This window comes from Centruroides vittatus, unplaced genomic scaffold (genome assembly GCF_030686945.1).
Source record: "Centruroides vittatus isolate TY-2023 unplaced genomic scaffold, ASM3068694v2 scaffold_149, whole genome shotgun sequence".
Lineage (NCBI taxonomy): Eukaryota > Metazoa > Arthropoda > Arachnida > Scorpiones > Buthidae > Centruroides > Centruroides vittatus.
In genome coordinates this window covers 2,919,417-3,180,948 of record NW_027122681.1, presented here as the reverse complement: position 1 = coordinate 3,180,948, position 261,532 = coordinate 2,919,417, and the positions used below count along the sequence as shown (strand labels likewise).

Here is a 261,532-nt window from a genome sequence, read left to right as displayed (position 1 = left end):
ATCCTACTGTCGCTTGTGCTTATAAATAATATATATATTATAAATAATATATATATATATATAGAAAAAAAAATACAGTCGGAGGCAGAATATCATGTAAATACAAGTATAAACTTAGAAAATCAATAGTGGTCTTGAAAAATATCAATTTTAAAAATAAATTTCAGATAGATGCAACTCAAAAGCTTCCCAAAAAGCCATGGAACAACACTAGATTCAATTTACAAAATTTTGAATTCTTTTCATTCACTTATACATGGCCTGAGAGAGGTAAAAAGAAGCATTGGTCAGTGGCAAATGTAAGGCCCTGTCCTCTCCAAATGTCATAAAAAATATATAAATAAAATCAATAAAACAAATTTTTCATTATTTATCGAAAGAAATTTCACCATCGTACCATTTTCTTTATATAAAAAAAGTCCTTCGGGTCCGAATCAAACAGGCTGATTACTTTTTAATACGCCACAAAAATACGCTTCAAATACAGCTTCTGTCTTTTTAAAATGGCGGCACAATACGATAATAATTATCTCTGGGTGTAGACCTAGTTACATGCAAATAAAAATGTCATCAACTATACTTTTCTAGTGATAAATACCTTGTTCTGAAATTTAGAACAAGACATGATGACGATAACAAGCTGAGAAATCGAGTCTTTGAATAGGGTGTGTGTCGCTCTCTCTTTATACCGTATACACAGTTAAACCTGTCCGAAACGGAAACCTGCTTAAACGGAAAATATTCTTTACGGGTTTTTTATGTTTAAAATGAACCTGTTATAAACGGTAACCTGTGTAAAGAAAGGAAAAACTATACATTCGGTACCGTGTAATTCCGGTTTACACAGGTTTTATTATACATGTGTGTATTGTACTTTAATTTAAATCATTTTAAATTTTATATACTAAAATTATGTTGTTTTTTACTTTTATAATATAAAATTACATTTTTATTTCTGTTTATTTGACTGTTCTTACGCGTTAAATGACACTTAGATATGTAAAAAATCAATTCAGTTACTTTAGAAGGCAGCAAAATTAATAAAATTTGGTACAGATTTGTTAATAATATTAAAATTAAGGAGTGGAAATCATGCGACTGTTATCCAGTTCCGATATAAACGTCAATTAACAGAAAATGAACAGATAGCGCCGAAAAAAGAAGAAGAAATTGAGAAGTCATCGGAACAATTTGATGCCATGGTAGGATTATACTCAACAAACAACAATGCTGTACTTTCGCACCCCTCGTTGTCAAACAATACATTGAATGCATAATTAAGATTCTGATATAATTAAACAATCTCTCAGAAACAAGCAATTTTGCATGCTAATTTCATTTGCTAAAGGGAGTGCATTTGACAGACGAACTGTAACAAAATCCCGACACAAAACTCGCATCTGAAGATTATCTGCGAAACATAATTCGGTTTGTGCTCACTAATAGGAAAGATATAGTATCTTGTGGCAATTTATCAAGGGAAAATCGTCTTAAAATTGAGATATTGGTTTATATTTTAATTAGATTGAACGCCTGTAATATACGCCATTTTTTTTGTAAAGGATAAAATAACGTCTGCGTTTACGTAATAATCTTAGATTGTCGTATTATTTTAATAACGAAAACAGTAATAAATTAATATAAAAATAAATTATTATAGATATTTCGATATTAAAATTTAAATAAATGCATATTTATGAATATTTTAAGCGGCATTTAATATTAGTGTTGCCAACCATAAAAATTCCAGTTTTTTTTTTAATAAGTTGGTTGGCAACACTTAGCGATGGTTAGTAACTATGACAACCGACTTTGTTTGCAAGGTTGTTAGGCCTACTTTTAATCGTATGCATGGCATGATAACAATTATTTAAATGATTTCAAAATTAAATATGAATGTGTAATAGAAATACATTACAGTGCAAACGAAGAGAATTAAAAGTTTTTAAATTATAACTGTTATAACGCTTAGAGAAATTATAAAAATGAAAAAAAAAACTTCAATTTTCACTCGATATAAGGCAAACCTCGAAATAGTGTCACCATTAAGTCGAGTGTAGTGCAAAGCCGAAGAATCTCGAACAATTTATTTAAAATAACGAAATCAACGCACAAATTTCGAGTTTAAGGGTTTGAAAGTTACGTGGTTTGATGCGCTATATCGAGGTTTCATTGTATTTAACGTGGAGAATAATTGGTTCCTTTAATTCAAATAGAATTTGTTAAAAATATATTCGAATGTGGGATCTGTAATGTGTACAGTCTCTTTACAGATCTTACAATCTATATTTGCGCAGAACAGTGGTGCCTCGTACTTCGAACGCTTCAGAATTCGACTAAATTTCGCTTCGGAGTTCAAACGTCCTCCTGGAATGGAATAACGAGAAGAATGACGAGTGATAATAACTCTTTAATCAGGTAGTTAACGTAAAGTTTCTTTGATTAACAATAATTTTACTCGAATTCTAAGTGGTTTAAACCTAACACAATATTGAAATTGTGCAGTAAAATATTCAATTGTTTTGAATAAATATTTTGCTGGATTATTTGGTGGAGGACTACAGCATAATTTAACACAGAACACATCATATATGTTGTATTCTATGTTATATTATGCTATTATTATTAATAATATTTATTAAGGATTATTCTATATAGAATGAAACTTTCTCATCTATGAATTAATCCATGTTTTTTTATTCTTTACAGGATTTACATTAAATATTGAGTGATTCCATACAGTTTTATTTGAAAGGTAAGCTTAACACAAAACTTTAAATTTAATTATAAATAATATTGGATTAAATATAAGCTGTTATTAAATAATTAATAATTATTAGATTCTATCATTTTCAGCTAAAAGAAGTTGTCTTTTTAATGTATAAATTGATGGCCATATTTATAAGTATAAAAATAAACAATCTATATTTTCTTTTTATAAATATTATACAATTGTTCATGCCTCTGTTAATAAAATAAACATTGACTGACTTAAATAACCCTCATACATTAAAGGAAAATATGTTTACAGATTTTATTTATATGTTGTTAGATAACATATTTAGTATCAGTTTACTGACTGCACTAAATAGAAATGATTAATATACACTAAAGTATACAGTAAAACAGTAAAATTTTCTTAAAAATCTTATATTTAGTAAGAAATTTCTCATTTTTTTCAATTTAAGACAGATGAAATTTGGATTATTTGACTGCAAATTTGTTGTAGAACAGAACACAGGTCTATAAAATAATATAAAAGAGAAAATTTCATCAGGTGATTAAACAAAACATTATAAAATCATAATTTATTAACACGTTAAGCTTAAAGAAACATGAGCAGGCATGAAAACGTTAAACACATAAAAATGCAAACACATTAACACTGAAAGTCACTAGGACAGATAGAAAAAAAGATATGATCTTAATAGGATATACTAAAAGTAAAGTATGTGGGGACAATGGAACCAATAATGTTTAATGTGGTAGGTGCTTAGAACTTCAGGCATAAACAATGAAACACGTTATCTTAATCCACACGCAACATAATTCACGTTATCTTAATCCACACGCCATTAATTCAACAAAGCGTAGGCCTACAGTAGGCCTATTCTATCAATGCTGTCTTAGTGTTGTGATAATACACATATATTTTTATAGGGCCCATTAAGGTTTTTTTGGATGTATCGCCCATGTTAACGTGTGAATCGTCAAACCGCAGCTTAACAAATTAGCTCATAACTAATTCACCTGTTTTAATACGTTTATGAGAATTATTTTATGCGAAATATTAATTATAACTCCTATGACAAGTCTATTATTATATTAATGCGCAACTTAACTCAATAATCTGAAATAATGATGTTAATGTTATTAAATATTTTATGTTAAGCTAAAATATTGATAAGTTAAGCAAATCATGGAAGCGTAATTAAATTAAATAATCCAATTAAACAATCGACACACAAGGATTTATATATAATTTATTTATAATATAGGCTACAAAGAGCTTCTCACTTCCCTCGACTTCTAAGAGGCCCTTTATAAATTTATATTATATTAATAATTATGTTATTTTGTTAGAAACACAGCTAGAAGAAAGTAAAATTTGGGTTATTAAGCCCAAATTTATAAGTATAAATACATTTTTAATTTGGCAAAGTAAATGGCAGAACATAAACTAATTTGTACGCTACTGTATAATTTATTATCGGCATCCGAAAAAGAATTAAATTAATCTGGTGTCTCTTGTGGTAATTCTTGTTTCAATATAACACAACGAGAGAAATACTTCGGTACAAACTAAGAAGAAATACACAAATTTTGGTGCAGAGATATATGAGCAATGGTATTGAACTGGGGATTTACGACACTCGTATACCGATCTTAATACTCTTGTATTTGTTGGCAGGTTCCGAAATTCCAATGAATCCACGTCTTTCAATGTTGTCTCTTCGACTCGGGTAAGCCATCTCCTTTTATTGAAACTAGAATTGTTACTCTCCTTTTTATATAACACCGAGTTCCTTTCCTTCCTTTTCCATCTTTCCTTATCTATTGTTTCCATTAAGCCGTTTCTTTTTTTTTTCTTTCAAAATATCCCTCATTCAATTATCTCTTATTTTCGATATTGCAATATTCATTTTCAAATTTGTATTTAGAAGATTTGAGGAATTTTAGAAATGTTTTAATTAATAACCTTGTAGCCATTTTTCTTAGGGATTATTCATTAATTAAGCGTACAGTTTAAGGCGGGTCGCGTAATTATACGTGTTGGGGAGGGGTGGAGGAATTGTCTACGTGGCTTTTTAGTAGTATTGGTGGCATACAAGTTTGTTCTTATAAACTTGCCAGTCGTGTGAATAAACTGTCAGAAAATATTTAATGTCGGGAGGGTCCGTGTACACGTAATTAAAGAGGAAGGGATTTGCCGAAAGTACACAATTGTACACAAGGAAGAAAGATGGGTTTAAAAGTGGTTCAAAAAGTGTACAAGTAATTAATGGACGGTCCCTTAATTTTGTTAAAATCTTCATTTATAAGGTATAGTGCTTCTTCATTCTAAATAAAGTTGTTTTTCGGTTCTACTTAATATTAAAAGTACAGTACATCCTACTGTTCCTTCAAATTAAGATAATATTGATTTACCAAAGTTTATTTTTATGATCTACTTTTAAATTTATTGAGCAACTTGATAAAACTTTGTAATTTTCCTTCCTTTTTTTACATTATCACAATGCCATTATTAATTTTTTTTTTTACTGTTTGATTCGAAGCTTCTGTATTAAATGATGACTTAGAAGAGAGACAAGGAATATCCCTGTCTTATTTCTCTATTAATCTTTGTTTCATGAGATTCTTATATATTGTATCTATCAATACTTCAAACTAAGATCTCGATGAACTTTTCCAGCAAAGTTGATCGAAGATTTACATATTTATTGTTATTTAATAGACAATTTACTTGAATAAATATACAAGATCTTTCATAATTTCAAGTATATTATCTGCAACGAATTGTTTAAGACATTTAACTGAAGCAAGAACATGTTAACTTACTTTCTCAAACATTATTCAATATCTACAAACATAGGAGAGATATCATTTCCATACTCATGGCCCATAATTACTCATAGATTGGCCTTTAAACCTCCTAAAATACAGCAAATTCGCCAGTTTCTCAGATATGAGTTAGCATGTTCTTGCCCTAAGATCTTTAATTATCAAGATATAACTATTATTTAAAATATTTTATTAAGTTTAATAATGAATTAATATTGGATACTTTTCAACTCATGTTGTATTTCATCAAGGAAGATGTATTTTCTATGTTTACATGTCCTATACACAAGACCCTCTCTATCTCTATTTTTTCAACTCCTGAGTTGAAAAATAAATTAATTCATTATTGAACTTATCATGCCAAACTTCTCTTCGTGTTATTATATTTTTTTATTTTACAAACCCAGATAGAGGCCAGCAGGATCATTTGGTCAAGGATTTATATACAGATAACCTTAAAAATTTACTTTTCTACGTAAAAAACACCATAAAAAATGAGATAAATTAGCTTCTAAGTGACGAAAAATCTGTTATTTATTTATTTTATTGATTTTATTCATTTATTTTTATGGTATTAGGAGAGGGTGATTGGCCTAGACCCCTCTCACCTCTCCCATTCTCTACCTACATTAATATATATAGACTATATTTATGTAGGTAGGGCTGACTATATAAAATGGGAATTTACATAGATTTAATATGAACTTAATTCACATTTTTCCTTCTATTAAATAATGTCAAGCAATACAAATTATGTTAAATAGGAGAAAAAAACAGATTGTTAACACCAGGGAATTACCTGACAATCAATAAAAATAATTAATATATTTTAAAATTTTTATTAATTATACTAAATAGATTTTATAACAAGCAAAGTAATTTATAAGCAAAGAAATAAAATTGATGAATGATACAATTAGCCTAAGCTTAAATGAGTTTACATGAAAATTTAGTATTAGACACTAATTGTTGAACAACATTTTTAAACTTTCAATTAATTTTAACAGAAACAAGCCTATATAATTAAATAATGGAGAGAATCAAATAACGTGTAGAACATGTTAAAACTGTAATTTATATATGAAAATTTAATGAAGTGAATTAAAACTCTGGAGAAATTGAAAATTTAAATTAGACTCATTAGAAAACAAAATTTTGTTATTAAACTATCCAACGAAATTTTATTTTAACTGCTTTTCTGGGTGCTAAATTGAAAAAAAATTATGATTTATACATTCAAATAAGCAAAAATATATCATATTATGTCACATATTTGTGATGTCAGTCAATGATCTTTAACCTTCAGAACACAATACTGGAAGAGAAAATGGCCTATGGAAAGAAATATATTGATCTATAAATCATGAATTTTGCAATATAACTCCAAGAGAAAATAGTATTTAGTTTTTATACAGGTTTATCCACATTCTCATTTAAAATATAAAGTTAAAACAATAATTCTATTGAACTCTTGTAAATCAGTGACCCCATGACATCCATTATGAAAACACCACAAACCTTAATACCTCTATTGATAATTAGGGTAATTTTAATCATAAAACATCTTAAATTATTATAATATATTCATGAAAAAAAAAACAATTCTTGTAAATTTTATAGTGGTTGAAATTATGAGGTGAAGCTCAGTTTATGGTTACATCAATAAAAATTTATAGGATCAGGACTGGATTTGCATAATATGACCCGTACGAGCTACAGCTCGGGTCCTCACGCTTTAAATTTATTATAATTTCGTGGAGGGGAAGAACTTTCGGCCCGAAACGAGCCTAAATCTCGAACAGAACGGTTAGGATCGACGTGGGGTGGTTTTAATTCATTCAAAATGTCCATATTTTATTATAATTAACGATAATTATAATTATAAATTATTACTATTATTTCTATATGTGAAATTTCGTTTGGAAACTTATCGCATAATCGATATGTATGAGTAAAGGTTGAGGTTGACAGAGATGTATGTTTACTTATAAGCTAAAAAAGTTATAGATTGGGGCCACCACACGTTACGACGATCCTCGTTCTATTCAAAAAATCGATTTATACATATTTTCTATTGTTTTTTGGTAAAGGGGCGGGAGGGCCTCTTGTAAAGGGGTATGTTTGGTGAAGAAGGAAGGACCTGTTGTATAAGTATATATCTGGTGAAGGAGGAAGGGTTTATCGTATAGGTGTATATCTGGGGAAGAAGGAAGGACCTCTGATATCTGGTGAAGGAGGAAGGGTCTGTCGTATAAATATATATCTGGTGAAGAAGGAAGCGTTTATCGTATAGGTGTATATCTGGTGAAGTAGGAAGGACTTCTGATATCTGGTGAAGGAGGAAGGGTCTGTCGTATAGGTGTATATCTGGAGAAGGAGGAAAGACCTGTCAGTGCTTAGCCACAAATCTAAATCCGACTCTAGAGGTTGATCAAACTAATCTTTTATAACTTTTAAAGAAAAAATTACTTAAAAAGTTTTAACAATTAAAAAAAATCATTTTTTTAATCATTTACTAATAAAAAATATAAATCTTTGTAGCGTATTTATCAATTTTATATCTCGATACAGGTATAAAATTTTCACTTATTACTGTTTTAAGGTTAAAATTGATCACAGTTTATACTAATTTAGAAAGGAACAACATAAAAAGCTCTAATTATAAAATATAAAACACGGAAAATTATTTCGAAATCTTTTTATATTAGATCTGATGTTTGTCTACTTCCGAAAAAAAAAAAAACAAATTGATCATAATCAAGCGCAGCGACTTCTCAATTTATTAGTGGAAATTCGATACTCTCGTATGTTGGATTACGAAACATTGGATTATCCTTCAACTCCTACTGAAATATTAAAAATAAAATACATTTAAATATAATTAATATATGAAAATTGCAATCTAATCTCACTCCTCTGCTCGTACGCTTATAATTTATTAGGGTATTCGATTCACATTAGAAGTTAGTGAAGTTTTCTATCTTATTATTTTGGCATATTTTCTTAATTAATAGAACACGAGAGAGATTAAACGAGGCCCTTACCAGTCATAAAACATTTCTCGTGCCCTCATAGCTATGAGGACACGAAAAACCTAAATTAATCACGGATGAAGAGTAAATAAAATCTTAGATACGAGTATTGTATGTACTGTACAGTAGCGCGTTATAATTTCATAGGGCCTCCTTGTTTGTAATTGAAATTAATCTTAAAAAACATCCGATAATTACACGGTATTGAAATTTAGAAGCCGAGTTATCATCTATAGCGCTTAATCAATATAATTTGTACATAAATGGAATGCCATTTTTATAAATAATTTCTCAACGCCGACACAAATGTTAATTATTATAATAGAATGAAATATGCAGTAAACATTACACGAAACAACGGAAAGTATGCGACTACATAATCTACATTTTTGCCAACAGATGGCGACACAAAGCTATTCTATTATGGGAACAAAATGACAATTGATTAGATATGAACTTTTACTATAGTCAGGGCCTCATTTAGGGCTTCACTCTACGAGGAACCACCTCCATCTCTCAAAATAAATTAATACGTGTTATCTGTTATTATTATTTAGTTGACGCAAAAAGGCCTCATATAATAGTTTAGAACCTTAAAAATTCCGATTAAGGCCTCTCTCCATCGTCAAAATAAGGAATTAATATGTATTATCCGGTATTGTTTGGTAGAATATGTGTTAAGTGTAGCTTAAAGCAATATATCTAAATCCGGCCCTGATGATGTAGCTTAAGGCCTCACGCTATGAGGGCCTCGTTCCAGCGTTAAAATAAATAATTAATATGTAGTGTCTGGCATTGTTTGGCGTAGGCGGTGGATTACCCAATAGGCACACTAGCCCCCCTCATTTCGAGGGGGCCTCAAAAATTTAGTGAACGTTTAAAACACATATTATTTAAGGATTTATAAAAAAAAACTACTTTTGCATAAAAGGCCTTATAACGAAATTGCGCCTAGGGCCTCAATGGAATAATCCGCTATGGCAACAGGAAAGACCTCTTATATATTATAGGTTAAAGCAATGTATATATAAATCCTGCCCTGATAAATTTATAATTATTTGATGGAGAGAAAAGGGCCTTTATAATGTTTACAGTAATTAGCAATTAGGATTTTTAATAAGTCCAAAATTTAACTTCAACTTCAGTAATTTAAAGGAAAGTATAAAATTTCACGCATTACCAGTTACTATCGTTGATTATTAGATTCGAGCATCATAATTTGCTTTCAGTTTGCATATTAGCTGTCCAAATTCGGGTGTTATCTCACGTGTAGATCACGTAACATTCCAAGTTATTGGATGATATATCTTATTAATTCTATAACTCGCAGAGTGTTATCATTTCAATACGGTAGAAACATCAAATCAGTTATACGGGGAATTAATTATCAGTCAATAAAAGTATTGTTAATGCGTGTTATAATTAAATTTCTACGATATTTTCCCGAACAAAATCGTCTTTATAAACTGTATTTGTTTAGTCAAAAAGTCATTAAAAAAAAAAATAAGCATTAGAATCTAAGTCGATTTCGCACATACCAACACACAGACCGACTCCCAGAAACGGACAAACATCTTGTAACTAATTGAGATACGTTCACCTTGTCTCCAAACGGTATCGATTTTTCATTGATACAATACTTAAAATACCTGCAAACGGGAGAGCTTGGAGGGAGTATAGTGGGTCCCTCTTAGCCTTTATGGGCCTCTTATGCCTCCCTTCCGTTTTTTTTTTAAACAAACGAAATGCGCAGAACGATTCTTTATCAATTAGGGCAGTATTTTTTGAGGTTGGGACCAATACGGGCCCCCGGATGGGGGGGGGGGAAATCCCCAGCTTTTCCTCCATACCCGCAACTATATTATATTTAATAATACGTAGGAAGATTTTAATGATTCTCACACAGAGAAAGTATTATTAGAATCGATACAATTGCTAAAAATAGTGATTTAATTAATAAGGAAGTGATTAAAATCGATATAAATCTGTCATTAAATAGAATTAATTCGTATTTTAAAACGCACGAATAATTCGAAAAATCGATTTAATTGAATATTAAATAGATTTAAATTGGTTAAAGATTATTTAATTAGATCGATTTTAATTTAAATAAAAAAGAGGAAAACTTAAGTAAGATTAATTATGCTAAGTATAATTTTTATTCACTGTAAGGGGGGGATTTTTTTTTTAAAGAAAGAATTTCGAGTTAATTTTTCCTAACACACGAAACTAATTAATATTTATACAGGGGGTCAACGAATTGAACGATACATTTAAACCGATAGAGCTTAGTCGAAACTGGGATTTTTTTATTTATTTAATCGAATAAATCTTTTCGAAAACTCGTTTATATGCATTTACAATACTTTGTCAGGAGGTCGAAACAGTAACTCGCGGGAGAAATGATCATGTGACACATCCATCTCGCGGAAAATGACACATTCGTGAGGTGGCAGCTTGGCACTTCATCTACGTGTAAGTAAACCTAAAAATATAACAATGACCGCTCGAATTAGGAATATGATGTAGGTAATTTAAGGAGCGTGTTTTAAAATCTGAACGCTTTATATAAAAATTAACAGTGTTCTGAACGGCCTGCAATAGAGTCGATGCAGTTGCATGAATTCTCGAACGGCCTGCAATAGAGTCGATGCAGTTGCATGAATTCTCGAACGGCCTGCAATAGAGTCGATGCAGTTGCATGAATTCTCGAACGGCCTGCAATAGAGTCGATGCAGTTGCATGAATTCTCGAACGGCCTGCAATACAGTCGATGAAGTTGCACGAATAAAGTTTATAGCTGCAATTTTCCATTCAAAACACGAGAAGTCGAGCTGTAAAATTAGGGTGGAAAGATTTATTTTCAAACAGAACTCGAGACTTTGGATTGTTTATGAGGAGTGGATGAGTGAAAACGTTTCATTGTTTACGATTTTTTTTTTTTATTTTTAAGCTTACAGGCGTATTATTAAAGTAATGATTATCGTATATTATTACTGTAAAACCTGTGTAAAACGAAATGGCACGATACCGAGTATTTTTTCCGTTTTGAACAGGTTTTACTGTATATACTGTACATTTTTTAAAGGGGATTTTAGCAGCGGTTATTTTCAATGAGTAAATACATTTTGTACATTATTATTATTATTTTTCCTGGAATATCGTCCGAGAAGCCATTAATTGTTTAATAAAGTATAGTCGAAAATCTAATAACGGTCACCCGTAAACGGCGGCCATTTTTCTTTCAGGAACGTTCTACTTGAAATGTATACAAAATAACCTCCAAACAACGGCCATTTTATGTTCCCAGCAGTGGCCATTCTTCGTAGATTTTACTCTATTGTCACTTGTTAATTTTAATATAAAGATTGATTAATGTTTGTTTTAAATAAGTGGAACGTTATATCATCATGAGGTCCAAGCGAGATTTGAATTAGAGGCCCCCACTTACAGTGTTGATTTCAAACATTTTTTTTTGGGAAATATTTTCTTATAAAAGATTGGTTTGGGGCCCCCTGTTGCCGGACCCCAGGCAATTTCCCTTTTCTCCCATAAGAAAACGCGTTAGTTATAATTATTCTGTTTACAACTGTAGTATTTTCTAGAAATAGAATGGAGCCGATGTACTGGATGCTGAATGTGTATCACTCCGCCTCCGTAACTGAAAATCAAGCTACGGCGGCGGTATGCAATAAAATATGACGTAATAAAAACTTCCAACATGAAAATTAACGTCACATGACGTCGCGTGACGTGTTTTGTTTTCTGTAAAATGTTAAATTTACTGAAAAATGTCAGAAATTTCAAATAAATCGTAACAATTTAAACGTATTCTTATTGCATTTCGATGTATTCGATTTGCGAGGGAGCTAGCTCGTTCTATTCTTATACGTATTGTCCATTATTATATGGTGTAGGAAGCCCACACTACACGTTGTAGCATAGGATACAAGTCTAAATCCAGCTCTGTACACATACAGGGCGAGTCAGAAGTCGCTTGCACCATTTTCATTTCAAAGCAATGAAGGTCATATTCATTTTGTTAATATAGTTACATAAAAAGCAACGCGCGGAACTTTTAAGTGACCTTGAAAATGGATTTCAAGGTCAACGAAAAGATTCCATACCGGTTTCCTATGTAACTACATTTAACATATTTTCAGTACCTTTTGAATGAAAAGGGTGCAAGAGACTTTCGACTCACCCTGTATGTTACGTTCTACTTCGTAATGAACACGGAACTATTTTCCTTCGCTCGTGTAGACTAACGAACAGTGGCTCTATTCTTATTCCGATAAAGGCTCTAAGATATTTTAATAGAAATCTAATACATAAAAAAACACGAAGACAAAGAGCGATTGAATGAACTTCATTCATTCTTGAGATGTTGCTACTTCGTAATGAACACGGAACTATTTTCATTCGATCTAAAGACTAACGAACAGTGGCTCTATTCTTATTCCGATAAAGGCTCTAAGACATATTAATTTAAATATGAATGAAGCTAAAATATAGAGCCTGTGACAGGATTTTTTAAAATTTTCAAAATTAAAAATAAATATTTAAAATTATTAACAGATAAAAAACACCGTAGAAGTTGTATGCTGAATAAGGAAGGATTGAGAATATGTAAGAGAATTAAATTTAATATAACCTAATATTAAATAAGGGGACATCTATTAATCGTGTGTACAGTTTTCGAGCCACTTTTAAACCTTCTCTTCCTGATGTATATAATTATGTACTTTTGACAAATTACTTCCCCTTTAATCACTTGTACAGTAGTTCACGGACCCCCCTGACATTGAAGAAATGACTTAAACAAGTTTTGTAAATATTTTCTCATACATTAACTATGTGACTAGTAAGTAAGCTTGTAAGAACAAATTCATTTGCCATTAATACCACTAAAAATCCACCTAGACAATGCTCCCGCCCTCTTATAATGATGCGCTTTACGCCACATTAACCAAATATTTGTTTAATGCCTTAACGTTATCAAACTAAACACGAAAGGGCAGTGTAAATTAATAATTAGCGGTGTAAAATTTAAAATAAATAAAAATTTATTACGCAGTCAATTGTCCTGGAGTGGAGTATTTGAGTACATTATGATCTATCTTATTTGTAAACAAACGGGTGAAACAATAGAGTATTTCTTGTACAAATTAAATAAATAATTGTAAATTTATTTAATTTTATTGTTTATTTTATACTTATGACACATAATACAGCAGTAATAAATAAAATAAAGGGCGGTTTTAACCTTTAAATACTTAAAAATTAAACATCTCACGTAAGAAGGAACAAAGACTATTAACCTCTTCGAGAAAGGTTTTCAATTACGTTAGCCATTAAATAAAATTACTTTGTGTCAAAGGTGGCTAAGTAAATTAATTTTCTATCAAGAACCTTATAAAGTTATTTAGCCAATTTGCTACCAAGCAAAGTTTATTTTTTGCTTTCATTTAATCATGGAGAAAGGAGATAATGCATCTACTTTCCTTCAGATGCGCTCGTTGCAAAAGGAAAAGAAAAAAAATCCATCAGCGAAACACCAAGTTATGATTAAATATATGCACGTGTAAAAGGTTTTCTATGAAAGTAATCCATTATTATTTATTCAGAATTATATAGCCCTAAATTAAATTTTAACTTTAATATACAGTCAAACCGCTGAACTGTCGGAAACATTTTTAAAAAATGGCCGCTGTTTAAAAGTTATTTTGTACGCATTTAAAAAAAACGTTCCTAAAAAATGGCCGCCTTTTAGAGGTTGTCGTCGTTGGGAGGTGGAGGTTTGATTGTATATATACTGTATTAAAAATTCAATTGTCTGTAAATGTAATATTCTGTGAACTGTATGCAATTTAAAATTTATATCATCTAATAAAGTTGGAATAATATATAGAATAAAAATTATGTTTAATTTTAACGTATAAAGAACAGAAATTTAGATTAAAGATATATGAGGGAGGCCAATCTATCACCGGATTTAATTGGGCTATATTATCGCTACTAATAATTATTAAATTCTGAGTAATTTGGCACCAGAGGCAGGCGTTAGGCGCCATCTCTTATTACATTTAATAATTATAATTAAATGAATATTTATTAAATAATTTAGAAAATTCTGAAATAGAGTAAATAGCAACGCATGTACACAGTAAGCAACAGTCACGGGTTCGAATCCCGCTCAGGGCCAATTTTTTCTTTCAGAATTTTCTAAACTGTTTAATAAATACTCATTTAATTATAATTATTAAATGTAATAAGAGATGGCGCCTAACGCCTGCTTCTAGTGCCAAATTACTCGGGATTTAATAATTATTAATAGCGATAATGTAGCCAGATTTAATCCAGATTATCTAGCAGTTGAAAATAATTGAAATTTTTCATAAAATTTGTTATACAATATAATTAACCTTTAATTATTACAATTATGAATAAAATAGTTTAATTCTGTTCCACCTTGAGGCGAAAAATTTAGTGAGATACACTTATAAACCTCCCTACAATAAATTAGTGCTATAGTTTATTGATAAGGAAAAGATAATTAGCATAAACGTTAATGATAATATTAGCAAATATAAGCATTTAATGTTTAAAAAGTTTTAGGTTTTATATTTAATATAAATTACTGTACACTCAAACCTCCTATAACGGCCACCATTAAACGGCCGCCATTTTTTTCAGGAACGTTTCTTATTGAAGTGCACACAAAATAACCGCATTATAAACGGTTAAATTTATTAATTCAACTGCGTAACATATCAGAAACATATGAATTAAATTTTTTAATAAATGGATTGAATTGTTTGTATACGGCAACGCGACACCTGTCGAAGGAGAATGCTTTCCGGTAGGACTTTCTATGGGAAATTGGTTCCTACTTAGGTTTACTAACGTAAAGAAAACCAGGAAAAAAACCCTGTGGTTAGCCCCTATTATCAGCGTTCAGTGGTTTTATACACTCTGCCGCTGGTGGGCCTTTTAGAAGGAAACTAACAGATTCTACGTCTCTAGAGATTTTTAAACATTTTATTAATGTCAATATTCACGAAGATGTTAGAAATGATCGTCGATATAAAACAATCTAATTGTTTACTTTCTACCGATAATTACAATTTTTTGAAAATTTTTACTCTTTTCCTCTAGTGGGAACTAAAAGGACTTTTGCTCCCATACTCATCATAACTTCAGGCATACAATTGGGCGGTCTGATATATTTATTACTAGTTAGTTGGACGTGGGTTTGAGTTTTACTAATGGCCATTTGGAGTTTTCTGGATTTTTTCACATGTGTAATACCTAAATAAGGGCCAGTTTTTCCATTGACAGATCTCCCATGTGTTGCGTTCCCACACCCCATCGAACCAACCAACCAACCAATCGCCATATTCGGGACAGAACACTAAAAAATTTCTGGGGTTTTTCGATCGCTCGAAGTCTCTCCTGGGTTCTTCACATCGTCAGATTGACGCTTTAACCGTCTCCGCCATCCATTAACGTTTGTTAAATACTAAAATTTAAAAGAAGCTGTGCAGGCAGAGGAAGATTAAAATGTCCTACAGAATTTACAACAGAAATTGTATTACATACATCTCATTTATTTCAGAAATTAAATATTAGAAAATATCAAAAAAGTAAGGTGGCACAAAGAGGACCTTTTTTAATAAGCCCTGTAAAGGATCGCTTTTAACAGAGTAGAGACAAAAGTGACACGACCTTGCAAATTGGTCCCACCTGGTGTTGTATTTGTAAACAGTCGGGAAACAAAGGGAGTGTCGTCTTTGTTTATGGGACTTGTGTGTGGGCGGGCAATGTGTTTGTCACATGTTAGCTTACTAGAAAAAAAAAAAAAAATGTAAACAAGTGACGGACGTTATGGTGAGCTGTTTCGTCGGGAGAAAAGCCGACGTTTTGGAAAGCTTACGATGAAAGGAAGAATCCTGACTGGTCGGAAGTTGTCGTCCAGAAGCTTGTTAAATAGTAAGACGGGCGAGAAAAAAAGGGAGAAGGGTAAGAGACTGAAAATACGGTAGTCTCAGGCACTTGGGAAACCCGCTGAGCGTAGAGAGAGTGTTCTCTGATAACGATCTCAGGACGGGTAAGTGCAGAGACTGGACGGGCCGTATAGTTGAGCCAACTCCACTAGTAGACTGAATTATCCCCAGAGTATAATAGTTCCCAAAGGACAAACTGACACGTAAGACACCACCTGTTGTTATCTAGTAAATATTGTGTTTTCAAGCTTGTATATTCTACATATTGTAAATAAACTGTAAACAGTGTATAATTTGAGTGTGGAGGTGTACTTTTCTACGAACCAACGTAAGAACATTCCCGAGTCGTAGGAACCAACTCGAGACGGATTATCGTAAAGATATCGCTTCACTGACGCAATAATCTTCACTGACGCGATACAGGAGTATCATTGGAGATCTTCACTAGCCCATTATGGATTCGGCCAGTCCACAATGTGACAGCGGGATGCATTGTAAATGCTAAAGAAATTAAACGTAATAGCATAAATAATGTTGATCTTTAGGTGCTAATATGGGGTATGATATTCCAATATTCAATGTAAGCCTCCTGTTTCTATTGGATACAAAAACTTTGGTATTATCGAAAGTAGTTAAGGCTAGGTCTTCTAGGCCAGATGACCGGATAGTCGGGCCTTTAAAGTGTCAGGCTACCGCTCTGGGCGATCTGGGATCGAATCCGCAGCAATTTTTTGGAGGATGGACCGTCCGCATATGTCGGGCCTCGTCCCTCACTATCCGACCTTCCTATTGTGGGGTTGACCGAACTCATAATGGGCTTGCTAGAAGAAGACCCTTTTAATGAAAGAATGTCCCCTAGACAAGAATCGAACTCGTAGTAAGTTAATGCTTTATCACGCATGCATCTGGCTATCATTCATTATTATTACTATTATTAAAATTTTCGCGCACGTTATATTTATTTTAAAAATATAAATTATTTCTCGATTAGTAATCTTTATCGTTTTTTAGTTTACAAATCTCGTCATTAAGTATCGATATTATTATCATCAAATCATCGATTATTTACTGCAAAACACAGATGTTTCAACTATTAAAGACCACCTTTAGCAACCAAGGAACATATTTAAATTTTTAAAATCTGTTTAAAAAGTTATTTTCGACTGTAAATAAATCGTATGAAATATTATTTTCTACTAAATTCCTTTCAAAAGGTTGGAATTAAATATAAATATTATTTTAATGAATAGATAATATTTAAAATAAACATAGAAATACAATTAATAAATACACCTTGTATAATAACATTCAATATAAACAAATTTAGTTAACGTATTACTCAATATAAATATAAATGTTTTCTATGTTCTTTCATTTTAAAAATATCTTTCAAATCTGTATATATAAATGAAAATGTTTGTTTGTTCGCTGTGCACACCGAGACCATTCGACCAATTGCTACGAAACTCGACAGTGACGTTAACATACCTCTAACTTAAATAATGTCGTACATAGCACTCCAGAATATTGATTCAATTTCTATATATTAATTAATTTCTGTTTATAATCGATTTTCTGCAGCGCCATCTATTGAGATTTTTTTTAAAATAATAAACTAAATAAAATTCATACAAAAATATCCATAAGGTCTAGACATGTTACCGTGATGCATGGCGGCAGTCGCCATTTTGGGTCCTTCTCAGGTTATGTGTACGGTGTTCTAGAGCGAAGCTGATTGTTTCTTACGATCTCGATTAGTTGAATTTCTTGTTTTCCATCTGATAGATCCAGGAGAGTGATGATTTAAGAGTTAATAATCATTTTATTATAAAATAACACAATAAATAAAGTATAAGTGGATTTTAATTTATAAAAATGTATATTCTGAGCTACTGTTTGCAGTTTGTGTAATAATGTAAAAATGCAAGTGAATATAAAAAAGTAAATATTTTCTTATTTTAAGAAATATCTCCAAATTTCTTCTGTAATCTGCATTTCAGAACTAAATAAATTTATCCTCGTACTTTATTATACGAACCATTGACGTGGCTTTTTATTTCGAAACCTACTTAGTTAAAGCCTTTAATTACGTGTCAGAGTAACTATTAAATGAAAAAATACTCAATTTGAAATTATAAAAGGAATTCTGTGACTTGAACTCGAAAGTACCTGTAATTTACAACACGTAGATAGCATGAAATCTATAACGTGATCTTGGAAATGTGGATCCAAAATGGTGGCTCCATAGGGAACATTGGTGTTCTGACCTTACGTTTATAGACCTTGACATTTAAAACTGTTTTGTGGCTTCATCTATTATGATATTTTATTCAAAAACATTTTATATTTTTAATAATTATAAAATGGCAAAAAGCTTGGTTTTAATGGTAGGGATGGGTTTTACAAAAAATTGTAAATGCAAATAACGATTAAATTGTCATTAAGTCCGTCCCTACTAGAGATAAAACACACGATAAAACACCGCTTTTTAACTCCCCACCCTCTCGACCTTGAACACCGAAATTTAATAGCCTCAATCCCCTAATACACAAAATTTCAGAAATTTTCGACAAAAAGCACAGGAGTTATTAAGCTTCAAAGATTGTGAACAAAAGCCCTCCACACACACACTAACATCCATACAGAAATTACTTCCGAATTTTTTTTTGCATTTCCTGAAGTTTCAAGGTACCCCAAGTCCAAAAAGTAAAGATCTTAAGGGATCATTTTTTGAACGATCGCCATACTTTCCGTCTGTTATATATAACGGAGCCACATTTACTATATCGAACAACTAGGGTTTTCTCACTTCTGAATGGTATTTTCTTAAGTCTGATAAGTGCTGACCCGATAAAACCACCAAACACTAGATGTTGGTCGTGGGTTCGCACAACCAAGTTAATTCTAATAATTTTTCGATAAACTCGCTATTTACGAGGACATACTTTCGACTTAGTTTATCCTCTCCTATGGCTGCCAGTGTATTTTGTGCCGGCGCTAGTGAAATATAAGCAATATGGCTACGAATCCAGGATAACGCGTGTGGATATCTTTTTAAACTTTATATTAAAACTTTTATTAAACCATTATATTAAACTTTATATTAAACAATGGTTCAACATTGGCTTTTTCCAAAGATGGTTCAATGGTTCAACGGTGGCTCTTTCCAAAGATTGGAAGAGCCACCGATAACTCATTAAGACAAGTAAACATTACTATGAATGTCATTTGTCAAACAGCAATATGCACAATCTGTGGCGGATAGCTTAAAATAATTAAATAAAAAGTATGTCAAAATAGGAGCACAAGCAACAACACGTGGCTTTACATTGTACAGAATTATGGTAATTATCAGATGCTTGCTTCAGTAACTATCGTAATTTGCTAGGTTTATATGCTACAGTAATTCCAAAAAAACTTATAATACTTTTATCTTTCGTACAATCTTCAAAAGTATTAGAAGTATTATCCGTAATTTCATAAACAAGCAAATTATAACTTCGACAAAATACTGTTATTTGATTACTGCAACGGATACCGTAACAGCTAGTTTCTTTTAAAATACATAATACGACATAGAACAGACGTGGTCAAACTTTGTCACATATATAAACAATACGCGACAGCCGCATTAGAACGGTTCTTAATATTACATATACATATTTCAAACCTCTTTCCACTTTACGGGCGCTAAGAGGGCCTTTTTAACAATTATGGGTTTGGCCAAGTCCATATTGAGGAGGGCAAATGGCGGGGGATAAGATTCGACATATCTGAGCGGACCATCCTCCCAAACAAATGCCAGGGTTTTGACCCGAACGGATTCATCCCAATCTCCCAGAATTAACCATTCGTCCAATTACAGTAGAGCATCGATTATCCGACCCCCGATCAACCGTCACATCGGTTAACCGACCGCGTTCTAGTCGGCAAATTCAAATGTCCGCTAGTGATGTGGCGCTTCAATATTTGGCTATGTCTTGGCTACTTTAATATTATTTTTGTTAAACTTTTGCGTGTTTTAGCTGGCAACACTGACTTGATCATGAAAGTGAGGCCAGTATTTAAACCAGGTTTCATTATCTGTTTTTTATTTTTGTATTTATTTTGTGCAAAATAAAGAAATAATTTTTAACGATACAATAGCGACGATTGTTATTTAAAAAACACTTTTGATTAATGTTACCCTAGGTGCCAAGATGGCGGTTCGTCTCTGATTCCAGCAAGGAAACAGTGTGACGCACGTTCTAACCTAACCTAAGCTATTCTAATAATTTGGTTGCTAATAATTATGGTAATTTATTAGAATAGGTTAGGTTAGGTTAGAACGTGCGTCACACTGTTTCCTTGCTGGAATCAGAGACGAACCGCCATCTTGGCACCTAGGGTAACATTAACCAAACTTTTGTTAGGCTTAATATCGATGAAAATTTAACGCGAAGTAAGTTAATAGCGATATACTAATATACTAATTACATGGGATATACTAATATACTATACTAATAATGTATCTTTTTATACTTTTCGGTTATCCGTTTTTTCAGTTATCCAACCAACCCCAGTCTCAAATTGAGTCGGATAATCGATGCTCTACTGTACAGTTAAAATACGGAATTTTCTAAAATGTGTACACAATTTGAATTTTAATAAGTTCTATCTTTATTTTCTGGGTGTACTATAGATTACCCCCTATGGAATTTCAGGACTTTGATTATATATTGGAACTCAGGGGACCGAGACGAGTTCAACGGTACCCTATTATTGGACCGGAGATGAAAAATAAAAAAGTTATCATACTTTTTCACTTACCATACTTTTTTAATGCTCTCATGCAGACGGCACCATAGTTGCAAGTACTGCCATCTTGCGGTAAAGTCTGCAAACCATGATGTCGGACTACGGTCATCTCCAGTAGGGTTAAACACGCGATTTGAGAGCGGAGTGAGCAACGCGACTTCCGATCATCGCGCGATCGCCATTTCGGTTAATGTTACTTATGTTAATTTTCTAATATACAGTAAGTATAATATGAAAATGATGAAGTCTAAATTAAAAATCAAAGCGTTTAGACTATTTTTTTGGGATACTCCGTACTATAGTTATTATGGTTGTACAGTAAATACCGCTGTAACTTTACTGTCACTTACCACACTACATAATAATCAGCAAACTTACTGTTAAGTTCGATATTCAATTCAACAAAATTGTAACACGTGTCAGGTGTGTTTATGTTATCTAGCGTTGATGTACTGTACAGTCCACAGCTCTGTCACACGTGTCAGGTGTGTTATGTAACTGTAGACTTAAGAATGCGGGATGAGATCTTCCCGCCTAGAAAGGGAGAAATTGTGCATTTCTTTTTGTGTGTTGACCAGAGTGTGTAGCTGTGTTGCTGGTAAAGAACCAGTGTTGTGATTATTAAATTAATTGTCGGGTGCCCGCGTGTTGCTTGCTTGTGGAGTGCCAGAGTGTTACTCGCTAGTGGAGAAATTAAAGTTCAAATTTGTTGTTGTTGTGTTATAAAGAATCTGTGTGCTGTTTTAGACCGTGTAAACGGGAACACTTACAAAAATATTACACATGTGTATAAAAATAAATTTAATTGGAATTTTAGGCATCGATATGTCTTAGAGTGAAAAACGTACCGATAACTGGATAGGCCCACGAATGGGTCGAATCCATGAAACTATTGAATATTCTGGATAGTTGTTGCGGGTTCTCATTCGACCAACGGGTGAGAACCCGCACGAGAAGTTCTCCCGGTTTCTTCAGTGCCAAATATGTAAATAATGCAAATTGCCCATGATAAGATTGTCAGATTGTCTATATGTTGCGTTGACGCAGGTGGAGAAAACCCGGAAAACTCGACGTGGCCAACCCACGAATCCACGGCCGAACTCCCAGTGTTTACGGAACGGTATCGCTTGGCCACTGGAAGGCCGTAAACGTCTTAAAGAACACACGTATAACACGGGAGTATTGAACGGCTTTGTCTAGAATGGCGCAAAGCCAAGGATCAGTAGTAGAACGGGAGGAAGCTAGAATTATAAAACCGCGATGAATTATAACTAGCGATGAATTTGGAAAAAGTTAACATTTATAGAAGTAATTTTTTTGGCAGATGTATGAACTATAAGGATGGAAGTATACCGTCGAAAAGAACTTATTAGAGAATAGTACATAATGCCCATACAATTAAAAAAACTCATATTGTGTATGTAATTTTTGTTTTCCTTTTTTTTTTGTTATTTTAGATTGCATCGTATATATTTTTTAAATCGTATATATATTACTGTATTTTTAGATTAATAATTTTACATTAGTAATTTACGATACACGCGAGCAATATTATTACAATGCACACAATAAAGTTTTGTAATGGGAACAAATGAAAATTTCCAATTCATCCGTAAAATCTTAAACCGTTCGACCAATGAAATCATTCGTTTCGAAAAATCAAAATGGAAGTCGGCGGGAAAGATTTACTAAATGGTATTATATTATATTAATATTTACTTTAATTAAACGTATTTAAATTCGTTAATTTTAAATATATAAGATGAGAAATTTTATCAAATCGTACGTTTAATAGAAAACGTGCGCGATATTAGCTTACGTTACATTCGCGGCTTAACCTCATTTCCCTCGGTTGATTTTAAAGCGCCGCGCTGTCGAATGGAGAATATTTCGCTTAAATATTTAAAAAAATGTATTAAAAATGTAGTTCAAATCGTGCGCAAACGCACGATTGTTGACAAACGCCTACTTTTCACACCCATTTGGCTGATTGATGGACTGTTTAAAGCCTTCAATTGTAATAAAAAGCCGTTCAAATATATTGAGCATAAAGGCTCAATATATTGAAGTGTTTGAAGGCTTTAAACAGTCCATCAATCAGCTCGTTCATTTTCTACTTATCTTCCATTGCATGATAGGCAGAGAATTAGTGGGCTTTTGATGAGCTGTGGTAGAAATAGGATGTGTATATGTGTCAATGATGACAGTAAAGAGAATGGTTATAGTGTAGAAATAAACTTGAGAGCAAATGGGTAGACATGGGCAAACTAAATGGTACAAAAAACCCATTAGTGTGGAGGCAGTTTTTCCGATCTGTAGGGTCCGAATCACTTGAAGTATACGTGCCCTTGCCGCTCGAGTAATGCTAAATAACACATTATTATTAAATATATAAATGTTTCTTTTAAATACCGTTTATCTGTACTTGTATTAAAGTACGTATTTGCTAACTCGGCACGAATTTTTCGTGTTGTTTCCGCTTTACCTCGTTTTTAACATGGGGCAACTCCCTCCGTAAAAATAAAAAACAGTGATCTACTGTCGTTATCTGTCGGCGAATACGATATGCTTAATGTTCCTCCGATACTCTTTAATTAATGATAATGAGAATATATAAAGAATTATGTCGTATGAATTTGACGAATAAGAGTCGAAAAGGCTAGTATCTCCATATTAAACTGGAAGAAGAAGAAGAAGAATTTGACGAATCGGTTGTAAATGTCAAATTTATTTGAAATCAAACGTGCGAATGAGTTCGATTAGTATGTCTGTCGATACAGTTTTTAGTGATATTTATTATTAATTAAAAATGTACGTAAATTTATATAATGGATAATCCTATCTAATCTGTGTTTTAATAGAAAATCTGTTAATCTCTTTATATATATAAACATGTTATCTTAAAAGATATATTTAATGTTTATGACAGTTCTGAAACATCTGACCTGTTTATAAATGTGCTTTCAAACACTTAAATAAGTGTGTACTGTTTTGAGCATTGATAATTACTGGTTATAAGTCTTTAGATTTGTAATACGTTTGGTAAATGAGACTTTCCGGTAAGAAATTCTTTCCATATGATTTATATTTCGAAGTTAAGCTAATGCTTGTTGGGCTGCAATTTGAAAAAACTGTAGACCTATAAATTAATCCCGTAAAATGTATTTTTATTAAGACTTTAATATGTATGTCTTAATTTAAATGAAAATAATTTATCAGATTATTTATACATACAGGTACTATATTAATAGATTAAGAATTTGCATTAATAATTGAAGAAACATCTTAAATTGGAAGATACTTATAACATGTAACATGTTTTATTTGATAAAGTTTTATATACATATTATATACAATATTATATAAATTACATAGGCCTAGTTCTATAACAGTATAGCAAAACTTATGTGCTACATCAATGATCATAGATTGCTTGAGTGCAAAGTTAGAGAATCAAATTGACTGAGTGTTTTAAAATTAAGTTAAATCTTTAAGAAAATTACCTTGACTAAAATTTTATGTTGCAAAAATAATCAATTTTTTAAACATTCTAAAAGAAGAGTATCTTACTATTAATCATATTTAGACTCTTACTTTATTGAACGTTTAAAAAAATTTGCATAGCATGCTGTATGTATATTAATGTTTTGCTTATTTGCAAGATTTTATGGAGAACATGCAAAAAGTACAAAAATTGTTAATGATTTTTCTTTTCTAGTTTATACATTCTTTTTTCCATATTTTCAAATATTTTTACTGACTTTTTAAACAAATATTCAGAAATGATATCATTCATTCTAAGTGACATTACTGTACTGTAGTTTTTGTCTTTTTAGACTATATCTTTGACTAATAAATTCAGATTTTAGTACTAATGCTGTTTAGTTGGCATTTGAATATTAAATGTTCTTGTCAATCAGTTAGATCCATGGTATGGGTGTTGATTCACTAGAAAAACAAACATCCTTTTAAAAAATTATGATTTAAATACAGTAGAGTCTCTGTAATCTGACATATATCAGATGGCAGGTGTCAGATTACAACAGATTACCAGGTTACTGGATTTTGTATGTATGTGTGAGTACGGTAAAAAAACGTACAGTATTAAGGGTACTTAATTCAGTATTACTTAATTTACAAGTTAGTTTATCATATTAATTATGATTGTGACTGTTTTGCTGCACATGCATTGTTGACCATATGTACAACAAACAACTAGCAACTGACAATATACATGTACTGTACATCGTGTGTGTTTGCTGCCTACACGGTAGGGGCCAAAAGTTTACGATGACCTAACTATGTTTTAGTTGTTATACGTATAAAACAATGATGTCATTTTTCGATATAGTCTTGTAGTTCAAAACATTTATTACATCTTGGAATTAGCATTTCAATATCCTTAAAAAATATTTTGGCATATGGATATTATTATTACACTTCATGTCGTAATGCTAAAATTTTGATGTTTATTTTATTTATTGGTTTAATTTATTCACCAGTTGGCAATACTTAATCCTTCCACCCTTCTTTTTAGCATGCTCTACTATAATAGTTAAGTGCTTATGTTAGACTTTTGTTTCTGTCAGATGTGCATGTGCATGCTCCATTCAATCCATTTATTGTGCCTGTGCAAAAGGGAACTGAACATTTTCATTTACAGTCACTGTAAGCTAGATTATAGTAAAAACTAACTGGTTCCTTTGAAATCTATAAATCATATCCCTTACTGTATGTATATTCAGTGAAAAATTCTTCTGAACAACCACTTGATTCCAAGAATTTATAAAATTTATTTTAAACAAAATTAATATTTGATTCGCTTTTGTGGAGCGTGCTATCAGATCAACTTCACCAAACTTGTTTTTGAAGCAATACATCATAACAGTTGTTAAAATAAAAGTTTCTCAATGTATTTTTTTTCTTTACTTCACATGTATGAGCTTCTTATCACTCATCAAACAGGTTATGGGCCCAGCCAAGCACTAACATGAGTAAACTTAAACCTTTTCTTTGCAAATATTCCATTTTGAAACTGAAATACACATGTGAACTAAGCCTAATGCATTGGTGACGGGTAAAATGACTCAATATGACTGACAGTGCTGCTACTGAGAAACTCAGCATCACAATGACAACAATTATCAACTATGGAAGTTCAAGATGCAGATGATTTACTTTCATGATGCAATATGGAAAATGTGAGTTGACCAAAACCAGAAGCTGTAGAATTGATAGCAGATTGGGAAAGGTGGAAACCTAAGCTATAGCTGCGATCAGCAAAGCTACGGAAGAGAGCTAGCTTGTACACCTAATGCAACTTGCATCTGCACATGAAATGTGGCTAAAACTGCAAAGTCTTCATGAGCATTCGTCCATGTGCATCTTATTTGTAAGCTGTACTCTTTCCCCCACATTCACCAACATGAGTTAAACAGAGAGTTGAAAAACTCCAGTTTAGAGGTAACTCAAAGTCAGATTACAAGTTACTTTTTTTTTGTATTCAGATAAATATATAACTAGAGTTTCGCTACTCTAGAGTTAATGTGTTAAAACAATCCTGCGTTTGAGATTAAATAAGTCTTTTGTAAGCAGCATCTTGATTGGTTGAAAGCAAATATGTGTAGAAAATGGCAGAAGGACAAATAGAGAGCAATGCACACTGTAATTTTACTAATTTTGAGAAGGAAATACTGCTTGAGTTAGTAGAAAAATATAAGTGTGTAATACAGAATAAGGAAACAAACACTGTTTCTTCTAGACAGAAGAGAGATACCTGGGAATTACTAAACAAACAGTACTATGGTATCTTGAGTGTCAAGCTTTGAAAAAGTAAGCAGTTATGGACTGCTACAAAAACTAGAAGAAAAACAGCTGTGAAAGAACAGGCACAGAAAAAAACTGAATTATTTAAAATAGATGTAATGGCTGAAAAATTGCTTTCCATAGGTGTCCTAACTCATCCTCTAGAAAACAACTATGATAGTGATGCCCAACATAAAACAAGTAGCCTAAGTATTAAGGCATCATAATTAATAATATTTTTAATTTTGAATTAATTAGTAATATATTTTAATAGCAGAGATAGTTACAACTTTTGTAATAAATGTTCAAGATATATCTGATATATCTGCATCTGAGGTAAGTCAATGTTTATTTAGTTATCAATAAATTAGGGTAGCCAGTATCAAGACTACTGGTAGTGGTCTTGATACTGGCTAACCTAGTATTCTCGTCTTTCCCAGGAAAGACTTCTAGCACCTTTGCTAGTGGCCAGTAGATTCTTTCATTGTCAGTCCCCATAAGGACTATATCCCCAACAGCAGTCTTTCTATCATCCTTTTTGTTGTTATTGTTATTTTTTATGACCAAATGAGCTAGGTATTCCTGTCAAAATCGCTGTCGCAGGTCCTCTCTTAAGGTTCAGTGCTGCCTAAACCTTTTTCTCAAGTCCACCTTCTAAATTTGATCCAAATCAGGAACACCTTGAGTCTTTATCTCTGTTAGGAACATAGGAGGGGTTAATGCCACCAAGTCCTCTGGGTCCTCTGACAAGTAAGCCACAGGTCATGAATTAATCATGTTTTCACAGTCACAGAGAATAGTCATCAAGTCTTTGTATTCCACACTTGCCCTGCCCAGAACTCGACACAAGGAACGTTTAACAATCTGAACCAGCTGCTTCCACCAACCACTGCACCAAGGTGCACTGGGGGGAGTTTGAATCTCCAGTCAATTTCTTATGCTGTCCACTTGTGTATTTCATCCCAGTCCAGTCATTCATAGCCCTATCCAGTCCCTCAAAGTCTGTTCCATTATCTGAGTACATAATGGAAGACCATCCACGTCTTGCAATGAATCTCAGGCTCTGAACAAAAACACCTGCAGACAGAGAAGTCACTAACTCAAGGTGTACTGCTCGGTACACAGCAAAAGATCACAAACCAACTCTTTTGGTTTTCTTTGATGTATAGTGGCCTACCCAGGTTGACACTCCTGACCTCAAAGACCAGACAATCATGGACTCTCTCCCAGTGGAGAGAGTCCATGATTGTCTGGTTCTACTGATTGGCAACGCTTTACAGAAAATCTTTTGCATCGTGCACAACTGTGAATAGCTTGGGGGACTTGCTTATGACACTTCACAATCCAGTACTTCTCTTTCAGGATAGCCATTAGCACCTGAATACTACAGTGGCCTTGTTTAATGTGTTCTTCTTGCACCAACCTTTTCATGGTTTGCCTAGCTTTGATAAAGCTAGGCAAACCATTAAAAATGAAGCACAACCAATAGAAGAAATGCGAAATATAGTTTACCAAATCTCATGTACATGCAGTACCAAAAAAGTTTATATAGGTGAAACAAAGAGAAAAATGAAAATAAGACTCAAAGAGCACGTAGCAGACCTCAAATATCGTAGAATTAATTCAGCGTTCCTCGAGCATTGCACGATAAACAGTTGTAACATTGATCAAAATAACAAAAATTTTACATAAAGAACCTAAAGCATATAATAGGAAGTTTAAAGAAAGTGTGGAAATTTTTAAGAGTCAGAACAGCATTAATAAATATCCAGGCATTAAGATAAATAGAAATTGGTTAAAAATATTATAAAACATATTATAAGAATTAATATACCTAAAATCTTCATTCATAGTTACGAAAATCCAACTCCGCATCAGTTAAACTCGGACACGAAAGAATATGCTAATGAGCACGACAGTTGAAGTGCCGTGAAGCAACAGTCTGATTTTAGTCGAAGTTTTAAAGTTAGAAGTTTTTAAAGTTAAAAAGTTTTTAAAACCAACGTTCTTAACATTAATAGTAAAGTGCCATTGCCTGAAACATTGGTTGTAAAGTGTCATCGTCTTAATATTTAGTTGACTGAAGAGGGGCATATTAGGCCCGAAACGAGCTACATACGCACGTAATGCTTGTCTCAACTAAATAACAGGGAGAAGAAAAGCCAAGTGATCGTCGTAAGCACTATATTGTGTTCATAGTCAACAAGAATCAAGCGCGACATGGTTTCAAGTCATTAAATACCACTTCTAGTCAGATAAAGTTTGATAAGTTCTTTGAAGAGGCCAAAATTGACTTTATTATGAACAAGGATGTCTGTGTTTACAGGCCAGTCCATATTGTTTAGATTTACTTGCTGCCTCCAGCAGTGCCTAATATCCTCAAGCATGGGGCAGTTGAAAAGATAGTACCACAGAGATTACAGTGATCATTAACTATGAGATGGAATTTCTTAAGATATACATGAAAGCATCTGTGTTCAGTCAAGAATTGCATCAGTTCACAACTGAGCTGCATCTATTTGTTCTGCATATGATTTTGGATACTTGGGAAAAATCTCTTCTTAATGTGCTGACATGAGACCTTATCCCAATCAGCCTGCCATGCTTTGATGGCTTTGTTCCAAACAAGCAACTTGAGTTTTGACTTGGGGATGCAGTCATAATCACGATGATTGGTATGATTCAGTGTTGCATTATGTGCCAAGTAATCTGCTCTTTCATTTCTTGGAGTGCCCTGGTGTCCCCTGATCCAATTAATGGCATAACTGTTAGATGATGTTGCAACCTCAATGAAAATATCAATAGAGATGGGTTGGTGGTGTCCTTGTTTCTCAGTTTGGTCACAGTGGCAGCACTGTCAGTGTAGATATTTACGAGCATATTGACAACATTGATGTTACACCATTTGATAGCCATTAATACCACAAAGATTTTGGCTTGAAAGACAGAGCACTTCGGCTGCAGCTGAAATGTCTGATTATAGATCTCACCACTTGCACCAAAAATCACGAAGGCACTAGCTGTGTGTTCAGTAGTTTTAGAGCCGTCCATGAAACCTTCAATCCTCGTGGGTATTTCATTCCCATTCACCAGGCAGGGTGTGGGAGGAAGAAGTCCCACAGAAGTCCCATTCTCCAGGCAGGGTGTGGGAGGGTGGCCATGAGCCTTTCAGTCTCATACATGGAGGCATCAAAAATTATGCAGACATTTTTGCCCCTGGAGATAAGAAAACGCTTGCAGCTGAAATGAAGATAGTGTAATATGGGAAATTTTCAGCCACTACTGGGAGAGCTGCATTAGAGACAGTGGAGTAATTCTGGATCAGACAGATAAGGGCCCATATCAGCGCTATGCAGAGAAGTTGGTGATTGTGCAAATGTTTGACAGCCTCACATCATACATTAGACATGTAAGAGATGATTGGCAGAAATAAGCAATCGTAAATTGCATTCATGGCTTCAAAGCTGAGGCCCCAGTTGTTTTTGGCAACCTTTAACAGACCATTGAATATCATATTGCTGCGACTTGTAACATGCTTTATGTGGTATTTCCATGAGAGTTTGCAATCAATAACCACACCCAGGAAGGTGAGATGATTGATGATTTTAATGGATTTATTGTGATAATGCACACATGGAACACGTTTGTACACGTCAATTGCACATGGGAGTGAGAAGACAATGCCTTTGATTTTAGTCATATTGAAAGAAAGTTTGTTGCCATCACCCCAGCAATGTATCTTCAAGAGAATATCTGTAGCGGTACTTTCAATCTGATTCTTGGATGATGCTGGGAAGACCAAAAAGTTGTCGTCTGTGTAGGTGAAGACATGACTGTGATCACCAAGATTAGTCCGGAAAAAACTGTCAAAGAGAATGTCCCAAAACAGGGGACCACACACTGACCCCTGTGGGCAACCTCGCTGAAGCTTACGAGTGCACTTGCACTTCAAGTGACCAAACGTGAATACAGCCTCCCTCGCCTCAAAATAATTGGCTGCCAGGTAGTAGAGATTTGTAGGGCACTGATTGTCACTAAGTCTTTGTAGGATTTGAGGACACCAGGCCAAATTGAAGGCATTTTTTAAGTCTCAACTCAAGCCAAAAACATACTTACTATCACAAAGAAGGTCTTTCACATGTTCCACCAAATCCAGTACAGCATCTATGGCACCTCTTTGGCACTGAAAGCCATATTGTGCCTCATGGAATAAGCCATCAGATTCCCAAAACCAATATATGCGGTATAAGAGGAGCCTGTCGAGAATTTTCCCCAGTGCAGACAGTAGAGAGATATTGTGCATATTCTGGGTATTAAAGGGCTTGCTGCAATTTTTGGGAATTGTGACAAAGAGAGTGCTCTTTCACTGCTTAGGAAAGATGCTGAATTTTCTTGCAAGAATTCAAAATGTCCAGTAGCAGCATTGGATGAGTCCCCCAGATTTGAAGGATAATTTCCTTGTTTAGTCCATCCATCCCAGTTACTTTCTTTTTCAGGAAGCAATGAATAATATCATTCACCTGAGAGAAGGCAAATAGGGGGGTCATCTTCCGAAAGTAGTGCATCGTTCCTATGATTACTTATTGCGTTTTGCTCAGGGGTATCCTCAGATGGTGAATCTTTGGGACAGAAGTAATCTAGAAGACTGGATATGGTGGTCTCCAAATTAGCAGGATTGTCAGGATCACTACAAAGAACATTACGATACTTGATTTTATTTACACAAAGTTTATAAATGAATCCCCAAGGATTCCCTCTATCTCCAGAGCAAAAATTTTTCCATGATTCCAGTTTAGCCTTTTTGATAGCTTTTTTATAGTCATTTTGATGGGTGAGATAGTACATCCTTAATTCACCTCTTCACTGGTCATGGCAACATTGATAGATCCTGCAAAGTCTGTTGTTGGTTTGACGCATCTGAGCGAGGCTAGGGTTCCACCATGGTGTGGCTCACCCTTTGTTCCTCTTTTTCGGGATAGCTTTATCACAGGCTGCAGAGATATTGAAAATAGCAGTTTCAATGTAAGTCATAGCCTGCTTGTATGAGTCATTTCTGTGTAAAGGCATGTCAATCTGATCAATCTGATCAATTTCACAGAATATGCCCCAGTCTGCAGATTTAGTATTAAAACACTGCTTAGTATAGAAAGCTTTTCCACTGTGCTGATTGCATTGGCCTGAAGGTCAAGCATTCATGCTCTGTAAGACAGTTAAAGGTACCCACCTTCCAACCCTGTATCAGAGGCAGAGATCATCCGAACAAATTGTCAAATCAATCCAAGAATTCCCGTTCACGGTTGAGAAGGTAGGCGAGGAATCCGGGTTTTTAATGACAAGAAGGTTGTGTGCGGCAATAAAGTTTTCAAGTGCAATACCTCTGTCATCTTCACTGTAGCCTCCCCATGTCGGAAAGTGGGCATTGAAATCGCTAGTAATTAAAATGCTGTTTTCCTGAAAATGACCCAAGGCAGTGTCTAAATTCCGTAGAGTCTCTAAAATGTCACTTCTAGCTCAATATACATTGAAAATGACAATCCTTTGGCTACGGAGACAGACATCAAGGCAAACACAGGTGGTTGTACTGAATTTCAGATGGTTGACGATTACTAAATCTGGATTGATAATGATGTCTGCAGTCCATCATTGCATCGTTGCCCGTCTTGACTTTGAATGATGATATCTCTGGTACTGAAGCATGCAACCCTATTGTTGCAGCCATAGGGCTTCTTTATTAGTGCAATGTCAAAATTGTGCAGTTCATTATGAAGTTGGGAACTGGCTGAGATATATCGTCCCAAGTTTACCTGTACAATATGAATTTTGGAGTTCTGTAGACTGGTGTTGTTAGCATTATTAAATTCCATAATCTATCCTAGACAAAAGTTGAGCCCTAGCATGTAAGAAAGCGGGACAGGTCTTGTCAAGAGTATTATGATTCACTACTCTGTTTTTATCCTTGACACAATTCATGCAATTCGGCACCTCATTTTTCCCTTTACAGTCCTTAAAGGCATGTTTCCCTCCACATTGACTACAGATATGTTCTTTAGTTTCACAATTTCTGGCAAAATGGCCAAATTTCAAACATTTAAAACATTGATATACGGGGTAAAATTAACTATCTTGCAATGGGTCCGTTGTAGGTTGACTTTTTCTTTCTTAAGAAGATTTCTAAGATCTGGAGATTCCTCCACAACCCATGAGACATTAACAGAGCTGCACTGTCCAATTGGAAAGTGCAACTTGACTTTTTCTTGAAATACTACCTTTGAGAAGCATTCAGCAATACAGTCATTTTGCTCGTAAATAATATCTATAAGCTGTTCTCTGCTGATGGATTTAGACATCAAAATTAGTTTGACTAGTGGATGTCTTTTCTTTGGAATGGTTGAGTGAAGACCCTCAACTGTGGAGACAGCTCGGCACAGGATATCCACATCTTCCTGTCGGTTCAGATCAATGGCCACCCCTCCCTTTTGAATGCCTTTCTGGTGAATTCTGAGTCATTGGATTCCAGTTCACTGTACACAAGCACTGTATGACAGGGCTTAGAAGAGCCCATGGACTCTCTTGCAGGTTTGGCAAAATGTTTGACAGCATCACTGTATAGTCTAGGGCAGGGGTGGCAACAGTTTTTGCCCCGGGCCGAATTGGAAAGAAAAATTTTTTTCACGGGCCAAACAAAATATTAAAATTAAATCATGTTAAATACAAATATGCTGACCTGGGCGGCAGGTCGGGTTTGTTCGAACAGAAGTTCCTGATGCATGCGCAATGTCATTTTACAATGTGAAGAAACATACAAGCAAAAAAAGAAGGTCGACAGGCAGGCAGTGCAGTGCTGTGTGTCACACGTCAGCATAAACAGAGTGACATGGCAGAATGGCAGATGAGTTTCAGTAAGTGTGGGGTCTTTCGTTCTTCAAATAGTGTAAATTTATAACAGACGAATACAAAAGTTGTAAATCTCTACAATCAAATTTTTTTAAAAAATGAAGTATTGTGAATTATCCATTCGACCAATTATTCAAAGTTAAGTAGCTAATATTGAAAAATTAATTGCAGGCCGCATAAACCCATTACGTAGGCCGGATTTGGCCTGCGGGCCATATGTTGGCCACCCCTGGTCTAGGGATTCCCAAGATCAGCTGGTTGGGGGCAAAAGAGATCATCTGTGAACCAAGAGTGGTCTTTATGACATTTGAAATGGCAGCCTCTGTCTTCACAGCTTGAGTGGCAAGAGCATCGGCTAGGTCTTCCCTGGTGATGAGTGAATCCAAGTGCTTGCCAATGGACTCAGGGACAGAGGATGATATCGCGAAACTCGACAAGTTAATTAGGCGCTGAAATTGGTCAGTAATATGCCTGGAGTGGGCCCCAGACCCCAGCCTTCCATTACGATTGTCGGTAATATATTGTTTTAGCTCATCAAAGAGCTAGTATGTTTCATCGAAAAAGTCTGACAGACAGCAGGACCCCATTGTGGCAAAACCAAATAAAGGCAAACCGCACTCGCAAAAAACAGAAACTGCGGTGAGAAACTAATGCTAAAGATCTCAAGTAAAGTGATAAATAAATAAAAATGGTCCTTCCGTAATGTTAAATCAGTGCAAAAGTCCTTGAAGTTTCTGCTCGCGCCAAATGTTGCCCGCACACGCCAAAAGTTGGTCCAGTTACCACAGCAACCTGACTGTTGTTATGGCAACAGTTGCTAGATTGTTAAACATAATAAGTGATGAAATTCTTAAAAGTTTATTTTGCTTTATTTAAAAAAAAAAAACTATTAACACTATATTATTGAAAACTAGGCACAGCTATGCTGAATAACTCTTCTTAATGATGGATATTAAAATTTATAGTTAGCACCAAAAATAGGCCCGATGCAGCCTCCAAAGCCCACATATGGTCAGCATAAAAATCCCTACAAGTCACAAAATATTGGTCTCAGGACCCCAAGAATTCATTTAGTACTCACTGTTCTAGAAGAGATGTCCCCTTTACTTCAATGGATCGGCCACCGAATTCCGGATGACTGGTCTCCAATAATCCGCGAGTTCAAACATTTACAGCTCTCGAAATATTTGAGCCACACTCAAAAAGATGACATCACTGTAATTCTTACACTTTGACAAATCCAACAATATATAATTTATCCACTATGACACAAGAAATCCGCTGTAAAACACTAGAAGATCCAGAGCGCCTGTACACACATCTGCTCCCATCAACCAGCAGCAGGTAGACTTGGAAATATACAGTCAGATAACAGCACAGTACAGAGACCTTCTGCCATAAAAAGCGAGGAACACAGCTCAAAAAACGCAGGCTCTTATCCTCCACGCTATGGGCTCACCAACAAACGTGCAAACTTCTATTTTCCTCGCTAGGGGTGCCCTAACAAGAGGCTTTCAACAGCAATATGGAGAAAACTTTCATGAAAACTTTGCCCTTGTGGTCAAGCATGAAACCCTTCAAATACTACTTGCTGTTGGTGTGTACTAAGAACTAGAAGTAAAAGATCTCAATGTAAAAGCAGCTTTCTTCAATGGCTTGGAGGAAGAAATATATCTATGGTTTAAAACAGGATGTCCAACTCTCGGCCCACTTAATATTTTTATGCAGCCCACTGCACCTTAAAGATTTTAGGTACATTTTCATTTATTTTAGTAAAGTATGTCATAAAAATTATTCCTGTTTCACTGAATACATTTTGATGTCGAAATGACCTAATTGGTGCTAGAAAATTATTTTATCTAGAAAACTGTTATGCATGTGAGGTAGTACATACTGTTGTGAACAATTCTTTTCGTGCATGAAAAACATGAAACTGCTGAAAGAAGTATGTCAAATGATTCTCATTTATAAAGAAATGCTTACTGGAACTGTATAATAACAAGTTAAATAAATTTACACCTTTCACGGGTCCAGCAGAACATTTAATTCTATAATAAAAACATTTTCAATCCCTTTGAGAGATCTTTTTCAGTTATTCTTTACAAATAAATGAATGAAAAAAATTTGAATTTGAAAAGAACAAAAATTTCAAAAAAAATGGTTATACATCCAACGGTAACAAAAAACGTAAATTCGCTCTTAATAAGGTTATAACAAAAGAAAGCCAATGTTGCATTAAAAGGCCTGGGGTTTGTACCAAGCAAAGCTGATCCAAGTTTATACTCAAGAGCAGATAAGGACTGTTCATTAACATGTATCCTTCTAAATGTTGATGACATTTTAGTTGAAAGCAAACATGCTGAATACATTGACAATATAACTAAGTGTCTTAACAAGAGTTTTGAAACCAAGGAGCTTGGCAAAGTATCTTGCTATCTTGGGATTCAAATTGAGAGGGTTGCCATATATCTTCTGCATACGCATGTCAAAAAGTCATTTCGTTGCATCAGCTCCTATATATGAATGTGAAGAGGAAATATGATTTTTGAACACAACCAGGATTGCACTGAAATGGTGAAATCTGATAGATCAAGCACACAGATAAAACACACTGATATCAAGTGTCATTTACTGCGTGACATGGGTGAGAAGAAAATCATTGAAATGAAATATTGTCTGATAGAACTCATGATTGCGGATATGATGATCAAACCTCTTCCTAAGGATATATTGAAACAATTTGCAAATGCTTTGAACTTGAGATTATGACTATTCAGTGAGGAAGGGTTTTTTTCATTGGATAATCATCATTTCCCCTACTAGGGGATCAGAGTCTTCTTTCTCCTGCCTGAGCACCACAAAGAGAACATTCCTTTATTACAGCGAATCTAACAATTATACAAGCATTCAATCAAACTGCAATAAAAAACAAGTAAAATGGCAAAGCTGTATTTGGGACAAGATTATGTCTTGGAGACTCGCTACTAAGCAGGATCATTTTGATGCACAAGGCAGGTCTCATTCTCGTTCTCCAATCTTGTTCAGTATCGCTGGTTTTGAGTGCGATCATTCAAATTTTGCTGGCCACGACCATGACTGCAAGGTCATCCATGACGCATTTTCGGTGAAATTAACCTATCCAGTTTTGAAATTTCTCTCCATTGCATATCGCTCGGGTTGAATTTTTGTCGATGCCTAACGAAAATTTCCCGTTTTTGAAAAATAATCCTGGCTATTGTATTGTCCAAAATTATATTTTTATCTTGTACAAACAATATATATATATTAATAAATGTAAAAAGAATACAAATTATATTTCAGAAGTTAGTTTTAATATAAAATTATAATGACTAGCACCATCTACAGTAGAGCATCGATTATCCAACTCAGTTGGGGACTGGGATTGGTCGGATAACTGAAAAAAAGATAACCGAAGAGTATGAAAAAATACATTATTAGTATAGTATATTAGTATATCCCATGTAATTAGTATATTAGTATATTGCTATTAACCTACTTTGCATTAAATTTTCATTGATGTTAAGCCTAACAAATTTTTTTAAAAATAATAATTGTTGCTATTTTATTATTAAAAATTATTTCTTTATTTTGCACAAAATAAATACAAAAATAAAGACAAAATAGAAAATTAAGCCTGGTTTAAATACACGAAAGCCTCTCTTTTGTGTTGAACCATGTTGCCAGCTAAAACACACAAAAATTTAACAAAAATAATATTAAAGTAGTCAAGACATAGCCAAATATTGTAGTGCGACATCACTAGCAACATTTGAATTTGCCAACTAGAATGCGGTCAGTTAACCGATGTGACAGTTGATCGGGGGTTGGATAATTGATGCTCTACTGTGCTTTCAAAAATGTTCCAATGCTGAAACAAGATATCTCGGGTCAATCAGTCAAGATCAGCACGTGGCACCCAGAGATATATAGGGAATAACATGGGACAGGTAAATTGGTTTTTTCAAAGATTTGTTTGTCAAAATTCGATTTAGTAACATTTGCTTTTCGAACTTCCGAACACACACATTTGTCAAAATTCGATTTCACAATGTTCGCATTTCCAACTTCCCAAAGAGCAACACATGCGCAAATCTCGCACTACTGCCTGTTTGTAGAGAGTGTCACCAGTTTGTATTTTATTTAGACTCAGTTCTCGGTTCCTGAGTACCTACAAGTCTGGTTTTTTTTATGTCTGCATAATTTGGATACTTAATACTCTGTACCAAATTGCAAGTCTTGACATGTACTCTTTTATACTCAACTGGAGTATGATTATATAAACAAGACATAGTCTTGTCAAAAAGATACATTTACAAACATAATAGATTTTGCCATACAACATTGCTTGGGCAAGGGGAAACAACTCACTCCCTAATCCAGTGGTTCCCAACCTTTTCTAGGATGAGGAACACTTTTGTGAGCAATTTTCTTTAGCGGAACACTTACTTAAGTTAATATGAAATACATAAGCTTGTCATCAGTTATTTTATTAGAATTGAGCAGTTATAATTCAAAATCTCTACTCATATTATTAATGCCAATTTTAAGACAGGAAAAAATATACCTAAATAACTTTAATGGGAAACTTGTGCCTGATGTTTTTTACATATTTCATTCAGTTTTTATCATTGCCTTTATCTTACTCGAAACAGTAGTACACTCCATAAGTACGAGTCGTACATATATATTTAAGTTTATGAAAATTTTATGATTTTAATTTTTTGATATTCGGCGGCTCGAATACGATTGTACACTTTCCGATTTGCGACTAAATCTGCGGAACACTTGGGAGATGCTTACGGAACACCAGTGTTCCGTGGAACACCGGTTGGGAACCACTGCCCTAATCCCTCATGACAATATCCTTCATGTAAAGATTTTGAGTTCCTGGATCAGTTCTTTGTTTTGCATTATGTACAGGTCTGTGCTTGATGTGTTGAGGACCTGTTGCACCAGAAGGTGCAGTTGCATCCTTTCTCTGTCAAATTTTGGGCAGTCATAAATAAGATGCTTGAGACTTTGGATATTCTTTCTGCATTTATAGGTAGTGTCCTGTTCTTTGACAATTCTTTGGAGATATTTCCTTGTATTACAGTGGTTTGTATATAATTGTGTACTTAGAACGTCAATGGGTAGCCACTATAGGTCTTTAACTCTTTCCTCTATACTTGGGAGCAGTCAGAATGTATGCCTCCCTTTATTGCTATAGGTTCATTTTTGTTGCCATTCACTTATGGATTCCTGCCATAGCAGTTTCTTGATGTATGAAAGTGGTATTTTCTTATAAGAGATGTCTTGTAAGTTAATACCTTTTTTAGCTAGGGCATTGTCCTTCTCATTGCCCTCAATACCTATGTAATCTTTCACTGATCTCAGTTTAACTTTTACTTCATTTTTCATTAGTCATCTTTTTGGTCAGAGCAATATTGATTGTATCAGTGAATTGTTGGAGTGTTTGAATTGCAGCTCTGCTGTCAGTGTTTACAATCATTGTGCCAGGTTGTTGGGTGGAAATGTCCCACCTCACTGCCATCTTAATGGTGTAAACATTTGGCTTGATAGATTGTGTAGTGGCCATCTAACTTGAAAATTGTTTGCGGTGGAAGTCCTCTCCCTCTGTTTCCACCAGGAAGAACGTTCCAACTCAGATGTCAACTTTTGAGCCGTTCTTGTATATGTTTAGTTCTGTTTTTTCATTGCCTTCAGCTATTTCAACAGCATATGTCATATTGTCTTGGCATCATTGTTATTGTGGGTTTCAACTCATAATCTGTTTCATTATATTATAGTTTTTTCCCCAATTTTGGTGGGAGACCTTTTCTGCAAAAATAGAACATGGCCCATTCCTTAAAGATGATGTCAATCACGGAGTGCCTGCTATGACTAATAATGCATCTGTTTATATATGGAATGTTTTTGTAATTCTCAGAAGTTTACTTATCAACTTCTTCTGTATGCTCATTTTTCAGCCGAGGAGAACCATGCTCCCACTGCATAAGTCGTCTTGGGGATAAAACCCCTTCATAGATTGTGGTGATAGCATTGGGGTTAAGGTCCCAAGTGGTTCTTGTTACCTTGGCCAATGCATTGAATATATTTGTTCAAGTTATCTTTAGCAATGTAGCATCTGGAAGCCATGTTAAGCGATGGTCCAACACTACACCCAAATAGGTGATTTTTTTTCTACTATAATGCCTTGACCCTCCATTTTGAGAATTGGTGTTCTTTTGAATGTTACAAGATTTGTGTCTTCGTATAACAAGATTATATTCAATGAAAGAATGGATTTGGAAGAAAAAACTGTATCCTGTGTACTGTGTCATGCTTGGTTGCATTCAATGTAGATAATAAGCAGCATTTTCATTTTGAAAATGCTAATTTTAATTGTTACAATAATGAAAAATTGGTTTACAAAAAATATACAGTAATTAAATTTTTTTATAATAAAATTACAGTTATGGCAAATATGACTACAATAAGAAATTTTTTAATAAAAAAATAAATGTTTTTGGCATTCGAGTCACTGAAATGTAAACAATCTTCCTTCCAGTTTATCATTTTATGTTCCAACGACATTAAAAACAGGAAGTTGACTTCATTGACATGAAAACATTTGTAACAAAAATAGTGATATAAGCATTTGCTTAATGTTTTTTTTGTTATTTTTATCAGATAATCTATGTATCAGTTTAATTCCTTTTTGTATTAATATATTACATTGTAATTTTCAGTTAGGTGTTGAAAAAAACGTCTTTCTTTTGAAGTGATTTAAAATTTCTATTTTCAATTTGTTGAACAATTTACTTAAAGAATTTTCTGTTCAATATAGCTACATAATAACAATATGAATATTTCATTCATATTATTGAATGAGCAAAGTTAAACAAATATTATAAACAAAACAAATATTAAAACAACTGCTCATTTAACATATTTAATTATTTACTGCAACAACAAAATTTTATGTTGATTTTTTTAGAACAAAAAGTAGTAGTTTTTTTACTATTAACTGCAGTATAATTACAGTAGTCATTTAAATCTTAATTTCTAAAATTAAATTATATATATATATATATATATACACGTGTGGTTTGGGAAGATAGCCCAAATGGATGGCTGGGGACACTCGAGAAGAGGAGATGTAAAGCTTGGAGTCAAAGATGAGAGAAGGATGTGGAGTGCAGGGACGAAGTTGGAGGGAGATGTCAAGTTTGGGCACAGAATCAGAGAATGTTGTGAAGGACTGCAATGAAGTTGTAGTTAGACTTAGTGAAAGTTTTAAGCAGAAAATAAAGTATTTTGTTGGAGTTCCGTTGTGTTGGTTATTAGAAAAACTTTCTGCGTACTACTATACTTCTTACTGTAAACTGGATGAATTATAATTCTTTCTTTCACAAAAAACCTTGACAATCTGCGTACATATACAGTATAGCATTTTGAATTTTTCGACATGTTTTCAAAAAATATTGCCAAAATTAATTTATTTGTAAACACACAAGCATTTTTAATTTTTATACAGCACAGAAGTCTCTGTAATCGGACATATATCAGACCAGCAGATATTGGATTACAGCTGATTGTCAGATTACTGGATTTTGTATGTATGTATTGTACAGCAAACAAAAAACCAGGGCTGTGGAGTCTGAGTTGTCAAACAATTTGCTAACTCTGACTCCTTTTTACTTCCCAACTTGTTATGTATATAAAATGGAAAAGTATTGAAATCATGCCAAATTTGACCCTCCTAGTTATTTTGCAAACCTACATGTTTGGAGACCTTCCGAACCCAAAAAAAAGTCAATTGAAAGGAAAAAATTTGTGTGCATGTGTGTGTTGGCATATAATTTGTTTAATTTATTTATTCTCTGTTCTGGGATATTAAACAATATCTCAGAATGGGTAAAGTTTAAGAAACAAAATTTGGTACTGTAGCTTGTGTATAAAGGGGCATTGATGCTATTACATTTTGGTTCTTAATTAAAGGTTGACAGGGCGGAGACATAGAAGGGGTCACGTGTCATATCTCTGGTGCAGTCAAACTTAATGAATATTTTACTCGTTCACAATTTTTAAAAAAATAAAACTCGTCTCTACCCTCAAAATTAAGCATTTTGTCATTTTATAATAGTACAGTAAAACCCGTTAAGATGTTCTTGCCTAAGATGTTAGAATGTGATTGGGGCATGATTTAGTTTAACCACTTGGAAGCTTAATTAATAACTCCTGTGTTAAACCATTTGAGTTCGATTTAAAAACCACAGAAGTTATTAGGCTTCAAACAGAGGGAACAAAATTGTCCTCCCCACACACAGTCTAACATCCATACATACAGGAAAAAAATTGAATCTTTTGCATATCTCAACATTTCAAGGTGTCCTGAGTCCAAAAATCTAAAAATTTGGGAGGGTCTTTTTTTTTTTTTTGATTGATCACTACACTTTTTCTCTGTTATATATAACAGCCAGAAAAGTAAAAATTATTGAATACATATTTATATATTGACTGTGTCCTTACTTAGAGGAGTCTTTTAGCTTTGGAACAAAAACGTTTCTACTTTCTATCTTTATTAGAACTCTATTTATTAAATCTTTTATTCTGAGGTCACGTGATGACATCAGAATTTCCAGGTCTGTTTTGGTAACAAGTCCGCCCCTGGTCGGAGTTGGAGTTGGACGGTAAGGCAAGGTTGGAGTCAGTAGATTTTTACATGACTCCACAGCCCTGCAAAAAACACACTTGGTTCGTGGGTTAGTTTATTGTATTAATCACACTCGTGACTGTTTTGCCTATTACATGTCAACAAACAACTAGCAACTGACAATGTACACACATACTGTAAATCAGTCTCTGTCGCATACATTGACAACTGGTAATACGAAAATTTCACGTGCATAACTCTGCAGAGTGGTGAGTGACAGACTATAGAGGCTCTACTGTATTTATATTTTTCATATTACTTTCCCAACTCTTATACATAACAGATGTCAGAAAAATGACCCCCCAAGATTTTCACAGTTTTGGACTCGACATCTTTAAATGTCGAGTAACTTTGGGTTTTTTCTGTTTATATGGATATTAGTTTGTGTGTGTGTGTGTATGAGGCATGATTTTGTTCACCCTCTTTGAAGTTTAATAACTTCCATGTTATTTGTCAAAAATTTCTGAAAATGTGCAGGGAGGATTGTGTATGGGGATTAATGTTATTAAATTTTGGTGGTTAAAGGTTGATGGAGTGGGGAAATAAAGGGAGGGTTGTGTGTCATATCTCAGATAGGGTCAGACTTAATGATGATTTTACTTGTTATTAGCATTTACAATTTTTTTATAAAACCCATCCCTACCTTCAAAATTAAGCTTTTTGTCATTTTATAATAATTAAAAATATGAAAGTTTTTTAATAGAACATTATAATAGAGGGTACCACACATGCAGTTTTAAATGTTGTGAATGTTAAGCAACTTGTTGCTGGATTTTTTGAACCCAAACATTGTGTAGATGTTTGGGTTTCATTTGTAAGCTATGCATGTGCCCTTCTGTCTAGCTATGTGTCTATAATAGTATCTATGTGACATTCATATTTCACTGCCACAAATTTATGGACATGATGAAAAACTAAGAATATAAAATACTAAATAAATTGGCAGAAATTATTTAATTTCATTTGCAGGGAAATAATTTGAATACTTTTTATTACAGATCATAATAATGAAATGATGGTAAATAGTGTCGAATGTAATGGGGAAAATCTGGATGTAATATTAGTAGGTAAATATATCAATGAATAATTATTGTACTTATATATTTCATACACTTTTATATTTTGATTAAGAAATATTTTTTGTATTATATGAGATATATTACTGTATTATATATAATTTTTGTTTAATAATAATATAATTTATCAAGTAAATTGTTTAATTTTGTAACCTCTCATTGTAAATATATTATAGGAAATATGTTTTAAATTTAAATGCAACTAACTACAAATCAAATGTTGCCATTAAACAAGATAAAAATCCATTATTGAAGCTTCTTTTATGGAAAAACTTCAAGTCCAACCACTTTCAAGGTTTTTTCCCCCCCTCTCATCTTCAAGAGTAAAATCTTTTAAAAAAGTAAACAAACATTTCAAACATGTTTTTAAATAATTTCAAAGGACAAAATTCAAAATGTTTTGTGCGAATTAATAGCTTGTTGAAGTTGTCTAGTCTTTATGGAACTCCGGTGTTTTTGAATTTGGTTTCTTAAATTATTTTTAAATGCTACAAGTTTATTTTTGTATTTTATTCCTGAAGATGATCAAAAGAATTGGCTTGTCTCTTTAGAAAAAGTTCCAATAAAATATATATATTTTTAATATTGTTTCATAGTAAAGTTAGATTTAAATTGTAAAACCAATTTGTTTTCTATATTATTATATTTTTTACCTTATATGATACATTTCACAATTTTTCCATACATACATACATTAGGGTGTCCCTTATTTTTCGAATATTTTTTTTTTCTAATGCATAGGGCCTAGTTTTGTTTATTTTACCCTTAAGTACTCCCACAATAAATTTCAGCTCATTTTGATCACTAGAACCCGTGCCGACTTGCATCAAATCATTTCCATACATATGGTGCTAGAGAAGTGGCACGTATTTGCTTTGTTTGCCATTCTAACACAATTTGTCGGGCTAGTAACACGTATAGTTTTTTTTTTCGAAGATGTCAGTGGAATTACGAAGCACTAAAAAAAAATATTTTCTTAGTCTGAGAGATAAACCACCAAATCACGGGTGCAAAATTACCATCAAATCTGCAAGTACTCGCAGTTTTGTTTTTTAACATTCATGAAGTTAAACTAACTGTGAGTGAAAGTGTAAATCTTGTAATACGTGAGTGTATCATATTTTGGGAAAAAGCTAGAATACCTACAAAATCTATACCTAACTGTCAAGAAATTGGTGAATCTTTATCACATATGGAGACTCTCCATACCTGATAAAGATCCACCAATTTCTTGACACAGTTAGGTATAGATTTTGTACAGAACCACCAAATCACAGGTAATTTTGCACCCGTGATTTGGTGGTTTATCTCTCTGACTAAGAAAATATGTTTTTTAGTGCTTTGTAATGCCACTGACATCTTCGAAAAAAAACTATACGTGTTAATAGCCTGACAAATTGTGTTAGAATGGCAAACAAAGCGAATATGTGCTACTTCTCTAGCACCATATGTATGGAAATGATTTGATGCAAGTCGGCACGGGTTCTAGTGATCAAAATGAGCTGAAATTTATTGTGGGAGTACTTAAGAGTAAAATAAACAAAACTAGGCCCTATGCGTTAGAAAAAAAAATATTCGAAAAATAAGGAACACCCTAACATACATACTATTATTTATTTAATATATTTCATGAATTTAGCAGTGTATTTCTATTTTGTGAAATGTATTGGATGACCGTTATTAAATTTTTCTGTTCACAGCTTTCTGGCATTTGATCTAACAATCGCAGTATCGCCAAATTTGGTAAATATTGTGATTCAGTATCTATTTATATAATCAATTATTTTTAATTTACTAGACGACGAACCTAAGCCAGATTTAACCGTTAAGTTTCAAGACTGTCAAATAAATTGTCTTCAAGATATAGAAACATTGAATAAAATATGTCAACAAATGAATCTAAAGTTTGTAAAACCAAATCATTTACATCATAGATACAACAGGATAAAACCACAACATCCAGGTAACTTTTTTATTCCATTTTTTAAAACAATATTGAAGAAATTAAAGTTAGAAAAATATGTTGTTATTACAATTTTATAAAATATCTCAAAAATTTTCAGACGAGTATGAAGTTGAAGAAATTGTCGATTATGTCAGAGATAAAGTATGCTATAAATATTTTATTACTTATAATTTTTTTCATATTACATTTCAAAATTATTATTTTTGGGTGTACTCAGCGCCGGATTAAGCCTCTAGCGCGTCCTAGACAAAATTTAAATTGGGGCCCCGTTTAAGTAAGTTGCTTCTAAACAAATCTTATATAATATCACATTAGCGTAGCTAGCATGGGTGACACCCGGTGCGGATATCGTGGTGTCACCCCAAGTCACACCGTAGTGTCACCCTTTTTAACTCTTTTATAAAACACTATTGAATTGCAATATCTTCGCACTCGAGCAACTTGAACGCTATATCGAATATGCGATGTCGCGACGTATAAGTGTAGATTTAGAAAATAAATCATAACCATCCATACATCAGTACTACGACGAGAGGCGGCCCTAGGAATATTTCTAGATGGTGCGAGAGATCTCGTAGTGCACATTACTTCTGACGCACGGGTGGCTGTTGATTTTTTTTTTTTTTTTTTTAGGTAATGGCGAGTCAAGCAAAGCTTAGTAGGAATTGTTAAATACAGCCTTTTCTGTCCTATTTCTTAAATCATTTTTAACTCCTTTTCAAACAGAGGAGTCTTCTGCACTGAAGTCGGGTCCCTCCGAATTACGGGCCCTAGACATTTGTCTACTTTGCCTATTCGATAATCCGGCCCTGGGTGTACTATAGATTGCACCCTATGGAATTTCGGGACTTTGAGTATATATTTGAACTCGGGACCGAGACGAGTTCAACGGTATCCTACTTTTGGGCTGGAGACAAAAAATAAGAAAGTCATCATACTTTTTAAGTCGTCATACTTTTTTAATGCTATCATGCAGACGACATCATAGTTGCTAGTACCGCCATCTTGTGGTAAAGTTTGCAAACCATGATGTTGGACTATGGTCATCTCCCAGAGGGATAGGTTAGGTTTGTTGGACAAGCCACAATAGCAGCTCATATTACTAGCCATCTGCGAGAGATAGTGAGCATGTCAGCGGCTGAGGAGTGCAAGGATGTGCAAAAAGGACTTAACTCCAACTGCAGACAATCAGTGTGCTCGTGGATCAACATCTGCCTCTGTTGAAGGTACATATAGCTGACTTGCTGGACACTCTGTTAAACATGTAATAGGCTTAGTGGAGAGAGTGACGCAACTCCCAATCATCGTGCGATCACCGGAAAAAAGTATGATAACTTTCTTATTTTTTGCCTCTGGTCAAAAAGTAGGGTATTGTTGAACTCATCTCAGTTCCCTGAGTTCAAATATATACTCAAAGTCCCAAAATTCCATAGGATGCAATCTATAGTATCTGCTTATTTTCATATATAGACTCTATATCTTTATTTGAAATTATTTAAAATAATTAAAAAAATTATTTCAATAAATTTAATTATTAATTTTTAATAATTTGTTTTTTTTTAATGAGAGAGTTGTTCTCATAAAAGTTATTTATTTATTTATATTATAATAAATTAGAAAATTCAATTACTAAAGTCAACCACTGCCTTATGTTATCGGGCTGTATAATGGCTATAATACTAGTAAATTACCAAACAATTTGACACTAGAGGGAGGTGTTAGGTGCCATCTCGTGCTATTGTTTTTTTTGTCTTATAAGATACATTTCACAATTTTCCCATATATACTATTATTTATTTAATATATTTCATGAATTAGCAGTGTACAATTATTAAATTTATTACAAGATGGCACCTAACGTCTCCCTCTTGTGTCAAATTGTTTGGTAATTTATTGGTATTATAGCTGTTATACAGCCCGATGGCATACGGCAGTGGTTGGCTTTAGTAATATAATGTATTGTGTTTTCGTACAGAAAATTCATTTGCAAATAAATCCGTTATATTTATTTATTTCATTACATTTTCAGAGAAAGTCTTGACAGACATTTGATTTCCATTTCCCTACAATAACATATCATAAAAACAAATAACACTCCATAAAACAAAAACAAACAAATTAAAAAAAAAGCAAAAAAATTGAAACTAGTAACAAATCTTTAAAAGATATATAGTGCTTTTTTACATTTCAATTTAAAATTGGAGAGGTCGAGATGTAAAAATTCATCAAAATTATTAAAATTTTGTGATATACAGTAAAAGAAAGATTGTTGGGATAGATTTAGACAATAAAAAGGAGTATATAAGCAATTACCTATAAACCAGCAATTAATTCTTTTTTTAACATTTTCTTGACATAGACATCACATTACAGCATGGCCAGTTGAGAACAAAGGTGTTCTGTGAGACCTTGTATGCTCCACTCTTCATCCATGCAAAATCATACGATCCTTTTAGTTACAAGATCTCCACTTTTAAAGCCCAGGTAAAAAGGGTTTACACCCATTGTTCAATGGCAAAAGATAGAAAAATGGAACTGGAGTACATTTCAAGCGTAGCCAGGCAGCATACCTTACACACCTTATTAATGCTCTGGTTGCATGCCAGGAATAACCAGTGAAAACATCACTATCGAGAAATGAGTCCTTTTTAACGGTCCTTACCAACATCTACAAAGAAATCCTGCTTTACGAGTAACAGGATTGCTTACAGGAGAGCTCCAACAGTTTTCTCTTGTATTAGAAACGATAAGGACTAATTGTGATTGGACCGGAATAGTATCCCAGGGGTCTATACTATTCCTATTTACGATCATGAATATATTGGTGCTACCACATGTGGTCTAAAAATGAGGATCAAGGAGCATAAATACACCATTCAGAAAGGTCTTTCCACTACCGCATTGGTTTCTTTCGTCGTTGATAACGATGTCCAGATTGACATTGACAATGCCCGATTACAGCAACAGTGCGAGGACCTGGCCAACCTGAAATATCTTGAACAACTGGAGATATTTAAAGTGTTTAAGAGGGAAACAGCGATTAATTTTTAAAGAAATGGACTCATTAGCAGGAGGCGTGCTTTGAAGTAAAACAGATCTTTGCCAAGTTTGTTTTTATATTTTATATAAACTTTGTATTTTTAAAACTGGAAGCCAGTTAGAAGACTAATTTTTTAAATGCGACATTGAGCATATACATATCTTCACAACGTGCAACCTTTTAAATTTTGGAATTTATGTTTTTTTACAAACATTCTAATACATCGAAACCCGACGATGATCATTAAACATGGATGAAAATGTTTGTTTAAAAGAGAATTAATTGCTGGTTTATATGTAATTGCTTAATTATAAAAAAACGAGTAAAAACGTAAGTAAATGAGCAAAGTTTTCTCAATAGAATTTGGAGTGAAAGCAAATCTTGATAAACAAAACCATTAAAATATTTGTAATAAGTCAACCGATCAAAATTTAATTAATATGCCTTTGTGTCTTTAACTTAATTTAAACTTATCTCGTCTACTAGTACTTTATCAATTAACAGGATTTATTTTACTGGATTTATGGATTTATTTCTGATCTGTAACACCTAATTGCTGCATCCATAAATCCAGTATAATAAGTCCTGTTAATTGATAAAGTACTAGTAGACGAGATAAGTTTAAACAATCAATCAAAATATTTAATTCTTTGAAAGAAAGATGGGAAGCCCAGACAAATTCTAGCTATATTATTCATTGGTGAAAGGCAAATTACACATTTTGTTAAATGTAAGATATATCTTATTAATAGCAGAAGTAACTTTGTGTGGGCACAGCCATTGACCAGTTTGTTAATCCCTAATCACTGCAAGATTGAAAATTAGCATAAAAAATGGTTTGCAATACTCATTTATCACCATAAAATTCCATGTCTGATAGCCAGGGATTTAACTAGTTTATCAATATGATTTTTGAAAGTAAGTTTGGTGTCAAAGACTATGCCTAAATTGCTAATAGAACTTACATAATTAATTGGATAAAAATCTATGTAAAAAAAGGATGGAAGATTACGAATCAAAGCATAACACACAATCACTGTTTTTTCTGTATTAATTTTAATGCAGAATTAAGATCAGTTAATGAACAATTATTGCAGAGTGAAGACTCTATGTAAATGAGGCAATGCAGTTGAACAATCCAACAAAATATGAATAAACAATTGACTCTGCTGAAGTAGAGACAAACTGTTGGAATTCAGAAATAAATAATAAGTCTGTAAAAAAATAATATGCAGAATTAGAATCAGTTAATGAACAATTGCACCATCTTAATTATCAAAGTTATATTTTATATTATTTAATAAATATAATAATTAAAAATTTTTAAAATTTTACTGTTAAAAAAAATAAACAGAAGTTTGTTAATCCAGTATCTATGGGCCAGAATTGTACCAGATTATTGAAAATGCCAGATTAGCATGCATTTTTTGTATTTTTGCAAAATTTGATAAGTTATATGCAATCTGAACATTGTAGACACTACATTTTGTAGTAGTGCGTGATATAATATGCTTTCAATTTATTTATACATGCTATAGTACCAACACAAACAAAATTTGGTTAGATTTACATATGGTATACAAAATGGCAGCTCGTCTCTAATTCCAGCAAAGAGAAGAAGGGAGAAAGTGGGGGGACACGTTCTAACCTAACCTAACCTATTCTAATAATTTGGTTGGTAATAATTATGGTAATTTATTAGAATAGGTTAGGTTAGAACGTGCATCCTCACTGTTTCCCTTCTTCTGTTTGCTGGAATTAGAGACGAGCTGCCATTTTGTATACCATAGGTAAATTTAACCCAAAATTCTGTAACAAAATGAGTCATTTTTCATGATTTACAATCCTTTTAATTCTAAAGGCAACATTTGAACATTTCACAACATTCATGGTTGCAACCCCTATGCTTCAATATTCTCTCAGGATTGTTAGCCTAATGTGCCCAAACAAATTCCAATTTGCAAATTACTAGCATGCCAGATTATTATTAGACAGTTCCTAATTATTAGCCACTGCTCAGAGGGTGTTAGATCATCAGACATTCTGGATTATCGGATACCAGATGAACAAACTTCTACTGTATAATTAATGATCCTAATAACAAATTAAATATATTTTAGTACAAAGAATGGTATTTAATCAAATGGAAAGGATGGGAAAGTGAATTTAACACTTGGGAGCCTTACAGTAATTTGACAGGGTGTCAAGAATTAATAGAAAAATTTCATCAATCAGGAAGAAAAGCAAATTTACAAAATCACACTAATATTGGGTAAGAAAAATGCTGTTGTTGAAAATATTTAAATAAATAAATATATATATTTAAGTACACATACACACTGCTATGTGCTTGTAAAATACATTATAATACTATATATATATATATAATACCTTGTTTCCCCGGAAATAAGACTGGGTCTTATATTAATTTTTGCTTGAAAAGATGCATTAGATCTTATTTTTAGAGGATGTCTTGTCCGAAGGTGCTCGTTGGGTTTTTACAAATACTTAATTATAATTTATATTATCATTTGTTTTAAGCATTAATGTCAATAATGATATTTATTTATATTTAATTATATATTAATATTATTCTATTATTATGTTATTATATAATTCAATACGTCCGTCATGTGTTACAATGGACATATTAAGTATGACCATCTAGCTGACGATCTTAACTGGAACTTATTTTAGGGATAGGGCTTATATTACAAGCATCCTGAAAAATCATGCTAGGGCTTATTTTTGAGGAAATACGGTAATATAATAAATATAATACAGTAAGACCCTGCTTAACGCTGTTTCAGTATTACACGGTAGTATTGGAATTCCCCGAGATCGCACGCAGTGTTGGGATCAAGGCGTAATATCAAATTTTAATGCTTATTATCTGTGGACATTCCGACAACTGATTGATAAAACAGATGGAGCAGATAAACAATCCATTAGAGATTTTTGGAAAAACTATAATATCATGGATGCTGTAGACAACATCAATCTTTCCTGGAATGAGGTGTCCGAGAAATGTTTGAAAGGAGTATGGAAGAATGCATGGTGGAGCTAAGCAAGGACAACAAAAGAGAGATCCACAAAAGAATCCATTGTTGATGTCAACGAAATTATCACGCTAGCTAATGAAACAGGGTTGGATAATATAAATGCGCAGGATATTGAAGAATTATTGCAAGTTACAACTGGAGAAAATTTTTCCAACGATAATCTTAACGAATTAGTAGAACAACAGGTGCATGAAGATGACGAAATTAGCATTTCTGAAGATGAGGAACAAAAGGAACTTTCAATAGATTTTCTAAAAGAAGTTTAGCCACTATAACGGAAATAATGGATCAGTTTATACAAAATGATTTCAATTTTGATAGAAGTTCAAAGGCAAGACAAAGTGTCGTGGATGCGATGTCTTGCATCGACAACTGCTTGCTGAACGAAACAGGAAAAGGCAAATGACGTTAGATGACTTCTTCACAAAGAAACAAAAGATGTCAAATGAGGAAGAACCTTCCTCATCACAAACATAACTTCTTTATTCGAACTTTTTTTTATTTTCATGAATATTTTATGAGTAAATTATGATATTAGCAATAAATAAGTCTATAATTAATCTAATAAAAAAGTATTTAACAATAAATGTTACAAAATAAAACAAAAAACTGATAAATTTTCTTATTCTCCGTTCTATTTCACGTATCCCCCTTATTTACATGTTAATATGACCCCATTTAACGCTGTTTCATTTAGCGCGCTGTCATCTAGGAACACATCCCCCGCATTAAGCAGGGTCTTACTGTATAAATAAATACAGTAGAGCATTGATTATCCAACCCCCGATCAACCGACTGCATTCTAATCGGGAAATTCAAATGTCCGCTAGTGATGTGGCACTACAATATTTGGCTATGACTTGGCTACTTTAATATTATTTTGTTAAATTTCTGCATGTTTTAGCTGGCAACACTGGCTCGGCCATTAAAGGGAGGCCAGTATTTAAACCAGGCTTAATTTTCTATTTTGTCTTTATTTTTGAATTTATTTTGTGCAAAATAAAGAAATAATTTTTAATGATACAATAGCGATGATCATTATTTTAAAAAAAATTTTGTTAGGCTTATCATCGATGAAAATTCAATGTGAAGTAGGTTAATAGCGATATACTAATATACTAATTACATGGAATATACTAATAATGTATTTTTTCATACTTTTTGGTTATCCATTTTTTCAGTTATCCGACCAACCCCAGTCCCCAATTGAGTCGGATAATCGATGCTCTACTGTAAATAATAAATTTTAAATAAACTTAAGAAGAACAGTACAATGGAACCTGCCATCACATGATGCAATGTTTATTTTTAGTTGTACATGGTTCGCAATGTATGTTTATAGAAAGTTTCTGATTAGTTTATTTGATCAATGGATGTTAATTATTTTATTTAACAGAAAATTAAAAAAAGTGCTTATGAAAATACTGTGTCAAAACCTCATTCAAGTTAACCAATTTGATTTAACACTTAAATCTCTATGCTAGATGATCAGGAAAAGAAAATGATTTTGAGTAAACACGACTTCAAGCTATCCTACTAAATTGCAGCCTATGATGCACTAATTAGAAGAGCACATACTCACTCTTCCACACAACAAACTCTGCATGCCGAACTGGGACATATTCAACGCATCGCCTCAGACCACGGGTACCCTAAAATTACCCGTAAATTAATACAAAAATTCCGCTCTCAGCAAACACTCCGAAGGCACCCCCATAACAAAGGTCAACAGGAGGAGGAAGAAGAAAAAATCCCGGTCACTTACAACCCTTATCTCCAACCTCTCTTTGCACAAATAGCCAAAAAACGCCGCATTCATATTACGTATAGACAGTGTCCAACTATTTTTAACATTTAATATGACGATTTTAGTCTCTGTAATCCAAATTCTTGGTAGACAAATCTCACAGCAATTTAAAACTTATTGGCAAATTAAATTTATTTTGTAAAGACTACATCAAATGCATTTCGGGCTGGTGTAATATCTTCCAGTCCCTCTTCAGTGCTAAAACAATAACAAAGAACGTAAAATGTTTAACTAAAACACGACATGGATGTATAGCTACACTATAACTATAAACTTTGGAGAAAAACTTACAATAATCGTTGGTGGTAGTTACAATGATATTTCCATATGTAAGGGTGGTAAACTTTGCACACATTTATAGGAATCCTAAAATTACAATTATCTTTTTTTGTACAAAACAATATAAGACTAATACAAGTAATATCTTAAACAATACTTATACTTACAAGTTTAAGAAACTTTTCACACACGTGTATAATAAACATACTAAAACCATCCAATTATTAAAACAATTTTTTGACAAACAATTGTATAGATAATTCTAAAGCACTACAAATTTTTGACATCATTAACATCAGTATACCACAATCAACACTTCACAACAGTAATCAAGTGATATCTATTTATTTTATATCTGCGCCATCTATTAGATTATACCCGCTATAGTTTATTTCTATTCCTTTCGACTGATTTATTAAATTATTATTATTTTGTTTTCTAATTTCTATATGTTCTTTAAATTTTCTTTTATATATGTCTTTTTCAATATGTAAAATTTTTACATTGTTTCTATTAATATTACAATTATTACTATTGATGTGGTTAAACCACGGAGAATTCTGATACTTAAGCCGAATGGCTGCTTCGTGTTCTTTAACTCTAGTTTCCAGCACATGCCCGGTTTCTCCTATATATATACATGGATTATGACAATTACATTCTATTCTATAAACCACACCAGCTTTTTTTATAGGGTCTAAATTATTCTTACTATTATTATTAATATGTTTACAAATGTTTTGTGAAATACTATTGGTCAAAGATGGGGCCAAACAAATATTATGATTATTAATACTTTTCCTGCACTTCTCAAAGATATTTTTAATGTATATAAAGTTTTTATATATTTTATCGGTTTTCAACTTCGTATTATATCTATTCTTTAAATAATATGTTTTCCATTTATTAAGGATAAAGTTTGGGTAATTGTTCAAAAGGAATTTGGTATCTAATTCTTTTAATTTAATATTTATGTTATAATTATCAGATATTCTAGTATATATGTTTTTTAATTCGACTATATATGCATTCTTTTTAATGTGATCAGGAATACAAGAGTGGTAATTAATAGTTTTGTTTACATTACAAGATTTTTTATAAGTTATAAAGTCAAATTTTGTAGGATTATTCACTATGGTAATATCTAAATAATTAATTTTCTTATTTATTTCCTCTTCAATATCAAACTGTATAATCTTGTCTATGTTGTTTATTAAATTATATATAGTTTCTTTATTAATCAGATTTCTATTATATACTATCAAATAGTCATCTACATACCTCATTATTAACTTTATACCCCTAATTTTACTAATTTTTTTATCGATGTCAATCATTACTAATTCAGCTAGTTTTGGTCCCATCTTTGACCCCATACTGATACCATTATTTTGTCTATAAAACATACCATCAACTTCAAAATAATTATTCTTATAAGCGAATTCTATTAAATCTAACAAATTTTTTTGGATACCAAGGTCTTTTAAACTGTTTTCTATCATAAACCAGGTTATGCTAGGATACATATTTTTATATCTAAGCTCATTAAGCAATCTGAATTCTCCTTATTTAATTTCAATAATTTATTAATAACAGTATCAGCATTTTTTATACTATAGATAGAATTATCAATATCTTTTAATTGTTGTTTTATGTATTGCTCTAGATTATACAAGATGGAAAATTTAAAGTCTACAATAGGTCTAAATTTTTCCTCTGTTTTATGTGTTTTTAATCTAATATTAAGTTTTGGGGTTCTATTATTTTTAGGATCCAGAATAAAATTTTTATCTGTATTACTTATATTATTATTAGTATAACTTTTTTTAATTAATTTTGTTATTTGTTTTTTTATATCCTCATAGGGATCATTATTTAATTTTGTATAAATATTGCTATTAATTTGTTCACTAGTCTTAGTGTTATTTTTAACATCCTACGCAATGGAAAGGACATTCTTAAACAAGATAGACTACTGGGAGTCTACCACATCCCATTACAAGATCACAGATTTGGTAAGGGGCTTGTGTACATCGGCTCCACAAAGCGCTCCTTGGGCATTAGAATTAAGGAACATGTCGCCGACATGCAGCACGCCAGGACCACCACAGCTCTTGCTACTTATGCCAGTGATCCTGATATAGAACCCGACTTTAACCAGGCAAGGATCATCCGCTACACACCTTACATTGAACACCTAAAGTGGTTTGAAGCCCTGTATATTTACAAATTCAACAATACATGCATCAATCGCAAAGAGGAATTAAATTTCTCTGTGGTGTGGCAAGCGCTCGTAAATAAAGAGCTGTAAATTCTCCTCAACACTACGTATCTAGTGCGCATGCCTTGTAGATTTTCACAGAGTTTTACGTATTCGAATTTCAAGTAATATTCGATCTTAACGACATTTTAACGGAAATTTGTCGCGACCTGAAGAAGAACCTTGGAAGGTTCGAAAACGTTCATCAAATCTAATTTTTTCATTCTTTGGATGATTAAATACTCACCGGTAACAGGTTTTTTAGAAGTATGTAATTGTAAAAATATTATAAAACAAAAACATATTTATCAAAATTACATGCTTTATTTGAACCGTGTGCTTTTTCTATCACGTAATCTATAATTTTGTACTCTGCATTTTTGAAAATTTTTCAATTTTATTGGTAAAATTCTGTATTGTGTTATGCACACAGATAACCTGAACATGTATAATCGACCGAATAGAATCATGACGTCAACAACAAAGACGAGATCATTACCAACAACCAAAATCGTCTCTGTCTCTGAGAGATCAAATTTTTTGTTTTGACGTCATTCATCTCTGAAAGAACAGACAAGTGACCACCAGAATACAGCCCCTGGTTTCAACTTTCATCTATCCAACACCATTCTCAAGATTAAGGAACGATTGACAGACAGCAACAGATGACACTGGGAATTTATAGGTCTATAATATTTTTTTCAAATTGCATTCCAATAACACTTCAGAGGAAACCTTTGCACAGAAACATTTTTTTTAATGGCGAGTGAATGTGTATTACTGTTTTTTCTTGAAAGTAACATCTTGTAAATAACCACCATATCCTGTAAAATTTAAAAATCATCAAGTGTTTCTGGCACACCCTATACTATATGTATTAATATAATATGTAAAGCAGTATTATGTATAATTTAAGATTGGAATTTAATTCACAACAAATTTTAGCAATATGGTATTTTAATTAAAATACACACAAAAGAATCTAATAAAATGAAATACAATATTCAGATAAATCAACATTTACATTACTATATAACCACTATGTACAACATTATAACAATAACTATAAAATAACTTAATAAAATTGATGTTAATTTACCAAAAACTGTAACCATACTTAAAGTGAAGTCTGTACCTCACATATACTGCTGGTGTGATATTCAGTTTTTGGTGGCATTTTCATTTTGATATGTTCTTTATCTTTGTTTTCTTCTCCAATACACCATGAAACCAAAATCATACTTTACATTAGAGAGGTTGCAGCCAAAGATTTCATCTCTAAAACATGAACACCGAACGTTGAGTGCCGCCATTCTGTAAGCCTAGAAGTTTGACAATGGCGTTTGGAACGTCATTGGAATCATGCTCGACATTCCAAACGCCATAGTCAAACTTCTAGGCTTACTGGATGGCGGTGCTCAATGTTAGGTGTTTACGTTTTAGAGATGTAAACTTTGGCCGCAACCTCTCTATTATACTGTCCCCCTTCTTTACATTGGTCAAATACAATTACCTTTTGCTTTTTCTTTTAACTATTATGGGAGTAATACAATTAATATCACAATGTTAACTATAAATTGAAGTTTAAAACATCATCAAGGGTTATATACATTTTACTTTGATTAAAATGGTTGGCAAGTTCCCTCACAACATCAAACCATACTGTTCACAAAGCAGATTTATCCTATCACGTGACTATTTGTAGAGACGTATTATCTACTTTTTAAAATTTATATTCAGCCACCACAACTCTTTGAGTTCTCTTCCTAAAATATCATTTATTTTCTTATTTATTTACTTTTTTTTATGTACAAATTGTCTGTAAGGCTGAGACTCCACTAGTGTAAAACAGGTGTAAAACCCCTCGCGTAAAAGCCTTTAATAACGTGACCATGATATTTTATGCCTAAGCAGGTCATAAAACCAGTGTAAAAACGAGTTGGGCAGTGTTCAACTTTCAATGCAAATACAGCTGTAAAACAGTACCATCCACCAATCAGAAGTCAGTGAAATCTAGGTCATTGTGACACGTGCGAAAATGGCGGAAAACAAGCTTTTGTATATGTTCTCTCGTGGCTACTTTAGAATAGATCTGGAAAGATTTATTGAAAACATCCAAAAGTATTCATGTATCTATGACAAGAAGTATCCCGATTATAATAATTGATGCCTAAAACACGATATGAATGGCCAAAGGAAAATTCTTCAATTTCGAGGAGTATCTAATAAAAAAGCTAAGCTTATAAGTGCTGTATATTATCTTAATAATACAATAATAAAAGTTAACATATGAAAGTAAAGATATTATTTTTACTACATTTGTAATTATAGTACAGAAAAAACTCGTAGAATATAATCATTGTCTTTATATAGATATATCACGTATACAGCCGTACAGGTGTAACTTCAACAGCATCATCGTCGTAAAAAGTTCGTTAGCCAGACCTCCACCACAATCCGAGCACAAACGCAAATAGGTCACGTAATTAAAAGTTTTTACGGCGAGGGATTTTACGCCCGTTTTTACACTAGTGGAGTCTTGGCCTAAGTTGTTGTTTGTATGTGTTTTTTTTTTTTCTTATTCTGATATTTTGATGGTGTTTAGTTTACTCTGACATCCATTTGAATTACAGTGCTTGGCAACAACAGAATATTGGGCTGCAATTTTAAAAGTTATAGATGTATAAATATCTACTGGCATTCATTATCTAACTGTCTGTCCTTCTTTAATTCCGAGAATAAGCATTAGATAGATGAAAGTTGAGACGAAAAAAGGAAAGCTTAAAGACAGGAGGCCTCAATTAACTATATACAAATTTCCAGTTTGCACCAGAAATCACGTTATTTCAGTTCAAAAATTTTTTCCTGAACAGAGTTAGATGATTGGCATGATTCTATTGTCAACAGGAAAAGTATTTTGTACAGGGGCAAGACTACTAAAATTGAGAACATTGTGATGATGTCACAATAAATGACTGTTCTTTATAATTATACTTAATTGCACGTACACGTTCACTAATTCTTAATTTTAACATAACACCTGTGAATTGAAACGTTTGCTGTTTGTAGCAAAAGGAAATATTTGTGCCAAAATTTATATTAATGAATGTTTGAAAAAAAGCTTAACTTCTATATTGTAATAATATATTGCATTTTGGGATTACAGTTAGAAACTTGAAACTGTAGAGAAATGATTACTCCACAGGCATATGTATGATGTTTTATTTTTGTTCTGTCAATTTTCTGTGGGGTATAAGCCATTGCAGGTTACATGTACAAAAATATGGTACATTTATCATAATTTGCATTGATGTGGACTTAATATTTTTAAGGTTGGAAGTTTAAAGGAAGCTAAAGTTTACTGTAATGTTTTATTTTTAAATAAAATTAACAAAACTTCATTTACATTTTAATTTAAATTTGAAAATGTTAATCATTGTATAGGTTGTTTTGTTTTATACTGTGATAAATATAGTAATTTTCATGAGTGAAATTTATGATGTTAGTATAATTTATATAAAATTATTTTGAATTTTCAGTATTAAAAGAAAACTAAATTACGATCCTGATGCCAGGAAAGAAAATTTAGAGAAAGTTTACAAACTTTTCATGGAACTTTGTAAACCCACGGCGAAGGATTTAGCAACATTATTCAAATTGAAGGGAATTTCGTTAGATGAGTTTGAAAAATCAGGCTCAAATGTAAAGAAATTAAAAAGAGATTTAAAACAAATGCTTTCTCACTCATTGTACAATGGAAATGAAAAGGTCATAAGAAGACTGGAAGAAAGATGCAATGCCGATTTAATAGAATTTGCTAGAAAAAGAAAAGAAGTATTGGTTGAATTGAAAAAGTGGGAAATAGAGATTAACACCATGTCCGAGATCTGTCCCGTTTTTGTTGAAAACGACGTGGATTTAGAAGGTCCGCCACAGAATTTTATATATATAACAGATTATAAGGCCGGAGATGGAATCGAGATTCCCGACGATCCCCTTATCGGTTGTGAATGTCACAATTGTTACGAAAATCAGAAAAATTGTTGTTCTATGCAATCGGGAGGTAAATTTGCTTATACTAAGTACGGTTATCTAAAAGTGCCAAAAGGAACACCAATATATGAATGCAATAAAAGGTGTAAATGTGGAGATGACTGTTTGAATCGTGTAGTACAGAAAGGTAGAAAGGTAACCAATTAAATTTTATTTTAATTGTAAATATTAGTTGATATATTCTAGTTAATATTGAAAATTTAAAATAGAGTGGCATATACTTATAAATATGAAAATTACACAATTTCGAAGATTTTCTTCATTTAATTTAATGTACGATACTTTATGGTTTCAGATAAAATTAGCAATTTTTCGCACACATGATGGTCGTGGATGGGGAGTGAAGTCACTGGAGAAAATCAAAAAAGGAACATTTATTATGGAATATGTTGGTGAGGTAGGTTAATGTTTGAACAGGAAGAGATTCAAGATTTAACTTATTTTTTTTTGTATGTTTACTTGACATGTCTAGAAATTAAATTCCATTGGCTAGAGAGAAACAGAAACTTTGGACTTTTTTATTTTCCTAAGAAACTACGAGGGTTATCCAGAAAGTAACGATCTATTGCACATTCTGGCTGCGCAGTTTGATCTCAGGCTACTATCTGAGGTCGAACAGTTTCGTTGACATCTTTTCTCTGTTTTGTGCGAGTGCTATGAGAAACAAGTTGTTATTGTGCATTCTGTGATTGTCAACAATAAACTGTGTATGTTGCAAAGTCCCGCTGACTTTGAGGTTAGAAATGTTATTTGATTTTTGAATGCTCCGAAGTTGAAACCTGCAGAAATTTACCATCAACTAAAGGAAGTGTATGGTGATACTATAATGAATGAAAGAAATGTGAGAAAGTGGTGTGAAATGTTTAACAATGGATGAACAAATGTGCATGATGAAACTCGACCCGAATGTCTGTCACTCATCGCAGATGATTTGAAGAATCAAGTGAAGAACAAAATTGTGCAAGACAGATGCATAACCTTGGATGAGTTACACGTTTCTTTCCCTAACATTTCTCATTCTTTGCTTGGTGAAATTGTCTCTGAACATCTTGGATATAGCAAAATTTGTGCACGATGGGTTCTACGGCAACTGAGTGACCAGTACAGAACACAGAGAATGGATGCAGCACTGACATTTTTGACGCCGTATCACGCAGATGGAAAAAATGCTTTTCTTGATCAAATTGTTACTGATGATGAGACATGGGTGTCTTACTTAACTCCAGAGACCAAGCACCAATCACTTGAGTGGCATCATCCAAAAAACCACGAAAATTCAAACAAACTCTGTCAGCACGAAAACTCATGGCAACAGTGTTTTGGGATCGTAAGGGTGTTCTCTTGGTGGATTTCATGCCAAAAGGCACTACGATCAATGCAGGTCGATATTGTGACACCCTAAGAAAACTACAGTGAGCAATCCAAAATCATAGGTGTGGAATGCTTTCTCGCAGTATTGTGCTTCTTCACGACAATGCCCGCCCTCACACTGCTGCTGCAACCACAGGCTTGCTGGATTGATTTGGGTGGAAAATGTTTCATCATCCACCCTACAGTCCAGACCTTGCTCCTTGCGATTTTAGTTTTTTCACAAAGCTCAGAGTTCCTGGGCGGGAAATGTTTTGGAAGTGATGACGAGGTGATGATGCAGTAAACAACTGGCTTAATGGACTGGCAGCAGCCTACTACGACATGGGAATTCTAAAGCTCGTGGACAGATATGACAAATGCTTAAATAATGATGGTGATTATGTAGAGAAATAAAGTAAGCTTCAATTTTGTAAGTGACAAGTTTTTGTTAATAAAATATATTTCTTTTGTTTATTAAAACGAAACAGTTGTTACTTTCTGGATGACCCTTGTACATAGTTAGAGCTATTTTTCAACATATTTGCCTTTGAGGTTTAGACATTTGCTGTAGCAGATAAGCAAAAGGTTATCTGTTTCTATGGCAAATGGTTAGCAGAAAATTTTGAAGAGAACTTATGGACACAACCTTACAAAGATGTCTGTTCTGTAGCTCTTCATTGAATTGTCCTTCCAAAAACTTTTTCAAACATGAAAATGGGTGAAAATCAGTATTATATGGCAAGTGTTCAAAGATTTTCCACTTGAAGTTTTTCATCAGTTCCAATGTGCTGCGAGCAGAATTTGGCTGTGCATTATAGTAAAGGGATGCTTATAAATCATTAGTAGCATTACAACCTGCATATAAATATAGTGAAACCTGGTTAACTCAAAGTCATGTTTACACAATCATTTTCTTTTCCCAATTGTCTAGCATAAGGATTTACACGTTAAATCAAACTGGTTAACTCAGATTTGTGGAACTGTTTAACTTGAATGGGGTTTAGATACAGTATTTTCATAAACTCTTCGAAATTTTAATTTTCTGTTAAATAAAATAATTAACATTCATCTATTGAACAAACTAATCTGAAACTTTCTATAAATTGTGGGAACCACATATGACTAAAAATAAACATTGTGTCACGTGACTGTGGGTGAGGGTGTATGCTTCCAAACAGCATGTGTAATGTAGATTCTGTAACTGCCATTCGAACTTACTTGTTTTTACTTGATTGCTGATGGATTTCTACGGCTAGCTGACATAATAAATAAATAAATGGATTTTTAATAAATTAATTTTAGAATTGGAATGTAATTGTTTTTTATGTAGAAATTTTAACCTCTGCAGCAAAATTTTAAAAATATAACAATTGTAAAGAATGCCTTTTGTAATAAAAAATAAAACAACAGATCGAATCTAAGTGCAAAGTATTGCAATTTAAAAAAAAAAAAATCCTTACTAAACACTTAGGAGTGAACAGATCATCTAGGAAAGCATTTCTCAGTAGCTTATTTAACCATTCGGTTAATGTTTGAGTTTCTGGACAGCACTTGCAGGGTTACATCAATGCAATAATTCTTTGTAAAAAGACTCATGGAAATATTATATGGCTAGTTTATTAAGGGCCACCAATAAACAAATGCATCAAATTTTGAATTTTAGCCAAACATCCAGTCCATCACCTCTCTATCAGAATGCATTTCATGAATGAAACTAGTCTTTGAAGAAGAAAAGAGACAAAAGCAATTTGATGTTCAGCAAAGTTGGGGAGAAAACCGAATTGCAAATGAAATTTCTGAGTTGCAGAAGATAAAGAAAGTAACCCATGATACACCAGTGGAACTCAGAAAACTTGAAAACTAAACTATTTGACTCAGAGTCCAGTGCTTGTTGAACAGTTCAGTTAAAAAGAATAATTCATAGCTCATAGAGATGACATACAGTGTATTTTTGATAATATACTGTTGTACTTCTGTTGCTATGGTAAGTTCATTGCAGATTGCACTGTGGTGATTCTGTGCTTTTCTGTTTTTAGGATGCTAAAATGACTTGTGAGAAGTGTTCCAAGACAGTTAAATCCAGTGGCGTAGCGTGGGTGTCAGCCGCCCCGGGCGGAGGAAAGTTTCGCCGCCCCCTTATTTAGGTATTATTATTATTTATTGTAAAATTTTGCCGCCCCCTTAAAGTGCCGCCCCACTATGCTACGTCACTGATTAAATCCATCAACTTATTCTATTTGTTTACATTTAAGATGGATATTTAGCAACTCCAGTTCTCAGTTGTCATTAAGTTGGATTAGTTACTTTCATTAGGTCTGTTGTTCGGTTTAATTTTACGAGTAAGTTTTATAAATTTTCTTAAATACTGTTGTCAGCATAATTCAAGTAATTGAAGTTGTGCATGTTTATTTTGATTTCTTCCTCCCTTTCAAATGCCTGGTTTACAAACATGTTGAAATAAGGAGAAAGAGGACAGCCTTGTGCCAATCCCTTATTTATATTAATATTTTCAGTTATTATTAGATTGTTATATTTTATTATGATTGCTGTTGATTCATAATATTATTTGAGAAAGTCAATAATTTCAAATTGGGTTTTGTTCCATGATATAAATTAAGTGTTCTCTGCTAACGGAGTCTAGAGTTCTTAAAATCTGTGAAGCTACAATATACTCTTACTGTATTTTTGTGAGGCTCTGGACAGGTCTGAACCTTCACTGAAATTTGCATTAAAAGAATTTAAAAAAAAAGAAGCTAGAAATAATTTTTGTTGTATGAAAACGCAATGCAAACTTTTAAACAATAGAAGAATGTGAGTCCATTGACCATCTTTGGTTGGGGATTGAATTAAACTTCGATTTTACCTCTCCCACAATCTAAGTTGACATCTCATTACATAGTAACGTGTGGTCAACCACTTAGAAAGTGAAAATGAGGAAAAGCAACAATTGGACTGGGCAATCAAGGATGGAAATGAATAAAACACTGGGAATTCAAGGACGTGATGGCTTCTCCTGAAAGTTCCAAGTGTTGGACCAGTTGATGTGTGTGTGTGTGTCTTGTGCCCATCTTTGTCTCTGTCTCTTGACCTCAGATTGATATCTTCCCATCACTGGAAGTCGACTGCATTGTCCTGGAGTCATTGAGACATCGAGAGAACTGTCATTTGCAAATCAGGGACACTCCTTCATTTGGGACTATCTTGGAAAGGAGAGGAAGACTCAGAGGTTGCTGCCAACTTAGAACTTCCAAGATTGAGGAAATCTTGGAAGCTTTTTTTCCATTTCAAATAAACAGTTTCTTGTAACCGTAGAGTCTGTCTCAGTGCTGATTTTCCACATACGAATGCTTTGCAACTCATCAACCCTCTTGACATTTCCATCCCCATCAGCAACCTTACATTTTTAGTAGTGTTCAGCTATTTTGTATTGTGAAGATAGGATTGACTTGAGTGACTTTTGCCTGAAATTTCCTTGTTCCTCACCTATTATTTGAATCTGTTTCGAAGAACTCTTGAAGATATTTTGTATCCAAGATTGAGAAGAGTTACAGGTCTGTAATTATTGCAATTTTCTTCTGTACCTTTTTTTGTGTATGGGTATAAGTGTGACCGGAGGGTCGACACCTCTTTAGTGCCTCGTCAGGAATGACACCACTGGGTCTCAGTTGACCCGGAAGTAGCAATGGTAGTTTGAGTTGAAAGTAGGTCACACGAACGATTGTGTGAGTGAGCGAATGGATTCAGGACAGAATGGGAGACAACACACCGGAGATGACTCATGCAGAGACTACATTAACAAAACAACATTTATAAAGACCAACAACTGCCGAATTATCGGGCTAGCAAATGGCTATAGTAATATTAATATAATTGCTAGCCAATAATTCGGCAGTTGTTGGTCTTTATATATAACGGGTTAGTTGTTGTTTATTTATAAAACAACATTTATTTGTAAAGGATGAAAAACTCATTACAATACATAAATAGGGTTAGATAGGCCTAATGTTGCAGTCCTTGAGAGAGAGAGTTCACGTATGATTCACGCGGCGATAAATACCTGACGTTTCTTGGATTGGGTTGTTTCGGGATTTGGACGTTTTTTGTGAGGACTCGGATATCAACAGTCTGGAGGTTGTCCAGATTTGGGGCGTGCTTACGAATATCCTCATTAGGCAAATGGTGTGTGACTAAGCTCTCTAGATTATCGCTGATTTTGCTGGACCTTTTTACTGTGCATCATTTTTGAGGAAATCATTAGAATCAGCTCTGCATCTCAGTTCGCACAATATATAATTTATGCGAAGGTCTTAATTAGGGGGGAGATAAGTAACTCTTAATTCAGGAATTTTCGATTGGTTCTAGCAGATGGGGGAGTAATTTGTCGGGGCGGCATCAAGGGTATTTAAGTAAGGTAAGGGGATGTACTTGTTCTGTTAACCCCTCAGGGTTTGTTAGCAAAGCCTTAACTGTTCTCGATGGGCTTAAAGGTTACTTAACCTCCAACAGCAATGGGAGGTTGAGTAACAAGGAGCATATGAGGTTTATTGTTGATCAATTTTAGAAGATCATTGAACTTGCCTGCTCAAGCTCTTTTTACAGTTCATCTGAGGAAATTAATAAGAGGATAGACTCGCTACCTACAAAGGATGATCTAGACAAAGCCCTTGCTTCTCAGTCGGTTAAAACAGAGGAAGCCATTAATGAGCTGGTTGAATTGGTTCATGGTTTGGGACAGGCCCTCTCAGCTGTTGGTATTCCGTGGGTCAGGAGGGCCTCAGTAGTTATAGTGATGTGGTTAAGCGTACAGGTGGTTTTTCCAAGATTTTCACACCCAAATTGTGTGATACAGTCTTGGTCTATGGGGACCCTGAAGCCAACAATTCAGAAGCAATGCACAGGTTGCTTACTGACAGTACATTACATTACATTACATTAGTTGAAAGAGGGGGACTCCTGGTATCACTCAGAGGTATGACCAGGAGGAAAAAGGAGATGAAAGAAGAGGGAGAAGTAAGAAGATTAGGAGATGAAAGTGGGTCAGCATAAAGATGAGAACTCGAGCGCCTGCATTGCAATAATTGAAATAAACAGTATACAAAACATCGAAAAACATACATGAGAATAATACAAAATATATACAAATGGGTGGCACGACAATTAAGTTGTTAACAAAAGCAAAGTGATTACATAAAATAAACTATAGGATAACATACAAAAACAGGGTAACATGAAGAAAAGTACATTGCAGATATTGAAGATCGCAACAAACATGGGGGACAAGGTATACACGTGTACAACAGTGAAATAATAATACAAATGTAACAGAATGCTGTGAAAACTGAACACTAAGAACAACAGGTGAAAGTAACATTAAGCACCAATTTATGGTAAAGTGAGCACATACAAATGCGGACTATTAACACTAAGCGAAACAAAGGTGTGACGCGTGGAGAGAAGTTGGCAAACAAGTAATACAGAGACAAAACAGTACCTGTAGGTAATGAAAAGCGATAACAAGGTCAAAAAGTGAAGAAAAGTCTGTTCACGTTGAACCATGGTTGTTATAGCGCTGGTGCATGAACTGCGTGGTGGATCGAGAGCCTTAGTCGTCTGCAGGTACTTCTTTAGCCAGTTGAAGATGTCTTTATTCTCTATAAGGTTGTCCAAGGGGCAAGGCCAATTATAGCCTGCGTGGAGCACACTGCTGATGAGATTGTCTCTGTTTCTCTCGAAGAGTTCACAGTCCATAAGGAAGTGCAGGCTGTCTTGGTTCAAGATTCCATCACAGTGGCAGACGTTAGAGTCCTTAAGGCAGAAGCGCTTCAGGTAAGCATTGAGGTTGCCATGGCCCGTGAGAAGTTGGGTCATGGCAAAGGTAGGAGTAAAGTGTTTCCAATCCAGGCGTCGATAGACACTAGGAATAAATTTGTAAGTTAACCTACCAGTCTCACTGCTATCCCACCCAGTTTGCCATTCTTGAAGAGCTAATTGACGGTACCAGTTCTTAAACAATGAGATTGGAATCTTGTTGTAGCTTGAGGGGAGAGAAGAGGCGGCAGCCTCTTTGGCTAGATGATCTGCGGCCTCATTGCTGGTAACCCCGGAGTGTCCACGAACCCAGTTGATAGAGATGTTGTGCCTACGAGAGTTGTTAGATAGGAGTTGGTGAATCCTGATAACGTTGTCACCTCTTTGTCGCAGGCCAGTGATGGAGTGGATTGCCGTAACACTATTCGAATAGATAGCTATAGACTTATTGGGGGGGAACCAGTCCTCATAGATGTGTTCTACTGTGTTCTAATGCTTTCGTAATGGCGAGAATTTCCGCCTGAGGAACGGAGCAGTGGGGCCCCAGCTTGTAGGCTGACCTATGGGTTTTGCCATTCCAATGGTTATAGAGGATGAAAGCTGCTCCTACATTAGTACCATCTTTGCTACCGTCTGTATAAATAGAGAAATCTTTGAGTCCATTTGTAGTCAGAGGATCATTGACCACCGTAGGGTAGTCTTGAATTAGATTGGTATGAGTGTCTTTCAATTCTACACCAAAGGTAAGAATATCCGTTTTTAACTGGGTGGGGAGATCCAAGATAATGTTGTTGTTTTTGTTGTTGTTGGTGTGACATTGATCATTGGTAAAGAGATTCTTAACTTTCCATAGTCTGGAGGCCATTCTGACCTTCATGTGGACTGGGAGCAGTCCAGCAATGACGAGTAAGGCGGAAGTCGGGGCAGTCCTATAGGCCCTACAGATGCGTAGAGCTGCCGCCCTTTGTGCTTTAAGGAGCTTCTTCTGGATGTAGATTTTGTTGGTGGCCTTGTCCCAGATGGGAGCCGCATAAAGGAGCATTGGCTCGATGGCTCCAAGGTATATGTGTTTAGCTGCGTTGTAACCAATACCCCTGGTGTTCCTGGCTATACTCGCAAGGGCGTTCGAGGTCTTTGTTGCCTTAGCTACCACCATATTAATGTGGTTGGTCCACTTAGCTGTTGCTCGAGCAAAACACCAAGGTACTTGAATTCCTTAACTCGAGGAATGCGGATGCCATCGATTTCAATGCGAGGACTACGTTGAAGTGGGGTGTTCTTTGAAAAGATGATGTAGGAGCATTTTGTATAATTTATGGGGAGGTTTATGCTCGCACTCCAGTTAGAGATCTTAGACAGGATATTGTTGCACAAGATAGGAAGGTTACCACTGTTCTTGTCAGATATCAGAAGAACAGTGTCATCAGCATAGCCCTGTAGTAAGAGGTTATCGTTGATGTTATTGATGATAGAGAGAAGCTCACTATGGACGATTGACCACAAGCCAGGCCCAGCAATAGAGCCCTGTGGGCAGCCCTTAGTGACCTGATGGATGTAGCTGTAGTTTTTAAAGAAGAACCCAGCTTTCCTGTCTTCAACAAAGCTTTTAACTATGCGGAACAGATTATTGGGGCAGTTATGAGACTGGAGCTGATGGAGGATGGCTGGCCACCAAAGGTTGTCAAAGGCACCTCGGAAGTCTATGGAGGCCAAAAGCGTGTGCTTACCTGCATTTTTGGCGCCTTTAATGTAGTCTATGATGCTGGTAAGGGCAATGGTTGTTGACTTTCCTGGCTTAAAGCCGTGCTGGTGGATGCTGAGAGCACCTTTTCTCCCGAGAATAGTGAGGATCCTAGAGGTGACCAGCCTGTCGAGGACTTTGCCCATTATAGGAAGCAGGCTGATGGGTCTGTAGCTATTCGGGAGAAGTGTGGTTTTGTCTGGTTTCTTCGTAATAAATTTGATTGAAGCCATCTTCCAGTCCTTTGGGAAGTATCCCAGAGATAAACATCGATTATAGAGAGCAACAAATGTCATTGGGATAACCAAGAAGGCCTCCTTTATCATTTTGCCATTGATTTGGTCTAAACCAGGCACTTTTTTGATGTTTATAAGGTTGATGGCATGGTTGACTTCTCTAAAGGTGAAGATTAGATCATCGTCCTGGTTAGTTGGTTGAGTTGAGCTGGTGCGAATCTCATGTTGTTCAATGGTATCATTACTGGGGTCGTCCAGAGGAAAGTGATAATCAAAGAGCTCCTTGAGAGTGTTGTGAAGGGTGTTGGTGTAGCTGCCATCACTAGTTTTAATGGCCGAGGGAATGTCCACCTTGTGCCTCTTTTTGAAAGCCACATAATACGGCTCACACCATGGGTTATTAAATTGGTTGCAGAAGTGCCTCCAAGCTTGGTGCCGTTTCGTGTTGATAAGGGTTTTGTACTTGTTGAATTTATTGATGTAACTATTCCTATGAAGGGTCCTATCCTGCTGGTTGTTCTGTTGTTGGTAGAGCTTATGGAGTCTTCTGACCTCCTTGCGATGGCTGGATAGCTCATTGTCCCACCAAGGGGCTTTAGTGTTAGATTTTGTCTTCTTCTTGCTGGCGAGGTGGTAGGTACGTAACAGGAGGTATGTGAGATTCCGGATGCAGACATCTATATCCTCTTTGTGCATATCAGTGATAGGGGTGTTGAATGTCCAGTTCTCACGGATGAGATTCTGAAAAGTAGGCCAGTGAGTTTGGTGGTAAGTGGAAGTAGTATCGGTAGTAGTGGCATCGATCTGTATTTTGATTTTGATATAACGGTGATCACTTGCACTAGGCTCGGTAATTGTGGTGCACAGGAAGACCTAGGAGCCATGTGAATGTTTGCCAGAGAGACGTCCACCCAGCTGTCACCCCTGGGAGAGTGATAAGTGAAGAGGGGGCTGGTGTTGCAGGAGGTTAGGTAAAGCGCAGCCACACATTCCTGCATCCTAAACCCCCTAAGATCCTCGATGGGGCTGTGCCACAGGAAAGATTTGGCGTTGGTGTCTCCACAAATCATCCATGGCCTATCTGCAACGGTCTGGCTTATCGTGTCTAGGTCGTTTAACATGAGGTTGATGTCTTTGTAAGGCGAGCAATATATGGACGAGATGAAGATGATGTCTTGGTTCGTGTTGATTACACAAGTGGTCGCATAGTTAGTTGATAAATGAGGCATGTAATGGACGTTCAAATTGGAGTTTCTAACAATAATGGCTGTCTTGGTGGTAGTCTTAGAACCATTAGGTGGGAAGACCTTCCAGCCACCATAGTTCGTGAGTTCACCCTTATGAAGATAAGGCTCCTGGATGATTATCATATCCGAGCACCAGTCTTCAGCAGTTTTAATGACTAAAGAAGATGGAGCCTTTCCCCTCTGAAGATTAATTTGTAGTAGGGAGATGTGGTTTCTGTGATGTCTATTGCTACTATCAGGATGATCAGTGTTGGTAAGGACAGTGATGCTGGAGTCATGAGTAAGTGGGTTTCTTGAGTTGCTTGTTTGATGATTAGAGTCCATAATTCGTTTGACGGATGGTTAGTGATTTCATTCTTAGGGTGGCAGGACAGAGGATCAAAGGCGTTATGATCAGTAGTATATCTTTCATGGGCTGGAACATCTTTGTTCGCAGCCTTGCAGTTTGTGCAGCAAGGGTTTTGGTCTAGTCTTTGGCAGTCCCCAAATCTGTGCCCTTTGGCACAGTGGCTGCACTTCTGCCTATTTGGGCAAGTGATCGAAATGTGGTTGAAACCACAACACTGGTAACATCTCACCAGTGGGATGTAGTCATTCACTAATATATTTGCCCATTGAACAGCAATATGTTTGGATCTTACGAGCGCATCCCTGATCTTAGGTGCAGTGGACAAAACAATATGCCTGCAGTTTTCTTTGGCATTATTCCTGAACAAGACAGTGCTTATGCATGTTGCTTCTAAAAATTCTTCTCTGGAGGTAACTTGGAGGGCTTCATTTTGGTCATATATTATATGGATAAGTTCATACTCATCAACAGAGATAGGCACATTGTTTAGTATGACTCAGGAGGGCCTTCCTTCAGAGATTCTACTTTTAACTTTACTTGCTACTTCTGGAAGTTTTTCTATGGCATTTGAAAGAATTTCTGCGTCTTTGTGAGTGTTTGTCCTAAAGCAGATGCCATCCCCTTTTACTTTTCTTATTGCTTTGACCTTTATTTTCAGATTTTGTGGTTTTACTTTCTTTATTATTTCATTTTCTATCTGTTGCATATTTGTTGTGCCACCTTCTTCATCTGTTTTTGGATAAAGAATTAGTGCGAAGCTTCCCCCACTACCTTCGTTATGAATCTTGGTTCTTAGTGACTTGTTTATAGATCTAGTAGTAGAGATGGGTCTGGTATTTATTTTTTTGACGTCCGCATAGGAGATGGCTGGGGCAGATAAGGCCGCAGGTGCAGGGCACTGATGAGGAGTTGAACGAACTTTCCTTAGTATGCCGTGGAATTGTCCCAGGCATGAAAAAAGACTAGTGACTCTTTCTCGAACTTCCTTCTGTTCCTCGGTTTTGATAGAACCATATTTCTCCAGCAAGAGGTCTAGAATCTTCATAAAATGTTGATTTGCTTCTTTTAAAATTTTTTCTTCTAGGGAGCATACAGTTTCATTGCCACTTGGTGTCTCGGTGACATTTTTCGAGTGTGTGAGAGAAGGCATATTGATGGAATTGTAAAGTCTGTACAACCAACCAGGAAAGCAAAGTGATTGTTAAGAAGAAAGGGCCACTTGGCAGACAGACTTTATCCCAGAAGAATAAATCTTACTGGGACAGAGGGGAAAACAAACTGGTTGGTTTACAAGTAAAATTGGATACTCACCAGTGCAGACTGAACAGATGGAATTCCTGTTGAGTAATCCAAAGGTACACCCAGGCCAATAGATGGGTAGCACAAAAGTTTCAGGGTGCGATGAACAGGGGATTCAGGAAGTGGTGTGTTGTCGATAAATCCAAAGGGTGTAGTTCCAGAAGTAAGTCTTCAAGAACACATAAGGGGGAGTCCACTGGGAGGTAGCTGGCAAAAGAAGGAAGCCGACTGACGCCCTGGAGTGGAGAGAAGACACACAAACTCCAAACACACTGCAGAAGGCAAAGTCCGAGGTTGATAAGGGTCCTGGTTGGACTTAACTCGCCAAGCAAAGCTTGGCTAGGTGAACTCCTGCCAAGGCTGGCTAGTAGTCTAGCTGAGTCAGGCAATGCTTGCCTGATCCTCCCACTGGTAACAAGTGTTGTTAGTGACACCAGTCAACACGGGCAAGAAGGGAGGTGTGTGGGGGTACTGGTCTGCTTGGTAGCGGGTTTCCCCAAACAAACCAAAAGCAGATGAGGGTGTCCACCTAACCAGACACTTAGACACAACACTTATGATACAAAGATAACATAACATGCTGTAATCCACAGACATAAACAACACAAGACCAGAACAAACACATTATCCACTAGATATCCAGATAGGCACAACACAACTTCAAAGATGGCCACCACAGAGGTCTTCTTACTTCAACACTGGTGAGGAAGCCATCATGGCCAACACAAAGACCTATACACTACCTAATTAAAAATAGCTAAAAAGTTAGGCTTAGCAAAAGTAAGCCTAACACCCACACTAGGCCTAACTTAGCCCTAACCTCCTATACTAAAGTACAGGAGAGGAGAAGCTAACCCTAAAGTTAGTCCTAACACTAAAAACTAGCAAGAATCTAGCTACTTTACTGACAGTACAGCCCTCATGCTCTTAAAATCAGTGTAAGCAGTTGAGGAAGATTCGGAAGGGTAGGATGGCAGTGGACCTTAGTTGCAAAGGCGATGTAGACGTATTCCAGGAGGCAGTTTCAAAGGTCTCAGGCCTCTGTCCAACCATTCCAAGAAAGTGCCTTCTGCTACTAAAAATTAGCTGTGTCAAAACAGATGGTAAGGGAGCACTTGCTGGATGCAATATTTGAGCAGAATGGGATAATTTCAGAGGCATACACCTGGGAAGAGTTCCAGGGGAAGACCAGGGTTTGCTTTCCCATTGGGCAGCGCAGTTCGTTACATAGGGTAGATGTACCAGTTTTGGCCAGTGTAGTACCAGTTCTGGCCAGAAAACAAATTTAATTTAAAAATATAATCACTAATGAAACAAACTTTTATTGTTGACTGCGTGAACTAGGGTGTATTACTAGGGTTTGTAATCGTACTGCATAGGTTTGTACTGTACATCCTCATCCCACGCTTGGACACAAGCATGAAATTTTTGCAGTCGTAAGGAAATTGGTTCTCTCTCAAATCTCTTGATCATGAGTCTTTTAAATTCGTCATATGTCTCTACCTCCTTCATCTTCACATTCTTCTATGCAAAATCTCTAGCAATGCCTGTCAATTTTAATTTAGCAACTCCTAAACACTATGCCTTTGCCCAATTGGTTAATTTAGCTATTTCATCTAGCGATTTGAAGAAATCGGTGACCTTGAGGCCATCAGCATCCCCTGCAAAGAAGGGTATTAAGGGAATCATGCCCCCAAGTCCGCCTAACGCTGCACCTCCTGCTGCCTCTCCACGCACACATTCTTCTCCTCTGGCCTCCATTTTATTTTGATTTGTTTAGGGATGTTCTGAAATTTTGATCCCGCTCTGACACCAGTGTGTCCTGAGTGTTAGAGATCCCAGCTTCTGACACCAGTGTGACTGGAAGGTCGGCACCTCTTTAGTTCCACATCAGGAATGACACCACCGGGTCTCAGTTGACTTGAAAGCTCCAACGGCAATTTGAGTTGAAAATAGGTCATGCGAACAATCATGTGAGTGAGCGAATGGATTCGGGATGGAGTAAGAGACAGCACACCAGAGGTGACTCACGCAGAGATTATGTTAACAAAACAACATTTATTTGTAAAGGATGAAAGACTCATTACAATATATAAATAGGGTTAGATAGGCCTAATGTCGCGGTCCTCGAGAGAGAGAGTTTATGTACGATTCATTCGATGATAAATATCTGATGTTTCTTGGATTGGATTGTTTCGGAATTTGGACGTTTTTTGTGAGGACTCGGATATCAACAGTCTGGAGGTTGTCCAGATTTGGATCGTTTGGGATAGGTCTGGATCAAGAAGGTTCTAGCTCAATCTGAGAGACTGGTACTGCACCCGACATCAGAATTCTGTTGATTTCTTTTCCCTTGCCCAAATTTATTTGATCAATTCCTGGAGCTTTATCTTTTTTTCATTTTTGAGATGATAGTTGTACTTCATTTGGGAGTATTTCTAAGTATTGATCTTTTGTTCTAGTGCTTGCTATTTTCAGCTGTGGATGACATTTTCTCCATGCAATACATTGGAGAAATAATCCATATAAAATTTTTTGATTTATTCTGGGTTTTCAGTTTCTATATCTGACCTTGGTGGTTCTTTAAAAGTGGGGGTTGTGGCAAAAAGGTTTTTGTAATATCTTTAATTGTACTATAGAGTTGTTTTTGTAAGCAAATTTGCACTGTTCAGTTTTTCTTGTTAACTGTTTTTCATTTGTTCTTCTTCATAAGTTATCTATCCGATCTAAGTTTTTCATAATTTACTTGATTTTCAACAGAATTACTGATTTTGAGGATATTTTTCAGTTTTCTATTTTATGTAGAAAATCTGGGATAATCCAGTCATTGTTTGGTTTTGCCCTTGATCCAGGTGTTTTGTGTGCCACTTGCAAGATGTTTGAATCGGTTTTTAACTTCACTAATCTCTTTTTCTCAAATAAACTTTTCTTTGAGCTTGCTTTTTGTTTGTACACAGATATTTGTGATTGATATTGACAGTTTTAAGGGTTTTGATAGTCATTATTAGGATAAAACAGATAGAGTGGGTTTTGTCAAGTCAACTGTGGACTCAACTGTCATCTTGATGTTTGATTTCCATGCAACAAACAAGTAGTAGAGGTTGTTGAGTCAGCAGTTTGCTCCATGGTGATGTGTGTTTGGACACAAAACTGGCATAGTTCAAAATACTAGCCTTCTGGCTCTACCGCACACATTGCTAGATGTCATCAAATCAGTGGTCACCTTGATACATTGTTACTAGGTGTGAATGGTTACTTATTTTTGAAAGCTTTACAGAATCTGTTCCACCTATTTTTTTTTTGGGAATTGTCTACCAGTTTCTTTTAATTAGGATATAGTCTGTGCAGTTCTTAGCATGACTGTCAGGAGAGGTCCACGTATATTTGTGTCAATCCGTATGATAAGATAATTTGCTATAACTCTATTGTTTCTTGTACAAAAATTCAGGCCTTTTCTTTTTTCATTTGAGCTATGTTTCAAATTTTTCTATAACATCCTCCATCTCTCCTCTATATTTATCAATCTTGGTGTTAAAATCACCTATTTTAAAAAGGATGTCTTTATTGTGTTTGTAATCTAATTCCTGTTGTAGTTTTGAATAAAATGCTCAATTTCTGCGTCATTATAATTTGTATCACGTTTAGGTGCCTGATACAAGTTACCTGCCCCAAATCGGTGTGATTTTTCCCCCCTCTTCCCCATCTTTTAACTTCCTTGACGTTATCCTTGAGGAAAGCAGTCTCATATTATTTATACTGTCAGTTTAGATTGTTTTTTATTAGAATGTCAACTCCTTTCAATTCACATTATTCTTCCTACTGGAGTACAGTATATCAATTTTTTCTTGGGAAATAAATGCTTTCCTCACCTTTTAAGCTTTAGTCATTAGAATCTTTGTTATGATGTTGAAAATTTAAATTCTCACCATCATATGCTAGGACTTTCAAATTTAGTATTTGAATTCTGTGATTTTCTAAAATTATTTAGTCAGACATTAAAATTTTAAAATTTCTACATTGTTTTGTGATTGTCCAGATTTTAGCAAAAATTCTTTAATAATAATTAACATTTTAATTTTTATTTTTGAAATATGATAATTACTTTATCTTTCTGAACTCTTAGTTTTAGACTTAAGTAACTTGAAGTAAACTAGCATAATATATTTGATAATAAATATTATTGAAATTATAAATGTTTAGGTCATTACAAGCGAAGAAGCAGAAAGGAGGGGACAAATTTATGATTCCGAGGGTCGTACTTATTTATTTGACTTGGATTATAATGCCGACGATTGTCCGTTTACCGTGGATGCTGCATTTTACGGAAACGTATCGCACTTCATGAATCACTCGGTATGTTTTTTAATATATTATTTGATTGTATTTTATATATATCTAATTTTGAAACTTTAAATCTAAAATGTTATACAAGAGATACCTCGTATAACATGGTAGATATTCACGTCTTTATCGTGCTTTTTGATAAAGCTTTTTGATAAACTGGTAAACTTAGTTCCCAGCATAGAAACATTCGGGGAAAAGAGAAATCAGTTTTTTTTAGCAGAAACTGGCTGATATCTCAAAAACTATTTGGTTTGAGAAAATGTAAATAACTGCACAAGTAAACTGGAACTATACATGAACAAAATAACACCTGAATACAAATTTCCAACAAATATATATACAAATATTTAATGTTCAAACATTTTATAGAATGATTTTTTGTCATATTTGTTCCTGAAGAGGCCAGAAACATTTGAACATTAAATATTTGTGTGTATATTTGCTGGAAATTTGTATTCAGGTGTTATTTTGTACAATTTTTTTTTTTTTTAAATCTTTCACACACATTCCATTGGAGTTTAATATTGAACATTTTGAAAATTTCTAATAGTAGATTCATTAGAAATATAATGCAGTGAACTCACATTAATATGAATTGCTGGGGGAACAATAGTTATTTTGCTTTATCGAAAATTCATACAGCGATACCTCAGTTTTCGTCTATAGTCTGTCCGAAAACAATCGGCGAAATCGGAAACCGATGAAAACCATGGCAATTATTTCCATATGAGTCAAAGTAAATCCAATTAATTCATTCTAGACAGTCCAAAATACATACCAAAAACACATTTTATAGAGAATAAATATAGTGTTTAATACTAAAAACAATAAGAATTTAATATAAAATGAATATAAAACACTAATGTAATGAATAAATGAGGGGACTGAGACGAGTTCAACGATACCCTACTTTTGGACTGGAGACAAAAAATAAGAAAGTTATCATAGTTTTTTAATGCTTTCATTCAGACGGCACTATAGTTGCCAGTGCTGCCATCTCGCAGTAAAGTCTGCAAACAAATTTAAAAAAAAAAAAACACTCTGAAAGGCAAGAAATTGCACGAACAGTCGAACGCCACTTCCTTTTTTCTTTTGTTCAAAAACTACCGCGAATCAATAACTAGTGATGTTAAGCAATTGGCGGCCTGTCGGCGGCTCCCCTCTCGGGGGAGTCCATTGGGAGCCCAAACAGTCGAACGCCAGTTCCTTTTTTTTCTTTTTGTTCAAGCATCATGACTCCTGATCGCGATAGTGCGGTCAGCTCGTAGTACTAGCCGACCGCAAGCGATAGTGAGACTGAGGAACCATAGCCTTTGAGGTCGATGAGCGCGAGGGTGTGCAAAAATGACTTAACTCAACTGTAGACAATCAGTGTGCTCATGGATCAACACTTGCCTTTGTTGAAGGTATATGTGGCCAACTTGCCGGACTGCCTGTTAAACACATGATAGGCTTAGCATAGAGAGCGATGCAACTCCTGATCATCGCACGATTGCCAAAAAAAGTATGATAACTTTCTTATTTTTTGCCTCCGGCCCAAAAGTAGGGTACCGTTGAACTCATCTCGGTCCTCTGAGTTCAAATATATACTCAAAGTCCCGAAATTCCATAGGTGGTAATCTATAGTACACCCATCATCTGTAAAAAAGCTTTTTCTTAGCTCTACATAAATTGCGAGTCATATTACATTTTTTAACAAAATTACTCACGGCTACACTATTCCCAATCTTTGCTTGTCTCATCCTGTTCAATGCCTAATTTCTTCTAGCAATACTCAACCTACAATCTGTATCAAACTGTGAAAGATTGGAAATTCCAACCGATCTTTGGCACCAATCTGAAAATGAGGATTTAATTAAATAACCCAGGACCTCAAAAGTTAACAATGGCTGACTCTGAATCACACACAATAACTTATTATATTTATTATTACCATCTCACTACTTTCTTCTCTCCAAAAAATTCTCTCTCTATTACCCATAGGCCTTTTGAACAGTTCTCATATTTTCTTTTTAAGTTTGCAATCTAAAACTACACTAACTGGGAAATGAGTACTATATACTTTATCTAACACAGAAAAACTTGTAATAATAGATAACTGAGTCAGCTTAACCAAGACTAAATCAATTACAGAACATCCTATTTCGTCCACGTAAGTATAATAACGTTTAGACACAGATGATCCTCTATTTTTTAAAAATATATATCCTGCATCTTCACAAAAGTCCGACACCAATCTTCTGCGATTGTTTATCAATGTATCTTGTGATAACCTCGACATCTGACCCTGATCGAGATCCTCATTACAATCGTAAATCTATTCCTGTATTTCCGAACCAATATTAGCATCAAATTCACCAATCAAAAAATCTATCTTATTAATAGCAAATCAACCTAACTATTTCTGTCAAATAGTATTCCATAGAACGTGTCTTATATACTTAAAACAACAGGCCTCGGAGTCGCTCACTTTTCTCACTTGTACTCACTTTTCTGAAGAATCCTCACTTTTCTCACTTTTCAGGTCATTTTCTCACTTTTCTCACTTTTTGGTCATTTTCACGTGCTTAATTAAGATGTGGGGCAAACCAAAAATAATTTTAAAGCCAAACGAATTGCCGAATTATCGGACTATCAGAATAGAATTTTTTAGAAGAAAATACGCGGCCCTGAGCAGACTCAAAATTGCAACTGCCCGCTCAGTGTCGTTAGGTTATAGAAAACAAAAATTTATTTAACGTATTTAAAAAAATCTTTTATGCACTTAAAAAACCCCTCTCATTACAAATTCAGAAGCCAGTGTTGAGTAAAGTTATGTACTCATGCCATATTTTCATTATTCGCCAAAATCTACCTTATCCGAATTGCATTTCCTTCTACAGAGTTTAAAAATAAGTATTCTAAGCATCCCTGCAGTTTTGGCTGTTTTCTAAGAAAATCACTAAAGTCCTTTTGCAGGGGAAAGCACATTACGCAGAGGGATTAATCTCTCAAGCTGACAACACTGCTGCCGCTTTTAAATTCAAAATATATAATTATTAAAATTAACACGAGATAGTAGCGTAACCTCCTACCACTAAAAAAGATTTTGTTTCTGACCATTTAGTTATCCTGGTTATAGCCCAATAATTTGGCAGATTATTTGGTTTTAATTAACAATCGGGTTATGGAGTTGTCGTTTACAAAAATATTTTTTTACTTGATTTATCTTTAAATAATTTCATAAACTTGAGTTTAATAAAATTACTTTAATGATTTCATAGCATATTGTTAACGTTAAATCACATCTACATCTTCCCATAAATGTATGTTTAAATTGACTACAAGTATAATTATTCCATATAGTAAGTGTTATTTTCATAAAATGTGTGATTACTTTGCTTGTGAAATATCCATTTTTTAATCTTCTCTTATGCCGATTATAATTGTGCATTAATTGAGAGACTAAAAAAGTAAACGAAAATGTAAATTCATATTTACATATAAAATTTACCAAATAAATTAAAATATTCGAAGTGTTGTAAAAAGTACAACACGTAATTGCTTGTGAGAAAGATTTTCACAGGCTTCCCAAAGGTTAACAACTTTGCAACGATGTTGGTTTTTATTCATCTGCAGGAAAAAGTTTTTTGTTATTTATGAAATCATTAATAAAATATTATTTTACTTATATTATTTGGAGTATATTTATTTCAGATTTATTATTTTATTTGGAAATCAATATTTACACATCTCGAAGCATTAAAAAATAAACAGTTTCTGATAATGATAAATATCCGAGAATAGCCAAATTAGTGAAATCAGCATCGAAAATCCCGTTCCCATGAATGAGAGGATCAATTTTATGCCGGGCACTTTCTCCTGATAGAGCATCAGTGTTGGAAAGAATGCTTAATTCACTTTTGATTGTTAAGGAGGGACTAAACATGTATGACCAAAGCCCACACCTTGTACCTATTGCAAAGGACGACTGAAATTAGCTTCCTCGGTGCATAGAAATTATCAAGAACGATTGGAAAATGAAAAGAAGTTAAAAGAATAAGAGAAACGGAAAAAAGAGCACAGAAATGTTTTGAAGAACAACAAAAGAAAGCTGTTCGTAACATGAAGATTATGGAACGGCAACTGAGTTTAAACCAGAAAAATGTAGAAGAAAATGAAATACATGCGACAGTCTAAGTTTTGTTAGAAGCAGCAAACAAAAAAACTGGAGAAGGCTATTAACAGCAAGAACATGAATGAAGTACAAGCAGCACGTGTGATGCTTATTAGTGTTAAGTGTTCAAAAGCAAGAGGAAGCGAAATAGAAGGAAGTTGATAACATGCAGAATAATCTTAATAAAAGAACATCATCTTTCATGACTGATTATTTACAGAAGCCAAAGACTTTTCAAGTATTCATGGTTTACTGAAAATACAAAAGCCACTGATTATCGGGAAACAGAAAAAAAAACGCGATATAACCGAGTAATAAAAATTCTGGGCTTTTACTAAACAGATTATACATGCTATGGAATCTCTGTTCTTTCATCAGCAAGTGTTTCTGATATAAAATAAGCTTAGTTTTTCAATCCTGAATTTTATTCGTAGGTTATATCGAATTACCGGTAATTGACGTTTACGTAAACATCGAAACCATGAACGCCCATTTAGCATTGTTTCTTTAACAATGACATTGAAAGACAAATACTGTCGATATAAAAACATCAATTGCGATTTTATTATACAGTACTATATAAATCGCTTATTAGAAATTCGTGTAGTTTATATTTTTCAATAAAAATTATAAATGCTGTAATTGAAAATTTAAAAAAAATGAATATTGAATATATAATAGAACACCAAAACTTATAAAATTACAGAGTAAAAATTCTCTAAAAAGCAAAATGAAGTTACTACTGTATAAAAATTTTAGAAGTTTTCGTTCAGAATCAGAGAGATCTTTTCCTTACACGTTATGCGGTGAATTCGAAATTTCACACCTTTATGTGAATTGACGCAATACCGTTAATTCACATAAATGTATGAAATTTCGAATTCACAGAAACTTGTAAATGAGGAGACTGTACTTAAAACTAATAAATAAACAACTTTTATATCAAAAGGAAACAAATGACAATCGATCTATCCACCTGTTCTGCATATTTAGCTCTTTCTCGTATTTCGTTGCAAATAGAAATTCAGTGGTAATTGGTAATTTAAAATTAATTGACTCAAATGCTTTTAAAATTTAGGGGACCAAAAAAACGCGATATAACGAGTGGCTACTATATTACAGTATATACAGAAATTTTTAAAATGTGTTTAACCATAACAGAATAAAAAGAAATAACAATTTTTACTGCTGTTTTGCTGAGTTTTCCTTCTGTGTTTTCACTTTGTTTTGTCACTATTGCACTCACTTTTTATTCACTTTTTCTGTATTTCAACTCACTTTTCTCACTTTTTCAAAGGGGAAATAGCACTCCGAGGCCTGAACAAAGAGAAATTGCCCTAGATGCCTCATTGTTAATTCCATAACGATCCAATGCTTATCTTTTCTAAAATATTCACTTTGAAAGAATTGACTATCAATAGCATCCAGCCACCAATAAAACAACCTCTATCAATCTCTCGATAACCTACTTCCTGAAAAACAAAGAAGTTATCCATGTTATGAAAATCAGAAATTGCAGTCCTACCATCCCACCATGTCTCCATTAAGCAAATTATATCAAAAGTACACAAAAAATTCAAAAAGAATTAGATTTATTTACAATACCTTCACAATTCCATGAAAATACTGATGTACCTACTCCCAGTCAAGTTAAAATTTGCTCTTCTATTTTCTTAAAAACTATATTATATTTATAAATTTTGTTATCAACTTTCACCACATTTCTATTATTTAATTGAGTAATTGAAGCTCTCATCATCTTTTTTTCTGTGGCAAAATTATTAATTATTTTCCTTATATCTGTTGTTAGAGGAGGAAGGTCATTCATTATAAATATTCTGGACTTCTTTAATTTAAATGCCGCTCTTTTAATCTTATATTTATCGGCATAGTCCAAAAAACTACAATAAATTGACTTAATTCTACCATTCTGTTGTTGACCCAATCTATGACGCCGCTCTAAACTGACATGATCGGCACTTAATTTGTTTTGAAAAAACTCTAATACTATATCTCTAACCTGCAAGTTATCATTTTCCGACTCAGGGAGTCCAGAAATTATTAAATTGTTGTTGCGCCTTAAAAACACTCAAACCTCTCTCCTGACTTAATGTAAACTCAGCCAATTTATTCTCCAGGTCTATTCCTTCAATCGATGAAACCTTACTCGTATTGTATGCAAATTTTTTCTCTAAGGGTCAAGTTACACACAACAGTGCAGTAAGCATCGATAAATATCACACATAGCCAATCAGAGTTTCATCTACAACATGTGATCTGTATTCTGTCAATCATACAAGTGTGGTGTTCATAATGAGAGGTACCTGATCCTGCGAGCGAAATGGTACAAAACAAATCTTAATACAAAGTAGTTTTATTGTCTCTGAACAGATTCTTTACATAGGATCCCAACTTTACAACTTTCAGAATTTTGTATACACAGGCATTAAATATTTGTCCTCAAAATAGTTAACTCGCACACACACGACAGTCTGACAAGGATCGTATTCACTTACACTAACTTATACTAACTTAAAACTAAGAAAAATGGAAGAATAGAAGAAATACGGAAAGATAAGGAAAGTAGTAGAAATACCCAGGTTTTCTTAGCAATGTGCCTTTTGGTAGGAAACAACTTCAGATCTCCCTCTTTTTCGTTTGTAGCCCTTTTTCTTGTAGACCTTCCGTGTATAATTTTTTTCTTTTGGACTTAGTCGTCTTTCCTCGATGATCTCTCTCTGCAATTTTTCGTCTTCGATCGTCTTTCTCCCTTTCTGGAGCACTGACTTTTTCACCTCCTACCTCTTCAAAATTCCAACCCAGAATGGCACTCTTTCTGCCCGTTTTGCTTCAGGGCCTCACTCCCTCTTTTGTTCTTACTATCGAGGGAAAGATAATCCTCCCCAAGGGCAAAAGAGTTAGACAAAGAAAGTTCTAGAAAGAGTTAGACAAAGAAACAAAGAAAATCTAAGACTAATTCAATATAAAATATACAGAATATACAATATCATGGCTGACGGCCACATACGCCCCTCCTCATAAGAGTCACACTCTGTAGTGCAATCTACGGTAGTTGACTTTACATCCATACGGGTGTATACATTATACGGGTGTTGCGTTTTTTCTTTATCATCCTCAGTACACCTTTCTCCGGCATCCTCGTTCTCGACCTCTTCCACATCCTGTGTGGGTGAATTTAGTACGGGTCTTTTCCTGGGTAACCATGTCCTTATGTAATCAGTGGGATCTTTATCTTCCTCATCTCTTACAGGTGACTCTCTTCTCTTCACACACTGTGGGTTCCTCCTCCTACCTTCTGTATATATTGGAGTGTAACATGGCTTAATCCAGCCGGTGTGTACCACCCATCTCTCACCTTGGCGGTTACTGCCAAGTTCTACAGTTACAGGACCCAACACCCGTACTAGTCTAAATGGGCCCAAGTACTTTGGAGAAGAATTTCCAGTGCTCTTTCTTCTCCCTTTCCGGAGTAACCATACTCACTGCTCTTCCTCCCATAATTTTTCCTTCCTACCCTTGTTTTCTCTTCCCCTATTTTTTAGGTTACGTTGCCTTTCTAATTCATATGCGACTCTCCTGATTACATTTAATTTATTGAAGAAATCGCATCCCCGATCCATGTTACATACCCCCTCAATATCTTCTTCCGGGAAGGCACTCGGGAAACGTAGGTCAAGACCATATAATAGGAACGCAGGGGATTTGTGGGTTGCAGAGTGAGCAGAATTGTTGTACCCAAACAGAGCTGGACTAATAAACTCATCCCATTTCTGGTTATCCCCATCCAATATTTTTGCGATAATCTTACATAAGGTTTTATTCAGACGCTCACAAATGGAGTTTGAACAAGGGCGGTACGCAGTCGTGATGTTATGTTTGATGGCTAGCTCGTCACACACTTCCTGAAAGATGCTCAACGTGAAATTGGCCCCTCTGTCTGATACTATGACATCAGGACACCCATATCTACATATGATGTGATAGAAGAGGCTATCAGTGATTTGTTGTGTGGATTGGTTTGGTATTGGGACTGCTTTGGCATATCGCGTGTATATATCGACTATGGTAAGAACATACTTGTTACCCTTCGAGGTAGTCTGCAGTGGGCCGATAATATCCATCGCAACCTTCTGAAAGGGGAACTCGGAAGTCTCCATTTCCTGGAAGGGTGCACGACCCCTATGCAAGTTGTGCTGTTGGCAGGTCCTACATCTCTTGATTAAACCCTTTACACAACTCTTTAGATTCTTAATATAGTAATATCTATTGATAAGGTTACACGTTTTTTCAACTCCCAAGTGCCACGACAAGGAGGAACTGTGAAATTCCCATATTACCCTATCAACCATCCCCTTGTCCACACACACACAGGCCCACTTTCTCAGTCCCATCTTGCCTGGTTTAATATGCATCATCACATCCCCCTCCAAATGAAATTCTGGTTGGATTCCCCTGATGTCTTCACTTCGGTTATGACCCTTAAAGTTTTCCCTCATCTTCCTTAAGAACTGATCACTTCCTTGTGATTCTACTACTACTCCAGAGTTCTTTATTCTCTTTTACATTGTTGTTCACTTTCTCGGCCCTATTGCTATTAATGTTCATCCATGATAAAGTATCTGCCACCTCGTTGCGCTTCCCTTTTATGTGACTTATTTGAACATTATAGTCCGCTATCTCCGCTGACCACCTCATTAACCTTTCATTGTGGTTTCTTATGTTACCTATAAAAATGAGGGGTTTGTGGTCAGTTAGTAGGTCGCTTTGGTGCCCTAACACAATTGGCATAAAATGGTGTAGTGACAAGACTATAGCTAGGCATTCTTTTTCGATAGTAGAGTAGTTCTTCTCAGCGCTGTTAAATTTTCGACTGAAATAGCCTACAGAGTAAAGTTTCCCTCCTCTTTTTGGCACAATACAGCACCTGCGCAACTGTCTGACGCGTCGGTGAACAATTGAAAGAGGGACTGAAAATTAGGATGTTTCAATAGAGGAGATTTTGCTAAAATGTCTTTGAACTCCTCGAAGCTTTTCTGGCAGTTCTCGTCCCATGCAAACTTACTATGTTTTTTCATTAAATTCGTTAGAGGTAAAGCGATAGTGGAGAATTTAGGCACAAAACTTCTAAAGAACCCCACCATCCCCAAGAAACCTCGTACTTTCTTCATGTTCTTTGGTGGTTTCATATCAATGATTGCGCGTACGTTTTCTATATCTGGACGAATGCCGCTTTGATTTATAACATGACCGAAATATTTGACTTCCTTAACAATGAAGGAGCTCTTTTCAGGATTAGTTTCAGGTTGACTTTATTTAGGGTGCTTATAACCTCATCTAGTAATATGATATGGTCCTCAAGCGACTTTGAGAATAGAACTATGTCATCCTGAAAAACGTAACAATTAATCTCCTCAAAGCGGGCCAGCACCCTCGACATTACTGCTTGAAAAAAACGGCTGCTATTTTTAGCACCCTGGGGAAGACGACACATTTGGTATTTTCCCCAGGGGGTCGAAAAAGCATACACATGTCTTACAGAATGGTCTAAATTGATTTGGAAATATCCGGACTTCAAATCAAGCACGGAAAAATACTTACTTCTGTGAAACTTGCTCATTATTTCGTCGATGCGAGCTATAGGAAACTGTTAGGTTGTTGACCCGCTGAAGGTCCAGGGTCATCCTGATTTCACTGTTACTTTTCTCCACTATGTGGATTGGCGAGTTCCAAGCTGACAAACTTTCCTTGATTATTCCAGCCACCAAATACGCATTGGTCAGCGCCTTTAATCCTGATAGGTGACACTCAGGGATACGGTATTGCCATGTGTTTATCGGCTTAGTCTGGTTTATTATCGGCTTGTGGGACTCACCGGTCATTCCAGTTTTTTCACCAGTCCTTCAATTGATCACGTGAAGCATCCAGGGTGCTTCCAAAATATGTTATAGACCCGCTCTTTTTCCTTGTCATTCAAACCTAAACCTTTAATCGTTACCAGAGTATCATTTGCGTATTCATCATACTCGCTTTTACTTCCCCCATGACTGCTTGCGCTTTCCTCCATTGCCCTTCTCACACTACTGATTATTTCATACACTCTCTTGAGTGTATCCATTCCCAAGATACTGTCGTAGTCTATGTGTCCAGGAAGCTGCATGCATGCTACGGTTATCTTGGATGCCTGATCCCTATATCCCACCTTGGTGTACGAAACTTTCTCACATTTTGTTACTTTGCCATTGATGCCTCTTATCCCTAAAAACTCACCCTCAATAGTTGCCCTAGCTATGTCTTGTCTGGAGATACGTTTCATTACCGTGGAACTCAAGATTGACTTTTTGGCTCCCGTATCTATGAGAAAGCACAGTCTGGTACCCTCAACTTCACCATTAATTAGTGGAAAACCTTTTTGTGACTTAAAAACTTTGTCGGCCAGCTTAATTCTTACACAAGGAGTGCTATGCCGACCTGTATGGCACTTCTTCACTAGTTTAAACGATTCCATTTTATGTTTTGGGCAGTTACAGGTGAAATGGCTAGCATCACCACATACGTAACATCTTTTATCATTCACCCTTCTATCCTGATTCCCTTTATCCAATATCTTATTCACTGCTTCTACTAATGATTCGATTTTCTTTTCCAACCCCTTAATTTTTTCTCATTTTTATCATCCTGAATTCTTGGATCTTTAGCCATGAGGGATATGGGGCGGTAGTCAGAGGGCTTGGTGGGGGAGGTGTCCTTAGTCTTGGCGATTAGCCTTACGGCCGCTTCTTTCCAGATGGTTGGGAAGTACTCAAGGTCCAAACATTTATTGAAGATAATTAAGAAAGTAGTAGGTATGGCCTCGTAGGCATGTTGTGCCATCTGCCAGTTAATCAAGTCAGGGCCAGGGGCCTTATGCTTTTTGATTTTATGAAATTCCCTACTTATCTCCTCTGAGGTGAAAGGTCTATCGTTGTCAGTCAGAAGAGGAATTAGGCTTTGATTTCTGATTTCTTGTTGCTTGGGATTATCATTGGTTGGATTATCATGTGGGAAGAGGTCGGTAAAAATGACTTGGTAAGTTTCATTGAGGTTGATTGTCTTGCCAGTATCAGTTGAGATGGTAGCCGGAGGTGTCAGAGGTATTTTCTTTCTAATGGCCATGTAATAAGGAGTTGACCGTGGTCCATAGTGGTTGGAGGTGGTACAGAACTCCTGCCAAGAATTTCGTCTTGTATTGTTGATTAACGTCTTGTAGTCCCTAAAAAGGGTTGTATAATCATCGGTTCTCAGAGATTTTAATGCCGGGTCGTCTGTAATTCTGATCTTACGTCTTGCCCTTTGTACCGCAGTCTGTTTGGCAGCTAATTCCCTATTCCACCAGGGGGCAGAGGGTCTACAGACCTTGACTTCAGTCACAGAGTGAAAGGCCCTCTTAATGGCAGATTGTAAGGTGAAAACTACATTGTCAAGCGTATGAGTAGTGTTAATTTGAATCAGCCCCATGGGGTTCCAAATTGGTTTTAGTGTCTCTTCGAAACTCTCCCAGTTAGTCCTATTAGCAATAAAGTAGTTAGCATGAGAGGAGGTCCTATTGATGGTGGTCTGGATATAGGCATGATCGATCACTGAGGGGATAGCCAAGGTCTGGCAATCGATGTTAAACCTGGTGGCAGTACTGTTCCCCAGGAAGAGATCAATCCACCTCTCACCGTTGTGATTTGAGAAGGTAGGAAGCCAACTCTTATTCAGAGAATGCAAGTCAAGCTCAGTCATGAGTTCAACCACAGCCAGACCCCTAGGGTCTTCAAAGGGGCTGAACCAGATAGGGGATTTGGAATTAAAGTCCCCACAGACAATCTTAGGGCCCGGTGGGAGGGCCTGGACAATAGTCTTGATGATAAGGAGAGGGATCTCGATGTTTTCTGAAGGTGGGCAGTAGGTATTGATTATGTGAAAGGTTGTGGAATCCATATTGACACTGATAGTGGTAGTGTATTCAGTACAGTGTTGAGAGACCAGTTGACAGATTAGGTTTTTATTCCTTATTAGAAAGCCAGACTTAATGGGAAAATTGTCAATTTTCTTAGTTAAGTGATGACCCTGGCCTAAGAAGGCTACCTTGTTGTCATAGGTGTAGGGCTCCTGGTAGGCGAGAATATCTGTGTCCCTCTCGACCATAATCTGGACAGTAGCTGACGAGGCCGCCTTGCATTTCTGAAGATTAATTTGTAGAATTTTAAGGTAATGGTAATCCTTAACAGTACTGGAGATCAGATTATGAATTGGAAAAGAATTATCCATGATGAAAACGAGAATGGAAAGCGACTTATTCGTGGTGGGTGCTATTAACCTGTATTGTCTTGTATTTTTTTAGAATAGGGCAGTTTTTGTCTAAGGCGTTATGGTCTGTTCTTAACTTTTTGTGATCAGGGACAGTCTTGTGTTGTATACAGTTAGTACACTTCGGATCTTTTTGTGAGTTCGGGCACTCCCTAAATTTGTGCTGTTTGGCACAGTGACTGCACCGTTGCTTATCCTTGCAGTGGTGCGAGGTATGTCCAAAGCCCATGCATTTAAAACATCTCATGATCGAGATGTAGTCATCGACTGGTATGGAGCACCACCCAACGAAGCGTTTCCTGTGCTGCATAATCACATTCCTGATTACCAGGGGTACAGACAGCACCACGTGCCTAGCCTGCTGAGCACCTCTTGGGCTGAAGCTATGGCTGATCTGCATGTCCTGATTATAGGCTTCCTCGTTAAGGTGGCTTTGTAGGAAAGAGTTTTGAAGATATAAATTATCGAGAAGTTCTGAGTCCTCAATGGTCGAAGAAATGTCGAATAGAATAACCTTAGGTTTCTTTTTGTTTCTGGTTGAGATCCTAAGTTTACGAGATAATAGGGAGTGGGTCTGAATAGCTTGTTTTAGGGTATTTGAGTCCTCCTCACTATGGACTTGAATATTGAGGTCCCCGCTTGGGAGGGGCCTGATCTGGTTAACTTTTATTCCTAATTGCCACGGGTTTATATGATCCTAAACTAGGTTCATTGTTTCTTCTGGGATCTGAGGGGGTTCGTTGGGCCAGTAATGGGTGAGAGAATAACGTTATGTCCCTTTTTCTTGGGGTTTTCTTTCCCCTCGAGTTTAGCTGTATTTACAGTAATAAATTTTGTTGTGGCATTCAATGGACAGGGATTTTTTTTGACAACCTCTGAGTAGAGGCACTTATTGGAAGCTTTGGTGGAATTAGAGATTTCTTTGATTCGCTCCCTGAGTGCCCAGACCATGCCAAAAATTTGGTTAGCAGCGGCGTGCATCTGGACTGCCGCATCCCGAACACGTGAACGATTGGCCACACGAACAGCAATATTGCTTTCCGAAGGTAAGAAACCTGAGATAGTGCTCAGGTTTTGGTTAATTGAAGATATGAGATCTTCTTCAGCAAAGCTGTTGTTCAAACTATCTTCCATTGTTTGAAGTCACAGCACACGAGAAAGTCTGACAAAGTGAGATGATTACTTAGATGTATAAATACAAGCCAATAACTACCACTGAGCCAAACAGCACGACACAAGCAACACTGGGAGGTAGGGCGATGGGCACTTGTAGAAGATTCGGTAATGGAAAGTACTGCGTCCAGAAGATACAGGCTGAGAAACCGTTCAGTCCAAGCGGCCAGAACAATGCCGAACGGCTGACTGACCACGTGGTCCCGGAAAGCCTTTGATAACGGTATAACCGTTTGAATGCAATCCAAAACCGTCGAGGGAACCCAATGGGGAGGGCAAAGTCCCAAGATTTAACAATCCAGTACACCAGAAGTAACCGTCCGATTGGTCGATATCAGATTTAGTTGGTAGGCAATAACAACGTCACTTCAAAAATGGAGTCAAGCAGTCGAGCGACCGTTAGAACCGTTACAAAGCCGTTAGTATAAGAAGTATCTTTCTAACGCAGATCATTCCCAAAAACGGGTTCTAATCTTCATAATCGTGACATCATCGGGTTCTTCTTAACTTCCGATATCCAAATATATCACAATAGTATGTAAATAATAAAAAAAAACTTCGCCAAAATTTCAAGTAAAGCACGAGCTCAAAATCTGTCAACTCCAATCGATCATAAATCCGTTAGAACTCTGAAACGTTTGAAGATAGACAAAAAATATCACACATAGCCAAACGGTCACTGTGCTGGCACATCACTGTTGTGTGTAACTTGACCCTAAATCCTCAAGTCTAGTTTCTAATTTAACAATAGCTTTGTCCAAATTTTCTACCCGGGTGAAAATTCTATTGATTTTAGCAATCGCTCCTTCCACTTTAGTAATCTGCTTTAGATTTAGTTGAATTAATAACGATATCCCATCCTTAATATCCAGTTTTCCCTGAAGTAACTCCAAAATCCTCGTCTCCTTCATTGGATCTGGGTGAAAAATCTTAGATCTACTATCCGACTGACTTACTGGTGAATAGGTCTTCCTTTCAGACACGACAAATAATACCAATAATCTTACCTGAAAAATTAAATAAATTATTAATTATAATATGCCCAAAAGTGCCGCCCATTGAGGATTATTTGAAAAAGTAGAAAATAGTTTTTGGTGGCAGAAAAGTAAAAAAGGAGCCAAATTTGGCGTCACTGTATTCATTCCAATAAGCAAACTAATGCGGACCACATCTGTTTAAAGAGGCAGGCATCCTTAAACCCCTATTTTCTGAGTACAGTAGAATGGTCTGCTAAAACCAGTAGTTTGAATTTCTCTACAATTGGAAGTTGAAATTCTGACATGAATAATAAAATCATTATTGGAAACAGCATTATTTCTTGTAGGTTGTGAAAGTAATTTACAGTTCCGCTCAACAAATTCTAGTAAAAGTTTTGTTTTATCGCGCGAAAATTACCATCACGACAACGGAGCAACAGCAAAATTTGCTTTATCGGTGTTCATTTTAAGGCAAGTGGACTGTAATAATAATAATAATAATAATAATAATAATAACTCTCCCGTGGTCACCACCTGGTCGTGGTGGGAGAGCCCAGTAATTTTACTGATCCATAGGGCAATGCAGGCTGGAGCATAAGCTCCTGGTAGGGACACCCATGCCAGTAAGGTCTATGGGGAGAAATGAAGCTAAGAGTGACCACACCCACATTCTGTGGAGATATTCATCATGGTAATAACAAGATCAAAGTGTGATACCGGCTCGGACGTCGCCCGGGTTAACAAGGTCCGCGTTCGTGGGTTAGGCAGAGGCTCACGTTCGAAAAATAGGTCACAGTCTCCCTTGGTTACCGGTGGCGAAAGCAGCACCGGCCCAAGCATGGCTACTGCAATGCCCTCAACAGATGTGAGGAACCAACCCAGCCTTGGTGTTTCTGTGGTAATGCATCCACAGACCACAAAGGCTGGAAAACCACGCCAACGGATGAAATGGACAGTAGAAATGAACGAGTTTATCATCCGTACTTATTACACCATCACAAAACTCGAAACAAACATGACAGCATACAGACAACAACTACACCATAGATTCACACAACAGTATCCTCATCTCACTGTCACCGAACAAAGGGTTGTTGATCAAAAAAGAACAATTATACACAACAACCTTATTCCACAAACAACACTTGAACTTATCAAACAACAGGTTGCTGATCAAATACATCAACAGACAGAAACATCTAACATTAATGAAGATCATGTAACCTGTCAGGATAATCCAGCAACAAGCATTGATAATAACACACATACAACAATTACCACTAATGATACTACAGACACTTCCTCATCCATCACTGATAACATAGACTTGGATTTAGTTAATACGCTCTCACTTATATTTCAGGAAACACTCACTAAATATACAGGTACAGATCCCACAGAACGACCACGAATACCAAAAATCAACACATCAAAGGAAGTAGGAAAAACACTAAATTATGTAAACACTCACTTACTACCACACTACATTCATTCAATTTCTACACTCTCAGACATTCATACATTAGTTTATGCTGGGGCAGTCACAGTAGTGACACAACATGGACTTAAAGTACAATCACAGACAAATACACAGAAAACACAATTCTATCACAAACCTGCCTGGCAGAGAAGAATAGAAACACAAATAAATGACATTAGACAGCAATTAGGCAGGCTGACACAATACACTAAAAACAACATAACACCCAAATTAAGGAAACAGCTCAAAAACATTTTCAAGAAAATAAAAACACACACAAAACACGAACATCACAACACACGCATTACAGAATACATTGATACACTAAAACAAAAACTTGCTGCCAAAGCACGTAGACTCAAACGATACAAAACATGTACACTACGAAAACAACAAAATAAATTATTTACAAACAATGAAAAACTCTTTTACAGACAAATTAATAACAAAGCAAACACTGATACACAGCACAGTGGCACACCAACAGAAGAAGAACTCACAACATATTGGTCCTCTCTTTGGTCCAGTGCTGTCACGCACAATGCCGATGCAGGCTGGATCGAGGAGGAGAACAGAAACTTGCACAACATACCAACTATGCCCTGTGCTGAAATAAACATACATGATTTCCAATACACTGTTAACAGAACACACAACTGGAAGACACCTGGTGTAGACAACATTCACAATTTCTGGTACAAAAAGTTCACATCACTGCACCAGGAACTAGCTAAACACCTAACACACATCATCATCAATCCACAAGACATGCCAAATTTTCTTACTCAGGGCATCACCTACATGAAACCTAAAAACAACAATACCACAGACCCCACACAATACAGACCAATTACATGTCTTCCAACACTGTACAAATTATTGACATCCTGTATTGCAAACAAAATATACAAACATGTTGAAGAACACGACATTCTAACAGAACAACAAAAAGGTTGTCGTAGAAACCACAGGGGATGCAAAGAACAGTTACTCATAGATTCAGTCATTCTACGGCAAGCACACAGACAACACAGAAACATACACATGGCATATATAGACTACAGAAAAGCATTCGACAGTGTTCCACACAGTTGGCTGCTACATATCCTACACATGTACAAAATACATCCATCACTCATTGCATTCTTTCAAAACACTATGCAGCACTGGAGAACAACACTACATCTCAGGGTTCATAACACTTCCATACAAACAAACCAAATCTTTATTAGGCGAGGAATTTTTCAAGGAGATTCCTTGAGTCCTCTCTGGTTCTGCCTAGCCTTGAATCCATTATCCAACATGTTAAACAACACACAATATGGCTACAATATCAGGCATGAAAAAACAACACAGTATACACTGTCACATCTCATGTACATGGATGACATAAAACTTTATGCATCCACACAAAAACAACTTCATCAACTCCTACAAATCACACATTCATACACCAAGGACATACAAATGGAATTTGGCCTAGATAAATGCAAAACAGTTCACATAGAAAAAGGAATCCTGAAGAAAGAAGATTTTGCGCTTGGAAATGGAGACATTATTGAATCCATGGAAGAGGGCGAGTTCTACAAGTATTTAGGATTCCAACAGGCCAAACTAACAGAACATACACAAATAAAGCAAAGATTAATTAAAGAATACCAAAGTAGGTTAAATGCTATTCTCAGAACACAATTAAATGCAAAACACACAGTTAAAGCAATAAACACATATGTCATCCCAGTACTCACATATTCTTTTGGAGTTATACATTGGACTCACACTGATCTTGAGCAACTCCAAAGGAAAACAAGAACAACACTTACTAAGCATAAACAACATCATCCTAAATCCGCCACAGAAAGATTAACCCTTCCACGTAAAGATGGCGGACGTGGCCTGATTGACATAGTTAACCTTCATTACAAACAAATACAGTCATTGCGAGAGTTTTTCTACAAAAAACAAGAAATATCACAATTACATAAAGCAGTAACTCTAGCAGACTCAAATAACACACCATTAAACTTACACTCACATCATATGGACACAACGCAACATATAAAAAGCATAGACACCATTAAGCAATCGTGGGCTCGAAAGGCACTCCATGGCAGGCATCCTTACGATCTGGCCCAGGATTTTGTTGACAAAACTGCGTCAAACAGCTGGTTAGCTCGGGGATGCCTCTTTGGGGAGACGGAAGGATTCATGATTGCCATACAGGATCAGGTCATACATACTAAAAACTACAGAAAACACATACTCAAAGATACAACACTCACAAATGACACATGCAGAAAATGTCACATCATGTCAGAAACTATACAACACATCACCTCTGGTTGCAAGCTCTTGGCACAGACAGATTATTTACACAGACATAACCAAGTAGCAAATATAATACACCAAGAGCTTGCAAAGAAACACAAATTAGTAGACATCCACGAACCATACTACAAATACATTCCACAGACAGTATTGGAAAACAACACGCACAAAATGTACTACGACAGAGCCATAATCACAGATAAAACAATTTACCACAACAGACCAGACATCACACTCATTGACAAACACAATAAAATCACATACATTATAGACATATCCATTCCAAACACTCACAATATACAAAACGCATGCACTGAAAAAATTAGCAAGTACACAGAACTCGCCCAGGAAATAAGGCATCTGTGGAGGATGGATAGGGTGCTTATTGTACCTGTTGTTCTCTCCTCTACAGGTGTCATACCACACACACTACACAAAAGCCTGGGCACATTAGAATTGAATAGAAACACATACATCACACTACAGAAGGCCACTATATTGAATACATGTCATATTGTGAGAAAATTCCTGAATACAGACACACACACTGATACACTTCTTTAATTTCTGTTTTGGTTACTATGCCTTGACTTTGGTCCGGCATAGTACACAACCACCGGTGTTAACCGAATATCTCTCACTTAACCCAACATAATAATTTTACATATATATATATATATAGAGTAAATTATAATAATTTTTATTTTGTTTGTTAGTGTGACCCTAACTTAGCAGTGTATGGTGTCTGGATAAATAATTTGGATCCAAGATTGCCTCATATAGCATTTTTTTCTCAAAGAGACATAAAAAAGGGAGAAGAATTAACTTTTGATTACCTTATGACAAGTAAGTATCATCTTTTAAATGCAAACTGAAGGTTTAGTCATTTTAGACATTTCTTAGAATTAATGTTTAAACTGATGTTAATACTACAAGCTTTTGTGCTTGCTCATAGAGATGCTGGGAAACTTATTTATTACCATTCATTTTTGTCACTTTGGTTGAAAGATATATAAGATATTAAAAATATTCAAAGAATATTTTACAGCCTACACCATTTGTCACCTAGGATAGAACATGAAAAGAAATGTAAATGTATAATAGATCAAGATGATAATAAAATAATATCATTTGAGAGAAATAAAAAAAGGAAAATAAGAGAACATTTTGCTCCTATTAAAAAATTATCGTTTCTCATTTATAAATTTCTGTTTCTTATAAAATCTTTCATTTTATAAGAGATAAAAATGTAAATATGGGTATAAAATTGTAGATGGCACAGACACGAGAACTTGAATGTCGTGGAGAAATTTTTTAAGGCAACAGTTGTAAGCTTTTTAAAAAATATTATAAGTGAAAAGGCTAAAACTTCGATAAAAATTAGTGTTATCAAAATTTATATGTTATAATATAATCGAGATGGGTTGATAATGATGATAATAATATAGTAGACCCCCCTATAACACAGTAGATACGTTCTGTGTTGTACGAGTCAGTTAAATACATGAGCCAATCACAGCCCGGCACGTGTGCAGTTTAGGGGCTACGACTGTTTGAAAGGTTTTCTTCCGTAAAATTAACTGATTCTAGACTAATTTGACTCAACGTTTCCAAAACACGTATAATTTTTGGGAATAATCCATATAAACTATGCTATAAACAAAAAATTGTAGGATTACTTACTGAGTGTGCACCGTTCGACGACGCCATTGCTTAAGCTTGTTTTTGTCGCAGAGCAGCTTGTCGAACAGCCGGCACGTTTCCCGATAAGTTATTTTTCTGTGAAAAATTCGCTGTAACTTTGGAGACATCTTTAATAAGAATATAATTTTTGTGACCGTTGAATAATAAATGTTTTTTAGTAGGTCCAGTGCTTGTTTAAACTCGACGGTTTGTACAATATCCGCTATTGGTCTAGATTTGACCAATCCTGTTGCGACACGAGTCAGCGATGACGTTTTACCGTGTTATACGAACACGATTGCAAATTTTTTGCTGTGTTATATGAATCCGTGTTATACGAACCCATGTTATAGGGGAGTCTACTGTAATAATAATAATAAGTGCAGAGCCCAAACGGTTAGGAGTTGAAAGTTGAAATTTGGTACACAGGGTACGTCATGAGAATGTACACTAAGAAGGGATTTTTTGAAATCCCCCTGTGGGGGAGAGGGAGAGGATTAAGGCTTATCCTAAAAAACTCAGCTTCTACTGTACTATTTTAAATGCAGTTTTTTGCGTTTTAATAGGGTATGCCACGAAATGCACATTAAGAAGAGATTTTTGGAAATTCAACTCTCTGAGGGAAAAGGAGGAGAAAGTTAGTTTTACTCAGTATAAAGTGTAAATAATAGAGAAGGAAAGTAAATAGTGGCACATATAGTATACATTTTGGAAAATAATAAATATTTTAATCATTTCCACACTTCAGGTAACCCAAAAACAATAAATCCAAAATAAACGAATTCGAACATATATTTGAATTTGTTCCAAATTCGAAATATAATGTTCCAAACAAGTTTTTTAGATTTTAGAATTTAAAATTAATCATTTTATTCAAGTAATGTTATCATCAAGTAAGTTAATTCTCCATTATAATGAGAATTAACTTACTTGCCCGAGCAACTCATCTGCTAGTTTTTAATATAATTTTAAGTAGTTCAATACCTGACTTTGGTAAATATAAAAAGATAAATCTATTAAAAAAGATTAAGAAAAATTATTCTTAAAGTAAAAATATTCTTTTTGGTTTGTCAGCCATTTCTTGTTTCCAAAATCAGCCTAAGAGATGAATTAGGAGAATAAGGGACCAATTGTCTTGTTCCGGCATTATTTTTATTTAGCCATCCTCGAATTACCTCTTTAGTTTGTCTCGTTACCCATATACTTTAGCACTGTTATGTGTTGAGTACTTTTATTTTTTTGTCACAGTATTTCTTGTGATAAAAATTGGATTTATTGTCTTTGATATGCTGGAATATAGATTTTAGAAATGGTAAATAATGTTTATCTGTGATAATCTTCAATTAATCTGTACACTATTAAAACTCTTAAAGTTGTTACATTTTGTAGTACAGTACATCACTTTTTATGCATGCAAGAAATTCCTTGACGTTATAAGCCGATAAAAATTGTTCTGCTAACAGAAAACGGTGTTTGTATCTGTAAGTTAGGATCGTCCCATTGAAATTGTAACGATTTCAGCTCTTCTTGAATGCTTTAAATTTCAAAATTTATGATACACTGTCAGGCAAACATTGACAAAATTGAGTATGTCCAAATTTAAAATTGCTGTATTTAACTTGGAATGGAAAATGGTGGTGATAAAATTTATTCAGTGTTATCTGTTAACATTGAATGAATTTTATCACCTCCATATTCAAGATATAATCATTTTTTGAACCTTGATTCATTTGCATTCGAGAAAATTAGTGGCCCAGCTTACGGCATACTTTAATTAAAATTAAAGTATGCCATAAAATGCATTATAGGTGCATTATTTTTTTTGTCATTTGATTAACCTTGACTGTTTTTTGTAAATAAATCATGATTTCACCAAGTGACAATGACCAATTTTCATTAATGGAATGTCACAAGAACTTAAAAGTTTATATTTTGCTCCTTAAGGAAAGAAGCGACTGATAAATTTAGTAGATTACAAGAACTGCAGTCCTTTCCTGGAATGTTTGGGTGCGTAGATGGAACATTCAGCCAAACTATTGTAAATAAAAAAAACTAAAGCACGAGTATTACACAGGGAAAACGGTTTACTGCAGTTATGATCCAGGGTCTGTGATGCTGATAAGATGTTCATCAATGTGTTTATGGGATGGTCGGGCTTGTGCACGACGTGCGGGTCTGGCATTTAGACGTTTTCCTTGAAACGGATAATCTTGTTCCAAGAAATGTGAATCTTCTATGTAAACTCTGTATACTCACTCAAATTTCTGGTACTATTTATATGGTCCCTTATCTATGAAGTAAAAAACAATTCAAGAAATAATTACAAGTTGAATGTAATTGTTAAGCAAGTGTATGGGGATTTAAGCAATTTCAATCTGAAACGTGTGCATTGATCATTGTAGCCCGGATGTATTTTACACAATATTTGCATTTTGCAAAGTGACAAAAGTTTGATGTGCAGAAACATATATTGGACACAATGTGTAACAGGAAGATGCTGATGAAGATTGCGACAATAAGCCAGGCAAAAGGAGAACTGCTATGGAAGAAAGGAGATAAATAGCCAAAGACGTATTTTATTAAAGGGATGCGTAGTTACATAGTTGCATCTCAGCATAATCTATAAAGAATTATTTGTTATAAGAAAATTTTTTCAGGAGAATTAAAGATAAGTCTTTATCGGGTTTTGTTCTATTTTCACTGGTTTCAATGAATTTAATCCTGTAATATCCCTTTGCTTTACTTTGATAATTGCTTTGTTTCTTTAAATGGAAATTTATAATAATGCAGATCTTCTCGGACACCCTATATTATCAAAACACAAACTTCTAGAATTCTTTTTTCTGTGATTATAATAAAACATTTTGTTCTTTTTCTGTCAAATTGAAAAAAGAAAGAATTACTGAAAATAAGCTAATAAGCAGCTACAATAGTCCACAAGAGGGAACCATTCGGTCAATAGACATTTTTCTTCATTTTTGGAAGCTGCTACATAGTCTTTCGGAATTTTAATAAAACTGTGTGTGGATATGAATCTTTACTGAACAAAAGGGAGAAACTTCTTGAATGTTTTTGAGAAAATTGAAGTATACTTTTTACCCTTTGCTCAATAACTGTTCGTACCAAGGTAGTTTTGTAGAAATTCCCGAGGATGGTAATCTCTCGTTGTAAGAGTAGTTGGCTGTTTTCTCCATACCCAAATAATGGGGCAACCTGATAGTGATGGAGGTTTTGCATCAAAGGCAGACCATACATGAAAAATTCCCAGGATTTCTCGCCTTGATTCAATCAGTTTCCCCACTGCCAACACACGACATAATTTTTGTAATAAAATAACTTTTTGAGTTAATCTTTCTTTTACCATAAACTGCATTTCAGTAGACCTACATTGTTCTAAAATTTCATTAGAGAAACAAAGTGATCTTTTTCAGACACCCCGTGTAATCAATAAGCACATAAATCATGTGTAACATCATAAATACGATTAAAAACACTTTACAGAATTCCACCTTAGTATGGTGTTTATTGTAATCTACATAACTTTTAGTACCGTATTTTACAGCGTGTAAGATACATCCTCATTTCAGCACGATATTTAGGCCATCCCATACCTTTTACAGTAAAAAATTTTGGGACCACACTGGTGTAAAAAATAAATAAATAAAATTAGAGTGCACACTCCATTTTTTCCCCTGCTAAATAAGTTGCTAAAAGAAAGTCATTTACAATTAAATATTTTAATTAGTTAAGCAGCTTTTGCCTGTATTAGTTTTCTTTCTTGCTACAGTTAAATATCCAGTAACCATGAACACTGATCCAACCTACTGGAGATCACAACTTCATGCACAAGATGCAACATTTGTCCATCCAAAAAAGTTTTGTGTATCTTATATGCCATAAAATGTGGTAATTGTTTTTTTTTTATGTAATTAGAAAACTCAAAAATTACTAAACATCTTTTTTTTCCTCCTCGTTAGACTCTACAAGTGCAATAACTTCCTCTCCGACTAAGATGTCTATGCCATCTCCAGCAACCGAACAGGGAATGGAAAGCGTAGTCTCCGACGAATCGTCATCTACCATCAGAAACGAAAACGGACTCTCGTCCTCCGATTCTAACGAGACCATTTTTGTGCCGTTCGACGCGGACGGTGACGATCTGTCGCCGTTCGGCAAATCGGAATCGCGTACGGTTCCGTCGTCGCCGTCGCCGTCCGCAGAGGGTTGTAATTCTCCGACGACAGATTTCCTCCCGCTTCATTCCCCAAGTAAAGTTTCGCAGGTACAGGCTAGAAAAAGAATAGTGTGCAAGTGTGGTGCCAAAAACTGTCGTGGCTACCTGTTTTAGAATTTGCATCGGAGAAAAAAGAATCACTTTTAATAATTTATTTTTAAAAACGTATATAGTGGGTGAATATTTTATAATCTTTTCCTTTCGTATTTAACATCAACAATGTTAGAACAGGGAAAGATTTTAAATTTGTTAAAAATATGGATACGAGTGACCTTGTAGAAAGAAAAATTCAATAAATCAAGTATCGTTCAGGCGTGTATCCACGTTTTAATTGTCGATTACAACAAATTTGAATACATTTGCATTTCACGAGAGCATTTGATTTTTTAAGATCTTTTGAAGAAAGAAGCAAATCAAATTTGATACACACTTTGGGCTAAATGCCAACATAAAGCCATTTCCGAAGAACGAAAGCGTACCGAAAAAGTCTAAAAACATTTTATTAAAAGAATTTATTTAGAAAGATCTGGATTATGTTGTGTATACACATTTTCACTGTATTATATATTTTTTTATTGTATGTTTATTGTTTACAAAGTTTATTAAATGTGTCATTCATACAGTATATTATTTGTGGAAAACCAAACCGCCTTTTGGCAAAGTGGAAACATCTTTCTTTATATACTGTTATACATTGCAAACGTACCAATACCATTACACGACTCTTAAACATTCATACAGTTTCTGTTTCAAATATTTTTCCTTATTCAAGATATTTATTAAATGCACACACTTATATAAACACCCAATTCCTAAAATTTACATATACAGTGATCGTAGGCACACGAAATTTAGCACGATGACGTAATTATATTTAATTAATGCCATTGACGGGTAAATAGAGAGTTGGTTGCCGACTTAAATAGATAATTTTTGATTGAATGATTGATTAAATTTTTATCATTCTAGTTTAAAAACTGTTACAGCATTCAAGCCCAATATACAGGATTCACAAAGTCTTTCACAATAGCCTAACGATTATAAAATAAAAAAAAAACCGAAGAACGATACCGTACTCGTAACTTCAATATAATTGCATTTACGAGTACGCGCAAACTAACGTTTGCACACTCGTAAATGCAATTATATTGAATTACCAGTTGTAACACAAAATTTCTAAATCCTAGTGTTCATTTTGAAATTTTTAATACCGACACACAAAAAATGCTTACTAATTTGACATTTGGTTTTTGATTATTAAACTTGTTACGAAAGGATTTAATGATCTATACACGAGAGGTATTTAAAAAGTCCTCTGCTGTACTGAAAGAAAATGTTTACAGATACATTTGATGTTAAAAACATTATGGGACAAAAAGAAAGAAGAAACTTATAATGGGAAGTTAATAACCAAATAAAGAAACTAGATAATGAAATAATAATGAGAGGAAGAAATGTAAAATGTGTCTTTGTACATAAAATTTTTTAGAAATAAATGCAATTTTCATCAACGAGCAGTTTTTGTTAAAATACCATTTGCATTTAATTGTACCAAATTTGATAGTAAATTACATAATTAAAATTAAAGAAAACCTAGTTATGAAAAAATAAGATTATTTACTTATATTACTGATTACGATTTCATTTGCAGGAAAATCATGAAAATTCTTGCACTAATTTCATTATATTCTAATGTATGATTCTATTTGCCAATAAATTTGGCTTGGTTTTCCCACAATGTATTTCATTGTCATTCTTTAGATAATAGATTTTGTTACATTACATTGTATTAAAAAGATAAAAATAATTTGTCTTTGATTTCAGTTAGCTGTTTATAGAAATAAATGTCAATGTATGTAACTTTGCAATTTGTACAAAGCAGATTATAATAAAATGTTAATAATTTGTATTATAAAAATTTTGTTTTTCTAACGTAAGATTGCAATTAAGGTCTTAATTCCAAAATCTGAATTACTTATAAAAAATAAAAAAGCAATTATCATCTGCCGTAAAGGTTTAATAATGGTCCTTCAAGATATTGTACTTGCGCTAACAAATTTTCTTAACATCAGTGGTTTTCGACTCCTAGATTATTGCAATGTTCTGGGGTGCCGTAACAAAGCTGCAAATTTCCAACCGAGATGGCAGCCTACCACTGGGATCAAATTCGGTATGTCAAAAAGTCCCAAAAATTCTTCGGCGGTGGTTTTTTCCAACACGACGGACCTGTCCCTTGCCGCTCGCCGCCCCGTTGCGGGCCTGGCAAACCCGTAGAGTATTTTAGCAAGCCCATTCGGTGCCCACGTGGCAGAAAAGAGTAAAAGAAAATATAACTTATTTTTGTATGTAAAGTATAGTTTATCACTTACACTTGAAGTAAGGAAGGGCATTGGCAGCAAAAATGGCTAATACAGTACAAATCTTGAAATATGTAAAACTTTACATAAATAAAATTAATTTGGAAACAATTTGTACTCGTATCGGATACATCAGAAGGCAGTAATTCTTTTGGTTAACGTTAAACTGCTAGTGTATATAAAATAAATTTTTAATGATATGACACAAAAGTGCAAGTATTGTTGAGAAGAAACACTTCTATCATCTTCAAGCATAGATCTTTGAAATCAGAATGGTTTCTCTAGACTTAAGTGGCTGAATTTGAAGAGAATTACATTCAAACAAATGTAAAATAATTTGAAATTTAAATTCAAACAAGCAGTGGTTGTCTTGGAAAAATATAGAAACGTGAAAATTAGATACAAAATATCCACGTCAAACTAAACAGTCGAACAAAAATTAGCCGTAGCAACAGTTTAAAATTAAACCAGATCCAATTATTATAGTAGGTACGGTTTCAATATGCACACCATAAAGGATTTAATGGAGTAACCGATGGATGTTCCGAATGCCCGGGGTTGGACTGTTATTAATACATGGGTGTGTGGTGTTAATTATTATTTTCATATGAACAATAACTTCTGATTTCTACATTGTTGGAGGAGTTGTGTGTCAGCCAAAATATGTAAAAACCAGTTTAGATAATTTTGTGCTCTGGTTTCCAGCCTTCCATCTTTTTTATGTTCGTTGAGATGTCATCTTAAGGTTCTTTTTGGCTATAGTGCCAATGTAGTGCGTAACAACGTCCATTTGCCCATGTTTAGAACAGAGCCTTGTCTTTGCTTTCGGGTGTTTCATAAGTGATAGAAACCCTGTAATTATATCAACCACTTCCTTTTGGCCTGCCTCGTACAAAAACACGGCAAATTCCGCTTTAGTACATAGATAAAGTATAAAGGAAAAAACACCGGAGTGAAACTAAATTAGATCGAACAACTGAAGTGCCTTTGACCAGTGTGCTTCTCTCTCTCTCTGTAAATTGCAAATGTTTTCGAACCTCGTTGGGTTCTTCCTCAGGCATAACAGAATTCTGTTCTACAAATTTAAATATTCCGTCGAAGTTGACCGTTGATTTAGAAAAAAACTGCATTCTGGAACGCTGTTGCGTGTAGCCGATGTCGTCATATTAGACTTGCGCGATGAGAGTATAGTATCAATTTTAAATAGGAAGTCAACTTATCATCAGCTTGGGAAGCCTTTCTTAACAGATCCCTGAAGTAGCACTATACTCTCATCGCGCAAGTCTAATATGACAACATCGGCTACATGCGACAGCGTTCCAGAATGCAGTTTTTTCTAAATCAATGGTCAACTTCGACGAGATATTTAAATTTGTAGAACAGAATTCCGTTACGCCCGAGGAAGAACCCAACGAGGTTCGAAAACGTTTGCGATTTACAGAGAGAGAAAGAAGAAGCACACCGGTCAAAGGCACTTCAGTTGTTCAATCTAATTTAGTATATAGAATATATCTTTACTAACAGACATTAACAGAATTGGAATAGGTTGTTGCTGCTGTTGCTAGCTATACATTCTAAATTTAATTTCTTAACTGTCAGATTTTATGCACTCTGTTCCTAATTTTATGGGTGATAAAAAGCTAAGGGATGTTATCAGTGGTTCTATCCCATACCTAAGATAAGCTTTCACTAGTACAATCAAAGCTGTTCAATTCCTATACTGTAACTATCCAATTACACTCCAACTCATTTTTCTTCAGATTACTCTTTAATGATAGGGACTCTATGACCGGATGAAACTGGGTCTCTCAAAAACACTCAAACAAATGTTATCACACACCTTTGTGTGATATACTTAAAATAAATTTTGAACAGTATTAGGTTGAGACAGAGTAATTCTTTCAATTTAGTTTTAAAATATTTGCATGCAAAGAATTTTGTGTGGTTTTTTATCTCACACGAAAACATGTAATAACTGACAACAAATTGACCTTTTGTGTTTCTAGCAATGATAGCATTGTAAATGAAAATGAAAATGTTTTTGACCAGCCTTTTCTAGCCAAACTTTTGGAATTTGGAACATTTACTAACAATAAATATTTAATACATTCCACAAAAGCTATATACTTTTGTTTATTTTTCAACATAATTGCCATAAACCTCGAGACATTTATCCCACCGTGACACTACTTTAAACATGCCTTCACGGTACTGTTGCTTGTCGAGTTGCTCGAAGTAGTCTAGAACAGTGTCTTCCAATTCCTCCCGATTCACAAAGTGTTTCCCTGCCAAAAATTTCTTTAAAGGTCCAAATAAATGAAAATCCAATGGGGGGCTATACAGAGGATGTTGCGGGACCTCCCAATTCCGCCATGCCAACCACAGTTTGATTTGATTTGGGGTGTGGAGTATAGTCTGGATTTAGCCCACTTGGATTTTCATTTATTTGGACCTTTAAAGAAATTTTTGGCAGGGAAATGCTTTGTGGATCAGGAAGAAGTGAAAGATACCGTTCTGGACTACTTCAAGCAACAGCACTGTAAAGGGATGTTTAAAGTAGTGTCACACTACTTACTGGTTTATGTCTTATACAATAGGACTTCTCATCGTTTGCAGTTTTGGGTTTACACTAACTTATTAGCAACAAGCACTTATTTATTCTGACATCACCACAATGCTGGGCTGCAATTTTTAATCTATTTCATTTAAAATATATGCTCTCCACCTCAAATTAGTGGCTTGCCCCTGTACATCATACTTTTCCTTTAACAATAGAGTTGTGGCAATCATTAACCTTTCGGGGGAGAATTTTTGAATTGAAATAATGACTTTCGGTTTGCGTCGGAAGTTCGTGTATAGTTAATCGGGGCCTCTTATCCCTAAGCTTCCATATCTGGTCTCATCTTTCATCTAAATCCATTCTTGAGATTAAGGAAGACAGAATTTATAGGTCTACAATTTTTTCAAATTGCAGCCCAATAAAAAACAAATTCTTAACTGTACACTAAATTTGCACCATTTTTAAAGGTTCGTGAAGTCTCACAGCATCTCACTCTTTGTTATAGGAAAGCATTACTCTCTCATTTCTTTCTTTGGATCTCTCGTCATATCTTTGTCTGGAATTCTCACTTGTAACATGTCGTGTCCATGTGATATCAATACTTCTCTTAGTTTTATTTATGCTAATTTTTTATTAAACATGGCTCCAAAATGCAAGGATAGTGATGGTGGTAGCTCTGTCTAGAAATCTAATGAAATCAATTACTGGAATTTGGTCTAAAGGTAAGCAGTTAAGCACTATCTTGCACTGAGATCAATAATTTTAATAAGAAAAATGATTAATCTTAGCTTTTTAAATTTAGGTCAAATTCTGTAATTTATTTAATAATTAGTTTAGTTCTAACTAGGAGATATGAGGGTAATCCCAAAAGTAAGGTCTCCTATTTTTTTAAAAAATACAAAGAAATGTTTATTTTCAATAATGTTCATATCATTTTAAAGCTTGAACATTTATCTATTTTTCTACATAATCGCCATTTCGGTCAATGCATTTTTGTAGGCAATTTTTGTATGCCCATGTCACACCAGCTCGCTGCCACGTTGCGGGACCCATCTTGTGCACACCTTACGATATTGCAACTTTTCCATTAAAATCCTATGATTGGTGCATCAGGAAACTCCAAGAACCAAAATGCAGAGATCATCCAGAGTGATTTGCCGATCTTCACACACAGTTTGCTCGACCTTCACAATTGTCTCGTCGGAAATTGACGGTCTCTCGCTTCTTCCTTTGTTGTGAATTTCAGTACGACCAGCTGCAAACTCCCTACACCACTTGAGGACATTTTTGACATCTATGCGCGACTCGCCATACACTTCTGTCAATTGGCAATGAATTTCAATCGGTTTAATACGACATGGCGGCAAGCTGGTATGACATGGGCATACAAAAATTGCCACAGCGCGTATAAAAATGCATCGACCAAAATGGCAATTATGTAGAAAAATAGATGAATGTTCAAGCTTTAAAATGATATGAACATTATTGAAAATAAACGTTTCTTTGTATTTTTAAAAAATAGGAGACTTTACTTTTGGGATTACCCTTGTATTTTAATTGGCTATTGTAATGAAATTAAACAAAATACAAAAATACTGTATTTTCATTTATATAACTTGAAGGTTGTGTGTTTAAGAGGGTGAGTTATACACCAATTTTAAATTGCAATATCTGTAAAGCAATGGCTACTCTCATAAGCCAATAATTCAAATTTAAAATAATAATTAATGAGATTAAAGAAAGATGGCTTATAAAAAAGCTATTTCAATTCTTTCTCGTTGATATTCTGTTAAAAAATCGACGAGCGGTTTTAAGTCAATTTCTAGCATTTAAACTAGATAAAATAAATATTGGCCGTTTTAAATACAAAGTCAGTTCGGCAAGACAGAGTTTTAATTGATCTCTATTGCAGAAACAAAGAAGAATGTGCGACAGTAATGATATTTTGAATATTCGTGGAAAGAAATGCAATGAAATTAGAAATTTAAAAGAAATAAGCTAGATTTTTCGGACAAAATCTAGCTTATGAAATTTCTTTTGAATTTATAATTCTGCAAATTATTGAAAAATTGAAACGAGATGTGAACATCCACACTTGGAGTGTGAGGTAAATGAGGGATGTAACCAAATATTTCTGTCTGGGACACCTGGGTCACTGATGGCTTGCTTAGACTTAACAAAAGTAGGTAGCTACAGAAGCCCAAGATCACTAGCGATTCATCATGTAGGAGCTGACATATCAGTATGATAGTTCCTTGCATGTCATTACAAACCAATGATACACATGACAATGCTCAATAAAAAAAAGGCTGAACAAGAACAAGTATTAAATTTTATTCTTCTTCGTTACAGTTGTTCATGTAGCCTAGTATTTGAGTTTGATGTGCCTATACCCTGTTTCATCCAGCTTGTGACTTTTTTTCCCTGTTTACTTTTAAACTTGTATAGGGACAGCAGTCGTTAAATGGGACATGTGGCTACATCCCCGTAAATGCAGTATTAAATGTTGTCATGGTTGTAAACTCGAGCTGTCAATTTAACTATAAGATACTCACGAAATTTTCATATATTACCTAAACCTTATTCTTAAATTATCAATTACTTTGTACCCTCTATTGTTTTGTAATTCAATAGATGAGTCTTATCTTTCCCGAGAGAGGGCCTTTGTAAACATTCTGCACATGTATATAGTTCAGTTTTATACTTGTAGTAAACTATCATTATTATGTTAAGTTTCTTTCTCATAAGGCCATTTATCAAATTTATTCGTACTAAGTTATATGATCATATGACAGCTAATACATTAAATGTATACACACAGTAAAACCTCAAAACTTGGACACATATCTAATCTGAAAACCCTGCTAACTTGGATACTTTTCCCTTGCACTGAATGAACATATAGACATTACAATTGTATTTCTACCTACTCAATTGCATCATATCGGTATGTTTCTATAGAAAATTATATTGGCATAATTATTATGTGGACAAGACATTACAATTCATACCTTACAAGCTGGAGCTGTATTCTGGTCGCTGTCTCTCGTCTCTCATCTCTCACAAGCTGGTCACTGATTGGCTAAATAATTTGGATTAGCCAATCAGTGACCGGCTTGTGAGAGATGGGAGACCAGAGATGGAGACCAGAGATGGTGACCAGAATACAGTCCCTGGTTTATTGATACTTTATTGAACTATGTAGCATGTACAATACATAGTTATATTAATATGTATTTTCGGTCATTGAATTTTGTGATGAAAAAGCATCAGATTTTAATGCAGTAAATGTGGTATGCATGTATATGTGTACATGTCTACAGGAATACTCACCTCTCTAACCTGGACACCCCACTTTCTTGGATACTTTAGACCCGTACCACAGGTGTCCAACTCAATGAGGTTTTACTGTATTTATATATATGACTTTGATTAAAAATATATGTAAATTGAGATTAATAGTCATTTGTTTAGTTTCTTGTTCGGAAAATTGTACTAAAGTATTATATCGGCAACCCGTTAGTGCTGTTTTGCCAAACTTATCACGATGACTTCAGTATATTATAACGTCCTTCCTTTATTCTTTTTAAGTACCTTTAACGAAATTGCAAAATAATGAGTCCAAAATGCATTTTGTTAAAGGTACATGGGCCTATCATGTACCTTTTTTAAAAGTTTCAGGCTTATGTTTTAGATGTTATAGGTATAAAACAATGTAGTCTCCTTGCAGTTCAACATACCTATTACATCTTGGAATTAGCATTTCAATACCCTTGAAAAAATCGTTCACAGTTTTGTCTGCTGCCTTCTGAAATTCTTTACTTTTTCAAAGGTCTTTTTCGAGTTTTGGAAACAGATAATAATCACTAGGAGCCAGGTTCAAGCTATAGGGTGGATGGTCAAGCTCTTCGAACGTAAACTCCTTTACTGCAGCCTTGGCAATGGCAGCCATATGCACTGATGCATTGTCCTGCTAGAGGCAAACACGATGAAAATTAATGCAACAAGTGTAGCTAAAATGAATGTTTCCAAGTGACTTATGCAATCTGGTGGTGGGAAAAACCGTTTTATTAGTCCGTGTACCGAAGTCGTCGTGATAAGTTTAGCAAAACAGCACTAACAGGTTGTTGAGATAACACTTTAGAAATTAATAGTATTGATGTTTTACATTCTGAGGATTAATTTAGTCCTAGAATAGCTATTATCTATAACTACCCTTATGTAATTATTGCAAAATAGTTTATTTTATATTGCCTTTGTAATTGATAAGAGAAAATAACTGTAATGAGCAGTTATAACAACACTGCAGCTTTAATACAGATGGATAAGCAAACCGATAACAACGCATTTCAAATAATTGCTTGTTCTTATTTATTATATCATCACCACAATACCAGGCCGAAATTTTTAATACATGCTCTCCACCTCAAATTAGTAATGGCTTGCCCCTGTACATCATACCTTTCCTGATAACAACAGTCATCTATGTAACTATGTTCTGGAGAAAATTGTTGAATTAAAATAGTGCGACTTACAGTCTAGACCAGACGTTCGTATATAGTTAATCGCGGCTTCCTGCCCCTAAGGTTTCCATATCTGATCTCGCCTTTCGTCTACCTAACACCATTCTCGAAATAAAGGAAGGACAGATAGACAGCAACAGTGGGAATTTATAGGTCTAGAATTTTTTTCAAATCGCACCCAATGAAACAGACTATTAGCTTACTTAGCCAGCTGTATTAAAGCCACTTTACCAGACATGTCCAATGTTTCAATTCTAATGAGTAAGATACACACTTCACATTTTAATTTTGATTGTGCGTCTTACAATAGAAGAAATATGGGTTAATGTTACCCTAGGTGCCAAGATGGTGGCTCGTCGCTGATTCCAGCAAGGAAACAGTGGGACGCACATTCTAACCTAACCTAACCTATTCTAATAATTTGATTGCTAATAATTATGGTAATTTATTGGAATAGGGTAGGTTAGAACATGCGTCCCACTGTTTCCTTGCTGGAATCAGCGACGAGCCACCATCTTGGCACCTAGGGTAACATTAACTGAAATTGTCTGAAAAATATTACAAGTACTTAGACTTTGAAATCATTGAAACTTGTCTTAAAATAATATAACGTATGTCTTCCTTTGCTTTCTCTGCTCTGCATTTATATTTAAAGTAATGGAGATTCAAGACAAGTGTTTTTACAGTTTAACTGTTAGAAAAATTTAAAAATTATATATCATAAACTTGATTTTTCTATTGAGAGATACTGCATTTGACTATTAATAAATGATAATAATAGACTGATTTAAGATGGATGATGAGTAATTGGCTGTATCAATAAACTAAAACACTCCCAACATCAATAGATATTAATGTAAATCAGTGAAATAACAGATTGAATTGTGAATTTATCTATTAGTATTCTAAAATTTCCTAATATATTATTCCAATATTTAATCTATTGCAATCAACCAAGACAATAACTGATAAATATGATCATTTATTCTGTGTTTTTGTTCATTATTTTTACTACAAAAAATATAATCACTGGTTTAAAATCAAATATAAATATTTCATGTATGAGGTTTGCATGGATTTTTATTTATTAAAGCAGATATGATGAATTAAAATTGAAAGATGTACTACAAAAGATGTATACTTTCATTAATAATTAATAAAGAGTTTGTATATAAAAGTTGGGTTAACGTTACCTATGGTTCCAAGATGGCGGCTCATCTCTGATTCCAGCAAATAGAAGAAGAGAAACAGTGGAGACGCACATTCTAGCCTAACCTAACCTATTCTAATAAATTACCGTAATTATTACCAACAAAATTATTAGAATAGGTTAGGTTAGGTTAGAACGTGCATCCCCACTGTTTCCTTGCTGGAATCAGACGAGCCGCCATCTCGGAACCATAGGTAACATTAACCAAAAATTATCAAAACTTTTTAGTATGTTATTTAAATATAGAAACATTACATTTATGGATTTTAGATATTATTAAAATTAATAAAACAAATCGGGTTTGAATATTTACATTTCTAATATAGTTTTACTTTTGTTTGACGTATCTTACGTAACTACTATTTTTAATGTACTGCGTTTTCGTGCGTATAACCCACAGATTCTTTGCGTTTAAAAAGCAATTTAAATGCAATGGGACAGGATATACAGATTTTAAATTCTACCACAAACATGTAATCATGGAGCAATGGTTATTCCCATAGAGAGGTTTCATGTCGACATCACGAGTGACGTCATGAGCATGCACAATTGTCCAGCGCCATCTTTGTGATTCTTTGTGACTTGTTTACGTTTTGTGTGTGTTCACGTGCGCTTTAACTGGAGTTTTTGTGTTGTTTTTTTCGTCGTGTATATCACTATGGTGATTTGTTATGTAATTGGGTGTGATGCTAGTTCACTCAAGAACAAAGGAACATCATTTTTTAAAATTCCCCGCATTATTTGTCATCAAGGATCCCAAACTGAGGAGCTTTCACGAGGAAGGCAAACTGCATGGCTCTCGAGAATTAACCAGAAAAATTTCGATACGAATAAAGTGAATATCAATACAAGAGTTTGTCAGAAACATTTCATTTCAATATTTACATTAATAAACACTAAGTTATATTTTAAAACCTAAAAGAGTTTACTGATTTGCTTATATTAATTTATTTCGGTATAGTGCATTTATAATTGAACAACTAATGTAATTTCAAGCTTTAGCTAGTGCAAACTTATAAACGTTACACGTTAAAACTAAAAGCAAGTAGGTTTATTATATGCTAATTTCAACTAGAAAATAAAGGTACTAAACAATTTGAATTAGAAAAAATTGCCACAGCTGTTTTTAATTAGACTTTTTTACTTTCAGACATAAATTCGTAGTTAAGAAATACGTAAAAACACGAGTTTTACGTACAAACAAAAGAAAGCATGTCTTTCCAAGCAATATTATTTCGCTGTTATTCATTACTTTTACTTTTATATCAGGAGAAACCCAGCCACTTGTTAAATAGTTATGGGCCTCTAAAGATTTATAAGCTTTCATTTGTGACAGGGTGTAGAAATTTGTTGTCAAAACCAAATAGTTTATAATATCACCAAATTCTACTTTCGGCCACAACTCTTGATCTACAACTTAGTCTGATAAACTGGTTTCGTATAGATCGCCTTGACATAACGAAATTTTCTCTTCGTATAGAGCTGCGTCTCGTCCTGTTAGACTGCTAGAATAGCCCGCAAGAAAAAAGTCTTTTTTAACTTAATTCATGATAATAGAACTGCAGTATTTTTGTACGTTTAAACTAAAAAAAGACGTCGAACAACAAACCACGTGCAAGCTAAGCGAGCGAAAACTACCACAAAAATGGCGAATGGGCGGAGCAAACGTGTGTTTTATCACGTGACATGCGACCTTGAAACCTCTCTATAGGTAATGCAAAGGATGATGATTTAATTTGCAGTAACAATGTATAATTTAAAAAGCAATGTTTATCATCTTTATTAAAAATTGTAAAAAAAAAAAATTAGAAAAATATTGATCATAGAATACTATAATTACAGACATTGATTACTTCAGTTCAATGTACTTTGACGTGTTGGCTTTATAAAGAAAGCATCGTAAATTTATATATCACGGTATCTAGTGTCAAAATAAATTGATAGAAGAAATGAAAATAATATAATGACTAGACAAGTTTTTTTAATACGGTACCTAACTTAATAAACTTCAAAAATATTTTGAATAATTATAATAAATACATATACTATCAATATATCAAGGTTCTAGATCTATATAAACAATTATTGTAAATTGAAGAGGTGTTATATATGAAATAATTGACACTAATAAAAATATACAAGGATTTTGGTAAATGTACAAGTACCATATTTTACGGCATATAAGACACGCTCCCGTTTCGGCACGGAATACTTCAAAAAAAAAACTATTTAGCGTATTCCGGCTATCGTGTGCCTTTGGCACGTGTTGTAAAAATTTTTTTTATCGTATTCCAGTTAAAAAAGCAAAATTAAAATTAACTGATAAAACTTATAAATAGCCAGACAATAATTACATTTAAAGAATTTACAAGAAAATCTTATAAACATTTTTTTAAGAAATTAGTTGAAGAAAAAACACAGGGATTCATCATAACTTTTGTCCTTTTCACGTCTCAGGAACAGAAAGTTTTTAAATGTAATCATCAATCTAGCTATTTACTGGTACTTTAACTAGTTTTTTTTAATGTTAATATAGATATTTATGAATTAGCCGTTGCTGAAGGAATATTTATTTTATATATTTTACATATTGAGGCGGATAAGAGATGATGATAAAAAGTTGGCTCTACAGTTTGTTCCTAAGCTGTAAAAAGGACAAAAGACAAAGAAATATGAAAAAATCCTTGTTTTTTCTTCAATTAATTTCTTGTAAATTTTTAAAATAAAATGTACACTTTTTTTTTATCAGGGGGGAAAAAACAGGAGGAATTTTAATTATAAATGACTTATTTATAATTAAAAATATTCAACATAAATACACGCAAAAGCTGCTTAGCTATAACGAGAAAAATATATAAAAAGCAAGCAACCAATATTTTCTATTAAACATAAAATAGAAGAACAGCTTACCAGAAGTCCTTTACAATAAAAATATCATACATATAAATACTATACATGCAAAAAAACTGCTTACATATTAAAAAAAAATCACTTTACAATTAGGCAACTTGTAGCTAGATTTTTTTAACTTTCCCAGCTGTTACGAGATTTTGTTATAAAACTTTCTATAGTTTTAATTATTATAAAATGGCACTTATTTTTGAGGGCAGAGATGCATTTTGTAAAAAACTCTAATTGCTAACAAGAAGTAAAATCTTCATTAAGTCCAACCTCATTTGAAATATGACTCGTAACCACCCTTCACTACCAAAATTTAATAGAATCAATGCCCCTTAAACGCAAGCTACCATGCCAAATTTCATTTCTTAATCTTTGCTCCGTGCAGAGATATTAAAATAGATGACAACACATGGAATTTTTTTCTGTTTTTTGACTTTTTTGGGTTCCAGAGGTCTCAAAATGTAGAGACAAAATCTCAGAGGGTCAAATTTGATATGATTCCAATACTTTCCCTTGTTATGTATACATAACAGCTGGGAAAGTAATAACCGGCAATCGCAAATACTGGTACAAGAAAATCTTACATATTGGTACATAAAATAAGTTCACTGTTAGTCTTATTCAACACAATAAGAGAATGGGCAAAAAAACATTACATTTTAGTAAAAAAATTTAACCGTCTTGAAACTTTAAAAAGAATTAAACGATAACATTTTTATTCAAGAGACGGACAAGGTAGAGTTACCTGTAGCCTACTGAAGGTTTTGCGATCTCCCACAGGTTAATGAATTTCATAATATAAGACGCGGGATAATTTTTTGAGTTTTTTTTTCTTCTCGGACAAAAGTTGTGTCTTATATGCTGTAAAATATGGTAATTATTTCTTAATAAAACTGTATATATAATAAATACTGTATATATTTCATAATATCAAAAGAGATTAAATGTCTCTAGTTTATATTTCTATTATTATAATTACCATTATCATCATTCATTTGGATTTTTATTATAATCAAAATAATGGCACAGTTTCTGTACCAATATTATAAAATTTTAAAACAAATCATAAAAAAACTTCAAACTTAATCTAAATATAATCAACATCATCTAAAAAATTCATATTAATTTAAATTCAGAATACAGTCACAATTATGAAACTTATACATTTCTATTTAAAATTTAATAAATAAGAGGAGAGAAAATTTCATATATTTAATATTTATGAATAAATTACATATATAAATGAATTTGTGTGATTGTTTATTAAAATGTTAAACAAAATTTGGACAATAAAGTAAACATTAATTTTTGTATTGTGTTCACCAACTACAGACATGATTGTAAGAAATCATGATAAAACAATACAGCACATGATGTGATGTAGGAAGCACAAGTTCCATTAATGCTTCAAAAATGATATTTCCTGCTACGATAATAAAAAAGAAATGAATATTACATTTTTGGAGTCTTAAATGATACTTGAAGTGGTCTTCCTGCAAACTGGTAGCCGTTTAAAGCTTCGATGGCCCAGACTGCGTCGTCGTATTTCGCCATTGTTACAAAACCGTATCCTTTGCCGGCACCTGTTGTGCTGTCTCGAATAATATTGACTTTAAGAATTGATCCGTACTGAGCAAATAGTTGCCATAAAGTTTTTTCGTCTGTATCTGGACCTATGTTGTATACAAAGAGAATATGTCCTGCTTCACTTATAGTTAATCCTCCACCACTGCTACCTCCTCCGTAATTTCCTAACATGGGGCTGTATCGATATCTACCACCAGTCTGCCTGATTGGACCACCTCCACTAAAATTACTTCTTACAGAAGTGTTAAAATGAGTAATCGTGGCAACTGGAGGACGAACCTTTTTGGCATTGTCTTCTGCAAATCTAATAGACAGTGGTTCGCCTCCGCCCGGAAGAGTCTGTCCTCCAAATTTCTCGATGGCTAATTCGGCTTGATCTCTCAGATCGTATAATACAAACCCGACTCCCTTTCCCTGTCCCGTGACGTCGTCTTTCAAAACACGACACTGAATTATTGATCCGCATACCGAAAATATTTTTTGAAATTCTTGTTCTGTCATGTGTTTCGGTAAACCTCTAATATATAAATTAGCATTTTTTATGTTATCACTACTTGGTCGTGCATAAGCAACTTTAATTTTTTTGTTCTGAATCTGAAATCCGTTTAAAGTCTGTATTGCCCTCATTGCGTCGATCGGGGTAGTGTAATCGACGAATCCGAATCCGTAACTGTAGCCGGTGGCTTTGTGTCGAACGATTTTGCAAGTTTTAATGGGGCCGATGCTTAAAAATAAACTTTTAAATTCGGGATCGGAGAGAGTTTGCGGCAGGTAATTAATGATGAGATTCGTTCTGGAATCTTGAATACTAACATCATTATTATTGTTGCTGTTGTTACCTTCCATTTTAAAAGATAATCCACCTTTGAATTTTCAAGCTGAGTTAAGCCAACTTGAGAAAAAAAAAAAAAAAAAAAAAAAATTAAAAGCTGGAATGGTTGCTGAAAAAATAAATAAAACAGATATAGTTGACTAAAAACACATTTGAAATTAATATATTTAAAATTTTCAATTAAAATATAAACTATTTAATTGAATTTTTATAAGAAAATTTAGTCAAAATAGTAAATATCATGTGAAAATTTATACTTAGTTAGTTAGGAAGATACCTTGTACTATTACAGTATATTATTAATAAGCACACAATCTCAAGGTTTATCTTGTAAAAAAAAAAAAACTTTTTTAAATTGAATTAATAGCAAAATTCAGATTTGAAAAGAATTTAGCATTACTTTCTATAAGAAATTTAAAAATTCTTTCTCATAATAAATAAAAAAATATTATCAAATATTGCTATATTAATTGTTTTCAAAATATATTTAAGAAACTTACAGATTACTTACACCTTATGAATTAAACATTTCTCGCGCACATTTTCCTTACGAAATTTAGTATACGAAATGCATTCAGAATGCTTATTTTAAATTTAATTACTAAAATAGTAAAATCGATAATAAAATTTATTAATTTTTTCCTTTTTTTTTTTGTAAAAATAGTTACAGAATTAATTTTTCTTAATTTCGAAATTCCAATTTTTAAAATGTAAATAATCGATTAAAAACTCAATAATTGTGTTTCGTTAATTAAGAATACAAGAACTGACTATGATAATTGAATAGTCGGCCAGTATTTCAATCTATTACTCTAAATATAGTAACTTCATTTATTGATTTTTTGTTAAGAGTTTAAAATGGAAAAAGGTAATTATTGTTATACGAAAACATTCTTAGATTGCTACGTTATTTATTTTAATAAAATTTGATAATATGTATACCGTATTTTCCGGCATATAAGACGACTTTTTAACCCGGGAAAATCTCGAAAGTCGGGGGTAGTCTTATAGGGCGAGTATATCCCAAACTATATTTTAACTGTAAAAGTCGAGGGTCGTCTTATACGCCGGAAAATACGGTATATATCTAAGTTTCGTATTTGTTAAACTATCTGAAAAAAAGATTTTTTTTATATAAATTATGGCAACAGTTTAAATAAAGAAAACAATCTTCGAAAGGATGATTTTCACAAGTAAAATTTAAAATAAATCTGTACAACTCTGCTCTCTTTTTTGGGAACAATGAGGTTAGGAACAGCATCGACAGCATTTCGTTATTTGACTGCCAAAATCTGTACGGATTTGTCTTAAATTTTACTAGAATATTTTAATATATTTTATATACGACACTGTAAAAAAAAAAAACGGAAATCACGCGTAAGATATCTGTTGCGTGTACTAAATAATAAATGTAATTAAGAAAAGAAAACAAATGAAATTATACACAACTCAAAAAAGAAATTTTTATGTAAGTTAGAAGAAAATAATGAATTAATAAAAACAAAGGAAAGTTATATTGTTTTTTTTTTTTAATTTATTTTTAAAAAGATACATTTTAAGCTTAAGAATAATATGAGAGATCCATTAATTAATTGTTTATAAAATAAATAAATTAAAAATCTATATTTATTACGTACAAAAGTTAGTACAGTTTGGCTAATCTGAACTAAATTTAGAAGATTATGTAGAAAGATGTTTAGATTAGTAATAGACAGAATAAATTATAGCATTTTACTATTATGTGGAAATAATAATAATAATAATAATTAAAGAAATTATTATTGTATTACTTTGTACAAATGATATGTCCTTATTCAAAAGAAATATTATAAAATTTCATTTCAAAACTTGTAACATTACGAATTTACACAGTACGCCAATGTTGATTTCGGAAAAATACAAAACAAATGCATCTTAAATTCAAAGTAATACATTATTATTAAAGTATAATATATTAGTAAATATGAATGATTATGTATTATACTATAGCCAACATGAATCAACGACAAATTACTATAATATTCATAATATTTTCAGTTCTGCACAAATGTATAACAGTTTTTACAGGAGAATTTTATAATAGAATGAACTAAACAAACATTCAATTAAAAAAAAATTAAAACTGTTTTCACTATATAAATTGGAGCCCACCAGTGACCAAGCAGTCTTCGTACCCCGAACACCGGTAGTTCGGTAGTGGGTTCGTTCCTCGCTCGGACGGGCTAGCCACGTGGAGTTTTCCGGGTTTTCTCCTCGTCTGTAACAACTAAATAGGGGCCAGTTTCCCTTAAAAGACCTCCCGGAAGGCATCCCCCTAGGCAGATCGCCCAAGTGTTGTGTTGCCATAACTTTACAAACAAACACTACGTAAATTTAAATGATTTATAACTTACAATTTCTTCTAATAAAATTTTATAAAAAGTTTTGTACAAATGTATGATCAAATGAATTTTATTGAAGAAATGATATTAAAAAGTAATAAATAAAAGGAATCTATTTTAAGTTTCTTTTAAAAAGATGATCATTATGATATAAAAATGTTATGCAAGAACTGAATATATTAATATGCTATGTATACTAAAAGGCTGATCAAATCTACTTCGAAACTTTTACATAATTTTAAATTAATATTTAATATAACAATTTTATGTAAAAATAATATGAGTGCTTTCGTTTTAGAAAAATTCTGCAAAACAAAATTACTATGGAATAAAAAAAAACAAGCAAAAATGTCAAATCATCACAAATTGTTAAATAGATTATTTAGGTATTTCCTTCTTCCAAATGTTATTGTTACTACTGTATTTAAAATCATTCATATATTTCATTCCGATTGAACTACAAAGGATGTTGAATAAGCACGGATACAAATCTTAGAGATGTAAATGTTCTTCTGCTCTAACAACATATTAGAAATTTAACGTGTTACTCAGAAATAAAAAAAACATGATTAATCATGAAATAAAGTTCAACGCTTAACTAAAAACTACACATTAGTGGAATGAAGAACAGCAGAGAGACTTTTTTGTGTCAAAAATGTTACTTATAGAAATTTACAAGAGAATGTCTTCAATATAAAATATTGCAATATATATTGAAATAGATTTAGTAGTTGAAAAAAGCAAAAAATAATCTGATACATGAGTGATAATCATAAAATTAGTTGAAGATGCAACTAGAATACTGTGATAAATGAGTGAAAATGCAATTTTTAACTATCGCTAATTGTCCAAAGTTGCATATACAGTTGTTTGTTTCAGTGTTCCAGTTGCACTTGCAAAAAAGTGTTACAAAAGTTATTATACGAAGATTAATTTTAAAAAAAACTCTTTTCAATGGATGATAGCGACTCTGACAGACAAATATAAAAGTGTTTAAATCTGACAGAGTTGAGATGACATTATGAGAACAAATAGAAAGAATTCCTTAATCATATATCAATTACAGATTATATCATGAAACTAGGAATCAAATATTACGAACTAATATCTATGGTAGATCGACGAAATGGGAACGTGTCATCAATAGAGCTTAAAATACAGTCATTCAAACACATAGCAAACGTTTTTGGATCCTTCTCTGGGTCCACCCTCAAGTTGAGAATGGACCCAGAGAGAGATCCAAAAACGTTTGCTTACAAACTTTGAGCATACCCTCGCTGGTTATAAGGTTAAGAAGATTCATTGGTATTACCCCAGTGTGTGTAGATTGTTTGTTATTATCCCAAATGTAATATGTTCATTGTCACTCCTGAAAAATGAAAATAAAGCATTCGAACAAACAAACAAACCTCAAAAAATCCTGAAATGCAAAAGGAATTTTTCTTTCACAACACACACTCCCACGTAGCACAATAATTAGACACTAAACTGGAACAAAATTGGAGATGCTACCGATTTAATATCAGATAATATTCGGATATTTGTTCCATTGAAGACGACGATAGAAAGCAAATATTTCAGTACTTACGACGAAATGAAAGATACTGTAATTTCAGGTAGATCTAGTATAAATAAAGATAAAATAGATTAATTATTTCTAAGCTCTCAACATAATTCTGTAGCTTTTAATGATTTCGATACATATCTCCCATGAGGCATTTTTTACATTAGCAAATGATGTCCCATTAGACTCGGCTATTAAATAAATAATGGAACTAGGTAGGCTAGGTATTAATATAGTATGTCTCCGGATTAAATAAAATTTTTAAAGAAATTCTAAAGAAGTGATTAAACAAAAATAAAATTATTGCGTTGTTGTAAAATTGTAAGTACTGGTGGAAAAAATATGCATGCTGACTCGCCATTCAATGAATGATATTTTAGCTCATCAGTTTTCTTCGATTTCGTGTATTTTTTGACATTTTTGTATAAATAAAACTAACGTGGAGACAGTCTACCGTTGGGATTAGATTCTTCTTATGTGGAAACATTACACTAATTCCCATAAAGTATGTTATAATCTATAATATGTGTTGATTTTTATTACATTTAGATCTGACTTAATAAGATCCAATGACATTATTATTACTACTCGTTCTTCATAAAATTGTACAAATAACAATATTGTCTTAATGATGCGAACAAAGCATATTGTTTAATGTAGTTTAAATAGTACTAAATTTAACGTTAAAGTATACAAAATGTATTTTTTTAATGTTTATTATTATGGAAAACAATAGCTAAAGAAATTAATAATTTTAAAAAATTACAAGAATTTTTCTTATTGAATGATGAAAAAATTCTTTTAAATTCGCAAATCATTTCTAAATTTGTTAGCATTATTTAATAGTTCTTCTGTCTTAACAGCTTGTAATTTTAGACATTAAATATATATACTGTACACATTTTTTAATTTCTTGAAAATTATAATCATAAATGTAATATTGAATACATGCAAATTTGGGATCGTTGATTATTAAAATAAAATTGCTTTAGTATTGCTTTACTGTCAGTGTTTGGATATATTATATTTCAATTCTTAATTATTTCATGATTTTGTAGTTATCTTAATCTTATTTTCAGAGAAAACTCCATGTGTTAATAATAAATAAGAAACATTCAAGCTAACTTTAGTGTATAAATTGCATGTCTAACCAACAGCTAGATAGAAAAATATGTTTTGTTTCATCTTTTTCAATAATATGAGGCACATCCAGAACTTATTTTCTGGATGTGTCTCATATTAAGTGTCTCCTTCTCTGATGACCAGTGCCAGTAAGCAGCACTGGTGGTAAGAGGAGACACTTGCACAGTTATGAAGGATGAATATTTGGTGCAGCTCTGTGGAGGCAGTTTCTGTAGTGCAGGGCTAAAGGAAAGATGGCTGCTCTAATACAGTCATCGCAAAATGTGAAGTATGCGTCATAATATGATTTTGCACACTAAACTGATGCCAGCAGAGATCCGCTGGCAGTTGTGTGAAGTGTATGGACCAGATGTCAAGAGCAACAGTAAAGTCAGAAGATGATGCAGGAAAATCATGGAAAGCCAATCTAATGTGTACGACGAAGATCGTAGTGGCTGACCATCTCCGGTTAAACAAACTGGTGGAAAGTGTGCAGCAAGCAATTGAACAAAATCAATGCTTTACAGTATCAGAACTCTCCTATCAGTTTCTGTAGATCTTCCACTCTCTGCTGCACAAATCTAAGGAAAGATCATAAGAACTTCCTGGTAACAACAAGAAATTGTTCTATGATCCCATCCACCGACAAAGTGGATGGATATTTCGGATCTGAAGCCGAACAAGGGTAAGAGAATCTTCTCTTAACCCCGGATTTCCACACTAGCATTGAATTCTTATGGTGAATAAAAGAAAATGCATAAAACATTTTACTGACAATTACCGAAAATCGAGTTAAGACTGAAGAACTACTGCTCTATATTATTGTCAAAATTAAAAATATCAACTCGAAATAAGTCAAACAGAATATCAATAAATAAAACTAAATCTGTTTCTAAATTTTGACCAGCTAACTAAACTAAAAAAAAAAAAAGGAAACTATGGTAAATTTTAATGAAATGTAATCATTCCACTCCTTTAGACACGCTGCTTTTCTATCTAGAGAAATTCTACTGTCAATATAAAGATATGAATTAAACAGTGTAAAAATATATACATGAAGATGCTATTGATTTTTCAACTTACAGCCTACTACTGGTGAAAAATACTTTTTGTCTCTTTATAAATAGCAGGTTTTAAAAAATTTTCTTAAAATATATATTATAATTATTAACATTTATAAAAATTTTATTATTGCAGTATAAATTATATGACATTAAAAATAAAAAATGCTATATTTTTATTATTTCACAATAAAAATGATCAAATTTACATTAATTAAAGCAAAACTTCAATTATAGTTTTAAAATGTAGATTAAATTTTAAGAGTTGTGAAATTTGAAAACCGATATCGTAGTGTCTAGTGTAAATCCAATACTCTATATCTCTAAACATGTGTGTTAAATCTTTATTACTTATAGCATATCTTTAATTAGATACAAACATAAAAGTCCTTAATTTTTTCAATTTTTAAACGATATAATCAAAAAAATGTATCGGTTAAAATCAGTTTCATTACCAATTTAACCAATTCGTACGATAATCAAATACGTTTACTCTCGTATGTTGTAATAATAGACGTAACTACCGACAGTACTTATCGGTTGCATTTATTTAACTATAACTGTATTTTCTAATTAGTAAATACTAGTTATAAGATATTATTCGGCACACCGAGTAAACATTCCGCGTTTAGACCTCTTCGAGAATTGAAATAAAATAAAATATTAATAAATTGGACTGCTTTATTAAATGAGGGACTTACAATCAGATCTACAAATTTGAATTATTCCGAATAGTGCGTGTTAAAAAAAAAAAAATCACCGAAGGTTTTTTTTAACATGCAAAGTTTTAATTAATTTATAATTATCTCTCTATTTTTTTAAACAGATAATTTATTTAAAATGAATCTTCCTGGTCTACTTTAAGCAATGACCAGTATTTAAAAGTTGTTGAATTTTATTACTCAACTGAGAAATCAATAATTCAACCTCAAAATTATTTTTTTTATAATTTCAATGTTTAAGAACAATCACCAGAAAACGCAATTCAGAATTTAATTGCTTGTTCGAGTCTATCTTTTTATGACTTATTTTCATTATTTTTCTTATAAGAAATTAAAAAAAACTTGTTAAAAAAGTCTTTAGCGACTCTGTCTTGTCCTGTAATCCATTAATTTCTTTTTTCGTCGGTTCAAAAGCGGATTGGTTAACCAAAATATTAGTTTTTCGCGCAGTGTTTTTTATTTCCTATTAAAACAGTTTCATTAATTTTTTTTTTATGAAGAAAATTTTTATATAAGATAATACGAAAATTAATAATATTACGTATAAATTTACACAATTAAAATTATTCAAATTCAAATATTTTAATAATGAGAGCACAGGTACTAATTGATTAAAAATGAAACTGGGGATACCCTCAAAAATAATGAATCAAAAAATTTTTAATTTTCACCTAAAAAATACATATTTTTTTAATAGTTTCCGTGATCAAAAATTATTTCGTTCAGATTTATTGCTGTATTGAAACATTACTGAAGTGAATAATATATTCAACAATAAATCATTGATTTTCTTTTGACAGGAACGTACACTAGATTCTATCTGAAAAACGCTAATATATTCACAATGTATAATACATTTTAAATTTATTTATCATTATCTAAATACATCCGAAAAGACTTTAATAAAAAAAAAATTAAGAATTTGAAGACTGATCAGTTTCATTTTCTGCATTTCTGACTGATAATTATACAAATATAAATATCAATAAACACCGAATGACTGCTATATTAATTAATATAGCCGTACGTAATCCAGCAATCGTTCGGTGTTAGACTGATAATCATAATAGCATATACTACAGTAGCCTTAAAACCATCTTAAATGCATCAATTGTAACCAAATATGACTGTTTCATGATTTATAGATTTTGTTTTTAAATGTGTAATTCCATTTTTATGTAAAACTATTTTTAGAAATATAACATTCTACTTTTTTTTTACAATACAATTCAAACATAAAAAAGTAAATAAAGAATTCATAAAAGCTTCTTTGTTTACTTTTGTCTTCCTTAGGTTGTAGAAAAGATTGTTATAAATAGCCACAGAATAAATAATAATCAGTAATTTATATCTAAATTCACTGTAAAAATAAATTGATAGTTATTAAAAAAATTGAATTATACAAATTTAAAATAGAGATGTAAATAGCTAAAAACAAAACTATCATTTTAAAACATGTTTTTACTGTAAGTTTTTGACTGATGATACGTGTATATACGTTTCAAACACTTCTAATAATATGCGTATTCACTTCTGCGACTTAGAAATAAATCTAAAAATTTTATTTATACAAAATTAAATATGAAATCTGTTTTTAAAACTATCGTTATAGTAATTATCTTGTTACTAATTTTTATATTTCATTTATAATTTGAAACTATAAACAACTTCTAAAGCGTAATATCTGAATTTTCATTTCTATTATTTAATTCGACAAAAAAAAAATATAGACAAGAAATAATATGTCGAAGCAAAAACTGGACAGTTATTTCAATATTCAAACTTAATACTTTATTTGATTAATGCGAAAATTAAATAGAATCTTACATCTCAACTCTTAAAAATGTATAGAGAAAAACTGTAAAGAGACAGTCCTGTAGCCAGAAATAAGTTATTGGGGGATTAGATTTATAAACAAGGGGCAAGCTGAAAAAATTGAAACTGGTATTTTTCTTTTTTCCATCCAAGCTAAGCCTATTAACTACAATCTACAGGTAAAAATATAACATCAGCTTAAGTTTATATAACGAAAGCTAAAGCATATATTATATATACTACGTGCGGGCACCGTCGTCTAAGTCAAAGGGTTTTAATGACCGCGTAGCCCTCATAGCTGCAAACTGAAGAGATATGCTAATTTACAACGAAAATATTTCAATTTTGATAACTGTATTTTTATATGTATTTCGAATTTAACGTTCCTCGCTTGTACATCTCCAATACATTGAAAAATATGTCAATCATTTAAATGTAACTTCATAAATATGTACATATAAAAATTTGCAATGTCACAGAAAAATGTGGACAACTTTTTCAATTTTCAAACTAAATATTTTTATTAAATTAATATAGAAATTGAACGAAAGCTTAAATCTAAACAAAACCGAAAAGTCTACGGAAAAAGCCTACGGAGACGAACGCTCGGGATTTAATCTTGAAGGAGCCGAGTCGAACAGATAAATGAATTTGTAATTCCAATTCAATAAAATTCCCACCTTACATGACTGCTAATTCATCATTAGTATAGGAATTGAAGACACAAAGAATATAAACAACGAGCAAATTTCAACTAGAAAAAGATTTTTGGAAAATTTTGTAGTATTTGTTTTCCTTTTTCTTCGGAATGCATCCCTCTCGGTGCACCACGTATTTACAGCCTAAAATAGGAGAGGAGTCCGACATTAAAGGTACAGACCAAAATTACTCCGACGTTTATAATTAAAGAAAGTCCGGAACGGCATCTTCCCATTCCTCTCGATCCGCAAAGCCTTTCCCCACCGAAAATTTCTCTACAGGTCCTAATAAACTAAAATCCGAGGGGACCAAATCCAGACTACGCTCCGCAAGTCGAATCAAACCAAACTGCGGTCGGCACGGAGGAACCGGGATGTCTCGCAGCATCCTCGCACGGTCTTTAATCGCAAACGTCGGCGTGACTTTGGCCCGTACCTTTAACGTCGGACTCTCCTCGTAAAATGCGGACAGCCTTTTCAATTTTCAAACTAAACATTACAATTTTACTACAAATTAAATGCTTCCTTCATTCATACATTTTCAATACACTGAAAAATAACATTAAACCATTTAAATATAACATAATAAATATGCAAATATATATATACATAATTTCAATTGTTTTCATACGGAACTGGTGTCAAAATATAACAATAAAAATGGTAAATATAATAATGAAATTGGGAAATGACACCAGTTAAATCATATGTAGCATCGTAAAGATTGATATAAATCGTAAACTATATTATCAATTCATAAATATTATTGAAAGGAAGGAAGTTGACAAGTCTCTCCTACTTACCGATTATTTAGTGATTCATTTAAATGTATTTTTTTTTTATTTGTTTGATTGAAATAAAAATCTCAATTTTCACTGTTTAGTATAGAATTTATCGAAGAAGCGGTTACTCCAATCGCGCCATCTCGTATTCGCAAACGATATACAAACATTCTTCCATTGATGTTTCGAATTCCTTTTCCGGTTTTCTATTTTTGTTCCATTCGTATTATTATTATTTCCTTAATAACTTTATATATTATTAAATGTTTAATAAGTTATTTAATATTAATGTCGGCGTATTAAAATTTTTAGGGATCGTAAGTAATCGACGGTATTTGATATTTATTTCGTCGGGAAAAATTATTTTTTTTTCTTTACGTAAATTTTTAATGTAATGTAATTAGAAAATCGTTATTATAATTAATTATTGAATAACTGTATTAATTGTTCCGTGTAACACTGGAGTTTTCCGAATTTTCTCCGGCGTCTGTAACGCCCGAATACCTGGAAACATTTTCCGGAAGGCGTTATTCCCCCGCGTTACCACCGCATACAACTATTATTATGTGACAAATACGTCACACGTTACCACGGGACAATATAGCCTGGAAGATAGTCCCAAGTAGATACTACAAGACAAGGCCGTTCGGTGGTTTTCGGACATTGATGGTCGATACAATATTTAAAAAAAAATTAATTTATAATATAAAAATTCGAAAATGTAATAAAATTTGATATTATAGTGTTATAAATACTTATCGCTGCCTTACGGTTAGAAAAAAACTACAGGTTGTTACGGAGAAAATTCAATCTTTCTTTACGTGTTTTCGCTATAATGCAATTTGAAAAAATTCACGACAAACGCTGAATTAAATCGTACCGCTTGCGTATCTGCGATTATATACTGTATACGAGCAACCTGAGATGCATTCCTTCCCGGGTCTCCCAGAGGATGAATCGTAATCGCTCGGCCGGATTCAATGCCGTCTTAGCACTCCGATTACAAGTAAATCTGGTGTGGTGACACTTCGAGACACGCGGTGTAATTATTGTAACTATTCAAATAAACAAGAACTTGCTGTGTGATCATTGTTCGAAATACTTCTGAAAAGCTTGACGTCTTCCAGAAGATTCTACTGCACTTGCCTAAATTTAGAGTGTAATTGGATTCAAAGCCACTTATCCTGGGTCCATTCTTCTTTCAAGAAAATAGTCCCAATAGGCGTCTGATATGCTCTGTCACGGCCCAGAAATAACGAAAGATCAGTGCCAGTTTAAGGGGCAGGCTGACCGGGTACCAGCCTGGGGCGCCAAATGTAGGTGCGCTTGTTTGTTTGTTTGATTCGTTAGTTACGGCAATGCAACTCTTGGGTGGTCTGTCTAAGGGTTGCGTTGCCGTAACTAACAAATTAAGAAACTGAAGACATTGTCGTTGCTGTTTATAAAAAAAAACAAAGTTCAGAACGAGCAATTATTTATTGTGACATATTGCAATGCCGGACTGCAATTTTTCGTCACAACGCTTTCAATTTTAAGAGTTTCTTACCCCTGTACATCATGCTTTTCCCGATAACAATGGAGTCATTCCAATCATCTATCTAATTTCATTCAGGAAAAAATTTTTCAAGTAAAATAACGTGATTTTCGGCCCAAACCGTATATAGTTTAAGCTTAGGGACAGGAGGCCACGATTTCCGTATTACAAATTACATTTCAATTTTATGTAATTTGTTAAAGATTACTTTTGTCAGTAATGTACGAGTTTTAACCTCACTAAGACACCCGATATTTAGACATAAATATTGATTGAAAGTGAACGATATGTTGTCAACACAGCGTGACAGTCAGCCATTATTTCTGTGCTGACGATCACGGAATCAGCACAAAGAAGAACCATTTTTGTATTTTTTCATTATTTCATAAATTTTCTACATTACAATACGGCGCCATTTTGAATTATTCTCATAAGTCATCGGCTTATTATTGATCTTGAAAATTCGATGAAAATGATTTCATGTATTGATGTGTATTTACGCATATGTACAAAAATAACAGAATAACTATTTTAGAACTGTTATTATAAACAATGGTTCTTAATCCATTATTTATTTCGGATAAATACACAATCTCAAATGCTCTTTTAGAACAATCATGGTGAGTATAAATCTTGGTAGGAAGATTAAAATCTTAACCGCTAGTCAATTTACATGGGTAGGAACCACTACGGATCCCTAAGTTTTCTTTGTGCCTGTGGAAAAACCCCCATCTTCCCCTCCTCTACGGTATTGACACTTAAAAGGCAAATCTTTGAATTTTTTTACTTTTAAAAATATGGAAACATTATGATTGAAAATCGCTTATTTAAGGGTTTACCTTATACTGTATAAGCAGGATTTCTTGTGTGTCAATGAATTGTTAAAATATAGGAGACTTAAAATGACATAATGGCCTCTTATTTACATCGATGTAATTATAATACTGTATTCGTAAAATTGTTAAAAGATACAAGTATGAGCAGGTTTTTAATTGACTAACGAGTAAATAATAATAAAAACTTGAAATCTTACTAGTTGAATTTACATAAACGAATAAAGGTCGACAAGTACTAGTTTAACTGCCTCGTAAAAATTAACTAATTCAATTGTTAGCAATTAAATTTGTTTTGCAAATTTAAACACAAAAAGTGAGGTTCTCTGAATAACAATTTGTTTCTAGTTATATTATTATTTAAAGATCCAAATAATTTTTTTTTATTGTTAATTAGACATGACAGTGAATATCTCGAAGTATTATTTTTACTGTATCGAACTAGTTATACACCTGTAATTGTTTTTATATTATTACTTTCATAATTGGAATGTAAATAACAAAATAATAATAATAATAATCTTAAATGCATTTTTTCCATTACGTAAACACTATCTTGTCTCACAGCTATGTCCTAGTTACGAGATAAGACAATACGTTGATTAGTTACTGTTTTTAGAAGAAATGTTGCCAAGTCATATAAATACAAACATTTATCATTTTGTGCCATCAAGAATAGTATCATCTGTGTAAGTTTGTATCTTCATTAGTGAATTTATTTGTTCTGTAAATTGAGTAGGGGATACCAATTTAACGATTTGCAGGTTTGGGAGAAATTATTGGCATTCGGTTCGAGTATAGAATGAAATACCTTGATTAATGAATCATATAATTTTTGCAAATTTTGTTCCACACTGAGCCAATTATTTGTCCAGTTTTATTTGAAAATGTATAATCACAGTCAATGTTTAAGGGAAATTCCCTCGTCAAGCGTGAAGTCACTGCAACGTAAGTGCGATCACCGATCCGAAATCGATAAAACGTTTATACTATAGCTAATATAACTAAAATTTCATCTGGATTGGACAGGGGTTATAAGGAATTTATAGAATACCTTACAAAAGCTTTTCTAGGACTACTTTAGATTAGATACCATATCTTAACAAGGATTGGATAAGTGGAACATTTGTTCCGGGCACGTCGATGCTCTGAGGTGAACGTAAATAAAGAATCGGAAAATATAACTTAGGTTACCTTATTCTCTGTCATAATACACAAAACTTCAGAAGTAACTATGACACCCCTGCTCTAAAAAACACTGTGTTTTCAGAAGCTGATCGGTAACCAGGTGATCCTGATCAACAGTGTAACAGCAATGAACCGGATAAGGATTTGTTTAGATGCTTTGATTTATCTCTAATTAACAGAGCATATTTTAAAATGACATGAAAATCAAAGGACGGTGGCTACGTCGTTTTTGTATACTTAAGTCATATTGCTACGTACTGTACGGTACAACGCGCTGATTGTTTACAAATCGCTCCGATTTTCTCAATAGAGATTCAAGCGAGTATTATGGACAGGAAATCAACTAGCACGAAAGGTGTAGCGTCCATATTTGTGCAATGCAAATTTATTTCCAGTGAAAGAAAAACTATACAATTGACAAGGGATACGAATAGTAGGTAAGGTCAATTATATCTTAAAAAGGCCATAGTTATTTTGACTCTCGCACAATAGAGCAACTACAAATATGGCACCCTAGACCCATAATGTGCAGACTTTCCAAACTAATAGTTTCACTTTCGCACTAAATGATTCTATTTATATAATTTTAAACTGTATTTTTACTTTCTCGGCTGTTATGTAGGCCTATACATAACAAGGGAAAGTATTGGAATCGTGTCAACTTTGACTCTCCTGGTTTTTTTTGCAAATCTCCACGTTTTGAGACCCCCTAAATCCTTGTGTGTTGGCGTCTATTTTTTTTAATATCGCGGGATGTAGTAATAATAATGATACAATATTTGGCGCGAATCACCGAAATTTAAAGTTATGAATTCCACTTATATACAAATTTCGGTGATTTTAAGTTGAAGGGGTGGGAAGATATGTGTCATATCTCGAGAAGAATCGAACTTAATGAAGATTTTACTACTTATTAACATTTAAAAGTTTTTATAAAATTTATCTCTATCTTCAAAATTTAGCGTTTCGCCATTTTATTATAATTAACAATATAATAATTTTTTATGATAAAATCTCATAACAGATGGCGCCACATTATATTAATAATATGATTAATACTTTAAAAGTTATTATTATGGAACTGAATAAAGTTTTCATCTCCAGGGACCAATGACTTCATGGTGTTCTTTTTTAATATTTTAGTAGTGTATATATCAATTTGAACCTTTGCATATTTTTCAGATTTTCTTCTGTCGTTGCTCTTATCTTTGGATAATACAAAAGGGGGAATGTATCTACCAAGTTTTTAGACCCGAAGACCTTTCTTTTAACTGTTGTATTGCTGTATCAACAGTACAGTGAAACACTTTCATTTTAAATGAGATATCTTGATCTATTAAACGTGAATCTGAACCCTATTCCTCGAAAAACTGGTATCTCTGTCCTCGTATCCTATTAATATTTATAGGTGTTTAATGGACCATTCGTGCAATCTTCTTTCTTCATGGAGAACCAGTAAACAGCCTCGCTCAAATTGCATAAATTGCATAAAAGATGCGCACCTACGAAGTCCTAGCATGCCAGCAAAGTTCAATACAACTTTCGAAGCCACAGTATGGCATTGGAAATCACAGGTTACTCTATCTGCAGATGCCCAATTACTGATATGCCTCAGATATTCCACGGACAATACTCAATTCCCAATTATGCCACAGTGCTGCCCACTAATAGTGCAACATATATCGTCGGTGCACAAGAATAGTGACACAACTCAAAAATTTCCAATTTCGAGTTTATTGTAGAAATGTGTAGCAAACTCCCCATATATTTATGTGGAAGAATGAACACTAATATTTGTTTCCAAAATAGATTTGAAAATTTTCAAAATCCAAGATCATGACAAAGCCTTAACAAAGTAACAAGAAACTTTTAAGTGGCTGTTCTGGAAGATCTATTTTTTTGAATTGTGCCACTATTCTTGTGCACCAACGATGTGGTTTTTCTCATTCACTTCCTTCGTGGTATTCTTTTTCGTTTGCCAGTAGAGTATGTAGTAGTGCTGGCAAAAACGGGAAATTCTCAAAATCAGTTAACCGGTTATATATATAGGATGCCAAACCGGTTTCAAAATATATGCTCTCCATCTCAAATTAGTAGTGGCTTGCCCCTGTACATCATACTTTTCCTTTAACAATAGAGTCGTGCCAGTCATCTATCTAACACCTTTCGGGAGAGAATTTTTTAATGGAAATAACGACTTTCGGTTTGCATCGGAAGTTTCTATATAGTTAATTGGGGCCTCCTGCCCCTAAGGTTTCCATCTGGTCTCGTCTTTCATCTATCTAACACTGTTGTCAAGATCAAAGAAAGACAATCTGACAGTGGGAATTTACGTTTACAATATTTTTACACATTGCGGCCCAATTATATAATTCATAAAAACAATGGTAAGAGTCTACTATATTTAACGTTAAATTAAACTTTATATCATTATAGTTTTACAATGAAACACTATCTTCGAACTTTTTGTTGTCAACAGTATACCTTCAACTGCTCATTTAAATATCCTAATTGAAATGCCAATCAAATAATCAATGACTGGATAGCACTTTTAATTAGCATTCTCTTTTCATCATCATCCTGCCAAGTTTCGTCGAGATATTTAAAACTTCCACAGATTAATTTAATTTAAGTTTTTTCCCCTCCCTCCTCCCTCTTCAGAATAAATTTTCCTTTATTAATAAGATAATATATAATATTTTAAATATATAATTTAATTAAAAAACTTTGCAACAGTAGACAAAATAAATCTTTAAATGGTACATATATGAAATATTTATCTATTTTACTTTTTAATATAAAACTTATTATTGATTTTCTGTTATTAAAATCGATTATTTTGTTACGTGCTTCCATCTATTGGCATATTAAAATAGTAACTTAAATCAAATTTATTTAGGTAATGCATAAAAATCTGTTATTCTGTACATAAAACAAGTCTTATACGTATAGTTAATTAAACAAAAACGGGGGAAACTAATTATAATAATGAAAACATAGCCTAATTAAGGTATAGGATGATATCCTATTATTGTGTTATATTATTTTATATTATTATACGATATTTAGCATTAGAAATAATAATTATTCCAAACATAAACTGACAAGATATGATGTATGATACCGGACATTTCACTCATACCTGACTACAATAACAAGTCATTGACATCAAACTGCAGCTTTCTTTTCGCCAAAACCTGATGAACAAGATCAAGAACTACTTGGCTTTTTAACTATTGCGTGCTTTTTTTTTCCATTTGATATCATCCATAAAAAGCTGTATTAATGGATTATTTGTTTGCTATTTAGTAATTCCTTACCATTTAATTACAGGTGTATCCATAATTAAATGAAATATATAACGAAATACTAATACATATGTATTTATTCTTTCAAATCTGTATTAATGTAAAGTACGGTAATACAAAGTAATTATTTTTATAAATATTTTTTTTACTAATTTAACTAACTTTATAAACGTCACATCACTTAACACTATTACTTAATTCTGTATGTTGGGATTCACTCTTTACTTCCTTCTTTACTGACGTACCGACAGAAAGGTGGAGTCATTTATAATGACTTAACCTGTCTTGTCAAATTCTTTATCCTCGAACACGAAATCCCTGTCCTTCAGCTCACGGATAGAAGATTCTTTATTTTTTATTAATAAATACTCTTATGGTATCGGATAAATGTCTTCTTTTTTTATTATTTCGCCATTTTGTAAAGACTTTTTTTCAAAACGTTTCCAATCTATAAAAGAAATCTCTTGATTATATATAAACTAAAACTTCATCCTCTAAGACACGCGATAGCTTTGATGGCTTACTTTTTAAAAAATGAATTTTTAAAATATAAACACATTTTTAGTACGGATTTATTTATTTTCTACACAATAGTAAGGTAATTCCATCAAATAATTATTATTATTCTATCAAAAATTAATGAGAATATAATCTTTGTGTGCGCTTAGTTTAATGCCTTTTTAAATTATATTTTTCTAGTTTATTATTGAAATATTAACCTAAAATCATCAAATTCCCCAGAGTAATATTAATAAGTAATTCATTCATATTGGCTAAACATTTGGAGACAATCGATACGACTTTCATTATTGGGTTACAAAGACGACTTTCTCACTTTTCACTTCTATTACGGTGGAGTACGACAAAAAAAAAAGTTTTCGGGGTTTTATTTACGTTCAAATAAATTTAAAAAATAAAACATTGCCGGTATGTGGAATTTATACGATTTAAACAGACTCGTCCGTTATATCGGATGATATAATAGAATGGGCTAAATCAATAATAATATGCAAATATTTTAGCCATACCACTCACCTGGTAGCCTGTCTGGATAGAGAAATAGTAATCGATAAAAGTCCTATTTACTATATATAGTCTGTTACTCTTGAGACATAATAAAAATAGGTTTATTATCTTTGTGTCGAATTTAAGACGGCAAAATACTTCAATGAAATTTTATAGAAGCATTTGTGGATTTAAAAAAAAAAGAAGCAAATTTAATGAAAATTAGCTATCTCTATAATAAATTACAAGATAAGAAAGTATTTCTGGAACTTACGCTTTAAATCATGCGGTGTTTCTAATCTTGTTTATATATATATATTGAAGTTTAAAAAGAAACATTGTTGTTTTTATATATCAATTTGAAAAGATAAGCCTGTTATCGAAAGACAAAGCAAGTATTTCTCTCCGATATGTCACTTATCAAATAGAAAAGTAAGGAAAGATTGAGTTACCATGCGACTTTAAGGTAGTCCGAAGATAAATCGTAAGTCCTTTCGAATAATTACGCTTAAATTCCTGAAATAAAACAACAATTAAACTAACGAAAAATAGTCAAATAAATTATTTTTAAACGATTAACGAGAAGGATTTAAACCGGACACGGAGAAAACTTAAAGCCCGTAATAGTTCCTACCTTATAAATGAATGCCGTTTTTACTAGCAAAAAATACGTTAATTTTTGCTAGAAACATTCTACGTATTTTATTTGATTAAAAGAAAGGCCAAGAGGCAAAAAAAAAAGGCTGGCACGACTCTCGTCTTCTTGTATCCCATACATCCCCTTCGATTACACACATCCGCAGAGGAGGGAAAACAGAGTATTTTATATTATATTATATAATAAATATTTTTAACTTACTTAAAAACCGAGTAAGAAAAATAAAACCTGTCAGATGATATTTTTAAATAAAATTTAGAATCAAAACAAACATTTTATTTACCTATTACGTTGTATCGATTCAAAAATAGAGTATAAAAAAACAACGCAACACAACATAAATGATTTAAAACGCCGTGAAAACACGTCATTTGTAATATAATCAATTCAAATTATGAAATTAACTATTACTTTGAAATATAAATTCCCTTAAATTATTAGTTTGTTTTCAATTCGAGAATGATAATTTGAATTCTGTTTATGTTACTCGATTGTTTGACAAATGCGTAGGTTCTGGATAATGTTAGATCCAATTATAGTCTATAAATTTTACTGCTTTTAATGTGAATATACGTTCGTGTAATTTCACATAATAAAACTCGTTATAGTTTCGAAATTTTAGTTCACTTGCCAAATACAAACTTTGAATTAAATGAGTTTTAAATGACATAAAAAACAATACGAAATATAATCCTTAGCCAATTAATTTGAACTTAAAATTTAAAAACTGAAGAAATCGATGGCCATTGGTTAATGAAAACTTACGTGGAAAAGAAAAAAAAATGAATAAATTTCTAATTAATTTTTTCTAATTTAAAAATATTAAGCGATGTAAATTAAATTTATATTTATTGCTTTACTAGTGATTAGCGCTAGTTACAAACTAAGCAAATTAATGAGAATAAATAAAAGTAGTATTGGCAGTGAGAAATGAACAATGCTGGAAACTATTCATCTTGATCAAAGAACGGCTAATGGAGCGGAACATTTAGTATTAATTTTAATAAAGTAATTAAAGTAAGAATTAAATTTTACCCAAACCACTATGGCAAATATAAATTTGCGCTTATAACCTTACGTGTTTTATCATAATAATTACATTCGTTGGCGATGTGTATCTTGTTTGAAAAACGTCATCAGTGATGCTGCACCGATTCTCGTGTGTTGTCATACATTGGGCGGAGCTGATTGACCTTTTATACCGGAGCCAGTTGTGTTCGTTTAACTATGAAAAGAATTACCTGCGAACAAAACCAAAGTAGTTAAGCTAGAACACTTGTCGAATTAAACGTAGTCTAATAAAAGAATATATATTTTTTTAATTATGAAAATATTAAAATAAATTCCCACTGTATATAAAATACAGTATTATAAATAATCAGGGTCGACTCGGATTTGATGTTTTCGGGCCTCAGATTGAGGCCTGCACTATCAAATTTGATTTAAAAAGATATTTCGGGGCCCACTGATAAAGGCCCGCAAAACCTCCAGCTGGTCCTGTCAAAAAATAAATTATTTTTAATTAAAAAAAATATATATATATTAAATTATAAATATACGATTTTTTCCGCTAAAATCGAAATTAAAATACTTTAATTATATAATTTAATATGGAATTTAATTGAAAAAGATGCCGGTGTAGTCACGACAGAATAGAATGTTATCTTAAAAGTAAAAAATTAATAGTAATTTTTTTTACGTTTATAAATTAATATAATTTTATTAAAAAATTCCTGTTACTATTATTGTATCGAAATAGAAAAAGTAATTGGACTCGTCAAGCGTAATAGGTTTGGATGATTACGAGTAACAATAGTAAAACAGGTAAATGTACTGTGTTCTTGTATATCCTCTCACGTTCTGTTTTCTACCTCTCGAAAGTAGGAGATGACCTATAAAAAACATTCTTAACTTTCGTCTCCTCACACGTTCTGTAGAGTGGAACGCTCTCTGCCGATCGACCAATGAGAGCATGGAATGGCAGTCGCCATCTTGCAGCGTTTCAGTTGACAGTTGTTGGTTTGCGTAGCGAGTGGACGTCGGTTTGTCAGTTAGCAGATTAGTCAAAGTAACGATGGATTCCTCCAAGTCGATTGTCGATGGTAAAGTAGGACTTTCCATGTGACTTAACAGTAAAGATGGTGGACGACAGGCGTCTATTGGTTCGATTGTCTGGATGCTATTGTGTTGCGACGACCGCGAGGCATGCAGGTCGGTAGCCCCGCGTGAATCAAATTTTGGCGATGGTGAGGTGGAGTATATACAACGCCAGTGTATTGAGCCGTGTGGCTCTTCGTATTTTGTTCCTCCTTTGTTGGTTTTTTAATGTCGGACTAGCTTACGAAGTGCATTTGTCTGCCAGAGACAATAAACCTGGAGTCACTCTGTTTAATGCCAGCTTAGGTAATGGAAGATCGTATAGTGTCGATCCTCATCACACACCCAGGTATGTATCTCGACTGGTCCACGTTACACCTCAGGAGGGGGTGGTGTACCTTAGACATAGCGTCAGGTGTGCCGGGTCTCATCTATCTGACCTGGCTACAAATCCTTTTGTAGTTTACGTGCAGTCTCGAAGTTTTCGGCTAAGTGGCTCCGAGACGGAACAAGTTTCTCTTCCTCTTGTTGTGTTTTACAAACATAGAACCTGTCATCGAATTCGGAACATCGTCGAACATTCGAATCTGACTATCGTTTACGTTACCGTTGTAGATCAAGAAGACGGCGTGTGCTACAAAAAAAGTCAATTTGTAATGAACTTGGCACGATTGTTGCCCGCTCAGGTGAGAAAATGTGCAGTCGACTTTGAAAAACCATCGGATTCCAGGTATACAATTGAAAAGAAAGGTAAAGATTTTGTTGCCAACACCGACTTTTGTATTCATTCTAAATTATGGCAAGTAACGATTCCTTTTCGTATTAAATGCGTTTCTGATGAAATAAAACAGGTTTTAGAAATAAATTTTCACGTACCTGGACAGTTTTATCAAGATGATTACATCTTGACGGGTCGTAGACGGAGGCGAGAAATGAGAAACATTCCGCCTTATTTCGATCGAGCATTATATATAGTTAGTGTACCCGAAGAAAAGGAAAGAGGACATGTAGTAACAACATTAACAGCTACCGATATTAATCAAGACGAGATTACTTATTCGCTTCACGCTGTTCTTGACGCTCGCAGTCAGTCTATGTTTACTATAGACTCGATATCCGGAGTCATTACGACTACAGCGCGGCTGGATCGCGAATATATGGACGTTCATTATCTGAGAATTACCGCTACCGATTCGGGTACCCCTTCTAAAAGTGGTAGCACCACTTTACAGATTAATGTTGTGGATTATAACGATCACAGTCCGGTATTTGAACAAGCGACTTACGAAACATCAATCAGAGAATCCGTGTCGGTTGGATCTACGGTAGTGACGGTTCGGGCTACAGATCAGGATACTGGAACAAATGCAGATGTAGAATACAGTATCTTGAATCCAACCGGCGTTAACGATGCCTTTAGAATAGATCCAAAAACTGGGATTATCACCACACGTTCTGCGTTAGATAGAGAGAGCACGTCAATGTATAGTATTTTGGTTCAAGCCTCCGACTTGGGTCCCGTCGCCGACAGAAAATCGGCAACAACCACAGTCGAAATTATCATAAAGGACGATAATGATAATTATCCACAGTTTACAGAGAAATCGTATACAGTTCAGGTAGCCGAAGATATTAATTGGGTTAACAACCCTGTAATTGCATCAGTTAAAGCCTACGATGCCGATGCTGGAATAAATGCGGCTCTACGTTATAGTTTGATCGGAGGTAATACGCAAGGACACTTTGTTATCGATAGTTTATCGGGGGATATATCTGTGGTATCACCGCTAGATTACGAGTCTGCTCGAAGCTATAGATTAGTAGTTAGAGTACAAGATGGAGGATTACCGTCACGGTCAAACACTACTCAGGTATTAGTAAACATATTGGATGTAAATGACAACGATCCAAAATTCTACACATCCCTATTTCAAGAATCTGTGATTGAAAACGTTCCTATAGGCCACAGTATCGTTAGGGTTCAGGCCTATGACGCAGACGACGGTGTTAATTCGCAAATTGTTTACGTAATTCAAAGCAAAATACCCGATATGTCTGTCACTATAAATAAAGATTCGGGTTGGATCGTAACCACTCGAGAATTAGATAGGGAGGAGCGAAGTAATTACGAGTTTTCGGTTGTAGCGTCGGATCAGGGTCAACCGTCACGATCTGCAACAGCGAGGGTCATTATCCGGATTCAGGACATAAATGACAACGATCCTATCTTTGATCCGAAAGTATACGAGGCAAGCGTTTCTGAAATAGATCCTCCAGGGACTCCTGTCGTCAGCGTGACTGCAACCGATAGAGACGAGGATCCACGCCTTATCTATCAAATCACTAATGGCAACGTGCGTGGCAGATTTAACATCATCAGCCAAAATAGACAAGGGTTGATATCCATCGCCCAGCCATTAGACTACAAACTGGAAAAACGTTTCGTGCTGACAATCACTGCCACCGATTCGGGAGGGAGAACAGATGTGGCCACCGTTTATGTCAATGTCACCGATGCTAACACGCATAGACCAGTTTTTGAACGCACTCCTTACTCGGCTAGCGTGCCCGAGGATTCACCTATTGGCACGACTGTATTAGTAGTCGAAGCATCCGACGGTGACGTAGGAGAAAATGCTAGAATTACATACACCATGGATAACGTACCAGAATTTCGAATTGATCCAAATACGGGATCCGTAGTTACAGCTAAATTGTTAGATAGAGAAAAAGTACCGGGATATACTATAGTGGTAACTGCACAAGATAACGGCAATCCACCAATGGCAGATACCACTAATGTAGAAATAGAAGTTTCGGATGTGAATGATAATAGCCCTTCTTTTCATCCCGCAAGTTATACCAGTGCCGTGAGCGAGGATGCTCTGGTAGGAACTAGCGTTTTGCAGATATCTGCTAACGATAAAGATCTAGGGCTAAATGGCCAGATAAGATACACGTTTATGGGTGGGGAAGATGGAAACGGAGCTTTTAGTGTGGACCCAACATCTGGTATTATTCGCACGAATAGAATTTTGGATCGAGAATCTGTTCCGATTTACAACTTAATGGCTTTTGCAATCGACAGAGGTTCTCCTTCTTTATCCTCTTCGGTGTCAGTCACGGTATATGTAGAGGACATCAACGACAACCCTCCTAGGTTTGAATCGGATAAAATAAAGCTTTTCGTGCCAGAGAATAGCCCGATCGGTTGGACAGTAGGGGAAATAAAGGCTTACGACCCAGACGAAGGTCCTAATGCTGATATACAATACAGCATAGTGGGCGGAGCCGATGCCAATTCGTTCACTCTTGTTTCCAGACCGGGAGAACCGGCCGAACTCACCACTAGAATTGAACTCGATTATGAAAGCGTGAAGAAAAAGTATAATGTCATTATACGAGCGTCATCTCCCCCGTTGCGTAACGACGTCGATGTGGAAATTTGGGTGAAAGACGTCAACGATAATGGACCCGTGTTAAATGACTTTACCATATTATTTAATAATTATAAGAATTATTTCCCAGTTGGCCCAATTGGACGTGTGCCCGCATTCGACGCCGACGTTACCGATCAACTTCATTATAAATTTGTATCCGGTAACAATGCCAATCTTCTGATTCTGAATGAAACTACTGGAGAGATTCGACTCAGTCCTAGCCTCAATACTAACGTTCCAATTCATGCTGTTATGGAAGTTAGCGTATACGGTGAGTTGAACTTTTAAACTTTTAAACAATACCTTCGATTTATTATACTTTTAATCCTTATTATTAAGTACGGTATTTAATTAAATAATTAGTAGGCTATAGCAATATAATAATAGATAAAGATGTCATTTTGCTCGTTAAATTTCTCCAACATCTGTTTAAAATGGACATCTGTTTTGGCTTTGTTTTTCGCCTTTAATAACGATATAAACAGGTTAGTCATAAGAATATTTTTTTGTTCTTTTCATTACAGAAAAAGAGAACCAAAAAGAAAAATGGCGGCTCTCGGTCATAAATCTTAATTCGGTTTAAATTTTAATATATACAGAGTCTTTGAACCATTTTTCTTTATAAATTGTAAGATGCTTACGTATATATATATATATATATTCTTTTTTCCATTAATAAAAATTCGATTTCGAATCAAATATACTGGGGAATACACTCGTGTGTTCTTTCAATCAAACTTCTGTAAATAAAAAGTTCACCAGAATTCAACAAAATGATTACAGCAATTGGAAAATCAATTTAAAGTAAAATTCCACCTTCTTTTTTTTCCTTCTCTCGTTTTTCTTTCCCTAAAAGTGCAAAGCGAAATCTTAGTTTAAAATAGTAAAGCCTTTATAAAAAAAAAAGATTTCAATATAATTTATATATTAAAATCTGTTTAGCGCTTTACTATTATAATACATACACATACAAACACAATACATGTAATAGAATATATACAAGGTAATGTATGACATTGTTTATTCTTGTATGACTTTTTTAAAAAATATCAGCAGGGTAAATGCGTAAAATAATACATCCGCAACCCCCCCCAAAAAAAAAACATTTTCAAAAAAGACCTTTGTTATTTTTATGTCATAAATTTCTCGAACTTTTCAAACATTCTTCAATTTTACAGTACATTTAACCATAATACATTTTGTTTGTACATTTTACAGCTTCTAAATTCGAATTTTTATCACTCGACTCTTAAAGAACACAAGCTTTAAAGGTCGAAACCCTATTTATGTAACTGCACTATAAGTCATTACCCTTTAGTCTTTTTTTTTTTAAGTTATTAATATGGTATACGTGATAATTTTACGTGTCATTAATAGGGTGATTAAAGGTATAAAACTTTCGGAGACGTTAAAATATTGTGAAATCCGATAACAGATGTCCGTATAATGCTACCATTTAACATTGGAAATTTTAAGGTATCTTGTCTAATAAAGTAAAATTACGGTGTCAGGATGCGTAGGCAGATTATTTGAATCTTAGTAGTTTCTAGTGTCATTCGAGTAAGCCTCATTATTATAAATCCTCATTGTCACCGAAAATTCTCGTTAGAAACCCATTTCGAATTTTTATCCGTGAAGATTCTATTAATATGCTAATGTGTAGTATTCGGTCAAATTCTTGCAAATTTCTGAAATGTTAATAAAGTTTTAGTAAAACTTTTCCTTTTTTTTTTAAATTAAAAATTTATATAAATACTATTTTGTTTATCCGTTTAAAACTAGTAATATGTCGTGTTATCGTAAAGAAGTTTTCAGCGGCAAGTTGTAGCTTAACGGGACTAGACAGATTTGAATTAGGGGTCCCCCTGTTGGTGGGAGAACCCTTTTTTTTTTCCCCACAGGATAACACTCCAATTGAAGTTTTCCATTAATAAATAACTTCTGAACCGGTATTGTTCCATCTTTATTGGGTTGAATGATTTTAAGTTAACTTTTAAAAGAACATTTTTGTGAATTTCTTTTATTGAACACTGTTTATATGGAAAAAATCGTTGTAAGTATTGGTTTCAGATATTGCTATTTTTGAAGTTTTACAAAAAGAAAGTCGTTTTTTTTTCACTAAATGGTGTAAAACTTCGTGTATTTATAACAAGTTTTATTCTTACAGAAAATATAATAATAGGTGTATTATTTCTAACAAGTCAAAACTGCCTGCCTCCAATTAAAGAGTACGTTACAGGTAAATTCGACTTGCGACCTTCTCAACAATTCGTCCTTCGCTTTCACTTTTCCAAACCTGTTTAACAGACCACCCTAAAAAAAAATCGATTAGTCAAATGCCATCTTATTAAGCTGGAATTACCGAATAGAAGAAGGGGAGGGGAAAAGAAATTCCTGTATTGATATTCATGAAACTTTTTACATATTAATTGAACCAAAAAATTATATTTCTACAACCAAAAATCAATAAAGTTATTATTTATATCACGCGAAAAAACACACGAATCGCATCTGATTTATTTTCATCCGATACTTGCCCTACCCCGAAGAGATAAAGATGGATCGAACCATTAACACTCCTGCACTTCAATCTAACGTAGGGTAGAGAGTCCTTTGAATTAAATGACGTCAGGAAAAGAATTACGCACTCACCATTACCTAAACCAAACTTCACTTATAAAAATGAAGTAATTATTAGAAAAAAATTCAATCAATACACTCGCGTGAAGAGGAATTGAAATTTTCTGTACTGTACTGTACTGTACATCCCACCCTCTTCAGAAAAATCCTCTACGTTAAGTTAACTCCCTTATAAATAGAAAAAAAAAAAAAATAATTACCAATGAGTCATGAAATACACACCCATTATCTTTTATTCAGATAAGTATTACTTATCTAGCTAATTTAATAGATAATATATACAAAAATATGTAAATCTTTTTCTATACTTACAATTTTAGATATATGAAATTGGAGCCTTAGGTGCGTGTTGATGAAACTTCCGTGACTGGAAAGTCACAAAGAAAATGTTAAAATTAGTTAGCAGCAGGTCACTCACATAACCACTAGGCGTATTATAACCGTGTGCCTGTTTATCGTAATTCAAATCTGAAATATTTACTTAGGATTAAAGTTTTTTCCCCCCCCTCCCTATATTTTGTGTTCTTCTAACACTAAAACATATTACTTTTACGGCTCTGTTAGGGAAATTATTGCGATGGTTCAAAATATACCCTTCAAAATTTTATATTTTTTGGACTCGGGAAACCTTCAAACATCGAGAAATGCAAAAAAATTCGGGGTTTTTTCCTCCGCTGTGTGTATGGATGATACTGTGTATGTGTGTGGGGGGTGAACGATTTTGTTCACCCTCTTTCAAGCTTAATAACTCCTGTGCTTAATTTCGAAAATTTCTGAAATTTTGCGGGGACGTTTGTTTATTAGGTGGATCGATGCTATTAAATTTTGGAGGTTAAAGGTCGAGGGGGTGAGGAGATAAATGGAGGTCGTGTGCCGGACTTAATGAATGACGGTTTTACTCGTTTGCATTTATATTTTATTTTTTTAAAGATATTCAGAATTAGCTCAGAATTTAGCTATTTTGAATTTTATAATAATTAATTTCAAACGTTGCCGGGAAAGTTAAGCAACTCGTTGCATAGATTTTATGAGGAAGTGCCCGCTTTGTTTATTCTGAAATGTATGTATTTTCAGTTAGATTATGTGGCTTTTGTATTATTTTCTTAATAAAAAAAGGACTAGTTATTCGAGTTTTTAATAATATTTAATAAGAAACGTGTGTGATTTTTACGGAAAAAAAATTTCGCATATATATGAAATTAAATTTATTTTTTTATTTTTTTAAAGTAAACATTACATCTATAAATACTTAGGTCAATATTCTACACAGGAATTAGAATTAAATTTTTCTGGAAATTGAATTTTTTTTAAAACTATCATACGTTTTAAATTTTAATTATATATATTTTAATTTTTTATACACAGTAGTGAATAAGTCACTATACTAAATAGCAAACAAACTTTGCAGTTTCAAACGTAAATAAATTAAATTATTCGTTGAAAAAAAGGCATTTTTTAAAATAAATAATTTATTTATTAGCTTTATTTTCTCTATGTTTAAAAACTTTATATGTATATATATATATTTAACTTCATAGTCTACTGAGGTTTACAATATAAGCTAATTTAATTAATTTTTTCTTATCTTTTTTTTTACTCCTAAATTATTAATTTTCTCAAGCAGTTAATGAAGCAATATTTTTATAAATACTGGAAAATTTAATTTATACTGTAACCAACTAATTTAACTTAAGTTTAAATGTATAAAAAGAAAGGTAGACTAAGGAATTCAATCTCCTTTATCATATGAGGCCACTTTAAGGTGCATCAAAACAGGTAGAGATGACCCCATTTCTCGATTTTTACGGTCTTAAAGTTATCCAAAAACAGAGAAAATTTCTCGAAACGTTTAAAATTTTATGTGCAATGTATTCAATTTTTTTTTTTAACCTTTATTTTGAGATTATTTAACTCGAATCACCTTATGCATGTTTGGAATTATTGCATTACATTTGATTGCGTACTCATTAATCTTAATCAGAATACGTAATCAAATTGATCGATTTGCAACTCAGAATATGCAGATAAATGATGATAATGTTAAAATTAACAATTAGAAAAAGAATAGGTAGAAATGGTAAGAATAGGTAGAAATGGTAAGAATAGGTAGAAATGGTAAGAATAGGTAGAAATGGTAAGAATAGGTAGAAATGGTAAGAATAGGTAGAAATGGTAAGAATAGGTAGAAATGGTAAGAATAGGTAAAATGGTAACAATAGGTAAAATGGTAACAATAGGTAGAAATGGTAACAATAGGTAGAAATGGTAAGAATAGGTAGAAATGGTAAGAATAGGTAAAATGGTAACAATAGGTAGAAATGGTAACAATAGGTAGAAATGGTAAGAATAGGTAGAAATGGTAAGAATAGGTAGAAATGGTAAGAATAGGTAGAAATGGTAAGAATAGGTAAAATGGTAACAATAGGTAGAAATGGTAACAATAGGTAGAAATGGTAAGAATAGGTAGAAATGGTAAGAATAGGTAAAATGGTAACAATAGGTAGAAATGGTAACAATAGGTAGAAATGGTAAGAATAGGTAGAAATGGTAAGAATAGGTAAAATGGTAACAATAGGTAGAAATGGTAACAATAGGTAGAAATGGTAAGAATAGGTAGAAATGGTAAGAATAGGTAGAAATGGTAAGAATAGGTAAAATGGTAACAATAGGTAAAATGGTAACAATAGGTAGAAATGGTAACAATAGGTAGAAATGGTAAGAATAGGTAGAAATGGTAAGAATAGGTAAAATGGTAACAATAGGTAGAAATGGTAACAATAGGTAGAAATGGTAAGAATAGGTAGAAATGGTAAGAATAGGTAGGAATGGTAAGAATAGGTAGGAATGGTAAGAATAGGTAATAATGCATAAAATTGGGATTTTACATTCATTAAAAAGCCATTGGAATAATTTAAAACTTATCATAATTACTTTCATCGGTTAAATTTTAATCTAAAAGGTAGATTCATTTATTTTATAAATAAATAAATTGAAAACAATGGCTACTAGATAGACGTTTCTGTTTTTGTTTTCTTATATTAGTTTTCTCTATCTTTGCCATCAAAATTTAATAAAGTGCACTTATAAATTTTTAACTTATGCGTAAAAGTTGCATTTTGAATTTTGTATTTACTTAATATTTCATATAAAGCACTCACAATATACTATAATTCATTTATATAAAATAATACACGTAAATTAAACGTATAAAAAGCCATCAACTGTTCTGTTAGATGAAGTGCCAAAGATAATGGTGTACAGTCTGGGTTACAAGATTTAAGATTATTTAAAAAGTAAATAAGGAATTATATATATTATGTAAGATGAAATTCATTATCCCGGGTTTACTTTTAATAATGTGATAGAGAACTTATTATTATTATTATTTTTTTTCGCCTGCAAAATTAAGTTGAAAGTCTTGTATTTCGAGTTAGCCCTTTCTTAATTTAGTACATTATTTTTTACAAATTGTAACGACAAGTTACTTAAGTCTACTCGCAATATGACATGTTTTGAAGTGTATCATCTTCGTCACTATCATTGTATAGTAAAGAATTAAGGTAACAACTTGTCAACTTGTCCTACATTTTATCCTCAGAACTGTCAGCATTTGTCTCCTATGCCATTTCCTATATTTTTCTGAAGACACAACATCTAATGACTATAAATTCGAGTTGATTCTTATCTTTCTGTCTAATTTTTTTTTAAAAAATAATTTAATAAATAAATATATACGAAGTTGTGTAAATGATAAAGAAAAACAAGAATTTATTTCTCAACCAATATTATAAATTCTTAGAATCATCATATGAAGGAAAATCGATATAAATTTAAATTTTTATTTTTACCATAATAACCCCAAGGCAACAATATCAGTGTGCGGTTTTGTTTATAAATACGATCCTTCAGTTATAGGTTCACGATTTCCATTCTTGTGTCTTCTGTTTTTTATTATAACTACGAATACATCCTTTATAATGAAGCCAATGATATACCATTATAAACTTCAGTAACTTTCATATATATTATATTTAAATAAGAAGAAAAGTAAAACAATTTTTACTCACCCAATTTTATTTAGCTTACAACAACTCCCTATTTTCCCTAGAGCCCAATCGCAAATCAACTTTAATTTCCATCAAATTAACTTAGCACGTGAATTTCGTATTCCTGTTTAAGTAGTTCTGTTAAAAATCGCATTGGAAAACTTAAAAAAAAAAAAAAAAACTACTCGCCATTTTCCTCCGGGATTTAAATTTTAATCTGCTAAATTATTTCATTAGACGAAGCACCGTATGAAGTAATTCTTGATAAAATTATTTATACAGATAAAGAACGAATGGATGTGCAATAAAAAATAAAGAATACGACATTAACTTTCTTTTTAATCTATAAAATGCAGAAAAATTATTAGAAAAGTTTTAAAACTTTAAATTAAATTAAATGAAAATCTTTTTAAAATGAAAAACTTTTTTTTTTATTTTTATTTTCACATCGAAATAATACGAATTAAGGAAATCATGGCGATTTTTAAGGTTTTTATTACATTTTTCAAGTCGGAAGACCTTCGAGAAATGCAAAAAAATAATACAACAGATGGAGCCACACGCACGGTTTTAAATGTTTCCGGGAAAGTTAAGCAACTCGTTGGTGGACTTCAAACGTTTCTATTCACGAATCTTTATTGAAATCGACTTTTTACTCGCCGAATTAATCAATTTTATAATTTATTAATTACATTTCGTAAGTAATCTAATTCAAGTTAAGAGCTAATAGACGAGGGGGGAAAAATTATCTAGGGTCAATCTTAAGTCTAGGATAATAGTTAAAAAGAAATTGATGTAGAAAATAAAGTTTACCAGACGAAACAAAGATAAGGAATTCCTTAACGACTTCATTGATGTTCTGCAAATCCTGATGTCATTCCTTTCTGTTGCTCAAAGTGAACAGAAGATAAATCTGGAAAAAGAAGTTTTCTTGGCCAACTTCGTTCAGAGATTGCCAGAATTGGTTGCCGATAAAAGTCTCAATCAGGTGTCATGGTATTTCTTTTTCTCTCTTTTTTTTCGCATCCTTCTTAGGATAGATATAGGTTCAATCACATTTTTTCCCCCCTGCTTAAAGCGTTATCTTAAATGATAATGATGGAATTTAAATATTCAATTTTGACTTTCGTCTGTATCCACAAACTTTATTTTGAGGAGAGAAACCTAGCTTATCAATTCAGAGATTTGCAATGATATTTTATAATTAAGACCTTTAAAAAAAACAAACAACCTTTTAACGTGTAGATATAACCTAAATGAAATTTTAATTTTATATATTCCACCAGCGAATATTCAATGTTCAAAACCAATATTGAACTATTCTTACCGAGGAATGGATTGATTTTGTTTACTCGAAAGTCGAATTTCAAAGGAATGTTGATTTAAGAAAAACGGATTAGTTTCAGAAATGCTTTAATACATTAACGTTATCTGTAGTATTTAATCCGTAGACACACACCACACAAATCTATTTTAAAAATAATACGGTATTTTGATTGAATATTTTACACATCGATTGAATTTCTATAATTAAATATTTCTAGTGTTAAATCATAGAGCGAAATCGCGTATAGGAAGTTTGAAAAATTCTTAAAAACGACAACGATATCCTTCTGAATTACATTTTTTTTTTTTTTTTTTTCTAACGGTGTAATTACCCTCCCGCTTTATTCCCATGTTAGATTTGACTTATGAGCCCTTTGTTTCCTTTTTTAATTATAATTTATGATTTTTAAAAAGTAATTTTTAAAGCAGGCATCTATTTTTCTCACTTAGTTTCCTATTAATTTTAATTAAAAAATTTATTAAACTCAACACACACACACACACACACACGCGCGAAAAACCGCATTTTATATATTGAAAAACTGTTTTTCATGTTGTTAAACATATTTATGTCGATCATAAAATGTGTAAAAGTTTAATGTTTTACGGCAGATTCTCAATTTTATTTTATGGATAATTTTAAAGATGAAGAAGCGATAACAGAAATTATAAAATTTAAAAAAAAAAAAAAGAAAATGAGAGAGAATTTTTTCTTCTCTTCTTATTTTTGCCTGGCGGAATACTTAATTGCGTATTCAGTTTTAAAATGGGAATGTCGAATGTGACACGAACAAGTGCTTCTCCTTCTGTCTACCTTCTATAGAGACAAAGAATTGCCCCGAGGCTGGTGGCCTCCCTACCTGTTTTGTCTCCGGCTCCCAGCGATGGTTGGACATCTTTTTAAACTATTTTACTGGAAGTACATTGCCCATTATCTCTCGATTGTTAATCTTTTAAACATTTTTTGAACTCGAAAAATTGTACCTTAATCATACGAGAATATTTCATTCTTACGAGTTTAGAATTTAATTCGTTTGTGCTTTAACAAAAGGTAAAAATTACCTTTAATAATAATAACAACAATAATAATTGCTCTCTGTTCTTGATGAAATATGCTTTTCGTTATTATTAATAATAATGCAATAATATTACAAACAACAATCGGTTACATAAATTAAGACTGTTTTCTTTATAATTAACAATTAAAATACCCATAAAAAATTTCCCCTATGCTAGATTATCAAGCGGGGGGAGCATTCGAGATTGCTCGAAATAATCAAAATATCCGTGTTTATTATTATGTTAGGAGTATTATTATTATTATTATTATTATTCTAGAGAAAGTATGTCTCAAGAACCTAGCTTTTTCTTTCGTATTTTAAGAATAGGGTGATTTTTTTCCGGTTGATAACTATGTCTGTTTACCAGTTTTATGAACGTCTCTCGGGAATAACACTGTGATTTTTCTATCATGTAGAATTTTTGTATTTTTAATAGCTTGTTAAACTTACAATTCGATTTTAAGACGGAGGCTATTTCACGCTTGGTTACAAAACACATTTTGGGATTTTGCAAAGGTATTATTTCGCTCATCTTTGCGATGCAATGGACATGATACATTACTCGAGTCACTTCTAAGCTTTATCATTAATTAATGTCTTTGGCGTGGCTTATACAGTTAAAACGTATACCGAAATTTGAATTGTTCCTCTCATTCGAGTCTACTCTTTACGTATTATTTTGCAAACGGTAGCATTATAGAATTTCTATCTACATTGCATATATATATATAGGATACTTCTTTTTATTGCGAATGTTCCTATTCATTTGTCGATGCGACAGTACTTGTACATACCGTATAGTGGATGCTGTACACGTATATCGATACTTCCATGGCAACGAATACCATGGCAACTAGTACAAACAACTTGCCGACTTTGAACGAAGCCGAGTTTTGTAGGTGACACCATTTTCTGGAAGAAGTAAAATTAGAATTAATGAAACTCCCGTTAGATTCAGCTTCCGTTGCGTATAAGCACGCGAATGGAAAACAAGGCCGATACGTAAAGATTTACTACACGAAACTAATGAGAATTACAAGTTAAAACTTTAGACGACGTTCTGGAAGTAAGGAAATAACGACAGAAAAACTTGTTTCTTCAACAAACTGGTTTTTGTCCGTCTTCGTACCGTTCGCTGCTGGAGATCATGTCTGGACATAAAAGAAAAAAAATACACACACACAGAACATTTCCAAGATGTTTCTCTATCAACATAAATGTATAAATCAATTGGATGAACGAATCGGTGCTTATTATTGTTATTGCCGTATCAAAGGAATGCGCTTAATTAAAAGAGAACAAAAATTCACCGAGACGAGGTGGAATATTTAATATATATATATATATATATGGCTAACAATGGCCGGGAGCGATTGTTCAATATGAAAAATATGGGGTATTTGTGAAATAATATTTCGATTATCGAGCCGAAATAAAAGATAAGTCGTCTGTAAAACATAACAGAATTTTAGCGCAAACCTAAGAAAACTTTTTTGCTTGGGGGAAACAGGTGGAACGGATACCAAAAACCGGCATTAGTCACGCTAGAATTATCACCAGTAAGAAACTTGGACGAAACTTTTACGATTGATGAGACTAAACTCGGAATTTTTTCACCTGGATGTTTAATAAAACGCCTTTATTCCGTCCGTTATATTTCATTGCCGGCGTGATCGCATGCCGATTTCACTTTTATGAGATTTTTCTTTTTCATTACGACGTCTTTCTTTCCAGCATTTAATTCCGTTTTGTTAGTCGGACGAGTAATTTATATTATCCGTTGATATCGATTATTCAACGATGTATAAGAATATATAGGCCTTAAGCCAATACAAATCTCTACAACACTGCATTATAAGATCGAAAACAATTACATTTTTTTATACGAAATTTTATTGTTTAGGTATTCGTGTTAGCTCTATATAAATAAAATGAATAATTAAAGGTATATATAGAAATTCAATTGTTTTCGGTTTAAATGCGCATTTTCTCTTTTATCTCACCTGCCTTTGTTACGTAAGTAGCACCTGTGCCCGTCTTCTTGTACGCCATTTTTGTTTTTACAGCGGTAACTTAACACCTTGCCTTCAATCACCCGCTTTCGAATAAGTCATTCTTATTTTTACCACACAGAAAGTATGGCTATCGGTCAAATGACCCCAAAGATTTTAACATTTTTGGACTCGGAGGACCTTGAAATGTCGATAAATGGGTTTTTTTTTTTTTTTTTTCCAGTACGTGTGTGTTGGGGACACGATTTTGTTCACCCTCTTTCAAGCTTAATAACTCCTGTGTTTTTTGTCGAAAATTTCTGAAATTTTGTAGGGAAGTTCGTTTATTAGGTGGATCGATTCTATTAAATTTTAGTGGTCAAAGGTCGAGGCGGTGGGGAGATAATGGGCGGTCGCGTGTCGTATCTCGAGTAGGGTCGGAATTAATGATTAATTTTACTCGTTATTATCATTTACAATTTAAAAAAAATTTCCTTATTTTTTAATAATTAAAAAATAAAAAGTTTCTATAATAAAATATCAGATGGCGCCACGCGCAGTTTTAAATGTTGTGTCCGGGAAAGTTAAGCAACTCGTTGCTGTATTTTGTGTGAAACGCTGTTGTTAATATCAGTTCTTTTTCAAAAAATTCGCCTAACTTTTCCGCCTTTCCCATTAAAAAAAAAATAAATAAATAAAACACCAGACCTAACACACGTATCAGAAAAATAATTAATTTTCTCTCATTTATTCGCGTATATAAATTTTCATTTTTATAAAAATAATTACAAGACAGCGATATGTCTTTGTAATATTACTTAAAATGTAGTGAATTCGAAAGAATTTAGAATATTCGCTCTACAATAAAAAAATGTATATAACTGGATACGATTAATTTGAAGAATTTTAATAACGTTTCCGGAAAACCTAGTCCTTTTTTCCATCCTTTCCGTCTTCTTTTTGTATACATTTGGCTGTCACTATCAAACAAGCTTTCATTTACTCATCTATTTGTACGGGAGGAAAAAAAAAATGTAGCTTTTAAGCTTAATTTTTTGAATAATTTATCTCCATCTTACAATTTGTTATTGTGTAAAACACCGGAAAAAATAAAATAAAATAGAATAACAACCAGCACAATAGGAATTTAATAGCAATTGTTTGCATTTAGCAATCCAAATGGTCCTCCTACAAAAGTCATTAGTTTAATTCTCATTTGTAAATCACACATATTGAACAGGGGCAAACATATTTATGCAACGACGACTTTCATGTGTTATCTACGAAGCAACTCATTAAATAAACCGCCCGCCGTATTCACCGAATCGTTTCATATATATAAAACAGAAACCTCTCTCTATATATATATATATATTGCAGCGTTATATATGAATGATGTTAGCTTATAACAACTTATAGGCCTTTTTGCTTACGTCCAGGGAGCATATCTGTAAAGGTTATTTGTCATCCGTCAACCATTGAATGCTACACACGAAACTGGTATCTGTCTACTATGATGGATGTTCAGAATTAGTAGTTAAAAGCAAAAGTAGAGAAGGCCAAGTTGGGAAGAGAATTCTGCCCTCATATTTTGAAAATTGCACTCTTTTCGTATTGATTTTTCCTTCGACAATTCCGAATTTTAATAATAGCAAACTTAATCTTTACAATCATTTCCCCGTATATAAGATATTCGATTTTATATCTTAATAACAAATGAAAGTATACTAGATTAATGTTTTTTTTTTTATATTATTATTCGTGCTTTTCTATATATATATATATATATAAATGGTTGGAAATTAAGGGATTTTATTGGAAAGAAAATTTTCTTGAGTAAATCCTCGGTCGGAAAGCCATACAACGAACAGTTTATTAAAGGATACTGATTGACGTAGAATCGTTCGATCATTGTCTACGCTTCTGGGCTGTAAGAGGATTTCCATTTTTTGAAGAAAAGAATAAAAAAATAAATAAAATAAAAATATATATAAGAAAAACGAGAAGAAAGGAAAGAATCTACTAGATTTTGGATTTTTACAATGGACTGTCCCCTCCAAATCTGGACTCTGTCCAATTCTGGTAAAGGCTAAAATAATATTTGTCCAAACTTTTCTATAGTTTTAAATAAAAGTTTCGTACAGAATTTTCAATTATTTACAATATCGTTAACGAACTATTTAATGGGCTTTGGAATTCTTAACGTTAAAAATGATTAATGCTTGTGTTATGGATGACTCGTACAAATGGCTGTCAATTTGTCCGGCAGTAAAATTTTGTAATAAAACTTTTTACGAAATTGCTAAAGACATTTTTTATTTCGTTTTTTCATCACGGAATGTATTGTGATGCGGTAATTATTTTAGGTTATGTTAGCGAAAGATAAAATTTTTTAATCATTCCTGCAATATAATTCGACTGATACTGGAGTAAGAAATGTGGAATTTTTCATAATTTTTTTTTAATTTATAAACTTATTAGCTTTTAAAGTTTATAAACATAAAAATGTATTGTTCTGTTACGAACAATGCGAGTGAAATGTACGTGTTTTATTCACTTAAATATAAAGATATTAGACGGGAATTTTACCTAACTTTATATATATATATTCCTCATTATAACACATAAACTAAGAGAACTTCGTGACGAACACAGTGACATTTCTACCCCCTGCCAGTTTCTGAATTGTATTCCCTATATTATACGGTTTAGTTTGTCTAGTACGTAATTTCCTCGAACAATTGAATTTAATTAATCTGAGTGGAAGTTCTGTTTGAAAGCTTGAGGTTAAATAAATGAACTGTTGTAACTGACTTAATTTTATTCTTGTAATCGAGAAGCGAGAGGTTAACCTCACATAAGGTATTTTATAATGAATTTCTTATAATTCCGCATTTATTTAGCTTAATTTAAACTCGAATTGTTTACATGGAAACAAACGGTAATTTTAAACTACTTAATCAAAATCCGTTTAATTATTGTGTGAAAGGCGTTTCTAGTAGGACTTTTCGATCAGATTCGTAAATAATTCATACAAGTTTCGTGTTAATAATAAGTCTATATAATCCCTATTTTAAATTGACAATGCATATATACAGTTGATTATTCAAAATTAAGAATAATATCGTTTTTTTGGGTTAATGTTACCTATGGTTCCAAGATGGCGGCTCGTCTGATTCCAGCAAGGAAACAGTGGGAACGCACGTTCTCACTGTTTCCCTTCTTCTGTTTGCTGGAATCATAGAGACGAGCCGCCATCTTGGAACCATAGGTAACATTAACCCGTTTTTGTAGACACTTTTCAACTTATTAATATAATTATACGGAGACCTGTGTTTAATTTCAAGAATTTCTATAGAATATTTTATATTTTCCATGCTTTATACTCTTCCATATTATTAATTTTGAACGTGGAAGAAAGAAAAATCCGATATCTTCTGCAAACGAATTAAAGATTTCGTTTATCTTTTTTTCCTCCCTCCTCCGTGTCTTTTTAAAGCAAATTCTTGCAAGTGTTATTGAAATTCGACATTGGAAACCACGAAATTGGATCGTTTACGTCTGAAACGTTGAATACCAAAATCTCATTGAATACTAATAGCACATTATTTCCGTCATATCTGATAGCGACGAAACGGCGGTATTGTGAGAGGTTCGCACGTAATTTCCTACCAGAAACTTATTAAATAAACTGTTAAAATGGTAAAGTGACTACTGCCGAAACTTAGTTTCCACTTTCTACAATCGAAATCTATCAGGAAGTTATGTTAAAAGAGTAATGTTTTATTCATAACACACAGGAAATTGAATAGTAGGTGAAGTAGCACGTGTTACTGCACGTCTCCATCCTGTACTCTTGACGTTTCCTTATCTTTTTTTCCTATCTTATTGGGTTAAGAGAATTTTATGTTCTTTAAGAGGATTAAAAACTTATTGTAATTTCTTGCAAACTCTGCAACTTGATATCTCTGTTAGTTTTCTGTTCTAAAGTTTAATTTCACTCGCTTCTATAATGGAACCTTGCCCAATTTAGTAAGAGTTTTAATACAAACCGATCGCTTACCCTTAATAATTTTAATTTATCTTATTAAATTCTCTGCCGTACAGTACGTTCGCAATATTTCAAGCGTGTTACTTACGCTTTTATACGTTAAAAAAGTATTAAAATTTGAGGAAAATAGAATTATAATTGCTTTAATCTTTGCCCAATTTAAAATATATCTATTTTAATATAATTAACTTACTTCTCGTTGCCATTATTTTCATTTTTCACGTGTTTCGTTCTCCTGTTTATTTCGAAAGTCTATACGAAAACCTATTAAGTTCGGAGATTTTCGAAAAAGAATTAAGTGGTTTTTAAAATTTATAGGCTTAATCTTATAATTAATTCACAAAATAGAATTTAAAAAGTTAGAAAAATCGATTTATTCTTACTCCCTTCTCGGTATATTATTAAGATTTGACCGGAATATACCATTATTAATTCGAATTTTTCGACGTTTTCTAGTATTATATCTCACAAAATCTTATTAATAGATCATATATGTATATAATACAGTATATTAATTAGTATTTATGTGTTATGTGGGGGACCGTGTCTCGGGATAGATTATCCAAACAGATCAAGGGTGATTTAATACTTGAGAGAGAGGAAAACTTCTTTTTCTCTGTAAAGGAATTAGTGTAGCACCAAACAAATAAATACTCTTTAGGTAATTTAGAAAGAGAAAGAAAAGAAATTCCCAAATGATAAAGGATTAAAACAATCAGCATTATATCTCACTTTATCCAATAATAGAATTTTTATCTGATCATCCTCCCCTTCTTGAGTGTTCACAAATAAGAAAACAGAAACCATTAGAGATATTTCCCGCAGGAAATAATGTCATATCTCGGAATCATCCGATTCTGAAGTTGAAGATAACTAAATCTATTCAGTAGCATTCTAGGCTAATCTGATTTTTTCCTTGTTTTCTTCGCGATAATTTCTTAATTCGTCTTCTTTTCCTGCCTCTAAAACTCTCTCTCTCCCTTCTTTTCCAATAGTAATTTCGATTGTATTTATACGTATTATATATTATTAAATTATAGTTATATATTCTGATACGTCGAGGAATTTATGTAATGATAAATCATTTAAAATTCCAACGTGACGGGGATAATTAAAATTAACACCTGAAACAAAGGACAATTTGCCGATGACACTACCCACGAACATTTCTTCCCGCTGTCTGGGCGACGATGACAGTAAATTGTTGATTAATTGTCAACTGCATTCTGTTGCCAGGCGACTGCTGGTATTTATGTCACAGTTACCTTAGTAGTGTTCTCTTAAGATGAAGATTGAAAGATGCTCTAACGTCAAACATTACGGGAAAAAAACACACACACACATTTTATCTCATTTACAACTGTTAATTTCTTTAACAATAGACCTTATTTCCTTTTTTTTATATATAAATATATAAAGGTAGCGGTTAGAAAAACTCGACTTTTGTGTCCAGGGAATTGAAGTTTTATTGCTGCAGAAGCACGTCGAAGTGAGTGAGTTGGCCGACTATCTGACGCCAGACTTAATGGAGCGAGACTTTTTAAGAAATCAGAGACTGTGATCAATAACTAGTATATTCGGTAGGATACATTTCATCTTCAAGTACTACATTGTATACAATACAATATACAGAATCTAATATTGTAAAGGTTATACTTATACTGCTTTAGTTAAGTTAAAGAATTAGAGAAGAAAAATGGAATATACACTAGATTATCATTGTCTAGATTACATCTAGACAATGATAATCTAGTGTATACATCTAGATTATCAACGAAACGTACTATAGTTGTTTTATTATTGTTTACGAAGAGAAGGCTGTGATAACATTCTTATATTCTCTCCCAACAATAAAAAAATAAAGGAATAAAAAATCTGTATTGTTTATTTTACAGGAAAAAAATAAATAAATCCTGTAGATTCTCAAAATATGTTTGAATAATAGTTTTTAGAAACTTTTCTATTTCAAAATTTGAATTTTTAAATCGATACAGACGAGAGAAAGAAGTAAATAGAGAGAGGGAGAGAGAACCAAAATTCGGAATGATTTTATTAAAGTTATAGTGGAACTCGTAGGAAACGGAATCCAGTTACATAGTACTGTACCTCTGCTAAGGAAGAAAAAAACGGTGTAAAACAGAAATACATAGCTCGAATGTTTTTAAATTTTCTTACATAATCGGGTTTTAAATAACTTGCAGTTATTTAAAACCTGTTTTTAGTTATTCGTTTAAAAAAAAGGGGGTGTGATTGAAAGTTGATAATGATTTTGGCCAACATACTTTGCATTAAATTTCGATTATTCTGAAGTTTCAACTGTAAAAAAATACCTGACAGACGTAGAAAAATAACACACGACTGTATTCGAAATAATTAAAAATTCATACGCTTTTGTAAATATAAATTTATAATTTATCTCCGCGAAAACAATTACATTCTTTCTTTAGTACGGAGGTTTATATATATATATATATACATAAAAAAAAGAGTGCCCCACTCTCCTCAAATCTGATATAATAGAAAAGAATTGTTTCTATTTGAATTCTGTGTGTATTTCGACTTGGGTATAAATAAATGATAACAGTATTGCCGATCAAATCAAGTTAAAAATGGCTTTTTCTATTCAGACTGACTCAAAAACCGGTTTCTAAATCCCGCATTCATTCTAACTACTTCCACTTAAGTCTATTTTATTATTATTATTATCTTCTTTCTTACAAATTAAATTTACCGTTAATCGAATAGAATATACTGTTTAAATCCTCCGTTGTTGTGATTTACACGTTTATAACTATTGTATATGATGATTAAATAACACTATATATATATACTTTATTTATAAACTTATTTACACGGATATGCTTTTAGGAGATATCTTGCCGTGTTGTAAACATCCCTCGGGAATATTTTCTTAAATAATTCTGCAAGATTTCTCGTTATAGAATATGGAAGAATAGGGCGTGACTCATCTTAGGTAAAGTCTGTATTGGTACCAATTAAAGGTAGCACGTCATCAAAAGAAAAGAAAAAAAACTATTGTTTGTTTGTTTTAATAACGATAGAGAGAAAATACACAGGTTTTTTTTTCCTCTGTTCGCTCTCCTTTATTATGCAACTGCAGGCTTCTTTCCCTTTTCAACAGCGAAAGTCGTATTTAGCTTTATTACTAGTGAACACGCTTCATGTTAGAGATTTATAAAAAGTACTGTGTTATTCACAGCCATTTAAATAACGATCCAAAACTCATTGCGGTTTTTTAAACCTGTCAGGCATTTACGTTATAATCTTCAACAATTTTCATAACCATTACAAGAAGGTGTTTTAAAATCTTAGTCGCGTAAATGCGAAAGAATACGTAACAAAAGGGATAAAAGCCCCGGAGATAACTTACAAATCTTGTTATCTAAACTGTAGAAAGTATCGCAAAGCTTTAATAAAAATGATAATGTTTTAAAATCTAATTCATTCCGTTTATTTATTATTATTATTATTATTATTAAAACTTTCAAACGATTTATGTAAAAAGAAAACGACGATTTTGAAGTGCCGAAATATAAATCCACTTTATGTAAATGAGAGAGCATTTGATTCTTGATTTGCATTCATGTTTAGTTAAGAAGACGAAGGAAAATCTAGAAAATTTATCCTTTAAGACAGATCGGAAAGGGAAATCTTGAATAATTAATTATTTTTCGATGGGGGAACGTGTTCTGAATATCTTAGGCGAAGTTTGTAAGTTTGTCCTAAATAAATTATGGTTTATGTTACCCTAGGTGCCAAGATGGCGGCTCGTCTCCGATTCCAGCAAGGAAACAGTGGGACGCACGTTCTAACCTAACCTATTCTAATAAATTACCATAATTATTAGCAACAAAATTATTAGAATAGGTTAGGTTAGAACGTGCGTCCAACTGTTTCCTTGCTGGAATCGGAGACGAGCCGCCATCTTGGCACCTAGGGTAACATTAACCTAAATTACTATTGTTAACGAATATTAAAGGAAGAAATCGTTATAGAAATCACATTTCATAGCGTAAATTATTGAGAAATTTGTTTTTTGTGTTTCCACAATAGAAATTCAAGCGAAACAAATCCCTCAATAACATAAAGTGCAGCAGCTAGAGACATCTCCTTTCTCGCAATGATGGAGAAAAAGATGATATATATGTGTGGTTTTTTTTCCCCCTTTTCTTTTGCTAAAAGTTGGTGACGGCCTCGACTATTTCGGTCCGAAATTTCTTCCACGCTATTGTTACTGTATAAAATTTCGATAATAACTCGTGTATTATTGATTGATCTCTCTTGCCGTTTTTATTTCTTAACAGATGGTATCAACGAAGTTCTTGCAGAGTGTCAACTGATTGTGCGACTCGTGACAGAAGCCATGCTATTTAACAGTGTAACTGTACGCCTGAACGACATGACACAAACTTCGTTCCTTTCACCCGTTTTTGATTACTTTTTAGAAGGTCTAGCCGCTATTATACCTTGCCCAAAAGATAATATTTACATCTTTAACGTTCAGGTAAGAGCTTTTATTAATAATTGTAAGTTTTAACTTGCGAAACGTGTATCAATTTTTTGTTAATGTTACCTATGGTTCCAAAATGGCGGCTCGTCTCTGATTTAAGGGAACAGAAGAAAGAAAACAGTGGGAACGCACGTTCTAACCGTTAGAACGTGCGTTCCCACTGTTTTCTTTCTTCTGTTCCCTTAAATCAGAGACGAGCCGCCATTTTGGAACCATAGGTAACATTAACCAATTTTTTTTTAATTAAACAATTTATTTATATACATAAATGATTAGCTTCCTGTATTATAGAATATATTAAAAATAAAGATCTGTATCAAGAATAACAGGTTTAATTTATTAATATAATAATTATTTTTATTTAAATTCTATTATAAAAACAGAATATTCGTGCAATATATTAAGCAATTAGCTTTATCCCGTTTAAATTTAGTAGATTTATTCTGACGTAAATTGTCTTAATGATATGAATAGGAGAATGATTCAAATTATATAACGTAATAAAGAATTCATGCCCTAATATATATATATATATATATATATATATACACTACTTATGAAACTGTGATATTTCTATTATAATATTCAAAATTAGAGAACAATAATTAGTACTATTCACTTCTAGTTCTTTTATAAATGTATTTTTCCTCCTCCTATTTAAATATAACGATACAGTCACACGTTTACTTACAAGTTTATATTATAAAGGTTGAAAATACTAAATATTAAATTACACCGACGTTAAAAACACTCTCGACTTTATACTCTATTTAAGCTGGAGAGACACTGGAATATTTAAATGAATACATACAGGTAATATCGATGACAATAAAGGGAAATAAAATTTGGCAATCTCGATTGTAACTTCCCCTGGAGATGGAGACGATAGTATGTCCAGCTATTCAACCGTTTTCTTTAATATAGTAGGACTACTGTACTCAGCACTTTCTGGGATCAGACAGTTGTAGATCGCAATAAAATCTGCTTCAGTTCGGTGACTGGAAATCCCAAGTACTCTTGGGACAGAAAATGAAAATGGAACATTACGTACTACCAATAAATTCAAATTAATATTCATAACGAATGTCGAACTGTCAGGATTTCACGTTTATTAATACGTAAACACGAGAAAATGCATCCGTATCGATTACTTATTATTCAATGTTAAAGAGATTTTAAATGAAGACTTTCCTTCGTCTACGATAATAATAAGAAGAATAAAACTACGATTATCTATTATATATGTGTGTGTGGACCAGAATGGAATTAGTTTGTCCATTAAGTAGGATATTCTAGAGTTGAAGAAAATCCTGTGGCCGTAATGGGGTGATAACTAATGTGTTTACATTCGCAAATTATGAAGCTGTTAAATTCAAAGGGGGAAAGTAAATTAGATTATTTATGTACTTGGACTGCTTTATTAGCCCGTTGCTTGCGTGTAATGTCATTTTAGTCAATAAAGCTTTAGGCAGGGTTTCTTCGTATCATTTAAATATGACACGAAGCCTCTGCTGCACAATATTTACCTGATTCTTACATTAATATAAGAATCGCGCTATAATTTATTCAGTAATCATCGTACGAAACATCGATTTTTATAAGAAACAATACGAAATTTTAATCGAGAATACGCTAATACAGTATTATAAATAATTAAAAAAACGTCAATCTTTCCACAAACGAGTCGAATTAATTTGAATCGAATTCCAATCTTCGTATTTTTAACAGTATAAACATTTTTATTGTCAATAAACGAGAGGCAGAAAATCACTCATAATTAACGAATAATAAATGAAATCGGATTTATGTCAGTCGTACAGATAAGATGGATAATAATGACAATAGGAGAAAGATCTCGGTTATAAGAGGGATGACATCTTTGGGTAAATTGTAATTATTCTCCGGAGACATAACGCAACTATTAGTTGAAAATTTATGGATTTTACTTTATCGTATCGAGTATTTAACTGGTTTTTCCCGAAGAATATTTAAATAAATCGATGAGAAAAGTATCATCCCTTCTTCCGTCATTATAATTTACTAGATCTCTGTAGACCGAGTAAACTTTACGTAACCGTAAATGAAGAAAAATGTTAAAATGTCTAGAAATAAATAAACGAAAATTCTACTTATTTTTCTTCTTTAGGACGATACGGATGTAGAAGCCAAGATTTTGAACGTCAGCTTTTCCGCTAGAAGTTTTGATTCTGGATCTTTTTATAGTCCGCAGTATCTTCAAGAGAGAGTCTATCTAAATCGAGCCATTTTAGCACGACTAGCAAACGTTCAGGTGATTTATTTATTAATTTTATTTATAAATACGACAGCGACAAAGTGCCACGTGGAATTTTCCTCTTTAACTTACTTTATTCTTTTAACAATGTGTTTTGAACGATGCTCAAATTGGAGATGTGTTAGATTTAACTTGCGAATAAAGCTTTGAAAAAGAAGGATTTACGGAGTAACTCGGATGTTCGGAAAGGAGTGACATGACGTGAATTCTGATAGCGTGTCAGTCATGTAAGACTGACATGTTTCTCAAAGGAATATATCCTCTATTCTTGTGAGAAAAAATATTGAAAATATTCTCTGCAAGTGTCAAAGATCTCGACGGTCTACGACAAGAATTTTTAAAATTACTTTTGTAAATGCTCTCTTTTTATTTTTATATATTTTTTTCAAATAAATTTAAAGAAAAAAAAATCAACGGAACGAACGTTTTAAATATTTTATTCTTTTAATGTTACCTATGGTTCCAAGATGGCGGCTCGTCTGATTCCGGAAACGGTAGGGACGCACGTTCTAACCTAATCTAATAATTTTGTTGGTATTAATCATGGTAATTTATTAGAATAGGTTAGGTTAAGTTAGAACGTGCGTCCCTTCTTCTATTTGCTGGAATCGGTGACGAGCCGCCATCTTGGAACCATAGGTAACATTAACCTTTTTATCCATAAAGAAACCCGTAATATATTTACTAAGATTAGGGATAAGATTTTTTATTTGTAGATATTTTCCTTTAGAAAAGACTTTAGGTAGAAAATAATATTTACTCGAGACTTTTTTCGTAACGAGATTGGTTCAAAATTTTCGTGAATTCTAGGAGATAGGACAGTATAAAAGATATCAACTTAATCTCTACTGCAGGTATTACCTTTCGATGATAACCTGTGCGTCAGGGAACCGTGTGTTAACTTTGAAGAATGTTTATCTGTTCTGAAGTTTGGAAAAGCTTCTGGCTTTATAGCTTCGGACAGTTTGTTGTTCCGGCCCATTTATCCCGTCAACACATTTGCCTGTCGATGTCCGTCGGGCTTTACAGGTAAGATAAACAATCCTTGAATACGTTTTATATATTCGAAAAAGTATATATCGGTGGTTACTTATCGATTTTTTTCAGGTATGAACCATAATTACGAGTGCGACACGGAAGTTAACCTGTGTTATTCAAATCCCTGTGGTAAAAACGGAACTTGCGTAAGAAAAGAAGGCGGTTACGCTTGTTTATGTAAAGAAGGATTTACCGGTGAGTAGTAGAGGATTAATTAAATTAATTAATTAATTAGTTATTTCTAGAATAAACACTTCGAATTAAGAAACGAGTTATGTACGGTCGATGCCTTTTTACCTCGTCGTTTATAATAAATCGATCCTGGTATATTTCATCTAAATCCTGTTTCGTAAAAAAAAATCTAATGAAAAAAATCTTGAGAGCGACTTTACAACCCTATTATTGGAAATAAATCCTGAAAATCGAACTAAATTTGGAGCTTTCTCGGACGATTCTTCGCATCTCTTATCGGAAAAGTGAAGAAAATGAAAGACGAAGTTCCTAAAAACATAGAGCATTGGATTTTTTTTTTCCTTTTCCTCTCAAAAAAGCTGTCGTGTTTAGAGTAGGTTTTTCTTCCGAGTTGCATCTCACTCAATAATGCTAGACAGAAAGATTGCATCTCGAAAGTTATATAACCAATCTCTTTTCATTGACAGACTGCTATGCGAGTAGAAAATGCATTGATAAAATAAATGTCTTCATTAAATCCAAAGGAATACATTACCATATTTTTTTTCCTTTATTTTTTTTTTTTAAATCTCGAAATTCTAAACAGTTAAAAATTACAGTTTAATTTACATCGGCGCATCAATATTAAATTCTCATTACTGGTTTCTTTTTTTGTTCTCTTAATTCAGTAATACGGAGCTAATTTCAATGCCGACGTTTTCATCGCGAAAACGTGTACGTCGAACGTTCAGCGCCACCTTCCTGTAAGCCTAGAAGTTTGACGATGACGTTTGAAACGTCGAGCACGATTCCACTGACGTTCCAAACGTCATTGACGATGAAAACGTCGGCCGCAATCTCTCTCTATTAACATTAAAATGGATACATATTTGTTTATTGAATAAGTTTTTCATATTTACATTGCTTATCTTCAAGTAGAGGCAATGATAAATAAGATTATGCTTGAGATATTAAGTAATTTTCTATTGAAAATCATTCGAGCCGAATTAATAACTCGTCCCGTAAATTTTAATGAAATTAATAACGGTTTAAATAATAATAATAATTTATTTTGTGGTGATTAAAAATGAAATTTTTATACGGTGCCATTTTGATTTAAATCAAAACGTAAATAATCTCAAAGAAAGATTAGTTTGCTGGAAACTATCATCAGTTTAATTAATTACTCTTCAAAGCGAACGAATTAAAATCGTGTGTTTCGAACAACACCAAATAAATGTATTCATTACTATTTAAATTATGTTTCAAATCCTTAAATAACTTTCCAACAATACCGAATTAATTATTTCTCCAGCGAATTCTTGAATCATAAATGAATATTCGAAATTAGAAAAGTGTTTTACTTATACTACACTTCTATTACGTTGAATAATAGAAGATGGAGAAGTTATTCATTTGTAGAAAGAACAATGATGACGTTCAACTAAGCAGGCCGCTTCGTTTGTCAGCAATATGAGATGGCCCGGAGGAAGCTGACCTCAGCACAACAAAGTTTCTTGATAAATAATTAACTTTAGTCATCTCAATTAGTAAGATCTTGTTGCACCGGACTGATACAATTAAAAGTAAATAAAATTCTCCATATTAGATTTTTGCTTATTGACGATTCGGGTACCGTTCAAATTACTAAGCACACGCACCGAATAACATACATAATTCGTGTTTATGAATATTTATTACAACATTTAGGTATTCATCATGCTACAAGATTTAATAAATTCCTGATGAGATTGTTCACCTCTGCATCGAAAAAGGATTAGAGAAAGGATCTAATATTGGAATATGGATTACTTTCTATACCAATGAGGAATATATTGATTAATTATTCTAAAAATTTATAACCGTTTCTTCGTAGTGAAGTGCTACTTTTTAATGCTACTTTCGAACGAAAAAGTATATACAGCAGAGAGTCGAAAATCGGCACCCTGGTAATCGGAATCGCCCGATAATCGGCACGATTTTCAGTCGGGCTGTGTCGTGCTGAATCGAACGTTTTTGATACTAAATTTACTTCTAAAGTATAATTTTCATGTTTTTATATTCTTCAATATATTTATTTTGTTTGTACAAAATAAAGAAATAATTTTTAACAATACGATAGCCTCGATTATTATTATAAAAATTTTCGTTAGGCTTAAAATCGACGAAAATTCAACGCGAAGCGACACGCAACGGAGAAAAATTCAACACGAAGCGACCCGCAACGAAGAAAAATTTGAACATCGGACAGGTTAATATATTTTTTCGTACATAGACCGTAATCGGAACAAATCCCTAATCTGAACAACCCCAGTCACCAATTGATGCCGATTTTCGACTCTCTACTGTATATGGAAACATTGTAGAGGATCAAAAGTTGAATTTTTATGTACTCGACTATAATAATGACAGTCGGAATAACGTCAGCTGTATAAGCCATTTGCATTTGGTCTTTCCAAACGTAGAAGATAAAAATACACCGAAAAGTGTGAACACTTTTTAGCATTTTAATAGTTTTTAGCAATTTTTGTTTAACTTCAGAAAATGTAATTTATTGTTTTGCTTATATTCTTTTTTAAATCTTTAGATCGAATCGTAACGTTCGCCATGTTTTTTTTAGTCACGTCATATATCGTTCTTTTTCTAATAACGTTTAATTGGTCCCATTTTGTTTTTCGTCTTGATTAAATTCATTAAACAAGCAGGTAAGAGTTTTATTGAAGGATTTTTCTAAGCAACAGCTGCCATCCGGTTAAAGTAAACCAAAAAAAAATATCCGAAAGAATGTACAAGAAAGTTAAAAATGGCGAAAATAATAGAACAGCTTGGTTATTCGTTGTCGAAAAATTTAACATTCATGAGCCGATAATGTATTTTACTTTCGGAATATTTATAAAATTATAATTAAAGTGATTATGTGTATATATATATATATATATATATATATATTTCTTTATCATATTTTTCGACATTTATAATTTATATATTAAAAAAGAAAGGCGTTTGAAACTAATAAAAGCTGCGGAAAATTTAATTAAAATATTTATTAAAACATTTTCTTCGGAGAATAAATATTTCGAAATTAAGCGAATTAAAACCTTTTTTCTTTTTTAGAAAATTGTAAATCCATATTTTAATTAATTTAAATGTAGTAGTTGTTGTAGTTGTATACCTAATGCTTCATTTATATAGAATTAAAGGTAAATTTCTGTAAAATATGCGATTATTTTGTCTCTGCAGGTAGAACACAATGAGTTTTTGTTATTCTAAACAATACATTACAGTCGGGTCGATAAATTAATATAATTGTTTAAACAGTTGTCAACCTGAGTAAATTGAAGTTATTATTTTTAATCTGTAGAATAAAGTTGATTCGAGCATAGAGAAAGAATCATTGAAACGAAAACACACACAGTTTTTCTTCATCCAAATCAGTATTTTAATTAAATATATTTATGATGCTACTAACATCCTTAATGGCCTTATCACAACTGAACAGTTTAATATGTTAGAGGCCGTAAATCAAATGAAAGTCATCAAACAGACAGTACAGTGTCAGGGACTTTTACAAACGAGGGAGAAGGAAAAAAAAGGGAGGGGGGAAGGGGGCAAATTGATGAAAGAATAGTTTTCCCCGAAGACAACAGAAAGAGCTTTACGACAGCAAAAGTCTGAAAGGAGTGTGCAGGTTTAAAGTCACTTATCTTTCTCAATTTCTATCGTTTCAGCAAACCTTTACTCCCTAGAGCATTTAAGATTAATGTAATATCCTTTAAAATAAGAAGGATTACTGATGGGAAAATATTCATCTAATGTATAATACTGGACCTGCAGCAAAGTAAACTTAATTTATATCTCGTTTCTTGTTGCAGAGGGGGGGGACTAAATACGAAACAGACGGTCGCGCTAAGCTTCATCGATCTATACGATTTTAATAGGATAATTACTTTTGATAATATCTTTTTTTCTTTTTTATTAAACCGTAACCTATATTCAGTAGCCCCATTCGTGACTTAATGACCTCAACTAAATGAAAGAATTTAATAATAACGTCGTATAAAAAAAAAGTTCTGATCCTTTCTCTCCATCGATTCCGGAGAATGTATTAAAATTATTTAAATTCTTATTCGCTTAATATCCTTCTAAATTTATTCCAATAAACAAAATCTGTCAAAAAAAGTCGAAAGTTAATGAAGCCTGTCAAGTCATATTCTTTATTTTTATTGTCTTTTTTCTCTCTCTCTTAAGCAAAAGAAAAAATCGCCAGATTTCTATCCGATTTTCGCAAATGGAATACGCTAAGAAATCAAAAAGAGAAATTTTCATCCTTAGGGATTTTCTATTGTTCGATACCATAACGGATAAGAGATACAAATATCGGGTACGCTAGGTCAGTGGAAAGGGATCAACACTGGAATGAAAGGGCATCCAGCCGTAGACTAACACCTGCGCTCCAATGCTCGACTTTACGTGTATCGCTAGTCATTCGATATCCAATGCATTGATAATTATACACCCTGTCGTGTTTTCCGCACTAATATTTCCTATTTTAAGTCTCTTCTTTCTTGTTTATACACGCGGCTTAAAATGGATTTATATTCATAGTCGTTCTGTTACTAAGCTTTGAAAACAAAATGTACTTTGAGATTTCCTTTTTTATTTGTTCCTTTATTTTCTTTTTATTTGCGGTGAGGATAAATTTGACACATTTCATCACTTCGATCCGAACGGATTGACACTTTCGTTGTGTCCAAATCGGAGATATCACCAGACGTTGCGATGAAAATACTTTGTGGAGATTGCTGCTGACATGTTTTCTGATGATTTCGCAATGTTTCTGGAACACGCCTATAATCAAAACATTGTCACTTCTGAGTTATTTCGTTACAGAAATGATTGATATCTGTGCAACAGAAAAAAAAATAATTGATATCTATCACTTATATGTCCTTTCGCTTGTAACAACTCGAGAAGAATGGAAACTTTTTTAATACCTTTTCTTCTTCTTTTTTTTCTAACTATTAAGTGAATTAGCGTTGATTTCTATCGCTTAGATATGTTTTAAACCCTTTTATAAAGATTAAAACATTTAATTTTTATCCGTCCTTCTTTAATCTGGAGTTAGATGACCAGCATCACTCTCGTTAACAGGAAAAGTATGATTTACAGGGGCAAGACGGTGGTGAAATCGAGAGCGTATATATTTTAAACTAAATAGATTTAAAAAAATAGAAAATCCACTTTTTATTACACGAATTTTAGAGCTTTAAAGTGCGTAAATCAAATATTTTATTACGAATCAGGAAGCTGGTTTAGAAGAAAGAGCGGGATGTGAGAGTATGCTTGAAAATTTTCTGATTCAGTAGAGTAATTAAGACATTTCTCTTATATCTCATTTCTGCTAAAGTACTGTGGAACTGATCGCAACTGTAGCCCTACTTATCAGTTCACTTAATGAAGCGGCGGAAGTTCTATGGTCTTCGTACACAAACGTCGTTCGTGCAGAAAATGAATCGAGTTTCTGATCGCTGCAAGTCAACACACGCATCTAACTGGACAGATTGCTGTCACAACTTCTCCTGGGATAGTGTCATTTCCTGTTAGCTCTTCTGATGCGATTGGAAGAGAATTTGTCAGGCGTTAATAGACTGGTATTACTGAAAACTTTTGTTGTACATGAATTAGGTTATGATACTCGACATCTCAATCGATAATTATATAAACGTCTTAGGATTTATTTATTATTATTATTTTTTTTCTTCCCTTCCATCCTTACACACCGACGAATTTTCTTAATAGTAATAAACGGGGTTATTTTAATGTAATAAAGCGTAGGCATTCCTTCTCATCTTACACACTCCAGTAACATTTTTAACACCTAGAATATTGCAGAAACAAAGCACGTCTTCATGTAAACATAAGCATTAGTTTTATGCCAGTAGTTTTCAGTTCACAAAAAGAATTAATAAGAGAAAGGAAGTATGCAGGACACGAATTTAACGAGTTTTTCTCTACTATAATTTATTATAACTGCCATAGGGGATTGCTAAAATGTTCTTTCTTTAGATACAGGGTCTATTTGTTCTTTGGTATAGAGGGGCTAATTTTGGATGCCAAGTGAAATTGGTATGTGCTTTCTAAAGCACTTTAAATATTTGAAAGCCACTCTACGACCTGATAGACCTCGTCTGTTGCTATTTTTCACTTAAATTTTTATTTTTGGTAATTAAATTAATTTCTACAATATTAAATTTTATATGTAGAATTTTGTTGTTTTATTCCCTTTAATTGTCTTTAAAATTATAGTAGTATATACCAAATTACTCCTATTAATTTAAAATTTGTAGCCTTGGAGGCTAAAATCACTGAATAAATTCTACATAATAACATTATTCTTATAAATTGCTTACATAACATTGTTTAGAATGCATAAATAAACAAATATATATATATATATGTACATAAAAATTGATAATTGCTGAGCGGAATATGAATAAAGATAATTTCCTTTTAAGATAAATTGAAAAATACTTTTTAATTTATATTATTTTGTTTGAGTTGCCGAATAAATATTTATTTAATTTTAATTTCAATAGATTTATACACTCTAAAACCTTTCGAAATAATTTTTTGAAATCATTTTATGCTAGTTTAGCAATGAAATTAAATAAATAATATTATAAAATTGAAGCTAAATAAATAAATAAGTTTCAAAAATCATTATTTTTTTTGTCTTAATTATTTAAAATCATAAATATAGAAAAAGATGATATTTTTATTGTTTATTTGTACAAATAGAGATTTTTCATTAATTTTTTTTCTATTTATTTATTTATCTGTTATTCGGAATATCTTAGAAAGTAGAAAAATTTTCCTAAACAAGAATACTGATAAAGTTTTTTTCATTGAATTTCTGTTTGGATAGTTGATAGTTGCAAATAGAGAATTCCTTTTTCATCCAATGTTCCTTCAGCTGTTGGCAAAGAACCAGCTGCAGATATTTTATGAATGGTTCTCTTTTTTTCTCCTTGATTTGATATATTTTATCTAACTTTTCTCCTAGTTTCTGCATTATCATTTTATGCTTTTATGTATTGTGTTAGCTAGTATCTAACGCTGTATTATAGAAATCTATTTATATATCGAATGAATCATAAAAATTAATACAAATATTAAAAATTAGAGTGTATTTAGAAGTGTTAAAATATCATCATTAATTATGTAATAAGTCATGCATCTCAGAAAGCTTCATAATTACTGTCTCATTATATTATTATTAGTTCTATACTGTGTATAGATTCATTGATAAAATTTTGAACTAAATAATAATCTTAAATTGATTATTTTTCCTTGACATTTTTAAAAGTTGTAAGTATATTTCAATTGTAAAATAATTATTATAAATAACTACAATTGAAGACAAGAGGTAATTAGCGTTCATTATCAATCCTACCTCGTGCCTCGCACGTATGTTACCTAAAGAGAACTCGACCAAACGGTACAAGCACAATAAACAACAGTTCCATTGACTCTGTCACTATTGCCTCCCGGGCATTCTTTTCTGAGAGACAGGATGCGGCAGTCAATTCGAGGAAAGCCCTTATTCGGAAAAAATGTTGGAAATTGTGTTCGTGTATAATGAAATATTTTAACTTTTAACTTTTGAAAAATCAAAACTGAAATAAAGAATTAGAATTGAATACATGAAATATTATATTAATATTAAAATTCTATTTAATTTTACATCTTTTCCAGCTGTGATTGATATTGGATATATATTCCTATTATGTAGCTGAAATTAAATTAGTCATACATCAAATGATTATACATTTTAGACTGCAATATGGCCAAAATCTATTTACATTATTATCTGCATCAGTACATCATTAGATTTATTAATTACTAAACTGGTATATTCCCAATAAACATTATAATAAGTATTTATTTTATAATTAATTTTTAATACGGATTAAAAAATTGCATAATACATTTATACGAACCATTATACTTCAATAAAGATTATTAATTCCGTTTGAACGTCTCTACGTTTTATTGATAAACTCGAGATGTTAACGATTTCGACTAAAGAAGTAGCTTGAATAACAATTATTCTTACTTTAGAAAAATTGATCGTCGGGAATGAATGAAGTAAACTTGTTATCATTTTCGCTGTTGAATGCATTTCACTTAACAATAGAAAATGAAGTATAATCAATAACTTCGTACAAAAGTTATACGTGTTTGTCGGAAGAAAATCGTTTAAAGTTGTCCGTAAAAATCTTTTCTTTTTTTCGAGAGTAATTATCAAAAATCTATTTACCTCTTTTGTAAATTTTATTTTAAATTTCTTGCTAAGTTTATAAACCGGATCAATTTTTAATAGTAATTTGTTCTTAAGATTTTTCTTTAGAGAGTAATAATCTTAATTAAAGTGATGCTTGTAGTCTTATCAAAAATGATCTTATTTTAGTTTTGTGGTGATACAGAACATAAAATATGCATGTATTACATCCCTAGAGGTACCGTATATGTACATAATATATTTCATAATTTATAATAGCTGCAATATGCTAATTCAAAAACTTTGAATATAAATATTTAATGAATATTTTCTTTACTTATGTAATTCTTAATTATTTGTCTGGTATAAAAATTATTTTTCCATTTAATAAAAATAAATCTGCATTCTTCTAATAATTTGAATTTATTAACAGGAAAAAACTGCGAGGTAAATCTCTGGGAAGACGGATGCAGGGTGGGATTATGTTCCGGAAATTCTCGTTGCAAAATTTCCGAAGGAGGAATAGTCTGTCAAAATTGTACGCATCACTCTTGGAGCACAAAGTTTTGCGAACTTCGCGCAAGAAGCTTTCCTAGGGGCTCTTTTTTAACTTTTCCTTCGCTTCGACAACGTCACCGTATCCATATTAAACTTAGGTAAAAATTATCATCAAATATAAACAGTGATCATCATACCTGTTCTAATTTTATTATTATATTTTTATCCCACTTTTAGATTTGCTACTCGCGAGAAAAATGCAGTAATTCTTTACAATGGCCGATACAATGATAAACATGATTTTATTGCATTAGAAATTATCAATTCGCAATTAGTGTTTTCCTTCTCTCTTGGAGTAAAAATATCAAAAGTTTCTGCTTCCATTCCTGATGGAATTAGTGATGGACAGTGGCATACGGTTGAAATTACTTATTTAAACAGGGTAAGTCTCTGAAGTATTATATTTTCATTAAATTAATTAAATTTTAAACACTATAAATTTTTAGACAGCAACAATTAGTATTGATAACTGTGACAGTGCATTGGCAATCAAACATGGAATAGAACTTGGAAATTATCTTTGTGCAAATAAAACTACACAAATTTTAGAACCTAGGTAATAACTCTTCTTTATAAAATTTTTTAATTAACTGAAGCTATTTAAAAGATAATACGAAACAGTAATATAAAAATTTATGGTTGTAAAAGGTGTGCCGATTTAATGCAAACGTGCTATCGATATTTGGATCTGATGGGTCCCTTACAGCTTGGCGGACTTCCCATTCTCCCTTCCAAATTCCAAATTGCTAATAAAGATTTCGTTGGTTGTATTATGGATTTATACATAGATCATAAATTATTAGATCTTAACAGGTAATTAATGTAAAAATTTAATATGTATTAGTTAATTTATTTCATTTCTCCGTAATAAATTTATTATTAAAACATTTTAGCTTCGTCGCTAACAATGGAACAATTGCCGGATGCTCGGAGAAAAAGGGATTTTGTCAGTCTCATCCTTGTCAGAATGGTGGTTTATGTGAGGAAGGATGGGGTTCTTACGTTTGTCGATGTCCTGTCGGATTTGGAGGCCAGGATTGCGACACAGGTATTCAAATTATAAAGGATATAATGCCATTAATATCAATACATCACAGAATTATTATTAAATTTGTTTTCTTAACTTCTTTTAATTTATTTCATCAGACTTGTGGAAAAATTTAGAAAGAGGTAGGTATTGTAAAAGAAATAAAAGATGCATTGATATTTATGTTTAATATAATATTTTTGATGGTTTATAACCTATTTTAATTTAAAGCCTTATTCGTATATTTGTACAGTGTCTGTACAATTATTATGTATTGAAGTATCACTTAACAAGCAGCTAACAAAATTAATTAACTAATATCATCTTATTAAATTTCTTTATCGAAAATTGCTATTTATATTTACCTATTAAACTTGAAAATTATTATAGAGGATATCGGTAATTTAATTGTGCAAGAAACATAAATTACAATTTCCGGTTTATTAATTAATTCTGTAACAAAGTAGGTTAATTATCAATTATGTTTTTTTTTATTGCTGCTGTATATACTGTATATATTGATATCAAATAAAATTATCTTTATTTTTCTTAGTCTAGTCTTTATTTAAGTAATGTGTAATGTTTTAAGGATGTAATCTATCTTTTTTTATTTCTAAACAATCTTTTACAAATAACTGTAGTATCATTTTGGCCTTTAGGAGTGGAACCGGCCAGACATTTCTTAGGAGATGGATTTCTCATATTTAATCCTCATTTCCGTCCAATAAACATGCCCTGGATTAACAGTTTATCATTTCGAACTAGGCAGGAGGATGGGCTTTTAATGCAAATACAACTCGGTCAAAACAATAAGATTGAATTAGAAGTAAATATCTTTTATAATTTTTTTAAAGTTGTTAAACTTTAACTACGATTATATTAAGAAAGTATGTATTTGAACAGATTATCAATGGTCACATACGTTATCATCTAAATGATAAATTTCTTATATTACCCGACGTCAGAGTGAACGATGGAAAGTGGCATCACATTGAAGCAAAATGGATGAGTAATGGTGTATGGCTTAGCTTAGATTATGGTCAATACGAGGTAAGACATTGTAATCTCCGTTAAAATACAATGATCGTGACTACGAGATTATCGATACCGTATTGCTTTTATAGATTACAAAAGACATTGAAGGTAGTATTAAAGGAATGTATATTGGTAAAGTATCCATTGGTGGATTAGAACCAAGTGAATTATTAGAGAAAGTTAATTATTTTAAAGGATGTATTCAGGTATGTCAATTTAAAATTTATTATTTATAATTTTGATTTTAATTTCCACTTGTGTTTTGTAGAATGTAAAAATAGGAAATAATCAAGAAGCTTGGTTACGTCCGACAGTCGAAACAAATGTAAGAGAAGGATGTAGAGTTCCTAATCCATGCCATTCTAATACATGTCCTGCTCACAGTCAATGTATTGACTTATGGGAAGATTATAAATGTCAGTGTGATCCAGGTAAAACACTAGTTTATATATTTTTAAGCAAGTATCTGTTATTAAGAGTTGGCTACGTAAATAGTTTAATATTGATTCAGTGAATTTCAATAAAATTTAATATCGGAGATAAGAATGGTAAAATATTAATATAATTTTAAATTATTCATATTGAATTATTACGGAATGCCAATTTATCTGATTTAAGAATTAGATTTTAGTTATTGGAGTTTAAATAAAATTAATTATCTACTAAGTAGAAATCAATTTAAATTTGATATATATGAGTATTCCTATTACGGCGTAATTTAAAATTATAATTTCTCGTTTATATCAGTTTCATAATTATATAAAATTCTAAATATTTTTTCTAAAGTACAAACATTAAAATCGCCTGCGAATATTCAATTTATTGAATAAGTTGACAGTGGCGTAGCGAACGTAAGTGGCGCTTGGGGCACGACAAGTGGCGTAGCGTAATGGGGGTGGCAGGGGCGGCTGCCCCGGGCAGCACTTTTACAGGGCGGCATTTTTTCACAATAAATAATAATAATATCTTGTAAAAATTTGAACCATTTCATTTCATATTTTTGTCGCACCTACGATTCGGACCAATTGAAATGAGCACGGAATTTTTCATTACTTATTCTGTGACGAAAATGGGGAATCTTCTTTCTTTAAATGAATGTATAATAATGACATCTTGCTCATTGTAGCGACTGACAACACCGTCTGTACTGACTTGTAGGAATTCCCCGTATTTTATTTAAGGGAGCAAAATTTTTCTCCGCCCCGGGCGGCTGACACCCACGCTACGCCACTGGGCACGACACTTTATCGGCGCCCCCTTCCCCCTCCAGAAACACATATAGTTTGTCTTGGAGACCATTTGGGCACTCCTCTGCAAGTGGCGCCCAGTGCATGATAGATCCCCTTACACTCCCTTGCTACACCACTATAAGTTGATAAAGTTTGTGAAATCTCTCCTATTTTCATAATAAATAATAAAAATATCAGTAGAAGTTCCAGAAAGTGAAATAAAAAGCATTAAAAAAAGACCAGTTGTTTTTCTACCATTATCCTAAAGATAATTCAAAATTCATAAAACATATTGTTCATTGTAGACTTTTAAATGCTGATTTTTATATTACTGAATGCCAATTCACTCAGATGATTGGTTTGATAGATCATGTGGTGTGATATCATTCTTCCAATTGAATGATAAATAGTTGATATTATACAACATATAAACAGGATAATTTTATTCTATTTATTACGCCTGTTATCATTTTATTCAGAATTTTTATAAGGGTGCAAAAAAATTTTTCAATGATGTGAAGATCTTAAAAATCTATACAACAGACAAATAGTATAATATATTATTTATATATGTGGTCACTTTAAGTAAAACTGACTTCTTTTTTTGTAATAAATTAAATTTATTGACAATGGCGTAGCATGGTGTCAGCCGCCCGGGGCGGAGGAAAATTTCGCTGCCCCCTTATTTAGGTATTATTATTATTTATTGTGAAATTTTGCTGCCCCCTTAAAGTGAATCCCGGGGCAGGCCACCTCTGCCACCCCCACTAACGCTACGCCACTGTTTATTAATATAAATGTTACAGTCAAAACCCGTTTTTAGTTAGAATGCGTTTTAACTAGTTGAAACTAGTTTATACTGGATGTCTTTGTTAAAACCCGTTTTGTCTAGTTAAAACTAGTTTTAACTCAAATTCATTTATGACTAGCAGTAAATTCTAGTTATAACAAAGACATCCAGTATAAACTAATTTCAACTAGTTAAAATGCATTCTAACTAAAAACTGGTTTTGACTGCAACATATAGAGTGATTTGGGGTAAGATGGTAAGTGGGGGAAGATGCCTACTTTTTGATATTTTCAAACGGTGACATCAGATATTGTCATGTGTTTGTATGATGAATCGTTGGGCCAATATTGAGTGCGAAAAACTGTAGTTGGCTACCGTTACCTCATTTTCTACCTCCGAGAAGAATAAGAGCAAGATAAGAACAAAGTTTTTATTGTGAAATGTTTCTAGAATCATTTTAAAACTAAAAGTTAAAATAGAATTTATTAAAAATTGTGAAAAACAATTAATGTATGATGTAGTTAAGGTTCTAAAGTTTCCATTGTGAGCTACCGCCGATCCCAATTGGACACGCTAGAACACGTGACTCCACCAGGCATCTTACCCCGACAAATGGGAACGATGCCACATTTTTCTTGGGGTAACATGCCTAATTTATGTTAATTGAATTCCAATATGCCTATTTTTAATAAATTTTTATTTTCTCGTTCTATTGCAAGATATGTATAGAAATTATATAAGGACTTCTCAAAAAGGTTTTTGGACTGAAAAGAGCTTTCAGCTATCTATAGAGCATGTTAGAACGGGCGGAAATTTAACAATACTTATACTGTGCTGTTATACTTACTAAGAAGTACTTTGTACTACACATGCAATAAATTAAATTTGGTTAAGATATTCGAAAATTAATTTTATGCAATTATATTTGTTATCCAAAACCCAAATTATCGTTATAATTGCCTTCATAAGCAAAATGTTAGGCAACTTCCCCTGAATCACTATACATAACTTTATTTATTTCCCCCAAACATATTTATGTAGCTAAAATTAGTTTTAACTAATGTTAAAAGTTAAAACTAGTTTTATCTAAAATCAAAACTTATACTTAGTTAATTTATAAAACTAGAATTTACTGCTAGTCGAAAATAAATTTGAGTTAAAACTAGTTTTAACTAGACAAAACCGGTTTTAACAGAGACATCCAGTATAAACTAGTTTCAACTAGTTAAAACGCGTTTTAACTAAAAACGGGTTTTGACTAACTTAAACACAATATAATATATCTGAATTTTTAATAGCTAAACATATGTAAAACCTGGATTATTTTTAAGCTAGAATTACATTATATAACATACAGCCTGAAATTATGTTATGAGTAATGTGGCTTTTACTTTATAATTTTCAGTATTTATATTTAAACTTATAATTTTATTATCAAATTTTATAGGATATGTAGGAGAAGAGTGCCTTCCCGTGTGCCAATTGAATCCTTGCGAATATAAATCATCGTGTCATGTAATTGAACCTGGAAAGTCATTACATCCGTACAGTCATAATTATTATTGTGAATGTGACTCTCTGCACTCAGGACAGTATTGTGAGATTCCTTTTGATCAGCCATGTCCTTCAAATTGGTGGGGATATCCTATATGTGGACCATGTGATTGTGATGTTAGCAAAGGTTACGATGCTAATTGTAATAAATCAACCGGTGAATGTACATGTGAAGTATGTTATTTTTCTATTATATAATAGCTGTATTCTTACATCAACGTAATTGATTTTTGCTTCAACATTCTAGGAAAATCATTTTCAACCTCCAAATAGCGATATATGTTTTGATTGTGACTGTTATGCAACTGGATCTTTTAGTAATCGTTGCGATCCATTCACTGGGCAATGCCGATGCAGAGCAGGTGTTATAGGTCGCAGATGTGATTCGTGTTCAAATCCATTTGCAGAAGTCACATTGAGAGGTTGCGAAGGTATAACTTTATATTTTCCTTTACTATAAAGAGATTTTTTTAAATATTATTTTAATTTATTAATGTATTCATTTTTCAGTTATATATGATAGTTGTCCTCAGTCATTTAGTAATGGAATATGGTGGGAAAGAACATTATTTGAACATAGAGCTTTTCATATATGTCCTAAAGGTTCAAGAGGTATATTATCAGAACTTAAAAAATATAAAATACAATAAATAGCTGAAAAATATATTTAAAATAAATTATATCTTAGGCAATGCTTCAAGATTATGTACTTCGGATATTGGTTGGGAAAAACCGGATCTATTTAATTGTACGTCTGACACTTTCCTAGAATTATCTGACCAAGTAAGTATTAAAAATGCTATAACAATATAAGGACTTTCTTTATATTGTAATTATGAATTGAAAACTTGGTTGCTAGATTATATAGTCTTAATTATAATAGGTATGGCTTATAATTGTCATTGATGTAACAGTTATTTATGTTATTTATGTTTTATAGTGTAATAATTTATTTACATATAAGTATACCATACTAGATTATATTATTTTATTGCAAATATATAAAATTATTAAAAGTTTAGTAAGAGTATACGTATGATTTTCAAATAATCTAACATCTAAATTACCAGATTATTAACAGGCTATGATATTATTGTTAATTAGATAATTAAATTACATAATTTGGCCTGAAGGTGGTATAATCACCTAACTTTACATCAAATTAGTAGTTTAATTATCTAATTAATAGCATTATTATAGCCCATTAATAATCCAACAGATGTTTCCATGTTTGATAGGATTATTTTTTACATAAAGCTTTTCATTTTAATAATTTCATTAATTAAAATAAAATAAATTTTGCTTTGATGGAAATTTTACAGCTCTCTGTTATAGAAATAAATAAATTGCCTCTCAGTACGTACTTAGCCATAAAAATTTCCGCCGACATGAAAAATGCTGTTAATGCTACTGAACAACTTTACGGAACAGATATTTTAATTCTTGCGCGTCTCCTTCACCATGTTTTAAACTACGAAAACCACCAGAGAGGTTTAAATTTGACTCATCGCCAAGATAGAGACTTTATTCAGGTGACATAAGTGAAAAATATCTGTAATATTTTCAGCGATTCAATGAAGATCTAATTAAAATAATTATGAAAACATTTTTCAGAATTTGGTATTTTCAGCAAGTGCAATTTTTGAGCCACGTTATTTTGAAGTCTGGGAGCATATTGCAACCATTATAGGAGACGGACCAGAACATCTCCTATTAATGTTCGAAAAGTATGGACAAACACTAGTATATAATCAAGGAGATACATTTACGAAACCTTTTGAAATTGCATCAAAAAATATGAGTATGTCTGATATTTTGCTTACCATTGATAAAAAAATCTAAAATATTATATTAAAATTATCATCATTTTTTTTAGTATTTGGATTAGATACAATTTCTACTGCGGAATTATGGGGTTATTCCATACTTCGAGATAATAATAAAAACTCGACTTACTCGTTGCATCCCGAACCATCTGCGTATTTAGAAATATTTCACGAAGACAGCGGTCCTTCGGTAATTATACCAAAATATAATAATTATCCCGTACGCAAACACTATGCAGACGATATTACTCGTGCCATAATTCCCTTAAAAACAATCGGTGTAAAGAGCTTATTAGGTAAGCATTTAATATCATTGTTTTAAGTGATATGATATCTAAAAGATAAAATACTTAAACTTATCAATCTAAGCAAGTTATTTTTTAATTTATAGATACAAATAATGCACGTCACAATTCAAATCATATCCCAAAAGAAGTAGCTGTAATCTCATATCTTATATATCCGACAATGGGAGAAATATTGCCTAAATTTTACGACGTGATTATCAGGTATTGAATTATTAGATGTAGATCACTGTAATAATCTTAATTTTAAAAATATCCCCAATAGTCTTTAAAATTTGAATGAAATTGAATTTAATAATTCAAATTAACTTCAGTTGGCATAATTATCATTTTAGGCAAAGATATGGGATCAATTTGGGAGTCAGCTCTCCGATCATTACATTAGTGGCCCAACCATTGAATCAGAGTTCTACTTTGAATAGTCTCCTACATAATATCCGATTCCGATTCCGCATTCTTGATATAACTAGTCGTAGTAATCCGCAATGTGTTCATTGGAATTTTGGAATTGGGTAAAGCGAATTAAATGATTGTTATAAATTTAAGTTTAATATTTGCTATCTAATATTAATTATTATCACTATTATTAATTATAGTGATAGAGGAAAATGGTCATCTAAAGGTTGCAAAGTAGAAGCTGTTTCTTACGGTCATCATCCTTATGTAAATTGTAGTTGTGGTCATTTGTCTAGTTTTTCGGTATTGATGGATATCACTGATAGAGAAGTAAATATATTTTCAAATAATTATTATAAACAACATACATTCAAAATGAATATATGTATATTTCTCTGTTTTCTAACAGTTTTTAATCGAAGAATCAGTTGCTCAAGATATCGTATCATATGTTGGAATAATTATATCATTGCTGATGTTAGCAGCTTCATTTATTGTATTTTGCATTCTTCGTGGGTTACAAACTAATAGCAACACAATTCACAAAAATCTAGTTGCATGCTTATTTTTTGCAGAATTATTATTCTTGGTAGCCCTTAAATCTCGAAGGAATTTAGTTCATAAAGAGGTATGTATCATTTTAATGGTTAATGTAACCCTTGGTGCCAAGATGGCGGCTCGTCTCTGATTCCAGCAAGGAAACAGTGGGACACACGTTCTAACCTAACCTAACCTATTGTAATAATTTGGTTGCTAATAATTATTGTAATTTATTAGAATAGGTTAGGTTAGGTCAGAACGTGCATCCCACTGTTTCCTTGCTGGAATCAGAGACGAGCCGCCATATTGGCACCAAGGGTTACATTAACCATTTTGATTAAATATTTGTTAAAGTAATAAAATATTTGAACACATTTTGTAAAATATTTCAGTTTCCATGTAAAGTTGTTGCAATTTTATTGCACTATACATTTTTATGCATATTTTCTTGGATGTTCATGGAAGCAGTTCACCTTTATCGAATGTTAACCGAAATGAGAGATATTAATCACGGTCAAATGAGATTTTATTACTCCATCGGTTACGGTAATTTAAATTTTTCGTTTGTTTAATAATTTTTTAATAACAAATGATTTAACATTGTTTAAATAATTACTTTGATTTATAGGTGCTCCAGCTATTATTGTTGGACTTGCAGTTGGAGTTAGAGCAGATCAGTATGGAAATTATTTTTTGTAAGTTTAAAAATTTTTTTAAATTTTGTATCTTTTTTATATATAAAAATTCTCGTCTTTTCTACTATATTGTGGTGTTCTATAAAAGTGAGGCAGTACGGTCCGCGAATGAAACGTACAGAAAGGACTCTGCAACGACTACAATAATAGACAATGTCCACTTTATTCCACTTAGAACAAATAAGGTTTTTGTTGTTAAGGAATCCCAACTGACTTACAATTTGAGATGTTTCACACATGGGACTCTCTATCCCTAAACAAAGCACAATGGTGTGTTATTTTCTAGCATGTAACAATCAATCCCTCGTAATCGCGTGACTAACCTAACTTAAATCTAACTTAAATCTAACTTAATATTAAGGAAAAATAAGAAAGATAGGATAGCAGGAAGGTAGAAGAAATGAAGGGATGATTCACCCGGGGTTTTCTCTTTCTTCGGCGGATATGTACTGTACTTTGTGTAGGTTCTGGGTTCGACGATAGTGGCTTTCTTCACTATCCTTTCTTCTCTCAATTATCGGGGTTCTCCAATATGCCGGTCTCTATATTTTGGTTCCTCACTAAACTATCGCAAACTTCTTTCCTCTCTCGGAAATCACGATCGAGCCTCTCTCTTTTCGTCCGACTCTCTTCATGTCTAGTTGAAAAGAGACCCCTCTCTTAGCCACTTTTTCCCCAGGCCACACTACCTGCTATTGTCTCTACTGATTCTCAGAATGGCTAATCCAGCCCCACGGCGATAACGGTCATCTTGAAAAGTTTAAGAAAGAATGGACAAAGGAAAAAAGAGGAAATTGCAAAAATAAGATAGGATTATAACTATATACAATAAAATATATATATACAATATGGCTGACGGTCACAATATACTTGGAGTTATGTTGAGTATGTTAACAACAAAAGCATAAATAATTACTACTATTTTATAGTGTAATAGAGAAATATGTTCGATATGTTATCTTGTACCCAATTACTATTTTATACATTCTGTAAATTCAAAATTTAAATAGTTACAAGATATATATTATTTCATTTAAAAATTAATATAATGCTATTTTCTTTCTGCATATTTTTAATGGTATCAAAGTCACGTAATCAAAATCATCGTATACTCATACAGTAGTCAAACGTATTGATAGATTTGAACTATGGATGAATCACTTTCTTGTAGATCAAAATTATTGAATTATCAAATAAGAAATACCGTAATTTGAATAATTTTCAGTTAAATAATCTTTTAAAATTCAAAATTTTATGTTAAAATCATTATTGAACATATCTAAATGATGGTATAGATACTTTATCACTCATCATAATTATTCTAGAATTATTGACATCTGTTGCAAATTAAGATAATTCATCTAATAGAGTAGTTTGACATGACTTTTTCACAATGAAAGATAAATGAATGAATCAATAGTTTATGTAGTAATGGGAAACATTAATCAATTGAATCAATTCTTTTTAATTTTTCCATATTGTAAATACGAAACAATATTTTAAATAGATTTAGCACCTTCTCCTTCTATTAATCTAAGAAAATTAAAGTAATAATGTAATATAAGGATAAAGCAAAAGTAAAAACAATTTAAAATGATGTATTTACTTTCACTAGAAGACAAATTTTTTCAGTGAAATTTCTTTTTTTTTTTATATTTTTCAATGAAATATTTGTCTTTTAAATCTGTGGAATGATTTTTATCTATCAATATATTGGGTATATAGTCATGCTTAGTAAATTATATCTTTTAATCTATTTTAATACAACATGATATAGTTTTACTATATATATTTTTATAAGAATTATTCATCAAAACATTAATGTCTATTTATTAATTTCGCTCCATTTTTTAGAGACACACCATATAAATATAGACCATTCTTTTTATCTTATCACAGCAAACGTTTTTTATGATTATTAATTCTATTGTTGATTTTGAGGTTTCTCATATTTAAACTTTAAAAAATTAAGTCCGTATGTAAAAAAAACTTTATATAACAGCATAATACCATTGCGGATATTTATTATTTTTATTTATTTATTTATTTTAAATATTAAACTAGGTATTATGTGTTAAGCTTTACAAGATTACCATTTGTTATTAGGGTATTTACTTCTTGAAGATAGCTTTATTTTGTCCTTGTTGATGTCTGTATAATTTATTTAAATAAAACAAATTTCATTAATTTATTATTTATTATTAAATGCTCATTGCATTCTAACTAAGTATTTCGCAAACGATAAGAAATAATAAAGATTTTCTTCGAAAATAGCATTTAAAAAAATTCGGACTAACAATATTGAAAACATGTTTAATTAAAAAACTTTATGTGCGAGATGTTGAATATTAGTTAACTTAAAGATAACTTTTTAGGATATAAGAATAAAAATGTTTTAAACTGACAATATAATAGCGAGGTTGAGGTCGAAGTTTTAAATGCGAAAACGTGTATGTCGGATGTTTGGTGCCACTTTCCTGTAAGCCTAGAAGTTTGGCAATGGCATTTGGATAGTCGGTGGAATCGTGCTCGACATTCCAAAGGCCATTGTCAAACTTCTAGGCTTACAGGAAAGCGACACCGAACGTCCAACATACATGTTTTTGCGTTTAAAGCTTCAGCTTCAACCTCGCTATTAATTAGTAATAAGGATATTGGTGATATTTGTAATTATTTAAACACGATATAATGGTGACAATATTTATAGAGATAGCATCCAAAATTTTCATTACTGTATATAATATAGCATTGTCTTCGTGTGAAGCCAAAATCAACAAATACAAATCTAAAGCAAATTTCATTAGTATATAAGAAACAGAATAATTTCTTACAAGTTAGTAAACCGATACAGTGGCGTAGGGAACATAGCGGGGCATGACACTTTATTGGCGCCCCCTCCCTTCTCCAGAAACACACATAGTTTGTCTTGGAGACCACTTGGACGCCCCTCTGCGAGTGGCACCCGGGCATGATACACCCCCTTGCCTTCCCCTCACTACGTCACTGAACCGATACTATTTCTTTAAATAATTTTTTCCTGAAAAATAAAATATTTTTTACATTTTTTCTTATTCATTCAAATAAAATAACATTATTATAATTTTTAATGAGCAATACAAAATTCAATAGCAATGATATATAATTTATAAGTCATGAAACATGTTTAATATGTTTATTGTTATTAAAAATGCATTTTTTTTTTATTGATGTTAGGAATAATTTTATATTTATTTGGAATATAATAGGCTTAATGCATATATTTTTTAGCATAACTTTATATTATATAAAGTCACAAAATTGATTTTACAATAAAAGTATTTACAGATTTTTATTAATTCATGAATGTCTGACATAAATAAACTCTAAATAAATAAAATTGCTTTGTTTCGTTTACAATTGAAATTTATATCGATTATAGTAGTAAACCATTACTAAAACAGTTCCGCAAAACAGTACAGAAAGTATCGTCCTTATGGCGATTATTGAAATTTTAAATTCTCTGTCATAAATCTATGGATATTTCAGGTGGAAAGAAAATATATCTTTATATTGTCTTTTAAATCATATTTTATTTAGTGTATATTCTTATTTGATTCTGTACTTTTAATCTGCATTACTCATAATGTATGGATTATTTTTATAATACTCTGCAATTTTAATTAGCATAACTTATAAACTTTTTTTAAAATACTATCTTGGAATAGGAATATTTTATTATTACTGACATTTTCATGTCAAATCCGAAATTCTCCATTTTTATATAAATTCTTGACATCTCAACTTCCAAAAATATATTATTTTAGTATACCATCAATCACTATTATCCTCTTATTTTAGTTGTCTTACAGTTAGCTTTACTTCTATATTTTCTTATATGGACTGTTTTTAGGATACCAGATATACTTTAAAAATTTATTTTCCTATTTACTTGTTGAGTAGACCCTACAAAAACCATCTGCAACTTGATTAGCTAATAATCCACTTGCAGTGTTGTCGAGTCAATGTCTTCGACAATGAATTCTTGAATCCATATATAAATTATCAAATATAATTTTTAAATTTCATATAATACAAAACATTCTGTACTTTCACAATGATAACTTTTTGCATTTTCATAATATAAATATTTAATAAAATAGTATACAAAACAGAACAGTATTCAGTAATATAACATGACAAAGATACAATTTGAATCATTCTAACTTAATGAATTATAATTTATTTATTCATTTTATGTATACAGATTGTGTGCATTATATATTTTATACGTTATAACCAAATGAGATAAGAACCAATATGTAATGACTATTTTTGTACAAGTGTTCTTGATACCTTCTCTTTTTCACTCTTTCTGACGTATCGGCCAGTGGCGTAGCGAACATAACTGGCGCCCAGGGCATGACACTTTATTGGCACCCCCCCTCCCTCTCCAGAAATACATATAGTTTGTCTTGGAGACCATTTGGACGCCCCTCTCTATGCCACTGGTATGGGCACTAAGAGAGCACTTTTTTTAGTCCCATATCGGGTCTGGGAGGTAAGGGACAGGATCTGACATAACCAGAACAGATACCTTGAAAAAATTTCTGGAGATTTTTGACCTGTCCAGATTCATTCCCGGGTTCCCAGAGTAGTAGGCTTATTGCTTGGTCATCTGTCCATATTCTTGATACTCATTAAATATATTTCTTTAAAAAAGATTTTACTGTTATTTCTTATAAAAAAAATAATTGTTTTCATATAAAGTATTTTTAGAAATAAATCAATATAATATTTATTAAAATCTTTTTTGTATTCTATTTTATTCCAGCTGCTGGTTGTCTATTTATGAAAGCGTTGTATGGAGCCTCGTTGGTCCAATATGCTTTGTCGTTTTGGTTTGTATTCATCAAAAACATAAAAATTTGTCATTCAAACTTTTTGCCATTTTTTTTTTTTTGAGCATTTTAATCTTTTTTCAGCTCAACTTAGGTGTGTTTGCCATGTCAATTCGTGCCAGTATACAAATAAAAGATACTGTTACCGATTTTGGTAATCTGAGGTAAAAATTCATTTACAAAAATTCGGCATAAAAATTTACTTTAAAGAATGATTTTAAATGTTCGTATTTGTTATAGAACGATGTTGTGGCTTGGCATTGTTTTATTGCCATTACTAGGAGCAACTTGGGTTTTGGCCATGCTCTCCGTGAATGAATCGCTTGATTTATTACACTATATTTTCTCTGTTTTTTGCATGGTATCAGGAATTTATATCTTTGTAGGATATTGTATTATAAACAAAAAGGTAATATTTTACGTTTCTTTTTAAATTTTATATTCTTGTAAGTCGCAGTTTATTAAATTTTCTGAATTTTATAGGTTAGACAACAACTTATTGTGACTTGGGCGCATCTCACTGGAAAGAAGGTGCCTTATGATGAGAGCCTAAGTGGGACAAGAACTACTATGGTGTCTGTATGTATCAATTTCCTAATATCAAAATAAACACTTTATAAAATTAAAATTAAAATGCACAATTTTCTATTAAAAATGTAGCGTTCTGCTCTTGCCTATCACAATTCTTCTTTTGATATCTTACATCGAAACATTGGCATTTCTACTTCTTCGACTACCAGTCGTTCGACAGCCAAAACATCAAGTAGTCCTTATCGTTCAGATTCTCATTTGAGAAATACTTCTACCTCGACTTCAGGTAATATCAATTCCAGTTCTGAAGCGAGAGGACACACATCAAGGAAAGCTTATTTATATCACAAATCGAGAAGCAGAGATAAGATGATTGATGGTGAGTACATTAAACAGATTCAAAACATTAAAATCTGTCAAACCGATTACATCAAAATATATTTATAGATCCAGACACGGGTGAAGTTAATAGAAGAAGAACTAGAGATTCGGATTCCGATAGCGACCTATCATTAGATCACGCATCTCTAGATTTGGCTTCAAGTCATTCGTCCGACGAAGACGAATATGACGGAAGACACTGGAGACAAAATAAAAACCACAGTAAAAAACCAGGTATCGTTAAATTGTGTAAATATAATATATTTTCAAGTTTTCGAAATGTAAGTTTTTATTATTCTTATTTAGAGTAATGGCTGTATTAAGCTTAAATTTTGTATTATTGCATGAATGTATTTTAAGATGAGCATCACTTATAATATATATTTGTCATTATTTCAGAATTGCCACCAAAATCAAATATTGTTGCAGAATCGGAAAGCACCGTTGGACCGATAAGTGAGTAAAATGATTTTACATACAGTATTCAACTGCTTTTTTCATTGTATTTTTACTCTCTCCACCTCGTGAGTATTTGCCTTTTTTCATGCTTATTGTGAATTCAGCTAAAATCACAATGAGGCAAATGGGTAGCGAGGATCATGGCCAAACTACACATGAAAGTTTCTGATGATTCACGCTGGATCCTTAGAGTAACCAGCTAATGCCTTTTCTGCCTCAACCGCAAGGCCATCTCCTTGTTTTTGTGACTGATGTATGACTGATACAAATTTCACAACTATATAAAATGCCATATTTAAGTATCATATGTTTTGTTGGCCATTGCTGGGTGGTCTTTCTTTATACAGTTAAATTATACTTTTAGGAACGTAACCTGAATTTATGACATTGATCTTTGTAGGAAATGGAGCAACTCTCTTGCAACAGTGGTTTTCCAGGAAATTATTAGGTCATAAATACAAGGATCTATTATGTTAACTTTTTAATTGATATATTTAATTTTTAGTAGTTTTTATATAAAAATTCATTATTTTTTTTATCATTACAGGTCACAGTTTTAATATGCTATCAAGTAATTCAGGTGGTTTGGGTGTGAATATCTCTCCATATAACTATGCTTCAAAATGGATGATGCCTCATAATATTTCTGTTCAGTCACAAACACCCATGAGTATTGCAATAGATGACAGAGAGGGTAGTTTTCCAGTTATAATAGGAAGTAATGGAAAACCAATCAATCAGCAACAGAGAGAGATTCCGGCTCCTCAGTTCAGAAACATTACAGATCTGACGTCATATCTAGAATCGACGTTGTCCCCTCCGTTAGCAGGTTAGAATTTTAATTAAATCTCACAAAATAGGCAATACAAATCGGTAACTTAATATTTGATTTTAGACGAAAGTCCAAGTCCAGAACAACTGCCGGTGCCAGAAAGAGCAGATAGCCTACCGAGTAATATTAATACCGTTAATAACAATTTAAATTCTATACAAAACGACGGTTGTAACGAGACCAGTAGTCAGACGTCGCCAAAGCTTTCGTCGATGTTATCCGGACACAAAATGGTCATTCCGCCTTTGACTGCCACAGAACTCTCCTCGGAATCTGAGTAAGTTATTGATATTTTTTTAAATTACTAAATTAGCATTGAAAGAATAGAAGCAGATAATATACAAGATAATTGTTGATATTATTGTAATTTCAACAATGCAAAAAAAACATTAAAACACAAGTAATGTTTTTAGCACTGTTTAGCATTAACAGAGTAACCGAAAAATCAGTTTGCCACATTTCATTTTGTATTTTCCAGGTGTACTTGTGGATACAAATCACAAAACTAAGTGTAGAATAATATATTTTTCTTTTACAGAATTAGATTAACCACAATAAAAAATATGCAATAATTACAGGTAATAACATATTAGTCATTACAATGGTTAATTGAGCCACCCTGTATATAAACCAATTTATTATTTTGTGATCATCCGAACAATTATTGTTTATTTAATACTACTTGCTTAATTATTGCTTAATAAATAAAACAATTTCCACACCAATTTTAAAAATGTAACTTAATATTTTTATGCTTGCTTTGATATAGTCACGAGGTAAGCGATCTTAACATATTAGAAATATAATTTTACTATTTTTCTCCTCTTTTTTTAAAATCAAATTTAAATTATCTTATAGGGAAAGTAACGAAACATCGGTATGACGTCAGTCCGGGAGAGGAATCTTAACTAATTTATATATTATGCATGCTACATTATAAACTTGATTTTTAATTGATCATTAAAAAAAAATGACCAGGCTGTCGAGAAGCAGATGTAGATTCTATGTGGATGCTTGGTGAAAATGTGTAATTCTGTGTCAAGATCACGAGCCTTATTTTGCATAACTGTGAATGCTTGATCACCTTTTTATCTAATGCCAAATGAACTGGAACTAAATTATGTATATTACTGCACTGTAAATTGATATGTTCCTTGGAATGTCCCAAAGAGAATTGCCATTTTAGTCTTGCATTTTATCCATTATCACTTTCACAAAATAACAGCATGCAACTTACAAGATTGTTCTTTTATTATTATTTTTTAATTCAGTGTATTATATCAAATTGTGTCTTATCTAGTGTTTCTGGAGAGTCAGTAGTGAGTGAATGACATATATTTATTATTATTTTTTTTATTTTTTAATTATAGAAATTTTTTTTTCTTTTTGTAAAATATTCATACAAACTTTGTCAGTTTTACAATTATAATTTATCAGATTTTTATGTTGTATATTTGGAAATTTCATTTGTACAATACATTTTCATTCATTGAATTGAAAAAAAAAACAAATATATAAGCCACTTACAGTAATTATAATTAAATAATTTCGAATTAGCCGGCGCATTAATCCTTTTAAGAAAGGCGCAGAATACTTCTATTAAATAGAAGAGAATTTATTAAGGTAGACTGTACGATAATTGTACGTGTTAACACGTCGCAGGTGCCGGTACACATTTAGACCATCTTATTCTTAAAAGGATTAATTCGCACTAATTCAAACACCAGACCAACAAGCGAATTTCCGGAAATTTTAATTTGTAAACACACCCAACTTTAATATTCATACTTGGCATTGTATAATTTCATCTGTACAGTAATTCATTAATTGTACTTATTTAATGTTTAAAAAATATTTGTTACAATGTACAGTATTGTTTTATCTTATTAAGGAAGAAAACAAACAAAAAAAAAAGAAAAAAAGAATAATTTTATGCCCATTTATTGTTTTGCAAAAAAGTACTTAAAATGTATTTTTTACATGTCTATACATATGATGCATATAAATATAAATATATATATAAAAGAGAAAATTTGTACATCATCAATGATCTTAGTATAGATTTTACTTTTATTGGAAGAAGAAGAAGTAGAAGAAGAAAACAAAACAAACAAATCTCCAATTGTTTAAAAGAGAATACGGATTAGTGATTAATTAGAATTGTGATTTAAAAAGACAATAAGTGATTTCATGTTGATTTGCATTGTAAATATTCAGTTTTAATTTCGTTTGTGATTATTTAAGTGAGGTAGTTGGGATGGCAATTGTAGTTAGCTTTCTTTTGTATATATTCTGATAATAAAAATGTACATTCTACATCTGCCTAACACATTATTATTATTTTTTCATTGTTTTCTTATTTTATGCATAATTAAGAGCTGGCATTTTAAACTACGTTGCGTTTATTATTAATATTCATAACGCGGTCGGTAACTATAGAGATAGCGTTTAAACTTAAAAACTATTTTCTCGTTAGTTAAAAAATGAGTTTCAATTTTAAAAATCGACCTTCCTATCTAAACGCATCATCATTGGTAAAATCGATTAAATCGTATCGTGGTATAATTTAATGATTTATCGGTTTCACACGACGTAACGTCATTAACAACTCGTACACATTAAGAGGCATGTAGAAATGCATTTTTTTTTTCTTTTGTTCTTTATTACTTGCGTGGTGTTTTATTTACATCATGATAGGAAAACTTTTATATCAAAAATTATGACTTTCTGTACAAATTTATGGAAGGAAGAATATCACAATTCATATTTTATCATTGTCTAAATGTTTTTTCACCACTAATTCATACAAACCGTGCACGAAACGCATGACTTCGGCGGTTGTTCCCTCTCTTAATTTCCCCCACTGATTACCCACAGGACGTTGCACGCCCCTGATGCAAAGTGTCTGTTGGACCAGGGATGCAACCAAACGACGAAGCAACTCCTCCAGCAACTCATTAGTTGCGGGACGAAGACGAGCGATAAAACGTATTAAGTACTCCGTCGTGTATCGCGTACCCTATTTGATGATATTTAAGTATTAACACTACGTACTATCATTAGCATAATAAATAACTGATTCTCAAACCTACGTTATCCAGCCTAAGAAGGCACTCCCTTGGTTTTTTGGCCCACACCACAACTTTAGCTAGATCCTGAATGCTGAGAAGCGGAATCTGAAAGCGGCGCAATCTTAATATTAAACGTAAAAAAATAATAAAAACAGATAAAAACAACTTACCCTCAAATGTTCTAACCACGACCATAATAATCCCGAAAGCAAAATGGCGTTGGTTTCTGCGGAAAGCTCTTCCCAAGCCGAATTACGGTTGTTTAGATCTTTCTAATGGTTAAATATCCGTTTTAGAATAATTTTTTTTTGGCAATTTGTACAAAAATTTAATCGATTTCCCACCTGTATGTGTCTGATTTTACTGTTGTGTTCACTCCCCAACACCTGATGATCCGTAAGTAGTGCCTCTGCAATGTCCACTGTGTTTTCGTTGGCTTCGTCTTCGGCATCACTAGTGCTCAGTTCGGATGGGGGTCGAGGTGGATATACACTATATCCGGTATGGCCGAAGAGATCGTCGGGCGAAGAATCGTCTATTAACATTGTATCGATGATATTATCGTAGATATCACAATTGAAATCGTCGTCGAACTCGCAATTGCCGTTATAAGGAAGGATCTGGTTCCTGTGAGTGGTGGGTGCTCCGAGATACAAACTGTTCAAGTGTTCGAGCACGGCATCACCTATCACTTCCGGCGTTTCGCTTACGTGGGTATCGAAACTATTGTCTTCTGTCGGATTTTGTACATTGTTATCCACTACGGTTGCCGTGACGTTGCTATCTGTTAATGAAGGTTTGGAAGATGCATTTTCGGATGACAGTTCTACGGTCCATTGAGATAAACGACACCAGTGGCACTTGTGGGAAGATGCAGAAAAATAGCCGGGCGTGTTACGCAGTTCACTACATTCGTTACCACACGACGAGATTTCCACACCGGAATCGGGGAATTTCTTTTTCCTCTGTTCGTGAAGAACGAGCAGCCTTTCGCAGATGATATACACGATCTTTGGTATATACTTCAATAATCTGGCTTCTTCACCGTGCAACAAAAACCTCTGACGTTTCAGAAATTGATTTATGGTAAATCCATAAGATCGCGGTATTCTAAATGAAAAGTAAAAGACAATACTATTTATAATGACGCGATAACAATAGCCGCGTATCAAATGTAATCGATACTTACACATTGGCGAATATAACAAACAACGGGACAACAAATTGAGCAAACTGTTGGACGCATTCGATATGACTTTTCGTCTGAATGCATAGAGGCCTGCACAATAAAATCCCATATGAACAATATTTTAACACGTAAATTATTTAGGATAATAACACCATTGTTACCTTTTTAGTCTGACATATCTGATAGCGTCATTCGGTTTGCAGCGTAAAGTGTAAACGAGAAAACAAGCAATCAGCACCCCCGTTCTACCCTGTCCGGTGTGGCAATGTACGGCTATCTAAAAGTAAATAAATAAAGATAAATGAATAAAGTAAAACATTACAGCCAATCGTAATCGAGTAGGCCTAAAACAGGGCTCACTTTTCCTTCAGAAAGAGCGAAAGTCATCACTTTTACCATATCGGCTAACGTTGCATGCGACACGATATCGTAGTCCTTCCTATACAAAGAACGACTTGATTTAAAGACTAAATTATATAATATTCTAAAAATTAACCCCTAATTAAACTTCCGCACAGATTACTCACCATTGGAAGTTGTAATAGAAAACTGTAAGATAGAGAAAAATAATCCCTGATTAATTTTTTATTCGTTTTTGCTAATTATAACGGCATAAAAATCGTGTAAAAAGTGCTTACTATCGTTATCCATGAAAAGCTGAGGATCGTAGGTAAATCCCGACTCTAGTAAAGGACTTCCACATTTCGAGTGTTCTCCTCTCTGTTGCAAATTAATTAACGATTTTATGCCGTTACTGAAATTAAACACGTGTTAATCAATTGTATTTTTAATCCCCTACTACTTATGTAAAATACACTTACTCCTTAAACTGCTGAATGACTTTAAACTTTTGTATGACTTCCGCACTAGGTCTCGACATGGCCAATATATCGCTGGTGATCCTTAAAAATAATTAATATTATGTATTAAAAACCCATTTTTAACATTGTTTCTATGTGATGAATTATGAATAATATCATCAATTCGGCGTACACAATTCGTAACGTGTATCGAAAAATCGATTGTTACTAAAGTAGTTTGTGTGTAAGTAGAAATGGGTCTAAAGCATATACTTTTGGGAACAGTAAACAAACATTATCCTTGTGAATGGAAATATTGGCATAAATATATTAATACAGTGTTCATTTTAACATTAGATGTATTGTTTATATTGTTTTATAGTAGCGTATTTAACTAAAATAATCATTTTTTTTGTCTCATTAGTGTAAAAATATCCGATCTTAACTGGTAGAATGTGTCGAATATATATATTATATGTATGTATTTTCTGCAAACAAAATCGTGACTTAATTTTCGTTATGTGTTAATGGCTTAGTAGCATTAATGATGCAGATGCTACCATAGTAACAGTGGCGTCAATTTGCAAATAAACACGCAACACGAGTACGTGGAGCTCTTCTTCGAAATTAAAATCGGATTATTTTTAAACTGTCGTACAAAGCAAACCACACCCAGAATTAAATATCATTTTATACAAACTCGGTATTATAATCAGCAATTCGATCCTCCCGTATAAAAGAATTTAATTGATTACAATAGATTCTTCTTTGATGGGATTTCCAATGTCGCATCGTACGACATATCATCTCGTACTGTACGACTGTAATTTCATATAATTGAAGCTCTTCGTAAATTATTAAGATATTTATCATCACGCAAGAAACTTGTTTAAGAGCAAAAAACGAGCCTCTACTTTACGAGGAATCAATTTAAAGAGTATTTTATGTTGCAGATACCTTATTGATTTTTAATAAACTAGCCACTTTTTAAATGATAACTTACCAATGCGAATATATACCGTCGATGGCCATATCCTCTTTACACCAATTCGCAGATCCTTCATATTTGCATCTTCCTCCAGCGCAAAATATAGAACATTGAAGATCCTTCGATGCGGTTTTTCGGAGCCTTTCCGATACCCTGTTGAACCTGTAGATAAATATAAATAAATAATTCTAATTAAGTAAATCTATCCCTTCTATCCGACACAATCTACTGTATTGATATTCTAGTGTATCTGTTGAAATAAATAAGAAAACAATTTGCGAAGGCGGGGCCGGATTTAGACTCGATAAGGCCCTAAGCTATTTGATATATGGAGCCCTTTATAAGTCCAGATATTATATGTCAGTGTCAAATATGATTTTCGGATACCTAGAGGGTTAAACTGAAATACAATTAAGAAGTATATAGATAGTGAAATAATAAATCTAACTTAAAATTGGGTGAAGGGTATGGGACGTTCCGGACGTGCGGCATTGGGACAAATAATGCTGCAGTATATTTAAGTATATATGACAATTGCTCACTCGCACAGTTTTTTGGGGAGCCTAAGCTATAGCTTGTGTAGCTTATACGTAAATCCCGCACTGTGCGAAGGATAAACTCCCCTCTCGGCATTCTCAATTTTCCTCCACTAAAGTGAATGCTGAGAGGGGCAAATTGGACTCACGAAGAAGGAAAAGATGAGGAGGAATCTTCATCATTCATTTAATCACTCGCTTTAATTCTACTAAGCGAAGAAATTCCCTCAATCATAACCTGTTACCTCTTATCATCACAATCACTAAAAGATCAACATTGTAAACAGAGTAAGGTTATTAATGTTACTATAAATCTTAAAATAAACAAATAATATCCTATTAAACTTAATTAAATTTATTCGCGGATATATTTATTGATTTAAATAATATATTTATCAACTTAATAATTTAATAAATATTAAATGAAGCGATAACTATATCAGATGGATCAACACTTAACAGATGATAACGTTTAATCTTTTCCAGATTATTAATCGTTTAATTTCCATGGAAGTAATTTACGAATGGATATTTTCTACTACTGATTAATTCTATCAACTAATTTCTTATACATTTTTGCTCCTATTTAATCATTTCTTACGGTGCCGATGACTTTTCCTCTTCCCTATCGTTTCATAGCCTTTGATACTCTATCCCTTACTGTCCTCTTCGGGGAATGAATGGGTCCCAGAAAGCTATACTTTCTTAAAAGCTATTTTGGCTGATGGAAGAGAGGGTCCAAAAGCTATAACGTTGGATATTGCTTCTTATAGGCCTAAATAACACTAAAAGTCGAACGTCCACCTCCCAAAGACGGCCATTTTTCCTGTCGTTAGCCTCCTCGAGAGGTCTAACTGTAATTAGTATCATTTGCAATAGAGCACGAGTGAATAATAAAAGCATTGTTAATTTCGGTTACCAACAAATTAAAGAATTTATAATTCCACTTTTATATAATTTAGTGAATTTACAGTAGCCTAGTCTAGGAAAATTTTAAAATTAAATTAAATATGAAGCTCGAGCCACGAATTCATTTTTGATTATCAAATATTCATGTAAGTGAATAGAATTCGTAAATTTATTATTAATAAAGATGGCATTTGCACATGTTAATAAGAAAAATTTCGATTTAATTATTCAACAGTATTAAAATCGAATTAAAAGAGGATAATACCGTATTTATTACACAACTAACGAGGTAGTTTGTCCAAGTTTATCAATTAACATACAACTTATACTAGAATCTTAACATGTTTAATGCGTGTTTAAATATTCAACGAACTTTTTCCCCTCTATTATTATTAAGTGCAAGCCTAGATCAATGATCGTAAGTTTCCGTTTCCAACAAGTTACAGAGTGACTTTTTTTAAAAAAAGAATTTACAAGTTAAAATCGATACAATAAATTTAAAAACTTACGTGCCATGTTAATAAGTCAACAATACGCTTAAACAATTGGAAGTGTCATCACTTAAACTAACGTTTAAACCGTTGTATTGCTTTTAATCGTTATAAAACAGGTAAAAAAAAAAACGTAAACCCAAGACTCTTACCAGTCGTCACTCATCACCAGAGCAGTTACACTATTAAGATTGATAGTCGATATGTCATATATACTACTTACCGAGCAGACGGTGGATGTCCATATTTGACAGAATTCTTGCCAACCAATTTAACTGGAGGAAGAGCTGATTCCAACTCAGAGTTCATTCTTCATGCTGTAAAAGTATTGTTTACGATTAACATCTGTTAACTTTAATTTTTTTAAATACGTAAAAAGTGAATTTAATTTAATTTACACACGTTTTGACGAAGAAATCAATAGCGAGGTTGAGGCAGAAGTTTTAAACGCGAAAACGTGTACGTCAAACGTTCAGCGCCGCCTTCCTGTGAGCCTAGAAGTTTGACAATGGCCTTTGGGATCACGCTCGACGTTTCCAAACGCCATTGTCAAACTTCTAGGCTCACAGGAAGGCGGCGCTGAACGTTTGACGTACACGTTTTCGCGTTTAAAACTTCGGCCTCAACCTCGCTAATGTGTAAACAGGTTTCTTTACTTTAGCAAGAGGAGAGACATTTTAATGGAAGTGACAATCAAAGAACTTCGAGTTAAATATAAACCTGTTGGAATTGAATTTTCCAATGAAAGTCTTATAAGAAACGCATAAATATATTTGAATATTTGAATATTCCTTCTACAGATTATGTAAATCCAGTAAAAATCGATATTTAAAAATTCTACACCTGTAAAAATCTATGCGAATACATTTACCACGGGTTATTTAATATTGACATTCACGCGTGTAAATAAACAAAATTGATAATTTCCAATTTTTAAACATTTTCTAATTATACATTCGTTTGTTTACATTACTCATATTATTTACATCATCGTATATTTATGAATTGACATCAATAAAATTCTCTCCAAGTAGCACATGACGTGTATAAAGAATTAAAATATAAATCGTTTTGAAAATTATATACTTTTTAATACTTATAAATCATGAATTCAATTTGATATATTTTATAGTATTGTTTCGTTTACATAATAATATATACAAGATATACTAAATTATGATTTTAAGAATCTGTTAAATTTACATTTGTAATTTTAATATTGTATTATATTAAGTCAATATGTCAGGAGTGGAATTTATGTACTGTACTGTACGTACATAATTTTTTTTTTTAATGTAACGCAGTTAAACCTCTGAACAACGGCCACGAACGGGAACATAAAAATGGCCGTTATTCGGAGGTTCTTTTGCGTGCATAATTTTCAGTGTTCGTGAAAGAATGGCCGTTATTCGCAGGTTATTTTGCGTGCATATTTTTCAGTGTTCACGAAAGAATGGCCGTTATTCGGAGGTTCTTTTGCATGCATGTTTTTCAGTGTTCGTGAAAGAATGGCCGTTATTCGGAGGTTCTTTTGCGTGCATATTTTTCAGTGTTCACGAAAGAATGGCCGTTATTCGGAGGTTCTTTTGCATGCATGATTTTCAGTGTTTGTGAAAGAATGGCCGTTATTCGGAGGTTCTTTTGCATGCATGTTTTTCAGTGTTCGTGAAAGAATGGCCGTTATTCGGAGGTTATTTTGCATGCATGTTTTTCAGTGTTCGTGAAAGAATGGCCGTTATTCGGAGGTTATTTTGCATGCATGTTTTTCAGTGTTCGTGAAAGAATGGCCGTTATTCGGAGGTTCTTTTGCATGCATGTTTTTCAGTGTTTGTGAAAGAATGGCCGTTATTCGGAGGTTCTTTTGCATGCATGTTTTTCAGTGTTTGTGAAAGAATGGCCGTTATTCGGAGGTTCTTTTGCATGCATAATTTTCAGTGTTCGTGAAAGAATGGCCGTTATTCGGAGGTTCTTTTGCATGCATAATTTTCAGTGTTCGTGAAAGAATGGCCGTTATTCGGAGGTTATTTTGCATGCATATTTTTCAGTGTTCATGAAAAAAATGGTCACCATTAGGATATACATGTATAATTATAAAGTAAGCTGCTGTTTTATATAATAAAAATACATATTTTTACGTTTGGAAATATATTTTATGTTGTTTTATTTTATTTTATCTTAACGTTTTTTTTTTTTCACTATTGCAGAAGATAGAAAAAAATTTTCTATCTCGCTCAATGCATTTCTGTGATGAAAATGTATCGTTGGAATGATAAAGATCTGACTTTTAATTAATAAAAACTAGCTGAATTTAAGGATTTAACTCTACATTCATCAAGTATCGCATAATGAATTAAAGAAAATTGTAGATATAGTTCGTGTTTAGTTTTGGTTGCTATCATTAGTCACGCATACTGTATTTCTGTTTTTGAAGAGGAGCTATCACTCAAAACTTTTACAAAATGTTATAGAATTAGATACAAAATATATCGTGACTAAAATCAATTTTTTTTTTAATCATTGATTTTGAAAACATAAAATTTATTCCATTTTTTACTCAACTTTTCAATGAATTCCTTAATCCTACTAGAAAAAAAATATGTACGTTGATAATTAAATAAATTCGAAAAAATATAAAAAACACAGACAAATTCTACCATTTAAAAGTGAAATATATATCAGATAATGTATGTAAATAGGATATTTATATTGAGTTGATTTTGCTTTAAGTTGACCTGTGAACGTTTGATTAATCTAAATAATGTCGTTACACTAAATCTTCATTTGAAATTCGCGTAGATATAAAAATAGTTAAAGCTATAAAAAAAAATTGTGTATATATAAATGGGTTGATTAGGTGTGGCTTTATCTTATCAAAAATTCCTCCCTTAAATAAATATAGATGTGCCTCCAAAGAAAGGAGTTAATTAAACAAGAAGACTTCTAAGAGAATGAAAAATTATCTTAAAAATGTATTGTTAGAGAAATTTTAAACAAGTAAAAGAAGTAATTGTTATGTTTAAAATAATCACCGAACAACGTACGAAATCATTTACAGTTCGTTAGTTAAGAATAGGCAATTATTCGTCTCTCTCTCTTAACGATCTTTAATGTATTCCGCTTAAACACGAGGCCAATAACCAAAGTTAAGGATCGATTATCAAAATAACCTCTCTACTTACCTTGATAGATTGAAAACGTTGAAGATATCCAATATTTGATTTATTTGAAAACAGTATTTCATGATTAGTAATAATAAGGGTTTTAATTTGAACGTACGGACGATGACAAACCTCTCAACCACATTGGTGTTCAGTTAGTTTAGACATTAAACAGTTACAGAGGGTTGCTATAGCGACAAAAGTACTGTAAAATGTGTACCTGTAGCGGGGTGACAGTAATGGAATTACTTGAGAGATAACGGAGAAATTTATATTTGTGTACTATTCGAATTTGGATGCTTTTAGTTTTAAAGAAGTTATCGGTCCTCGACTCGTGTGATAATGGCATTTATCCAATATGGAAATCGAGCACCTACGGTTTTTCAAATAAGATTTAAGCTTAATTTTTCGTTTAATTAATATAAAACTTTCGATTATTTCTATGGAAATTTATTATACTATAATTTAAAATATAACTTGTTTATTTGATAGGAATCAAAGTACGGAGAGAGATATACAACTTTCCGAGAATGACCCTTCGTTTTATTGTTTAAAAAGCATTAAAATTTCATGTGCGAGATATATAACTATTATCTGATCTTCAATTTAATGTTTTAATTGCAAGATTTTGTCTACATTTTTGACAGTTTTTTTTTTTTTTTTTAATTTGCCGGTTAATTATCTGCCGCATTATTACAGAATAAGATTCTATTCTACATCTATCTATCAGGCATTAAGGAAAACATTACCGAGGAAAGAAGTGAGGAATATTCGAGATCAAAGTTATCCATTTAAATACAAAGTCGTATCCTACGAGCCATTTTCCGATCATAAAAACATTCCATTCTGTGGAATTTTAATGAGAAAATTGGTAAACCGTGCACGAAAACTGCTCTTTCGATCATTAATTAGAGAAGAAATAAACGTGTCTCTTACTTGATGATGGTTTCGACGTTTCAATTTTGAAGTTATCCATCGTTTAAAAAAAAAAAGAAATAAAACATTTGGTAATGTAATATAAACTAAATAACTCTCGAAACGTGAATGTTTTTTATGTTCAAATTTCTCTCCATATAATTTTATATATAGCTATAATTTCCAGAAAATATATATAAATTACAGTAAACTTTTACTATAATTAAAAATAATGATTAATATATATATATATATTTTATTTTAAAAAGAAATGATGTTTTAATTACTTTTATATGGTCATTTTCTACTTTAAAATCCTTATTAAACACAAGTTATTGATATTCAATCGGAGATATCTATTAAATTTCTATTAATCTAGTGACAATAACACAAAAATAAGGCAATGTACCCACTTTGGTCAGTAGAAAACGTGATTGATGTTACAAGTTATAATTCAAATTAAAATTAAAGTGCATTGCCCTTACAGAATGATCAAAATCTTGGTATTGTTCCAAAAAATTTACTATTCCGTGTGTATTGTAATTGCGACGGAAGCTTTAATTTCCATACGCGATGCACAAAATTAGCATATTTTAACCCCTTCTTATTTTATTAAATAATAATTAAACTTAAAAGTGCGAGGTCCTAAGCTGTAGCTTGTTTAACACTTGTATAAATCTGACACTTCACATTTATGTTATCGTACATTCCGATAGTTATAGGAGTTGATATATTGACAATTAGCGTATTATACAACTCTGGGAATATATTAATAAATTAATATAAGCTATATTCACAGATTCTAAAACTATTCTACAATTTAGAGACGTGTTTATATTTCACTACTAAGTATATTTAGATCAGGGGTTCCAAAAATAATCGATAAAGCATTTCGGGGTGGGGGTCGATTGGAGTAAATTGCAAACGGTTCATTAAACATTATTAGTCCACTGAGGCTATATATACTGTATATAAGACAGTTCAGGATGTAAATTTCAACACTTTTCTTTGAAAACGGCATGCGAATTACTACCGGTTTACCAGATTTATTTATTAATTATCATTATTATTAACTGTTTAGCAGAGAATAAGAAGGAGATCGATATAAAGTCGTAGAGAATGACAAAGTTTCGAAATTTCTGTCTTAAGTGGAACATTTTGGTGTTATTGTAACGTGGTTAAGATATATTTAAATATATTAATATAAAGCGATGTATTGAGTTACTTTATTCTTTGTGATAGAAATAATAAGAAATAATAAGTAGAATCAATCATTATATAGCTTAATACATTATGAAAATGTATTAAAACTAGGAGAATTTTGTAATAATTTAAAAAAAATCAATACAGAGTGTTAAAGTTTCTTTAGAAAAAACCGAGATTTGCTATGTTTAAAGATACTTTTCTTTATTTAAATTAGTAAATTAGCACTCTTGACGTAAAAGAAAATTTATTACTTACTTAAAAATGTAAAGAATTCTATACGAGTAGGAAATTTTCATTCAAAAAATATGAATTATTCAAAGAAAAACATATCGAACTTGCATTCGCTCAACATACGAAGATATAACTGTAAATACAGTAATTCTTCTTCCGAAATCGTTAATTCAGTTTCTATAATAGAGAATAGATTAAAAATTAATTAATTACATGTTCTTAATTGTATTAGTAAGAGATTTAAAAATTATTAATAGTAAACAAAATTTTAATTTTATTATCTGAATAGTAGCGAAAAGTAATAAGTACAAGCATTAAAAATGTAAACCGTATTTAAAAAAATTTGGTTATTTTAGCCTACCATTGTTATATTTACAACGAAATGTCATGTACATATCGATTTTGTATGTACACGATTGATTGAAACAACGAGGAGACATTTTTTTAAAAAACGTATAAGAAATGTTAAAAAGTGTAAATATCTAAATAATACACGGAAAAACGGTCCTTTTCTGTATGTTAAATTATCAGTTACAATTATAACTGTATCACGAAAACTAAATAAGTTTAAACGTTGCTTTGTTTATGATGCATAAAATGTTCTACTCGTATATATTAAAATTTATGTAGTATATATCCAGGTTAACTTCAAAGATTAATTTCCTTATCTTTTATTGTAATTTTTCAAAGAAACATTTTTGTAAACATTAAATCTGTGACAGTAAAAAAAAGTATTACATTTCGATAATAAATTTAAAAGTTTTGAGTTACGATCCGATGTATGAAATAAATAAATGACTTATGTATTATACCAAAGATAAAATTGAAGAGAGAAGGCAACAATTAATACAGGAGAGGATTCCTACTGATCCCTATTTGGGTTTTAGACGTACGAAAAAAACCCACAAAACTTCACGTGGCCAGCTCGTGGAGCCACGTGTTCGTGTGTCAGATGGGATCCCACCAATATTCAGTGGTTTTATCCGTTATAAAAAAGTTCAAATATCTTTAAAAACAAAATTTATATTTGTATATATGTTACCGGCAAAACCCGATTTTACGCCGAGTTTAGAATTATTATTCAAGTATATTAATGGTTAAATATATTAATGGGTGGGTTAAAGTATACTAGGTAACCCCAATGGCAGCGCTTCCGACTGTTCGTGCTCCCGACGGACTCCTCCCGGAGGGGAGCCGCCGGCAGGCCGCCCAGTGTTTAAAGTCACTAGTTATTGATTCACGGTAGTTGAATAAATATTGTTCATCTAATTAATTGCCTTTTAATTTTATTTTAACCATTGAATACTTGAATAATAATTCTAAACTAGTTTTGCCTGACACGCTTACGCCAAACTAGTTTGGCGTAAAATCGGGTTTTACCGGTAACATATATATATATATATATATTTTAATCACCACAACTTTATAACTAAAGAATACATGAATGTTCATTAAGCAAAGAATATGAATAAGTTCACTTAAAACCACTCCCAATCTCGTATTTAGAAGAGAAAAGCACTATTAATCTATTAATGAGAACATTAATGAAAGCACCATAAATTTAAGTTTCATTGTAGAAACATTAGCATCATAAAGCTAATGGTCACAAGAGAAGCATTGAATTTACGGAACTGTACATCACAAAACAATTTGTTACGTTTAACAATTAGCACCAGATGCGAATATCTATTATTCATATCAAGATTATCTTCGGTAACGCGATGGACCCACTTCTGCTTTAAATAGAAGTAAAGTTTATCACGAAGGCTATACATCACATCTAAATCCATATTACAATATTAAAACGTTGGAATAATCTTACTAATTAAGTTCTTAAAATATAATTTACTAAGAAGAAATAAAAACCAGCAGATGATATGAATAATTGATCCAGTCGAAGGCGTATTTTGATAGAAAAGAAAGACTAATTAGTGAGATTTTTACACCTGTTTAGACTGTCCAAATTGCCCAAATAAAATATTTTTCAGATCCTGTCACTAAGGATAAAACATCTTGGCACTAAAAATCTTATACTTTTAATAGCTTTTTATATGATTTCTAGTGTTTAGATGTCTTAGCCTTACACATAACACGTGGTTTGATGCTCTATACTTCTACTTTATTGTCAGTTTCTCTTCTTTTAATGGTCAAACTGATGATGATAATAGCAATAACAGTAAATTTACTATACTAATTTACTAAATAAATTAATCAGAATCTCTCTAAACCGTTATTCTGCAAAAGTACTGGCTAAATTCATTAAATATGAAAACTTATCTCGACTGATTTCTCTGATTATGCATCCGAAATTTTACTGTTTAATATTTAATAAACGGCTTCTAAACATTCATCATAGATTACTTGGTTAAACATGTAAATTAAAACTAATTACCATTTAAATTAACATGTATGATATTGTATTAATATCGCTGCTAGTTATTGTGTTCAGTAGAAACAACATTTCGTTTTATTACGTGACTCAAATTAAATCATACAGCCTATAGAACGGCAACAACAAGGTGTTAATATATTAAAAATACATCATATGAAATAAAATTAAGAAAATTAAATCATTAAAATATATTTGTTATATTACTTTCCTGGCTGTTCTATATGTCAGAGGGAAAGTATGGGAATCAGTCGAAAATTCCCCCCACAGGATTATGGCACAAAAAAATCCCCTCAACAGGATTATAGTAGAATAAAATTCTCCCCGCAAGATTATGGAACAAGAAAATCCCCACCAACAGGATTATGGCACAAGAAAATCCCCACCAACAGGATTATAGTACAAGAAAATCCCCACCAACAGGATAATGGCACAAGCAAATCCCCATCAACAGGATTATAGCACAAGAAAATTCCCATCAACAGGATTATAGCACAAGAAAATCCCCACCAACAGAGTTATGGCACAAGAAAATCCCCATGAACAGGATTATAGCACAAGAAAATCCCCATCAACAGGATTATAGCACAAGAAAATTCCCACTAACAGGATTATGGCACAAGAAAATCCCCACCAACAGGATTATGGCACAAGAAAATCGATCACTTATAAACTGACCTGATCTTTGCGCTCTATTTCCTAAAGCAAAAGAAATGGGAATTCATCTTTGATATGTTACTCTATTGACCATTATTTGTTTGTTTATTTACTTTAATAATGAAATTGGATTTTGAAACAGAAGCTATGTGAAATTAAATTAACAGTCTTATCGCTTGAATAACAAATAGGAAATCGCAGAGAGATTCGAAGGAGAAATAAATAATGAAATTTTGTAGCTGTTCTAAATTCAATAAAGGAACATCAAATGCAAGATTTTAAGTGACATAAGGCACGGAGATAAGTAATAAAATAGATTAAGTGAATTAAAATAAATAATATACGTCTAAAGAAATTAAGAATAATAATGAACAGTAGTTTTAAAAATACATCTAAAGTTATTAATTTTAATTATAACATTCTATAGAATATATTAATTCTATATTATACAAGTCATTGCAGTTATAATTTTATTCATAAAGTCGTAACAATATCTTGTCTAAAGTAAGAAAATTCGATCTTTATTCTGAAATTATGGCCATTTTATACGCATTTTATTTAATACTTCCCATAATTATTTATTTTATTGTATTTTATAAATGTGTGCATTTATATAAATCTATTAATAGATGAATATACTGGATAATCTACTCATCCACTATTCGCTCTACTCCTAGTTTATCCAGTATTGTTAAATTATTTTATTTATCAATAGATTTAGAAATTTTAAGGTATAATTCAACTATATAAATAAAAATAGTAAAAACTAAATCCTCCCCTCCGATTTTCTTGTGTAAACTGTTTTAACACAAATCTTGAATTTTCTATATATTTTATTTACGAATCATTATTCTATAACACAAGAAATAAAAATTATATCAGGGTAGAGAACTGAATAAATTATTATTGCTATCGAATAATAGATGGAGCCACACTTTCCACTATTTGATAACGTATTAACAATTTGTTTTCTTTTAATCCTGCGTGATTCTTCCATTTATTATTCATTACAAATATTCTGAGCTTATACTAAATTCTATTTAAAAGAACATCCTCGGGGATTTCTTTAATATAAAGATTTAAATTATTCAATATTCTCCGTTTATCATTGATGTGGATCTACACAAACTGATTCTTAAATTATATATAATCCTTACAGTTATATTGATTTTACCAAATAATTATAAATTTATATATATATTTATTTATTCATTCATTTATGATAAATATAGATTCTGATTTCTTTTAAATCGTGTATAAATTTCGCTTATATAACAATAATATCGAATAAAACTTTATATAACAAAAATGCATTATTCACACATCTATCCATATATAATGAATAAAGTTATAATCTTGTTAAGGCGAAATTAATGATATAAAATGAACGTAATAGTAGTAATTTCATGGATTAATCCATCTTTTCTAACTTCATCTAGTTCTTCATATCTTTTCTAACTACAAGTTAGAAAAGGTGTTTTGACACCTTGTCTACACACCTTGTTTGGTGTTCTTCACACCTTGTTTAGTGTTTTTCATACCTTTTCTAACTACAAGTTAGAAAACGTGTTCTTCACACCTTGTTTAGTGTTCTACAACCTTGTTTGGTGTTCTTCATACACTAAACAAGGTGTTCTTTACCCCTTGTTTAGTTAGAAGAACACTAAACAAGGTGTTCTTTACACCTTGTTTAGTGTTCTTCATATCTTTTCTAACTACAATTTATAAAAGGTGTTTTTGACACTTGTTTAGTGTTCTACACACCTTGTTTGGTGTTCTTCACGCCTTGTTTAGTGTTCTTCACACCTTGTTTAGTGTTTTTCATACCTTTTCTAACTACAAGTTAGAAAACGTGTTCTTCACATCTTGTTTAGTGTTCTACCCACCTTGTTTGGTGTTCTACAACCTTGTTTGGTGTTCTTCATACACTAAACAAGGTGTTCTTTACACCTTGTTTAGTTAGAAGAACACTAAACAAGGTGTTCCTTATACCTTGTTTAGTTAGAAGAACACTAAACAAGGTGTTCTTTACACCTTGTTTAGTGTTCTTCATATCTTTTCTAACTACAATTTATAAAAGGTGTTCTTCACACCTTGTTTAGTGTTCTACACACCTTGTTTGGTGTTCTACACACCTTGTTTGGTGTTCTTCATACCTTTTCTAACTACAACTTAGAAAAGGTGTTCTTTACACCTTGTTTAGTGTTCTACACACCTTGTTTGGTGTTCTACACACCTTGTTTGGTGTTCTTCACACCTTGTTTGGTGTTCTACACACCTTGTTTGGTGTTCTACACACCTTGTTTGGTGTTCTTCACACCTTGTTTGGTGTTCTTCATATCTTTTCTAACTACAAGTTAAAAAAGGTGTTCTTTACACCTTGTTTAGTGTTCTACACACCTTGTTCTAACTACAAGTTAAAAAAGGTGTTCTTTACACCTTGTTTAGTGTTCTTCACACCTTGTTTGGTAATAATACAATATTCTTTACAAAACATTCATACTTTATTTAATAAAATTTTACTTTTTAGTTAAAACGTTATGCTTATTTAATATTTATATTTTAAATAAATCGATTTTTAAGCGTTAGTGAATTATACGAATTTGCTTCTTTCACTTCGTTTAAACACGAATATTTTAGCTTTATTTTTGTTATTAAAATACTAAAAAAAAAGTATCCATAATTTAACTTAATTAACGTTCATTTGGAGTAAAGTTACGCTTGATGGATTTACAGATAATAACTTTCCTTTCATAGCAATTATTGGTTTGAAGTTGAAATTTTTCCATGTATTATGTTTAAAATACTGGTTTTATTACTAATGTAATATTTTGTGTAATAAAATATATTAAAATATAAAATTATTTTTTAAAAATTTTCAGAAATTACTCTTTTAAAATGTCTCTTAGAAAATTTTTATTAATAATCAATCATATTACCTTGCCAAATCACTCAGCAAAAGCAGCATGATTCTCCCTTATTATTATTCACACAACATTAATTTAATTTACCCCAACTGATTATGGGTTATTTTCAGATAAGGTTTTAGATAATCCAATTTTAGTAAATTTAATTGTTAGCAATTATTGTGGTTCATTAATAATGAACAAATATCGACTGACTGACTAGAGTTGTATAGAGAGAGATTATTATAATAATAATATATATATACACACGTATGCAGTAGAAGCAGATACAATACTTGACCAGTTCCCTGTTTAAAACAGGGAATTAAATACTTAAAAATTGAGTTGATGTTAAATCTGGAAGTGTGTGGAAAATAGTTTGTTACTAACAATGAATTTTGTATTGAAAGCATTTTGCATATGTTTATTCCTATTAATCAAAGGAATTAAACTTGAACAGACCCAAGAGGAATTGCTGAAATTTGCAGCTTCAATTAACAGGAAAGATAAAATGCTGGACGTTAAGCCATTCAGAATGGCCGAAGGGATAACTTTGACTGAATGTTTAACGTTATGTTTAAGTCATAGAAGACAACAACCGAATTGTATGGCTTTTAATTACAACAATTCTACATGTTATTTGCTCAATACCTACCTTTGTGATCCTGATTACCAGCATCAATTAGTTGATGTTCAAGGAGGTAAATACTTTGATTTATTGGATTATCCATACCAAGAGGTAAGTTAATTCTTATCTTATATCAATACGCGTTTAATTACACATGTAAATCCCATTTAATTAAACTAACATTCTAAATATGGATCTATTGTATTTTAATTACTATATTGAAAATTAAATACAGGATGAATTTAGGAGATCAAGAATGTGTTTGGAAATGGGAAGATGTTCGGTAAAATGTCGTAAGTTTAAGCTTTGTAAATTTGTAAAATAGTGATTTATGGTAAAATTTATATAATAACCTAATCATATAATTCGAAATGACATTGGTATTGGAATTAAATGACAAAATCAAGTATTAATTTAAGTGAAGAACGTTAAGCAGAGCCTGAGAGAGGTAAATTAAGGTCAGTTATAAATGTGGGCCTCCACACCCGTCCGAAAAACATAAAAAAAAATATATATAAACAAAATTAATAATATAATTAAAAGACACTTTATATCACTTTCTAGTTTGTTTTTTTACATAAAATACTAAATTTTGAGGCCCTCTGCATCTGAGTCCCAGCCAAATGACCTAGTTAAGCTCTTTTGTAGCTTGACTTATAAAAAAAATATTAAAATTCCTGTATGTTCCTCTTAAAATACTCACCTTCCTGTAACGATATTATTATTTTTCAGAAAAATCCTTACAAGAATTGAGGGTAAGAATTAATGATGTTGTTATAGGAAGAAGGTTAGACTATTAAGTATTTAAAAGAAAACTTATGCTAATTATTATCTAATTAATTCACTATCACAAACTATAACAACAATCAAAAGGCATTCCTCAGTCGGAAATTTCCTATTTTTGTAACCATTAAGTAATTTTTTCTAATGGTACAATTAACAGGAAAATTTTATAGAAAGTTTTTTGGTACTCGCATCATTTTGTGACAATATCAGAATGGCTTAACTTAAAAAAATATATAAGTAAAATAAAAAATGCATGGGATTATCCTCATATGTAAATGAGTTATATGCGTGGGAAAATAGTTATATACAGTACTAATTAATAAACCGAATTAAGATGATTTAATTATCAATATATCGGCGCGTATTACTTATATATAACAGTGGGAAAGTACGGCGATCGATCAAAAAATGACCCCCCCCCAAGATTTTAACATTTTTAGACTTGGGGACCTTGAAACGAGGGGAAATATTGGGGATTTTTTTCTGTATGGGGGACACGATTTTGTTCATCCTGTGTCTTTTGTCGAAAATGTTTGAAATTTTTGCAGGGAAGTTTGCGTATTACGGGCAGGCCTTATGCTTGTTTCCTTTTTATTCGGGTTCCTGCTGGATTGTTTTTTATGTATTACGATTCATATACATTTAAATATAGTAGAAATCTGATTAAAAGAACTCCATTACGATCAATTGACACGAATTCTGTTGCTTTTTAATTTAAAATTAGTTTGTTTTTTTTTTAATTCAAATGATCAAGCGTATCAATAGTTAGAAGGGGGACAATAACATTAACACAGATATTAACACAAATATATATTTTTTTCGGTGAAAATTATAGTTTTTACAACATTTCAAAGACCTGCATTATATGGAAATTGCTTTGGTTACAGTTTTTCTTATGACTATGATTTTTCTAACAGTAAACCATGACAAATTATTATACTAGAACATCACATAATAGTTCTTAAAGGGTGACGAATTATTTAGCAAGAGCCGTTTGCTTATACGTAATTCGCTTCTAAAGCATATAATTAAAGCTAAGGTAACAAAAACAATCGGTGAGTTAATACTTCATAGACTAAATAATAAATATACTTCATTGTTTTATCACGAAAATACCGTAAAATTATTGATTATTGTGTGTTCTACGTTATCTACTACAGTCTTACATTATTCAAAGACATCACGGTGCAAACGTCATTTCTAATCAATAACAATTTATAAACATAAAAGATAGAAGAAGTAATCAAATAAAATAATAATTAAATTTAAGGTATTCTCTCGCGTGTAGCATTAGATTATAAATAAATTAATTGTAAAAATTATAATTGGCGAATAAAATATTAAAACAACAGCATCGTACTTGTTAAACATTCAAAAATTAATAATTTAGAAAAGGTGTTTCAGTAATTATCTAAACTAGGACCTATCGTTAGTCGTATCACACGTGTAGCTTATTTCACACGTGTCACTGATTGCAGGGAGTCTATACATCTGAATGCAGATTGTACCGTACTGTACTGTACATAACAGAACCTCTATACCGTTTTCACGCATCTTGATGAATTGACACTCACAAATCAATGTATATATCACGAAGAAACTTGATAAAGTTTGTTAGAAATCACACATTAATAATCAGTTCTGCTTCTACAAAATATATAGAAAAGAAAACTTTTGATCAAAACCTATATCTATCTGCCACATATATCACAGGCATATCAACACAACAAATCTTAACAATCAGGTTCCTCCCGAGAAAGTCACGAAACAGAAAATGTACTGACATAAAATCGACTTGCTGTAGATTAACTCTCGACTCAAAAAAAAAAATTCTTCATAACTCGATTAAAGTAATACAAAAAAAAAAAAAAAAGGAAAGAAATCCGATGAACTCCAAATATTGACTTCTTTTTAAAAATTTAATTTATAATATTTAATAATTAATTATGTTTTAAATACCTCTACATAGTTTTATGTGATAAGGAATTCGAGTTTTATGTGAATAAAATCAATAAAACAAGTTTTTTCTTCCCTCCACTTATCAAAGGAGAAATTTAATTTATGTCACTGCATTTTGGGGCAAATCTATGCGAAGGCCTCCAAAAATTATAATTTCTAATCTTTATAATAAAGTTAATTTGTTTTTTTTCCAGCAAAGTACAAATTATTTGAAACACCGAAAACGTTCGAAGATGCAAAAGCAACGTGCAGAGAAGAAAACGCTGTTGTTGCAATGCCCATGAGCGACCAAGACCATGAAGATTTGATATTGTTATTGAAATCTAAGAAATTAATTAGAGGTTGGGTGGGTGTAATGAAAACTAACGATACGTTCGTGTATGTAGACGGAAGATCGTTTCCTCCCGGTTTCAATAAATGGGGAAAAGAGCAACCTAATAACAGCGGAGGAGAACAAAACTGTGCAGAGATGTTGCAAGAAATGGCATTTCTATGGAACGATTACGAATGCGATAAATTAGATCCTTTCATCTGCCAATATGTAACATCATAAGCTACCTTCGACTTACTACTGAATCTAATCTACGTGTGATTAAAATTTACTCCATTAATAATTCTTGTAAACGTTAAAAAATTCAAGTTTGAAATATATATTTAAAAACAATACAAACTGAAGACTAATTACCAAGAAAATTTGCTGTCTTCTTACGTCCTTTCCATCAAAACAACGCAATTAACATAGACAGAGTCGAGAGGGAACCTCAAAGAAAAGATCGACTCTGCCTGTGTTGTGTTCCTGTCATTGGAAAAGATGTAAGAAGACAGCAAATTTTCTTGGTAATTAGTCCTCAGTTTGTATTACCATTAATAATTTTCTTTCTATTTACAACTGATCGATAAGCTTTATAGATTAAATTACATGCATAAATAATTAGATATACCAAACTGTATAATGTTCTCCCGTTCCTGACAATTATGTAGTTATTGTCCAGATTTTTACTTAAATAAATTAAATTTTTGGAAATTAAAAATAAATATAAATAAAGGAAAAAGTATAAATCACGTATCAAAATCTCTCTACAATATTATGGCTGCACGATTCGTTATTTTTGGAAAATATATTAAAGTTATAACCATTCATCTGGTATATAAAGATCGATGCCAATTTATTTACTTTAAATTATATTTATTATATTTAAAGTAGAAATTGCAATACTTTTCAGGCCATAGATTTCGTATAAAATCTCTGAAAATGTCATTCTATTGTTATAAGACGAGAGAAAATATGTCCTCAAAATAAAATTTTCTGACCTGATTTCCTTTTTGTTACCAACTAGTTTTAAATCGCAGCTAATTACGATTTTTACACAAGTTTTTATTATTTTTTACCATGTATGGTAAATTACAATGCATAAGTAATTTCTTTACCGAAATAACTTTACTCAATTGAACTATTTTTGGTTTCCACGTATATCATTTTTATTAAAAAAAACAACAAGTAAAATTTATTTCGTATATTATTTACGAATCGTTATTCTTATAAAATAAAATTATATTCAAAATTCCCAGTAAAAGTATTCTATATTCACGCCGAAAAAGTTTCGGAATTGTTCAATGAAACTTTCCATTGTAAAAACACTAAAGAGTTTTACGAAAAATAATACCGTTTAAACAATATTAGGAATGTTTTCAATATTTAGCCTCGTTTTTCCATGGAAATAATACAAAACAAACGAGCTGGCGTGATTATACAAAATATTTTACTCGTAAAACACTTGAATTTTAATTCGACCAATCGGGTTATTCTCTGTAATAAAATTCCGTTTTATTTAAATTTAAAAATTTAAATCCGCCAATAAGGACGTTACGAAAATTTAAATTCGTCCAATCGGCTAATTTTTATCATTTTCTATACTTTTTAAAGTCGTAATAACTATTTATTATAATGAATTATACGAATATATAATTATAAGGTGTAGCCAAAAGGAAATAATTCGAAAAATTTAAACTTTTTTGAAGAACTTCAATCAGCTTATCCGCAAGACAGTGTCATTGTACTTGGAAATAAAGCCCGAAGCAACGCATGCGTACAAGACTAGCCGCAACAACAGGTTGTGTGTAATCCCTTTTGAATGTGAAATGGCCGAAGTGTATACCTCGAGTCGATAGTTCGATAGCAATGTAAGTTTTAATACTTATTGTGAAGCTTGGATGTACAGGAATTTACAGGTAATGTCGTTTTTGTAACAGTAAAAGTATTTTACTCTCGTCAAGAGCGTTAATGTAAGTGTAAAAACGGTTTAGACTTACACGTCATTGAGAAAACCTGCTCTATTGAAGAAATGGGAAAGTTTTGATGTCTACCAGATCCGGTTACTTTTATTCACACCTAGCCAACTGCCATAATCATATTGGGCGATTATGTTCTTGATCTTAATGGCATCTGTCGCGTCAATGATGTGCATTACATACGTGCCGTATCAATTTCGTTTTTGCGCTAGTTATTGGGGGAAAAAATAATTAAATTTACCGGAAGAATTTCCGTAACATAATTTTTTTTCTATCTCAATTACTCGGCTCGCGTTAATTTCGGCGATTAAACGCGGGTTCTTTTGATTGAGAATGAGTTTAACCCCTTTAAAATAGGTTAAATAGAAAAGATCATAAATTGGTCATCACGGATGGATGATTCTATTCAATGTCTCTTGTGGACGAAAGTTTTAATCCATTATTATGTGTCCTGTCCTGATTTATTATCCATTCTATCGTTTCTGATTAGAATTTTTAGGGCTTTACTGCGTGCACGATAGCAAAATTTTTATGTCTAGTAAGCCATTTGAATTTTCAAGGCGATTTTAAAGTATGCTCTAGGCACTTTGGTGAATTTTCTTTTCTTCCAGAACTTAGTTTTTGTATAGCGTTTGCTGTATGTTACACCCTTTTGCACCCCCATTAAATTTCTGTGCCGAATTCCCAAGCTTAAAATAGAAAAGTGTAATAAATCTTATTATAGAGAAAGTATTATTAAATATATTGATAAGGTTCAGGGAGTCTATTGCCGAAGTTATTGGAGGGGAACATTTTAAAGAAGTTTCTTGTTAGAAAAACTTTATTTTTTTTTTAGTTTTGAAAAGTCTCTTGATTATTTTATCTGATTTAGAAGAAACGACTAGTTCGTTTTAGTTCTGTATGATTACCTGTTAGCCTTGACTGGATGACATGTGGGAGGTATTCTATAAATGCTCTGCCTTCCAGACATTTTATGTCATTCCATAAAAACACGAGTTAATTGGGAAAACCGAATTTTTCCTTTATGATCTTTAGTGATTCGACCAGGAAGTATGCGACTAATTAAAAAATGAACGCTTATGTATGTAAAATATAAGAGTTGAACGGATGGTTAATTAGAAATAAGTGACGCTTCGCTAAATTACTTGTTCTCGCCCTCATATATGTTGAAATTGATATAAAATGTATACATAAGATCGGCCATTTTGGCTTAATTTGTATGATGAATTGCTAATTATAGTAATAAGTGTAGAAATTTTTTGAAAAACAAGCAATTATTATTATCTTTCAAGCATGAAAGTTTCATTGAAAATATCACTTAATGGTAATTGTTGTAGATTAATAATTCTTCTACTTCGCATTATTCAGACTTTCAATATGGCATTTAATGGTTGTTTGCGAATTAAGGTCTAGTCATGTATGATATTATTCTCCTGTTGATTTAGTTTCCTTTATAATCTGTTTTTTAATGTCATTACCCCTAAGGCCACGGCCCCTTAACCTTGTCTTAGCCAAATATGTCCTCCTGTCTCTTGAAACGTGTACATTAAACATTATTGCTGTCTGAAAAAGTTTTCTTCATAATTTAATTAGTGTAATAGTTTTAATATACTATAAACTAATTAATTGTATCTGATCGTGCTTATGTTTTTCAGGTTAACATCCAATTTAATGAAATTTTATGGACAGGCAGAGGCGTCGGATCCATTCTGTGGATTACTCCGGACAGAGAACTCCCATGGCTTGGCGCCATAGAGATATGAACTATTCAACTCATAACACTCGTCCCTCTTCGCCCTCTCTTACATCAACCTCTACCGACGATCGCGAAGAAGTGCCAATGGTGCGACATACCGGTGGTGGACCAAGATATGCAAATCGTTCGGATAGGAATTACTATCCTCCTCACGCAGACAATTACGCCATGGGAACTTTAAGAAACGGAACTCTCCGCTCGACTCGTAGTGTACCAGCACTAGCATTAGCTACATGGGACGGAGAACCGTGCCCAGTTCACGGACACGGACCACATTTTTATCCTCCCTGTCCTCCACCGGGTGGTACTTTACGTAGGTACGGTTCTATGTTTGATATGAGAGCTCCTTATTATGCACCGAGTGCTGTTGTACCTCCTCCACACGCTGTTATGTTACATCCACCACAGCCTACGTTAGAAAGGAAATCGTTTCATGGTTCAGTTCCGATTCTAGCACCTCATTCTTATCCAATGCCTCCGCCGCCGACTCCTATACCACCTCAATTTTTACCACCCATGATGCGACCTAGACCTATGGTGTTTCCTGCAGGAGCGGAACCTCTCCCCGTACGTGACCCTTACAAGTTCCGTGCACCGCCACCAGGATATAGTAGTAAAAGTGAAGATTCCTATTCAGTCGATCAAGTCTGCTGCAAGGGTCACCTTATCGTCCTTTGGATTATATTGGGAGTTGTGACCGTCGGCGTCATTCTTGGAATCATACTTGGAATAACAATATCGTGAATAAATTCAAAAAATAATCGAGTCACACAACAAACTATCCATTCGACTCTGTGCTATAAACCGATTAACATTTTTAACAATATTTTCTACTTGGTAACAATTATGACAAATGAAAATAATTATACATATACACACATATAAATAATGGAATATATGCCAGATTTTAAAAAAACAATGACAGTTGCCAAAGTTTTGTATGAACTGTTTTTAATAAAAAAATATATATATATTATCGTATTTTCATATTACCCTATTAGAAATCTTTTTATTAAAAGCGTTAACATATTCAGCAGTTATATTCTTCAGTTACAAACATTATTTAATATTATGTAAACACGAAGAAAGGGTGGAATACCTTAGTCTAGTTTCGAAACTCATTGACACCTACGTTAGTAAAGGTTAAGGTCAACCACCCACCTTTGGGTGCGGTGATCTAAAGGTTCTATTCGAATGTCGAAAGCATAAAATTAGCACTGATTATGACTTAACTACGTAGCAAATTATTAAATATAAATAACTTTACGATAAGCGCATCTAAATTTAAATTTATCAGCATTATCTATAATCTGAATTAGAACCGATGGAAGATATGTGTTTTTTCTTTCTCGTTGATAAGATTTAATAATTACAAAAATAAATTACCGATAAAAATCTGGTGAAATCTAGTACGTAAAATGCAAGCTGTATGCAACAGTGATTACTTAACGTTGTTTTTTCTTATTAAAAGTAGTAAGCATTGAGAAAAAAAAATGTAAAATATTCAGCAAAAAAAATGTTATGGATCAACTTCCGTATTGAATGCTTCATTTTCAAGGAAAAAATCTTTTAAAACAAAAGGATTTTATTTAAGGTTCATTAATTGGCTGTAACATTTTACATACCGTATTGAATTTCATTGAAGCTTCAAGGTTTTTTCAGGTAGCAATTTATATATAAGTACAAACATTTCGTAGAGATTAAATTATAAAACTTTAATCGAATGTTTATAAAGGATCTCACTTAAAACTACAGCCGGTAAGTTCTATTAATTGTTTTAATTATAGAGACTTGTTTAAATGTAATTTAGTACGGTATAAGTGGGGATGGACTTAAACCTGCGACCCTACGCTATAACACGTAACGGGCCATTCCCTTTCACTAAATAATAATGTAAAAATGTGAAACCCTAAGCTATAGACTGGCAGCGTGAGGCCTTAAGATGCGTTTTATTTAGCTTATGTGAAAATCTGGCCCTGGGTATAAGAAAAGGCAACGTGGGGATCAGTCGAGGGGTTGCTTCCCGGGAAGATTTCTATGGGAAATTGCCTCTATTTAGATGTTAGACACATAAAGAAAACTTGGAATTAATTCAATAATTGAGTCTAAATAAATGTAATTATAGGCATAAGTTTTATTCGATGATCATTTTTAGCGTATTTTTCCTCGTTTATCCTCTTCCTATTCTGAATGGAGGAAAAACAACGCATATTAAGCCGCGCTACTACACGAGGAAAGAGAAACCGCGAACGTTGCCACACGTGAAGAAGCACGTGATTACTCCGCCATTATATTAAACAATCGTAATTCAATAAATGCCATTATATTGTAAATAATTATTTAATTTTAATAAATTTTAAATGTCATAGTACAATATAAAAGCGTATTAAATTTCATTAAAATAATAATAATAATAATAAAATATTTTTAAAGTGGAGGCGCAGTTTATCGGAATTTAAATCAATTATAAAATTTAACGTTTTAACTAATATTTTATAGTACTAATAACTACTTTTACAAATTATAAAATAATATAATATTTAAAATATTATTAATAGAAAACGAATTGTTAGGAAGGAAAAAAAAAAAAAAAAAAAAAGGGAAATTTTAGATCGTCTGCAGTAGCGATTTCAAAATGGCGTCGTGCGTATTCCGGTTACTTATCAATCGATCTTTCAACGGGCAATGCTTAAGAAAAGGTGAGAGTTGTCGATAAAAAATAAAATATTTATTATTCTTTTATTTTTACGTCACACGACATTAATTCCATTGACAAACATTCCTTTATTATCCACAACAATGAAATATTACAGAGATGTTTTGGATTTTTCTTAAAATAAAACAAAATACAATTAAATACTTACGTTTTGATACAAGTTCATCTTCATTTAAAATGTATCGATTCATCTTTATTAAAAAATCAAAGTTAATGAAATAATATGAACAGGAGTACAAGTATCCTTTAGATACTCTGTATACTTGTACATGTACAGTACATAGTTTCAGGCTAGTGTTCTGTATACTTATACCTGTACAAGTGTACTCTCAGTATACAAGAGTATACTATAAACATGTCCAGAAATGCATAAAGATGGCAAAATTTTTAATAAGGCTAAACTTCATATGCAACAATGGAAGAAGTATATTACTTGGATCAGCAAGTTGCTAGGAGATGACATTTTCACACCAGGTGTGTATGATGCATGGCCAGTCCTTGCGATGAGATCCCTGGCACAGATATTCCATTTACATAAGTTGGTTTGGTATTAACTGAATACAGAAATGCAACGTATGGGTGATGCTAACTGGGAGGACTTTCTATGGGAAACTGGCCCCTATTTAGACTAGACACGTAAAAAGAACCTGGAAAATTGTGTTTGGTTAGTACCATGATTAACTACCAGTGTTTAGTGGTGTCATCTGCCTGGCCATTGGTGAGCACCCATTCACATAAGAAGCAAAAAAAAAAAAAATCAGAAAAAAGTCTTGAGTTTTGCCAACATATTGGATATATTTGACCCTTAACCCGTGAGGTGAAAAAAAATACGCAACTCATGAGATGGGGTCACTGCCCCAGAACTTTTGTTACAATTTGTGTAATTCAGAAAAGGAAGAAAAAGAAAAATATAATCATAAAATAATTTTTACACTTTATTTAACACACTAGAAATATAAAGTAGAATTTTTAATAACCAATTAGGATTTTTAAAAATCTTTAAACTTTTAGAGTAGTAATAACACTACAAAAAGTGAGGCACTTAATTAAATATACATCTACACCCGGTATGGCCTCCATTCCAATATATTTGGGATCTTAACATTACTAATAAGTTAATAAAAGAAGAAAAAACGTTTTTACGCCACATATTTTATTTTAACGTTACAATTAGATTGAAGAAAATTGTTTACATAACCCGTGAGGTGGGGTCAGGATGACTACAAAGCAAAAAAATTTCAAGCGAAACACGCGTAAGTTCAGACGGCTCAAAGACAACTAACTTGAAGGTACTGTACCTTGAGTCTCCACCACTGGCACTGGCTGACAGACTAGTAGAAGCCAGTCAAAGTTTTACTGAGGTCACAGTGACCCCACCTCACGGGTTAAGGGTTGAATATATGAATGTGACATTGCTAGATCTTCACTAATGTTGCTGTATATCAGAGGTCTCGAACTCAAACACAGAAAGAGTCAGTCAAATAGATGTATAACAGACATGGGCCGTATTGATTATTATTTGGTAAACCAAAACATATACTGTAAACTAAAAAAAAGGCTCTAACAAAGACCCTTTTATTGTCAGGCCTTTATGACTTACATAAACAGAAGTTTGAATTTTTTCTGTTGTAATCCTTGCAAGATATTAGAAACATTGATTTTTAGAAAAGAAATCATCAAGGTTGCAGACTACATATGAAGCCTTAACAGGCTGTATTTGGCCTGCGGACCACCAGTTTGCAACCCCCTGCTGTATGTCATGTTTGCTCAAGCAGGATTGGTCACTCCAATATGACATTTCTTGACAAAACCTTATGACAAAGCAAGAGCCAACTTTTTAATGTCATTTTCATGTTCAGCCCCTCCCTATTAGTGAAGATTGGATGTTTTCATTTCTGTAACAAAATGTGTATAGAACAGTTTAAGAAATCTAAGAATTGATTATTATGATATGATTTGATTTAACACACATTAATTTGACATATGTATTTGAAAAACTTCTAAATTATAAATTTAAATAAATGTGAAAGTTGCTTTATGATAGAGAAGTTCAGGAATTTTATTGCAGAAAAATATTTTAAAAGATGCACTCTCCTTAGCTTCAGTTCATCAAATTCCAATTTCTTCACTTTAAGTTTGAGAGATTGAGAATGAAGATGATGTATTCTTATAAACATCTTTATATAGTAAAATTTCTAGATTTTTATTATTATAAGGTTATGCATGTATTTGCATTAATGAATATCATATAGCAGCATAAAATTTATGTAGATGTGTTATAAATGTTTTTCACTAGAAGAATGTTGCATCATTATTTTATTTTTGAGCTCGTTGAGGAAGCTGAAAATCCATGAATCAGTGATTTGTTCTTTATAATTTTTCATTCTTACACATGGATGAGTTACTTGTTAGGTAAATTGAGATAGAGAGGAGAAAATGCAATCTTAATACTAATGTGAAGAAATTATCTTAAAATTCTTTATTATAGTATTTATAGTAACAGTAAATGAATTAATTAATCACAAATTCATGCAAATGATACATATAAATAAGTATATTCTTCTTAATCTTACGTAATTGTGTTGTAGAAAAATACACAAAAATTCAAATTTTCTTTCCTTTCTGACTTGCAAAGGATAAGCAAGTCAGAAAGCTCAAATTCTGACAATTACTCATCATGGGTTTCCATTTTAAGTTACCACTTATATACCTGACAAAAGTTTTGCAGCATGCTACTGTTAACATGCCCATATTTTAAATTAATAGTTTTATTTTGCATAATTATAGCAAAGTGTTCTTTAAATTTTCTTTTTACAATATTTTTCTTTTTATAAACAATTTTTACATTATTTACATTAATCTGACAAATATTATTACAGCAATGTTGGGAAAATAGGAGAAATATTAACTTTCAATCTTACTCCTGCTAGATGTTCTGACAATCTGATTTTCAATTTTCGCTTTGTTTCCCCAATATAGAAACATAGATCAACACACGTACATTGGAGTTTGTAGACTACAACTACTACTAATGGATCCTTTGTAATACCTTCGGTAACCATAAGTTTAGACAACCTATTATTTTGAGTTGGAGCCAGTTTAATTAAAGCATGATTAAGGATATTGTTATATTTTTCAAATAGGCCTTTTATGTAAGGGAATGATACGTACTTTTTGATTTCTTGTTTTTCTTTCATCTTATATCTATTTAATATGAAATGATTATACCAGTTATTGTGGATATCCATTTAGGATATATTTCTTGTGTGTTGTTTTTATTTCCTGCTCTTATTTCCGGTTTTGTTGTTCTGGAAAATATCTTTCTTATTTCCATTAAATATATATTACGTTTTTGATTTAAAGGGCAGTACGATTTAAAATTAATACGTTTTTTATCACTACATGGTTTTTCAAATTTACAATACTCAAGATGTTCTATAAATCTTGTAATTGTTATATCTAAATAATTTATTTTATTATAATTTTCAGTTTCTTGGGTAAATTTAATATTTGAGTTGATTTCATTAGCTTGGTTCAATATTTGAACAGGTGTTGTTGTTATACTATTATATATAATTAATATGTCATCAACATACCTTGCAAAAAATATAATGCCCTTTAAGTTTGATAATGTTTTATCCATATCTATCATGTAGATTTCTGCCAATTTTGGGCCAGTTACTGAACCCATAGAAATACTATTAGTTTGGCAATAAAAGTTTTCTTCTACTGTAAAATAATTATTGGCCATTGCCAAATTAATTAAGTCTTTTAAATAATTTTGAACATCGTACTTACGCAAGCTCTGTATAATCATCTCATTATTGATAGAAGGTACATCAATTTTATATCCAAGCTTATAATTTATATTCTGGCAAAATTTCTTCTTTTCTAATTATGATATTAAAACATATGCATTTTTTACACTGTATTCTGAGTTTGGAATGACCTGTAAGGACTTTTTAATGAATATTTCTAAATTATATAGTAATGTAAACTTAAGATCTATAATTGGTCGGCACTTATTCTGTTTGTGTTTTAATTTTAATGTTTAATTTAGGGGTCCTTTAGAAAGTATTTCTTTACTTTGATATTTCGAGATGTCAACTTCCCTCAATAATTTCTTCAATTTTTTATTTAGCATTTTTTGTATTCCAATGGACGGATCTTATTCCAGCTTTTCAAAATTTCCTTGTGATATAATTTCTTATTTTTTATCTTCTAAGTTTCATAAATTCATTACAGTAGAGCATCGATTATCCGACTCTCGATTAACCGACCGCGTTCTAGTCGGCAAATTCAAATGTCCGCTAGTGATGTGGCGCTACAATATTTGGTTATGTCTTGGCTACTTTAATATTATTTTTGTTAAATTTTTGCATGTTTTAGCTGGCAGCACTGGCTCGACCATGAAAGGGAGGCTAGTATTTAAACCAGGCCTAATACACTATACTAATAATGTATTTTTTCATACTATTCGGTTATCCGACCAACCCCAGTTCCCAATTAAGTCGGATAATCGATGCTCTACTGTATTACTATTTGGTGCGATTTATCTGCTTTTATTAAACAAAGATTATGTTTTTTTTTAAACTTTTTGATTCTATTATATTTACCTATGTAATGCCCTGCTTTACGGTCCATAATATAGCCTTTCTTGATGTTTAGTTTCTTCGAATCTTCATTTATTTTAATTTAAAATTTTTCTCTTTCTTTTTTTTTAAGATCATGTCGGAACATTATGTATTCTATATTTGCTATTGTATCTGTTACTCTATTAAAGATAGGTAAATTCATACTAACACTGTATGACAAGAAACGTATGTAATCCTCTGATATTTTCTTTGGAGGAAAACTAAGGACAAGATTTTTCTGCCATTCTATTTTTTTATTATCTAGTGGATAATCAAATAATTTTAACAATTTAACATTCTTGTTTTTATGCTTTCTGTTATTAAGAGTTTGTAAATTTAAATTTTTATTTAACTTTTTTTTAATCTCCTTAATCTGTTTAGAAATATAACTACCGTATTTTACGGACTATAAGACGCACTTTTTTCTTCGAAAAATTGCCTCCAAAATTCAGGTGCGTCTTATAGTCCGTAGCGTGTTATAGTCCGTAAAATAAGGTAATTGTTTTATCTTTCTAATGACTGATTTTAATATTAATCATTCTATTTTCCATATTTCTTCTTTTCGGATGTCACTTCTAATTGATTTTCCTAGTTGAAGTGTTCTTGGAGTGGTATCTTCCTTTAGATGGCATGTAAATAATGTAAAAATTGTTCATAAAGAGAAAAATATTGTAAAAAGAAAATTTAAAAAACACTTTGCTATAATTATGCAAAATAAAACTGTTAATTTAAATATGGACACGTTAACAGCAGCATGCTGGAAAACTTTTGTCGGGTATATAAGCGGTAACTTAAAATGGAAACCCACGATGGATAATTGTCAGAATTTGAGCCGTGGACAAAATAACCCTACTGAAGAGGCCGAATTTACTGGCGAAATGCATTTAGGGGATATACCAAAGTAACTAAAGTGTTTCTCTCTGCAAAATTGATTTGCTTTTACCTTTTTAACTTCAGTTTTATTTCATTATTAACATAATGTTTTAGAATTTGGAAGTTGCTTATCGTCCGCAAGTCAGAAAGGAAAGAAAATTTGAATTTTCGTGTATTTTTCTACAATACAATTAGGTGAGATTAAGAAATTGATCTGACTCCATCGTTTTAAGTAATTTATTTTTTTTGAAGTATATTCTTTCAATGATTTTAGTCAAATTCACTTTTGAATATACATAGATAAGTTAGCTCATAAATATTTGACGGTGGTAGAAAATATATTTTAATGAAAGGTAAATGTTTATATTAAAAAAGAATTTGCCGAGAAAGTACATTTATGTAGAATGGATGGTTTATAAATTAGACCAAAAAGAAGATTTAAGTATTTCCCACTATTTAAAGGTCTTGTTTCTTTGAATCTTAATTTTAACAGAATTGTAAATGGTCATTTACACGGAAGAAAAATAATTAATATAGACAATTTAGATAGAAACTCCAGATTAGCATTACTTCCGAAAATTTTAAGAAATATAAAAAATTAATACAGATTAAAAACTACGATACTGTATATACTATAATATTTATTGGGAAAACAACAGTAAAAGTAGTGATTTTAATAATAACTCATTATGTGGAGTTATTAAAAGTTTTTTATAATTAAATGCAATTTAAACGTTAATTTGTAATATAATAGATTCCGAATTTTGACGTGCTGAAATTAGAATCGCCGAGATATTGAGGATATTTAATTATATATGGTGATACTATTTGAAAAACATGGAGTTTAATTTACAAAAAAATAACAAGAAAATTGAGTTTGAAAGATTAAATACTACAGGAACAAAGCTTAATCAGATTTAGCGCAAATTAAGAACAGCGTTGTTATTAATTCTTATTCCTTATCTGTTTTGACACACAATGATTTGTGGTATTATCTTGATATCACCTTGATACAAAATACAAACAAGTTTAAGTTTGTGATTTTAAAAATTGATCTTTATCAAGGACAAATGTTTAAAAAACCATCAAAAAATAAATCCAATATGCCTTTACAAGTAATTTTTATTCTAAATTATTTTCTCTATTAATTTAATTAAAATTTAATCTTTAAGTAAAATATCAAATGCTTTAGTTTGTTGAATTTATCAATAATTTGTTAACTAATGATGTACTTTTGAAACTCGCAAGTACCTGAATATATTTAGGCACTTTTTAAAAATCTATATTATGTTTTATATTTAATATTGTTATATTAGGCAGAAAAACAGTTATAATATCTTGTAATTGTGACTACAAATAAATTTATATGGAATGATGGCGAGGAATGTTAAATGAAAAATTTTTAAAAATATTTACGTAAAATAGTTTATAATTTATTTATCAGTAGAAAATTATTATACATCTGGGAACACACACGTATTTAGGGACATCTGATTATGATATGGAGATTAAGTTTTGTATCCTGTTCTAGCTAAATATACTACCTAACACTCCTGGTTGTGGAGAGTGATTGTGGATCCTGCTGGAACTCCTGGTCTCTCGCTGTCTTTTGATGTGACATTCTTGATTTATCGCATTTATTTCTTTCTCCTTTTATGAACTTGAAATGAAATACATTGATTTTATAGACTTTGTAATTAAAATTTTATTTAATTAGGTTTCCATTACTGGTTTTTGTAGACTTTAAAGAATTAGAAGCTAGTGGCTTTCGTTCCTTAGTAACATATCACACAAGGGACAGTTGATTTATGTATTTTTTATTAAAGGAAATGCATTTAGGTCTTAATGACCCCTTTTCAGTCCTTAAACTTTACAAAAAAAGAGATAGATATGGATTACATTATACAGAAAAATACATATAATATTTAAAAATTTTTATAGACCCAAAATGCATTTCCTTTAATAAAAAATACATAAATCAACTGTTCCTTGTTTGATGTGTTACTGAAGAAGGAAAGCCACTAGCTTTTAATTCTTTAAAGTCTATAAAATGTTGTTATATAGATTTGGGCTCAGGCCATGGTACAGGCTCAGCTCTTACTTTTCCTCTTGTGTTAGCTCTCTTAACATTACTACTAATAGTAAAATAAACCAGTAACATTTAAAGTTTTAGTGGTGTCATCTGTTACCATATTTTATTAAAAAACTTTATATTTTTAACTATTATAAAATGGCAAAAAGTTTAATTTTGAGGGTAGGAGCCAATCTAATTAACTCCACACTGTGATTGCAATGCTGCAGTGTGCCCTGACCAGTGCTTTGTGGATAAAGATACTTTTTGTGATGATATAACATTAAATAATTTAAGTAAAAGAAATTAGTTATAGTCCAACTGCTGCAAAAGTAAGTATACTTGTGGAATATCGAACAATGTAAAGTACTTAATTTTAGTATCTTAGGAAACCGACTATAATTACGGTTGGTGAAACTTCCGTTAACCTAACGGGTACTTTACGCGGATTCGAGATTAGTTTGCCAGGCCTGGGCTTTTAAGCATGCACCGAAAAATTAGTAATAATAATGATAAATATCAAGTCAGATCAAAAGTTCAAATATATTTAATTAGCAACTAGAATAGGATTATTGATATTTGTACTACGTACAAATATCAATAATCCAAACCAAATTTATTAACGAAAATCAACAAGTCAACCCGACAATAAACTCAGCTACTTAGCTTAACTTAATAGTAATTCCCCTTTGAATTTCAACAAATCAAATACTTAGAAACTATGAACAAAATCTCTTACTAATTAAACGTCTATCCGTCACCTCACTATACGAAGAAAACTATTTCCTCAATACTTTCGATATCATCAAATCGTCAATCGAACTCCTCTTTAGCACCTTGGATCGTCCAATTATCAATCTGGACTTCTATCAGAAAAAACTTCGCTTTTGAATCTACCTCGCTCTCACAGTCGCCTCGATTTGGAATTCACCTCTCCTCCTTCGGTTAACGTACGGGTTTTATACTGTGAGGTGACGTCACACTTGAGCTGGGTTACTCCCCTTATTTACATACTTAGTTGCTAACATTAACTTTCTTTTCTGGCAGCTTTAAGTTTCCGACAAAGCTTATAAACCGTTTACAAAATATTTATCATAATTTTCTGGGATGTTTAAGACGGTTTATCAAGTATTTCTCTACTAGTGATTGTGGGGACTCCTCCCTCCATTTTTTTTTTCTGCAGACTGTTACTTCCGCCGGGCAGCGCAAGTGCGCAAGATTTTTCCTACGGCGCTTATTTTTCCGTGAGTTGTTTTATCTTCATTTTTCATTACTAACAAGAGAGTGGTGGGGAACCTTCGTCCTAAATAAACATAAACCCCAAACAAAAGATAATAAAATAAAAATAATGTTCGGACTCAGTTCCTTACAACAATTGTTCAGTTTTGGTGGCAATTGTTTTTAGAAAAAAAAGTTATATTTTTCACTTGCCAAATTGATTAACTCCCTCAGTCACACCAAAATCGTAATCATAATAATGATTATAGCATATCTATGCTATCTAATACATTTTACGTGTTGTTAAATAAAAGCTACATCTACAATAATACATATAATACATTTTACAATGTTTATTTGAATTTATATTTTACAAGGAATTTTAAAAAAGAACGTATATTACTTTGTCACTTTTCTACACTTTTTGTTTTATGGAGTTAATCGATTTGGCAAGTGAGCGGCACATATAACAGTCAGAAAAATAAAAATGAATTAAACAGCAAAGATGATAAAACCAGTAGCTGTTTTTTTACTTTACCAGCTGTTTCATGTAACAGGAAAAGTGTGGCAAATGGTCAAAAAAGATCCCCTCCCAAGATTTTTACATTTTTGGACTTGGAGGACCTTAAAACATAAAGTAATGCGAAAAAATTTGGGGATTTTTTCTGTTTGTATGGATATTAGTGTGTTTATAGGGCATGATTTTGTTCACCCACTTTGAAGCTTAATAACTCCTGTCTTTTGTCAAAAATTTTTGAAATTTTGCAGGGAGGTTTGTGTAACCTATGAATCAGAGTTAGAAATGAAGAATATTTACTAATTGTCTATTTGTAAATCTTTGGGTTGTCTTTTAATGAAACTGACTGTCCAACCTGCAAGGTGCATTTCTTTTTTTTACAAATTACTAGGGGTAATAAAAAAAAAATACCAAGCTACATACATTATATAGCCTTTTATTAGATCTACACATAAAAAAGGAATCTTGAACATCCTTTGCAACCTACGAGGTGTTTGTTTACAGTAGGTTCCAACATAGATAGAGTATAAATTCTTATTGAATGTGTTCAAAATTTGTCAAAAAAGTCTTTTAATAAATAAAATTATATTTAAAACTTGGCACCATATCTTAGAGTTGTAATGGAATAAAACTACAACTAAGCTAAAAATGTTTTAATAGGCAAGAAATGTTTTCCGAGTACTTTATAGTCCAGGTTTAGCTCATGATTACATTTAAAATGAAGTTAAGAATCATGCTAATATTATCTTTAATAGATACACAAAACTAATGACTAATTAGATACTGAATGGAACTTATTATTCAATATTATGTATAAGTAAAATAAAAAATAAATGGCCGATTAATGAATTCTTTAATGAATTAATCGGGTGTTATCACACATTAAATTAATCATTAAAGCCTATTATTTACGAAGCCTCTGGTTTTTCTATACTTAACATATAGTAAAACTTATTCAATTCAAAATGTGAATAAAATGAAAACTTGTCTGTTTTGAAAATTATTGGTCTTGGCAAACCTAAGTCTTTTCTATATTTTATTTTATATAAAACAAAAACAAGAGGATTCTCAACATGTATTACATTAAATACATGTTTGTAATCCTTTATCCAAAATCTGAAAATTAATTTTGAATGCTGACATGATGTGTCACTAATGGAAAATTCCACAAAGCAATGGGGATGTTCGTGTTTTCTCCAAGCCATTTTTACCAGATGCCCTGCCCAGCTGAACAGTACAAAAAGCATGTATTCCTGGAGTGTACGGGTATATCTCGCCTTACATCAGTAATTGGTTCCAGGAGAGGCGATGTAACAGTGGAAAATGCCAATAATGAGCACTTAAAGACCGCTAAATAAGATGACAACACAGAAACACAGATGTTTTCAAGTTTCGTTCTCTAGGATTTATGATGATTATATTAACATTTAATGTAAATGTACATATTTTAATATGATTTTGTGCTTTTGACGCTTTTCTAGTGATATTACGACTTCAATATTTGTGGCGGACGGATGTAAAGTTGAATAAAATGACTTAAACTTAATTTTTATTTTTCCATATACTTTTTTGACAAATGACGTAACTCGAGGTATACCTGTAGTTCCATTCCAATTTTTAACGTAAGTTTGCCAGAACATATTCAAAATTTTTAACCAAATAGGTGTTTTGAACCTCTCCGTGGATATATCAAATTATTTTAACATGTCTATGTTGAATATCTTTTAAAAATGTTTGCATGTCCCCCAGTACCTTACATACCCAGTACATTAAAAAAAAAATATTCATATAGATGTCTGAAATTTGTTCATCAGCAATTGATAAAAATTCATAAATAAGGGATATAATGGCTGATACAAATAACGTCACACCATTGAAGAATTTGTAATCACTAGTTATTGGGTTTAGGAAAGGAAAATAATAAGAAAAACATAAAAGAGGACACTGAGATATTTCACGAGAGTAAACCTTCAGCATTTAAAGCAACAATTGTGTACTTTCTACACAGTATTAACTGCCAAAACTTTCCAATTTTCTTACAGATTTTTCATTTTATTCACATTTCATCATCACCACCACACAGATCTTTATACTAATGGATGACGCAATCACCAAAAAAATTGCTGCAGTGCTCTCATGTTTATGATGTCACAGATGATGCGTTCTTTATGGTTTCTTGCATGTCTGCAGCAAAATTATACTGTCAAAAACATTTTTCTAGAATTTTATTGATGTAATACCTAAAGCTGCTAGCATGTTTCTTTTACTTAAATTTGTTTTGATAATTGATTATTTATCTAATTTGGTTGGAACACGAGAAGAAAAGAATGGCACAAATGTATAATTAAGTTAAGTTAAATGTTTTTGACGAGACTGTCTTGTCTCTAAAAACACGCTGCTGTCAATGGCTGCACACCTTAGAGGTATGAAGGAGTACATGTCATGAGTTGAAATTTGGCAGAGTATTCGGTGCCCAAATCATGCGCACATAAAATGAACCAGACCTGTAGGTAGTCAGGGGACCAAGAACCTGGTCAAAATAAAATACAAAATGCTGAGAAAGTTTCTACAAACAGGCGTGAATGCGAGATTTGTGCACATGTTGCTTGCGCTCTCCGAGACAGTCTCGTCCCAAGAATGGCTTTGCTGTTTTACTTGTTTATAAATACAACTATTAAATTTTTGTATATTTTTGATTATAAGGTTTTTTTCTCTCTCCATGATGTAGTCCTTCCCTTGAATAGATTTGCCTTTTAATTTTTCCCACACTTAATGGGTACAAAATTACATAATTACTCAAACACACTTCAAATGTCATCAGTAGACTGTCTGAATATTTTTTCAGCACCAGTTCTAAAGTTGATCAATACATTCATGACTGTCCTCATGTCTTGGAGTTGCATTGTAGAATAATTCTGCCCTATCTGCATTAAAAAAATACTATTCTCAGCATACACTTTAAAAGATTGACTTCATAATCTTGTGTTGCTTGAATGTTTACTAATCCCAATACACTAACAATGCAACGAGAGCATAAAATTGGCAAATAAAAAATTCTAAGATACATGCAAACCTGAGAAAGTCTGAAGACTATTATGAGTCTGCAGATCAGATTAATCACTGTATTATAGGATTTAACATTAGGAAAATTGGTAAAATTTCAGTAATCAGTAGATAAACTACATAGATTCAGTATTATTTATTCATTTTCACTCTTGTTTGAAGATATTATATGTACTGTACACTTTTCCGTTTTTTTTTTGTCTCCAGAAAGCAGAGTGTATTTGTTAGTCATTGGAGAGATAAACTTGTTAACATTGAAGATTCTATTTTAGTTGAAGTTTTATAGTTTATAATGATTGTTAACTTAATATTACCAAAATTACATTTATGTTAGTTGTATCTTAAATTGTTATTAGACTTGACTTCAGGCAGTTAAACACACGGAAAATTTTGAGACAATGTTGATTATGTCAGAATAATTAATATTATTTGCATTTCATTTTATCATTTCTGATAGCATGTTTTAAATATATATATATATATATATTTTTATTTACAGCATGTACTGCTGCAAGTCCAATGGTGCAGACACCACCTGCATCACATCATCAATGGCATATTATGAGTGCCATTTGCTTAGAACGAAAGCCAGTTGTCTCGCAAGAAATGACTCCAACTGAAGCATCTTTTTCTAATCTAATTCAGAAAATTGAACACGAAAATAGTTTGCTCAGTGATCACGAATTAAGGCATATTGAAGACGCGTAAGTTAAATATCTGTAATATTAATGTTTAGTGTGTTTCTTTAATAATATTTATGTCAGACTATTTAACTGTTTAATTTCAGAAAATATGCAGAAAAAATCAAAAAAAGTGAAGATGATATTGATCTGGATGCTGCAACAAAACAAACTGCACAAGAGTTTGAAGACGTCTCGAGCGAAGAATTACAAAAGTTCAAAGCAGCACCAATTATTACTGGTACTAATGGATATTATATTTGAGTATATAATGATATTTTACTTGATAGAATGTTTTCTAGTTTATCTAGATTAAAAATAATAACAAGAATTGGAATTTATGGGGTTCCTACAAAATTCCCTGATCCTCGCATCCCTTACAGTACAGCACATTGACAAAATAAAACAGCATTTGGCTTACTACACAAATATGCTATTGCTTCTTTGGCTTTTTAATTATTAATAGTTATTTTTTCTAATCAACAGTTACATAATTTTTATAATTGCTGAATAATTAAAATTAAAAATAAATTGTTTTAATTTAATAAACATTTTATCCTGTTATTAATCCACAACCATTAAATCAATGTGGCTTTGAAAAAAAATAAAAAAAACCATTACTTATTATTCATTAACAAATCCTGTATAATCCATGTACAAAAGTATATATTTATTAAATTTATCTTGAGAGATTTGTAACAAGTTAAAATACAGTAGAGAGTCGAAAATCGGCACCATGGTAATCGGAATCGCCCGATAATCGGCACGATTTTCAGTCGGACTGTGTCGTGCTGAATCGAACGTTTTTGATACTAAATTTACTTCTAAAGTATAATTTTCATGTTTTTATATTCTTCAATATATTTATTTTGTTTGTACAAAATAAAGAAATAATTTTTAACGATACGATAGCCTCGATTATTATTATAAAAATTTTCGTTAGGCTTAAAATCGACGAAAATTCAACGCGAAGCGACACGCAACGGAGAAAAATTCAACAGGAAGCGACACGCAACGAAGAAAAATTTGAACATCGGACAGGTTAATATATTTTTTCGTACATAGACCGTAATCGGAACAAATCCCTAATCTGAACAACCCCAGTCCCCAATTGATGCCGATTTTCGACTCTCTACTGTATTTCAAAAAAATTTTAATTAACGTTAGATTAATAAGAGTATTATAAACTTTTCTCTAAAATTCATAATACTGCATAATTAATACAGCTGTGTTAAAATTTACAAATAACAATTGATATTGTGGTATATTTGGGACTTAGTTTGATCCCTTGGCATTTTATAATGCTCTCCTCCCTGTTGCCATTTTATAATTTTTCATATAAACCAGGGATGGGCAACCTTTTATATGTTAAGGCTGCATTTCAAAACTTTTGAACTGACGCGGGCTGCATATAAGATAAAAGGGTGGAAAATGCTGATAAATCACAATTATTTAGTCATATATAATTATAAATTAGAATAGGTACACCTAATTTAGCTTCTGGAACTGATGTAAACACAACATATCGGAAATATTTGGTTAAATATTAGTCACTGCTAGTTTTAAATTAGTTTTGACGCGAGTCCGTTATCTGGTTTCTTCTTTTAATTTTTACTAAATTCATTGCGGGAAAACTATTCACATCGTAAGTTGGTAGATAATGTTTGAATTTTTGCTGCATACTTCCTTAATTAAGCTGAGAAATTGATATATTTCTTCATATTTTATGCGGTCCGGGTTGCAAAAAATATTAATGCAGGCCACAGGTTGCCCATCCCTGATATAAACAATCAATATTAGTTTTTAAAATTAATCTGCACTATCAGTAAAAGAAGTAAATGTATGTAATAATTGTATAAACATTGAACAAAATAAAAAAAATACACAAAGTGATTACAATGTATAAGGTCTGATTTTGAGTGATTTTAAAATACAATCTTACAATGCAATAGAATAATAAGTCTTATGTGAAATAAGACTTATTTATTAAATCTACAATTGTAAAAAAATGTAAAGATTAAAATTAATTCATTTGATATGGTTTGCAGAGTTTAAAGAACTGCTTATGAACTTGGTCTTTAAGTATAGTATCAAAGAATAAAACTTGATGAATAGCACTTATGCATTCTTTACATTTCTATTATACACACCTCACACATTAAGTCAACATTTCACTGTAATAATTTTAATATTATTATCAACAGCACCTTTAAATTTTAAAAGAAAAACTTACAGTTTTTGAAAAATTGGAAGAACTACATATCTTTAAGTACAAAATATCCCTAGTGTTTCTCAAACTTCACTTTCTGGTAGACCCGTTTAATAAATTTTAACGTGCCATTTACCTAATTTGCGTAGTTTGCTGTCAATATATTTGCCTAGACCGATAGTGATCCGTGGACCACACATTGTTGAGAAATCTGCTATCCGAATTATCTCAACCACCTGGACGTGAAAATTTCTACTATTCAGCACTACACACTGTGCAAAAATTTTCAGTGTTTTCAGATGATGCTTTCCATGATGTCAAATAAGGAAAGCAGTTAAGTATCTCAGAATGGATAGATTTATGGGAGAAGGAAATGCTACACCTGGAAATATTGCAAGGTGGGATGCTTCCCAGGAAGACTGTTTACCAGGGCTGCAGAGTCAGAGTCGTGGAGTTTTGGTGTTTTAGTCGGAGTCGTCAAAAATCCGCCAACTCCGACTCTTTTTTACTTTCCCAACTTGTTATGTATATAACATGGAAAAGTATTGGAATTGTCATTATTACTTTCCTGGCTGTTGTATAGTTTAGGCCTATAACAAAGGAAAAGAATGACGATCAGTCAAAAAATGATTTTACCAGATTTTTACTCTTTTGGACTCGGGATGCCATGAAATGTGAAAAAGTGCAAAAATATTTTGGATTTTTTTTCGTATGCATGGATGTTAGTATGTATGTAGGGGCACGATTTAGTTCAACCACTTTCAAGCTTAATAACACCTGTGTTAAACAGTCCAACTCCAATTCAAAAACCACAGAAGTTATTAAGCTTGAAACGGGGTGAAAAAACCGTGCCCCCATACACATTCTAATATTCATACATACAGGAAAAAAAACCTGAATCTTTTGCATATCTTAACATTTCAAGGTGTCCCGAGTCCAAAAATTTGGGAGGATCATTTTTTGAATGATCACAACACTTTCTCTCTGTTATATATAACAGCCGGGAAAGTAAAAATTATCGAATATATATTTATATATTGACTATGTCATTACTTAGAAACTGTTTTATTCCAAAGATAAAAGACTTCCTATGTTCTATCTTTATTGGAACTCAATTGATTGAAGCTTTTATTCTGAGGTCATGTGATGACATCAGAATTGCTGGCCCTATTTTGGTAACAAGTCCAGCCCTGCTCGGAGTTGGACGGTAAGGCAAAGTCGGAGTCGGTAGATTTTTAAAAGACTCCACACCCTACTTTCTACAGGAAACTGACTCTATTTATGTGTTAGATTTCTGAAGAAAACCCGAAAAACTTCACATGGCCAGTCCACTGGTGAGATGCAAACCTGCAACCAACTACCAGTGTTGATGGGGCTAAGCACATAAGAAAGCCAGTATTAATTACCATGGCCCAGATCCAGCTTGTGTTATTTTAAAATTTCATAATACCGAATACCATAATAGCCGAAGGCAAAATGTGGACGGATTAACATAAAAAGTACTCGGGCAGCAGGGCAAAATAAAGGGAATTTATTCATATTTTTCAATCTAGTAAATGTAGTCATATAATATAAAGTTTCAATTTACGCTTTCTTTTGCAACACAGAATGCAATTTTAAATATAAGAAAACTATTTTACCATTTAGACAAGAAGTACTATCAAATTAAAAAAACCATTGCAATGAACATGCACATGTTCTATGAGCAACAGAGCCATTACATTTGCTTATATAATGTTGCTTAATTATTATTGTATTTGTTGGCTAGGTAGCTAGCTAATTAATAATAATTAATTAAAAATTTATCACCTTTTCAGATTTAAATATAAGTGCTTATGATTTCGACTTATCATACTGTTAATAATTAAAAGTATGGACATTCTCTTCATTTCTTCCAAGTACGGTACGGACACTGAGAGCCTTTAAAGTACGGGCTGTTCGTACTAAATATGGTATGGTAAATCCACTACCTTACCCCTATCTAAAAAACATATTGCATCAAGTTTATAATTGTATATGCTATCCTATGGTGATGAAAACATGTGTTTAAAGTAAAGCATTCTTTTAATCTAAAATATTTATGTTAACTTATCAGTCAGTGTTGCATGGCAAATTGTATGGTAGGCCTACCATACAATTTGCCATGCAACACTATAAGCATGATTTAATTTGAATTTTCCAAACTATGTAAATAATAATTATTAATTGGTTCATAAATTACGGTTTTATTTTTTGTGTGCAATAATTTTTGGGAAAATTTTGGGTCCTTAAAATATTCTGCATGCCTTTTCATAAGTTGCATTGTATACATTATTTCTATGCTGCCTGCACACTTGGTCTACTTTATTGTGAGGGAAAAAATTAACAAGGTAGCCGAGGAGGCAAATTCCCCGACTTTTTCCGAACATCAATGAAAATTTCCGACTTTCCAGGTTCGAAGGAACCCCGAACGTACAATATATCCTTAAAACACATTAAATAATTGGTCGGTTGATGGAATAATGTTGCTTATATGCAACATTACATTAATGCAATACATGGATGATGTCAGGAGGTGTTTCCTGGAGGACTTTCTATGGGAAATTGATGTTTTAGAAAACTCCATCTGGTCAGCCTGTTGGCTCACCTTACCAATAGCAAGTCAGTGGTTTTATCCACTTGATCACTACTATTTTTATATAAACATTTCTATAAAATTATTAACAATCTGGTAAAAAGTAATTTAGTTTTCATTATAGATCATATTGTTATATATGCATAAATGAATGTGTTTGCAAGTAAATGGTAATTATTTTTACTTCAGTTGTTGAATTCCTCCCTCGTGAAATAAAGATTACATATATTTTAGTAATAAAAGCAATCATTTGTTCAAATTTGAAGTATTTTGGCTATATAAGAATTTTTGTATCATTTTCAATTTTTGTTAGCCATTTTACATCTTAATAATTTATTACATCACTTGCATTTCTTATTATTTTAGAAGCCGATAAAAAGAACTGTCAGCATTCGTTAAATAGAAAATTAAGAAATAGTCTCTTACTGATAATAAAACAAAAATTAGGAAACGATTATCGCTGGCTTCTACCCCAAAGCGTCAGAAGAGAAGATGAAAACCTAAGAGAAGTAAGAATAAGTTTTGTTCTGTTTAAAATATGCTCGAACCACTACTAACAAATCCCCGTCGACTTTTAAAGACGGCCGAAAGAATCGTTAAAGAAATGTGCCAAGACAAATTACAGATCACCATGATGGGTAATGCCCCCGCAGGACATTATAAATATAAATATCCAAAAGCCGAGAGAAATCACGGAATTCTGGGAGCTAAGGTAAGAAAATTTCTTTTAGTTTTAAATTTTACGGCGATCGATTTTTCTCGTATTCTTAGTTTTGATCACACAAAATAATTTTCTACCGAGCACAAACGAGAGATGCCGACGAACTACAATTCGGCATAATCACGGCACAACAATTAATTTGAGTCGAAACCAGATTAAAATATGATCTTGGTAAAATATAAGATGAAATTTTTCAAGAATAATTATATAGTAAAATCTGTCTAAAATGCTATTAGATGCCGGAAACCAGTCTAAAGCGGAAACTGAAGACCTTTTGGATAACGATTGCATTGCCCAGTAAGGTGGGAAATTTTTGGTAAAACTACGGATAATTTCTAAATCAATTAATGCTTGCTCTTAGGCTCAGAGCATGGCCAAATTTTTAGTAATTAACATTAAGATTATAGTTTCATTCAGTGGAAAGTATCTATGCCAATGCGTTATCACCGTTACTTCTTAAGTCTCTAGAGTTATTTTTACTCTGTAGTAAAAGCTAACTTAGAATATTTTTATATATGTACTAAAGTGTATAGAAATAGTCGTTAAAAAGATTTTGGCAAAATGTTTTTGATCTTTCCAAATTATCTTTTTAGACAAAAGAAGTCTGCAGTGTCAAAGCAAAATTCTTAAAACTAGCCAAAATTCAGTACTGCATTAATAACACGAGGAGTAAAAGAATTAGTAGCTCGGCAATTACTCTTTAATAAAGCTTTCCAATTTAATGATAGGACGAACAAGTCTTGTTACGACTTACAAAAGTCAGAGGGGAGACACTTCTAAATATAAGTTGTAACATTTGTAACTTTCCTTTTTTTCTAAATTAATTAAAGTCTAACCCTGTATAAAATGGAAATTTGGTCTAGTACTATCACATTCTAATTTTAAACTGTTAAGATTTTAAAATAAGCTCAGCAAATTCACTAACTGTTAGAATGATTAAGCAATCTTTTAAGTTTTCTCTTTGGAAATACAGCATTTATGAAAACAGAAAAAAATCAACCACACAATAACAAAACTTTTTGGACAGATATGACAGAATTTAGACTCTTGTCCTACTCTCCTCTCTCTCTCTCTCTCTCCTACAGAAAGAATTTGCCCTCTCATCTCGGTGACCTTAACAAGTACTCGAAACTTGAGTATAAAGAGGTTCTCGTATCCGTCTAGTCTCTTCGTTTTCGGTTCCCCGTCCCATTGGATAAACTATCGTCGGGAAGCGAGATCTTTTTTCCGTGTCTCAATTTAAACCCGGGTAGTTATCCCTCACCCTGTTTTGTAAAACAGGAGATAGTCCCGTCGTAATCCGACACTATACGACAAAACCGATTTTCCAACATTTGGAGTACAGTTTTTTATGCAATGTATAAATCTCTCTTTATTAGACCTATGCTATAATTAAGAAGTTAAAGATATTACAGCTGTAAACGTTATCTTGTCACTCTTAATCGAGAGAATCTCTCGAGAAAAATGTTTATTCCGAGCATCCCTCTCCAGTACGTTTGGAGTCTAATTGGTTGCACGAAGAGCAAAAAGTAGGTTTCCACAAGAATTGTATTCTATAATTTGCAAGTAATTTATATTTTTAACACCTGTCTTAGGTACCACTAAAAACCATGTTATACCTCACCAGCTACAACTTATTTCTCCTTTCATATAATTCAAGGAAAAAACTCAAATTCATTTTCACATTTTTATTATATCATTTGTGCATGTGTTATCTACATCTTTCCTCTTCTCTAACATGAAAGAATCATTATACAGCATCTGTCATATTTTGGTTCGTTCCGAAACGTCGACCTTCCAAGTTTTTCGGTGCTGGGAATTTGCAAAAATCGCTCAACCAAAGACGTTCCCGTCGGAGCACACCCAATCGTTGCAAGATTTCATGATAATGGATGGCGGTGACCGTTTCTTCTCGTCCCACAAATTTGCCAGAGGAAACTATCACGGGCCTTCGGGCTGCATTCTGTCGGCAGTGAGCCTGCATAGAAACTAGTGGGTGTTTCTGACGATCGTGTGGGGCAGAACCAATTGACATGTGTTATGGGCAACATCTCTCACCTTTCTTCTTTGTATGCCATATCAGAACTCCCGACGTAGGTTAGTAAGTGGTTTCCCATTGCCTTCTCTGGGGCGCAATTTTACATGAGGGAAATAATGCCTTCCGGGAGGTCTTTTAAGGGAAACTGGCCCCTATTCGGGTGTTACAAACACAGAGAAAACTCCACGTGGCCAACCCGTCCAAGTGCGGTGCGAACACGCAACAGAACCGCTCGGCCACTGGTGGGTTCCTCTCGCCTTTACGCATTGATTATTTCAAGTGTGACAATACAGTAGAGCAGAGGTTCCCAATCTTTTTCGGTTTGCGGCTCCCTAAATAATCGGATTTTTTCGCGGCGCCCTTAATACATCTACGTCCTAAATTTTTTGACTTTTTTCATCTATACGCCCTAAATTTTTGACTTACTTGAAAAATTGGAAAACTTTCCTTTTCAAAAGCGATTACCCATTTAACAGCGAAAAATTAAAAACAGATACTTACTATTTTCCTTGGGATAATATAAAATATCTAATTTCAACTGTTTCGGTAATATCTATATTGAGACTGGACAACCACCATGTGGTCAGGTTAGTTGAAAAATAAATTAAACACGAATTTCAAATTCACAAACAACTTATTGAACGTTCATTGTTGATTAACATTATTAAAATTATTAATGGGATGGATGGGCTTGATGTTCACTACACAACTTCTCAAATCTCGGAATAAAATTGGATATGGCGACCCTCATTTCTTGTTCAACGTTAATTTTCGAGCGATATTTACTTTTTATTACTGCGACTGCCGAAAACCCAGCTTCGCACAAATAGGATGTTGCAAACGGAATTAATATTCGTAGAGCTTTACCACTAAGCAGTGGATATTCCTCTTTTACTGATATCCAAAAATCAGAAAGTTCCATGCTACCAAATTTTAACTTTAAAGTATTATCGCAAGACAAGTCAATAAGAGATTCTTCTTCTAAAGAAGTAAATTCAGATGGAGTCTTGGCTCTAAATGGGTTTTGAATCCATGTAAATTTATCAATATCTGCTTCAAAGTATTTTTCAAACTTTTTTATAAGCTCTGATCAACTTTGATAAGCTTTCTGATTTATAAGATTAACAAAAATGGATTTTATATTGCAAGACAAATTAATTTCATTGGAGGTTACAAACTGGTGCAACAAGGGAAAACAATCACTGATACACTCTTTATTAATTTTTATTTTCCATAGCTGTAATTTTTTTCTGAAAGCTGAAATCTTTTCTGTTTGCTTTAAAATGTGCATATTGCGTCCTTGTAAGGAGATATTCAACGAATTTAACTTTTCAAAAATATCACATAGATATGCGAGTTTAATCAAAAAGTCTGTTTCCACAAAGTGTTTGGCATACTCATGTTTTTCTTCTTCAAGGAAAGCGTATATTTCTGGCCGTAATTGGAACATACGAGACAATACACCTCCGCGAGAGAGCCATCGTGAGTGGCAGTAGTACAACAAAGATGTGTATTCGGCTCCCATATCTTCACACATTTTTTTAAAAAATCTTGCTTTCAGTGGCCGAATTTTTATATAGTTTACTATATTTACTACACGTTCTAAAACTATATTTAGTGGAGGACTCATATACTTTGATGCCAGTGCTTCTCTGTGAATGATGCAATGGGTCCAAACTGAATCTGGAGCTTTGTTTCGAATAAGCGCCTGCAATCCTCCATAAGAGCCGGACATTGAACGACCACCGTCAGTACAAACACCAACGCACTTTGTCCATTCTAAATTATTTTCAACCATAAATATATTCAGGATCTCGAACAAATCGTGAGCCTTTGTACTTCCAGTAATACTTTTACAAAAGAGAAGGTCCTCAACGATTGAATTACCATCTAAGAACCGTACGTAACAAATCAAGTGTGCGTCCTTATTATTATCTGTGGCCTCATCGAGTTGTAATCCAAATTCACTTTTTTTTAATTTTTCAATTAATTGTATATTAAGATCCTCCCCATGTGCTGAATTCTGCGACTAATGGTATTGTTAGACAAAGGGACTTTTGAAAGCAGTTTTCCCGCCGTCTCGCCAATCATAATGTTTACTAAATCTACAGCAGCCGGTAGAATGAGTTGCTCTGCGATGGTATGGGACTTTTTACACTTAGCAACTCTATATGCAACTTTGTACGATGCTAGCAAAGCATTATTTGGTATTGACATATGTTTAAAAATGCTGCCTTTTTGTTGTTTTAATTCAATTAACTTTTTGGTAAAAAAGTCGCGAGGTCTACCAACAAAGTTAGAATGGTTGGTTTCTAAATGTCGTTTTAACTTACTTGGAAGCATACATTCTGGTGCCAAAACTTTCATACACAACACACACTGTGGTCTCTCCTTATCATTTTCGTTTATTGATGTAAAGCCAAAATCCAAATAACTGTCACGACGTTTTCGCCTCTCGAAACCCTTGCCACTTGTTTCTGGAACATCCTCTCTAGATTCAGCACTATCTTTATTATTCGAGTTTAATAAGAATTTGTCCATTTTTAGGGTGATCAGAAAAATAACTTTTGAAAATTAACTTAACCACCACACTGTTAAGTTAGTCGTTAGTCCAACAAACAAAAACTAATGCAAACACTAAGATGGTGACAACGAATGAACAGAAATCCAACTTGGTACTGCGATTACCCACGCTTAGCGTCTAGCTCCACACCCAAGCTTTAGTGACTAAACCACTAAAGCATGGGTGGGGAAAGAAAACAATGAAAGACTCGAAAGTTGCTAAATTTTTGGAATTTTGTCAGCATACACGATTGTTGGCGCAAAATTTCGAGAATTGTTTAATTGAATATTTCGCGGCGCCCTTATGACGGCATCTCGGCGCCCCGGGGAGCCGCGGCGCACACTTTGGGAATCACTGCAGTAGAGCATCAATTATCCGACCCCCGATCTAGTCGGCAAATTCAAATGTCCGCCAGTGATGTGGCGCTACAATATTTGGCTGTGTCTTGGCTACTTTAATATTATTTTTGTTAAATTTTTGCGTGTTTTAGCTGGCAACATTGGCTCGACCATGAAAGGGAGGCCAGTATTTAAACGAGGCTTAATTTTATTTAACGACACTATCCAATTGCTGTTTTTAAAACATGTGCCAGCTGTGAAGCAAAAGAAAATTTTGGACTTCTTTTTCTGATGTATAGGCCTACTTTATGTAAAATATGTAACCCGAATATATTTTTCAATATACAGTACAATACTGTATTTATTTTGTGCAAAATAAAGAAATAAGTTTTAACGATACAAAAGTGACAATTATTATTTAAAAAAAAATTTGTTAGGCTTAACATCGATGAAAATTCAATGCGAAGTAGGTTAATAGCGATATACTAATAATGCATTTTTTCATACTTTTCGGTTATCCAACCAACTCAGTCCCCAATTGAGTCAGATAATCGATGCTCTACTGCATTGGCATTGGCATTGAATGAAGGTGGTTGGGGATGTCCCAAAGCCAACATGGCGTATCCGTATAGTCCAACAAAACTATTGTAAACTCTACAGATTGTAGGTATGTTATTCCTTATTTCATACTGTCTGCCATGTTGAAGTTTTTCATACAGAAGACAGCACCAAAACTTTACATTAGATAAAAAAAAAGTTGTACATATTTTGTTTTCTATATTTCAGGTATTTTTTTTCAAGGCTCAAGTAAGAAAGGGAGAGATAACAAAAGAAGAATTGTTACAGCAAAATCCGAACGTCAAAGATTACTGCTGGGCAACAAGAAGCGAGCTCAAAGAAAAACTGCATCCGGATTATCTTAAGGCAGTCCAAAGTTTTCTGATCGACGAAAACTAAATTAGAATTTTAACATTTTTAGTTTCGGTGTACAGTTCAATGTAGTGTTGTTATTATTAAAAGAATAAAAATCAAAGCTATATAAATATAAATTGTTTAATGCCCATTATGTACAAATTTTAATTAGATATTAACGACTGCCGATCGCAGCCTGCAATTTAAAAAAATATATATAAAAACATTAATTCACTCCAGTCCGGGCGGAACTTCGAACAGGGTATCGTGAGCTATCGTCTGGTGCAACATGAGACCCAGCACGCCACCTCTGTTGGCCATAGCTATACGAATATTTCTTTCTTGCTCCATTAATTCGTCTAGTTGTAACCACTGAGAAAGACACAGCGTTTATCGATATGTTATAATTTGCAAAGACGAACGTCCGAAACGATAGCTTACCTGTCTGACCCTCTCCATGTCGATCTCGGCACGTCTCAGCTTGTCCCAACAGTAATGCTTTATGCATTTCTTTTTGAGTATCCTGCAAAATTCTCCCGTCTGTACGAAAGCGTTCGTCACGGCGGGACAACCGCACACTTCGTCGTCGTTGATCTGGCGGACGAAGTAATTAGTAGTTTCTCTTAACGAAATTATTTTTACGTACCGATCCCGCTTACCTTCGGATCTTTCGAATGTTCGGGACACAGAATCCTCAGTCTCTTGCAGTACGTTCTCTGTTGGGGATTGTAGAAATCGCAAAATACGTTACTCCCCTCGATGCGCGTCTTGTAGATCGAGCCGAACGACGTCTGACTTTCGTACTGGAAGCCGAAACGAAAATTACGTTCGTAAGATTTCGAAATGTCGCGTAATTATTTTAATATTTCTTACTTTGTTAAAACACCTTTCCATGTGTTTTAGTGCCGTCCTCGCTCCGATCTCGTGGCCGCAGGTTACGCAGTACACGCTCAATTCGCCTTCTTCCGATTCGCCGTCGGTCACCTAATAATAAAATTGCATCAATTTGCTATATTAATAAGTATTGTAAGGTTTCTTCAGAGAATTTAATAGTTTCAATCAGTTATAATCAATGTGTAATTCATGAAATGAAATACTCCCGAAACTACTGTGTTTGAGGGAAACAACAAGTTTATGATTTTTGTGTGTTTTTAGACTGGGAATGTTAGTGAAGAATTTTAACATCTCAATAAAGACAGACAAAATAAATACGTAATACATAATTAACCTTGTATAGTTAAAGGGCTCAAATTATCCAATATCTAAATGAATTATTTAGTACATTTTACATTTGAAGTTACATATAATAATTTATATATGTGAAACTACTGCCATGCAAATGGCACTAAATAGATGTATTACGGCATTTGTTCGAAGTAAAAGAAGAAAAGTGCCGAAACAACGGCAGCCAATTTTGGAACGAGAATTTGGTCGGATCGTGGTAAAAGATTATGCAGAGGCTAAAAATGACCACGATTTAGTTGTAAAGTTTCATTTACAACAGGCATTACCAACACTAAAACCAGGGCAAGAAGACAGAGCTGTGGTCTCCCTGGTTCAATCTTGTCGAGAACTGTTTTGATTCAATTATGCCCATTTGTTCACAAGTTAGACATACTATGCTGCAATTGGAAAGGGATTTCACACAGAAAACATCAATATTAAAATGTGTATTCTCCTGAACAGCGGTCAGTGTGATTAAAATGTCGGAAACAGAAACCTGGTAGTGGTAAACATGGAAATGAAGAACTTCCTTGAAATTGGCCAACCTTCAGATGTGTATCAGCAAAAAAACAATCTGTGAAGATGAAGTACTTCTGAAATTTCATGGCGTGTGCACATTCCATTTCAACAAAGGCAACACGATTACGACGTCTATGATAATGTAAACTTGAGAAAGAGAAGCTGGCATCAGGAATCATTGCTATCTGTAAAACTGGAAGGGAAATATCACGGAAGAAGGCCGATCAAAAAAGCCAAATTAAGGTGTGTGCTAGCATGCTCGAAGTGGATATTGCCAAATTATGCATCTTTTAATGAGCCCCCGAAAGCGGCAAACGAGGACGTGGGCAGTAACGAGCTGGAAGACGACGACCACAAGTACCATGTTCGATTATCTGGATGACGTGGTACAAGGCGTAACCGGCATTGAAAATGGTGTAAAATGTGGAAACTTCTGCATTGTTTCTTTTCTTGTTGTTGCTGCATTAACTTTGGCAGTTGTGCAAATACTGCATTAATGCACTTCGGTTATACAGTAAAACCTCGTTATTTTGATACTTGAGGCACCAAAAAACACAACTTTCACCATCTTGAGTTTGAGATTACAAAAATCGTGTAAACACGTTCTGATGAAAACAAGCTATATTAATGGCTAAAGCTACATACGCATTCTATCGTGAATATGCATGTGTATTTAAAGGACTTTGAAATTATTGAAACAATAGATTTTTGCAAAAAATGTCCAAAACAATTAAATACCAAATAGATTTCTTTCATAAAAATAAAAAATAAAAAATTCGCTCTTTATTGGCAATGTGTACATTGTCCGAATGTCCAATAAATCAATAATGCATTATTGGTATAACCAAAAACGAAACTGCCACCTGGCATGGAAACTTTCCTTATAAACATATAATACGATGAAAGATTTTTAATTAAATGATATTTCTGCAGGTCACCAGACCAGATAACGTCTTTGAATTTCATTGTACACTTGTTTCAAATTATTCAAACTAAAATACAGTACAGTGGGTGATCGGTTAATGAACATAATCCAATCCAAGACTTTGTTAGCTATCCAAATTGTTCGTTAACCGATTATCAATTAACCGTACGTTTTTATGGGAATTTTATTTTTTGGGGTCTCCAACACGAATTAATCAAACAATATATACTCTCTTACTACGTTTATTTATATTTAATAATAAAAATACATATATACATACAGTCTTGCATTTTTATCAGTCATGTTTTTTTCTGTTTGCGGGGGTTAAAGAATCTGTCTAATATCGATTGCTTTTCTCTCTTCTTCGGGATTTTTCGGAAGTAATTAATAGCATTGTAACTGTAGACATCCCCAGCCTATTAACCTCAACCTGGTTTGGATGTCATTCTAAGACCGTTGTTCTGACATCCTCCCACTTCTTCAATAAATGTTTAATAGCAGATGTCGGCATTAATTCTCTTTTTCGCAAGAAAACATATCTCGCAGAGTTTCTTGGTGTTATTCATTCAAAAGTTCTTGCCATCCTTCTGTCGTCAGATCTGTTTCAGGTGCCATTATGAGCTCTTAATGAGTGCCTGCCCGACAGTCTCGTGAATACTATAAAAAATTGTGTCCGAAAAATAAAGGCTGGAATTACAAGGGAGAGTTTCAAAGTTTGGAGGAATACTATCCGATCAGTATATACCGGGTTGAGCGTCGATGTTGACGTCTCCCGTGCTCCGAAAAGTTTTGAATTGCCTGAAGACAAGGGAGGATCAATCGGTATTCATTATTTTACGTCATTTCTTCTTGTGTTTGTTCTGCGAGGTGTTTATCATCTGATCACCCACTGTATATGCAAAATCTTATTCTCTTGGCCAGGGATTAGACGACTTCAAATTATGCGATAATTGGAATAATCCAATATTGAAATAACAAGGTTTTACTGTATGTAGTCTGTACTTTATCATCATAAAATTTTAAGTTGTATTACATAGAATTAAAATTAGAAAGTAATTTCAAAAACTTGATTTGCATTATCATCAAAACAATCTCACCGGCACTTACTGCCTTTTACTCCCGAGCCCTTCAATTATTAAATTAAAATCGAAAGGTTTATAGAACAATAGTGTTGGAAGAACAATATTATTTTAAATTTAAAAATATACAACTTCTACCAATTCTTAAGAATTATTATTTAAATATTCAGTTCTATAGCAAATTCTTGGATTCCCAGGTATGGTACATTAATCAAACACGCCTTATTTTATTTCTAAATTAACATACCTCTTGTTCCTGAGCGATGGGAGTTTTCTTGGCACGTTCGATTAGATTTTCTAACTCTTCTTGTCTCTTATCTAACTGATTTAAGATCTGTTTGGCTTCTTGTTGCTGTCTTCGAATCGATTCTAACAGAAGTCTATTCTTTTCGTCTGCCAAACAAGTAGTACTTTGCCACTGCCTTATGCGATGAGGTAAAAATTCAAAGATTCGACTGTAAAGTTATCGAGTTTAAATAAAAATTTAAAATAATTATAATTATACTTCATTTAACTATTGTTTAGATTAATACTTACTTTGTGGCCAATTTCATTCCACAACTGTCGCTACAGTATTTGGATCCCACTCTTGCCGCATTGACGCACGCGGGTCCGTAACACTGTTTAATAATTTCTTCCTCCTTCTTTCCTCTGGTCTTTTCTTTTTCGGTGCCGTATTCGTCTTTTTTCACTCTATGCCTCGAAGATCTCTTCCTCCCCTCGCTCTGTATATGTACACATTAAATACAAATTAAAATTATCTAATGCAAGTCTCATACAACAAGAGCTATAAAATTAATCATTATACCTGTCTTGTCTGACTTTTACTATACTTTTTAGAAGATTTTTTACTTTTAGGTTCGTAATCTTCGTCGTGATCCGAGATATGTCCTCTCGGCTATCGAAATTATACATTTTCAACACCACATTAAATAAAAGTTTAAAAAAAATAATAATTAAATAATTACCTTTTTCTCAGGAGGGCAATAAGTTGGATCCTTATCCTCTCCATCCTCGTCTTCCTCATTTTCTTCCTGACATATTTCGTTGTTATCCTCGTGAGAGTATTTATCTTTATACGGTGGCTTTTTCCCGAAGATTAAGCCCTGAAATTACATATAAATATTTTTATATTAATAAATAAGTCTCTGTTTTTTTAGTTTATAACTGTCCTGAAATCCAAACCTCAATATTTGGATTATGCAATTCGCTGGATCAGATGAAATTTTATCAGTTTGAAAATTTGATAGATATGTTTTTTAATTTTCAAAATGCCGTGGATCCTACATACAAAAACTTCTAGAAACATTAAATCATGTTATAAAAAAACATATTATTGATAATATATGAATTTATAAGAATATAATTTGATTGATATTCACGTGTGTCACCACTTTATTTTTTACATATATTTAAATTTATACTTTTGATCACTTCTTTAAATTATAAAACTTATCTTAAAGCAGAATTATTGTTTGGAAATACACTTTGTTTTAATTGTGGATATACGAACACGTCACTGGTCAAAATAATTGGAGCATATAGTAAAAAACTACTTTCTTAAACTCTGCTCTACAGATATCGACTATGGGTCTAATCAAACCTATGACGAGCATGAAAATTTACCATACGTTTGACTAGACTCGTAATAGGGATGACCAGGTGACGCCAAACAGGATCCGAATATCCGGATCAAACTAGCTACGAAAACTTTTAACGTTCTAATCCAGACTTAAATCCGGGTCCCCAGAATGACTCGGCAATCGTAACAACTGCTGTAAGTGATAAGTTTTTTCAACATGTAATAAAATTTTATGTAATAAAAAATGCCGAAATCGAGTGCAAAATGGTGACAAATGTTCCAAACAGAACATTAGTGGTTTTCTAAATGGAAAGAATGGTAACAAACACTCCAAAACAAAAAAAAATTGACATTTAAACATACCTAAAAGTTATATTTTAATAATTAATTGTTAGTACATTAAGAAATAAAATATACTAAATGAAAATGTTAGCATTCTTCTACGTTAAAAATAATAAATAATCCAACACTTCGACAATCGGACAGCATTCTCGAAGTGTTTGGATTTCAGGACAAATCGTTTTAATGTATTAGTATTATAACTAAAATGTAGTTTATGCTAATTTTAGAAATTAAGGGTTATATAAAAAAAAAAAGTCAAAAATTTATTGATGCTTACAAAATTTACACATTGTCTTTGTCGACATTTTTGACGTATCTTGTTAGGACCTCCAAATTTCCTCATATCCTAAGTGAGCAAATAATATTTCTTTTTTATTCAAAAAATTTAATTAGATACAATTAATTCAGTGGTTCTCAACCAACAGATTAGGTTGGGATCCCACTTGACTCACAAACATCAATAAATCTATTCTTTCTTATATAGATACGGGGGTTTGATAGCTATGTATAGATAATTTGAAAATGGAAAAAGGAAAGGATAAGGGCCAGACTAAAAGAAAAACAAAGGTAAAAGAGTGGATCAGATTCAAGAAAAGATTGAGAACCAATGAATTAATACTAAGTAACTTAATTAAGTGTAATTAATGGACTAAATGCAATCATTTGTAAATGGCAAAACATACTTTGCAAAAGTCGCATCTTCCGCAGTCTTCGGTTCTGTAACAAGAAATGCATTCGCCGCACCTCCTCGCAGATTTTTTTGGTTTCTAGAAAATAAAAATATACGAATTTTAATAACTAAGAAATGAAACTTAAGACAGAGTAACGCAGCAAATATATATTCACCGAAGAATAAGCTTCTGATCGTTTCGATTCCTTTTCAAGTTTTTCTGATTTAACCTTCTCGCATTTTTCTTTCTTCTCTTTAAATTTAATTTCCAAAGTAGGATCTCTTTCTAATAATTAAGAATATTTGAATTATTATATTTACTCAGAATTTCACGTTCTATAATTTATTTTTTAGAACTGATTATTTAAATTAATGCAACTTATAATAAAATATTTAGAATATCAAATTGAATACAGTTCTGTGCTGCTTAATGATGGGCCACATATACAACAGAGTCCCATAAGTCACCTGAAAGTGAAATATATATAGTCAGCTGCATATTTTCTATGTTTAGGTACGGAAAAACCTTTCCTGTGGCAAGAATTACATCCTATTCGTGGTTGTTATAAACAATAAGAAAACTGGATTTGTTTGCATTTGAAACAAAACTCATTTAATAAGTAAAGTACTTTAATTGGGCTATGGTTTACAAAATAATTAGCTCAATCATTGTAACAGGCATCTCCAAATATGCACAAAAGCATTACTCCTCTGAAAAATTGGAGGCAATAAATTTACATGCATCCAGCATTTGCATAAAATTACCACTTTGTGGATCCTTCCTTTGCAGCATATATGTCGGCAACTTGCCTAAGCATCAATTTGCCATGTTGGTCCATGTTTCAGTTGATGACAGGCTTGTGTTTTTGCACCTTTTTCTTGAGGACAAGCCAAAGGACTTCAACTAGGTTCAGATCCGGCAAATTTGGAACCCAGTCCAGGACGAATTTGATTTTGGTAAAGCCAAGTCTTAGTTGATCACACAGTATGTGGTTTGGTAAGATCTTGAAAGATTGCATTTCCCTGCAGCCAAAGATGAAATGCAGTAAATGCTGTTCCAAAATTGCCTGGTAGCATTGTGCATTGACAGTCCCATCATACCGAACCAAACTGCCAAAGCCAGAATATCCAAAACACTCCCACACTTGAACTGTACTTGGAAACTTGACTTCTCACTTCACATCTGACTGGAGGATGACTACATCCAATATTTCCACAAAGAACCAGAAAAAGAGTCTCATCAGACCAAATCACCTTCTGCCACTGAGCTTCCATCCAAGACAAACGGTTCCTAACCCATGTAAATCGCTTCTTTTGCTGTACTGGTGTCAACGTAGGCTTTTGTTTACTCTTATACAAACCATAACCCATGTCATGTAACCTATTGCAAGCAGCTCATCTAGGTACAGGTTGGTCTATTCATTTGTTCCAGTTCTATAGCTTCCATGAACATACCAGATTGGTATTTCGCAAGCCAACACAAAATTCAATCTCCGACAGTAGTCATTGGCAATCTTCTATTACTGCATCCAGGCACAACAGAACTAGTTTCTTCTTAGTGTCCGAGGAAGGTTCTGACAGAAGACTTGTTCAAACTTGTACTATCTGTCCTAGCCTAAGTCATGCTATTTTTTCGCATTTTGAACAATGCACAGACTATACAAGCTTTTATAGTTCTCTTCATTTGCATACTGCTAACTGAATTACACACAAAGTAGCAAATTTACATGACCGGCCAAGTACATCTGGTAAATGCTAGGTGCATGTAAACTTACTGCCTCTGATTTTTTAGAGGAGTAATGCTTTCAGACATATATGGAGACTCCTGTTACAGTGATCGAGCCAAATTTTTTTGTAAACCATATCTCAAGTAGAGTACTTTACTTATTAAATGAGTTTAGTTTCAAGTCGTTTTCTTACCGTTTATAACCTCAAATGGGGTGCGCATATATTTATTGCACGGGGAAGATACTTATCATCGTATTATATATGGTCTTTATGAGTAGTAGACTATATCATGTATTAAAAGATTTGTCTAAATAGACTCTGTGTCATATATGTAGGACTTTCACTGTAGAAAAAGCATTCAGTTTTTAATTCCATCTGCTGGAGATTGCATGTGTAATCAAAGATGTTACAAATCAATCTTGAACATCTAATACTAACATCACTATCATTTATGGTAATATTTTAAAAAAAACTCTAGTTCGACAATAGATAAAATAATTTGTTTTTATTCATTTAACTTTTTCAATAAGCTAGCTTGAAGTAAAAGTTTGTCCGTTACATTTTGATAGAAGATTTATACATATTGACGTATTTAACGAAAAGCAATTCTTATTTATATCAAAATATTCATGTTTACGTTTTTCATGTCTTTATGTAATTTTACTTGTCTAAGATTAACTGAAACTTAAATAGTTATCATAATCCTATTAAAAAGGATCGATCGTTTTGTATAAAAAGTTTTCGTGTTTATTATGAAAAAAAGCATATGTTTAAAAAATTCAAATAATAAAAAAAGGATAATTTCCAAAAAAATTCGAGTTTTATACACAAATTTATAATGTTATTTATTTAAAATTATTCAACAAAAGAAACGTGCATGATTTTGTTCTTTGAGTTTCGTTATATTGTTTTATAATTCCTATATTTTTTTCTTTTGATAAATCCTATATATATATATATATATATATTTAGGATTTATATATATATATTTATTATTATTTATATAATTTATCATATGGTATTATTTCTTTATAGACAGAACAAAAAATTATATGAATAATTAATATATTAAGATTTACCGATAAAGCAATAAACAACTGTATTACGAAACAACAAAAGAACAAAAAACAGTAAAAAACTAAAAAAAAAAACAGGAAAGATTACAAATGTTTCTGTTGAATAAATTGGAGGGGAAGGGTTAAAAATCACTATGAAATTTCCAAACAAACCAATATTTGACAACAGAAAATGCTAACAGCTGAAGCCGTTAAGGTAGCAGCCTACTACTCTGGAAATCTGAAATGAAATTTGGGTGAGCAACTTCCCAGAAATTTTTCGTGTGTCTTGGATATATCAAGCCCCATCCCTCACTGTATAGTTTATCGACACCCTTGTGGGTGTAGATAAACTCATAAGGCTACAGAAAAAAAATCCCTGCTAGTACCCACAGAGCAGAGCAAAAAATGAAAATTATTACTGCACAAACCCACTAATATCAGTATATAAGAAAAATATTACGTCCAAGTCAATATATACATAAATTATTAATAAGTTTAAGCTAAAACATAATTAATTTTTTAATTGTAAATACAGGTAACCCCCGTATAACACGGGAGTTACGTTCCAAAAAATTGCCGTGTTATGCGAATTCGTGTTATACGAAACAAAGAACTAGTGCGAAAAAGGGGGTTAGGTTCCAAAAATTAAAAAACACGCTGTTAAATCCTTCTCTAAATCGGATTTATTATTCGCAAGTCGAAATGCCGGATGCAGGCAGGCATCGGGGCACACAAAATTACAAATAAAAATAACAATATACTGAATATTATACTGTAAAAATATAAAATAATTTATATTGTTAATTTAAATTAATTTGAATAGTATCCAGGGGCACCCCTAGTGGCCATTTTTGGGATACAGTGATAGAATCTGGTTTTTCAGCTTTATATAGTAGATATTTTTCATGGGTAAACTATTTATTATTTAAGTAAATATTTTACCAGAGGATTATTCATCCTATATGATAATCTCAGAATGAGCATCATCAACTGGTAACAGTTTTTATTACATTTCATGTTGAACTCTACGAGTGTTTTACCTAATTCCCGAACCGTGTTATACGGGGGATGTTACCAATTCTCGAACCGTGTTAGAGTGAATCCGCGCTATAGAAGTGCCGTGTTATACGGGGTTACCTGTACACTAATCTGTTAATTTTTTAAATTTAAATTATGAAACAAGTAAAATAAGAATAAATAAGTTCGGAAAAATATATAAATATTTAAAGTTTATCTTACCTCTGCACATAAGGCAAAAGAATTTAATAATATTTTTAGCATATTCTTCTGTAATGCTGATACAGTCACCGTGATACCATTCATTACAACTATCACATCCTCTGAAAAATTAAATTTTATTAAATGTTGTTATTATAAAATTAAATCTATCAACTAACTATACTAAACTTTACTATTGTTTATTTATCATACAGTATTCAGACTTATTTCATTCAGTTCATAGATACTAATCCAAAAGTACTAAAACACATATAAGGTAGAGCAAGTGATTTAAAAATTAGAAATATTTGAATCTATTTGAGAAAAAAGTTAAGTTTAAATTGGTCACGAGCAACCCATACCCTGCAAGGTCCCGATACGCAGCTCCTGGGACCTTATCAACGTAATTTTATTTTCCTATTTTTGGTCTTCGGCCATTATGCAACCCTAAGCTAATATGCATGACAAAGAACATTCAAAATGAACTTCAACAGTGGCCATAAACTATAGGTTGTATTATTAATTTGCATATCATTAGCATATACAGAAAAACCTGTCCAAAACGGAACATGCCTAAAAGAAAATATCCTTCAAACAGAATGATTTTTTTAATGTAAACTTTTACTATAAGCTGAAAACCTGTTCGATGGAAGAGGTTTTTGGATACAACGAAAGTAAATTAACCTGTGTAAAGCAGAAAATTAGGATTAGACAATTAAGTAAAATTGCTTCCAGGTCAGTCTGATCAAAATGGGAACCTGTCAAACCAGAACCAGCCTTACCTACACTCTATACAAGAATTTTTTGCATGCCCTGGACTTGCAATTCAATGTATAAACAGCATAAATTTTGCACCCATTTTCTCTTGGCACCCTGTGTAGCTGCACAGCTTGATCATAACTGAAGCTGGAACTGAGTTGAAGCAGCCACACTGAGAAAAGATTTATGGTCTCTTAGTTATTGCTGCAATTGTTCAGACCAATCCAAGTCTAATACAAAACAAAAGTGACATGCATGTGTGCTTATAACATAAGATGTATTAACGTATTTGCCGTAAAAAGAAGCAAAGTATTCAGTTAATTGATATTTATATTAGCATAGTAACATATACTATGACCTTACCAGGTAACCAAAATTGTATTTTTTTTGCATGCTGTAATACCTCAAATTTAATAAATGATTTCTCATATAGTACATAATTTAATCTTTTCATCACACACAATTATTATTATAACAGTCCATGAACTGACTCCTTTTGATTGACACATTATTTCCTATTATTACAGAAAATATGAGTTATAAATATTTTCACAATATTTAAGTATAATGAGGAGAACATGGAGTCAAATTATGAAATTTTTGAAGTGAAAAAAATGTCATAAATAATAATTAAGATGTTAATATTACAAACAAGAAGAGAAATATAAACTAACAGTCAATGTTTTAAATTAGACTCATGCATTTAAAAGACCATTTAATTAAGGGATGGGGAAATGCAGGCCATTTAATTCAGGGGGGTGTGATGCAAGCCATATGTACCCCTCCGGTTGTAGGGGGCACATGTGGCCTGCACACAAAATATTAATAAATATATCAATTTCTTAACTTAAAAAAGTATGCAGCAAAAATTCTATTGTTATTTTCTACAAGTTCAAAATATCATCCATGTAATGGGTATAACCGAGGATATTGTGTTTGAAGTTTACTAAGGACCGATCTTCTGTGTAGCTTTCTTGACATTAGTCCATAGTTCTTTTAACACTAGAATTAGATCAAGAAAGCTACACAGAGGATCAGTCCTTAGTAAACTTCAACTTATGTACGTGAAGTTTTCTGCAATGAATTTAGTAAAAAGTAAAACAAGAAATTGGCTAACAGATCGACATCAAAACTAATTTAAAACTAGCAGCGACTAATATTCGGCCAGATGTTTCGAACGGATATATTGCGTACGCATCAGTTCCAGAAGTCGAATTAAGCATACGTACGTTAATTTATAATCATGTAGGGATAAATAATCACAATTTACCAGCACGTTTTTCTCTTTTCTGGCGCGCATCTTGCATCGGTTTGAAAATTTTAAATATGGCCCTACGTAGAAAAACTTTGCCCGTCGATTTAATTGTTTGATATTTCCAGTGCACTATAATCTTCTTCGGAGAGCTATATTATAATTAACGTGACCATTTATTTTTTGACTCAAAATGGGACATTGGTTTATTTAAGTTAATTAACAGGTAGTCAATAAAAAAAAAACACTTTTTTGAAGTTATTTATTCAGAAAAAGTCAGTTAGCTTAAAAGTTACAAATTAAAAAATATATATACCCGAAACGTTTAGTTATATTTATATTTACCAGAGGAACAAATTTGCTTTAATATAGCTGGTGATGATTTTAAGTAAGAATGAAACTCTTGGCACGTTTTTTTTATATTCCCCTTAATTATCAACATCGCCTTTAGAACTGAAATTTGTAACTGGGTCTTCTCAGATGGCCACAATTTGTTCATCATAGAAAATACTCTTTCTACTGGAGCATTTGTAGCAGGCAAACATAAAATATTGGGACCTTGAATAAGTTCTCACTGTTTTACAGCAGGTGGCGTTACTAGAACTGTGTGCATGTATTTTTAGATGGTGACGCATCTGTAAGGAAGTACAATAAGCGACCTTGAAAATCAGTATATGTCATTTCTCCGAAGTGTTAACAACTTTTTTTCTCGTGGTGTTAAAAATGTCGCATTTTGTGCCAAAAAAAGAGTATTTGCGGGGAATTTTATTGCACTATTTTATTCAAAAAAAATCTGCAGCTGAAGCATACAGAATTCTTGTTGAGACTTACGGTGACCATGCTCTGTCGGAAACAACATGCAGAGATTGGTTTAGACGCTTCAAAAATAATGATTTTGACATTGAAGATAAAAAACGTTCTGGCGCACCGAAAAAGTTTGAAGATGAGGAATTGGAGGCATTACTTCATGAAGACTCATGTCAGACGCTAGCTGAACTTGCAGAATCATTAGGAGTTGACCATACAACAGTTTCAAAACGTTTGAAAGGATTAGGAATGATTCAAAAGCAAAAACATTGGGTGTCGTACGAGTTGAAGCCGAGAGACGTCGAACGGAGTCTTTTCACGTGTGAACAGCTGCTTCAACGGCAGAAAAGGAAAGGTTTTCTGCATCGTATCGTGACTGGGGATGAAAAGTGGATTCACTACGATAATCCTAAGCATAGAAAATCGTGGGGTAAGCCTGGCCATGCATCAACATCATCAGCAAAGCCGAATATCCATGGCTCAAAGCTTCTGCTCTGCATTTGGTGGGATCAGCTAGGTGTAGTTTATTATGAGCTGCTCAAACCGAATGAAACCATCACAGGAGATCGCTATCGACTACAATTGATGTGTTTGAGCCAAGCATTAAAAGAAAAACGGCCATTGTACGAGCAGAGACATGACAAAGTGATTTTGCAACACGACAATGTTCGGCCACATGTTGCACAACTGGTGAAAACCTACTTGGAAACACTTAAATGGAAAAGTCCTACCCCACCCGCCATATTCACCAGACATTGCCCCTTCCGATTATCACTTGTTCCGATCGATGGCACATGGCCTGGCTGAGCAGCACTTCCATTCTTATGAAGATGCCAAAAATTGGGTTGATTCTTGGATAGCCTCAAAAGACGTATCATTTTTCTGACGTGGAATTCAAATGCTGCCAGAACGATGGGAGAAAGTAGTGGCTAGTGATGGACAATACTTTCAGTGACATGTTTTTTATGACTTTTTTAAAATAAAGCATTAATTTTTACGAAAAAACAGCGAGAACTTATTCAAGGTCCCAATATATTCAATTAAAATAGAAAAGTTTTCATGGTGAAGATTGTTGGCTTGAAAGTGTTTGAATACTTCCACCCAACGAGTTTCCGTGGAAACATTTAGATTATTCCATTCGGTTACTTTCTGCGATGTAATGTAGTTACAAATTAACGAAAATTCGTCAAAAACTTCTGCATCTTTATTACAGTCAATATATTCCTTTTCAATTAATACATCCAGAGATTTTTGAACGTCTTCCCATGCGGGGACCTTTTTTAAATCTGCCCAATAAAATATCTCCATTTCTTTGGTAAGAAAGCAAGTCCACTGCTCCAGATATTCATGGCTTGTTTGATAAAATTCTGTAGCCGCCCTTTTCACAAACTCTTCATCTATGTCAGTAACATTATCTTTCGATTTCACTATTAATTGACGGACCATAAATGGAAGAAACTGATTGGTCTGTTTCTGAGTCAAATTGTCTTTTAGTTGATTGATTTCTTTTGCAGCTTCAATTGCCGATACAGTCTGACCTTCCAGTTTCAATACAGCCCGATGAAAACTTGCTGACAGAGCATGTAAAAAATAAAGCCACAATTCGGATGTGGGATCTTCAAAAAAGTTTTTTATCAACAGGGGACATTTTTCAATACTCAAAAAGTAGTTTTTTAATGGCTGATACATTTTTAAAACCCTTTCCAAGGCAGGCATAAGAGCAAGCCATCTAGTTTTGCTATAGCCGAGCATTTGTTGATATTCCGTTTCAGTTTCGGCGCAAAACTCCTTTAGAGCTTCAACTCGAATCGTGTAAATATAAAAAAATGAATATATCTTCACAATAATGCTTTCGTAATCTAAGGGTAGCCTGTCTGCAGCAGATTTTATTGCATTGTGAATTACATGGGCTCCACATCCAATACCTATCAATGGCTTTTTCAGTGATGATTGCAATTTCGTTAACACATTGTTAGTTCCTCGCCTAGCCGCACCTCCGAAATTGACGTTGGCATTGTCTCCGCAAAATGCCACGACTTTTGCTGTCAAATTATTATCTGTCAACACTTGGTTTAAATAATAGACAATGATGTCAGAAGTGTCACCTGGTTGGTCTTGGAGATCTAAAATTTTTACTTGCACACCTACGTAAGGTTGAAAAAAGCGCACTAGAATAGGGTATATTTTCTTGTTACCATGGTTTGAAGCGTCGTTTAGTATTGTAATACAATTGGACTTATCAAGATCATCTTTTAAATCTTTCATTGCTGTAGGCGTCAAAACATTTACTACAATAGCTTCTGATTTCGTACGCGCGGATGTAAATTTGGGACCAAAACATGATTGAATTAATTTCGACGCACAATCATTAGAGCGAAAACTGTGGTTTTTCTTGTATCGTGTGATAAGCCCAGACGCCTTCTGCCGCGGTGATATCCAAGTCCTTTAAAGTTGGTACGTCCGATTTCTTCAAAAAAGGTTCTTCTTTCGAAAAAGGTTAACATCGAAGAACTCGAAGCAGCGGTACGATTGGCATTTTTATGTTTTTCAGACTTTTAATGCTGTTCAATATCACTGGCACCACCATGGGAAACGCTAAATTCTGTACGACACTTTTCACATCTGACATCTGAGGGAGTATTTATTTGCTTGATAAACGGATATTTTGTTTGTAAGTTAACATTGAACATACTGTACACTTGCGTTTCAGCATTTTAACTTATGATTCCAAAACAAAAGAAGTTTAAGTTATTTACTAGGTACACGAGCATCAAACAACAACAAAACAAATATCGAGAAGTGGGCGAACGAAAAATCTGCCAAACAATTAGTCAACAAAGCGCGAGCGATGACGTCTTCGCCACTTTCGGCTATCGTCGCGTCAACCGACGACGCGGTTTGCTCTCGCACACCGATCGCGTCCCGGCCGGCTCGACTACTCAAATTTTCGTGCGGTTTCAGAAAACGGGACAATTTTGCGTCCCAGAGTTCATTTCGGGGACACCGGGACTCGTAACTCTAAAAAGGGACAGTCCCGTTCAAAACGGGACGTCTGGTCACGTTAATTATAATACTTACTCTAACGGTAAGTTTTTCTTGTCAGAGATTAAAGATTGATTAACCTTGTTTGTAAACGCATCCGGCTTTTGACGGACGTATACTTACATCATAAATCTGCTCGTGTCTTTTGTCCTGCATATACAATATACAGAATCGTCGTCGTCTTCTTCACTAATTTCTTTTTTAATTTTCTTCAATTCTTTTTTGGATCCAGCTATTTTACAATAAGTGTGCATTTGGGTTGTTTTATAAACAGTGTTATCATCTGTAACTTCGACATTGTTCTCAGCTTGTTCTTCAATCTGTAATTAATTTAATTTCTAATATTAAATTCAGCTTCCTTTCATTAATTTTTCATAGTTGCCAAATAAATTTAAAATCGAATGGAGTAAATTACGAATTTAAATGCAAAAAATGTAAATAATTTACACAGAAAAGTCTTGTAAATTATCTTACTATTGTTTTTTGTATTGATAAATTGTTTAATAGATTGAATTTCGAATAATACAAACCATTTTTATTAACACAGCTTCGGATTCCGCCATTTTGTTTTCTTCACTACTTCAAAATTCGAATGAAGTGTGACGTTTCGAAATTATAATTTAAAAAATCGATTAATCTTAAATATAAAAGTATATAAATAATACATTGTAGTTAGTTTGTAATAATATAATTTCAATTTTGTATATCGTTTTTATTTAAATAAATCTTTTGAAATCGAATGATACAAATGGGCGATATTACGGCTAATTAATTAATAAGATATCAGGCAATTTGGGTAGAGTAGGTGGTTATGCCGCCATCTCGTGATAAATTTAATAATTAGAATTAAATAAATTTTTTGTAATTTTTGTCTTTTTCAAAATGGAGGAGCAATTTTAAAAATTTATTATTAGTAGTATGGACTATAACGAGTTTGTTAGCTCCATCTGGTCTATGCAAAATAGGTGGGCCGAATGGCCGAGCGGTTAAGGTGTCGGCCTACCGCTTCGGGGCATCCGGAATCGATCCGGATGGGTTTAAAAATCCCAGAAATTTTTCGGGGATGGTTCGTCTGGATATGTTGGGCCCTGCCCCATTGTGGGTCAGGAAAATTGATTATAGGCTGACTAAAAAGCAATGGCGTGCCGTTAATGGAAGCTGTGGAAGCGGCGCCTCCCTTGTATTTTCTAAAATATAAATGCATATTGTGCGATTATTTCCATATTTTAACGCACTTTGAATTAATTAAAATTAATATTTTATTATAACTGCATTATGTATCTTATTACAAATTTCTATAGATATGAAAAACAACGATAGAGTATTATTGTATATTCGAATATAAATTCGTGCATGCGTATTCCCAATAGAAGCGCCGTATTATCGAATACAGTATAGCTTCCAGGGCGAAAATATTTGAATGGTGTAAAGCAGCCAGATTACAGTCATTCGCTTTACAGAGCATCAACCTCTGGCGGCTTAGCTGGTGGATCTACATACCAAAATATCGTATAACGCTTCCAACTATTCTATCCAGCG

At 32.7% G+C, this 261,532-nt stretch overlaps 7 protein-coding genes and 1 pseudogene across 11 annotated transcripts; 5 read left to right on the top strand and 3 right to left on the bottom strand.

Moving 5' to 3' along the window:
* Positions 1–22,982: 22,982 nt before the first annotated feature.
* Positions 22,983–101,532, top strand: LOC136987240 (histone-lysine N-methyltransferase SUV39H2-like). The gene is made up of 10 exons (XM_067284939.1): positions 22,983–23,092; positions 43,814–43,882; positions 45,690–45,854; positions 45,955–45,998; positions 51,018–51,169; positions 59,845–60,493; positions 60,654–60,755; positions 76,589–76,741; positions 95,915–96,044; positions 100,859–101,532. Exons 1-10 carry the CDS (start codon positions 23,062–23,064, stop codon positions 101,227–101,229), a joined length of 1,866 nt encoding a protein of 621 aa, XP_067141040.1. The 5' UTR covers positions 22,983–23,061; the 3' UTR covers positions 101,230–101,532.
* Positions 101,533–115,961: 14,429 nt separating this feature from the next.
* LOC136987273 (ELAV-like protein 3 pseudogene) lies at positions 115,962–127,489 on the bottom strand (annotated as a pseudogene).
* Positions 127,490–137,747: 10,258 nt separating this feature from the next.
* stan (Protocadherin-like wing polarity protein stan) lies at positions 137,748–192,073 on the top strand. Of its 2 annotated transcripts, XM_067284922.1 has the most exons (38): positions 137,748–141,564; positions 160,734–160,933; positions 163,086–163,229; positions 164,087–164,261; positions 164,340–164,465; positions 173,156–173,378; positions 173,458–173,662; positions 173,727–173,836; positions 173,929–174,093; positions 174,174–174,328; positions 174,427–174,450; positions 174,967–175,133; positions 175,211–175,357; positions 175,432–175,548; positions 175,611–175,773; positions 178,809–179,089; positions 179,163–179,346; positions 179,426–179,527; positions 179,604–179,698; positions 180,238–180,447; positions 180,530–180,716; positions 180,792–181,037; positions 181,133–181,250; positions 181,382–181,558; positions 181,643–181,772; positions 181,852–182,070; positions 182,375–182,528; positions 182,611–182,677; positions 187,488–187,554; positions 187,639–187,718; positions 187,795–187,963; positions 188,038–188,133; positions 188,215–188,464; positions 188,533–188,700; positions 188,866–188,922; positions 189,473–189,754; positions 189,821–190,034; positions 190,616–192,073. In XM_067284922.1, exons 1-38 carry the CDS (start codon positions 138,000–138,002, stop codon positions 190,638–190,640), a joined length of 9,264 nt encoding a protein of 3,087 aa, XP_067141023.1. In that variant the 5' UTR covers positions 137,748–137,999; the 3' UTR covers positions 190,641–192,073. The 2 variants fall into 2 exon arrangements, with proteins under 2 accessions (XP_067141023.1, XP_067141024.1); XM_067284923.1 differs by lacking the exon at positions 174,427–174,450.
* A 338-nt stretch (positions 192,074–192,411) lies between these two features.
* On the bottom strand, positions 192,412–214,268 carry LOC136987339 (protein tyrosine phosphatase domain-containing protein 1-like). 2 transcript variants are annotated; one of them, XM_067285074.1, is made up of 13 exons: positions 214,241–214,268; positions 197,965–198,058; positions 195,821–195,967; positions 194,839–194,919; positions 194,656–194,771; positions 194,545–194,566; positions 194,378–194,471; positions 194,179–194,294; positions 194,018–194,107; positions 193,173–193,938; positions 192,999–193,100; positions 192,850–192,933; positions 192,412–192,776 (listed from the first exon to the last, which is right to left on the bottom strand). In XM_067285074.1, the coding sequence occupies exons 2-13, from the start codon at positions 198,048–198,050 to the stop codon at positions 192,519–192,521; spliced, it is 1,962 nt and encodes a 653-aa protein (XP_067141175.1). In that variant the 5' UTR covers positions 198,051–198,058; positions 214,241–214,268; the 3' UTR covers positions 192,412–192,518. The 2 variants fall into 2 exon arrangements, with proteins under 2 accessions (XP_067141175.1, XP_067141176.1); XM_067285075.1 differs by lacking the exon at positions 214,241–214,268 and adding an exon at positions 200,921–201,004 and having other exon boundaries at positions 194,378–194,456.
* On the top strand, positions 209,513–213,208 carry LOC136987280 (uncharacterized). Its single transcript, XM_067284991.1, has 3 exons — positions 209,513–209,942; positions 210,067–210,124; positions 212,771–213,208. Exons 1-3 carry the CDS (start codon positions 209,595–209,597, stop codon positions 213,127–213,129), a joined length of 765 nt encoding a protein of 254 aa, XP_067141092.1. The 5' UTR covers positions 209,513–209,594; the 3' UTR covers positions 213,130–213,208.
* A 352-nt stretch (positions 214,269–214,620) lies between the features above and the next one.
* Positions 214,621–217,595, top strand: LOC136987330 (uncharacterized). 2 transcript variants are annotated; one of them, XM_067285059.1, is made up of 2 exons: positions 214,621–214,757; positions 216,521–217,595. In XM_067285059.1, the coding sequence occupies exon 2, from the start codon at positions 216,547–216,549 to the stop codon at positions 217,363–217,365; it is 819 nt and encodes a 272-aa protein (XP_067141160.1). In that variant the 5' UTR covers positions 214,621–214,757; positions 216,521–216,546; the 3' UTR covers positions 217,366–217,595. The 2 variants fall into 2 exon arrangements, with proteins under 2 accessions (XP_067141160.1, XP_067141158.1); XM_067285057.1 differs by having other exon boundaries at positions 214,646–214,805.
* A 1,609-nt stretch (positions 217,596–219,204) lies between these two features.
* Positions 219,205–243,925, top strand: mRpL46 (mitochondrial ribosomal protein L46). Its single transcript, XM_067284956.1, has 6 exons — positions 219,205–219,320; positions 232,213–232,417; positions 232,501–232,634; positions 237,583–237,725; positions 237,797–237,928; positions 243,663–243,925. Exons 1-6 carry the CDS (start codon positions 219,257–219,259, stop codon positions 243,831–243,833), a joined length of 849 nt encoding a protein of 282 aa, XP_067141057.1. The 5' UTR covers positions 219,205–219,256; the 3' UTR covers positions 243,834–243,925.
* On the bottom strand, positions 243,916–260,636 carry LOC136987242 (CXXC-type zinc finger protein 1-like). 2 transcript variants are annotated; one of them, XM_067284947.1, is made up of 14 exons: positions 260,524–260,636; positions 260,117–260,313; positions 254,155–254,255; positions 250,306–250,415; positions 250,143–250,226; positions 249,737–249,805; positions 248,504–248,641; positions 248,344–248,433; positions 248,073–248,260; positions 247,783–247,990; positions 244,662–244,772; positions 244,448–244,591; positions 244,230–244,382; positions 243,916–244,160 (listed from the first exon to the last, which is right to left on the bottom strand). In XM_067284947.1, the coding sequence occupies exons 1-14, from the start codon at positions 260,554–260,556 to the stop codon at positions 244,020–244,022; spliced, it is 1,767 nt and encodes a 588-aa protein (XP_067141048.1). In that variant the 5' UTR covers positions 260,557–260,636; the 3' UTR covers positions 243,916–244,019. The 2 variants fall into 2 exon arrangements, with proteins under 2 accessions (XP_067141048.1, XP_067141049.1); XM_067284948.1 differs by lacking the exon at positions 249,737–249,805.
* Between the last annotated feature and the right edge of the window lie 896 nt (positions 260,637–261,532).

What these genes read in the sequence shown, in the direction of transcription:
- LOC136987240 (XM_067284939.1), top strand. Translation starts at nt 23,062, where the DNA reads ATGGAAGTCGGCGGGAAAGATTTACTAAATG. An exon ending in TAGTACAGAAAGGTAGAAAG is followed by an intron (nt 60,494 to 60,653) that starts GTAACCAATTAA and finishes TTATGGTTTCAG; the next exon opens with ATAAAATTAGCAATTTTTCG. An exon ending in TTATGGAATATGTTGGTGAG is followed by an intron (nt 60,756 to 76,588) that starts GTAGGTTAATGT and finishes ATAAATGTTTAG; the next exon opens with GTCATTACAAGCGAAGAAGC.
- stan (XM_067284922.1), top strand. Translation starts at nt 138,000, where the DNA reads ATGGTGAGGTGGAGTATATACAACGCCAGTGTATTGAGCCGTGTGGCT. An exon ending in TGGATATCACTGATAGAGAA is followed by an intron (nt 181,773 to 181,851) that starts GTAAATATATTT and finishes GTTTTCTAACAG; the next exon opens with TTTTTAATCGAAGAATCAGT. An exon ending in AAGCACCGTTGGACCGATAA is followed by an intron (nt 188,923 to 189,472) that starts GTGAGTAAAATG and finishes TTATCATTACAG; the next exon opens with GTCACAGTTTTAATATGCTA.
- LOC136987339 (XM_067285074.1), bottom strand. Translation starts at nt 198,050, where the DNA reads ATGAACTCTGAGTTGGAATCAGCTCTTCCTCCAGTTAAATTGGTTGGC. An exon ending in GACGGTATATATTCGCATTG is followed by an intron (nt 194,920 to 195,820) that starts GTAAGTTATCAT and finishes ATTATTTTTAAG; the next exon opens with GATCACCAGCGATATATTGG. An exon ending in TTTGTTATATTCGCCAATGT is followed by an intron (nt 193,939 to 194,017) that starts GTAAGTATCGAT and finishes CTTTTCATTTAG; the next exon opens with AATACCGCGATCTTATGGAT.
- LOC136987280 (XM_067284991.1), top strand. Translation starts at nt 209,595, where the DNA reads ATGAATTTTGTATTGAAAGCATTTTGCATATGTTTATTCCTATTAATC. An exon ending in TGGATTATCCATACCAAGAG is followed by an intron (nt 209,943 to 210,066) that starts GTAAGTTAATTC and finishes AATTAAATACAG; the next exon opens with GATGAATTTAGGAGATCAAG. An exon ending in AAGATGTTCGGTAAAATGTC is followed by an intron (nt 210,125 to 212,770) that starts GTAAGTTTAAGC and finishes TTTTTTTTCCAG; the next exon opens with CAAAGTACAAATTATTTGAA.
- LOC136987330 (XM_067285059.1), top strand. Translation starts at nt 216,547, where the DNA reads ATGGACAGGCAGAGGCGTCGGATCCATTCTGTGGATTACTCCGGACAG.
- mRpL46 (XM_067284956.1), top strand. Translation starts at nt 219,257, where the DNA reads ATGGCGTCGTGCGTATTCCGGTTACTTATCAATCGATCTTTCAACGGG. An exon ending in AAGATGAAAACCTAAGAGAA is followed by an intron (nt 237,726 to 237,796) that starts GTAAGAATAAGT and finishes CGACTTTTAAAG; the next exon opens with ACGGCCGAAAGAATCGTTAA. An exon ending in ACGGAATTCTGGGAGCTAAG is followed by an intron (nt 237,929 to 243,662) that starts GTAAGAAAATTT and finishes TCTATATTTCAG; the next exon opens with GTATTTTTTTTCAAGGCTCA.
- LOC136987242 (XM_067284947.1), bottom strand. Translation starts at nt 260,556, where the DNA reads ATGGCGGAATCCGAAGCTGTGTTAATAAAAATG. An exon ending in ATTGCCCTCCTGAGAAAAAG is followed by an intron (nt 248,434 to 248,503) that starts GTAATTATTTAA and finishes TAATTTCGATAG; the next exon opens with CCGAGAGGACATATCTCGGA. An exon ending in TGGAAAGGTGTTTTAACAAA is followed by an intron (nt 244,592 to 244,661) that starts GTAAGAAATATT and finishes TTCGGCTTCCAG; the next exon opens with TACGAAAGTCAGACGTCGTT.